At 43.1% G+C, this 220,216-nt stretch overlaps 2 protein-coding genes across 13 annotated transcripts; one reads left to right on the plus strand and one right to left on the minus strand.

Annotated features, from left to right (window-relative positions):
* The first annotated feature begins 67,527 nt into the window (after positions 1-67,527).
* npas2 (neuronal PAS domain protein 2) lies at positions 67,528-174,748 on the plus strand. Of its 10 annotated transcripts, none has more exons than XM_034178732.1 (23): positions 67,528-67,958; positions 107,339-107,537; positions 127,885-127,941; positions 137,904-137,960; positions 138,525-138,679; positions 138,886-138,977; positions 141,442-141,531; positions 142,065-142,185; positions 147,850-147,963; positions 148,080-148,198; positions 150,748-150,830; positions 150,921-151,027; positions 151,220-151,367; positions 151,484-151,568; positions 151,669-151,795; positions 156,060-156,139; positions 165,018-165,104; positions 166,238-166,402; positions 167,495-167,683; positions 168,038-168,222; positions 171,207-171,302; positions 172,664-172,874; positions 173,769-174,748. In XM_034178732.1, the coding sequence occupies exons 2-23, from the start codon at positions 107,482-107,484 to the stop codon at positions 173,955-173,957; spliced, it is 2,613 nt and encodes an 870-aa protein (XP_034034623.1). In that variant the 5' UTR covers positions 67,528-67,958; positions 107,339-107,481; the 3' UTR covers positions 173,958-174,748. The 10 variants fall into 10 exon arrangements, with proteins under 10 accessions (XP_034034623.1, XP_034034625.1, XP_034034624.1 ...); XM_034178730.1 differs by having other exon boundaries at positions 67,529-67,958; positions 156,057-156,139; XM_034178740.1 differs by having other exon boundaries at positions 67,529-67,958; positions 171,210-171,302.
* Positions 174,749-182,451: 7,703 nt separating this feature from the next.
* Positions 182,452-219,029, minus strand: radx (RPA1 related single stranded DNA binding protein). Of its 3 annotated transcripts, none has more exons than XM_034178742.1 (15): positions 218,234-219,029; positions 213,046-213,188; positions 212,704-212,896; positions 206,652-206,760; positions 206,348-206,448; positions 206,095-206,214; positions 205,882-205,977; positions 205,372-205,539; positions 193,984-194,132; positions 193,792-193,907; positions 193,646-193,678; positions 193,496-193,572; positions 193,173-193,412; positions 183,920-184,102; positions 182,452-182,622 (listed from the first exon to the last, which is right to left on the minus strand). In XM_034178742.1, the coding sequence occupies exons 1-15, from the start codon at positions 218,787-218,789 to the stop codon at positions 182,486-182,488; spliced, it is 2,421 nt and encodes an 806-aa protein (XP_034034633.1). In that variant the 5' UTR covers positions 218,790-219,029; the 3' UTR covers positions 182,452-182,485. The 3 variants fall into 3 exon arrangements, with proteins under 3 accessions (XP_034034633.1, XP_034034634.1, XP_034034632.1); XM_034178743.1 differs by having other exon boundaries at positions 193,173-193,409; positions 205,372-205,535; positions 205,878-205,977; positions 218,234-219,026; XM_034178741.1 differs by having other exon boundaries at positions 205,372-205,535; positions 205,878-205,977; positions 218,234-219,026.
* Positions 219,030-220,216: the final 1,187 nt, after the last annotated feature.

Genomic DNA, 220,216 nt, shown 5'->3' on the forward strand with positions numbered 1-220,216 from the left:
ACGACAACGGTGGTAAAAAATAAAATAAAAATCCACTGGACAGGCTGTGGAGCAGCACAGGTAACACACGACAACAGTGGTAAAAAATAAAATAAAAATCCACTGGACAGGCTATTGAGCAGCACAGGTAACACACGACAACAGTGCTAAAAAAATAAAATAAAAATCAAAATCCACTGGACAGGCTGTGGAGCAGCACAGGTAACACACGACAACAGTGCTAAAATAAAATAAAAATCCACTAGACAGGCTGTGGAACAGCACAGGTAACGCACGACAACAGTGCTAAAATAAAATAAAAATCCACTAGACAGGCTGTGGAACAGCACAGGTAACGCACGACAACAGTGCTAAAATAAAATAAAAATCCACTAGACAGGCTGTGGAGCAGCACAGGTAACGCACGACAACAGTGCTAAAATAAAATAAAAATCCACTAGACAGGCTGTGGAACAGCACAGGTAACGCACGACAACGGTGCTAAAATAAAATAAAAATCCACTAGACAGGCTGTGGAGCAGCACAGGTAACGCACGACAACAGTGCTAAAAAAATAAAATCAAAATCCACTGGACAGGCTGTGGAGCAGCACAGGTAACGCACGACAACGGTGCTAAAATAAAATAAAAAACCATTAGACAGGCTGTGGAGCAGCACAGGTAACGCACGGCAACAGTGCTAAAATAAAATAAAAATCCACTAGACAGGCTGTGGAGCAGCACAGGTAATGCACGACAACAGTGCTAAAAAAATAAAATAAAAATCAAAATCCACTGGACAGGCTGTGGAGCAGCACAGGTAACGCACGACAACGGTGCTAAAATAAAATAAAAAACCATTAGACAGGCTGTGGAGCAGCACAGGTAACGCACGGCAACGGTGCTAAAATAAAATAAAAAACCATTAGACAGGCTGTGGAGCAGCACAGGTAACGCACGACAACGGTGCTAAAATAAAATAAAAAACCATTAGACAGGCTGTGGAGCAGCACAGGTAACGCACGGCAACGGTGCTAAAATAAAATAAAAAACCACTGGACAGGCTGTGGAGCAGCACAGGTAACGCACGGCAACGGTGCTAAAATAAAATAAAAATCCACTAGACAGGCTGTGGAGCAGCACAGGTAACGCACGACAACGGTGCTAAAATAAAATAAAAATCCACTAGACAGGCTGTGGAGCAGCACGACAACAGTGCTAAAAAATAAAATAAAAACGAAAGCGTTAGCAAGCTAGTTAGCTTGCCAACGCTGATGAAAGTTAGCTGATAAAAGTGCTCCGTCGCGATGTTTCGACCGTTAGAGGTCTTCTTTAGGCGTTGGAGCACGGTGAAAAAGTAAAAAAAAGTAAAAAAGTAAAAAAGTCTTGAAAAAGACTGTTAATTCAAAGAACTCAAACAGCTCAGTTCAAACAGCTAACAGATACAGCAGAACACTGCTGTGCACTGTGATTGGTCTGGTTTGGGGTGTGGCTCTCAGAGGTGGATTTCCCAATGATCTAAAACACGCATGCGCACGAGGGTTCAAGCATGTCTGACGTAAAAACATATGAATGAAATCCATATAGTTTTTGAAAAAAATAAAAAGGACCTATACTTTATGGACAGACCTCGTATGATAACATAGACCATATTTATCAATCTCCAATAAGCATGATTTAAAAATATGCCCCCCCCTTAAATGAACCTCCACTCCCAGTATTACGATTGATTTTTACATAAAAAGGTCTCGGCACTAATAACTGATGGATCATGTGGTAACATGTCTGTACAGCTAAAAGTGAGTTGTTTAAACACCGTACTGAAGCCTTGATGTACGTGGCTTCATTTGTCCAGTGGAACTATTTTCACTGACACTTTAGGGCTGGTATTCATGTTCTTTAACCTTCTAGCTATGACAAATAAAATGTTCAGCTGCAGTTATATAACTACTTCTACAGACGTCATCGTCCTTGCTGCTGCCAGTGATTTCTTGCTTCAAAGCACACATTCATTTTCCACACCAGCTTCAGGGTCACATCAACTGAAGAATGATTAAGAAATCAGAAAAAGTTGGGAAGATATAGGGGCGAGGGAGACAGTGATCCTTGGAGCCCTAAGTATGCTTATTTGATTTTGCAATACCTTAAGAAATAACCTTTCTTTTAGTATAATGCCCATGTGAAGATGGAAGAAGATAGATGCATGATCATGTCCAAGTCAACGAATATGTCTTGGACTTCATTTACATCAACCATTAAGAAATAGAAACAGCATGATGCAGTATGAAAAAACTGTGTTAAGTAGGCAGTTCTCAAAAATCAAGTGACCATGCTGGAAGGAGACTAGTGAGGGAAGACACCCAGACAACTCTGAAGGAGTTATAGGCTTCTGTGGTTGCGGTTAGAGAAACTGTACAAAGGCATTTAAGACCAAACTTTCAAAGACTGGGTGTAGCTATGCTTTAGGTGTTAGAAAGGAAAAAAATCTTTTCGTAATATATGTTGTCCCAGCCGGTGTGTGTGTGTGTGAGACTTTTACATGACTCATATCATTTGTCAGGGTGTTTGGCTGCATACACGTTACAACACCATTAACAAGTATGTCAAGTCTGACAGGGAAATCGCATGCATTGATTTGGTGCACATCATGTCAAGAGGGAAATCCTTGATTTGTTGTTGTGATGATACGGTGGAGAGGGAGTCGACACATGCACTGAAAAAAGTGAAACACAGTGCACTTCATTCAAAGTACTTATTTACATTGGTCTAATGGCAAATTCTGGTTTCCAGTTTAAATCTGCTGGAATCACTTTAGAAAATGATAAATATACATTGTGAGAAACTAAAAAAATTAGCTGTAACAAATTACATAAATTTTTTTAAGTTGATCCAAAGTAGCATTTTTTTCAGTGTGTGATGGTCCAGCACTCTTTTCAATAAAATGGCTATTAAAGAGATTTTGACCATAAAGTGGTTGCTATTCTGTTGTGTGTCTAGAACAGTTTTCTGATTCTTTTAGGGTTACTGTTATTTATAACATCTACTTTCTAATGAAGTACTTTCAGTATTCTTATACAAGTATGTGTCTCATAAGAACGTAGAACGAAATTCAATGTGATCCTCTTTGAGAAAGTCAATGGAATAATTCTGTTCCACTATCTGCAGGAAGGTCAGAAGGCAGGGTTTGTTATACAGCCCTCACTGTGATTGAACGTTTAGCTCAAGGACACTTCAGCAGAACGCATGAATCATTGTCATAATAATTCTTTGATTACCCATGAATGTGGGCTGATTCCTTCATTATATCCATGCAGTTTTTTTAGCATCCGAATGAGGTTTTTTGGCATCCGAATTGGCTGATTGCTCTGTATATTAATCACTCATAAAATGAGTGTAAACACTGACTGTGTAAATTAGATTTTTGTTCTTCCATGGTCCTAATGATCCAGCCTTTTATGATTAAAAATTCAGATATTATTAACTCACATTTGCAGACAGGCATCTGTTGTCATTATGCATGAATGATTTTTTTCAATAAATGGGACCTTAGGTTTAAAACTAAATAAACTCAGCTCTAGTTTATTTAGTTCAGTTGTGTAAGCAAATAATTAATGAATGTCAAAAACATATTTTGCCCTATCTTACACCCAGCATGAAGCAGCGCACAGCGTATGTGCCATTGCTGCTTTCCAAAGGATGTAGTTGTAATTTTCATGCAGTGTTGCATCAATAGCAAGCATCCCTGTAGTCATCCATGCACACACGGGAGTGTTGGTCTTAACATGAGGTGTGGTGTGGCACAGTGTTGGTGCATTGCTATTATGAGCTCAGCTGTGCTGAAGACCACACAAAAAAATCTGCTATTTATGCACTCCATGTCTGTGTACACACAGGGATGTTGCTTGGTGCTCATCATCACTCATCAAACTACAGTGAAACTGAATTGAAAATGAAAACAAAGAAGTAATGGTAGAAACTGTTAAAATACAAATCTTTAATAACTATGTTTTGTACCATATTTTTAGAATGGTTCCAAGGGGCTGGCCACAGGATAATCCTGGTGGGACAAGCAGCAGATTGGATATTTGGAGGAAAGCAGAAATGATGTGATCAACTGCTTCATGTGCTCCTATAAATACTTATACACTTTGACACCGTGCGCAGGTCTGTTTCCTCACCAGAAAACCTTGTTTGAACAAACAAAATAGCAAAGCATGTTGGGAAAGTGTAGTGACACGGACCCACAACAGGGGGCGCAAATGAACGGTCAATAGATGAGCCAAAATATAACAATTTAATGTTGTGAATGTGCACAACGAACATACAGACAATCTCAGAATATCATAACAGTCAATACACAAAGGTGACGTGTGGGCAGGCTCGAGGATAGAAGACGTCTGTCCTAAGAAGAGCCGGAACCACACGATTTCCGCCGCCCCAGAACCTGGTGAATACTGGAGCCGCCAAGTCCCGAATTCCCAGGTGATCACCGTTCCCGACTGTCGGATCTGGTACTGCTGGCGAAGAACAAAGACAGTCAAGTGTGGGTGTGTGTACACCCAGTAACAACAACGGTGGGAATGCCACCTCCACCTCTCACTCAATAACTTGCAGAGTACTGTAGATTCCTCAGGGGAAAAGAGTGTCTTCAGCGCTCTCACAGCTTCCACCGACGGAGGAACTGGTACTCCTGCAAACACTCACAATATACAAATATTGCAATTACAAAACGGCTGAGGATATTACCTCCAATGAAGTATGATATCTCGGCAATGAGGTGGAGATGACGTCTGGTCTTTATGGAGTGAGATGATGTTGAGTAGATGGGTGACAGCTGTCAAGAGGTAATGAGCAACAGCTGTCACCCCCGGCTGTGTCCATGGCGGCAGCGCCCTCTCGTGCCTGAAGCCCGCACTTCAGGCAGGGCGCCCTCTGGTGGTGGGCCAGCAGTACCTCCTCTTCTGGCGGCCCACACAACAGGACCCCCCCCTCAACGGATGCCTCCTGGCGCCCGACCAGGTTTGTCGGGGTGTCGGCGGTAGAAGTCGGCCAGGAGGGCCGGATCCAGGATGAAGCTCCTCTTCACCCAGGAGCGTTCTTTGGGTCCATACCCCTCCCAGTCCACCAGATATTGGAACCCCCGACCCATCCGACGGACGTCCAGGAGCCGGCGCACCGTCCAAGCCGGCCCCCCGTCGATGATCCGAGCAGGAGGGGGCGCCGGTCCGGGAGCACAGAGGGGTGAGGTGTGAAGAGGCTTGACACGTGACACGTGGAAAACCGGATGGATCCGCAGTGAAGCCGGGAGTTGCAGCTTCACTGCGGCAGGACTGAGGACTTTGAGGATTCTGAAGGGGCCAATGTACCTGTCCTGGAGTTTCGGGGAGTCCACCTGGAGGGGGATGTCCTTCGTGGAAAGCCACACCTCCTGCCCGGGCTGGTAAGCAGGGGCCGGGGATCGCCGGCGGTCTGCATGGGTCTTCGCCCTCGTCCGGGCCTTCAACAAGGCAGAGCGGGCGGAGCGCCACACCCGACGGCACTTCCGCAGGTGGGCCTGGACCGAGGGCACACCGACCTCTCCCTCCACCACGGGAAACAACGGGGGCTGATACCCCAAACACACCTCAAATGGGGAGAGGCCGGTGGCCGAAGACACCTGGCTGTTATGCGCATACTCGATCCAGGCCAGATGGTTACTCCAGGCCGTCGGGTGCGCGGATGTGACGCAGCGGAGGGTCTGTTCCAGTTCCTGGTTGACCCGCTCTGCCTGTCCGTTCGTCTGTGGATGGTACCCGGACGAGAGACTCACAGTGGCCCCCAGTTCCCTGCAGAAGCTCCTCCAGACGTGTGAGGAGAACTGGGGACCACGATCTGAGATGATGTCGGAGGGTATCCCATGCAGACGGACAACGTGGTGGACCAGGAGGTCTGCTGTCTCCTGGGCTGTTGGGAGCTTCGGGAGGGCCACGAAGTGGGCCGCCTTGGAGAAACGGTCCACTATCGTGAAGATGGTGGTGTTGCCCTGGGACGGCGGGAGGCCCGTGACGAAATCCAGGCCGATGTGGGACCAGGGGCGATGAGGCACCGGCAGCGGCTGGAGGAGTCCTTGGGCCTTTGTGTGTACTGCCTTGCCCCTGGCACAGGTGGTGCAGGCCTGGATATATTCCCGGACGTCTGCCTCTTTCACCGCAAGGAGTTCTCGATTGCCGACATCATAGTTCCGTTCAGCCGGGGTCAACCTGCGTGAAAAGTAGGCACACGGGTGAAGAACCTTATCGGTCTCTCCGCTCTGGGACAGCACGGCTCCTATCCCTGAGTCAGAGGCGTCCACTTCAACCATGAACTGGAGGCTAGGGTCGGGCTGCACCAAAACTGGTGCAGTAGAGAACCGTCGTTTCAACTCCTTGAACGCGGCTTCGCACCGATCCGACCAGGTGAAGGGGACTTTTGGAGAGGTCAGGGCTGTCAGGGGGCTAACTACCTGATTGTAGCCCTTAATGAACCTCCTATAGAAATTAGCGAAGCCGAGGAACTGTTGCAGCTTCCTACGGCTTGTTGGTTGGGGCCAATCTCTCACCGCCGCAACCTTGGCCGGATCAGGGGCGACGGAGTTAGAGGAGATGATAAACCCCAGGAAGGACAAAGACGTGAGGTGAAACTCACACTTCTCGCCCTTCACAAACAGTCGGTTCTCTAACAACCGCTGCAGGACCTGACGTACATGCTGGACATGGGTCTCAGGATCCGGAGAAAAGATGAGAATATCGTCCAGATATACGAAGACGAATTGGTGCAGGAAGTCCCGCAAGACGTCGTTAACCAAGGCTTGGAACGTCGCGGGGGCGTTGGTGAGGCCGAACGGCATGACCAGGTACTCAAAGTGACCTAATGGGGTGTTAAATGCCTTCTTCCATTCGTCTCCCTTCCGGATCCGAACCAGGTGATACGCATTTCTAAGATCCAGCTTAGTAAAGATTTTGGCTCCATGCAGGGGGGTGAACACGGAATCTAACAATGGCAACGGGTATCGGTTGCGAACCGTAATCTCATTCAGCCCCCTGTAATCAATGCATGGACGGAGTCCGCCATCTTTCTTGCCCACAAAAAAGAAACCTGCCCCCATCGGGGAGATGGAGTTCCGGATCAGCCCGGCAGCTAATGAGTCCCGGATGTAGGTCTCCATTGATTCGCGCTCAGGTCGTGAGAGGTTGTACAGCCTGCTGGACGGGAACTCAGCGCCTGGAACCAAATCAATGGCACAATCGTACGGACGGTGCGGGGGAAGGGTGAGTGCCAGATCCTTACTGAAGACGTCAGCAAGATCGTGGTACTCAACCGGCACTGCCGTCAGATTGGGAGGGACTTTGACCTCCTCCTTAGCCTGTGAACCGGGAGGAACCAAGGATCCTAAACACCCCGATGGCAGGTTTCGCTCCACTGAACCACCACCCCAGACGGCCAATCAATCCGGGGATTGTGCTTCAACATCCATGGGATGCCCAAAATCACGCGGGAGGTAGAAGGAGTTACAAAAAACTCAATCTCCTCCCGGTGGTTTCCAGACACCACCAGAGTTACTGGTGGTGTCTTGTGTGTGAGTAAAGGGAGGAGGGTGCCATCTAGTGCCCGCACCTGCAACGGCGAAGGAAGCGCCACCAGAGGGAGCCCTACCTCCCTTGCCCATCTGCTGTCTAGCAGATTCCCTTCTGACCCCGTGTCCACCAGTGCTCGGGCTTGAAGGGTTAAATCCCCGCTCAGGATTGTGACTGGGAGTCGTGTGGCAATTTGTGTGTGTCTCACTTGAATGTTTTGACCCCCCCTTAGCCCAGTCTCTAAGGGCGAGTGTTGTCGTTTTGGCCATTTGGGGCAGTTTCTCTGTGTGTGCTCAGTTGAGCTGCAGAGAAAACACTCTCCACGGATCAGCCTCCCCATTTTGGCCCTGTGCGTTTCCCTAACAACGTCAGCAGGGGGAGCTGTTGCCCCACAAAGCGCTGCGGCTGTGGAGCGTGGGGAGGGCGGCCCCTTTTCGAACCCGGAAGGGAGAGGGGCGGCGCGTATCCGGTCACGTCCTTCGCCTCGCTCCCGACGGCGTTCCTCCAACCGATTGTCTAACCGTATAACGAGATCGATAAGCCCATCTAAATCCTGCGGTTCCTCCTTAGCTACCAGCTGCTCCTTCAGAACCAACGACAGTCCGTTTATGAAAGCGGCGCGGAGCGCAACGTTATTCCAGCCAGACCTCGCAGCCGCGATGCGGAAGTTGACCGCATAAGCGGCTGCGCTCTCGCGTCCCTGTCTCATTGACAGCAGCACGGTTGAAGCGGTCTCTCCTCTGTTAGGGTGATCAAACACTGTTCTGAACTCCCCCACAAACCCAGTGTATGCTGATAACAACCGTGAGTTCTGTTCCCAGAGCGCCGTAGCCCAGGCGCGTGCTTTACCCCGAAGCAGAGCAATCACATAAGCTATTTTACTAGCATCTGACGCGTACATGACGGGACGTTGTGCGAAGATGAGCGAACACTGCATAAGAAAATCCGCGCACGTCTCCACACAACCTCCGTACGGCTCAGGAGGGCTTATGTATGCTTCAGGGGATGGTGGGAGGGGTTGTTGAACCACCACTGGAACGTTTGTATCCTGCACAGGGTCGGCAGGAGGACGAGCTGCAGCAGCGCTCCCTGAGCGCTCGCCGCCATCTGTGCGGAGAGAGCCTCCACCCTGCGGTTCAGGAGGATGTTTTGCTCGGTCATTTGATCCAACCGAGCCGTAAAGGCGGTGAGAATGTGCTGCAGCTCACCAATCACGTCTCCTGCAGACGCCTGCGCTCCCTGCTCTCCCATTGGTCGTTCAACAGCCGGGTGACGCCCCTCGGAGTCCATGACGCTGGCCGAGATATCCTGTTGGGAAAGTGTAGTGACACGGACCCACAACAGGGGGCGCAAAAACGGTCAAAAGATGAGCCAAAATATAACAATTTAATGTTGTGAATGTGCACAACGAACATACAGACAATCTCAGAATATCATAACAGTCAATACACAAAGGTGACGTGTGGGCAGGCTCGAGGATAGAAGACGTCTGTCCTAAGAAGAGCCGGAACCACACGATTTCCGCCGCCCCAGAACCTGGTGAATACTGGAGCCGCCAAGTCCCGAATTTCCAGGTGATCACCGTCCCCGACTGTCGGATCTGGTACTGCTGGCGAAGAACAAAGACAGTCAAGTGTGGGTGTGTGTACACCCAGTAACAACAACGGTGGGAATGCCACCTCCACCTCTCACTCAATAACTTGCAGAGTACTGTAGATTCCTCAGGGGAAAAGAGTGCCTTCAGCGCTCTCACAGCTTCCACCGACGGAGGAACTGGTACTCCTGCAAACACTCACAATATACAAATATTGCAATTACAAAACGGCTGAGGATATTACCTCCAATGAAGTATGATATCTCGGCAACGAGGTGGAGATGACGTCTGGTCTTTATGGAGTGAGATGATGTTGAGTAGATGGGTGACAGCTGTCAAGAGGTAATGAGCGACAGCTGTCACCCCCGGCTGTGTCCATGGCGGCAGCGCTCTCTCGTGCCTGAAGCCCACACTTCAGGCAGGGCGCCCTCTGGTGGTGGGCCAGCAGTACCTCCTCTTCTGGCAGCCCACACAACAAAGCACCAAGGTCAGGCACACATAATAGTGGCACAGGCACACTATTAAAGGAAATCACAGATGACAAGTCTGATTGGCTAATCCATGTTATGCCCAAAACACATCTGTGGTTCATGAAGAGACTTTGCACCCTGTGCCTTATGTTGAGCTCAGAGTACGCTGCTGTGTAAATTGCAGTGTGTAAATGCTAAATGTGTCATGCTCTCTAAACTGTGCATTATCGATCATTAAGTTCAGACCCATTAAGTTAGTTATACCCCTTGCAAACAAAAGGTTTTTTTTTTTGGGGGGGGGGGGGGGGGGGGGGTATGTAAGTGTCACCTGGACCCGGCTCCATAAAGCAGTCTAATTTTTTGGTCGACTAAACTCATTTCACATCAATGGCTAAATTTGTAGATTAGCCGATTTACCTTAGCCTGTAATTTTCACAGGCATAACAGCCTCATGAGTGCTGTTAAGAAATGCCACTAATGCGTGAGAGTTTTGTTTACTTCTCGGTTTGTCCTTATCGTAAACTATCCAGCCTTTGTTTTGTTAACTGACTTTATTGACATTTATCAATCAATCAATCAATCAATTTTTTTATATAGCGCCAAATCACAACAAACAGTTGCCCCAAGGCGCTTTATATTGTAAGGCAAGGCCATACAATAATTATGTAAAACCCCAACGGTCAAAACGACCCCCTGTGAGCAAGCACTTGGCTATAGTGGGAAGGAAAAACTCCCTTTTAACAGGAAGAAACCTCCAGCAGAACCAGGCTCAGGGAGGGGCAGTCTTCTGCTGGGACTGGTTGGGGCTGAGGGAGAGAACCAGGAAAAAGACATGCTGTGGAGGGGAGCAGAGATCGATCACTAATGATTAAATGCAGAGTGGTGCATACAGAGCAAAAAGAGAAAGAAACAGTGCATCATGGGAACCCCCCAGCAGTCTACGTCTATAGCAGCATAACTAAGGGATGGTTCAGGGTCACCTGATCCAGCCCTAACTATAAGCTTTAGCAAAAAGGAAAGTTTTAAGCCTAATCTTAAAAGTAGAGAGGGTGTCTGTCTCCCTGATCTGAATTGGGAGCTGGTTCCACAGGAGAGGAGCCTGAAAGCTGAAGGCTCTGCCTCCCATTCTACTCTTACAAACACTAGGAACTACAAGTAAGCCTGCAGTCTGAGAGCGAAGCGCTCTATTGGGGTGATATGGTACTACGAGGTCCCTAAGATAAGATGGGACCTGATTATTCAAAACCTTATAAGTAAGAAGAAGAATTTTAAATTCTATTCTAGAATTAACAGGAAGCCAATGAAGAGAGGCCAATATGGGTGAGATATGCTCTCTCCTTCTAGTCCCCGTCAGTACTCTAGCTGCAGCATTTTGAATTAACTGAAGGCTTTTTAGGGAACTTTTAGGACAACCTGATAATAATGAATTACAATAGTCCAGCCTAGAGGAAATAAATGCATGAATTAGTTTTTCAGCATCACTCTGAGACAAGACCTTTCTGATTTTAGAGATATTGCGTAAATGCAAAAAAGCAGTCCTACATATTTGTTTAATATGCGCTTTGAATGACATATCCTGATCAAAAATGACTCCAAGATTTCTCACAGTATTACTAGAGGTCAGGGTAATGCCATCCAGAGTAAGGATCTGGTTAGACACCATGTTTCTAAGATTTGTGGGGCCAAGTACAATAACTTCAGTTTTATCTGAGTTTAAAAGCAGGAAATTAGAGGTAATCCATGTCTTGTCTGTAAGACAATCCTGCAGTTTAGCTAATTGGTGTGTGTCCTCTGGCTTCATGGATAGATAAAGCTGGGTATCATCTGCGTAACAATGAAAATTTAAGCAATACCGTCTAATAATACTGCCTAAGGGAAGCATGTATAAAGTGAATAAAATTGGTCCTAGCACAGAACCTTGTGGAACTCCATAATTAACTTTAGTCTGTGAAGAAGATTCCCCATTTACATGAACAAATTGTAATCTATTAGACAAATATGATTCAAACCACCGCAGCGCAGTGCCTTTAATACCTATGGCATACGAACTGCAGAATGATGTGCTTAGCTCTTAGCCTAACAGTTCTTGTTCTACTTACAGCTCTTCTGTCAAGCCTTTTTGTGTACACAACGCTGCTCAGCGATGCCTGGTGGCTAATGTGACAACTGTCACATACACATCACATGACAGTTGTCTGCTACAACCATGGCCAAAAGGAGAGGAAGCTGTTATATGACTGTTCAGTCATATAAGCACAACTCATCATAAACCAGTTGGTGCAATGAAGCAAGATTAGTACACCATAATGGCGTCTCACTAATTTAGAAGATCTTCATTTAGCCTGGAAAAAGAGTCTGTTGCTCTGTAAAAAAGCCGTCCGTAAAGTTAGGACATCTTACTATTCATCACTAATTGAAGAAAATAAGAACAACCCCAGGTTTCTTTTCAGCACTGTAGCCAGGCTGACAAAGAGTCAGAGCTCTGTTGAGCCGAGTATTCCTTTAACTTTAACTAGTAATGACTTCATGACTTTCTTTGCAAATAAAATTTTAACTATTAGAGAAAAAATTATTCATAACCATCCCAAAGACATATCTTTATGTTCAGCTGCTTTCAGTAATGCTGGTATTTGGTTAGACTCTTTCTCTCCAGTTGCTCTGTCTGAGTTATTTTCATTAGTCACTTCCTCCAAACCATCAACATGTCTATTAGACCCCATTCCTACCAGGCTGCTCAAGGAAGCCCTACCATTAATTAATGCTTCGATCTTAAATATGATCAATCTATCTTTATTAGTTGGCTATGTACCACAGGCTTTTAAGGTGGCAGTAATTAAACCATTACTTAAAAAGCCATCACTTGACCCAGCTATCTTAGCTAATTATAGGCCAATCTCCAACCTTCCTTTTCTCTCAAAAATTCTTGAAAGGGTAGTTGTAAAACAGCTAACTGATCATCTGCAGAGGAATGGTCTATTTGAAGAGTTTCAGTCAGGTTTCAGAATTCATCATAGTACAGAAACAGCATTAGTAAAGGTTACAAATGAGCTTATGGCCTCAGACAGTGGACTCATCTCTGTGCTCGTCCTGTTAGACCTCAGTGCAGCTTTTGATACTGTTGACCATAAAATTTTATTACAGCAATTAGAGCATGCCATAGGTATTAAAGGCACTGCGCTGCAGTGGTCTGAATCATATTTATCTAATAGATTACAATTTGTTCATGTAAATGGGGAGTCTTCTTCACGGACTAAGGTTAATTATGGAGTTCCACAAGGTTCTGTGCTAGGACCGATGCTTCCCTTAGGCAGTATTATTAGACGGCATTGCTTAAATTTTCATTGTTATGCAGATGATACCCAGCTTTATCTATCCATGAAGCCAGAGGACACACACCAATTAGTTAAACTGCAGGAATGTCTTTCAGACATAAAGACATGGATGACCTCTAATTTCCTGCTTTTAAATTCAGATAAAACTGAAGTTATTGTACTTGGCCCCACAAATCTTAGAAACATGGTGTCTAACCAGATCCTTACTCTGGATGGCATTACCCTGACCTCTAGTAATACTGTGAGAAATCTTGGAGTCATTTTTTATCAGGATATGTCCTTCAGTGCGTATATTAAGCAAATATGTAGGACTGCTTTTTTGCATTTGTGCAATATCTCTAAAATTAGAAAGGTCTTGTCTCAGAGTGATGCTGAAAAGCTAATTCATGCATTTATTTCTTCTAGGCTGGACTATTGTAATTCATTATTATCAGGTTGTCCTAAAAGTTCCCTGAAAAGCCTTCAGCTAATTCAAAATGCTGCAGCTAGAGTAGTGACAGGGACTAGAAGGAGAGAGCATATTTCACCCATATTGGCTTCTCTTCATTGGCTCCCTGTTAATTCCAGAATAGAATTTAAAAATTTTCTTCTTACTTATAAGGTTTTGAATAATCAGGTCCCATCTTATCTTAGGGACCTCATAGTACCATATCACCCCAATAGAGCGCTTCACTCTCACACTGCAGGCTTACTTGTAGTTCCTAGGTTTTTTAAGAGTAGAATGGGAGGCAGAGCCTTCAGCTTTCAGGCTCCTCTCCTGTGGAACCAGCTCCCAATTCGGATCAGGGAGACAGACACCCTCTCTAATTTTAAGATTAAGCTTAAAACTTTCCTTTTTGCTAAAGCTTATAGTTAGGGCTGGATCAGGTGACCCTGAACCATCCCTTAGTTATGCTGCTATAGACTTAGACTGCTGGGGGGTTCCCATGATGCACTGAGTGTTTCTTTTTATTCACCTCTTTTTGCTCTGTATGCACCACTCTGCATTTAATCATTAGTGATTGATCTCTGCTCTCTTCCATAGCATGTCTTTTTCCTGATTCTATCCCCTCAGCCCCAACCAGTCCCAGCAGAAGACTGCCCCTCCCTGAGCCTGGTTCTGCTGGAGGTTTCTTCCTGTTAAAAGGGAGTTTTTCCTTCCCACTGTCGCCAAGTGCTTGCTCACAGGGGGTCGTTTTAACCGTTGGGGTTTTTCTGTAATTATTGTATGGCTTTTGCCTTACAATATAAAGCGCCTTGGGGCAACTGTTTGTTGTGATTTGGTGCTATATAAATAAAACTGATTTGAATTGATTTGATATTAAGATGTGTACAAGGTTGATTGGCCATTGAGAGTTCTGGGATTTTTCCCGAAGGGCCGATGGCTGCCCGGTTTTTTATCTTTTCATGGTAATGTAACGGATTTTCTGATGCTTTATTTTTATTTATCATTATGTTGTATGGGGTTTAATTTTGGCATGTTGGTGCTACCGTAGGAGGTGCAAGGCAGGGTGCCCTCGCATGCACGTGTGTTAGCGCTGGGTCGTGGAATAAAGCAGCCATAAATGTTTAGATTTTCATATAAATGGACCCCCCTTTTTCCAGTTGCACATATGGGTTTAGAGATTTACATCTCCATAAAGGTTCAAATCAAACATGTAATGTACTCACCTCATAGGAAAGTGCATAGTGTGGTGTGTTACAACTAAATCTTATCTAAGGTATTGGAAAACAATACCATATTCATATCCTGATTAATTGATTAGTTGCTTTTATTAATAACCACTTAACCCCTGTTTTATACTTTCATCAAAGGATGCCACACGTAATTGCATATCTACAAACTTACAACTCACATGTTGACATCCCCCAAATCAGGTCACCAGAATTAAAGTGTTTAAGGTGTCAACATGCACCTTTCTTTGTTCCCAGATTCCAATTTGTTCATGAAGGATATTGATCTAACAACATAACAAATATGTGTGCTTTGCTGTAACAAATATTTGCTAGACCTCACACAGAGGCACCATAAAGATGTAGCGAATATCGGGTCTCACACAGGAGCACCAAAATAAAATGTTGTGAATAAGTAGTTAAACTCCCAAATTGAATTAGATTGGCTTAGGACTCATTTAATGGGTTGCCAAAATAATTAACAATTTTAGGGTTTAATAATTATTATTTAATTTTTAATTTACTCGGGGCACCACCTATTTGAAGCACAGGTACTTCAATTTAAACATTCATTAATTTATCAGTCTCAATTGAATTAATCAGTCTCTGGTCTGAAAGTCTGAATTCCATGATAGGATTGACCAAAGGTTTCCTTCTGAACACAAAATGAACCAAAGCAGAAATATTTACAGTTTATTTACAATTATACAAGGAATAAACAGTTTACTGTCATTTTTATGGACAGTGATTACATAAGTTCATTTATGGACACAATTCTAAGACGCTGAAAGAGAGAGAGAGATAAAGCTTAAAGACTTTAAGTAAATAAATCTGATTAGAATTTAGTGATGAAATTTGAAGCCAATTATTTTTAAGAAAATTATTAAACAAACATATGAATATGTTCAAAAAGAAGCCACCTTGTATCCATTGACAACCAAACCCTTTTACTGGAACCTTTAACTGGGTCACTTAGCTGATCCATTGAAAGGGTGGTTTGGACGATCCGTCCGTCTGTCGTTGATGTAGGTTCTGCAGCATCCTCACTTGGGTCAGGGGTTAACTCAGTGGTCTCCTCGGGTGATCCCAAAGGCTTGTGTCAGCTGGCTTTACCGACAGGATGGCTGGTTGCAGTCAGGTTTGAAATCAGCTCCGTTGTCAGCTGCTGGACCCCAGAGGTGGAAGGCGTTTGTTGAAAATGGTTTCTGGTAGCTTTTAAAAAGTTTGTTGGAGCCAGATTAAAAGTCTTCGTAAATTTAGAAAAAAGTAAAACTTTAAGAGTGTTGGAAAATTACACACACACAAAAAAGGAAAATTCACTTTTCTGTAAATTCGCTATTATTTTGAAAAGTTCAGCTCAGAAGTTCTCTTAAAACTTCGAAAGACTTGATGCACCTTTAAGCGTCAGGTTAAAATTCTCAAAAATTGAGACAAGAATAAAACAAAGAATGAATGCCACATGGTAGCTTCAGCTAGGTTAGCTTAGCATGGGGCCTTGTTGACCCGAAAATAATTAAGCATTTCAAAGAAAGGAGGAGAGTTACAAAAGGCGGAAGAGAGGGGAGAGAAGGGCAGAGCAGCACTCTGTTCTAACTTTTTAAGGGGGACTGACATCACCAAACTCCGCCCATTTAGGGTGTGTAACCTCACAGAAAACTTCACGTTTCACAGGGCAGACCCAAATGATTCAACTATTTAAACACATGAACTATTTTGGTATACGAGGTCTATTAGAAAAGTATCGGACCTTATTATTTTTTTCAAAAACCATATGGATTTGAATCACGTGTGATTGCGTCAGACAAGCTTGAACCCTCGTGTGCATGCGTGAGTTTTCCACGCCTGTCAGTTACATCATTTGCCTGTGAGCAGGCTTTGAGTGAGTGAAAAATTTATCTGGCTTTCGGTGAAAATTTTACGGGCTTCACAGAGAATAAGGACTGTTACTACAGCTTTAAGGATGGCTTTAAGGACGCTCGGTGCACCGCGCTCCGTGCCGCCATCGAGAGCCACAAACCACCGGATCATTTCTAAACGGATGGCTCTGTGGAGCTGGACCGTCGTGTGCAAGTTTTCTGGTTATCACAAGAGCTGGACATCAACCATTTTCCAGCAGATTTCACTTTTAACAAGAGATTTTGTCATGGAAAGCCGAGCGGAGGCTTCGCGCATCATGACCAATTTGCTGATGGAGCGAGACAAAGGAACACCTCCGTTTTGGTCTCACAGGACGGCTTTGAGATGGCGTTCAGACAGCTGTCGGTTTTTCCATCGAGTGATTATCCGAGAAATTGTGGATGCGCCTGGACATGCCAGAACATGTCCCGTGAGGCTTCATCACGGCGTTGCTTTGCGCCATGCGGCACCGCCGCGACGCGCGGAATTCCCCTGCACATCTGTCTCAATGTGCCGAAAAAGTGCTGATGTCCACGTCTTTTCACAATTCCTGTGCTAGTCAGACGACGTCCTGGATAAAACACAGCATCCAGTTTGGAAATGAACGCCACATTCCACTGTTACAGGAGTTTTTGTCATGGAAAGAGGAGGGGAGGCTTCGCGCGTCGCGGCGGTGCCGCATGGCGCACAGCAACGCCGTGATGAAGCCTCACGGGACATGTTCTGGCATGTCCAGGCACATCCACAATTTCTCGGATAATCACTCGATGGAAAAACCACCGACAGCTGTCTGAACGCCATCTCAAAGCCGTCCTGTGAGACCAAAACGGAGGTGTTCCTTTGAAATGAAATGACGCAATCGACAAGCGTGAAAAAGTTCATGCATGCGCACGAAGGTTCAAGGTTTGCTCATGCAAGCATACGTGATTCAAATCCATCAGGTTTTTGAAAAAAATAAAAAGGTCCGATACTTTTCTAACAGACCTCGTATAATCCTAAATTTGGATAACTGGTCACAGTGCAATTCATTTTTCTGTGTTATGAGAAACTGAACATGAGAAAGATGTGAGTGTGATTTAAGGCGGAAGCTTTTAGCAAATGGAAAGCAGCATTTCACAACAAGGAAAATGAAATGGCAACAGAGAAATGAGACATCAGGTCATTTTTTCCATGGACTGCTTCTAGAAGGGCTACTTGTGCTCACTTCAGATTCCCTGCCTGAGACTGTATGTGGTTTTCAAAAACTGACTGATGACTTGTTAATGACTGTATTTTCAGTCCAGGTAATGAGCAACATTGTACCACAATCAGTACGTTTCTATTACCCAGGGCTTAATGAAAGCTGTAACCTCTGCTCTGGGCTGCAAAGATTGTGGAAAAGAAGGTCACATTGCCCTTTCCACCCATGTCCTCGAATCCTGATCCACAAATTTGCTCACATTGCCTTCAGTAATTACATCTTTTTCTTCAGCAGCACACAATAACAAGCCCACAGTAACTTGCTGACTTAGAATTGTTGAAATAACGTAATAGCATATGGTGAACACATTATAGCGGCCGTATGTCAAGTCCTGGGTCATTTATCTGTGTCTCTGCAGAGGTGCTTTTAATTTGGTATTTGTGGGTCTGTAGTCAAGTCGGGTGGATATTGGTACCGGAAATGAATGAATGGATATAATACGCACCTAGCTGAGGGGGTGAGGAGGGACGTTGTTTGTTGATCACTTGGATACACAAACTTATTGAAATTTAAATCTGCTTTTGCTGTGTTCTATTGACATTGCCACTTTGCACAGACACACTTTCACTTTCTACTGAATGCTGCTCATGACTGTCTGATGATGAAAATATGTTTAACCTGCTTGTGACAAAGGGAAGAAAATTACACCTTTTGAAGTGGACGGTGGAATTGTTTGTTGCGCATCACCTTAGTGAATCTCACTAGCTTAGCCTCTTGGCGTCTTTCTTACCTGTTACTACACATATCTATTTTTTCTTTGAACTTATGTGGCCACTCGCATGCTCTTACATTTAAAAATTAATCTGAAAATAAACAAATCAACACTTTAAAGCTGTCTGTATAGGTACAGATTTGCTGATCTGATTACAAAAATGCATAATCTTCACTATTTGGATGTTATCAAATGTAAATAATTTAAAGGGCTATTTTTTTCAGCAAGGTAATGTCAGCCACATATTTTAATAACTGACAAACATTGTCACCAAAACAACTGCATAGACACTGAGGTAATACATTGTAACCAGTAATGATACGTGCATCATGCGTCAGGGTTTTTTTTAACGTCTGTACCCACCCGATTGTGATTATTCCCTGCTATTGAGGTATATTTTTATTTAACCCACAGTTTAAAAAGTGTACACAGTGGTGCAACAACAAGGATTTGCACTGTGAGTTTGATACACTACTTATGATGTGTCCATGTTTGGTGAAGGGGCAGACTGTAAACCCATAGTTACTTTGTCAAAGATGGACAGCAAGAGATGGATTACTTAAGTGCAGAGAGTCACCTGGTTTTAGTCAGGTGACTCTCTGGTGGTAAAGGTAATCAGGTAAAGGTAAATGACTGATTAGACTGTTTTATACCATTAAGAAAGCTTGTAATACATCTGGAAACGACAGCACTGCGATCATAGAGCACAAAACTCCACCAACACTAGTTTTCAATTCCACAAATTTTTACCTTGGTCAGTGTCCTGTTAGAAGTGGCTTTTCATAAGCTAAAATATAATACAAAATATAGATGAAAGGGGCTTTTCAATGTTAAAATCAAATATCCACATTACGGATCAGATGCGACTCAAACTTGGTCAATTCATTGAGTGTTTGAGGCTCTTTTGATTGAGAAATAATGCAAAATATACACCATACGGGCTTTTCAACATTAAATTCAAATGTCCACAAAATCCACAATCTAGCTCAGATCCAGATCAAAATTTGTCAGGCGATAGTGAGTGCCAGTCTGCATCTCACTTTCAAATATGAGAGTGATTGGGGCATGTGTGATTAAGATATAATGTAAAAATATACATTAAATGGATCCTGAATCTGGTTGCACCAGATTTGTTTGTGCTATACAGAAGGGTGGTGAACTCTTCTCTTTTTTGTTATACATTAAATGGGGTTTTCAATGTTAACTTTAAATGGTCATAAAATCTGGATCAGATCTGGATCAAAATTAAAAAATACCCTCCTACATAAAGCTGTCAAATATGAAAGACATTCAGTCTTTTTTGACAGAGATATGAATTTTTAAAAAATGTGTTCAATGTTAAAGATAGGGTTTTTCCCCCAATTTTCCAAGATTTTTTCTGTCTTTGCCCTTGAAAATTTAATCCATTTTTGCCTATCAGGATACAAATCTTCAGTAAAAATTTCATAGCGATATATGAAAACTGACAAAAAGACAAATAAACAAACAAACAGGAACGATAACATAACTTTGTTGGTGGGGGTAATTACTTATTCCTTAATGGGAACTCTGCCTGGTCAATTTTTGACCCACTCCTCCTGCAGTATTTTTTGGCCAACCTTAACTGCACCCATCCAACCTGTGGGTCAACCCATGGGTGCATCCAGGTGCTGTAATTAATGACCATCACAGGCAGTGATGCACGGCTCAACCCATGCATCACTAGTTAGGGCCCCTTCACACATAACAGGAAAGACGCAGAAGCCAGAAGAAAAAAACGAAATGGGGAACCATGAAACATTCCACCTGATCACCAAGCACGTGGAAAGTCAAGCACACAGCAGCAGAGCAAAAAATTAACAAAACACCACAATTTTGATACTTAATTCTTGTTATAAAGAGTGTATTTAGCCTCTGCGCAGAAGTACACCAGGAAGTAAGGAAATGACGCGGATTACTGTTCTCACTTTCATGTTTTACATTAATTACCTGATGCGCTCGTCTCATGAAGAGCCAGCTGGCTCCCGTCTCATGAAGAGACAGGCTCTTGTGTTGTGAACACATCAGCCGGTGTGACATGTCCATTGCGCAGTGATCTGCTGCAAATCTGATATGTGTTTTAATTATTACAATGTGGGGAAATCCTGCAGTGACATGCACTTTTTTGGGGGCGTCCCAATGGGTGATTTCCTGAATGGCACGATATTCACCAGCGTTGCGATGCACTGATGCAACGGTCAACTGAAGCAATATGTTTTAATTTATTCCCATGTCAGGACAGCATGCCGATGTCCATGCTTCACAGTACAGTCATGTGAGGTCATATCCTACAAGCCAGTTCAGGTGTTCCTCAACTATGACTTGTGAGCACAGATATCTGAACAGCTGCACGTCGCAGAGGGACAGGCCCACCTCACAAGGCTCACTCTCTGTTGCTTTATTCTGTGATTTTAATTTTATGTATGTCTTATGTGTTTGTCCTGCATCTGTCTGATGTCTGTGTGGTAATGTAACACCTTGCATGCACGGTCACATCCAGCTGAGTCAGCGGTCAGCTAACATCCGCTGTATGTCCACAGCAAAGCACATGAGCAAAGTGACCGCACAAGAATGAGTTCACGCCTTCACCCTTATTTGTTTTATTTAATCTCAACTCTTTCTGTCTGTCATCTAAACTACAATTAACATGGTGGAAGGAACATGAGCCTGCCCAGGCAACAGTGGCGCGTGCTCAAACGGTGGCCGGTCCTCATGAGGGCGTGAGCGCCCGCTCCCACATGTGCACTACATGTTGCGCTGCATGACACAGTGGTCAGTTGCTTCAGCAGTGCACTGCACTGGACAGCGACCGGACTCTGGGACCTTCAGCCACAGCTGACAATATTGGATTTATGGTGTGTGTGTGTGTGTGTGTGTGTGTGTGTGTGTGTGTGTGTGTGTGTGTGTGTGTGTGTGTGTGTGTGTGTGTGTGTTGGGGAAGGGGGGGGAAATGACACACTCCACAAGCCATTTGTGTTGGGGGGCGGACAACGACAACACACTCCACATGCCATTTGTGTGTGTGTGTGTGTGTGTGTGGGGAGGGTTCAGCACAGTTACATCCATGTATGTTGCTAGGTGATGCCAAAGTCGTGTGGCAGTTAGACACTTTTCACAGACAGGTCGAATGAAGGTCGCCTGCTGTCCACTATCATACCAGGAGCATGAATAGCCCCGCCTTTTCTAAGTGTCCAGCGAGCGGTGTTAGATGTTTGTGTGTGACACCTGGAATTTGGCCGACACCATACGCGTAGCCAAGGGTGGGCCTGGATGGGCCTGGGCCAGCCCACTTGTCAGCCAGGCCCGCCCCATCCAATGAGAATGTTATGTGTCGACGCGGGTTGAGGAGCGGACCTGCGTCTGACTGAACCCAGCGCTAAAATAACCAGAAAGCGGTTCCAATAACAAAACAATTTATTTTCCCCCTTTTGTGCAATACTCGGTGTACAAACATAAAGCGCGTCTGTCTGGTGGAGTGAAGGACGGCGCGCTCTCCAGCGCCCAAAGGGATCGAAGCCCGGCGCCTCTGGACCCACGTTCACCGATAAAAACACCCCCCAGGTGGACACGACAAACCGACTCTGTGAAGGATAGAAAAGGTGAGGTAAGTCAGCAGCTACAACTAATATCCTAATACGCCACGGTCGTGAGAAGCGAGCTGCACAACTCTCATCAATATTCACATATACTGCGTAACAAAATACCAAATTACTGTTAACAATTATTCAGACAATCAAATCACCTCTGATGTGTGCTGACAGCATGTGTCCCTCACCCGTCCTCCTTCACAGGCACGATGTGTCAAACCCAGGCGCGGTCCTCAGCGTCTCACAAATGAACATCACAAGGTTGAGTTCCCGGCAATTCTGCTTGAATCACACATGGCTTAAATGCAGAACGCCATCTCATTATCTGCTTCAGCTGAAAGTCTTTAAGGTTGCACATGAGCATCATCCACAGGTGCTGCATATCACGTTGATGAGGGTGAAGGACTCTTCTGCCAGCACCTTCTCCACAGACAATAAATCAGTTTGCATACCACCTGGAGAGCAAAGAAAGAAAAGAACACCAAAATGTCCAGCCAAACCCCCCCAACCACAACAGTACCCCCCCTTTAACGGGAAGCCTCCCGGCGACCGAACAGACCAGGTCCGAGAACAGCACCTCCCTCCGGGGTCCTCGTCAGGAAGCAGACAGTGTAACGCTCCCAAGGTCCACCGCAGACAGCAGGACAGGGCACCGCAGCTGAAGGCCGGCTGGCATCAACAAAAACCCCCAAAAGAGTCCCAAGTACAACCTAAATACAAGAAAAACACAAAACCCACCCAAAACCTCCCCAGGGGACCGTCCCACCAACCCGGGAAGAAAAGAAAAAACTCCCAAATGCAAAAAACCCAACACAGCCCCAACAACACAATACAAACATAAATTCACAAAGAAAAATAACAAACAACCCCCCCCAGAACGACCTGCAGAGCCCAACACACCCCAGAAGACCTTTACCGCCAGTTCCAGGAGAAATAGCCAAAGCCGGAATCCCATAGAGGTCCCCAGGTACACATGGAGCAACAGCGCCCCCCAGAGGACCGTACCATCAAACCCCAGGAGGCACCCTCCCCACAACCCAGGAACCCCAGACGCGGCCCCACAAGCCAATTCCCCCCCAGAGGACCGTCCCATCAAACCCTGGAGGTGGAACCCGGAAGGAAACATAAGAAACACAAAAATCCAACCCCCGGTGGACTCCATTAAACTACCCCGGGGGCAAATAAAACAACCAACAGACCCTGTTACCTCGCCCAGCACCCCGAAAGACCCCAGATCACTCCCAGAGCCCTTCGGCGGCTCAATTTTGGCGAACGGCACAAAATTACAAAGCCGGGGAAGGGAACAGGAAAAACTAACCCGGCCCCAACCCCAAGGCGCAGCAGAAAACCGGAAATACGTCCGGTGCCCCAACCCGACCATACCCCCAGCCTATCGGGAGGGGTGGAACTACCGAAATGGCTAACGGCAACATATCGCCCCCCCCCCCGACGGAGGTATGTTCCCGCTGCACCACACCCCAGAAACACCAATGACGAACGGTACAAAGGCCCACCGAGGCTGGAGTGGAACCGGGCCCTAACCAAACCAAAAATAACGCCCCTGACAACCCCCCCCCCCCCCCCCAGGTGCAGAGGTCTTCTGAGAACGCTCAGCGTGACCAACCTGCACCACCCCAAAACCCACAAGACGAACGGTCTTAGGGCGAGTGAGGTTGGGGTTAGGGAAGCAGGGAAATAAAAAACAACAAAACAAAACGACCCATACCCAAACAGAAAATACCTAAATACAAACAATAAAACTAACGATTAACTGAGTCCCCGCCGAGCTCCGAACCGCCTGTCGTTCACTCCACCAGAACCGCCTCTGAATCCCCAAACAATTTATAACCCCTTTCAAAAACAACAAAACAGCCCAATAATTTATTTATTTTTTTATTTATTTTTTTATTTCGTTTTTTTTTTATGTGCATTATTTTGCCTGTCCCAGAACACCTGGAGATACGTCACCACTATTTTTCTTGACGCTTATGTGACGGGGCAATATAGCGCTTCAGCTCGTCCGAGCTGCATGGGCTCATCCGCAAGAGGAGCCAGAGGTCCCGTCGGAGGAGTCTCAGTGGGGCGAAGAAGAGGCAGCCCAGATCTGTGTCGGGGAAAGCCCCGAGATGAAAAACCCGCTCTGATGTCCGCCCTCTCTCGCGTCCACGCTCCTTTATCCGATCATCTAGACGAATCACCAAAGATATTAGTTCATCTAAATCCTTTGGTTCATCACGGACTGCTAGCTCGTCTTTTAATGAATCATTTAAAACCATCCACAAGCACTCCTCTTAAAGCTGCGGCATTCCAACCGGACCTGAGCAGAAAAAATTCGGAAATCCACAGAATAATCCACCGCACTCCGCCTCCCCTGCCTGAGATTCAGCAACCGTTGGGCAATGGTATGAGCAAAAACCAGAGAACATTGCATCAAAAACGGAGCACAGGCTCAACGTTTTCCCGCATAAGGCTCCGGATGACCAATAATCAGTTCGGAAGCCAAATCTCTGGGTGACGGCGTTATCTGCAACCGGTATCGATGGTGCCGCAGCTGGAGCAGCAGGAAGCAGAACGGCTTGCGCTGCAAGCTCCGTAACGCGGGCGTCTGTTGTTTAATTTGGTTTGCGAGATGCTGTAATTGCTCCCATATTTTCTCCAAGTGTTCTTGAACTCTTTCGGCAAATGGAACCGCTTCTGCCGCTGGGTCCATTGTAGAATGGCCGGGAACTACTGTTATGTGTCGACGTGGGTTGAGGAGCGGACCTGCGTCTGACTGAACCCAGCGCTAAAATAACCAGAAAGCGGTTCCAATAACAAAACAATTTATTTTCCCCCTTTTGTGCAATACTCGGTGTACATAAAGCGCGTCTGTCTGGTGGAGTGAAGGACGGCGTGCTCTCCAGCGCCCAAAGGGATCGAAGCCCGGAGCCTCTGGACCCACGTTCACCACCAAACACCCCGCAGGTGGACACGACAAACCGACTCTGTGAAGGATAGAAAAGGTGAGGTAAGTCAGCAGCTACAACTAATATCCTTCAAAGGCACACACTATCAGCAACACATTCAGGTCTGAATTTAAGCTTATGTAATGAGCAGCTTCTCACACAGGTGGAGGATCATCTGTTCGCACGCCACGGCCTGTGAAGAGCGAGCTGCACAACTCTCATCAATATTCACATATACTGCGTAACAAAATACCAAATTACTGTTAACAATTATTCAGACAATCAAATCACCTCTGATGTGTGCTGACAGCATGTGTCCCTCACCCGTCCTCCTTCACAGGCACGATGTGTCAAACCCAGGCGCGGTCCTCAGTGTCTCACAAACGAACATCACAAGGTCGAGTTCCCGGCAATTCTGCTTGAATCACACATGGCTTAAATGCAGACGCCATCTCATTATCTGCTTCAGCTGAAAGTCTTTAAGGTTGCACGTGAGCATCATCCACAGGTGCTGCATATCACGTTGATGAGGGTGAAGGACTCTTCTGCCAGCACCTTCTCCACAGACAATAATCAGTTTGCATACCACCTGGAGAGCAAAGAAAAGAAAAGAACACCAAAATGTCCAGCCAAACCCCCCCAACAAACACAGAGAAGGCTGAGTCGACACTCGACAGTCACCTGTTGTTGCCTCATTGTATTCCTATGATATGGTATTGCATTAGCACTAAGCGACAGTTAATAAATTTTGTCCAAAAATCTGGTTCATCTTCTGTGATTTTTATTAATTCATTTTCAGAGTATCAATTTTGGGTGGCATAATGTTTACGCTACACCTTGAAATTCCAATCAGATTGTAATTGTGTGACAACGTGCCCCTCCCCTTCTTCAACGTCTCTCAAAGCGTCGGACCATTTGTGGTACACCATGTAGGCTCGTCGTGTTAGCAGAAAGTCAAGAAATGTCTAAGCAGTGTAAGCAAACAAGTCTGTTGAATTTTGTTGTTCGTGGGCGTCAGCATGGATTGGAGAGCGACCCATCTTGTTCTTCTCAATCGGAGGTGGCCAAACATGTGGATACCGACGTTTCGGAATCATCCTCACCCTCAGCAGCGCTCCAGTCTACAGCAATAGCACATTCTCTTCCATGCCAAGGTATGCCAAAAGCTAATGGGCCTTTCACACTGAATCGTCAGATGCGTCAAAATCGGTCTAAAACGCATTATTTTCAATGAGACGCATTGCCTTTTTAGATGCGTCAAAAGCCGAGCTAAACCGACGCTTCTAATGGGAGCGCGCATTGCCGCTTGTCAGCAGGCTGACGCAGTCAAAGTTCATTCCGAGCCGTGACGTAGTGGCAGAAACCACCGATCTATACAAATGGATCGGTGTAGATTAGAAACCACTGACCTCTACAAAATGGATTGGTAGGTACAGAAACCACTGATCTGTGCAAAACATACGTGTCACAGGACTGCTCATTTATGAAGCAGTTTTCTGAAGAAAAATCCTTCGAAATGTTTTTTGTTGTTGTTTGTTACCTCAGAATTTCTGATTACTGTTAAAAAAATAAAAATAAATCAATAAATGGTTCTTTAGAAACCTTTCATCTGTAAATTAAAACCACCTGTTATTTCAGATTAGATAATTTCTTATTTAACATAAGGAACCTCTGACATTTATTTTTAGACAAAATAACATGGAAATTTGTACCTTTTTTTTTTTTAAGTCTGGTAGATTATTTATATCTCATTTCAACTAGAAAAACAGACACTGTAAATAAATACAAATGTTTATTATAAATGCAACAGGAAATAATTTAACAATGATGGCAGTGTGATTGTAAAGTAGGATTTCTGTGACATAAATCTCATGATGATTTTTTAATAGTCATTTCAACTTGTAACTTCGCCTAACTATTTAATTGCCTTTAATGCTGTTATCAGGACAGAGTCATTTCTAAAATATGAATTTGAGCACAATAAGTGGAGAGCTTCTACCTGTGCAAATGTCTTTTGCCTTTGATTTCGTGGACATTTTAATGATCTGTTCATTTATTGTTAAAATATAAAATGAAACAGTTGCTGTTGAAAGAGCCTTTTATTTAGAAGCAGGTGATGTTATGCTGGATTCTCGGGACCAGATGAAGGTCTCTTCTGCAGCTTTGAACTCTGATGGGCATAATCGAATCGTTATTTATCAGAGCCTTATTTTTGTTCATAATTTCAGAGTCGGCTGTGGCCGGGAGCAGCAGTGAGGCTATCGATGTCCCCTCAGACCTGTCTGGTAATAAATGGCCCGCCACTCGACCAAGACTCCTTCATTCCCGCCACCACCATAGCAGGCAAAGCAAGAAGCTTCAATGTTCTGTGGTATGAAAAATTCCCGTGGCTAGAATACAGTATTTCGAGGGGTTGCCTGTGTTCTGCAACCATGTTGCCATTTCCCAGAGGCTGCCATCAACACAGATTCAATAAAATTGCTTTAAGGACTGAAAACACATTTCCCATTCATGCACCAAACATGAGGCTAGCAGGGCTCATGCTGCAGCGCTAGCTCAGGCTGAGGGCTACAAGCAAAGCCACCAAGGACTAGGAAACATCGTCAACCAGCTTAACCAGGATGCAGGGAACAGGTCGATAGTGCAGAGGAACAGGGAGCATATGGACTCTGTAATCAGGCTTGTTTTATTTTGTGCAAAACAAGACATTCCCTTGCGTGGGCATTGTGAAAACAAAGAAGCTTTAAACAAGGGCAACTTTTTGGAATTGTTTCGACTAATTATGGAATTTCGTCCAGATATGGCAAAACGTCTGGATGAATTGCCTGGGAATGCAACATCAATGAGCCCTGACATCCAGAATGAAATACTGGAAATTGCCGCATCACTTGTTATCAGGAAAATAAAGGCAGAACTGCAAGAAGAGGCAGGCACATACTACACAATTTTGGCCGACGAATGTAAAGACTTGTCCAAAAGAGAGCTTGTGGCAGTGTGCCTTAGATACCTTCACAAAGGCCAGCTAAAGGAAAGGGCCGTGGGCTTTGTCGAGACTAGCGACATGAGCGCAAATGCCATATCAGCAAAGATTCTGGATGTTTTGGAGCCACTTCAGCTTGATCATGCACTGTGTGTTGGGTTTGGGTTTGACGGGGCATCGGTTATGTCAGGCCATAAAGGGGGGGTACAGGTGCTTTTGAAAAAACATTTTCCAAATGCAACATACGTGCACTGTGCTTCTCACCATTTAAACCTGGTGCTCTCCACAGTGTCACAGGTTTCCCCCGGTTTATCTACATTTTATGACGTGATTAATAATATACATTCGTTCATGATGGGGTCAAACAGGCATGCAAAATTCATGGAGGTGCAAAAACAACTCCATCCGGGGAAACCAACTTTGGAACTCGTCAGGGCTTGTGATTTTCGGTGGAGTTCTTGGTCAGGCGCAGTAACTAAGTTCCTGACACTTTTGGATTACATTTTGGAGACGCTTGCCGAGTACTTGGAGTCCGGCTCCGGTAACACCAAAGTTGAAGCTGACTCATTACTGCAGCAGATGCAAACGAAGAAATTCATCTTTCTGTTAGTCATGTTTAACCAGTTCTTTGACACAAGCGACTATGCCACTAACGGCTTGCAGTCTTCCACAATATCAGTTACAGACTGCATTAATCTGCTCGAATCCCTTAAGGAATCTTACACCCAATTCCAGAATGATGACAGTTGCTTTAACAAAGTAATGGACCTGACCGACGACATCTGTAAGAAAAATGACATCGTCAGCTGGGATGTAAGTGGCACCAGAAAGCGAAAGTTACCAGCAAAGCTTGCCGATACGCAGGTCAAATGTAGCATGGGCAAAGCCGCACCTGTGAGGGACAAGGCAGACCTTAAGCGAATATGGATCGATGTACTGGATCGGCAGCTTATGGAACTGAACACCCTCTTCAAGGATGACACATACGGCTTTATGAAGGCAGTTGCTGCTTGCATGCCTCATTTGAGCACCTTTGGTGAAAAAACATCACTGCAACCTGTCGCAGGACACTTAAAATTTGCAATCAAAGGCCCTGAACATGCAGTGTTTGTTCAGCTTTTGAACAGGAAGCTGGCGCAAGGCAGCGCATTTCCATCACTTTTAGAAGTCCTTGATTCTTGCCCGAATGACATTTTTCCTCAAATAAATAGTCTTCTATTTATTTATCTATCTAAATAGGGAAGAGTTGCTGGCGTTGTGTGTTCGCTGCTCATCTGATTTTCTCCAGTTTTCTCGTGTATAATTCGGTTTTTAGTGGCTTGAGTGTAATTTTTATTTTGGATATGTACTTAACGTGGTTTTTGGTCCTTCAGTGTGCATTTTTAGTTATCTTTGATTGTTTATTGCCTGCTTGCGCTGTACGACGCCGCATTTCACTCCCTCGGCTGGTGTGATGCTAAGCTACTCTGCAGCTGAGCTACGAAGCTTGAACAACAATAATGTCCCTCGGGACATTCTCGCTATCAGAGAGCTTGGCTTGTTCCGCCGACGTCGCTGTGTCCACAGAGGCTCCCGGAGAAAGTTTGTGTTCCATCAAACTGGGTCGTCTGTGCCGGTCATCTGGTCAGCTGAGCGCATCGGTGCTCGGCGCCCACGTCATCAGAGCGCTGCAGCTTCTGGGAATTGTAGTCCTGATGTGACGACAGCGGTTCCTGACACTCTCCGGGCGTTGGATGGAAAACGTGGAGTGGATTTTAAGATACTCAGGCCTATTCAAAGATGTCAGTCTGTCAAACCGACAGAAGTCTTCAGTTTGGGTCTTATTAACATCAGATCTTTGTCCTCAAAATCCCTGTTGATTAACGATCTAATTATGGATCATCATTTGGACATGATTGGGTTATGTGAAACCTGGCTCAAACCCACAGCTGTTCTTCCTCTGAATGAGGCCTGCCCACCAGGGTACACATTCAGTCACATGTCTCGTTGTGCGAAGCAAGGCGGGGGTGTTGCTTTTATCTATAAATCCAAGTTTACCTTCTTGACTGTCGGGGGGCATAAATATAATTCGTTTGAGCATCTGACTCTCCGCTCTGCCCATGATGCTACATATTGTCAGGGTCAGAAGTATGGAAATCAGTCATGCCATGTTGTCACTGTTTATAGGCCTCCTGGCCCATATTCTGAATTTTTAGATGAATTTGGTGCATTCATCTCTAGCCTGTCAGCTAGTGTGGACAACATTTTGATTATTGGTGATTTTCATATTCACATAAATAAGCCCTCTGATCCCCTTTGCAAGTCATTTATGGAACTGGGATTCCAGCAATGTATTCAGGATTCAACACATACTAGTGGAAATACCCTTGATCTGGTACTCACACGTGGCCTTGCTGTCACAAACATTGACATTTGCCTCTTGCCTCGGTGATCTCTGACCACTCATTTGTTAGGTGTGCATTTATGTTGCCGCGCCTAGTGGATCGAAAGCCTTGTCTTTCTTTGCGGCGACGCATTACTCCTTCAATTATGATAGAACTCGAAGCCAGACTGCCTGAAATTTTGGCCTCGGGGTTAGAGAATATTCAATCAGTACATAGTCTTGCGGATGGCTTGAACTCAGCGCTCAAGGCCACACTGGACAAGGTTGCGCCTCCTCTCTTGAGGACACGCCTTCCCAAGGCATACTCACCTTGGTTTAATGGTTACCTGCGTGACCTTAGGCAGAAGGCTCGAGGTTTTGAACGGAAATGGGCGTAGTTCTAAGTTAGAGGTGTTCCATCTTGCATGGCGAGATGCTGTCTTGGATTATAAGCAGGCACTACCGGCTACAAAGTGTGCCTATTATTCTGATTTGATTAATAAAAATAAGCATAATTCCAAGTTTTGTTTGAAACTGTAGCACTTCTTATTCATGGACAGCCACCTGTTATTCACTCTCCTTTCTCAGCACAGGACTTCTTGGATTACTTCGAGAAGAAAATTGAGGATATTAGGTTGAGTATATCTCAGCAGGCTTTGGCCCAACCACTGCATACTGCTGTGGAGGTGGATGCGCCCACTGAGGTGGTATCCAGATTTGCAGATTTTGATGGTATCTCGCTAGGCGCACTGACGAAGCTCGTGACGTCTACTAAAAGCACAACCTGTTTAATTGATCCTATACCAACAAAACTGTTTAAGGACCTGTGGCCCATTCTTGGACCAACTGTGCTGGAAATTATAAATCTCTCATTAACTTCTGGATCTGTTCCTAAGTGTTTTAAGTCTGCAGTGATCAAACCATTACTTAAAAAATCTAATCTCGACCCTAGTGTATTGAAGAATTATAGACCGATATCAAATCGTCATTTTGTTCTAAAATCCTGGAAAAAGTGGTCTCGCGACAGCTCGTGGACTACCTCACTGAGAATAATCTTTTTGAGCCACTGCAGTCTGCTTTTAGAAAATTTCACTCCACAGAGACAGCACTTACTAAAGTAGTGAATGACCTTTTGCGAGTAATGGACTCGGATATCACTACAGTCCTGGTGCTGCTGGATCTTAGTGCTGCATTTGACACTGTGGATTACCATATTCTACTCAATAGGCTGGAGAATCACTTTGGGATTACTGGAACTGCTCTTGCATGGTTGACGGCGTACCTGTCCAGTCGTTCCTACTGTGTATTGTGTAATGGAACCTCCTCCGATTGTAGAGACATGAAGTTTGGGGTTCCTCAGGGATCCGTTTTGGGCCCCTTGCTTTTTTCTCTTTATGTAGCACCCCTCGGGAATATATTGCGGCGTTTTGGGATTCCCTTTCATTGCTATGCTGATGACACTCAATTGTATATGCCAATAACTGCTGGTAATCTTACTCACATAAAATCCTTGGAAGATTGTCTTGCATCAGTAAGAAGTTGGATGTCTAGTAACTTCCTACTTTAAATTCTGATAAGACTGAAGTTATGGTTTTTGGTCCAGCGAGATATCGGCATCAATTGATCAGCTAGCATTTAGCTTAGGTCTGTGTGTTATACATCATACGGATAAAGTGAGGAACCTTGGAGTAATTTTTAATCCTGCGTTGTCCTTTGATCTCCACATTAGAGACATTACAAGGACTGCCTTCTTCCATTTGCGAAATATAGCGAGGATTCGTCCTATTCTGTCTATGGCTGGAAGATGAGACTTTGATTCATGCGTTTGTCTCTTCTAGATTGGACTATTGTAATGCTCTATTCTCTGGCTTACCGCAGTCCAGGATCAGGGATCTTCAATTGGTTCAGAATGCTGCTGCCAGACTTTTGACACGGAGCAGAAAGTTTGACCACATTAACGCCAATCTTGGCGTCCCTGCACTGGCTTCCTGTTTCTGCAAGATCGGATTTTAAAGTACTGATTTTAGTTTATAAAATTGTTCATGACTTGCACCTCCCTATCTAGCTGACTTGATAAGCCCCTATGTACCAGCTCGGGCCCTGCGTTCTCAGGTGCAGGACTTCTGTGTGTTCCCAGGGTGAATAAAAAGTCTGCCGGTCACAGAGCTTTTTCCTATCGTGCCCCAGCTCTGTGGAAGGATCTACCGGCACACATTCGGCAGTCGGACACTGTGGAGACCTTTAAATCACGTTTAAAGACTCATTTATTTTCCCTGTTTATTATCATTAGTGTTATGATGTGTTTTTAATCTTGTATTCTTTTACTGCTGTCTTTCTTTATGGTTGTTTTTATTGTGTTTTAAATTTTTAATTGTTTTTATGTTGTGAAGCGCCTTGAGAAAATTTTGTCGTGAATTGGCGCTATATAATTAATAAATTTGATTTGATTTTTGATTTCTTCTGCGGGCCCTCATCACAATCCCAATAACAACATGCACTGTCGAATGGCTGTTTTCTGCTGTTAATCGAATAAAAACGTCTACCAGAACATCCATGTTGACTCACAGACTGAATGCACTCTCTGTGCTTTCCCTTGAAAGCGAACTGACCGAATCATTGGACTATGATGACGTGATAAGAGAGTTCAACAAAAAACCCCGTCGTCTCCTGCTGTAGCATGCATTAAAAGGATTCATCGAATGTAAGGTGACCATTAATTACTTTTTTCTTCTAAATAGGCCTAATTATTAATATTATATTGCAACTGCCACAAATCATGTTGGTGTCCGCTCTGATGGTTTTTAATTTGGCCGCAGAGCCATGGTTTCCATTGTTTATCAATTTCATAATGTGACCGCCGAGCCAACCTGTTTTCATGTTGCGGATATATTTTGAATTTTTATTTTAAAGGACTTTACATGACTAAGCATTGCATTGCTGCTTGCATTGTCCATGGGGTGCTTGTGTATGACACTTTGCATCTGTGTAACTGTGCACACAGCGTCTGTGCAGCTGGCTGAGATGTGTTCATCATTAAACTTGGAATTCATTTTTGAAAAAATGTCTTATTTAAATACCATTGATGTTTTGGGTTTAGGCCGAGCCAAGTAGGCTACCAGACTTGCACTGAATGTGTGTGTGTGTGTGTGGCGCTGCACTGCAGCTTGCATTATCCATGAAGAGTACTTGTGTCTGACGTGTCGCGTTGTGTGCTCACTTTGCCAGTGCTGTAGGCTAAGTGATAACGTTGCTTGCGAGTCCAAATGAGGCATACTTTTTCAAACGGTGTATTATAATACCTACACCTTACCTACAACCCCAAAGGTTGGGCCCGTCTGATTTTTTCTGGGCCCACCCATTTTATGATTTCTGCCTACGCCCCTGGCCGACACCTGCCAAGAGGGGGATCAAATGAGCAGGCGCAGGGTATTCACTGTCTTTCGGCCGCTTGTGTGCGCGAATGGTTGTAGCAACAGCTGTACGAGGCGTTTGAGCCGGCTCCGATATTTCAAGAATGGCATGCAATTCTCTTTTGTGCGCTAGTCAGCTTCAATCGTGTTATGTGTGAAGGGGCCCTTACCACAGCCCACACTGTCAAGTCCATTAGAATTGATTTGTTTGTGTGTTTGGTGCTTTAAACAGAAAGGAGCTGCTGCTAGCCACACTCCCTCTCCGAAGGGAGGAGAGGACAGGGGCAAGGTAGTGGCTCACAGAGCATGCAAGATTTACAGAAGATGAAAAAGTCATTTGGGGCTAAAGTCTTGCTTATAGAGATCATTTGCACTGATGACAAGGGTCACGCTGTTTGATGATCAGTTGTCTTGTGGCTCAATAAACATTTTTTTTTTTTTTCATGTGAAGCTCCAAGGTCCTGGTGGTCAATAATGCCACTGTTGCTTGCATGTCACAGTATCATGGGCAAGGTTGGGTAGGATTACTTTGAAAGAATACATGTGGATTACATGCATGTATGTACATACATTTGGATTACTTGTAATCTGATTACTTTGGATTACATTTCAAAGTAATCCTACCCAACCTTGATCATGGGCCACACTGGCACCTTATACTGTGCACAATGAGGTTCACTGGTTCTCATTTGTATCGGTCAAGAACCCAAAATTTCAGAGCTGAAAATCTTTTTTTTTTTTTTTTTTTTTTTACTGATTCACTAATTTCATTACAAGGGAAGTTTATCATTTTCAATCTAGCCTCTATTTTTAAATGTTTTGGGCTACTTTTTTCCTTCACGTGAGACAAAAACAATTTAAACAGTGCAGTATTTGTTTTCAGTTCTCTACAAAAGTCCAGCAGGTTGTCTGATGAAGTGTGGTTTATCCTTAATGAGTGCTCTCACAATTTAAAAGGTGCAACAGCAATAGTGTCTGAGTTTAGTGGCGTAACGGCTGCATCACTGAACACTAGAAGTATGCCATGAGAGAGAGGTTAGTTTCCACTTCATTAATATTTATCAGACTAACAGATGGGTTTTTGAAGGCTGTATGGGGGAGAAAAAAAAATCTGCTAGAACTAAAACAAAAAGAAATCAGCGGTTTGAATGTACTGTAGCACCTTGAAGGAGGAAGTAGATGCCACATACTGTTACCATGGGAACACAGAGCAAATAGCAGCGCCACAGTCTAATTAATGACCATCAGTGCTTCAACAGAGGGTCATGATGACACCATGAGTTTCATCATTACAGCTATATGGTAATATACAGATATGCACAGTGTTTGCACGGACAGGGACGCAGTCTGTACGTGCATGGCTGAACATTTATGATGCACTGACGCTTGCTTCGACTCCAAATATCATCTCGCCGTGTCATGACCTACATAAAGGAGTGCTCTGTTCTCTGTGTAGAAGATTGGTGATTAATGCAATAAAATGTGATAGACTACTGAATCTTACATGCACCACATTCGGTGGTCTCTGGCCCACTTGTTGTGAAAGTGTAGAACACGGACCCACAACAGGGGTTAAAGTGTATTGTGCACAATTGGTATAAACGGCATACAGACAACAATCATTTGGACTACAGTCAATTACACGTTGGGTGACGTGTGGCAGGCTTGAGGATAGGAGACGCCCGTCCAGAACCGAGCCGGATCCCACACGGCCCTCACCGCCAACGGACCTGAAGAACACCGGAGCCGCCAGGTCCTGGTCCCCAGGTGGTCACCGTCTTCAGCTGTCAGACCTGGTACTGCTGGCAGAGAACAGAAACCACAGGTGAGTGTGAGTACGCACACTCAGTAATCCCACAGTCCGTGTTCAGTAAGGAGGGAGCACCTCCACCTCCAATCACACACTCGTGCAGCTCCTGTCTAATCACTTATCTGGTTGGGGTGTGAAGCGAAGCCGTCGCTGATCACACCAAACGCCAATCCCACAGATAAGGAAAAACACCACAGGAAAACGGCTGCAAAGAAGTTCAGACTATTAGTCAGCGTTAAATACAGCAGAGAAATTACCTCCAAGGTAGCTGATTTCTCGGCGAGGAGGTGGAGTTGCAGTCCGGCCTTTATGGTGATGGTGATGAGTTTGAGTGACAGCTGGTGCTGATGAAGAGTGACAGCTGTCACTCCCAGTGGCTCCGGCACCCTCTCGTGCTTGAAGCCCGCACTCCAAGCAGGGCGCCATCTGGTGGTGGTGGGCCAGCAGTACCTCCTCTTCAGCGGCCCACACAACACCGCTGACATTTTTGACATTATTTTAAAAATCAGAATTACTGTACATCAAAATGGATTACTCATTTTGTTTTAATTGTTTAGTGCTGAAACAGTCAATAGTAAAACAAGTAATTATACTGAGAATCACAACTGCCTCTTCAATATGGAGATTTGTTCTTTTTCACAATAAATATGTCGTGGATCATGTTTTTGGCTCCAGTCCTGTGTTCCTCTTTTGTCAAAGTGTATTTTGTTATCATTCTGAATTATTCATGATTATTTGGCCTCTGTGTTGTTAACCTCCACGTTTGTGTCCAACGCCCTTCCAGGCCTAATTGCTCCGTGTCCTTTAAATGCTCAGTGAGAATATCCCCTAGTCACCACATTGTAAATGGATTCCTTCAGGATGTCTGCCACTCACGGTCTTGACTCTGTGTTACTGACTTGTTATTGTCTTGGACTTCTGTTTTTCCTGCTGTTTTGCTCTTGCTACAGTATTACTCATCTCCTGTTATCGAGTCCTGGTGCCATTCCGGGCTCCTGGTTTTTGTCTACTCCCTTGGCTCTGCGGTATGAACATTCTTGGTTTGTGGACTCCTTTCTGTATGCTGGAGAAGCCCTTTGCTAAATACCTTGAAGGACTGTTGCTGTCAATGAACTCTGGTTACTGAATTATTCTCTCGTATATCCCTATCAGACAGCTGGGTTAAACTTTGGACTGAGTACTGTGTACCGGACCCAAGCCTGTGTGTAAACCTTCAGTCTTGTCGACCACATACTGCTGCTGTACTCAATTATTGGACATTTCTAAATGAATAAATCCTGTTTTACTGTTCTACGTTGTGGTTTGTTGCACTGGGGTCCCTGCCTCATTCATTCATTACAATATATTTGTATTGTGTACAGAGCTTGTCTACACAAGTGTGTAGAGTGTGGACTCACATAATGGTTCCTTCTTTCACAGACTCGGTTGTTGCAGCCACCTGGGGGGTGTCGGCGGGGTCCTTGGGTCCGAAACAGCTTCTGGCTCCGGACCGTTAGCGCTGCTGGGAGCGCACCACGCCAGACCGCACCTTTTTGTTATTATCACTGTTATGTATTAAATTCAGTTAGCCTTTGTACCGTGCTCTGCTTATTTCATACTGGGTCCTTCAAACGCTGGTCGGTTCTCCGGGCTGCGTCCGACACATAACAGTAGTCTCTGGCCAAACATCACGGACCCAGCGGTAGCAGAGACGGTAACGCGCCGGGAAGGCGGCAGCAGACGTTCAGTGGTTATCCGGATCAGTTGCGGGGCTCTCCGCCCGGAAGGTGCATGTTTGAGACCCATTACTGGATACTGATTTGTGCTCTCTTGCAGCCGTGTTCCTGTGTTGTGCCTTATCCGTGGGTCGTGGTGGAGTGTGACTGGCGACGGCTTCGCGTCACACTCCGACCGGATAAGAGGTGTAAACGGGAGCTGCAAGAGTGCGTTTGTAATGGGTTCACGCGCACGGCGGAGCTCTGTTAGCACGGGTCGCTGGGCTTCCTGTGTTACAGTCGTAGCCCCGTTTCCCCGGACAAAGGTAACTACTGCATCTGTTGTATCAGCTCCGGCGTTATTTAGTTGAGCACATTTTGGTTGTGTGTTGCATTCAGCTGCGCACATAAGAGCAGCTCGTGTTGTTTTTCTGTCGCCAAGGGTTTTTCATTTTTGCACTCTGGCTCCCCCTTGTGGTGACTGAATCACGTTACCGTCAAGCTCTTGAGTAGGAACAGGTGTGTTCCATTTGGTTGAGCTTGACGGTATAACTCACTGATTTGTTTTGTGTTAGTTCATTTTGTTGGGTGTTTTTTTAGTTGGGTTTTTGTGTGGGATTTATTTTTTGTTGTCCACTATTGTCTGGGGTTGTGACCCTGCAGCCTGTCTGAAAAAGAACAAAAAAAAACAAAAAAGGGACCCAAACAACTGTGTGTTGGTCTGTTTGTTTTTTTCTTTTATTTCTTTTTGTTCACATCCCCAGGGGTTAGATGGAACGGTCCCCTGGGTGGTGATGGGGTGGTACTTGGGTTGTTTTTTCCTCTTTGTTTTTGTTATGCCCTCTCTTCTCCTCTGACTCCAGCCGGGTGTGCCGTGGTGTCGCATTGCTGGAGGGGTGCAGTTGGGTTTGTGCTGGGCGTTTCCCAGGTAGCCTCTGCACCCGGGAGGGGAGGGGGGGGGTTTGGGGTATCTTTTTGTTTCCCCCCCCCTGTTTCCGCCCCTCAGGGCTTGACTGTGGTGTCCTCTGGGGGGGAAGGGCTGTAGGCCCATCTAGCCATGGACGGCCGGGGCTGGGTCCATTGGTCATGAGGGGAGGCGTCTCCTGGGGTTGACGAGTGGGTCCTCTGGGAGGCGCTGGTAGTCCCCGTGGGTGACGTTGGATCCCAGAGGGACCGTCGTCCGTGGTTATTACTCCTGGAGCTGGCGGGAGGCCCCTCTGGGGGGTGTTGGTCCCTACATGTCGTTTGGGGGGGGGGGGGGGGGGGTATTTTAGTATTTTTGTTTGTAAACTCAAGTTTGGGTTTTTCTTTTCTCCCCTTCCCTGGGTGTGATGGAACGGTCCTCTGGGGAGGGTGGGGTGTTTTAGTATTTTTATTTGTAAGCTCAAGTTTGGGTTGTTTTTCTTTCTCCCTCCTTCCTGGGGTTTGATGGACGGTCCCCTGGGGAGGGGGGGGTGGTTTTGGTTGTTTGTGTTTTGTTTTATGACTAATTACACATGTTTGGATAAAGGCTGACCGCACAGGTGTAAGAACTCCTGGCCACACCTGTGCTAAGAGACTGTCAGAAACAAGGGCAAAGATGCAGCCAGTTCAACCAGTCTGTTGGAGGATGAACGCAGACGCGGTTTCCAGCCATGGTCCCTGAAGGGGGGTGTTTCTCCTGGGCCAGGTGTGTGTGGTCGCCGGGAGGCTTCCCGTGAGGGTGGGGTACTGTTATATGGCTGGGGGGGCCTGGCTGCCGGTTTGTTTGTTTTTTGGTTTTCCTCCCAGGTGGCGTGCGTTTGGGACTGAGTGGCTGTGTTGCTGAGGCTGTCAGGACCTCACCCTGATCACCTGCAACTCGTCAGGACTCACAGCTGTGGTGCATCTGGATGGATTGGAACATGTTGGCATTTAAGACTGGAGTGCACAGTGTGTATTTGCCAGAGACTCGACCTTGTGACCAGACGGTGAGATCGTCGTCTTGGGAGCCATCTCATCAGCAGCGGATGCTGAGAACGTCCAGGTTTGATGCACAGTCTGTGAAAGAGGAGGGGGTGAGGTCTCACCCTCGTCAGCACACTTCCTGAGGTACGTTAGATTTTGTGACTAACAGTTATACAGTCAGTAAATGTGGTGTCCCTCACACCTTATTGTATTGAGCTGTTTGTTAGTCATGTATCAGCTTTCACTGCAGTGGAGTTTTGTGAACTGGATGTTCCATGCCTGCAGGTTGGGAAGCTGATCAGTAATCAGCCAGGAAGTGTTTGCTGTTTGTACACCTTTAAGTGTTAAGGTGTGTAGAGTGTGGACTCACATAATGGTTCCTTCTTTCACAGACTCGGTTGTTGCGGCCACCTGGGGGGTGTCGGCGGGGTCCTTGGGTCCGAAACAGCTTCTGGCTCCGGACCGTTAGCGCTGCTGGGAGCGCACCACGCCAGGCCGCACCTTTTTGTTATTATATTATCACTGGTTATGTATTAAATTCAGTTAGCCTTTGTACCATGCGCTGCTTATTTCATACTGGGTCCTTCAAACGCTGGTCGGTTCTCCGGGCTGCGTCCGACACATAACAATAAGCATACAGCTGGTAAAATAAGTATTGAACATGTCACCATTTTTCTCAGTAAATATATTCTAAGGGTGCTACTGAAATTTTCACCATATGTTGGTAACACCCAAGTAATCCACACATGCTAAAGAAACCATAATGTCCATAAATTATGTGTATAATATGAAATAACAGAGGGAAAAAGTATTGAACAGTTGAAGAATGGGAAAATGCAAAAAGGCATTGAAAGCCAAGACACCAGCTGAAATCTATCAGTAATTAGAATGCAATACTGCTCCTTGTCAGTGCAAATTAATATCAGCTATTCTGACCCAACTGATGGGCCCATAAAAAAGTGTCTTATTACCAAGGTTTCACACAAGAAACATCTCATGGGGGGGAAAAGAAAAGAGCACTCTCAAGATCTTCACAACCTAATTTCTGTAAAACATATTGATGGCCTTGGTTACAGAAGGATTTCTAAACTCTGAATGTTCCAGAGAGCACTGTTGGACCAGAATCCGGAAGTGGAAAGAACATCATTTCACCATAAACTGGCCACGACTAAGTGGTCTTCATATGATTAATGACAAAGGATTGAAAATACAGTAAAACTCACCTAAACCACCATTGTATAAACTGGATAAGCGCACTCACTGGGCAAAAGCCAAACATCCCAATGTCTTTGTATGGTTATCTTATGTAATAAACACCATATATACCAATGTTATATACGGACTTTTTCACTCACATCGGACAAAATGTCCAGCCATCATTGCAATGTATTTCATTTAAAAAACCTATGTGCTGGACAGAGCAGTCTGGGCGTGCCCAGTCACAACAGAGGTACGAACATTGTACAGTACATTGTGACCTGCTGTTTCTTGCTTCTGCCTGGGGACAACAGATGAAAATTAGCTTGTAGCTAAATCTGGTCTGTGCAAACACATTTGGTTGTGGCAATGTCCCTGTCCTTACAGGAGGAAGAGATACAAGAACTCATTTGTCCACACTCCATCGCACTTTTAAATCAGAGGGAGACCAAATGACCACATTGTTGCAGACCACACACTAGTTTTAAAATTATTTATGCTGAGTGTTTTATGAGTGAATGTTTGTTGTGTTTTCACAGTCTTGGGGCTTCGGCAGTTTATGTAAGTCGATTTTCCCGTTTGCGGACAATAAAGTTTTAATCTTATCTTAGCTTACATAAAAAAAAATGAAGTTCAGCACTGGACACTAGCCTATTCGAGGAAAGTGGTACCGTATCTCCTTGATTAAAAGCCCAGGTGTTCATTTTTTAAAAACCGTGCCTCAGACCCGGTGCCTAAAACGAGGCAGACTTTATTCAAGACCGGCGATTATTAACAAAATGCTGCTTGATGCCTGCACTGTAATATGGTGTTAAGTTTCACACATATTCCTGGGTGTGGCGAGAGCAAAGACAACTGCTTTAAATCAGAGGCCTCTGCGTTGTGAACCCTCTCCATAGCCTGACGAGCACCTGCTAACGACGCAGACCACAAGGGCTGTGATTTGTCACTTTACATTTTCACATCCTTCCTCTCCTGTCATATTTTAATAGTTTTTTGCAGTTACATTTCGATCATGGATCAAATACATTTGGGCAGAAAAGCCTACAATATTGAAAAGAAAGCCTACTTTACAACACGGAGTCAGAAAACGACTGTCAAAATGACCCACAATTTATGGAGGGAAATTGCACATACCGTAACATTGGTTTCTTGGTTGATGATTGTATAAAGAAGTAGAGCTCATTTAGGAACAAATTAATCCAGAAAAAGCCACTGCTCTTGTGACAAATTGCATTAAGACACCCACCAACGCGACGGAGAACTTCAAAAAGGTCATGCGTACATCAACATCATTGCATGGTCACAGAGTTACAGAGTTGTAGAAGCATAAATCAGTCTTTAGGATTTTAAGGTACCACTCTGCAGTGGACATAGACAAAAGAGTGACTCCACCAAATGTAATCTTTTTAATGCACATAATGCCCAGCACTTATTTAACGCAGGTGTTTTTTTTTCAGACGTTTTGACCTGGCCATTAAATAAGGCAGGCCCCTGTTCACGGTCAGGCATTTAATCGAGGAAATACGTAAGCCTAATTGAAGCTGGGGATTTCCTGTAGATCATTTGGCGCCTCATGACTAACTAATCGATTACATATATAACGGATTTTGTCCATTTTGTACATATAATGGATTTTGTCCATTTTATACATATAGCAGATTCTGTCCGTTTTATACATATAGCGGACTTTGATTATAACGTACAAAATTCGCTGGTCCACCTGAATCCATTATATGCAAGTTTTACTGTTATCAGGAGAGTTGTCCAAGAGCCAAAGACCACTTGTGGAGAGCTTCAGAAAGACCTGGAATTAGCAGGTACAACTGTTTCAAAGAAAACCATAAAAAATGCAATCAACTGCCATGGCCTGTATGCATGCTCACCAGGCAAGACTCCATTGATGAAGAAAAAGCATGTTGAAGCTTGTTTAAAGTTTGCTGCGCAACATTTAGACAAGCCTGTGAAATACTGGGAGAATATAGTCTGGTCAGATGAGACCAAAACTGAACTCTTTGGATGCCATAATACACACCATAAATGGCACTGCAACATCACCCTAAAAACCCCACACCAACACATGAAGTTTGGAGGTGAGAACATCATGGTGAGGGGCTGTTTTTCTGCACACAATACATTCTTGATGAAAATCTGTTGCCATCTACCAGTTTGATGAAGATAAAACGAGGGGTGGACATTTCACCAAGACAGTGATCCCAACACACAGAAAAAGGAACGCTCAGTTGGTTTCAGAGAATGAAACTAAAGCAACCAGAATGGTCAGGCCAATCACCTAACTTGAATCCAAAAGAAAATCTATGGAAAGAACTAAAGATCAGAGTTCATAGAAGAGGTCCACAGAACCTTCAAGAATTGAAGACTGTGGAAGAATGGACCAAAATCACACCTGAGCAATGCATTGACTAGTTTCTTCATACAGGAGGCACTTTAAGACGTCATTACCAACCAAGTCTTTTGTATGAAGTGTGAAATAAACTTCAGTAAGCATAATACGTTTCCTTGCACAGCCCCATTCCACTATGTAATATTTATTTGACAGTGAACATAGTTTTACCTATTTGTTTGTCTATTTGACTCCTTTATTTCTTACAGAAGTAGTTTTCCTTTTCTTCTTATTGTTGTTTATGCACCAATTGTTGTGGGCTGGGGGTGTTTGGCTGGCTTTGTTTTTGTTTTCTGTTTCTTCCACAGGTGGTATGCGTTCAGGACTGAGTGGCTGACATGGGGCTGAGTTTGAGGACCGTCAACCCTGATCACCTGTGGCTTGTTATCACGTGCAGTTCATCAGGACTCACAGCTGTGGTGCATCTGTCTTGATCAGGGCATGTTGCATTTAAACCTGGAATACACAGTGTGTATTTGCCAGAGACCTCGACTTTGTGACCAGACGTGTGAGATCGACGTTGGGAGAACAATCTCACTACTACGGACGCAGAGACCGCGCCAGGTTTGACGCCACGGTCTGTGAAAGAGGATTGGGTGAGGTCTCACGCTCTTCAGCACACTTCCTGAGGTATTTTGGTTTTTGTGACTTTCATGAAGTAAAGTCAGTAAATTTGGTGTCCCTCACACCCTGTTATATTGAGCTGTTATGCTATGCTAATCGTCTAAATCAGCTTCTACTGCAGTGGAGTTTTGAACTGAGTTGTTCCGTGCCTGCGGGGAGAGAAGCTGATTTACATTTAGGCCAGGAAGTGTTTTGCTGATTGTGGTGCACCTTTGAGCTGTCTCTCTGTGTGGAGAGTGTGGACTCACCTTACGGTTTCTTCTTTCACAGACTCGGTTTGTCGCGGCCACCTGGGGGTGTCGGCGGGGGTCCTTGGGTCCAGAATTGTTGTGGCTCCGGTCCTTTTGTGCTGCTGGGAGCGCGCCGTTTTTCCACCTCGCCAGACCGTTGACTTTTGGGTTATTATCACTTAATACACTATGTTAATTAAAACTTGTTTTCCTTTGAACCATGCTCTGCTTCTTTTATGCTGGGTCCTGTCAAACGCCTCGGTCGGTTTCTCCGCCCGCGTCTGACACATAACCCCAATTATTTCTTACAGAAGTATTTTTACTTTCCTTTTTATTGTTGTTTATGCACCAATGACACCAAATCAAATTCCTTGTATGTGAGAACTTACTTGGTAATAATTCAATTCTGATTCTGCGTCATTCCATTTTATTACACATAACCTAATTCTGTAGTTATTTGTTTGATTTTTTGTATGTGTGGATAACTTTGGTTGTCACCGACATCTGGTGAAAATTTCATATCAATAGCACCTTTCGAATATATTTACTTACTTTACCTGGTGTAAATATTGAACATATAACATTATTTTCTTTTTTTTCAATCAGTATTTGCCACGTGGCAATAATAATCTGAACAATAATTGCTATTTTTAAATTTGATAATGTAAGTATTATGTTGGGAAAGTGTCGGTACACGGACCCACAACAGGGGGCGCAAAGGAACGGACAATGGAGTAGGTCAAATAACAACACTTTACTGTTGTGAATGTGCACAACAAATACAACAGATTACAACAATAGATCAGAATCAATTCACAAAGGTGTCGTGTGGGCAGGCTCGAAGATAGGAGACACCTGTCCAAAGCAGAACCGGAACCACACGATTTCCTCCGCCACCAGACCCCGGGAATACTGGAGCCACCAAGTCCCGAACTCCCAGGTGGCCACTGCCTCCGCGTGTCGGACCTGGTACTGCTGGCGAGGAACAAAAACACAATTAAAGGTGGGCGCGTTTGCACCCAGTAATCCGCACGGCAGGAAAGCTACCTCCACCTCTCGTTGGAAAAAAGGTCTGTTATCACTCACAAAAATCACAAAAGGTTACTGTCAAGCAGTCAGCTGAGAATATTACCTTCCAGGTAGAACGATATCTCGGCAAAGAGGTGGAGACGTCGTCCTGCTGATGTACCCCTGCTGATTGGTAACAGCTGTTGCAGGTGATGCGTGACAGCTGTCACCCTAGCTGCTCCTGTGAGGCGGCTGCGCCCTCTGGTGCCTGGAGCCCGCACTCCAGGCAGGGCGCCCTCTGGTGGTGGGCCAGCAGTACCTCCTCTTCTGGCGGCCCACACAACAGGACCCCCCCCCCCCCTCAACGGGCGCCTCCTGGCGCCCGACCAGGCTTGTCCGGGTGGCGGCGGTAGAAATCGGCCAGGAGGGCCGGGTCCAGGATGAAGCTCCTCTTCACCCAGGAGCGTTCTTCGGGGCTGTAACCCTCCCAGTCCACCAAATACTGGAAGCCCCGGCCCATCCTACGGACATCCAAAAGCCGGCGTACAGTCCAAGCCGGCTCGCCATCGATGATCCGGGCAGGAGGCGGCGCCGGACCCGGAGTACAGAGGGGTGAGGAGTGATGAGGTTTAATCCGGGACACATGAAACACAGGATGGATCCGCAGTGAGGCCGGCAGCCGAAGCCTCACTGCGGCTGGACTGATGACCTTCAGGATCTTGAATGGCCGATGTAACGGTCCTGTAACTTGGGGGAGTCCACTTGGAGGGGGATGTCCTTTGTGGATAACCACACCTCCTGCCCAGGCCGATACGCAGGGGCCGGGGGTCCGCCGACGGTCCTGCATGGGCTTTTGCCCTCGTCCGGGCCTTTAGCAAAGCAGAACGGGCGGCACGCCACACCCGACGGCACTTCCGCTGGTGGGCCTGGACCGAGGGCACACCGACCTCTCCCTCAACCACAGGAAACAACGGGGGCTGATACCCCAGACATACCTCAAAAGGGGAGAGGCCGGTGGCTGAAGACACCTGGCTGTTATGGGCATACTCGATCCAGGCCAAATGGGTACTCCAGGCCGCCGGGTGTGCGGCAGTCACGCAGCGCAAGGCCTGCTCCACCTCCTGGTTTACCCGTTCTGCTTGCCCGTTGGTCTGAGGGTGGTACCCGGATGAGAGACTCACCGTGGCCCCCAGTTCCCGGCAGAAGCTCCTCCAGACTTGCGAGGAGAACTGGGGACCGCGATCGGAGACGATGTCTGTTGGAATCCATGCAGCCGGACGACGTGGTGGACCAGGAGGTCCGCTGTCTCCTGGGCTGTTGGGAGCTTCGGGAGGGCCACGAAGTGGGCCGCCTTGGAGAATCGGTCCACTATCGTGAGGATGGTGGTGTTACCCTGGGACGGCGGGAGGCCCGTGACAAAATCCAGGCCGATGTGGGACCAGGGGCGATGAGGCATGGGCAGCGGCTGGAGTAAACCTGATGCCCGGCGATGGTCAGCCTTGCCCCTGGCACAGGTGGTGCAGGCCTGGATATAATCCCGGACGTCGGCCTCTAGGGACGCCCACCAGAAGCGCTGCCGGACAACTGCCATGGTTCTTCGCACCCCTGGATGACAGGAGAGCTTGGAGCCGTGACAGAAGTCCAGGACTGCAGCCCTAGCTTCTGGTGGGACGTATAGTTTGTTCTTCGGCCCAGTTCCGGGGTCCGGGCTTCGTGCCAGGGCCTCCCGGACGGTTCTCTCTACGTCCCAGGTGAGGGTGGCCACGATAGTGGACTCCGGGATGATGGGTTCCGGTGGATCCGACAACTCCGCTTTGACTTCATCTTCATGTACCCGGGACAAGGCATCCGATCTCTGGTTCTTGGTCCCGGGACGGTAGGTGATACGGAAGTCAAAACGGCCGAAGAACAGTGACCAGCGGGCTTGCCTGGGGTTCAGCCGCTTGGCGGTCCTGATGTACTCTAGGTTCCGGTGGTCAGTGAAAACCGTGAATGGCACGGACGTTCCCTCCAACAGATGTCTCCACTCTTCAAGAGCCTCTTTCACCGCAAGGAGTTCTCGATTGCCGACATCATAGTTCCGTTCGGCCGGGGTCAACCTGTGGGAAAAATAGGCACACGGGTGAAGGACCTTATCGGTCTTCCCGCTCTGGGAAAGCACGGCTCCTATCCCTGAGTCCGAGGCGTCCACTTCAACCACTAACTGGCGACTAGGATCGGGCTGCACCAGAACGGGTGCAGACGAGAAGCGCCGTTTCAACTCCTTGAACGCGGCATCGCAACGATCCGACCAGGTGAAGGGGACTTTTGGTGAGGTCAGGGCTGTCAGGGGGGCTAACTACCTGACTGTAGCCTTAATGAACCTCCTGTAGAAATTTGCAAAGCCGAGGAACTGTTGCAGCTTCCTACGGCTAGTGGGTTGGGGCCAGTCTCTCACCGCCGCAACCTTGGCCGGATCAGGAGCGACGGAGTTGGGGGAGATGATAAACCCCAGGAAGGACAAAGATGTGCGGTGAAACTCACACTTCTCGCCCTTCACAAACAGCCGGTTCTCCAACAACCGCTGCAGGACCTGACGTACATGCTGGACATGAGTCTCAGGATCCGGAGAAAAGATGAGTATATCATCTAGATATACGAAGACGAATCGGTGCAGGAAATCCCGCAAGACATCATTAACCAATGCTTGGAACGTCGCGGGGGGCGTTTGTGAGGCCGAACGGCATGACCAGGTACTCAAAGTGACCTAATGGGGTGTTGAATGCCGTCTTCCATTCGTCTCCCTTCCGGATCCGAACCAGGTGATACGCATTTCTAAGATCCAGCTTAGTAAAGATTTTGGCTCCATGCAGGGGGGTGAACACGGAATCTAATAATGGCAACGGGTATCGGTTGCGAACCGTAATCTCATTCAGCCCCCTGTAATCAATACATGGACGAAGTCCGCCATCTTTCTTGCCCACAAAAAAGAAACCTGCCCCCATCGGGGAGGTGGAGTTCCGGATCAGCCCGGCAGCTAATGAGTCCCGGATGTAGGTCTCCATTGATTCGCGCTCAGGTCGTGAGAGGTTGTACAGCCTGCTGGACAGGAACTCAGCGCCTGGAACCAAATCAATGGCACAATCGGACGGACGGTGCGGGGGAAGGGTGAGTGCCAGATCCTTGCTGAAGACATCAGCAAGATCGTGGTACTCAACCGGCACTGCCGTCAGATTGGGAGGGACTTTGACCTCCTCCTTAGCCTGTGAACCCGATGGCAGGTTTCGCTCCACTGAACCACCACCCCAGACGGCCAATCGATCCGGGGATTGTGCTTTAACATCCATGGGATGCCCAAAATCACGCAGGAGGTAGAAGAAGTTACAAAAAACTCAATCTCCTCCCGGTGGTTTCCAGACACCACCAGAGTTACTGGTTGTGTCTTGTGTGTGAGTAAAGGGAGGAGGGTGCCATCTAGTGCCCGCACCTGCAATGGCGAAGGAAGCGCCACCAGAGGGAGCCCTACCTCCTTTGCCCATCTGCTGTCTAGCAGATTCCCTTCTGACCCCGTGTCCACCAGTGCTCGGGCTTGAAGGGTTAAATCCCCGCTCAGGATTGTGACTGGGAGTCGTGTGGCAATTTGTGTGTGTCTCACTTGAATGTCTTGACCCCCCCTTAGCCCAGTCTCTAAGGGTGAGTGTTGACGTTTTGGCCGTTTGGGGCAGTCTCTCTGTGTGTGCTCTGTTGAGCTGCAGAGAAACACTCTCCACGGATCAGCCTCCCCATTTTGGCCCTGTGCGTTTCCCTAACAATGTCACCAGGGGGAGCTGTTGCCCCACAAAGCGCTGCGGCTGTGGAGCGTGGGGAGGGCGGCCCCTTTTCGAACCCGGAAGGGAGAGGGGCGGCGCGTATCCGGTCACGTCCTTCGCCTCGCTCCCGACGGCGTTCCTCTAACCGATTGTCTAATCGTATAACGAGATCAATAAGCCCGTCTAAATCCCGCGGTTCGTCCTTGGCCACCATGAGCTCCTTCAGGACCAACGACAGTCCGTTTACGAAGGCGGCACGGAGGGCAGTGTTATTCCAGCCGGACCTCGCAGCCGCGATGCGGAAGTCGACTGCATAAACAGCTGCGCTCCGGCGCCCCTGTCTCATTGACAGCAGCACGGCTGAAGCGGTCTCTCCTCTATTTGGGTGATCGAATACTGTTCTGAACTCCCTCACAAACCCATCATATATCAGAAGGAGTCGTGAATTTTGCTCCAAAGCGCTGTAGCCCAAGCGCGTGCCTTGCCGCGAAGCAGATTAATGACATAAGCTATCTTACTAGCATCAGTCGCGTACATGACGGGACGTTGTGCGAAGACGAGCGAACACTGCATAAGAAAGTCCGCGCACGTCTCCACACAACCTCCGTACGGCTCTGGAGGGCTTATGTATGCTTCCGGGGAAGGTGGGAGGGGTGTTGAACGACCTGTGGAACGTCACTGTTACGCACAGGGTCGACAGGAGGGAGAGCCGCAGCAGCGCCCTGAGGGCGCGCTTCCACCTGCGCGGCGAGAGCCTCCACCCTGCGGTTAAGGAGGACGTTCTGCTCGGTCATTAAATCCAACCGAGCCGTGAAAGCGGTGAGGATCCGCTGCAACTCACCGATCATTCCTCCTGCGGACGCCTGTGCGCCCTGTTCTTCCATTGGCCGTTCAACAGCCGGTTGACGCCCCTCGGGATCCATGACGCTGGCCGAGATATCCTGTTGGGAAAGTGTCGGTACACGGACCCACAACAGGGGGCGCAAAGGAACGGACAATGGAGTAGGTTAAATAACAACACTTTACTGTTGTGAATGTGCACAACAAATACAACAGATTACAACAATAGATCAGAATCAATTCACAAAGGTGTCGTGTGGGCAGGCTCGAAGATAGGAGACACCTGTCCAAAGCAGAACCGGAACCACACGATTTCCTCCGCCACCAGACCCCGGGAATACTGGAGCCGCCAAGTCCCGAACTCCCAGGTGGCCACTGCCTCCGCGTGTCGGACCTGGTACTGCTGGCGAGGAACAAAAACACAATTAAAGGTGGGCGCATTTGCACCCAGTAATCCGCACGGCAGGAAAGCTACCTCCACCTCTCGTTGGAAAAAAGGTCTGTTATCACTCACAAAAATCACAAAAGGTTACTGTCAAGCAGTCAGCTGAAAATATTACCTTCCAGGTAGAACGATATCTCGGCAAAGAGATGGAGACGTCGTCCTGCTGATGTACCCCTGTTGATTGGTAACAGCTGTTGCAGGTGATGCGTGACAGCTGTCACCCTAGCTGCTCCTGTGAGGCGGCTGCGCCCTCTGGTGCCTGGAGCCCGCACTCCAGGCAGGGCGCCCTCTGGTGGTGGGCCAGCAGTACCTCCTCTTCTGGCGGCCCACACAACATATTATATATATCTACTATGTACCCCCAAAATGGTATCTTAGAACTTGATAATTTTTCAGAAATAACATATAACACCTGATCATGTCAATTTCACACCTGATTGTAGACAAGCCGACTGTCATAAAAAAAACTAATATTTGAAGATTATATAGTCAGCTTTGCGAGTTTGTGTTGCATTGTAGCATTGATGTTTTATCAAATTCTCCCTTACTAAATTTTGAATTCTTCTAAAAACATATTGTTATACTTTGCAGATGTACAGCAGTGCTGGGAAGTGCAATTACATTCTCATCTTGTAATTAGTAATGTATCATCTTGCTAGCAACCCCATTACTTATACAACCTAGCCCAGTCCCTATGTGACTCTGTGCTATGATAGGTTTGCTGGATAGCCTGTAGCGACGTATCTGTTTTCCATAATCCCTCAAGTGAATGCAGCATTATTCAGAAGCAATGGTTTTAGCTTTTTTTTTTTTTTTCGTGACAAGTGCAGATTTGTTGCCTAAATTATTTAAATATGTTAGAATTATGTCATGATTCATGGTGTGGAACGAACAGTACGCTGGACACAATATGCAGACTCAGAAGGTTGAATATTTAAAGGCTTTATATCGAAAAACAGGCACAGGTTCGGTAAACAGGAGATCAGTCAGCGTGGCAAAGGTAATCAGCAGACGTGAGGCAGAGGCAAATATCAAAAACAAGCTGGGTTCAGAGGCAAGGAGAAACAAGGTTGTCAGAGCTGAGGCAAAATCTAAGTCCAAAAAAACTAGCAAGGTTCAAAAACACAGTGAGTCCAAAATCAAGAGGCAGAGGCAAAAAACAAGGTGAAACACAGAGCAGTCATACACAGAAAAGCAGATGGTCAAGGACTAACAAAGCAACACTAACCTGTAACGCAGACAAAGTCAAACAAACTGGCAGAGAACAGAGAAAAATGCAAGGCTAAAATAACAGGGTGTGATTAAGGAAAGTGAAAACAGGTGTGAGAGAAAGTTCAGGAAGGAGACAAAGCTGAGACAAAGAAGAGCAAGAGAGTGCAATAAAACAAACACTAAGCAGACAGAGAGGTGTGGAAGAAAGAGACAAAGATGAAGCAAACAGGTGCAAGAAAGTGCAGAAAAGTAAACACTAAGCAGGCAGAAAGGAAGTGGAAGGTGAGTCCCAAAAATAATGCAAGAAAAACCTATACCTGGAAGGAGCAAAGGAACAAAATCAGGAAAACAAAAGTAAGAACTGAAAAGTGATCAACAAGAGAATTAAAGGCTGGGGCTGAAACTAAAACAATTAACATGTGGCAAAAACATAACAAACAGAAATTACAAGCAATAGTGGTAAGTGGTAATATGCAAAATAAAACCAGTGACTAAAGTAATCCTAAACTGAAAATCAAAGACAGGGGACATGAATACAGACAGAACCAAGAGAAGAACTCAGGCCCAAGGCAGACCATGACAAATTACAGTATGGTTGTGAGATGTGGCTGCTAACTAGTGACTTGAGGTTATAGAATGATGTGTTTGGTGCTGGGTCTCTTCACAGAATCCTTGGGTAGCTCTGGAATAACTTGTTTCAAATGAGCAGTTACTTCGGGAGATGCGAATGAGGAACATCACTTGCATTTTGTGGAAATGTCAGCTATGACATTTTGGCCATGTGGTTCATTTCTTTGGGCATGATCCAGGGTACAAGTGCCTTAATGTTGAGGACCCCAGCACCTAAAAAGGCCAAGGAAATGCCACGGATCATCTAACTGTGATGGACAGATGCCTGCTTTTAAGAAGTCAGGGCGAACCAGTTGTCTCCATGGGTTGTTGCTATCCAGTACCCCTGACCTGACAATTGCGGTAATATTGCTGTATGTGCTTTGACATGTTTTACAGTATGTAGACAATTCCTTCCAGACAGAACTCCAGGTGCACCAACTACTTTCACCACTCTGCTCTGTTCGACCACTATCTTCAAGAGTGCCAAACATAGTTAGCATTTTATTTCATTAATTCATTCATTTTCTACCGCTGATCCGGGTCATGGTGAAACCAAGCAGCTCAGACCACACCTCCCCATGCTTGACTAAGTCCTCTTACTCTTCCTGGGGGATTCAAGGTCTTCCCAAGCGATCTGAGAAATATTATCCCTCCAGCATGTCCTGGGTCTTCCCTGGGGTTTCCTCCCAGTTGAACATGCCTGGAAGACCTCCCCAGAGAAACGACCTAGGGGCATCCTCACCAGATGCCCAAACCACCTCAACTGGCTCCTTTCGATGCAAAGAAGCAGTAGCTCAACTCTGAATCCTTCCTGGATATTCATGCTTCTCACACTGTCCCAGTGTGTAAGCCTAGATACCCAACAGAGGAGTCTCATTTCTGCAATTTATATTTGCAACCTTATTCTTTCAGTCATCATCCAAAACCCATGACCATAGTGAGCATAGGAGCAGAAATCAACAAGTAAATTGAGAGTCTTGTCTTCTGGTTCAGCTCTTTCTTCACCTCGATGGCCCAACCAACATCCATAAAACCTCAGATGCAACCCTGGTCCATATATTGATCTGATGCTCCATCTTACCCCCACTTGTGAACAAGACCCTGAGATACTTAAACTCCTCCACTTAGGGTAACAACTCTCCCCGACCCAGAAGAGACAATAATAAATTAATGCAACTGTCTCAAGGAAATGCAGTTTTTGTGAGAGCAAGTGTATTCAAAATTGTCCCCTAAAATATAGCAGTTGAGCTTTTTTTTTAAAGAGAAACTAGGGCTTATTTTTGAAATCAAATATTTACTTGTTTAGCTTTTCCTGAAACACCCTGTGGTGTATATCAATCATAGCACACACAGTATGCTAACAAGATAAGTTCAGTGTAGTTTGCTTACATTATGCTGTTTGATTTATTGGGGTTGAAAGTCATAATAGAGGTTTCAAACAGTTACCTATCAGTGATGGCACCATGTCAAGTTTCTGTGCAAATCTATTGTATCTTAGTTCATATTGTTTCCTATCCTGCACTCCCATTCAACTGAATAGGAAACTCTGTCCAAACTTTTGACTGGTTCTTTATTTCAAGGTGTATTTAAAGGTCTGTCAACTTTGCAAAATCGTTAACATACATGATTTCTGCAGCAATAAATCATGAACATAACTTATATTACTGCACTACAAATTGTATAAAAAATTATCACCTCAGTTCATGTGTGTGTGTGTGTGTGGTCGGGCTTTTAATACACTGAGGTAAAATTAGACCATCTATCACAGAGGTCTTAAACAACCTGTGTCAGTCATAAAGTCTGCTTAAATCACAAGAATAAGAGAAAAAGAAAAGTAAGAGGTGTTCCACTTACATGTGGATGTGAACAGCAGGAAACATTAACAAGGCTGTTTAGATTGCTCATGTCAGAGAACAAAGTGAAGTTTATACCTTGTGCTTAGATTGCTCACGTCAGAGAACAAAGTGAAGTTTATACCTTGCGCTGTGGATGTTCAAAAGTGTTCAAAGGCATGCACATCCCCACCACATAAATGTGGGGACTGACAAAATGCACAAAAGCACAATGTGTCTGTCTGCACACCAGTAGCACTCTTTGTTAATTGACCAACTAGGCTAAGTGATGCCAAAACAAAACCGATCAAAGTACATTGTACAATTAATTTAGATTTTTTTAATTGTTACCTAATCATTGAGGAGGACGTGTTCAGCCATTTACTAAGACAAGACATTTTTGAAGAACTCAGCCGAACACCAACTCTCAAAGACACTCTTGTTACCCTTAAAGGCATGAAAAGCAACAACGCACCAGTGGAAAACAATGTTCCGGTTGAGGTCTTTAAAGAAGGTCCCTTTCTCCAATGCCAACTGCACCAACTCATCATAAAAATCTGTCATCATCTACAAACAGAAAGGAGAGAAGTCTGACTGTAGAAACCATTGCAGAATCTCCTTACTGTCTACTGCAGAAAAGGTTCTTCCACAGGTTGCTAACAACCGTTTGAGAAGGCAAGTGGAACATCCTTCGTGGTGCAGTTGTCCTGCCGCCTTTACAGAAAAGGACCCCCAAAAATGATGTTTCCACCCCCATGTTTCACAGTTGGGATGGTGTTCTTGGGATTGTTCTCATCCTCCAAACATGGCGAGTGGAGTTGATACTAAGGATGGGGCAGATCCCATCCAGTATCAGTATTGGCTTCCGATACCAATGTAATTCAAGTATCGGAAATTTCCAATACAACCTGCGCCGTTTTCCGATACCAGAGAGGAGCCACATCTGTGAAACCTGTCAAGTGCTGCTTGCTCTCTGATCTGTTTGCTGCTGAGCATGAGGAGGGGAGCGGGTAGGGGCCGAGCTGTTTGAGAGAGGTCTCTTCCGCATTTGAAGAGCAGTGTTCTAGCCTCGGAATAGAATCTGTATCAGCAGATATCCAAATTCAGGTATCGGGATTGGGTCAGAAGTGAAAAAATGTGGATTGGTGCATCTCTAGTTGATACCAAAAAGCTCTATTTTGGTCTCATCTGACCACATGACCTTCTCCTATGCCTCCTCTGGATCATTCAGATGGTCACTGGCAAACTTCAAATGGGCCTGGGCTCTGGCAACCCCGAATGTAAACAAGGGAGCAGCCGAAGGGATTTACTTACATATATATGTGTGTATATGTATGTATGTGTGTGTGTATATATATATATATATATATATATATATATATATATATACACATACACACACGCACGCACACACACACACACACACACACACACATATACGCACACACACACACACACACATATATATATATATATAAGACTGATTCATACATCTTGCGATGCAGTTTCTTGAACACATCATCAGTGATAGTACCTGGGGTCATAGCGGGTTTCGGGTCAACTTCAGACCCCCTCACCCAGGCGACCCAACTGGGAGTGATCACTTCCCAGCCTGTGTCCAAGAAGCACTCGTCCACTGCTTGTCCCTCTGGATCCACAGCCTCGGAAGCTGTACAGATGGTTCTCCTCTTACATGCCCCTGTGATGCCCAGGAGGCTGTAGGCCTTGCAGAGTGACTTTCCTGCAAAGCCCCTGCAAAGCCCCTTCCACCAACCTCAATGGGCAGTCATCGCAACCGCCACCCCGTCTGCGACACTTTCGCGCCTTGGTGGTTGTAAGCACTTGCTCTGGTCAAATATATATAATATATATAAAATATAAACCTGGGCTCTGACGTTGCCCGGGTTAACAAGGTCCATGTCAGTTGTTGAGAAACCATGACATATTGATGGGAAATGGGCTACTGGAACAACACTGCATGGAAAATGACTGGCAACAAGGAACTAATGGAATGCTACTATGGCAGCAGACCCAATGAGAGAGGTTACATGCAACGCATGTGGGAACTATGGATGAGCAGAACACCAACCTCTACACTGACCAAGAAGCACCTGGTGGCTCAGTGTGCTAACATCAAAAGAAGGAAGCTACTATTGAAACTGGAGATCCAGAGGTTACACCAGCACAGTACTGAGCAGTGGGAATGTAAGGAGCAGAGCCTGGTAGGAGAGAGTAGTGTTAAAGAAGTGGATGATACCCAAAGACCTCCTATACCAAATGCACTGAGCTGCAGATGAGTACAACTCCCACAGCTCACTGACAGGAGGTCCTGTCAGGAGAGATGCTTGCAGACATTAACACAACTCACCATCCTCACTGTCAGCATTACAGAAACCAATGAGCTCATATATGCCACTGCCACAGCAATCCTTGACACACTTGGGTATAAGATCAAGAATACACCCCAGCGTTGGAGCCCTCCATGGAGAAGAAGATTGAAGGATGTTAGCCAACTAAGGGCATCATGAAACACATGGATGAATAAGAAGTACAACAACATGTCCATAACTGAGGCCCTACAAATTGCCAAACAAACACTTACAGCTCTGGCTACTTGGCTGAAGAGCTACACCAGAGAAGCAGAGGCCAAGAAAATAAATGGCCTGTTCTCCAATGACCCATCCAGGGAGTACTCCTAGCTGAAGGGGAAAAACAGTAATATAAGAACAGACCTGGCCAGAACTGAGACTAAACAATACTGGAAGAACATGTGGGGGAAGGAGACATCACACAACACCAATGCCAAGTAGCTTGTGGACCTAAAAGCACATCACAGCCGCCTCCCACAACAAAAACCAATCAACATCACAAAGTCAGAAATCCAGCAACAAGTCTCTGGTATGAAGAGCTGGACAGCATCAGGGTCTGATATGAGCCACACCTCCTGGCTGAAGAAGCTAATAGAGCTCCATGTGCACCTAGCAGTACAAATGGGTGGGCTACTAACAGTAGGTACTCACCAAGACTGGCTAACACAGGGCAGGACAATCCTGATCATGAAGGACCCCCACAAGGGTATGACACCCTCAAACTACCAGCCAATTACCTGCCTCTCCACAACATGTAAGCTCCTATCAGGCATCATAGAGTGTGTGTGTGTGGAGAAGACTGTTAGAAAAACAAAGGAAAATCAAAAAGATTTACACCTGGCTGGTGAACAGGTTTGGGGGCCAAAGCTAATACAAATCTGTCCAAAGTGGCGAGCTCCATTTGAGTCATAAAACTCAAACAATAATTTTTATTTATTTTTAAATGTTAATGTCATCTATAACATGTTTGCACCCATCTTTCACAGAAATGCCAACATGCTCATAAGCACATCTGTTGACTCACATTTCCAGGTAGAAGGTGTAGTTCTGGAAAACCGAAGGCCCGCGGCGGGGCCCAGCTTTGTCCTGTTTACAAGACTTTGTTCTTTAACTCAGCTTGGTATAATGACCTCTCCCATGTAAGTAATGTTTTTAGTGCTGTTTATTGGTTTGTCTACTTTGTTAGTGAGATATCTGAAAAATACATGATTGGATTTCAGTGATATTTCAATGGAGCACTCATTACATCAGTAGTCAGTGACGGCTGGTGCTACAAATTTTAAGGGGGATGCATCTTTGGATGAAACAAAATTAAAAAAGCACTTCATACAGGAGTGAGAAAAGAACAAACTAAAGACAAATCGAAATCACAATACAACCTACTTTACTGCTGCCCGTCAGGTCCGTAACCATTTTCTTTTCCATTGACAGCATGGCCAGTGCATTCAGCCTGTCCTGGTTCATGGTGTTTCTGAGAAAATTTAGATTCTTTTCAAGGTGGAGAAGCACCTCTCAGCTTTTGCAGTGGTCATGGGTGTGGTGACGAGAGTCTTTAGTAGAGTAACAGTCTCTGAAAAGACCTCTCCAAGATTATTTTCCATGAACAAGTGGAAAAGGTCCACAGCATCACCTTTACTTGCACTTTTAAACACACTGCTATTATTTTTAACACAACTGTATGTAGAATTGAATAGATATGAGCTGGATGAGGTTTAATTCTAATTTTTATAATTTCTCATATTGATTTCCATCCCATCTATACTTGATGGATCAATAAACAAAGAGCTCCTAGGCCTTGGTGGTAAATGAACTTCATTTATATAGCACTTTTCCATCTGCATAAGACGCTCAAAGTACTTCACAATAATGCCTCACATTCACCCTGATGTGAGGGTGCTGCCATACAAGGTACTCACTACACAACAGGAGCAACTAGGGGATTAAGGACCTTGCCCAAGGGCTGTTAGTGATTTTCCGGTCAGGCTGGGATTTGAACCGAGGATCCTCTGGTCTCAAGTCCAGCACTTAACCACTAGACCATCACCTCCCCGGTGGAGTTTGTATTGACTCTCTGCGCCTTGTAGTTTTGACCAGTGTGCAGCACAGGCAGGGGGAAGAGAGAGATTCTGGTTGTAAAACTTGTACACAATATAGGATAACAGCCGTGAACTGCTCACGTTTTCATACGCAACTGTCTATTTAACATCATTTTGTAAATCATTTGTCATGGCTAACTCAGCCTTACAATCAGACCTTAAAATGCTAATCTGAGCAGAATATGTGCCGCCTTTTATCACGTTGTTGCACAGCCTTGTGTGAACATTTGGCTTGTTGTACGATAGTATTATACTGGCAGTTATTTTCATTTGATAATATTTTAATCAAGTACTAATTGGGTTTGTTGGGAAAGTGTCGGTACACGGACCCACAACAGGGGGCGCAAAGGAACGGACAATGGAGTAGGTCAAATAACAACACTTTACTGTTGTGAATGTGCACAACAAATACAACAGATTACAACAATAGATCAGAATCAATTCACAAAGGTGTCGTGTGGGCAGGCTCGAAGATAGGAGACACCTGTCCAAAGCAGAACCGGAACCACACGATTTCCTCCGCCACCAGACCCCGGGAATACTGGAGCCGCCAAGTCCCGAATTCCCAGGTGGCCACTGCCTCCGCGTGTCGGACCTGGTACTGCTGGCGAGGAACAAAAACACAATTAAAGGTGGGCGCGTTTGCACCCAGTAATCCGCACGGCAGGAAAGCTACCTCCACCTCTCGTTGGAAAAAAGGTCTGTTATCACTCACAAAAATCACAAAAGGTTACTGTCAAGCAGTCAGCTGAGAATATTACCTTCCAGGTAGAACGATATCTCGGCAAAGAGGTGGAGACGTCTTCCTCCTGATGTATCCCTGCTGATTGGTAACAGCTGTTGCAGGTGATGCGTGACAGCTGTCACCCTGGCTGCTCCTGTGAGGCGGCTGCGCCCTCTGGTGCCTGGAGCCCGCACTCCAGGCAGGGTGCCCTCTGGTGGTGGGCCAGCAGTACCTCCTCTTCTGGCGGCCCACACAACAGGGTTGTTGTTTCAAAGTCTAAACTTGAACTTCTTTCTCTTGATGTAAAGGGGTTATTTTGTGTTTATATTCATTGATTAGATTCATGAAAAGCCCTGAAGGTGGGATTATGTGCCTTTGTTGTGATCAACATAATGCTGTGATAGTGGTGAAACATTTGGATCCAGTCTACCCCAAGTGCTTGAATTTAATCAAGCAGACTGTTGACCTATATTTCAGATGGGGGATTTTCAAAGCTGTAAAACAGAGTAGGAAGCACATGAACAAGTACTGCTTCTGCTTGAGTTTGTAAGAACTTACTGTTGTTACACCAGGGCTGGACTGGGACCAAAAAATGGTCCTGGCATTTTTGGCCATGGCATCCCACCATGATTATTTATACAATATGTGGAGGCGCATGACATACAAAAGGATATATATGCACATTGTGTTGTTTCAAAAATTTAAATAAAGCGCAGCAGCCTACATGGAAGAGAGTAACCATGTTAAAAAACTGACACGTTCTTTCTCTCCTCACTGACACTTTCATCTTGGGAGAGATGGCCACAATGTCACAGTTCCCATCTTGAAGTGAAGAAACACTGCTAGAGATGTCTTTTCAGTGTCAGCTGTCTTCCCTTAAGGAGGTAACCAACGATTGCTCTGGAGCAGTTCAAAAATATGCCACAGCACACTGTCTATGTGCCATGCCTCTCTCTTGTTCTTCTATTCTTTGGTGCACATGCATCCAGTCTGTCATGCCTCTAATGAAAGTACTTGGATCATTGGGCTTGCTAAAAGCATGGCGTTGACCACAATAAGTCAGCCATTTCCAGGCCATGTTGTCCGTTCTAGTGAAGAGCCTCTGGACAACAGAGTTTGTGGCATCCTGTTGTGGGTGAAACTTAAAGAATTCCTGCCTCTTTGTGGAACTTTGCCTCTCTCTCTCTCTCTCTCTCTCTCACTAAGTCACTTTCTCACACACTAGGGTGACCACCTCCAAACCAGCAAGGACAAAGATTGTGCACAAATCTGTATAGGCTAATATTATTATGCATGTTTTAAGTCTGACTGAATAAACGAGTGTTGTAATAATTTACTATGTTGAGCATTTGCACAGTTTTTAGCCTACAATTTCTCCAGATACTATTTAGTGAAAATGTGTCTCTCTAATCAGTTTTAATAAATTTTAAATTGTATTAATTCTGTTTTGTAATAGTTCTAACATTATTATTATTATACATTATTATTATCATTATTATTACACACATTCTAAAACATTTTCATTGTTAATTCCATGGGCAATCATCAGTTCTGTGTCTTTCTGCTAGCTTACGTGTGTAATAATAATAATAATAATAATAACAATAATGATAAATGTATTTGTAAAGGGCTTTCCCTCAAAGTGCTGCACAAAAAACAATTCAAAATAAATAAGTTAAGAGTAAGGTTAAAAACACAATCAAATTATGATATAATTCCAATTTCAGTAGTTAATGTAATTACAATCATAGCTGTAACACCAAAACTCATGACTCATTGATTTGGCATAGCGACCGGGACTGGAACACGTTGTGATGCTCTGTGTGTGGTGAATGGTGATGAATCTACAGCTTGGCAACTCCTTCGGCAAGATTGTAGCTGCTGCAGTGCAGTCGGCGGTGTCGGCGAGCGCACAGGGGCTGAAGGTTACCTCACCAAAAGTGGCGAGATCAACGAGGACCAACAACAGTAAAACGGCATGCCTCAATGGGGCGATAATCGGGGAGATTGTCATACAAGTCATCTTAGTGATACAGCCCGTGGTGGTCTAGGCTGTGACTGCTGCAGTCAACGCGTCTACCAAACAACTGATGGATGTTCTCACAGCCAGGATCGTCAACCGTGATGAGGAAATGAAGACAATGTGAGAAGCTAATAGTACGTTAAAGAGAGAAGCTCAACTCCATAGATTCGAGATCAACAGACTAGAACACTACAGTAGAAAGGACTCTGTGAGGCTCTACAGAGTGCCAGAAACTGCAGGCAAGGATACAAACCAAGTCATTATGGATCTGGCAACTGAAGTGGGAGTAAACAGAACATATCAGTGTGACCCTCGACCCTCGAGCAGCAAACCAAGCAAACAGACTTAGGCCAATCATTGCAAAATCTGTGAGGAGGGACACCAAGACCCACGTGATGAGGAACAAGCGAAGGCTAAGAGGTAACCAGAACAGGCAGAATGTTTTCATTGATAATGACCTCACAGCCCTTAGAGGTAGAATGGACTGTGAACTGAAACGGGACAACTGACTGAAAGGAAATGTGTGGACCATTGAAGGCAGGATTTTCTGCAAAGCAGAGGGGAATGGAAGGTCCATGAAACACACCACTGAGTCTCCTGACGATCTCTTCAAAGTACGTTGGTCCAAAGAGAAAATCAAGGAGATTGGGCACTATCTTGACGCTTAGGACAGGCTCGACCCCCTAGATGAACTGCATGTATATGGACTGGAAACCAAGCCAATGCAAGTGCAAACAAAAAAGACAAACCAGAGAAGTCTCTGAAAATAGTCAGATTAAACGTTAGTGGACTTGAAAGTAATTTGAACTTAGCTGTACTGGATAATTACTTGTCAGATTCTGATGTTATATGTCTGTCTGATGAGCCTGTTCTTAGGAATAGCCCTCTACATGATTTTAATAGTTACGTTTTTCAGAAGAAAAATGCTGCGCATAAGCATGGTGGTATTCACGGGTTGTGTGTCTTATTAAAGGCTGACTTATATGACCACTCAGAAATGGTTCAGAATACCACATCAGACTGCATTTTATGAATCCATATATTTAAGGAGGTGCTAGGCATTGAATTTATTATTGGCACCGTTTATTTGCCCTGTGAGGGATCTGTTTATTATGATTCAGAAGCATTTGACCAGATAGAAAATTACACTGCATCCCTAAATAGTATGTTCAATGTTCCCATCTGTTTAATTGGTGACTGTAATACCAGAACTGGATTGTTAGATAATTTTATGGATGGAAATCTGACAGGTTTTCACTTGTGTGCAGATTATTCTAACATCAAGGATAAACTAGTAGATTTAGGGTATATAACAAAGAGATCAAACATGGACACAATGACAAATAACAATGGTCGAAAATTAACTGAACTGTGTAACATGACAGATTTGAAAATAGTCAGTGGTAGGTTTGGTGTTGATAAGGATATAGGTGATATTACATGCTACAACAAAAATGGAAGAAAGAGTGTTGTTGACTATGTTATTGCATCCCACCTCCTGTTTCCATATATCAGGGATTTTAGAGTGGACACCTTGGATATGTGTCTGTCTGATGTGCACTGTCCAGTGATGTTTACTCTGGAAGCTAAAAATGCTGCTCTCCAAAATGAGTGTTACTCAGAATAATACCTACATAATGCAGATCAACCGAATGACGAAGGTTCTGAACATAAGGGCTTATGGTTCAACTGGGATGTAACTAAAGCTATAGTTTACAAAAATAAGTTGAACCAGATAGATATCTCTAGTCTGAAAGAGGAGATTGCATGCCTCAAGTCACAACTTAGTCACGTGGGTTTAGATTTTTTATGTAGTAATGTTAGTGGCACTTTACTAGGAGTAGCAAAGGAGACAGGTGTTTGCATAATTCCATTTGCAAAAGGTATTAAGAAAAAGAGAAACAACATTAACAAGCCTTGGTTTGATTCTGAATGTAATACTCACACTCATCGTCAACTGCTTAGTCCAATTAAGGATCGTGGGGGGCTGGAGTCAATCCCAGCGGTCACAGAGTGTGAGGCAGGGTACACCCAGGACGCCAGTCTGTCACAGGGCCACAAACAGATAAATGAACACATTCGCACCCACCCGCGCACCTATGGACAATTTAAAGATTCCAATCCACCTAACCCGCATGTCTTTGGATGTGGGAGGAAACCAGAGCACCCGGAGGAAACCCACGCAAACACGGGGAGAACATGCAAATTCCACACAGAAAGGCAACAGGCGGGAATTGAACCCATGACCTTCTCGCTGTGAGGCAGCAGTGCTAACCACTAAGCCACTGTGCTGCCCCTGAATGTAATATGGAAAGAGCTAAATACTTGATAAATAATCTTAAAAGAGAAATAATTTTCACTCACATGAAAAATCACAGGGCATTTTGAAGGAAGCTGCATCCTCTTACAAGAAACTCATTAAATACAAGTCAAAGGCCTATCATAAGGATTTTAGGAATAGGTTAAGAGTACTGAAGTCAAATAATACAAAGGAGTATTGGGACATAATCAACAAAAGCTCAGTTTCGCACCAAACCATGGAAAAAGTATCATTGCAGGTGTTCACAGATCACTTCTGTAACCTTAGTAACAAGCAGAATTATGATCCTATCATAGATAATGATTTTGATCCAAGATCTATTGATCATTCCCTTAATGAGCAGCTAAATCTCGACTTCACCACAGAAGAAGTGAGACACCTAATAAAAATTCTTAAAAAATAGCAAAGCTTGTGGAACAGATTTATTAAGAAATGATTTTTTTTTAAATGTGTGCTGTGTGTTGGACTTTCTACCTGACTTGTTTAATTTTGTCTTGAATAGTGGTATCATTCCTTGTGATTGGTGCAAGGGTCTTATTGTACCCCTGTACAAGAACAAGGGCAGCAAAACAGACCCAGATAATTACAGTGGTATCACTCTTTTAAGCTGCCTTGGCAAACTATTCACAGTCATTCTCAACCACAGAACCACAGATTATCTTGAAAATTCAGGTATACTTGGAGATGAACAGGCAGGATTTAGGGATGGGTACAGAACTATGGACCATATTTTTGTATTAAACTCCATCATTAACATCTACCTAAGTCAGAATAAAGGTTGTATTTTAGGGGTCACTTTTGTGTGGATTAAAGTCACTAACTGGGACTCTTGTCTTGTTGCAGTCAAGAAACGAGAATCATCCTCCATTCCGCTGGCACAGCTCCAAACGCTGTGTCGCTCTCTGCCGAGACAGAGCCGGTCGGAATTAATAACTTCAAAACAAATTGTTGCTTTAAATAAATAATGACACTTCTTTCCAAACACTGTAATACAGACAATAAACTACAATCGAATAAATGTTTTTTTCCTCCCAAATTGAGACGTCCGGCATTCTTTAGGAATTACATCCTGATGTGCAGCACAGCCAGCTACAAGAGCTCAGCTCAGATGTATGGAAAGACATTGATCCCAATAATGTCTGAAAGGAAATGCTTTTGACAAAAACTACAGATTTTGTTTAATTCTATTTATGTCCAGAGATCAAGGATCCACCATGTAGAGTTTATTATGTCCAGAGTTTAAGGATCCAGTGACCAATTTCATATTTATTTACTTTAAGACTCAATAAAATGTTGTTGACATAGAAAACCTATAAAGCTAAACTTTTAGTACACAGAAAATTCACAAGATGTATCGATAAGGGAATCGATAAGGAATCGGATCGATAAGCGGAATCGATAATGGTGTCGATATTGATAAAATCTTATCAATACCCATCCTAGTTCTCACTATTCAATTGTAAGAGAATCTCTAAATTAACAAATCTAGAAAAGTTTGTGAATGCTGTGATGTACCACTTCCACAATTTATATAATTTTGTGCATCCTGAGCTACCTCAGACAAGTACTTCTAGTGCTACAAATTGTGGCAGACTAGTTATTTGTCCAGTTAGGTTAAATTTATAATAGTTGTTTTTAGTGTTTTTTTTTTTTTTTTTTGGAACCTATCATAGTTGTACAGAAGTGCATTACATTCACTTGATAAATTTATTTGTTGGTTTGTTTTTCAGAGTAATTATTTGTCTTTTTCTGAGTATTTTATTTTTTGTCTGTTTTTCGGAATAATTATTTCTTTTTCTGAGTAATTTCTTTGTCTGTTTTTTTTTTTGGGGGGGGGGGGGGAATATTTATTTTTGTTTTTCTGAGTTTTTCTGTTTTTCAGAGTTATTTATTTTTATGGTTGGTTTTTCAGAGTAATTTTCCCTGATTTTCTGAATTTTGTTTTTCTTCTGTTTTTCTGACCAATTCTGACCAAACTGAGTTTAGAGAGCATTTGAAGACGCTTTCATTCATTGAGAGCTCGATTTGGTAACAAACATGACATTGTTCAGTTTAATCACATTTTACTTTGATCTGGGTTTAAGACACTGGGAGATTGTCCTGTCTTTAAGTCACATAGATGGTATTATCATTAGTTTATTGACTCTATGCAGGCACCTGAGGACTTTGTGGCTGTTCAGTAGGAAAGCCCATTCAGATCTGCTAGACATAGCAGTTTTTCTCTAATATCAATTGGACAGATACGGTATGCTCCATGGATACAGAATGATGCAGTTGAAATGCATTCAGGCTGGCTACGTGGTGACTCAAGAAATAAAAAAAAAAAACATGGAAAAATAGTAAAAATAAATAAATAAATAAATAAATAAATAATAAATTATTCAGAAAAACAAACCAAAAAAAAAATTACTCAGAAAAAACAAACCAAAAAAAAAAAAAAAAAATTACTCAGAAAACAAACCAAAAAATAAATTACTCAGAAAAATAGAAATAATTATTCCGAAAAACACACAAAAAATAAATTACTCCGAAAAACACAAATAATTACTCCGAAAAACAAACCAAAAATAAATTTATCAAGTCAGTGCACTTGCGTATAGTTGTGCTTAAAAGTAGATAACAGCTGTTTTTATTTAAGGATGCTTTGCTGGAACTCAGCATGACGTGTTGTTATGGTTGCTCTGTGTGTGTGTGTGTGTGTGTGTGTGTGTACTGCTTGTGAGCTATACATGTTGATTGTACAGTTATTGTTTTATATATTTATTGTATTCTGGACTCTCATACCCCATGTGGGGGTCATCAGAGTGATAAATAAACTTCAAACTTCAACTTCAAGCTTTGTAGTGGGTCTTCAACTTGGCTTTAAAAATTTCAACAGAGCATGCCTACCTGATGTCAAGAAACAGGCTATTCCACAAAGCTGGTGCACTGAAGGAAAAAGCTCACTCACCAACAGTCTTTTTCCAGACCCCTGGGATGCACAGAAGACCAGAATCCTGGGAGCGCAGTGTACGTGCAGACACATATGACTTCACTAAGTCAGGTAAGTACAATGGTGCTAAACCATTAACAATTTTATAAGTGAGAAGGAGCACTTTAAAATCTGCTCTAACCCGTGTAGGCTACCCCCCCCCCCACACACACACAGCCCTCTGCCATCCCCAAATGAAGCATCCCTCTTCATAAACATTTCGGCTACTTCTTACTGGGCTGACAGTAGCCGTTGTCGTTGAACTTGTGGTGGCAACGGCAAACATATCACTAAGTTTGGCACATTTTGCGGTGTCCACTTGTAGCCTTTTTATCCATTTCCAGCCCCACATGGGAGGGACAGGCCAAGGAGGGTTGAGAGATTTCATTGGATTAGCCCAATGTCCTTCAAGAAAATCAACCAATAGGGCATTGCGATTGATAAAAATGATTTATAATATACTTTTTTGTTTGTTGTGTGACATGTTTGTGGTGGATAGTGGTGAGTTAGGTGGTGAATACTACATGGGCCTCTAAATGACACAAACACACTGTATGAGTGGGGCTTTGGTCAGTCAGTCATGCAACAATTCATTTGTGAGGAAGATTACTTCAGTTGTACTGGCCCCATTAACAGCAAACCTGGTATATGCATTATGCACTGTGACACCAAAAACTCAACTAATTTTGGGGTCAAATGGCAAGGCCACTGGAGCATCCTTTTCAAAATTCTTATAAGTGCATTCACTTATTTTTAAATGCCTGTTTGTCACTAACCTTGGTATGTGTTAGCTATATTGAACTTGAGAAGCCTATTGTCTTGCGGGTCTAAAGGTCAAGGTCACTAGAGTAAGGGAAGTGGTGGTGTAATGGTTTGCATATTGGACTGTGATGCCAGTGATCTGGGATTGTTTCCTGATTGGAGCCAAATTCCCAGTTGACATTTTTCGTCTGGGGTTCTGAGGAGGTGGAGAGAATGTGCTGTGGGTCCTTCTGAATATAAGCTTTGAGCTATAAACAGACCTCACCTCAGACTGTATTTTGTAAAAATCTTGTGAGCACAATAACTTCCTTACTACTTGCCTGATTGTCACCAAACATGGTATGTGTGTTAGGCATGTTGACCCCAGTAATTCTATTGATTTTGGGGTCAAAAGGGCAAAAACACTGAACTGTACTTTGTAAATGCCTTCTGCAGAAAAGCATCACTTGTCAGTGGTAAGCCTATCAGACTCTGCACTTGTTTCTTCCAAACATGCAGCAAAATGGTAAATTTGGAGCAAGTACTGTATATCCCTTTTGGGCTACTGTGTCAACATGGTGGCCTCCAAGAGGAGGTCCGCTCCCATGTAAATATGAAGGGCCCATTCCAGGCTTATGAAAACACATCAGCTACTTGCAGCTACACACTGATGACCAGATGGTTGTGAATGCTGTATTGCATTTATGCTCATGAAGGTTGCCTAAATAATACACACTGTAGCTTTAAAAGGTAAAAGGTAGATAACCATTAAGTGGCAGTGTTATTATGCATTTAGCACGTTTTAAAGATAACAATCTTCCCTTCCTGATCATCCAGGGTTCTTTCTCTCTCTCTCTCTCTCTCTCTCTCTCTCTCTCTCTCGGTTGTGCTGTCGTTAGCCGAGTATTGAGCTTCCAGCTGACCTACTTTCTGCGCTCTCGGTCCTGTTTACGAGCCGCGGTAGGTTGTAGAGTCCAGCAGCCGGAGAAGACACGGACACAGCCTGCCGCCACTCGGGACTGCTTACGGGGACGTTTTCAGCGCGTCTTGTCTGCAAATAAAGGAGCGTCAGAGCCGCAGTTATCGAACGGCGCCTTATCAACTTCTGCCTTGTTATGCAACGTGAGCGCTGCACGCGCTCGCGCTCGTGCCGCCGGCTGTTGTCAGTGGTTACGTTGTAGATTAAAAAAAAAAAAATGACCGGACTGATTAAAGTTAGGTGCGGATATTTGTTTCTCCCGAAGACCCGCTTTCAAGGTACCTGAGACGCCTGTTTGTCACGTCAGAGTTCAAGCAGCGGCCTCGGAGGTGTTCGACCGCCCGGTGAGCTCATTTTCTGCACCTATTTTATTTTTTTGTTTTGTTTTGTTTTGTTTCTGAAATGTCTGTTTCATACAACGGTGCTTCAGACGTAGCACACTTGAATGCTGCTTCAGCTCAACCCTGGTTACAAGGTTGAAATAATAACCTTTTTGTTTTTTTCTTCTTCTTCTTTTCGTCACTCTTGATATTTATGGTAGAACACTGAAGGGATTTTCGTCACAGCTTCCCTTGAACTCCAGGTAGTGAAATATTGTCATGGGAAGAGAAGTGTTTTAACCAGGTTCTCGGCATGTTTTAAATCAGGCTGATGTTATCCAACCTGGCAGCATAAAGTGCACCAGATTTCACGTTTGCCTTCAGTAAACTCCGTTTTCAGTTTATAAACATGCCTGGATGTTGATTTGTGGTTTACACTTGTAAATGGCACAACCCAAACTCACACAATTCGTGATGGCATTACGAAAGTTAAATTGATCTGTGGTTCGTGATACTGTCACTTTTCGTGATGGTGGCACAAAATGTGGGGTCATATGGAGGGACGTCTGGGGGGTTATGGTTAGGAGAAGGGAGACACTTAAGATTATGGTTAGAGGGGAGGGTTATAAATAGTTTTAAAAAAGCATGTCACAAAAATGGGGCACTTTTCGTGAGGGGGCACAGAAAAAAGTGTGAATTCGGGCAGAAATGACTCAACTCTGAAAAGTGTTGCCATATTATTGATCTGCAACTCCAAAGTGTCATTCAGTGTATTATCTGGCCTTCACCATTTGTAACATATGTCATTGTAATTTCAGAGTATTTTGTGTAATTTGATGTCATTTACACACTCGCATTTATTTACCCGCTGTTTTGGTCTAGAGTTATTCCCAGTGCTGGTAACATGTAGCTGAGTTGGTGAGTTTGTCTGTCCCAGTCAGCTTTTGCATACAATACGAGGTCTGTCAATAAAGTATAGGTCCTTTTTATTTTTTTCAAAAACTATATGGATTTCATTCATATGTTTTTACGTCAGACATGCTTGAACCCTCGTGCGCATGCGTGAGTTTTTCCACGCCTGTCGGTGACGTCATTCGCCTGTGAGCACTCCTTGTGGCAGGAGTCGTCCAGCCCCTCGTCGGAATTCCTTTGTCTGAGAAGTTGCTGAGAGACTGGTGCTTTGTTTGATCAAAATTTTTTCTAAAGCTGTGAGGCACATCGAAGTGGACACGGTTCGAAAAATTAAGCTGGTTTTCGGTGAAAATTTTAACGGCTGATGAGAGATTTTGAGCTGATACTGTCGCTTTAAGGACTTCCCACGGTGTGAGACGTCGCGCAGCGCTCTCAGGCGCCGTCGTCAGCCTGTTTCAAGCTGAAAACCTCCACATTTCAGGCTCTATTGATCCAGGACGTCGTGAGAGAACAGAGAAGTTTCAGAAGAAGTCGGTTTCAGCATTTTATCCGGATATTCCACTGTTAAAGGAGATTTTTTTAATGAAAGACGTGCGGACGGATTGCAGCGTCGGCTCGCAGCCGCTGCGATGCTCCGCCACAGGAAAAACACCTCTGTTGGAAGCCTTAAGGACAAGTTGGAACATGTCCACCTGTTAAACAATTTCTCATATACTCACTCCACTGAAAGCCATCAAAAGCCGCCTGGATTTTACAAATGGTTATCAACACGGAGGTGTTTTTCCTGTGCCACCGCACCGCGCCGGCTGCGTCCCGATGTGCGCACCCGTCCGCACGCACCCGTCCGCACGTCTTTCATTAAAAAAATCTCCTTTAACAGTGGAATATCCGGATAAAATGCTGAAACCGACTTCTTCTGAAACTTCTCTGTTCTCTCACGACGTCCTGGATCAATAGAGCCTGAAATGTGGAGGTTTTCAGTTTGAAACAGGCTGACGACGGCGCCTGGGACCGCTGCGCAACGTCTCACACCGTGGGAAGTCCTTAAAGCGACAGTATCACCTCAAAATCTCTTATCAGCCGTTACAATTTTCACCGAAAACCAGCTTAATTTTTCGAACTGTGTCCACTTCGATGTGCCTTACAGGTTTAGAAAAAATTTTGATCAAACAAAGCGCCAGTCTCTCAGCAACTTCTCAGACAAAGGAATTCCGACGAGGGGCTGGACGACTCCTCCCACAAGGAGTGCTCACAGGTGAATGACGTCACCAACAGGCGTGGAAAAACTCACGCATGTGCATGAGGGTTCAAGCATGTCTGACGTAAAAACATATGAATGAAATCCATATAGTTTTTGAAAAAAATAAAAAGGACCTATACTTTATTGACAGCCCTCGTAACTCAAAAACAATAAATGCAATCCTGACTACATTAAAATACCACATAATGACAGTGACCTCATTAGACCATGGTTAATGTTGATGCACCTGTTGGCTCAAAAAAGCAACTTTATTTTGCCTATGTAATATCCCGTAGACATGTCTGCCACCTGCTGGATGCGACAACCCGTCTTGGCGTCAGTGACCATGTTAAGCTATCAACTGTGGGTAGAAAAGTGATACTCACTACGTGGGCAGATACAGAACAAAACATACAACAGAACGGGAAAGTAAAACCAGAATTAAAGAATAGAATTTGTGGCTGGGGATGATGGCAGTACTTTACATCACTATTATAAGTTAGTGATAGGAAACTCAAAACACTTACCTGGAACTTTTAAAAGCCTTTCCAACACCCATAATTTGGCACAATGTTTGAGTCTGTTTCGAAAGGTAGACATCATAGTCCTACATGTGGCCTCGTTGCTTCAAGTCCTTCCACGTCATTCGCCCCCCCGTTGCTGAAATGTAACAAATGAATGGCTGCAGTCAGCACAGGGTGTGTACGTGCATGTGTAGCATGTACATTGCCTGTTTTAGAGAAGTACATTATGATGAGGCCAAAACAGGTCACAGGTGGAAATTACTACGAATGGTCAAATTGTCCAAATACAACAAAACTAAACAAATATGACTATTGCATCATCATCATTTGTTTATTTATTTATTAGCGTCTGTCTTGTAGCCAATTTAACTTGGTTGCAAAAATCATGGCAATATCATTGTTAAAATGTAACACTTATTTCTTACCTTGAATGAAAAATAATGTCAACTGGGATCTGTTTTTAGAAACATGTGCCACTTCATTTTATGTTATTTCAAGTTATTTGAAATGTTATTACAATGGTGTGATATATTTTTGATATAATCTACAATTCTGCACATTTATATGTCCCTCAAACAAAAAATTAGGGCTGTTTATACAAGGGGCTGGGTCCATTTGTGTGTCTGCCTGTCAATGAATTTGTAAGCACAACTCCTCCAAAATGTTTCTTGGATTTCAGTGAAATTTCAGACAATGACACAACCATATGAAGATATGTATGAAAGGAAATAATTGTGGTCCAAAAGCTTGAAAGGGAAATAATTGGAATTTTGTGTTATTTGATTCCTAATATGACATAAACTTTGTAAGCACAACTCATCGATCATTTGATGGATTTTAGTGAAACTTCACACAATGATAGGACCCCAAATGAAGATATGCACGAAGGGCAATGGTTCAGATTTGATGTCTTTAACAGTAGATAGTTGGCATTTTCTGTTCAATCAGTGCATTATACTGCATGATGTTGAATTTTGCTTTACAGATTTCACTGAAAATTCACACAGTGGTAGCACACCATGTGAATAGTTGCATAAAGGAAAGTAATTCTAGTCCGACATCTTCGATGGGAGATAATTGAACCTTTGTTGTTACTGTTTTTTTTTAATACATCTTATTTGTCAATTACACTCAACAAAAATATAAACGCAACACTTTTGGTTTTGCTCCCATTTTGTATGAGATGAACTCAAAGATCTAAAACTTTTTCCACATACACAATATCACCATTTCCCTCAAATATTGTTCACAAACTAGTCTAAATCTGTGATAGTGAACACTTCTCCTTTGCTGAGATAATCCATCCCACCTCACAGGTGTGCCGTATCAAGATGCTGATTAGACACCATGATTAGTGCACAGGTGTGCCTTAGACTGCCCACAATAAAAGGCCACTCTGAAAGGTGCAGTTTTATCACACAGCTCAATGCCACAGATGTCGCAAGATTTGAGGGAGCGTGCAATTGGCATGCTGACAGCAGGAATGTCAACCAGAGCTGTTGCTCGTGTATTGAATGTTCATTTCTCTACCATAAGCCGTCTCCAAAGGCGTTTCAGAGAATTTGGCAGTACATCCAACCAGTCTCACAACTGCAGACCACGTGTAACCACATCAGCCCAGGACCTCCACATCCAGCATGTTCACCTCCAAGATCGTCTGAGACCAGCCACTCGGACAGCTGCTGAAACAATTGGTTTGCATAACCAAAGAATTTCTGCACAAACTGTCAGAAACCGTCTCAGGGAAGCTCATCTGCATGCTCGTCGTCCTCATCGGGGTCTCGACCTGACTCCAGTTTGTCGTTGTAACTGACTTGAGTGGGCAAATGCTCACATTCGCTGGCGTTTGGCACGTTGGAGAGGTGTTCTCTTCACGGATGAATCCCGGTTCACACTGTTCAGGGCAGATGGCAGACAGCGTGTGTGACGTCGTGTGGGTGAGCGGTTTTCTGATGTCAGTGTTGTGGATCAAGTGGCCCATGGTGGCGGTGGGGTTATGGTATGGGCAGGCGTCTGTTATGGACGAAGAACACAGGTGCATTTTATTGATGGCATTTTGAATGCACAGAGATACCATGACGAGATCCTGAGGCCCATTGTTGTGCCATACATCCAAGAACATCACCTTATGTTGCAGCAGGATAATGCACGGCCCCATGTTGCAAGGATCTGTACACAATTCTTGGAAGCTGAAAATGTCCCAGTTCTTGCATGGCCGGCATACTCACAGGATATGTCACCCATTGAGCATGTTTGGGATGCTCTGGACCGGCGTATACGACAGCGTGTACCAGTTCCTGCCAATATCCAGCAACTTCGCACAGCCATTGAAGAGGAGTGGACCAACATTCCACAGGCCACAATTGACAACCTGATCAACTCTATGCGAAGGAGATGTGTTGCACTGCATGAGGCAAATGGTGGTCACTCCAAATACTGACTGGTATCCCCAATAAAACAAAACTGCACCTTTCAGAGTGGCCTTTTATTGTGGACAGTATAAGGCACACCTGTGCACTAATCATGGTGTCTAATCAGCATCTTGATACGGCACACCTGTGAGGTGGGATGGATTATCTCAGCAAAGGAGAAGTGCTCACTATCAGATTTAGACTGGTTTGTGAACAATATTTGAGGGAAATGGTGATATTGTGTATGTGGAAAAAGTTTTAGATCTTTGAGTTTATCTCATACAAAATGGGAGCAAAACCAAAAATGTTGCGTTTATATTTTTCTTGAGTGTACATTTAGAGATGTTGGTCAGTTTGTTAATTCTGGTATTAGATTGCACAAAATTTACTACCGCAGTATGTAATGCATGCAAACAACTAGTATACGGGACCAGTCATTTTGTCAGCTTGGTCACAGATTTCTACTTATATAAAATTTTCTTTCAGATGTGTATAATTTCTTGTGACATATCTTCACTGTTGCTCGATGTCCAAACATAATACACTCCAGTTATTGTAGCACTTGCAGTTGCAAATTTGAAGTAGGTCAAATACCACACACCAGCTATTTTTCTGCACTAATTACAACTGATAACCGTTCCCTAATCATAAACTATAAGTACATTTTGCAGACATTTTTTTTCAATGTGAGGAAAATAAAATCCAAAAGCAAGTGCTGCAGACTTGACTTTTAGATCAACGCATAAACAAAAGTAACCTGGATTTGAACTCCTGATCCTCATGTTGGAAGATAGCCATGTTACCAACTGATGCTTTTCATAGCAGTCACTGTATCAACTAGGGGACACTCAGGGAGCCCAAACTTTCTGTTGTGCCCAACAATCCTGTGTTTAACTGTGCTGATAGGCAGTGCTGTTTCAACAAACTGCAAATAATGTGAAACTCAATGGGAGACGTGGAAATATTAACAAGAGCCTATCTTTGCTGCATGCTCATAATTGATCAAAATCCTTTCATTTGTTCATTTACTACACAGCTCTTCAACTCATTCCAGACAAGGTCAAGAGGGTGCAGGTTTTCTTTGCAACCACCCACTCCACCAGGTGATTTTACTGATTAACATCACTTTGAGCAGATGGAATCAGTTAACCAGTTCATGTTCATGAAATTGCATGTTCTCCCCATGTCTGCGTGAGTTTCCTCCGGGCACTTCAGTTTCCTCCTATGATCAAAACATGCTTATTTAGAGTCTCTCAGAAAGATCTAATGCTAAATCATAACTCTGCCTTTACTATAACATGTCAGGTGGTAGGCTGACACTCAAGAGCACCTCCTTCCCTTTTCCACACTCTTCTCATCATTATGGGACAAGTTAATCTTTGTCTTTTGTTTAAATCATATTCTCCATTCACTTGCCTTCCTACAGCTCTGCACATCTATATTATAATATCCAAGTGGCCTTTGTGTGCGCATGGCTTCGATCATGGAGAAACCGGGGAGAGGTGACATTTGTCTTTTGGTATGCTTATGTATTTTGGGTCAAGGATGAACACTGCACAAATGGAAAGTTGATAGGACAAATGTTTTTTGAGAAATTAGCAATTTTAGCTAAACAGTGGATGTTGTGCTGCAGTGCACTATGGGAGTTCAGGCTTTTGAGGTTTTAAATGTTATTGTGGTTCATGTTAGTTTAACAGTGTTGTTAGTGTTATTGTGTAATTGTGATTCTGTAGTTCATAGGGCTGCATCTATCAATTATTTTTGGAATCGAGTATTCTGTCGATTATTTTATTGATTAATGGAGTAATCAGATAAAAAGTACTTTTGTTTTTTAAACAATATCAGTAGTGGCAGGGCTCTCCCTAAACAATGGCACAATGTTGGTGTGCCATCATGCAGATTTTTAAGTTTAGGGTGTTCCCTCTCTCTCTGTTCTCCTGGGAAATTATTTATTTTCTCACATTATTAAGAGTTTTGGAGTTTTGCCAAACCATAAGGCCAGGCGGTGTGTGAAATCTTCAGTCTGCAGACAGGACATTCGTTTTTTGTTTTTCTTATTGCACATTTCATTTGCGCTTTTTATTACTGTGATTTATTCAGTGTTTAGTGTATATTTATACATGCTGTGCAGCTCAAACCGAAGTCAAATTCATTGTTTCTGTGGATACTTGGCGAATAACACACCTTTTGAAAAACTGCTACAAAAGCTGCACTGATAAATCAACTGTACAGCCTGTTGATAAAAACTCATATCAAATCTGAATAAAGGCATTTTTTTGGAATAGTTAAACATAATTCACTTAAAGTGTGTGTCCTTTTGCTTCATCTGCGGAGGTGGAGAGCAGCCAGTGGACCAAACCGTGTCTTAAAAAATATACAAACACACTCACTTTAAATGCACAACAAGTCCATTTCAGATGATCAGCACGAACCCTTTCTCTTAAAAGGCTTTAATTTACTCAGTGTGTGGCTTTGTAAACTTGTAGTGTCGCCTGCTACATTAATTAGCTCTTACATTAGTTATGCGCATGCTCTATGGACTTCTTCCCTATTTTTTTTGTGGGAGCATTACAGCGCCACATACAGGCCTGGCATATCAATCAATTCAATCAATTTTTTTATATAGTGCCAAATCACAACAAACAGTTGCCCCAAGGTGCTTTATATTGTAAGGCAAGGCCATACAATAATTATGTAAAACCCCAACGGTCAAAACGACCCCCTGTGAGCAAGCACTTGGCTACAGTGGGAAGGAAAAACTCCCTTTTAACAGGAAGAAACCTCCAGCAGAACCAGGCTCAGGGAGGGGCAGTCTTCTGCTGGGACTGGTTGGGGCTGAGGGAGAGAACCAGGAAAAAGACATGCTGTGGAGGGGAGCAGAGATCGATCACTAATGATTAAATGCAGAGTGGTGCATATAGAGCAAAAAGAGAAAGAAACAGTGCATCATGGGAACCCCCCCAGCAGTCTACGTCTATAGCAGCATAACTAAGGGATGGTTCAGGGTCACCTGATCCAGCCCTAACTATAAGCTTTAGCAAAAAGGAAAGTTTTAAGCCTAATCTTAAAAGTAGAGAGGGTGTCTGTCTCCCTGATCTGAATTGGGAGCTGGTTCCACAGGAGAGGAGCCTGAAAGCTGAAGGCTCTGCCTCCCATTCTACTCTTACAAACCCTAGGAACTACAAGTAAGCCTGCAGTCTGAGAGCGAAGCGCTCTATTGGGGTGATATGGTACTACGAGGTCCCTAAGATAAGATGGGACCTGATTATTCAAAACCTTATAAGTAAGAAGAAGAATTTTAAATTCTATTCTAGAATTAACAGGAAGCCAATGAAGAGAGGCCAATATGGGTGAGATATGCTCTCTCCTTCTAGTCCCCGTCAGTACTCTAGCTGCAGCATTTTGAATTAACTGAAGGCTTTTTAGGGAACTTTTAGGACAACCTGATAATAATGAATTACAATAGTCCAGCCTAGAGGAAATAAATGCATGAATTAGTTTTTCAGCATCACTCTGAGACAAGACCTTTCTGATTTTAGAGATATTGCGTAAATGCAAAAAAGCAGTCCTACATATTTGTTTAATATGCGCTTTGAATGACATATCCTGATCAAAAATGACTCCAAGATTTCTCACAGTATTACTAGAGGTCAGGGTAATGCCATCCAGAGTAAGGATCTGGTTAGACACCATGTTTCTAAGATTTGTGGGGCCAAGTACAATAACTTCAGTTTTATCTGAGTTTAAAAGCAGGAAATTAGAGGTCATCCATGTCTTTATGTCTGTAAGACAATCCTGCAGTTTAGCTAATTGGTGTGTGTCCTCTGGCTTCATGGATAGATAAAGCTGGGTATCATCTGCGTAACAATGAAAATGTAAGCAATACCGTCTAATAATACTGCCTAAGGGAAGCATATATAAAGTGAATAAAATTGGTCCTAGCAGAGAACCTTGTGGAACTCCATAATTAACTTTAGTCTGTGAAGAAGATTCCCCATTTACATGAACAAATTGTAGTCTATTAGACAAATATGATTCAAACCACCGCAGCGCAGTGCCTTTAATACCTATGGCATGCTCTAATCTCTGTAATAAAATTTTATGGTCAACAGTATCAAAAGCAGCACTGAGGTCTAAAAGAACAAGCACAGAGATGAGTCCACTGTCCGAGGCCATAAGAAGATCATTTGTAACCTTCACTAATGCTGTTTCTGTACTATGATGAATTCTAAAACCTGACTGAAACTCTTCAAATAGACCATTCCTCTGCAGATGATCAGTTAGCTGTTTTACAACTACCCTTTCAAGAATTTTTGAGAGAAAAGGAAGGTTGGAGATTGGCCTATAATTAGCTAAGATAGCTGGGTCAAGTGATGGCTTTTTAAGTAATGGTTTAATTACTGCCACCTTAAAAGCCTGTGGTACATAGCCAACTAACAAAGATAGATTTATCATATTTAAGATCGAAGCATTAAATAATGGTAGGGCTTCCTTGAGCAGCCTGGTAGGAATGGGGTCTAATAAACATGTTGATGGTTTGGATGAAGTAACTAATGAAAATAACTCAGACAGAACAATCGGAGAGAAAGAGTCTAACCAAATACCGGCATCACTGAAAGCAGCCAAAGATAACGATACGTCTTTGGGATGGTTATGAGTAATTTTTTCTCTAATAGTTAAAATTTTGTTAGCAAAGAAAGTCATGAAGTCATTACTAGTTAAAGTTAATGGAATACTCAGCTCAATAGAGCTCTGACTCTTTGTCAGCCTGGCTACAGTGCTGAAAAGAAACCTGGGGTTGTTCTTATTTTCTTCAATTAGTGATGAGTAGAAAGATGTCCTAGCTTTACGGAGGGCTTTTTTATAGAGCAACAGACTCTTTTTCCAGGCTAAGTGAAGATCTTCTAAATTAGTGAGATGCCATTTCCTCTCCAACTTACGGGTTATCTGCTTTAAGCTACGAGTTTGTGAGTTATACCACGGAGTCAGACACTTCTGATTTAAAGCTCTCTTTTTCAGAGGAGCTACAGCATCCAAAGTTGTCTTCAATGAGGATGTAAAACTATTGACGAGATACTCTATCTCCCTTACAGAGTTTAGGTAGCTACTCTGCACTGTGTTGTTATATGGCATTAGAGAACATAAAGAAGGAATCATATCCTTAAACCTAGTTACAGCGCTTTCTGAAAGACTTCTAGTGTAATGAAACTTATTCCCTACTGCTGGGTAGTCCATCAGAGTAAATGTAAATGTTATTAAGAAATGATCAGACAGAAGGGAGTTTTCAGGGAATACTGTTAAGTCTTCTATTTCCATACCATAAGTCAGAACAAGATCTAAGATATGATTAAAGTGGTGGGTGGAGTCATTTACTTTTTGAGCAAAGCCAATAGAGTCTAATAATAGATTAAATGCAGTGTTGAGGCTGTCATTCTCAGCATCTGTGTGGATGTTAAAATCGGCCACTGTAATTATCTTATCTGAGCTAAGCACTAAGTCAGACAAAAGGTCTGAAAATTCACAGAGAAACTCACAGTAACGACCAGGTGGACGATAGATAATAACAAATAAAACTGTTTTTTTTGACTTCCAATTTGGATGGACAAGACTAAGAGACAAGCTTTCAAATGAATTAAAGCTCTGTCTGGGTTTTTGATTAATTAATAAGCTGGAATGGAAGATTGCTGCTAATCCTCCGCCCCGGCCCGTGCTACGAGCATTCTGACAGTTAGTGTGACTCGGGGGTGTTGACTCATTTAAACTAACATATTCATCCTGCTGTAACCAGGTTTCTGTTAGGCAGAATAAATCAATATGTTGATCAATTATTATATCATTTACCAACAGGGACTTAGAAGAGAGAGACCTAATGTTTAATAGACCACATTTAACTGTTTTAGTCTGTGGTGCAGTTGAAGGTGCTATATTATTTTTTCTTTTTGAATTTTTATGCTTAAATAGATTTTTGCTGGTTATTGGTAGTCTGGGAGCAGGCACCGTCTCTACGGGGATGGGGTAATGAGGGGATGGCAGGGGGAGAGAAGCTGCAGAGAGGTGTGTAAGACTACAACTCTGCTTCCTGGTCCCAACCCTGGATAGTCACGGTTTGGAGGATTTAAGAAAATTGGCCAGATTTCTAGAAATGAGAGCTGCTCCATCCAAAGTGGGATGGATGCCGTCTCTCCTAACAAGACCAGGTTTTCCCCAGAAGCTTTGCCAATTATCTATGAAGCCCACCTCATTTTTTGGACACCACTCAGACAGCCAGCAATTCAAGGAGAACATGCGGCTAAACATGTCACTCCCGGTCCGATTGGGGAGGGGCCCAGAGAAAACTACAGAGTCCGACATTGTTTTTGCAAAGTTACACACCGATTTAATGTTAATTTTAGTGACCTCCGATTGGCATAACCGGGTGTCATTACTGCCGACGTGAATTACAATCTTACCAAATTTACGCTTAGCCTTAGCCAGCAGTTTCAAATTTCCTTCAATGTCGCCTGCTCTGGCCCCCGGAAGACAATTGACTATGGTTGCTGGTGTCGCTAACTTCACATTTCTCAAAACAGAGTCGCCAATAACCAGAGTTTGATCCTCGGCGGGTGTGTCGTCGAGTGGGGAAAAACGGTTAGAGATGTGAACGGGTTGGCGGTGTACACGGGGCTTCTGTTTAGGGCTACGCTTCCTCCTCACAGTCACCCAGTCAGCCTGCTTTCCCGGCTGCTCGGGATCTGCCAGGGGGGAACTAACGGCGGCTAAGCTACCTTGGTCCGCACCGACTACAGGGGCCTGGCTAACTGTAGAATTTTCCACGGTGCGGAGCCGAGTCTCCAATTCGCCCAGCCTGGCCTCCAAAGCTACGAATAAGCTACACTTATTACAAGTACCGTTACTGCTAAAGGAGGCCGAGGAATAACTAAACATTTCACACCCAGAGCAGAAAAGTGCGGGAGAGACAGGAGAAGCCGCCATGCTAAATCGGCTAAGAGCTAGTAGCTACGCTAAGCTAGCGGATTCCTAAAAACACGCAAAGTGAATAATGTGTAAATAATTTAGAGGTGATTCAGCAGAAGGAGTGCTTTAGTTAAGGCACGTAAAGATTACACTGGGAAACAAATCGTAATCTAGATAACTAGATCAATCTAACTGCGCAGATTAAACAGCTAACAGATACAGAAAAACACTGCTGTGCTCCGGAACAGGAAGTGATACAATACCGCAGTGAGAGCCAACCACCAGTAGAGGCAAGCATATGTACTACAGCATTAAACAAAGCCTCGAGGCAAAGAATTTGCCTCAAACATTTTCTGTAATCGAATTATTCGAGTTACTCGATTAATCATTTCAGCCCGAGTAGGTCAGTTGGTTTAGTCAGTTTAGTGAAGTCTCATGCTTGCCGTTACCATGAGTGAGTTAAGTTTCATGTTGCCGGTACCATCAGTGAAATGTGTGCTGTGTTTGATGTCTTCCAACACTGTCTCAGTTTATTCATGTCTAAAATTAGAAGCACCTGCTTGTGGCAGAATGCGGAAAAGACAAAAAGCTCTCCATGCATGCGTGTGTGTAACTTTGATCACAGAGAAACTGTGGGCAGCTGACATATGCCGTTTGGTATGCTTATGTATTTTGGGTCAAGGATGAACACCGCTAAAATGGAAAGTTGATAGGACTAATATTTTTGGAGAAGCTATGGATATTACCTAGCAACACTGAACAATGGATGCTGCAAACTACATTCTGGACTAGGGATGGATATTGAGAAGATTTTATCAATATCGATACCATTATCGATTCCACTTATCGATCTGATTCCTTATCGATTCCATTATCCTTACCTCCTGTGAATTTTCTGTGTACTAAAAGTACGCTTTACAGGTTTTCTATGTCAACAACATTTTATTGAGTCTTAAAGTAAATAAATATGAAATTGGTCACTGGATCCTTGATCTCTGGACATAAATAGTAATAAACAAAATCTGTAGTTTTTGTCAAACGCATTTCTTTTCAGACATTAATGGCATGAAAGTCTCTCCAGACGTCTGAGCTGAACTCAGATGGCTGCTGGAGTCTGCACATCTGCAGCCATGCAGTCTTGGGCTGCTGCACATCAGTGCAGGATGTCTCATTTTGGGAGGAAAAAAACCCATTTTGATCAATTGCAGTTTATTGTTTATATTACAACCTTTGGAAAGAGGTGTAATTTGATTTAAATGGCGATTTGCTTTGAAGTTATAAATTCTGTACAGACTCGACTCAGCAGAGAGCGGCGCAGCGTTTGGAGCAACGGAATGGAGGACAATTCTCGTTTCTTTCTCGCAACAAAACAGGAGTCCGTTAGTCACTTTAATCTGCACAAAAGTGACTCACAATTGACATATTTTAATGGCTTGAGAGGGGTTAAGAAGCGGAGTTGCCATTTCTGAAGAGGAGTGAAACACTGAACCAGCGAAGCAGCAGATCAAAGCACTGCTTCATTGGTTCAAGGTTCAAAGCAAAGCTACGCTGCAGAAACGGATTGATAGACCCACTGCAGGGTCTGTAATCAATGTAGAGAAAAGATCATTTTCCTGGTAAACACACTCAAATCAACGGCCGCTCTGAAGGAGCTATAAGGGAAGCAAAAAGGCTATTGATGTCGGTGGATCGAATCATTTCTTAACGATACCTGAAAAGAACCAGTTCCCGATACCCAACCCTATTCTGGACTCACTATATTCTAGACTTCAAAGCGTGAGTGTGTGATTTTATTAGTTTAGTTAGTTTAACAGCATTGTTAGTGTTATTGATTTAGGTGTTTTTGTAGTTCAATTGGTTTAGTCAGTTTAGTTAAGTGTCATGTTGTTGTTACCATGACTGAGTTAAGTGTCATGTTGCTGGTACCATGAGTGAAATGTGTATTGCGTTTGATGTCTCCTGCCATCGTTTCTGTTTGTGTCTAAAAATAGAAGCACCTGCTTGCGGCAGAATGTGGAAAAGACAAGAACGTCTCAGTGTGTGTGTGCATGTATAACTTCGTTCACACACAAATGGAGCGCTCAGCCATTTCCTGACAATGAAAATCCGACGAGGGGGGTGGACCAGTGCTCACTCAAAGCCTGCCCACAGGCGAATGACGCAACCAACAGGCGTGAAAAAACTTACGCATGCGCACGAAGGTTCAAGCTTGGCTGATGCAAGCGCACATGATTCAAATCCATATAGTTTAAAAAAAATAAATAAAAAGGTTGGATAGTTTTCTAACAGACCTTGTATATATATATATATATATATATATATATATAAACATTTTTGTTTCCGTATTTGTATGCATGTGAGCGCAGCTTAATGAAAAGAACTTATGGTGAGTTATAGTCTCAGTATATCGATATTAAATTGCAACATAACGACTTTAAAATAGACATTTATTTTACATAATTACATTAAGGCTCTTGTACAGTTCATTTTAGTATTCGAGAATTTGTTTTTGTAGTTGGTGCAGTTGAAAGATGCAGGTGAAACACTGGCTGCCTTTTTTCCCTCATTTCACTTCTGTTTAACAGGCTCAAGGCGCTCTCTCCACCCAGTAATGGCCGCTGTGCGGTACACCGCTAGTCACATGACGTCCATTCCAGGTCTCTATTTCCATGGTTTCTGCCACTAGTCTTCCGTGTTTTGGCCCAACGTGTCGTTCCTATTGGACTGCGCGAAGCTACTTCACTGCTCAGAGCGTCGAAAGTTCAAAAGTCAACTCGAAAAGTAAAAAAAAAAAAACCTTACATTTGTGTCCTGACAGTCCTCAGTGTCCCCCTCTGATGCTTTATCAGTGTTCAACAAGTTCAGAGCAGCACAGTGAACGTGAATGAAGACGGAAGCTCTTTAAGATGCGCACCTAAATGTGATGAGTGTGCACGTCGCTCGTGCGTACACCATCTCTCGCTCTGTTTTGCAGACAAACGATCACAGGACAATTTGTTTTTTTCTTTTTGTTAATCAGATGACAGATCGTCGTCCCGAGGACTTGGTCAGCACCGGGTCCTGCTGCGCACAGAAGGATGACTGAGCAAGCGTTTCAGTGGGAAAGTGTCCATCATCCTCTTGTCATTCCATCGAGGCGTCAGGCTGAGCGTGTAAACACACCAACAGCAGTTCTGCAAAAGAAACTTTGCGCGTGTAACTCCCCCCACCTCTGTCCGGGTTACAATTCCATCTCTTCTTCCCAAATTCACTGCGCAACTCTTGTTCCCGGTTTCAGCCGCACACGTGTGCGAGAATGTCCAGTTGAACTCATGTTTTTTCTTTTGTTCAATTAAAAAAAAAAGATTGGGTTGAACTTTGACCGTGTCAGCCTGCCAACAAGCGGCAATGCGTGCTCCCGCTTCTGACGCCTCTAAAAAGCAACGCGTCTCATTGAAAATAATGCTTTTTAGACCTATTCTTGATGCTTCGGACGCGTGAAAGGCTCATTAATCTGCAATAATGAGCTTGAAATTGTTGTGGCTGGCGTGCCTGGCTGGCTTTTGTGTGTCTTCTGTTTCTGTCTTTTGGTTTTCCTCCCAGGTGGTGCGCATTTGGGACTGAGTGGCTGTGTAGCTGAGTTTATCAGGACCTCACCCTGATCACCTGAGGCTGATCACGTGCAGCTCGTCAGGACTCACAGCTGTGGTGCATCTACACGGATTGGAACATGGTGGCATTTAAGTCTGGAGTGCACAGTGTGTGTTTGCCAGAGACTCGACCTTGTGACCAGACGGGTGAGATCGTCGTCTCTAGAGCCATCTCCCATCAGTGGATGCGGAGAACGTCCAGGTTTGATGCATGGTCTGTGAAAGAGGAGGGGGTGAGGTCTCACGCTCGTCAGCACACTTCCTGAGGTACGTTTGGTTTTGTGACTAAAATTTATACAGTCAGTAAATGTGGTGTCCCTCACACCTTATTATATTGAGCTGTATGTTAGTCGTTTAAATCAGCTTCCACTGCAGTGGAGTTTTGTGAACAGGGTGTTCTATGCCTGCAGGGTGGGAAGCTGATTTGCAATTAAGCCAGGAGGTGTTTGCTGTTTGTACACCTTTGAGTGGTCTCTCTGTGTGTTGAGTGTGGACTCACATAATGATTTCTTCTTTCACAGACTCGGTTTGTCGCGGCCACCTGGGGGGTGTCGGCGGGGTCCTTGGGTCCGAACAGTTTTCTGGCTCCGGACCGTTAGCGCTGCTGGGAGCGCACCGCAATCCACCACGCCAGACCGCGCACTCTTTTGTTGTTTTCGTATCACTTCACTGTTATGTTTATTAAACTCTGTTATCCTTTGTACCGTGCTCTGCTTATTTCATACTGGGTCCTTCAAACGCTGGTCGGTTCTCCGGGCTGCGTCCGACACATAACAGAAATAGCACTGATCAAAATAATGAGGATAAAATCTATATCGGATTCCTGATCGGGATGCAACATCCGATTTCAAGCAAGTCTGAAACCACGTGATCGGGCCCGATTTCCGATCACGTGATCGGATCGGGACATCCCTACTTTATAGACATCATACTAGAGCAACAAATTGGAAATGCATTATTACAGATAGACCTCTTATTTGGTTACTTGTAATTTGGAAAAGGTCATTTCTTTTTACTTTTTTGTTTGCTACAGAGGATCCGGTATGGATCTGTATTTTGACTTGGCACAAGTTTTCAGTCAGATGCCCTTCCTGTTTCAAGAATCGGCAGGGTGAGCTTTTAAACCTGGACCTTCGTGCCGAGAAGCAAGAGTACATTCCTAAAAATGCGGAACAAATACAAAAAAATTGCAGTTCTGACACCATTTAAACGATATGCCTATGAATTCCTTCAGATTAAAGCTGATAATCTGTCCTTCAGATTCATATTGTATGTTTACTTTCAGCTCCAATATCAGCTCATTCCTGTGAGTGAATGAGTGAATGAAGTTTAATGTGCTGGTGACTGATGCAGTGTTCATGGGGGGAACCTTTAAAAATGTGTTTGGCATTATGCACTGCTGAGAATGAATCAGCACAGTTTGCAGTGGTTGCCTGAGTGTCACAGTAGACCCTTTTACACATCTTGTTCAGTGCCTGAATGTTACATCATTATTTTGCTTTTCTGTTTTGTATCAGTGTATGAACACAGAATGTGGTGCATTTTAATCCACTGTTAAACTGGCAGAGGAGGGATTCACATCTGTGTATATGGGAGAAGCAAATTATTTTTCCTTTCCAAATGACGTGAATGGAGTGTATTTTCACAGTGTCTGATTGGATCACCATCTTGATGTCGCACGTTCACCAAAACCACAAAACCACAATAACTTTGAAATAAAATTGTGGTAAAGTTAAACTCACAAGTCCCCCATATAAATTATTCAATAAATAAAAATGTTCATTGCCCAAATTTACAAAATGTCCAAGGGTGTCCTGTCAAAGGGTGTACCCCACCTTATGGCCTATGACTGGGATAATATCCAACCTCCCCGTGACTCCTAATTGGAGTAAGTGGTTGAAGATGAGTGAGTAAAAAACATTACATGTAGTCACAAGTATTCATAGTTCTCTTTCCCTTCATTTATTATTTTTTTACTTCTTATAATATTGAGAAATATGGTGAAATACCAACAAAGTGTATTTAGTCTTTTATTGTTCTTTTTGATGTGCTGTTTGACAATATATGGGATACAGCTGACTGACTGAAAGCTATGGATGTTTGAGAAAAGGCAGTTTAAAAAAAATGAATGAATTGTGCACACAATGATGGATCATTGAAGACCCAATTAGGTGCTGTAAAGTATGTGTTGGAGAGTGTGATGTTTTAGGGCTCCTTCACACCGGAAGAAAATCCGCGAACCAAAAACGAAATGGGGAACCATGAAAAATTCCACCTGCTGTCGGGAGGGACACATGGTCAGGCAGGTGTGCACGATACCACGGTGATGGTTTCTTACACGCTCAGACACGTGCACGAACACAGTGTGAGCAGCTGGAATGTGTTGCACCATATCGCGCCACTGTTGTAGAGATAAAAAAACACACCATAAAAACCACTGCAATTTATTTAATTCCTCTTAGCGAGCAGACAATACAAGTATGAACCTTCTGCTTCTCTGTATATGACCCATGGTCATAGACGTACTGTTGGGAAAGTGTAGTGACACAGACCCACAACAGGGGGCGTAAATGAACGGACAATGAAAATGCCAAAATATAACAATTTAATGTTGTGAAAATGTGCACAACGGAATACAGATGTTGCTTTTAGGTAACAGTCAATTACATAACAGGTGACGTGTGGGCAGGCTCGAGGATAGGAGACGCCTGTCCAGAGAAGAGCCGGGCCCCACACGATTTCCACTGCCAACGGAGACCTGCAACACACCGGAGCCGCCAAGTCCTGAGTCCTCAGGTGGCCACTGCCTCCAGCTGTCAGATCGGGTACTGCTGGCAGGAAGCACAAACAGGTTATGTGGGTGTGTGAACACCCAGCAACAGTCAGCAAACTCACAGTTCTTTCCTGAGTGAAAAGTCCTCACTGCAAAGAGTTTAGAATCCAATACGTGCGTACGGCACAGAAACGGCTGAGAAGGTTACCTGTCGGGTAAGCTGATTTCTCGGCAGGGATGTGATGTCACTGCCAGGCTTTTATACAAGGTGGTGATGATGGATGATTGGTGACAGCTGTCAGCTCCGGGCCCCTGGTGCTCCTGGTGGGCAACTGCGCCCTCTGGTGCCTGAAGCCCGCCTTCAGGCAGGGTGCCCTCTGGTGTTGGGCCAGCAGTACCTCCTCTTCTGGTGGCCCACACAACACGTACAGTCATGAAATGACATGAATGATGCAGTGTGCGCTTATTATGTCCACATCTGCTGGCCCTGTGTGTCCAGCCAGACCCACGCGCGTGTCCAGTGAGTGGCGCACCAGAGGAGAGACACCATGTCATGTGGACCAGAGCTCATGTGGGTGATGTGACATTCAGATCAACAGCTGAGTGTTCACATGATCAAATGGTCCTTTTCACATGGAGCAGCCTGCCGATGTGCGCGCTGAGCAGCTGCTCCAGTCCGTGGCAAAGGCGATTTATAGTGGGGCAAATAAGTATTTGATTTTTCACGTTTTCCCACCTACAAAGAATGGAGAGGTCTGTAATTGTTATCGTAGGTACACTTCAACTGTGAGATAAAGAATCTAATGCTGCATTCACACCGGGCGCGATGCGAGCATCAGCAGCGACAGGTTGCCATGTAATACCTATGGAAGGACGCGTTTTGGTGGCAAGCCGCACAGCGAGACGCGATGGACGTGAATGAAGCGACGCGAGTGAAGTGATTTTGAGCGATTGGTGAGTTTGCGGCACGATATTGCGTTGCATCACGTCGCTTTGCCCTCCTCTCCAAGTTCAAAAATCTGAACTTTTTCATCTTGTCGCGCCGCGATGACCAATCAGGAACTGAATATGTAGTGACGTGGAGATGTCTGGAATTTGACTGAGGATGTGAACATGTCCTGACCTGTCTCTGATAGCCAGCCTGTGACTTATGTCTGTTTTGTCCTTTATTTCACAATTATGACAGAGGTTTTGGAGCGAGCAGCAGCCCCACAGCAGCGGGAGCGGAGTTTCTTCCTTTTTTTATTTATGTGTACGCGCGAGTGAATCGTCCCTGAAGATTATTTTATTAATTAACTACACAGATGTCTAATAAAGCATATGGTGACTGGTTTATAAACACAATTATGACAGAGTTTTTTGGGGAAGAGCGAGCAGCAGCCTCACAGCAAGCAGCGGAGTTACTTTTTTTACGTGCGTGTGCGAGCGAATCGTCCTTGAAGATTATTTTATTATTTAACTACACAGATGTATAATAAAGCAAATGGTGACTGGTTTATAAACACAATTATGACAAGAGTTTTTTGGGGAAGAGCGAGCAGCAGCCCCAGAGCAAGCACCAGAGTTTTTTTTTTAATTGTTTACATGGAACAGGAGATCCTCAAACTGGGTCTGCAGAGGTGGAAGGACCACTGAAAGTGGCCGTCATCCAGGCGCAGCTCCTGCAGCAAATAATGATACTCCCCGAATTGGAAGCTTTCCACAACAACTCGCTCCGTGTGATCAAGGTCATGTTAACTTGATTGACAACCGGAGCCGGCAAGCGGAATGGAAGCTCCTCCTATTTGTTGACGCACTGGGGCGAATTTTCACAGCGAAAGCAGAGCAACACACCGGCGATGGTGGCGCATCCATTGCCATGTGACCAAAGCGAATTTGTGGCATCTGGTCGCGCCTTGTGTGAACGCTGCATAAAACTAAAATTCAGAAAATCACATTGTCTGATTTTTAAATAATTGATTTTCCTTTAATTGCATGAAATAAGTATTTGATCACCTACCAACCAGCAAGAATTCTGTCTCTCACAGACCTGTTAGTTTTTCTTCAAGAAGCCCTTCTATTCCACACTCTTTACCTGTATTAATGGCACCTGTTTGAACTCATTACCTGTATAAAAGACACCTGTCCATACGCTCAATTAATCACACTGCAACCTGTCCACCATAGCCAAGACCAAAGAGCTGTCTAAGGACACCAGGGACAAAACTGTAGACCTGCACAAGGCTGGGATGGACTACAGGACAACAGGCAAGCAGCTTGGTGAGACGGCAACAACTGTTGGTGTAATTATTAGAAAATGGAAGAAACACAAGATGACTGTCAGTCTTCCTTGGTTTTGGGCTCCATGCAAGATCTAGCCTCATGGGATAAGAATGATTCTGAGAAAGCCCAGAACTACACGGGAGGACCTGGTCAGTGACCTGAAGAGAGCTGGGACCACAGTCACAAAGATTACATTAGTAAAACAAAACGCCATCATGGTTTAAAATCCTACAGGGCATGTAAGGTCCCCCTGCTCAAGTCAGCACATGTCCAGGCCTGTTTGAAGTTCAACAGTGACCATCTGGATGATCCAGAGGAGGCTAAACCGATAAACCACCAAAAAATTTAACAGTAGCTACAGCTAACCAATAACTTTCTGTATTGTCTGCAGTACACTTGCAACAACTACTAATAAGCTGATTTTGAGTTTTAACACCATGATCGATTCTGGTAGCATTGAAGGCGATCACAGACCCAAACCATGAATCAGCACTTCTGTCTTTGTGCCTCCTGCCCACTGGGAGAAGCTCCTGTTTACTACATATTGTGCAACAGTGAAGCATTTCAGAGGAGCTAAGCTCAACTCTATACCCACACAAAAGGATACAGCAGTGCCATCGTGAGGCAGAGGTCTTGGAAAATAAAGCAGTTTTGACTTACGGTTTTGATTAAAAAAATTAGTCCGGATAGAATAACTCCATTAATGTAAATTCTGTTATTTGTACAAAGTTAAAATATAACACATATCTTTTAATTTTAAATAATGCACTAATTCTGAAGTTTTGTGACAAACACAGACAGATGCCAAAGGGATTATGGGTAAATGAGCCTCCCTTAATATTGATTGGTTGACTCATTCATTCTATGTAAAAACCAACACGTTAATGTAACATGATGTGTGTGTTGGTGTTTACATATAAATGTGCTTTTGTAAAATATGCCATTTTATTCATATGTAAAAAAAAAGACATTTGCAAAAGTCAAGTTGTGATTAGACAACCGTCTGATATAACCGGGGTCAAAATGCATAGAACACTGCCATCTACTGGCGCCCAGACGCTCATACCTTTACCCATAATCCTTTGCTTACCAGTTTTTGTTTTTATTTTTGCGTGCCAGAGGGTTGCTGCAGTTTAAACAACAGAATTGGCGACAATTGTAAATGAACATTATACAACCGAAATGTACATTTTTATTTCTTTAGCTGCTACAAGAGGCTGCAACAACTCTCAGCTGCGCAAAGGATTATGGGATATCTCAATACTTAGGGTGAATACTGCCATGAACACTATTGGCCAGTAGATGGCAGTAGAGACCGTGAAAATGTGCCAAAACAAATATTCCAAATAATCTGTGTGCTACGTTTAATCAGCATGGAATGTAATAAATGCAAACCGAATTTCATACATCTTATATATATTACTCTGGAACAAAGATGACAAACAGTGTTGTAGGACAATAAGCAGGATGTTAAAGAGCAAACAGGAAGCGATTGCAACTCACAGTGATTCCAATTGGAAAATAATGGAGAAGCAACCTGTGCTAAACCTTCAAAATTAGTGCATTACTTTAAAACTAAAACATATAGCTGATGTTTTCACTTTATAAAACTTCAGAAGTGACGTTAATTTAAATAACATGTCCAAAATTATCCATCCATCCATCCATTTTCTTCCGCTTTATCCGGAGTTGGGTCACGGGGGCAGCAGCTCAAGCAAAGCCGCCCAGACCTCCAAATCCACACACACCTCCCCCAGCTCCTCCGGGGGAACCCCAAGGGGTTCCCAAGCCAGCCCAGAGATGTAGTCCCTCCAGCGTGTCCTGGGTCTTCCCCGGGGCCTCCTCCCAATGGGATGTGCCCGGAACACCTCTCCAGCGAGGCGTCCAGGGGGCATCCGGAAAAGATGTGAATTTTTACTCCTCTTCACTCTGTTTACTGCTTGCCATGAGCAGCAAACCTTCTCCTCCCTGTCTTCGTGGGAACATTGGCAGATCTTCCCCAAGTAGAGCAGGTGACTCTTTTTACTGTTTTGGCGACGGTGAATCTGATTAAAACTAATCCACTAAATCGGTGTGATGTCATTGTTTTAAAATTGCCATGGCATGGATATTCAGAACCAAGCCGAAAGAGCAGCAGGAGCGAGTCCAGCGGAGAGTGAGAGAGAGAGGTTTTTATCAGTCGGACCGACGCCCAGCTGATAACAGACGGTGGCAGCAGCAGAGAACAAGTCACTTGGAAGAAAAGCCCTTAATCCATGAGTTGAAGTTCTCCGTCACCACAATGGATTTCCGTCATTTGGAAAATTTAACCACACATAGGCACATGCACGTGGTGTCATGCGTGTTTTGGGGCCGTAATATGATACTCACTGTCAAAGCAACATTCTGTTCTGTGCTAATCAAAGTAGCAGTGTTGTCAGCATGGATGGTGCCGCACCGCGGAGGAAGGGACTGTGTGAATCCCCACTCCTCTCGACTTTGTTTACTGCTTGCCATGAGCCACAGTCCTTCTCCTCCCTGTCTTCGTGGGAACATTGGCAGACCTTCCCCAATTGGCAATGGTGAATCTGATTAAAACTAATGCACTAAATCAGCTTTGAATGGCTTTGACGAAGTTAAACTTGCAGTACACTATGTTTTACGATTACCAATTAAATGTGAATAAGCCAGTTTTGAGTTTCTCAGTGCGTGTGCATTTTCAAAACGGGGGACAGTGTTACTTTGTGCACAGCAGAACAATGTTGTCAATTGCGTTAGGCCCTAATTTTGTATTTTAGTGACTGTACAGCCAGCGACACAGCACCCTTTTGGCGCACTTACCGGATGAGAACCAATCAAAATACTACAGAAGACAAAGAATTGCCCTTCCTTTTTACTGACTTTAAAATGGGGACGCGGCGCACTGCAGATCACGTGACCGATGTCCGACTTACAGAATAGCTATCTAGCATCCATCCATCCATCCATCCATTTTCTTCTGGTTTATCCGGAGTCGGGTCGCGGGGGCAGCAGCTCAAGCAAAGCCGCCCAGACCTCCCGATCCACACACACCTCCCCCAGCTCCTCCGGGGGAACCCCAAGGTGTTCCCAAGCCAGCCGAGAGATGTAATCCTTCCAGCATGTCCTGGGTCTTCCCCGGGGCCTCCTCCCAATGGGACATGCCCGGAACACCTCTCCAGCGAGGCGTCCAGGGGCCATCCGGAAAAGATGCCCAAGCCACCTCAACTGACTCCTTTCGAAGTGGAGGAGCAGCGGCTCGACTCCGAGCTCCTCCCGAGTGACTGAGCTCCTCACCCTATCAGTAAGGGAGCGCCCAGCCACCCTGCAGAGGAAACTCATCTCAGCCGCTTGTACCCGCGATCTTGTTCTTTCGGTCTTGAGCCAAATCTCATGACCATAGATGAGGATCGGAACATAGATCGATCAGTAAATCGAGAGCTTTGCCCCCCTACTCAGCTCTCTCTTCACCACGACGGTCCGATACAGCGACCGCATCACAGCAGATGCTGCACCGATCCGTCTATCGATCTCACGCTCCATCCGTCCCTCACTCGTGAACAAGACCCCGAGATACTTAAACTCCTCCACTTGAGGCAAGGACACTCCACCGACCTGAAGAGGGCAAAGCACCTTTTTCCGGTCGAGAACCATGGCCTCGGATTTGGAGGTGCTGATCTTCATCCCGGACGCCTCACACTCGGCTGCAAACCGCCCCAGTGCACGCTGAAGGTCCTGATTTGACGAAGCCAACAGAACCACATCGTCCGCAAACAGCAGAGACGAGATTCTGTGGTTCCCAAACCAGACCCCCTCTACACCCTGGCTGCGCCTAGAAGTTCTGTCCATAAAAATAATGAACAGAACCGGTGACAAAGGGCAGCCCTGGCAGAGGCCAACGTGCACTGGAAACAGGTTTGACTTACTACCGGCAATGCGAACCAAGCTCCTGCTGTGGTTGTACAGGGACCGGATAGCCCTTAGCAAAGGACCCCAGACCCCGTACTCCCGGAGCACTCCCCACAGGGTGCCCCGAGGGACACGGTCGAACGCCTTCTCCAGATCCACAAAACACATGTGGACTGGTTGGGCGAACTCCCATGAACCCTCGAGCACCCGATGGAGCTTGTAGAGCTGGTCCAGTGTGCTGCGACCAGGACGAAAACCAGCTAGATAGCTCCTCAGGAGGCGCTATCTAGCATATAACAAGATATCAACATGGATGCATTGTTTGTAGAACAAGGTGCCAATGTTGGAAACATCGACAGAAGCATTAAAAATAGATGGAGATGGGCATGATTTGATGAGAAGGGAGATGATGACGTGTCCTATCTATCATGGTGCAAAAAAAATTAAACAACCAGGTGCATGCATGTGCATAGTTTGCCATAAGAAAACTATGCAACGGTAAAAAAAAAGTCCTGGTGCGTCACCAGTCAGAAGCAACACACAAGGCACCCCCAGACCCCCCATAATCAAGACTGTGTTTTTACTTGACAGTTTGAGTGACTTTTATTTGTTTCAGAGGGCTTCATACCCATTAAAATTCACCAGAATATACAAAATTTGACTTGTTGGATGGCATCTCAGTGCACACAACCACAGAATTGACCACCAGGACAGTTATGTAAAACCAGTTCCAACCAACGCCAATTCCAATGAAGTTGGGACATTGTGTAAAATGTAAATAAACACAGAATACAGTGATTTGCAAATCCTCTTCAACCTATATTCAATTGAATATACCTCAAAGACAAGATATTTGATGTTCAAACTGATAAACTTTGTTGGTTTTGTGCAAATATTTGCTCATTTTGAAATGGATGCCTGCAACACATTTCAAAAATGTTGGGACAGGGCAACAATAGACTGGGAAAGTTAATGAATGCTGAAAGAACACCTAATTGGAAACAGGTGAGTGTCATGATTGGGTATAAAAGGAGCATCCCCAACAGACTCAGCCATTCACAAGTAAAGATGGGGCGAGGATCACCACTTTGTGAACAGCTGTGTGAAAAAATAGTCCAACAGTTTAAGAACAATGTTTCTCAACGTTCAATTGCAAGGAATTTAGGGATTCCATCATCTACAGTCCATAATATAATCAGAATACAGTAGTCCCTCATTTATCGCGGGAGTTACGTTGTAAAAATAGCCCGCGATAGGTGAATTCCGCGAAGTAGCAGCGTTATTTTTTTACAATTATTATAGATGTTTTAAGGCTGTAAAACCCCTCACTACACACATTTTCTCACTTTTCTCTCCTGTGTAAACACTCTCAAAGTTCAACCTTAGTAGAAAAATAAGTCCAGTATTATGAATGAATGAATGAAAACTGTTTATTTCGAACATTTGATACAACAATAATTACAAGATAGATCAGTAAAGACAAAACAAAAAAGTTCCTACTGTGTACCCAACATGTCCGAAAAGGGGTAGGGTGAAGCATCAGCTTATTTATCCCTACCCCTTCTTCCCCACAACCAGTAATACCCTTTGCCACATATACACATAGATTCCTACACACCTAAACCGATATCAATATATATATATACATATATATACACAAACATAAATATACACCTACACATACCTACTTACATACAAAATACTATATATTTACAAGCCGAAGCAAAAAACAAAAACACCCTAACCCTCATTACCCTTCCTCCTCCCTATACCTAGAAAAAAACATATTTTGTACCGCTGTTTGAACTGGTTCATGCTTGGACATTGCTTGAGCCCCACTCCCAATCTGTTCCACATCCTCACCCCACAGACAGAAATACAGAAACCTTTTAATGTTGTTTGTGCCCATTGATGCTTTAAATTAAATTTCCCCCTCAGACTGTAATCCCTGATCTGTTAAAAAACTAATTTTAATATTTGCTGGAAGTAAATTGTTTATTGCTTTATACACAATTTGTACTGTTTGAAATGAACCAAGTCTGTGAATTTTAAGAATTTGGATTGTAAAAATAGTGGATTTGTATGATCTCTATAGCCAGTATTATGAATATTCTTATAGCTCTTTTCTGCATTACTGATAGTGATTGTGTTGTACCTTTATAAGTATTACCCCATACCTCTGCACAGTACTGTAAATATGGTAAAACCAGTGAGCAGTAAAGAATGCGGAGTGAGTTGTGGTCCAGAATATGTTTCGCTTTGTTTAGAACTGAAATGCTTCTTGACAGTTTACTTTGTATATGTTTTATATGAGTCTTCCAGTTTATCTTATCATCTATTATCACCCCCAGAAACTTATTTTCATGTACCCTTTCAATATCTACCCCCTCGACTTGTAACTGAACCTGTATGTCTGTATTACAATAGCCAAATAACATGTATTTTGTTTTACTTAAGTTTAATGATAATTTGTTTCTGTCAAACCATATTTTCAATTTTCCCATTTCTATACTGATCCTCCTCAGTAACTCCTGCAAATCCCCCCCTGAACAAAAAATGCTTGTGTCATCTGCAAATAATACTAATTTTAATATTTTGGAAACATTGACAATATCATTTATATAAATTAGAAACAGTTTTGGACCCAATACTGACCCCTGTGGGACGCCACAAGCTTGTCCAAGCATGATGATGTATATTCCCCCAACTTCACAAACTGTTTTCTGTTACTTAAGTAGCTTCTCACCAGTGCAACACCAACCCCTAATCCCATACTGTTCAAGTTTATTGATTAATATGTCATGATTGATTAGCCTTTTTAAGGTCTATAAATATTCCAACTGAATGTAATTTGTGGTCTATGGCGTTTGTAATCTCCTCAACTGATTCTATTAATGCAAGTGATGTTGAACTATGTGCTCTGAATCCATATTGACTATCAGTAAGTAATTTATGTTTATTTATGAATTTGTCTAATCTATTATTGAATAACTTTTCTAATAATTTGGAAAATTGTGGAAGCAAAGAAACAGGTCTATAATTTGTGAAGTGGTGTCTATCCCCAGTCTTATACAGCGGCACAACCTTAGCTATTTTCATTTGATTGGGAAATTTACCGGTTTGAAATGATAAGTTACAGATGTATGTTAATGGTTCTACAATCCATTCAATGACCTGTTTTACCACCACCATATCAATTTCATTTAAATCGGTAGATGTTTTATATTTACAATTATTCACAATGTCTATAATTTCTTTTCCATCCACTGCTGTGAGGAACATTGAACAGGGATTTCTTTCTATGAGATTATTATCCCAATCCTCAGGTTGGGAATCGGGAATTTTTTCTGCCAAGCTTGGTCCAATATTTACAAAAAAATTATTAAAACCATTGACTACCTCATCCTTATTTCCTTCTTGACATTATTATCAATGAAATACTGAGGGTAACTCTGTTTTTTATTACCATTTTTGATAATGCTATTTAATATATCCCATATTCCTTTAATATTGTTTTTGTTATTATATAATATGTTACTATAATATTCCTTCCTACATACCCGTATAATATTAGTTAATCTATTTTTGTATTTCTTATATCTATTTTCTGCCTCTTTAGTCTTTAGTTTTATGAATTCTCTATACAGTGTATTTTTCTTATTACATGCATTTCGTAACCCTTTCGTCATCCATGGTCGAGCTTGGATTTTTTGTTTTCTGTAGTCTTGTTTAATTGGACAATTTTTATCATATAATGATGTAAATATTTGTAAAAAAGTTTCATATGCACTATCAACATCACTTTCACTGTATACCTTTTCCCAGTTTTGCTCCTGTAAATCCTCTTTAGTGTGTTCATGTTTTCCTCTGTCCGCACTCGCCTGTATTTTATTTTCTCCTCTGGCTGATTCCGCCGATGGTTTCTATTATAAACGATGAAAACTGGTAGATGATCACTAATGTCATTGATTAATAATCCACTCACAGTGTTATTCTCAATATCATTGCTGAATATATTATCAATTAAGGTAGCACTATGGGATGTAATTCTGCTTGGCCTGGTGATTTCTGGATATAAACTCATACTGTACATTATACTGATAAATTCATCTGTTATTTTATGCTTATTTGGATTGAGCAGATCAATATTTAAGTCACCACAAATGAACACAATTTTTTGATTAGTTTTTGAGAACATTTTTCCCATACAGTCAGTGAATGTTTCAGTACAAGATCCTGGTGCTCTATATATACAGCTGACTAATACATTTTTGCTTTTTTCTTCACATATTTCAATAGTTATACATTCTAATAAGTTATCAATTACAGTTGTCATATTGTCTACTATTTTAGAATCCATGTTCTTATCCACATACACAGCCACTCCTCCTCCACTCTTATTCTTTCTGTTTACACAATTAAATTCATATCCATCCAGTTCAAAATCCATTCCTTTATCTTCATTGATCCATGTTTCTGATATAGCAATTATGTTAAATATTTTTTTAAACTGACTTAAATATTCTTTAATGTTGTTAAGTTTGCATATAGACTTCTGCTGTTGAAATGGATTATTGATAATTTGTTATCCGTTCTAATGATCCGATTAAACTGTTCATCTGTATAATAGCAACAACTGTCATTGATATTTGAGAAGAAATTATTGTCCGGGTCTATATCATGCTCCAAGTCCAGTACATTGTGGTCTGTGTATTTAAATGTTCTCAGTTCTACTTTTCCATGATCAGCAATCCTTTGAGTTATATCCTTCTTGTCTCCAGATGTAGATGAATAGGTAGTAGATGAATAGGTTCCTCTGGTCTGTGTCATGGTGTTGTGATGTGTTTGTGTCCTCATACCTTATTGGTCATATTTGTCCAGATCCTCGATGTTCCTGATTACCATAACCTTCGCTTGTTCTGGTGTTCCATTCAATTTGATAAATGTTTTGCAGTTGGATGTCCATGTCTGTTGAATTTTTCCCTGCTTTTTTAAGAAACGAGCTTTCCTGGCGATGTCTGCGTTTCTTTTGGTCAGATGTTCATTGATGAATACGTTTGTTCCTTTAAGTTTCCGTCCCTGTTTTAACAATGCCATTTTATGTTTTCTGTTGACAAACCTCATTATAACTGCTCGCTAGAGCGATAGAATGAAACCAAAGATCAAAACCTGTTTTCAGGCCCAAACATTTGTTTGAGAAATAAAAATAGAACGTTTTCCTATAAATAATTATGATGGCTTTTAGAACTAACAAATTGAATTTTAACGATCAACCTACGAGGTTGGACACATAAGAAATTATTAATAGTAACTGACCTGTTGTGAAAGTGTAGTGACACGGACCCCACAACAGGGGGTGCAAATGAACGGTCAATAGATGAGCCAAAAGGTAACAATTTAATGTTGTGAAGGTGCACAACGAACATACAGACAATCTCAGAATATGATTACAGTCAATCCACAAAGGTGACGTGTGGGTAGGCTCGGGGATAGAAGACGTCTGTCCTGAGAAGAGCCGGAACCACACGATTTCCGCCGCCACCGAACCTGGTGAATACTGGAGCCGCCAAGTCCCGAATTCCCAGGTGATCACCGTCCCCGACTGTCGGATTCTGGTACTGCTGGCGAGAACAAAGACAGTCAAGTGTGGTGTGGTGTACACCCGTAACAACAACGGTGGGAATGCCACCTCCACCTCCTCACTCAATATGTTGCAGAGTACCCGCAGTGATTCCTCAGGGGAAATGGTGCCGTCCTGCACTCACTCAGCCTCCACAGAAAAAGGGGACCGGTACTCCTGCAAACACTCACAATATACGATATGTTGCAACACAAATGGCTGAGGATATTACCTCCAACGAAGTACGATATCTAGCAACGAGGTGGAGATGACGTCTGGTCTTTATGGAGTGAGATGATGTTGAGTAGATGGGTGACAGCTGTCAAGAGATAATGAGTGACAGCTGTCACCCCCGGCTGTGTCCGTGGCGGCAGCGCCCTCTCGTGCCTGAAGCCCGCACTTCAGGCAGGGCGCCCACTGGTGGTGGGCCAGCAGTACCTCCTCTTCTGGCGGCCCACACAACATGACCAGTATTCCTCTGATCGCGCCTTCATCGTGGCGCCACTCCCGCAGCGTGTTTTTTCACCTCGGAGCAGGTGTCTTTTTCCGAGTGATATGGGTAGTTGTTGGCGCTCTTTTTTTCTTCTGAGCGAGAAGATTCTTATAAACAGACACACGCAGAACACAATGTGCGTGCTTTTTCTTCGCTGCTGGAGCGCTCTGCATCAAAACAGCGAGTGTAGTCTCTGGACCTGTTGCCAGATTTTGGCTGCAACTAAGCACAGTAGACAGTTAAAAAAAAAGAAGAAGCATGCAAAATTGCACTAAAAAAAATCCGCGAAACAGCGAGACCGCGAAAGGTGAACCGCGATATAGTGAGGGACCACTATATTCAGAGAATCTGGAGAACATTCTACATGTAAGCGGCAAGGCCGAAAACCAACATTGAATACCCGTGACCTTCGATCCCTCAGGCGGCACTGCATTAAAAACAGACATCATTGTGTAAAGGATCTTACCGCATGGGCTCAGGAACACTTCAGAAAACCATTGTCAGTTAACACAGTTCGTTGCTACATCTGTGCAAGTGCAAGTTAAAACTCTACCATGCAAAGCAAAAGCCATCCAGAAAAGCAAAGTGGCTTTATGAAGTAAGCCAAGTGGTTAGTGCACTTGGTTTTGGTGTGGAAGGCTCCCGGTTCAAATCCCATCCCTGCCACATTTCTCCATGTAATGTGGAGTTACGTCAGGCAGGGCATCTTGCATAAAACATGCAGATCCACCTTGGATTTGCTGTGGCCACCCCGACTGCAAACAAGGGAGCAGCCCAAGGACTTACAGTTGTATGCAAAAGTTTGGGCACCCCTGATAATTTTCATAAATTTCCTTTATAAATCATTGGTTGTCTGGATCAGAAATTTCAGTTAAATATATCCTATAGCAGACAAACACACTGATATTTGAGAAGTCAAATGAAGTTTCTAGAATTTACAGAAAGTGTGCATAATTATATAAACAAAATTAGGCAGGTGCATCAATTTGGGCACCCTCATAATTTGATTGATTTGAATACATTTAGCACTAATTATTAGAACACAAAATTGGTTTGGTAAGCTTTGACCCTTGACCTCCTTACACAGGTGAATCCAGTCATGAGAAAGGGTGTTTAAGGTGGCCATTTGCAAATGTTTCTCCTCTTTGCATCTCTTCAAATGAGTGGCAACATGGGAGCCTCTAAACAACTCTCAAATTACCTAAAAACAAAGATTGTTCAACATCATGGTTAAGGGAAGGATACAAAAAGCTATCTCAGAAATTTCAGCTGTCAGTTTCCACTGTGCGGAACATAGTGAGGAAATGGAAGACCGCAGGCACAATACTAGTTAAGGCCTGAAGTGGGCCTTAACAGGCCAAGAAAAATCTCTAATAAGCTGAAGTGAAGGATAGTGAGAACAGTCATAGTCAACCCACAGGCCTGCTTCAGAGACCTACAACTTGCTGCAGAGAGTGTCTCTGTGCATCGTTCAACTATACAGCATACTTTGCACAAGGAGATGCTGTATGATGCTGTAAAGCAGAGGAAGCCTTTTCTGCATACACACCACAAACTGTCGCTTGAGGTATGCTAAAGCACATTTGGACAAGCCAGCTTCATTTTGGAATAAGGTGCTGTGGACTGATGAAACTAAAATTGAGTTATTTGGACATTACAAACGGGCGGTATGCATGGCTGAAAAAAAACCCCACAGCATTCCAAGAAAAACACTTGCTACCTACAGTAAAATTTGGAGGTGGTTCCATCATGCTGTGGGGCTGTGTGGCCAGTGCAGGTACTGGGAATCTTGTTAAAGTTGAGGGTCACATGGATTCCAGTCAATATCAGCAGCTTCTTGAGAACAGTGTTCATGGATCAGTGACAAAGTTGAAGTTGCACCGGGGCTGGATCTTTCAACAAGACAATGACCCTAAACACTGCTCAAAATCTGCTAAGCCATTCATGCAGAGGAACAAGTACAACATTCTGGAATGTTTCTGTGTAGGCTCTCAGTTGTCCAGGTGGTTTCCATAGTAGAGAAGCTTGAATCTTCGACTGAACTGGGTTGCTTGATGCGAGGACGTTTCACTTCAGATCGCAGAAGCTTCCTCAGCTAAAATTCTTGCTCTAGTAGTCTGACTTCTGTCTTAACTCTTGTAGAGAAGAAATGAAATGAAGTTTTGGAATGGCCATCTCAGTCCCCAGACCTGAATATTATTGAAAATCTGTGGTGTGATTTTAAGCGAGCTGTCCATGCTGGGAAACCAACAAACCTGAGATGTTTTGTAAAGAATAATGGTCCAAAATGCCTTCAACCAGAATCCAGACTCTCATTGGAAGCTATAGGAAGCATTTAGAGGCTGTTATTTCTGCAAAAGGAGGATCTACTAAATATTGATGTATTTTTTCTGTTGGGGTTCCTAAATTTATGCACCTGCCTAATTTTCTTAAAAGAATTATTGCATACTTTCTGTAAATACTACAAACTTCATTTCACTTCTCAAATATCAGTGTGTTTGTCTGCTATGTGATATATTTAACTGAAATTTCTGATCCAGACAACCAATGATTTATAAAGGAAAATCATGAAAATGATCAGGATGCCCAAACATTTGCATACAACTGTACATTATAGAGTTTATGAAGCATTTGTTTTGGTTTGCCTCTCCGGGAACCATCACCTAATTGTGGTGGAGAGGTTTGTGTGTCCCTGAGAGTTGTGTTGTCTGAAGCCTTCATGGTCCTGGTAGGGTTGACCATGGAAAATTGGTCTCACACAAGGGGCCAGACTAAGAATGGTTCACAAAGACTCCATGGTCAAACAAGGCAGTGGGAATGTGTCCCGGCCCAGATGAAGTAAGGGGCCTCCGTCTGGAGCCAGGCCTGGACGGAAGGCACAGACAGAGAGCCCGGATGGAGGGCCTTGATGCAGGGCTCAGATGGAGGGCCCTTCAGCGAGCACCTGGTTGCTGGGCTTGCCACGAAGCCGAGTTGGGCTCAGCCTGAAAAGGCAACGTGGACTTTCCACTCCACCTTGTGGGCTCACCACCCACAGGGGGAACTGCCGGGGTCAGGTGCGCTGTTTCATGAGTGGCAGTGAAAGTCAATGGCCTTGATGGACCAGACTCAGACGGCAGAAGCTAGCTAGTTAGTGGAATGTCACCTCACTGTGGGGGAGGGAGCCAGAGCTTGTGCGGGAGGTGGAGTGCTACAAGATAGATTTGGTAGGCCTTGCCTTCACACACAGTTTTTGGTCCAGAACCACTCTCCGTCATAGGGGTTGGATCTTATTCTCCTCTGGAGTTGCCCAAGGTGTGAGGTGTCAGGCAGTTGCAGGATACTCATGAGCCCTTGGCTGAGTGCCACTGTATTTGTGTTTACCCTGGTAGATGTCAGGGTCACTTCCCTACACCTTTGGGTTGTGGGGTGGAAACTCTGACTGTTGTTTGTGTGTATGCACCGAACAGTAGTTTGGAGTATTCGGCCTTCTTGGAGACCCTGGCTGGAGTCCTGCATGGGCTCCGGTGGGGGAATCCATTGTTCTGTTGGTGGACTTCAGTGCACATGTGGGCATGACAGAGACCCCTGGAGAGGCGTGGGAGGAGTGGCCTCTCTGATCTAAACCAAGCGGTCATTTGTTATTGGACTTCTTTCTGTCAGGCGTGGCACAAATGCAAAACTCTCACAAACAGACTGGTTGTTAAGAAAAAGGTTTAATTACAAGCAGGGATTCGGTACAAACGGGAGGTCCAGCAGCGACGGCAAAGGTACAGAATGACATGAGGCTGAGGCTTGGTCCAAAAAACAGGCTGTGGTCAAAAAACACGGCGTGGAGGTAATCAGAGGGCAAAGTCAAGTACCAGGTTGAGGGCAAAACAAGGTCAGATACCAGCAGGCTGAATACTAGGCAAAACAAGGCAAGGATGTGAGTGCTGGAAATTGAAATCAGTCAACAATCGAGCGAGTTACTGTGAGGGCTTATATAACTGGTGATGTAATTAGTGAACAAGACACAGGTGTCCGGTGAAGGTTCTGGAAGGGGGCGTGACCAGGGAAGACAGAGGTTAAGCATGGGCAAGATAATGGGGAAAGGAGTGCACAAAGTGGATTGAGGTCAGATACAAAGATGCGTGAGCAGGTGCAGAGCTGGAGTGAATGAAAATGCAAAACAGACAAAGTGTGGGAGACAAAGACACGAGGCGGTGCAGGAAGTGGATGAACACAAACAAATGAGGATGACTGAGAACAGAGCAAAAACAGAATACGATACTAGGGGACCAGGACAGAGCAAGAATCATGGTAACTAAAAGCAAACCAATATATAATAAGTACAAAAGAAAACACTACAATGAGAACTGATCAAAAAATCAATAATGAAGCAAAGCTCAAGAGGAACTGACTAATTAACAGAAAGCAAAACCCGATATAAAAGTACAACAGAAATGAGACAGCAGATAAACAAAACTGGTGACTACAGAATAGTGCAATAAATAAAAAGAATAACACTGAGGAGCAGATATAGTGACAAACAGAACATAATCAGGAGAAACACTTGAGATAAATAATAACCAAAACCTGTGACTAAAGCATAATACAAAATGCGATAAAACAGAACTAAGCTAGAATACAAGATGCTCAAAAGAAAACTGAACCGGTAACCAAAGCATAATACAGAAATTAAGTAAACAGAATCAATCTAAGACTGGAGGAACTAAGTGACCAAGCATGAACAAATACAAGGTTAATTGACAAAAACAAAACCAATGATAACATGAACATGAAAACCTGACACGTACAAGAACAAGACCAGCTGAAGCGTGACTGTGATACATGGCATGATTAAAAAATACAAAAGGCTCAGAGCACAAACGTGGAAAAAAGACTTCAAAATAATAACCGCCGAGCCAACAGGGCTGGATCATGAACACTTTCTGTGCTAGTCATTGACTGTCCCATAACAAACACCTTGTTTGAACATAAGGATGCTCATAAGTTACATGGTATCAGAGCACCTTAGGCTGAAGGTCGATGATGGATTTTGTGATTGTATCATCTGATCTGACGCCGGATGTTCTGGGGACTCGGATGAAGAGAGGGGCAGAGATGTCAACTGATCCCTATCTGATGGTGAGTTTGATCAGGTGGGGAGGACTTTGTACAGAACTGGTAAACCTAAACAGATAGTGCAGGGACTGGACCGTCTAGAGGAGCCCACTGTCTGAGAAATGTTCAACTCACAATCTGGTGGAGCTTTTCTGTCATCCCTGTGGAGGTTGGGAGCACTGAACCAGAATGGGAACTGTGGCCTGGAGGTTTTTGGTGCCTCAAAGGGTGGCAACCCTCAAACATTGTGTTGGACACTGGTGGTCAGGGAAGCTGTCCAACTGAAGAAGGAGTCCATTGTTTGGGAAAGTGTAGGAACACGGACCCACAACAGGGGGCGCAAATGAACGGACAATGGAGTAAGTCAAATAACAAGCTTTACTGTTGTGAATGTGCACAACGAATACAACCAATCACAGCAATGGACAACAGTCAATTCACAAAAGTGTCGTGTGGGCAGGCTCGAAGATAGGAGACGCCTCTCCAAGGTAGACCGGAACCACACGGCTTCCTCCTCCGCCACAGGACCCGCCCCGGGAATACTGGAGCCGCCAAGTCCCGAACTCCCAGGTGGCCACTGCCTCCGCGTGTCGGACCTGTACTGCTGGCGAGGAACAAAGGACAGTTAGATGGGGCGCGTTTGCACCCAGGACTCCGAACAGCAGGGAAGTTACCTCCACCTCTCGTTGGAACAGTAATCCACAAACTAAGCACAAATCCAAAAAGATACACTCCGTAGCTTTCATACTTACCTCTCTGGTAGAAACGATATCTCGTCGATGAGGTGGAGATGCCGTCCTGCTGAGATCCCCAGTGATAATTGCCGTCAGCTGTCTCAGGTGATGGGTGACAGCTGTTACCGAGGCTGCTCCTGTGGGGCGGCGGCGCCCTCTGGTGCCTGGAGCCCGCACTCCAGGCAGGGCGCCCTCTGGTGGTGGTGGGCCAGCAGTACCCTCCTCTTCAGCGGCCCACACAACAGTCCTTCTGGGATGTGTTATATCGGAGGACTCTGGGAGGTAGTTGCAAGGTACCGACAGGTCTGAAGGATGGCAGTCTCTGTATGTGTGGGAGGAGTGGAGAACGAACTTCGGTCGACACCAAGGTGCTTCTGGAGGACCGTGCGGCACCTCAGGAGAGGAAAACAGGGAACCATCCAAGCTGTATACAATAAGGATGGATTTTGTTTTGATGTCAGCTGAGGTGGTAATTGGTTGCTGGAAGGAGCACTTAAGGAACTCCTGCATCAGATTGGAGCGCCCTCTGTAGTAGAGGCAGAGCTGGAAGCTGATGGGGTATCATCATCAATTTCACTGGTGGAAGTCACTGAGGCAGTCAAACAACTGCAGTGGCAAAGCCCCAGGGGTTGATGAGAGGTCTGGGACAGTGTCAAAGGAAGTGGCAAACTGAGGCCATGGTCCCCATATTAATAACGGGGATCAGAGAATGTGTGCCAACTACGGGGCTTCACACTACTTATCTCCCTGAGAAAGTCTACTCCAGGGTGCTGGAAAGGAGGCTTCGGTGAATAGTTGAACCTCAGATTGAAGAGGAACAATGTGTGTTCCTTCCTGTCCGCGAAATGACTGACCAGCTCTTCACTCTCACAAGGATCATCCAGTCTATGTGGTTTTGTGGACTTGGAGAAGTCGTATGATCGGGTACCTCGGGATGTGCTTTCGGAGTATGGAGTGAGGGGCTCCCTTCTCAGGTCCATCCACTTTCTGTTCTCACAAAGCGAGAGCTGTGCTTGGGTCCTCTGCATTAAGTAGGACTCATTTCCAGTGGAGGTTGGCCTCCACCAGGGCTGTGCCTTGTCACCAATTCTGTCTGTGATTTTATGACAGGATATTGAAGTCATAGTCAGAGTAGGAGCAGCTTCAGGTTGGTGGGCTGAGGGTCTCATCACTGCTTTGGTAGAGGATGTGGTCTTGTTAGCGTCATCGCCTGTGACCTCCAGCACTCACTGGGTCAGTTCGCAGCCGAGTGTGCAGTGGCTGGGATGAAGATCGCACCTTTAAATCTGGAGGCCATGGTTCTTACAATGGAAGCCAGTGGGCTGCCTCTTCGGGTAGGAAATGAGGTCTTGCCCAAGTGAAGGAGTTCAGGACCTCGAGGTTTGTTCACGAGTGAGGGGATAATGGAGCATGAGATTGGCCAGAGAATTAACGTCGCAGGGACAGTGTTGCATTCGCTCTACCCTACTGTTGTGCCGAAGAGGGAGCTGAGCCAAAGGTGAAGCTCTCAATTTACTAGTTTGTTCGACTCTCACCTAGAGTCATGAGGTTGGGTCATGACTGGAAAGAACTAGGATTGCGGGTACACAGGAAATTTTGCTGAGTAAAATATACTCTGCCGGGATAACATTTGGTCCCAGTCTAAATAGAGTAAATACACTCCATTATAGAGTGAAATCAGCTCTACCGTCTTGTCAAATCAAGTGTTTTCTACTCCAATAAGAGTTGATTTTACACTGTGATGGAGTTGATTTAGCACTGTGATAGAGTATATTTAACTCTATTTGGACTGGGCCCAAATGTTATCCTAGCAGAGTAAATTTTACTCAGCAAAGTTTACAAGTGGCCAAATGGGCTTCCTCAGGAGGGTGGCTGGGGTCTCCCTTAGAATTGGGTGAGAAGTTCAGTCATTCATGGAGAGCTCGGAGTAGAGCCGCTGCTCCTTCACATGGGTGCCTTCCTAGGGAGGTGTTCCAGGCATGTCCAGCTAGTAGGAGACCCCGGGGAAGACCCAGGACTAGGTGGTGAGATTATGTCTCCACACTGGCTTGGGAACGCCTCGGTATCCCCCAGTCAGAGGTGATTATTATGGCCCAGGAAAGGGACGTTTGGGGTCCCCTACTGGAGCTGTTGCCCCCACAACCCGATCCCAGATATGTGGTTGAAGATGAGTGATAAGTTGTTTTGGTTTGTTCAGAAGAGGAAATATCTTGTTAATTTCGACATAATGCAATTATTAAGAGGTGATACAATTTTGAATTTTTTGAAATTTAAGTGATCTTGCACAGGTGCCATACTTACTTCTTTTGAACACTGTCATTCTTCTTCTTTTTTTTTTTTTTGAGTGTAGACCAGTCTTCAAACAGTTTGTTATTCTGTAACCATACGATTAACTGTTTCTTTTCATTCTCAGGCTACAGACACAGAGTTCTTGGTTTGGATACAATAGACTTCTAAAAATCCCACAGGCGCTTGGTTCATGCTATTCAGAGGATGTGAAGGAGGTGGCTTTTTTGCTCTCTTCTTTATCAAAAGAGGTGGTTGCTTTTGACATTTTTCTAGGTCAGGGAGCTCCTCCTGTGCAAAAGGTGCTCTTACTATTGAAGATCTGTACCCATGTACAAACTGAAGGCAGCAATGCATTTTGCAATGTATTATTAATGTGTAGCAAGCCAAACTTATTGTGTCTTCATAGAAAAAGCATGCAGGTGATACTGGTTTTCACAAATGGTTGGAAGGTCTTGTGTATTATTTCCCTTAATCTAAGTCCCAAAAGAAGAATACCAACTTGTTTGGACCTGTTATAACATTAAATTCTTGCATAAATTTGTACAATCAAATAGATGTCATTGTGTTCACAGGATTTGTCTTTTCCTTGGTGGACTCCAAGAAGAGGCAGGACTTGGGTTGGTGATAGCCTGTTCTAAAAGAGTGTCTGGACACTGTTAGTGCGGATGGGAAATTCAAGACTTCAGAAAGGGCCCGGTTGGGAAAGGGAGTAAGTATGGACAACCTTCCTGACTTCAGTGGCCCCTGCCTGTCCAACCGCAGGGAATGGGAGTGAGTACAAGTTAATCTCACTTTGTATACCTCAACAGTTTTTCTGCTCTTAATGTTGTAGCAGGGTATAGATTACAGGATTAATCCCATTGGCCAAGAGAGCAGTAAGTTTTAAATTTACTTATCCAATTAAAGACTTGAGGTCAGATAACTGAAAGTCAGGGCAGGATCCACAAAGCATCCTAAGGCTAAAAGTAGCTCTTACTGATGTCATTTTAAGAAAATTCCTCGATTTCCTAGACATTTCTTAGAATTGTCCTTTGGTAAGATAAAAGCTATTCACAAAGCATCTTAGGCCTTAAGAGAGCTCCTAAGGTGCCAAACTGTTAAAGTAGGGAGGAGGACTTTTAAGAAGCCTAACCCCCAATCTCAATTCTCTTTTGTACCCCTTCCCCTTCCCCTTGGCCCTACCCCTACCCCTACGCCTACCCTTTAAAACAAGGGGTAAGGCGAAGGGGCATGCCTCTAGCCCTATGAATTGAGACACCCCTCCGCCTTAGGAGAAAAAAAAAAACTGCCCATCTCAAACTGCCGTCTTCACTGTTTGTTAACATGGCAACCGAAATGCAACTTGTTGCAGTAGCCTGTTTGCTCTTTTTATTTTCTTGCCTTTCTGTGTAAATGCAAAGAAATAGAAGAAGTCGCAGAATTCTTTGATGCATCGCAATCATGTCCTGTTAATTTAATTAATTTTTAATTTATAATAATTATAATAATTAATAGTATTAATAATAAATTAATTAGAAATTGATTAATGTTAATAATACCAATAATAATTAATCAATAATAGTAATAATTAATATTGTTTGAGTAATCATTAATTGATTGATTAGTAATTAATTAATTAATTAGTAATTATAATAATTTATAATAATAAGAATTTATTAATTTCTATAGCGCCAAATCACGACTAATCGCCTCAAGGCGCTTCACAAACATCATTTAACAGCAGAATAAAAGTAAATAAGATTAAAACACAATAAAAAAATTTTAAACAGAAGTAAAATAAGTAACATAATAAAGAATAAAAAGACACAATCATATAAAATACTAATGATAAAACAGGAAAACAGTTTATTTAAAATAAAAAAAATGAAATATATCAGTCTGTGTGGCATGAATGTATACATTATACAAGTTTCACTTTTTGATGGAACTACTGAAATAAATGACGATTTCATGATATTCTAATTATATGATCAGCACCTGTATGTATGTTTATGGGCTGCATCTAGTTCTGTAACCTTATATTTCTTTTTCAAATTCTTACATTTTTTGCATCCAGCCCTATTTCCTTTAGAAATTTCCTTGACAAATAATAGCAGTCTATTAGGACGTCAGGTTATGTGTTACACATATACATGTGTGTGTATATATTTTCAAACTTATTCCCATTGATGAAACTTCTCATTTTCTGCTGAAAGCTTATTAGGAGACGAGTGTGTTCAGGGCTCCTGTTTGTTTACAAAATACACACGTGTACAGACCTTGAAATCCAACAGCAGGGATTGATATTATCCAAAGATTAATGAACATACAAGTTAACGTGCTTATCCTTATCATGATTTTCTCCGTTGTGAGATATAAAAGTGTCTTATCATAGCGTTCGTGTGTATGTGCATTATAACGCCTCAGCGCACGAGCGACGTTACGATATTCTTCAGAACGACAATATACGCAACATGCATCCAGCAGCATACATGTTGCTGTCATAGCCAACTGCCTGTAAAATTTTTGGCAAGTTCTAACTTTCTAACAGCGTAATTTGTAATGAAAGCCACTTCATTTGTGCGGCTCTTTCGGCGCCATGTTTATTTTTTCGGAGACAGCAGTAAGCTCCTCCTACCCCTCCAAACAGAGTGTGCATCCAGATTCACTCCAAACAGAGGGGTTTGAAGCTCTCCGCCTTCCCCTCCGCCTCGCTCCAAAAAGAGAATTGAGACACCCCTCTGTCTCTCGTGCCCGCACAAAACACAGGGGAAGGGGTAAGGGGAAGGGCCAAGGGGTAGAATTGAGACTCAGCCTAAGAGTGTCTTAAGGAGAGCAGATGTCAGAACAACAGAAAGGAAGATGACATATTCTCTGTATACTGAATGACAGTGATTTAATAATATGCTACTGGCTTGATTGTGCAGGGATAATGTTTGGGGTTGACCTCATCAGGAATGAGCTTACTTTTCCCGCCCAGCGTAGTAACGTAATAACGCCTGAGATGAAGGTCACAACATTGCAATACCTGCTATGAGAAAAATGTAAATTACATGTAATTCTATAACATTCATACAGTTATTCTAACATCAAAGTAAGTGATGTCAGCAGCCAGAGCTCAGACTCACCTGTTGAGAAGAACTTGCTTGTGCGCTGCAATCTCCGCTCTCACTTTGGATTACAGCATGTACCAGCGCTTTTCACACCCTGTCACTTGTGCACATAAGGAGAGGGAACGACGCATTGATTGTTGAGCAGGGCCCTCCAAGTCTGCTCTTCCCTTATACCGTGATCCTGGGACCCAATTTAGAATCATAATAACCTTTATTTGCCAAGTATCTTAAAGAATACAAGGACTTGACTCCAGTTTTAACTGCGCTCTCTCTGTATACACATGTATAAATTAACACTAAACACTAAATAATTCACAATAAAAACGTGAAAATAAAATAAAAATTTCCCTCTTAACCCTCTGGAGTCGACTGACGTGCTCCACGTCAAAGTCACATGACAAAATTAAGCAGATGTAACATCCAATCTGCTCCACTTTGAGTCTCCATTTGAAGGTGTTGTGAACATGCAGACTTCAGCCTATATACCAGTTATTAAATTTTGGCCTAGGCCTAGTAACATAACTTATGAATATTTTTTACGCCATGCTTTTTCCTAAATATTATGGTGGTTTTTGGTGCATGTTTTTGTAGAAAACCCACAGCAAACAGGAGGGTCATTTCCTTGTCTAGCTGCAGGAAAGACAGGGGTGGAAGAAATGCGACACCTTTATCACTGGTGGAAAATGCATGAGCTAAACCAATCAAAATCATCAACACTCTAAAGCATTGGAGCTGCATTTATTTATGTCCACTTGCTACCTCTCTTTAACATGAAGAGCTCTTACAAGTTTTGGATGTTGAACTCAACTTTACAACTCAACTCACTTGTAAAGTTGAGTTCAACATCCAAAACTTCTAAGAGCGCTTCTTGTTAAAGAGAGGTAGCAAGTGGACATAAATAACGCAGCTCCAATGTTTTAAAGTGAACCCTACATGCACTTGATCACAGACCCCAGCTCCAGGTGGTTTTGCTTGTTGGTGTGCGCTTCATGCAGGATGCTCACGAACGGGAGTTTCTTTTCTTCCTTCTCCTCTCTCTGCCCGTAGCAACTAGAAGTAAAAAAAAATCCACAAATTTCTCTTGATCATTGTGGAAAATGTACAACCTAAGCCAATAAAAATGATCCCTAATCCACATAATTTGATTGCTGAGGGAAGGAAAACTGTGGGTGATTACGGCACAAGGAGAAACGAGACAGCAATCAGATTTTTTTGATATTTGAAAGATTGTGATATTAGGCATGTTTGGAGTGTGTAGTTATTCTGTCGTGGAGTGGATTTAGTGTGTAGTGTCGTATGGGTAGTATGTAGTGTTGTCATTTTTTGTTTTGTGCATCAAAATAATGAGACATCTCATGATATAGAGCAGGCTCTTCAATTTTTTTATTAAGCTGGAAGGAGACATGCATCATCAGAGTCTGACCAGAGAGTTAGGATTCTGGCAATGAAGCCTCTATTGTTCTGGATGAGCAGTGGAACCAGAACAGGTGGATCCACCGACGTACGCACGGAGATCTGCACAGAGCATTGGACAGCACATCTCTGTTTCCAGAACCAGGTCCCCACTCACACACACGGCAAAGCCCCGCACCAGCTCTGACTCCTGTAACACAGAGCAGGATGCCGACACTGCCCCAGCAGTAAGCAGGTTCCAGCCATGGAGTACACCAGGAGTCCAGGCAGAGACACCCCCTCCCCCCCAAAGTCCAAAAGACCTTTGTCTATTGCTTTTTGCCACTGACACAATCAGTGGCACCAACAAAAATGCTGCAGAAAACAAGGAATTAGGGGAAAAGTACAAATGGACAGACATTGAGATGGAACATCTGTACACATTTTTTGGGGTTCTGATGTACATGTCATTGGTGTCGCTGCCAAGTCTCCAGGACTACTTGAAACAGAATCATATTTTGTCTGTGCCCCTTTCAGCTAAATAATGACTAGAGACAAGTTTAGATCCATATCTTGGAACATCCACCTCAGTAATCCAGATGAGGATGTAAAAAAATGACAGGCTATGATAAACTGCTTAGAGTCAGGCCTCTTTATGATGATATTCTTAGTGCCTGCCAGGTTTATTACCACCTGAGGAGGGAGCTGGCAGTGGATGAAAGGATGGAGGCGATGAAAGGCAAAAACTGGAATGACACAATATATGAAGGACAAGCCAACTAAATGGGGCATTAAACTTTTGTGTTGGGCTGAGTCAAGCAGTGGTTACACAATCAGGTTAACCATCTACAGTGGCAAGACTGTGACCACAAGAGAGCATGGGCTGTCCTTATAACTGTGGTCCTGAATCTGATCAGCCATCCTCCCTTGGTACTGGGTACCACATTTACATGGACAATTTTTATTCAAGTCCCAAACTGTTCATAGACCTGGCCAAAATTAAGTTTGGAGCATGTGGCACCTACAGGGAAAACAGAAGAGGATGCCACAGAGGGAGGGCAAATGCTCTCAACAAAAAGTGTGGAAGAGAATCTGTGCGATGGATCAGACAGGTGCTTCTGGTGTTTGTAAAGTGGATGGACACATGGGAGGTATCTGTGTGTTCCACCATCCATCCTGGATTTTCAGGTGAGACGGTGCGGAGAAGGGTGAATGATGGAAAGGATGGATGCTGGACTGTGAAAGACATTCCCTGTCCTACCCCAGTTGTGGCCTATAATAAAAAACATGGGTAGAGCTGACCTGTCTGACTAGCTCATCCAGTACTACTCCACCCATAGAAAAACTGCTCACTGGTACAGGGACTGTGTTGCTGCACTTTCTTGGCATTGCAACCACAAATGCATTAATCTTGCATCATGAGATCAGCAGTGTCAGCAAGTGTAGCCCATGACACACAAAGACTTTATGGTGGAGCTGGTGTGTCAGCTTTGTGGCACCGACAAAACAGGTGTGCCCCAGAGCAGGAGCTAGAATCACGTTCCTGTGCCAATTGCAACAGGCAGGGATCCTGGCCAAAAAGCCACCAAGTCAGATTAAGGTGCCAACACCTGCTTCAATTTTCAGTTCAATTTCAATTCAATTTATGTTCCTTATATAGCGCCAAATCACAACAGAGTTGCCTCAAGGTGCTTCACACAGGTAAGGTCTAACCTTACCAACCCCCAGAGCACAGTGGTAAGGAAAAACTCCCTCTGAGGAAGAAACCACAAGCAGGCCAGACTCAAAGGGGGTGACCCTCTGCTTGGGCCATGCTACAAACATAAATTACAGAAATAATCACAGAACAATTCACGGACGAATATACAAGAATTGCTGTTGGTGCACAGGATAGGAGGGTCGCCAACACAACACAACTCCCATCTCTGGATGGAGCTGCACCTTAAACAGAGAAAAAACCAGATCAGGCATCAGAGAGACAAAAAATACAGTATAATTTGCCAGCATTAATCAACATGAAAACAGAAGAAATACTAAGGTGATCGCCGGCCGCTTCCAGGTGGACAACCAGGAGGAGGTGACACACTCTGGAAGCGTCAGGCCTGTGATGTGTCTGTGTCTTGGGTTGGACAGGAACTTATTTATTTATTATGTTTTTATTTTTTTGAGAGGGGCACAAATTTGTGCTAAATCTTATTTTGACATCTGATTGTTTTGTAAATAGTTTTAGCATTAGCATTTCCTGCAATAATTGTACGTATGTTTTTGAAATTTACTTATATTAACTTATATTTAGATTCTAAATCTTTTGTGACATCTGAATGTTTTGTAAATAATTGTAAAAAAAAAAAAACACCTGAAGCATTTTCTGCATTTAATGCTACATTTGTATATATGTTTTTGAAATGTACAATTCATATTACATTTTAAGATATAAAAATGGTTCATTAAACATGGTGTGGGTTTCACAGTCAAAAACAACACTTTTTTCTGTTCTACTTTTTATGTTTTTGTGTGAATTTAGGTCCATTCTGCCAAATCAAACCGCTTTTTATAAGGGCACCAGCAATCACAGGAATTGCTGACCAGCTGAGCCTGCGTCCATCATTAATATCAAATACATTAAGTAGTGAAATTACCAGCAAGGAGAGTAACCATAACAATAAGATAATCCATATAATAATCTGCATGTACGAGATGAGGTACGTTTAAACATTTTGAAGCTGTGTAACATTCATGTAATTTTGCTGTTTCATCATCATGACATAAAATTATTTTCACGATTACACTGTTCTTAATACAGTTCAGGTTTATATGATCGGTTGATTTACTGTCTATTCATAAGTAGCATGGAGTACATTTCTTTTGTTTTTTTCCTCTTTCCCTTTTTGTGACAACAATCACAGCTCTTAGAAGACTGTGACATACCTAGCAACAGGATCAACACCAACCTCCTTACAAGATTTCAGTTTATTTCAATTTATTTCATATTTCATATAGCACCAAATCACAACAAAGTTGCCTCAAAGCCCTTCACACAAGTAAGGTCTAACCTTACAACCCCTAGAGCAAGCACACAGGTGACAGTGGTAAGGAAAAACTCCCTCTGATTATTTGAGGAAGAAACCTCAAGCAGACCAGACTCAAAGGGGTGACCCTCTACTTGGGCCATGCTACCAACACAATTGACAATACAGGTAATTATACAGGAAATTTTGGGAGTCCCATGCACCACCTGCAAAAGAAAACACCCACTCCGATCTCTGGATGAAGCTGCCACCTTAAACAGAGAGATAAAAACAGAATCAGGCAGGAGAAAGACAACAAATGCAGTATAATTTATCAGCATTTAGCAACAAGAAAAACAGAAGAAATAATAAGGTTATCACCAGCCACTAGTCCTAAGCTTCACTAAAGACCCAGACTTTAGATAAAGTTGAGGCCGTGGCCCGCTCTCTTACTAATTAAATTAATTTAAAAGAGTAGAAAGCATAATACCATACTATGCCATCATGCTAGCCATACAAAAGGGAAAATAAATGCTTCTTTATTCTGGATTTGAAAGTCTCTACAGAATCTGATTGTTTTATTGATGCAGGGAGATTATTCCCCAGAGCAGGTGCACGATAAGGGAAAGCTCTGTGATCTGCAGACTTTTTATTCACCCTAGGGATACAAAGTAGTCCTGCACCCTGAGACGCACAGCCCGGGCAGGTACATAGGGTTTAAGTAGGTCAGCCTAAGTAGGGAGGGGCTAGTCCATAAATAATTTTTTAGGTTAGTAACAAAACCATAAAATCTGATCTCACAGGGACTGGAAGCCAGTGAGAGATGCCATATGGGTGTATGTGGTCAAACTTTCTACTTCCTGTCAAAAGTCTGGCAGCAGCATTTTGAACCAATTGGAGACCCCTAATGCTGGACTGCGGTAAACCAGAAAAATAGAACATTGCAGTAGTCCAATCTAGAAGAGACAAACGCATGAATCAGGGTCTCAGCACAGCCATAGACAGGATGGGACGAATCTTTGCTATATTTTACAGGTGGAAGAAAGCACTCCTCGTAATAATCTCTAATTGATGAGGTCAAAGGACAATGTACGATCAAAAATTACACCAAGGTTTCTTACTTTGTCAGTGTGATGTATGATACACGAGCCTAGGCTAAGTGTTAGCTGGTCAAATTGATGCCGATATCTCACTGGACAAAGAACCATCATTTCAGTCTTGTCAGGGTTTAAAAGTAGGAAATTGCTAGACATCCAGCTTTTCACTGATACAAGGCAATCTTCTAAGGATTTTATGTGGATGAGATTACCAGCAGTTATCTGCATGTATAACTGAGTATCATCAGCATAGCAATGAAAGGTAATCCCAAGACACCATAATATGTGCACAAGGGGTCCTATATAAAGGGAGAAAAGCAGGGGTCCTAGATGGAGATAAAAGTTTCTGTTCACATCCTTGCTCAGAGTTGCTCTCAGACACTTCCTGATCACTCCTAGGCTAAATATACTTGCCAGGAATTTGGGGCTAAGTTAGGAGCTCTCTGAGAGGACTCTGAAGTGTGTACAGGATGCCTATTAGTCCTGCATTTGTGTGGTCCAGGCATGCTCCTGGAACCCGCTAGTTGCGGCTCCCCACTCTTGTGCTTGCGGCCATGTGTGGATGTCCCACACTGGTAAATTCATATGTTGGCAGGTATGGGAGTGCAGGAGAAAAAGTTGAATGTGGAAGAAATGAGAACACTGTATAGATGTGAGAAGTTACAAATGTAGACAAATCAGAAATCAGTTTAACAGAATTTTGCGTGAAAGTAGCTTGAGGTGCCCATAGAGGTTGAGTCAGATCAGCTGGACTTATTCCTAGAACATGTTTCACTCTTCTTTCAGAAAAGCTTCATCAGTTCTAGTTGGGGTAGTGACAAATATTAATCCTCTGTTGGGCTACTGAAATCATAGTGACGCAAAGAAAGGTTTAAGAGTCATTAATCGCCGGGGCCTGTATCCAAGAAGCATCTCAGAGTCCTCTCAGAGAGCTCCCAACTTAGCCTAAAGATCCTAGCAAGGAATCAGCCTGAGAGTGATCCAGGCAGTGTCTGAGAAGCAACTCTGAGCAAGGCATGGACTGAAACTTTTATCTTTGTGAGGAGGCGGGGTTGGCCCTGTTGCTAGGTATGACGCAGTCTTCTAACACCAAGGCAAAGAGAAAAGGAATGCGCTCCACACTCCTAGTTAATTGTGTAGTTGTGAAAATAGTTTTTTGTCATGATGATGAAACTTGTCTTCAAAGCAAACTCTAATCAGGGCGTAGCTTCCCTGACATTGTCTTGAAACTGTTGCCTGTCCTTTGCCATGCTGCTTGCTTGCTCCATAGAGCCAAATACATCAATTATAGTCTTCTCCCCACTTGCATTTTGGTCTTCCTCTTCTTCTCTTTCCAGAAATGTAAGCCTCTGACACTTTTCTCCGGCCATCCTGCTATGTTATGTGGCCGAAATAAGACAGTTTTCTGCTTCCTCACATACGGCAGCAGCCAATCACTTGATACACCAAGCTACTCTTTTATACTGACATTTGTGTGGTGTTGAGTCCATGGGACCCACAAGATCCTTCGGTAGCACTTGGTTTTGAAGGCTGTGATGTGTTGTTCATCCAACTTGCACAGTACCCAGGTCTCACAGCCATAGGTGGCCACTGGAAAGACCCATGCGCTAATGATCCGTAGCTTGGTTGCTTGTATCCTACCCACACCAAAGTTTCTTCATCCCAGTGAGAGCTTGCAAACCCATGGCCAATCTACTTCTGATTTCTTTGCTTTTATCACCATCACCCTGGATCTTTGCAACCGAGGTACATAAAATGGGTCCACTTCTTCCAGTACAGATCCATTAATTGATATTTGCCTATGTGTTTTCATCATTCTGTTCACTTGACACTGCCATAACCTTGGTCTTTTTGTATTCATCTTCAGGCCATGTGATGCACTTTCTCTGGTTCACTGATTCAACGAGTCTGCTCAAACCAGATCTTGAGTTCGACATAAGCGCAGCATCATCTGCATATCTTAGATCACCTAAGGCTTGCCCTCCTACGTGTAAAGATCATAACCTTCTGAGCGTTCATCTTTCATGGTTTCTTGCATGATGTCTTCTGTATAGATGTTAAACAACGCTGGAGAAAATATGGAGTCCTGCCGGACACCCTTCTCTATGTTAAACCCTTCAGTTGTTTCACACTCCAGCTTGACTGCTGATTGTTGATCACGGTAGAGGTTTCTGATTAATAATATCACATGTGGTGGGAATCCCATCTCTGTCATTATGGACCAAAGTTGGTTGTATCTGGCATTGTCAAAAGCCTTTGAGTAGTCTACGAAGCAGATATACAAATCCTGCTGCATTTCTTGGCACTTGCGAATTAACATCTGAAGGTTGTAGATATGATCACGTGTTCCTCAATGTTTCATATACCCTGCTTGTGATGCAGATATCTCTTCACTCAACTTCCTCGTCATCCTGCAGAGAAGGATCTTAAGCATAATCTTACTGGTGTGGCATATAAATGAGATTATTCTATAGTTCTCACACAGTGAAGGTCTCCTGTCTTTGGTAAGGGAACAAATAGTGCTCTGCACCAGTCACTGGCCAATCTGCTGTCTGCCAGATCTTCACACCTAATTTATGCATTAGCTAGGACTGCAGCTTCTCCTCCTGCAAGTAGTAACTCTGCTGGGATTTCATCACATCCTGGTGACTTCCCATGTTTGAGGAATTTCATTGCCTGTTCAACTTCTGATCTCAGTGGAGTTAGATCACTAATCACTATCATTGCCAGTATCATTTTCCTGGTTCACAGGAACATGATGAAACTCAGCAAAATTAAATGAATTGTTACACACTTGAAAATGTTTGAAGGTACCTCATTCACATGCGGATTATTATATTGATTAGCTTAATGTATGTTCATTCTCCATGCTGGTAGTTGCGCACAAGAGACAAGTGTGAGAAGCGCTGATACGTGCTGCAATCCAAAGCAAGAGCAGAGATTGCAGCACAGAAACGAAGTTCTCTTCAAACAGGTGAGTATGAGGCTATGGCTGCTGGTATCACTTACTTTGATATTAATAATTGTATGAATGTTATAGAATTTACATGCAATTGACATTTTTTCCCATAGCCAGGTATCGCAATATTGTGATGACCTTGATCTCAGGTGTGATTACGTTACTACGCTGGGTGGGAAAAGTATCCTCATTACTGATGAGGTCAACCATAAACTATCCCTACACGATCCTGTATGATCAAGCCGGTAGCATGTTACTGAATCACTGTCATTCAACTTACGGCGAATGTCTCGCCTTCCTCTTTGTCTTTCTGCCGTCTTATCTGTTTAAGACACTCTAAGGTTTCATAAAAGTCCTCTTCCCTCATCTTAACAGTTTTGCACCTTAGGAGCACTCTTAAGACCTAAGATGCTTTGTGAATAAATTCTAAGAAATGTGTAAGAATTTGAGGAATTCTAAGATTTTTTTTAAAGTGATGTCATTAAGAGCTACTTTTAGCCTTAGGATGTTTTGTGAATACAGCTCAGGAGTCACTTGAGTTCATGTGTGAGTTGCCATTTTCATAGAGATGAGGTGAGAATAATCTTTGAGTCTGTGATAAAGATGAAAGGATATGATTATAGGTGGGATAGAGGTTTATCTCAGCTCCCCAACCTTTGTTTCGACAAGGTTTCATCAGACCAGTGGTTTTTGACTGATGTTGTTGCTGGGTTCTCAGAAACTAAGATGGATTTTCAACAAACTCAACATTCCTGTGTTGTTCAGAACTCAGCAACACCAGCAGACAAATCTGGTCCACCCCAAAGACTGCACACTGCACACCCACAAAAGCAGCCTGGTGTTCAGTGCAGTACGGAGGGCAATGACCTCTACGTAGGAAAAACAAACAGCCATTGAACAACAAATGGCTCAACACAGTTCCTCAGATAAGGACTCAGCCATCTACCAGCATCCGAAGGAAAAAAGACACACCTTTTGAAGATCATCTTTATATTTTAGACAGGTTCGATGGTTTGAAAGAGCCACAAAGAAAGCCATCTTGTTCTCCTGAGTCAGCCTGCTTGGATACCATGACCTGATGACTGAGAGTCTCCACAAACATCTAGCTTGAGGTGTTTTTTTTTGTTTTTTTTTACATATAATAAGAAGAGAATATATTGGTAAAAGAATGATGACAATTTAAGCACAGGGATAACGAAAGAGCAGAAGACAAAAGTGGACGTGGATGCGTAGACTAAAAAAAGCCATGAAAGAACAGGAGCTGAGTAGATAGGAGGTGCAGGGTCAGGCATGGAGAAGATTGATCACACATATCAGCCGCACACACGTGCAAAAAGCTGAAGTGAACAAAGATTTTTCTTGAAAGACTCATTGCTAACAATGCCAGGATTTCTTCGAATTGATTGCCTTTTGATAAAAAGCATAAATTTGAATGAAGACGTAATGGTGACTTGAAGCCCCCTTTTATCCTTCTACTTATTACATTTGATTTCTTTAAAATAGTGGAACCACATGAAAAAAGTGCTGTTTACATGATTTGGGAGGTTCCACCATATTACATAGAAGGATATGTAATACATAGATATTATAACAAGGTTATAATATCTATGATTTTAGGGTCAGTCAATAGGAAATATTAAAATCAGTCTCTAATCTTACAGTCGTAAGTTCCACAGATCAAGTCCGACCCCCTCTGTAAAACATACAAAATCACAAACACTTCACACGTTTAAGATATTTATTTAACTCAGGCAAGAGTTAAATAACAGGACATATCACAGTAAGCACTCTGAGGATGATGAATTTCACTGAGCAATTATTGTATGACGTTCAGATAATTTGGTGTAGTTGCAGGAGTTTAAGAATGAATTCCGTCTTAATCGTCAGGGAATTTACTTTGATATTTATTAACGAGAGATGGTTAGTGACAGTGAATAGAATTAAAGCCACTCTGTTTTATCTGACACCATAGCTCGGTCTTACTTGGATGCTGTGCTGGGAATCGTCTCGTTTCAGTCGATGATCCGTCCGTCACACAGCTGTTTCAGGGACCTTGACAAGAGACTCTGCCGGTCACCCCACCTGGTTTCGTTGGGTTACCGGGGATGCTTTCCATTGTTAGGCTGTGACTTGCGGCAGCGGTTCAAATCGCTGTTGATGTCTCAGCTGACCATTTTTATCTCTGCAGCACTTGTAGTCTGGGATTGTCAGAATAATGGCTTGGGGGTCTTTATTTTCTATTCGCCAAAACAAAAATTCGTCTTTCATCATCGTCTTTTGAAGCCGGATCAAATCACAGAACTCGATACAAAATTGTTTGGAGTTCAAGAAGAGAGTGATTCCCCTGGCGCACCTGCTTTTAAAGGGTTAAAAGCTCCACTCCCAAGAATTCTGGGTACTGTAGTTTTCTTCTTCATTCCTTTGTCTAGTTTTATAATAAATCAGCGTCTGCTATTCTTAAAATTCCTGCGTACAAACCAAGCAAGTCCTGTATTGCAAAACTCTACTAAACAATGTACTTAGAACTACCACCCAACACAATTATATATATGAAAAAGCACATTGGATAAACTTTCTACAATCTATGATCAGAGCAAAGGGGCAGGGTATACATAAACTTCATGGGTGATATTAAATGATCACAGGTTATCTTCTTTCTCTGTTTTTTTTTTTTTTTTGTTACAACAACCAAAATACAACTTTTTAAACATGGTCACACTCTATAATACTGTACAGGTTAGTTGCATGCCCTTCCCCAGTTTGTCACTCAACAGGGGTCACTCTTGGTTCACGGACTGGGTTTTGGATTTCATTGTAAAATATTATATCTGTCAATCCTGCATCGATTTGAACCAGACAAACTACAGTGTGATTCCCAAGTTGAGCGTAATCCTTCTGTTGTATGGTCTCATATGGAATTTGCAGTTAAAAGCACAGTTTTTGGACTTTGGGGAAAATAGGCCTTCCTGTGGGTGTTTTGTTTAAATGAAAAAGGAGTTGGCAACATCTGGTTTCGGGCTGATAAGGGGATTCACAGCTCCATGAGGAATGCACTTTAGAGAATCTTAAATCCTGTTTGTTGGGAAGGTGTCGTAGCACGGACCCACAACAGGGGGCGCAAATGAACGGACAATGAGTAAGCCAAAAGGTAACAATTTAATGTTGTGACAACACACAACTAAACACACAAAATTTGTAAAGTCAATTAACACCAGGTGACGTGTGGGCAGGCTCGAAGATAGGAGACCCCAACGAGAGAGAGGCCGCGTCCCACACGGCTTCCACCACCAACGGTCTGAAGAACACCGGAGCCGCCAAGTCCCGTATCCCCAGGTGACCTCTGTCTTCGGCTGTCGACCCTGGTACTGCTGGCAAAAAGCAGAGACAAGATGAATGAGTGTAAGTCCGTACACTCAGTGGTCCACGGTCTGTACACAGTCAGGAGGGGGAACCTCCACCTCCGAATCACACACTCGTGCAGCTCTTGATTAACCACTTATCTGTTCAGAGAGTGAGGCGCAGTCGTCGTTGTCACGCCAAACGCCGAAGTCCCAGATAAGGCAACGTCCACAAGAATATGGCTGCAAATGAGATCTGGATTAGTACACAACGTGTCAGTTAGCAGAGAAAGTACCTCTCGGTAGTCGATTTCTCGGCGGGGAGGTGGAGTTGCAGTCCGGCTTAAGTAGTGGTGTAGATGAGTGACAGCTGGTGTGATGACTGACAGCTGTCACTTCCTCTGGGTCTGGCGCCCTCTCGTGCTTGGAGCCCGCACTCCAAGCAGGGCGCCCTCTGGTGGTAGTGGGCCAGCAGTACCTCCTCTTCAGCGGCCCACACAACAGGACCTCCCCCTCAACGGGCGCCCCCTGGCGCCCGACCTGGCTTGTCCGGGTGTCTTCTGTAGAAATCGGCCAGGAGGGCCGGGTCCAGGATGAAGCTCCTCTTCACCCAGGAGCGTTCTTCAGGTCCATACCCCTCCCAGTCCACCAGATATTGGAACCCCCGGCCCTTACGACGGACGTCCAGGAGCCTGCGTACCGTCCAAGCAGGCTCCCCGTCGATGAGCCGGGCAGGAGGCGGCGTGGGTCCAGGTGTACAGAGGGGCGAGGTGTGGTGTGGCTTGATACGGGACACGTGGAAGACAGGGTGGATCCGCAGTGAAGCCGGGAGTCGGAGCTTCACTGCGGCCGGGTTGATGATCTTGAGGATAGTGAATGGTCCGATGTATCTGTCCTTTAACTTGGGTGAGTCCACACAGAGGGGGATGTCCTTTGTTGACAGCCACACCTCCTGCCCGGGCTGGTATGTGGGGGCCGGGGAACGTCGGCGGTCCGCATGGGACTTGGCCCTCGTCCGGGCCTTTAACAGGGCAGAGCGGGCGGTCCGCCACACCCGGCGGCATCTCCTGAGTTGGGCCTGGACCGAGGGCACACCGACCTCTCCCTCCACCAGCGGGAACAATGGGGGCTGGTACCCCAAACACACCTCAAAAGGGGAGAGGCCGGTAGCAGACGAAACTTGGCTGTTGTGGGCATACTCGATCCAGGCCAGATGGTGGCTCCAGGCCGCCGGATGTGCGGAGGTGACACACCGAAGGGCCTGCTCCAACTCCTGGTTGGCCCGCTCTGCCTGGCCGTTGGTCTGGGGGTGGTACCCGGACGAGAGACTCACGGTGGCCCCCAGCTCCTTGCAGAAACTCTTCCACACCTGAGAAGAGAACTGGGGACCACGATCTGATACAATGTCCGATGGTATCCCATGCAGCCGCATGACGTGATGGACCAGGAGGTCTGCCGTCTCCTGGGCCGTCGGGAGCTTCGGGAGGGCCACGAAGTGGGCCGCCTTGGAGAACCGGTCCACTATCGTGAGAACGATGGTGTTGCCCTGGGACGGCGGGAGGCCCGTGATGAAATCCAGGCCGATGTGAGACCAGGGGCGATGAGGCACTGGCAGGGGTTGGAGGAGGCCCGTCGTCCTCCGATGGTCTGCCTTGCCCCTGGCGCAGATGGTACAGGCCTGGATGTAGTCCCGGACGTCGGTTTCCAGGGACGCTCACCAGAAGCGCTGCTGGACTACTGCCACGGTCCTACGCACTCCGGGATGGCAGGAGAGCTTGGATCCGTGACAGAAGTCCAATACGGCAGCTCTGGCCTCTGGTGGGACGTACAGTCTGTTCTTGGGGCCAGTCCCCGGGTCCGGGCTCCTGGTCAGGGCCTCCCGGACGGTCTTCTCCACGTCCCAGGTAAGGGTGGCCACGACAGTGGACTCGGGGATGATGGTCTCGGTGGGGTTCGACAGCCCCGCTTCGGCTTCTTCTTCGTGCACCCGGGACAATGCATCTGATTTTTGGTTCTTGGTCCCGGGGCGATACGTGATCCGGAAGTCAAAGCGCCCGAAGAACAGAGACCAGCGGGCTTGCCTGGGGTTCAGCCGCTTGGCGGTCCGGATGTACTCCAGGTTCCGATGGTCCGTGAAAACCGTGAAGGGCAACGACGCCCCCTCCAGTAGGTGTCTCCACTCTTCAAGAGCCTCCTTCACCGCGAGCAGTTCCCGATTGCCGACGTCATAGTTCCGTTCAGCTGGGGTCAACCTGCGGGAATAAAAGGCACAAGGATGGAGAACCTTATCAGCCTCCACGCTCTGGGACAGCACGGCTCCTATCCCTGAGTCAGAGGCGTCCACTTCCACTATGTACTGGCGATCAGGGTCAGGCTGCACCAGAACTGGTGCAGACGAGAACCGGCGTTTCAACTCCTTGAACGCGGCTTTGCACTGATCCGACCAGGCGAAGGGGACTTTTGTGGAGGTCAGGGCTGTCAGGGGGCTAGCTACCTGACTGTAGCCCTTAATGAACCTCCTGTAGAAATTTGCAAAACCGAGGAACTGCTGTAGTTTCCTGCGGCTTGTTGGTTGGGGCCACTCTCTCACCGCCGCAACCTTAGCCGGATCAGGGGCGACGGAGTTGGAGGAGATGATGAACCCCAGGAAGGACAAAGAAGTGAGGTGGAACTCGCACTTCTCGCCCTTCACAAACAGCCGGTTCTCCAACAACCGCTGTAGGACCTGACGTACATGCTGGACATGGGTCTCAGGGTCCGGGGAAAAGATGAGTATATCGTCCAGATATACGAAGACGAACCGATGCAGGAAGTCCCGCAAGACGTCATTTACCAAAGCTTGGAACGTCGCGGGGGCGTTAGTGAGGCCGAACGGCATGACCAGGTACTCAAAGTGACCTAACGGGGTGTTGAACGCCGTCTTCCATTCGTCTCCCTTCCGGATCCGAACCAGGTGGTACGCGTTTCTAAGATCCAATTTCGTAAAGATTTGGGCTCCATGCAGGGGCGTGAACACTGAATCCAACAGGGGTAACGGGTATCGGTTGCGAACCGTGATCTCGTTCAGCCCTCTGTAATCAATGCATGGACGGAGTCCGCCGTCTTTTTTACCCACAAAAAAGAAACCAGCACCCATCGGGGAGGTGGAGTTCCGGATCAGCCCGGCAGCTAAGGAGTCCCGGAGGTAGGTCTCCATTGATTCGCGTTCCGGACGTGAGAGGTTGTACAACCTACTGGACGGGTACTCAGCGCCCGGGACCAAATCGATGGCACAATCATACGGTCGGTGCGGGGGAAGAGTGAGCGCCAGATCTTTGCTGAAAACGTCAGCAAGATCATGGTACTCCTTGGGCACCGCCGATAGATTGGGGGGAACTTGGACCTCCTCCTTAGCTGTAGTGCCGGGGGGAACCGAGGATCCTAAACACTCCCGGTGGCAGGTTTCGCTCCACTGCGTGACAACCCCGGACGGCCAGTCAATCCGGGGATTGTGTTTCACCATCCATGGAAAGCCCAGAATCATTCGGGAGGTAGACGGTGTTACATGGAACACTATCTCCTCCCTGTGATTCCCAGACACAACCAAAGTCACTGGTTGTGTCTGATGTGTGATTAATGGAAGCAGGGTGCCATCTAGTGCTCGCACCTGCAATGGTGCCGGCAGAGCCACCAGGGGGAGCCCTACTTCCTTTGCCCATCTGCTGTCCAGCAGATTCCCTTCTGACCCCGTGTCTACCAGTGCTGGGGCGTGAAGGGTTAAATCCCCACAAAGGATTGTTACTGGGATTCGTGCCGATCTGCGGGGTCTTTCCGCATGTGTGTTATGGCCCACCCTTAGCCCAGTTTCTAAGGACGGGCGTTGTAGTTTGACCGTTCAGGGCAGTCCCTCTGCATGTGCTCACAAGAGCCGCAGACAAAACACTCCCCGCGGGCCAGTCTCCTTTGTCTGACATTTGATTTTACGTTGGCCCTGCTCGTGTCCATAGCCTCCTCAGCAGGGGGAGCTGTAGCCACACGGGGCTCTCTGGCAGTGAAGCGTGGGGACGACGTCACCTTGTCAGAACCGGAAGGGGGAGGGACGGCTCGTGCCCGGTCACGCCCCCCGGCCTGCTCCCGACGATGCTCATTCAAACGGTTGTCTAAGCGTATAACCAAATCGACAAGCCTGTCAAAATCCCGCGGTTCCTCCTTAGCCAGTAGGTGCTCCTTAAGGACCGGGGACAGCCCATTTACAAAGGCGGCGCGGAGCGCAACGTTATTCCAGCCGGACCTCGCTGCCGCGATGCGGAAGTCAACTGCATACTCGGCTGCGCTACGGCGCCCCTGTCTCATCGACAGCAGCACGTTCGAAGCGGTCTCGCCTCTGTTGGGATGATCAAACACTTGTTTGAACTCCCGTACAAACCCAGTATAAGACGTTAGGAGCCGTGAGTTCTGCTCCCAAAGCGCCGTAGCCCATGCGCGTGCCTCTCCTCGAAGCAGATTAATAACATAAGCTACCCGGCTGGCGTCTGATGCGTACATGACAGGGCGCTGTGCAAAGACGAGCGAACACTGCATGAGGAAGTCCGCGCACGTCTCGACACAGCCCCCGTACGGTTCCGGAGGGCTTATGTATGCTTCAGGGGACGGTGGGGGGGTTCGTTGAACGACCAGTGGAACGTCTGATACAGGCCCAGGATCAGCCAGAGGAGGAGCTGCAGCAGCGCCCTGATCGCGCGCTTCCACCCTGGCGGCGAGAGCCTCCACTCTCCGATTAAGGAGGACATTCTGCTCGGTCACTAAATCCAACCGAGCCGTGAAGGCGGTTAAGATCTGCTGCAGCTCACTCAACACGCCTCCTGCTGACGCCTGCGCTCCTGGCTCTTCCATTGGCCGTTCACGCTCGAGCTGACGCCCCTCGGAATCCATGACGATGGCCGAGAAATCCTGTTGGGAAGGTGTCGTAGCACGGACCCACAACAGGGGGCGCAAATGAATGGACAATGAGTAAGCCAAAAGGTAACAATTTAATGTTGTGACAACACACAACTAAACACACAAAATTTGTAAAGTCAATTAACACCAGGTGACGTGTGGGCAGGCTCGAAGATAGGAGACCCCAACGAGAGAGAGGCCGCGTCCCACACGGCTTCCACCACCAACGGTCTGAAGAACACCGGAGCCGCCAAGTCCCGTATCCCCAGGTGACCTCTGTCTTCGGCTGTCGACCCTGGTACTGCTGGCAAAAAGCAGAGACAAGATGAATGAGTGTAAGTCCGTACACTCAGTGGTCCACGGTCTGTACACAGTCAGGAGGGGGAACCTCCACCTCCGAATCACACACTCGTGCAGCTCTTGGTTAACCACTTATCTGTTCAGAGAGTGAGGCGCAGTCGTCGTCGTCACGCCAAACGCCGAAGTCCCAGATAAGGCAACGTCCACAAGAATATGGCTGCAAATGAGATCTGGATTAGTACACAACGTGTCAGTTAGCAGAGAAAGTACCTCTCGGTAGTCGATTTCTCGGCGGGGAGGTGGAGTTGCAGTCCGGCTTAAGTAGTGGTGTAGATGAGTGACAGCTGGTGTGATGAGTGACAGCTGTCACTTCCTCTGGGTCTGGCGCCCTCTCGTGCTTGGAGCCCGCACTCCAAGCAGGGCGCCCTCTGGTGGTAGTGGGCCAGCAGTACCTCCTCTTCAGCGGCCCACACAACACTGTTAGTGGTGGGGGTTGGTGTCAGTTGGCCATCCTGTGCTATGGTCAGGAAAGCCTCCTTTTGGCATCTTGATATTTCCCAGATCTTGAGCTGTCTTTGAAGAAATTTTACGACTTTTGCTTAATGCAAACTTAGGAGGTTGTTGAATGCAGGCTCCTCACTACACCCATGAATCTGTAACTTTTATTTGTAAGTTGGACTGTCTATGAATATGACTGGAGCATTTTTAAGTTTTTAATTGTATGTAATCTTTTGCTCTGGAATTGCTGTCATACATATTTGTGTAGGCCATGTTATGCTGTGGCTGGATTGTAACAAATAGACTATAATTGGCTGCAGGCTCATATAATACTAGCATGTGATGGACTGCTACTGATGCACCAGGTTAGCTCCTTTCAGTTTTTTTCTTTCCTTGTTTAATATATTGTAAAACCTGATGTACAAGTTAAGGCCCATTTTAAAGTCTACACAGACATATCACTCTTCTTCGCAACTTTACAGTCTATATTCATTAACTTTAAATTTTCTGTTTCCAGCACCAGTAGCTGTGCTGAAGATTTAATTGATGAAGATGAGAAGGACAGAGCAAAAAGGTATAAAATCCCGCATTCTGTGGTGATGGGGCATTTAAGACAATATAACCGATTAAAATTACAGGATAAGAGATGAAGAAAGATGTACAGATGAGGACAAATTTATTCCCCCCCCCCCCCCCCCCCAGGAAATTTAATATTTTCTTCAAAATTTTCCCAAGTGCATTTTTACCAGAGCAGAAGGTTTTCAACCCAGCATTTCTAAACATCCTTGTTTTAATTTGGATGCTTACATTATTTTACTTTGCAGAAGAAACAAGGTTGTTTCACAAAAATCAAAAACTGCAAGGGGCAGAATATTAGCCCTCTTAAGAACTGACATTTTTTTTTAAAATCATAGCACAAACCAATGTTATGCAATGATGTGCTTCAACCTTGAAATGCTCAGAGCTTGCAAAATCAACTAACATTGACGATTATTTTTCCAGTGTACACAAAGTATAAATCTTCCTTAAGGGTTTGAGCTATCAAGCATTACATGCCACGAGGCCATGCCAAACAGTAATAATTTAACATTAACGATTTATGTACAGATCAAACATAAATAGACACTTCTCATTTCTTATGTTTTATGTGTTTGTCAAGTGGTGTTCCCTTATCACATCCACTGCATATTGTACATCAGGCAGTAACAGACATCACAGTGTGTCCTGTTACCTACATAAGGACATTTACATTCCAAAACAAGCAAGATGGGGAAAAATGTGCGTTGAACAAATATTGGATGTGTTGGGGAAAGTGTAGTGACACGGACCACAACAGGGGGCGAAAATGATACGGTCAATAGATGAGCCAAAAGGTAACAATTAATGTTGTGAATGTGCACAACGATATACAGACAATCACAGAATCTGATAGCAGTCAATACACAACGGTGACGTGTGGGCAGGCTCGAGGATAGAAAACGTCTGTCCTGAGAAGAGCCGGAACCACACGATTTCCACCGCCACCGAACCTGGTGAATACTGGAGCCGCCAAGTCCCGAATTCCCAGGTGGTCACTGTCCCCGACTGTCGGATCTGGTACTGCTGGCGAGGAGCACAAACAGTGAGATGTGTGTGTGTGCACACCCAGTAACAAAAACAGTCAGAAGGCGGAAAGTCACCTCCACCTCTAATCACACACTCATGCAGCTCCTGTTAAATCACTTATCTGGCTGGAGTGTGAAGCGAAGCCGTCGCTGATCACACTTTACGCCAATCCCACAGATAAGGAAACGCCACAGGAATACGGCTGCAAAGAAATTCAGATTATTACTCAATGTTTAAGTCAGCAGAGACAATTACCTCACAGGTAGATGATATCTCGGCAGCGATGGTGGAGATGACATCCGGCTTTTATGGAGTGGATGATGAAGTGGAGATGGGTGACAGCTGTCATGAGTGATGAGTGGACAGCTGTCAACCCCGGCTGTGTCCGTGGCGGGCAGCGCCCTCTCGTGCCTGAAGCCCGCACTTCAGGCAGGACGCCCTCTGGTGGTGGGCCAGCAGTACCTGCTCTTCTGGCGGCCCACACAACAGGATGTTACTTAACACAGTGTAGACAAAATGCGTTATCAAAAGGACATGGATAGAAAACTGAACTGTGGATTTTTGCAGGAAGCCCTCAATGTGTGGTGTGTATTTAAAGGACTTAAATTCCAAAAAACAATCATGATGGACAAATAAACATGCATTGGACACCAGCATGGACTCCCAAATATTTGTATTGTCAATTGTGTCAGTAGCATGGCCCAAGTAGAGGGTCACCCCTTTGAGTCTGGTCTGCTTGAGGTTTCTTCCTCAAATCATCAGAGGGAGTTTTTCCTTACCACTGTCACCTGTGTGCTTGCTCTAGGGGTTGGTAAGGTTAGACCTTACTTGTGTGAACCACCTTGAGGCAACTTTGTTGTGATTTGGAGCTATATAAATTAAATTAATTGAATTGAAAACTGGACAACATATTGGATGATATTTGATGCAGGTGAACAAGGATTGCTGGCTGACAACACTGGAAACACGACAATAAAAATGTTGTGAAAGCCTTATATAAGTAGTTGTTAATAATAATTGTTATGGATTCAGCTAACTTGAGTCAAAATAGGACCCTAAGATGTAGGACAGCAGGACTCGGAGGTGAAGGCAAAACCCAAGGAGTTTAATATTCCAATGTGACAGTGAATGACTGAGGTGACAAGGCAGTCCCATGTGGAAACATATTGAACATACCACAAATGACTGGGTGAAGAAACAAATGATGAGGTAACAGAAAATGGCTGTCAAAACCCACAGTGGGGAGTAACACTTATGAAACAGAATAATCAGGTGACAACGGACAGACCGTGTGACGGGAGACGAAGGCAAATGTAATCAACTGGCAAAGGAAAGATGACTGGAGTGGCTTGAATAAACAGACTAATAATAGGTGCAATAATTAGGCAGGCAGAAACACGTGTTAACTACACAAGGGGTCAGCAAATTGAGACATCTGACAGAACATGGAAATAACCAAACAGTGAACATCAATCAATCAATCAATCAACTTTTTTTTTATATAGCGCCAAATCACAACAAACAGTTGCCCCAAGGCGCTTTATATTGTAAGGCAAGGCCATACAATAATTATGAAAAACCCCAACGGTCAAAACGACCCCCTGTGAGCAAGCACTTGGCAACAGTGGGAAGGAAAAACTCCCTCTTAACAGGAAGAAACCTCCAGCAGAACCAGGCTCAGGGAGGGGCAGTCTTCTGCTGAGACTGGTTGGGGCTGAGGGAAAGAACCAGGAAAAAGACATGCTGTGGAGGGGGGCAGAGATCGACCACCAATGATTAAATGCGGAGTGATGCATACAGAGCAAAAAGAGAAAGAAACAGTGCATCATGGGAACCCCCCCACAGTCTACGTCTAAAGCAGCATAACCAAGGGATAGTCCAGGGTCACCCGATCCAGCCCTAACTATAAGCCTTAGCGAAAAGGAAAGTTTTAAGCCTAATCTTAAAAGTAGAGAGGGTATCTGTCTCCCTGATCTGAATTGGGAGCTGGTTCCACAGGAGAGGAGCCTGAAAGCTGAAGGCTCTGCCTCCCATTCTACTCTTACAACCCTAGGAACTACAAGTAAGCCTGCAGTCTGAGAGCGAAGCGCTCTATTAGGGTGATATGGTACTACGAGGTCCCTAAGATAAGATGGGACCTGATTATTCAAAACCTTATAAGTAAGAAGAAGAATTTTAAATTCTATTCTAGAATTAACAGGAAGCCAATGAAGAGAGGCCAACACGGGTGAGATATGCTCTCTCCTGCTAGTCCCCGTCAGTACTCTAGCTGCAGCATTTTGAATTAACTGAAGGCTTTTTAGGGAACTTTTAGGACAACCTGATAATAAAGAATTACAATAGTCCAGCCTAGAGGAAATAAATGCATGAATTAGTTTTTCAGCATCACTCTGAGACAAGACCTTTCTGATTTTAGAGATATTGCGTAAATGCAAAAAGGCAGTCCTACATATTTGTTTAATATGCGCTTTGAATGACATATCCTGATCAAAAATGACTCCAAGATTTCTCACAGTATTACTAGAGGTCAGGGAAATGCCATCCAGAGTAAAGATCTGGTTAGACACCATGCTTCTAAGATTTGTGGGGCCAAGTACAATAACTTCAGTTTTATCTGAGTTTAAAAGCAGGAAATTAGAGGTCATCCATGTCTTTATGTCTGTAAGACAATCCTGCAGTTTAGCTAATTGGTGTGTGTCCTCTGGCTTCATGGATAGATAAAGCTGGGTATCATCTGCGTAACAATGAAATTTAAGCAATACCGTCTAATAATACTGCCTAAGGGAAGCATGTATAAAGTGAATAAAATTGGTCCTAGCACAGAACCTTGTGGAACTCCATAATTAACTTTAGTCTGTGAAGAAGATTCCCCATTTACATGAACAAACTGTAATCTATTAGACAAATATGATTCAAACCACCGCAGCGCAGTGCCTTTAATACCTATGACATGCTCTAATCTCTGTAATAAAATTTTATGGTCAACAGTATCAAAAGCAGCACTGAGGTCCAACAGAACAAGCACAGAGATAAGTCCACTGTCCGAAGTCATAAGAAGATCATTTGTAACCTTCACTAATGCTGTTTCTGTACTATGATGAATTCTAAAACCTGACTGAACCTCTTCAAATAGACCATTCCTCTGCAGGTGATCAGTTAGCTGTTTTACAACTACCCTCTCAAGAATCTTTGAGAGAAAAGGAAGGTTGGAGATTGGCCTATATTTAGCTAAAATAGCTGGGTCAAGTGATGGCTTTTTAAGTAATGGTTTAATTACTGCCACCTTAAAAGCCTGTGGTACATAGCCAACTAACAAAGATAAGTTGATCATATTTAAGATTGAAGCATTAAATAATGGTAGGACTTCCTTAAGCAGCCTGGCAGGAATGGGGTCTAATAAACATGTTGATGGTTTGGATGAAGTAACTAATGAAAATAACTCAGACAGAACAATCGGAGAGAAAGAGTCTAACCAAATACCGGCATCACTGAAAGCAGCCAAAGATAACGATACATCTTTGGGATGGTTATGAGTAATTTTTTCTCTAATAGTCAAAATTTTGTTAGCAAAGAAAGTCATGAAGTCATTACTAGTTAAAGTTAATGGAATACTCAGCTCAATAGAGCTCTGACTCTTTGTCAGCCTGGCTACAGTGCTGAAAAGAAACCTGAGGTTGTTCTTATTTTCTTCAATTAGTGATGAGTAGAAAGATGTCCTAGCTTTACGGAGGGCTTTTTTATAGAGCAACAAACTCTTTTTCCAGGCTAAGTGAAGATCTTCTAAATTAGTGAGACGCCATTTCCTCTCCAACTTACGGGTTATCTGCTTTAAGCTACGAGTTTGTGAGTTATACCACGGAGTCAGACACTTCTGATTTAAAGCTCTCTTTTTCAGAGGAGCTACAGCATCCAAAGTTGTCTTCAATGAGGATGTAAAACTATTGACGAGATACTCTAACTCTCTTACAGAGTTTAGGTAGCTACTCTGCTCTGTGTTGGTATATGACAATAGAGAACATAAAGAAGGAATCATATCCTTAAACCTAGTTACAGCGCTTTCTGAAAGACTTCTAGTGTAATGAAACTTATTCCCCACTGCAGGGTAGTCCATCAGGGTAAATGTAAATGTTATTAAAAAATGATCAGACAGAAGGGAGTTTTCAGGGAATACTGTTAAGTCTTCTATTTCCATACCATAAGTCAAAACAAGATCTAAGATATGATTAAAGTGGTGGGTGGACTCATTTACTTTTTGAGCAAAGCCAATAGAGTCTAATAATAGATTAAATGCAGTGTTGAGGCTGTCATTCTCAGCATCTGTGTGGATGTTAAAATCGCCCACTATAAGTATCTTATCTGAGCTAAGCACTAAGTCAGACAGAAGGTCTGAAAATTCACAGAGAAACTCACAGTAACGACCAGGTGGACGATAGATAATAACAAATAAAACTGGTTTTTGGGACTTCCAATTTGGATGGAAAAGACTAAGAGACAAGCTTTCAAATGAATTAAAGCTCTGTCTAGGTTTTTGATTAATTAATAAGCTGGAATGGAAGATTGCTGCTAATCCTCCGCCCCGGCCCGTACTACGAGCATTCTGACAGTTAGTGTGACTCGGGGGTGTTGACTCATTTAAACTAACATATTCATCCTGCTGTAACCAGGTTTCTGTTAGGCAGAATAAATCAATACGCTGATCAATTATTATATCATTTACCAACAGGGACTTAGAAGAGAGAGACCTAATGTTAATAGACCACATTTAACTGTTTTAGTCTGTGGTGCAGTTGAAGGTGCTATATTATTTTTTCTTTTTGAATTTTTTTGCTTAAATAGATTTTTGCTGGTTATTGGTGGTCTGGAAGCAGGCACCGTCTCTACGGGGATGGGGTAATGAGGGGATGGCAGGGGGAGAGAAGCTGCAGAAAGGTGTATAAGACCACAGCTCTGCCTCCTGGTCCCAACGCTAGACAGTCACAGTTTGGAGGATCCAAGAAAATTGGCCAGATTTCTAGAAATGAGAGCTGCTCCATCTAAAGTGGGATGGATGCCGTCTCTCCTAACAAGACCAGGTTTTCCCCAGAAGCTTTGCCAATTATCAATGAAGCCCACCTCATTTTTTGGACACCACTCAGACAGCCAGCAATTCAAGGAGAACATGCGGCTAAACATGTCACTCCCGGTCTGATTGGGGAGGGGCCCAGAGAAAACAACAGAGTCCGACATTGTTTTTGCAAAGTTACACACCGATTTAATGTTAATTTTAGTGACCTCCGATTGGCGTAACCGAGTGTCATTACTGCCGACGTGAATTACAATCTTACCAAATTTACGCTTAGCCTTAGCCAGCAATTTCAAATTTCCTTCAATGTCGCCTGCTCTGGCCCCCGGAAGACAATTGACAATGGTTGCTGGTGTCGCTAACTTCACATTTCTCAAAACAGAGTCGCCAATAACCAGAGTTTGATCCTCGGCGAGTGTGTCGTCGAGTGGGGAAAAACGGTTAGAGATGTGCACGGGTTGACGGTGTACACGGGGCTTCTGTTTAGGGCTACGCTTCCTCCTCACAGTCACCCAGTCGGCCTGCTTTCCCGACTGCACGGGATCCGCCAGGGGGGAACTAACGGTGGCTAAGCCTCCTTGGTCCGCACCGACTACAGGGGCCTGGTTAGCTGTAGAATTTTCCACGGTGCGGAGCCGAGTCTCCAATTCGCCCAGCCTGGCCTCCAAAGCTACGAATAAGCTGCACTTATTACAAGTACCGTTACTGCTAAAGGAGGCCGAGGAACAACTAAACATTTCACAACCAGAGCAGAAAAGTGCGGGAGAGACAGGAGAAGCCGCCATGCTAAATCGGCTAAAGCTAGTAGCTACGCAACCTAGTGGATTCCTAAAAACACGCAAAGTGAATAATGTGTAAATAATTTAGAGGTGATTCAGCAGAAGGAGTGCTTTAGTTAAGGCACCAGACAGGCCATGAAGCAGCACAAGTAACGCACGGCAACAGCGAACGCACGACAACGGTGCAAAAATAAAATAAAAATCCACTAGACAGGCTGTGGAGCAGCACAGGTAACGCACGACAACAGTGGTAAAAAATAAAATAAAAATCCACTAGACAGGCTGTGGAGCAGCACAGGTAACGCACGACAACGGCGGCAAAAAATAAAATAAAAATCCACTAGACAGGCTGTGGAGCAGCACAGGCAACGCACGACAACGGTGGCAAAAAACAAAATAAAAATCCACTGGACAGGCTGCGGAGCAGCACAGGTAACGCACGACAACAGTGGTAAAAATAAAACTAAAAATCCACTGGACAGGCTGTGGAGCAGCACAGGTAACGCACGACAACGGTGGTAAAAAAAAAATAAATAAATAAAAATCCACTAGACAGGCCGTGGAACAGCACAGGTAACGCACGACAACAGTGGTAAAAAATAAAATAAAAATCCACTAGACAGGCTGTGGAGCAGCACAGGTAACGCACGACAACGGCGGCAAAAAATAAAATAAAAATCCACTGGACAGGCTGTGGAGCAGCACAGGTAACGCACGACAACGGTGCTAAAATAAAATAAAAATCCACTGGACAGGCTGTGGAGCAGCACAGGTAACGCACGACAACAGTGCTAAAAAATAAAATAAAAATCCACTGGACAGGCTGTGGAGCAGCACAGGTAACGCACGACAACGGTGCTAAAATAAAATAAAAATCCACTGGACAGGCTGTGGAGCAGCACAGGTAACGCACGACAACAGTGCTAAAAAATAAAATAAAAATCCACTGGACAGGCTGTGGAGCAGCACAGGTAACGCACGACAACGGTGCTAAAATAAAATAAAAATCCACTGGACAGGCTGTGGAGCAGCACAGGTAACACACGACAACAGTGGTAAAAAATAAAATAAAAATCCACTGGACAGGCTGTGGAGCAGCACAGGTAACACACGACAACGGTGCTAAAATAAAATAAAAATCCACTGGACAGGCTGTGGAGCAGCACAGGTACGACAACAGTGCTAAAAAATAAAATAAAAATCCACTGGACAGGCTGTGGAGCAGCACAGGTAACACACGACAACAGTGCTAAAATAAAATAAAAATCCACTAGGCAGGCTGTGGAGCAGCACAGGTAACACACGACAACAGTGCTAAAAAATAAAATAAAAATCCACTGGACAGGCTGAGGAGCAGCACAGGTAACGCACGACAACAGTGCTAAAAAACAAAAATCCACTGAACAGGCTGTGGAGCAGCACAGGTAACGCACGACAACAGTGCTAAAAAATAAAATAAAAATCCACTGGGCAGGCTGTGGAGCAGCACAGGTAACACACGACAACAGTGCTAAAAAATAAAATAAAAATCCACTGGACAGGCTGTGGAGCAGCACAGGTAACGCACGACAACAGTGCTAAAATAAAATAAAAATCCACTAGGCAGGCTGTGGAGCAGCACAGGTAACGCACGACAACAGCGCTAAAATAAAATAAAAATCCACTAGACAGGCTGTGGAGCAGCACGACAACAGTGCTAAAAAATAAAATAAAAATAAAAACGAAAGCGTTAGCAAGCTAGCTAGCTTGCCAACGCTGATGAAAGTTAGCTGATAAAAGTGCTCCGTCGCGATGTTTCGACCGTTAGAGGTCTTCTTTAGGCGTTGGAGCACGGTGAAAAAGTAAAAAAAAAAAAAAAGTAAAAAGTAAAAAAGTCTTGAAAAAGACTGTTAATTCAAAGAACTCAAACAGCTCAGTTCAAACAGCTAACAGATACAGCAGAACACCGCTGTGCTCCGGAACAGGAAGTCACAGGAAGTCAGGAATGTTGATGTTGGCAATCTGAACATGACCAAAGACATTAACCAAAAACACACAAAATGCAAAACAACCATGGAAAAACAAGACAACATGATAAGTAATAAACAACTCAGACATCGGTTCAATAAAAACCGGGTAAAACCCAAACCCTAACAACATAGAATACACACAGAGAAAATAAAGTCAGGACTAAAAATTCATTATTTGTTTTATATGACACCTAAATAGATCCATCCATCCATCATCCATTTTCTTCCGCTTCATCTGAGGTCTGGTCGCGGGGGCAGCAGCTCAAGCAAAGCCGCCCAGACTTCCCGATCCACACACACCTCCCCCCAGCTCCTCCGGGGGTTTACCTAAATAGATCGTCATTTGATAATTTACTTAATATTAGACAGGTTTCTTCTTTTAGCAGGAGTGCGAGCACAGCAGTTCGCTTTGCTTTTCACGCAACCGTCGACACTGTCAGGTTCAGCGAAAGCCACTGATGAGCTCAGCAGGTTGTGTGGAGCACACATCTGCTTTCTTAATTCCAGTAAAACAACTTGTCCAATTCTTCAACCGACAGCGTTGCTGCCAAAGATGTTCCTGCAAACACTGCGGGTGCAGGATGTAGCAACCTCGTATCATGGAAGCATTTTTACAAAAAGTGATTGGAAGCTTGCAGTAGAGCAGAATGTACACTGAAAAAAATGATACTTTGGATCAACTTAAAAAAATTGATGTAATTTGTTACAGCTAATTTTTTTTAGATTCTCACAATGTATATTTTAAGATTTTGTAAAGTGATTCCAGCAGATTTAAACTGGAAACCACAATTTTCCATTAGACCGATGTAAATAAGTACTTTGAATGAAGTGCACTGTGTTTCAGTTTTTTCAGTGTATGGGAACAAAGTGTGATAATGCTGTGTGTTGGACTTCTACTGAAACACCAGATTAGCTGCTTTCACTTTCTCTCTTTCCTTGTTTAATAATTTATTCTGAAACCTGAGGTAAACTAAAGCCCCATTTGAAAACATTCACAGACATAAATTGCTTTTCTACTGCCTTTTCTTGACAATTTTTGAAACTACATTTATTGACTATAAAATTTCTGTTCTGGTTCCAGCACCAGCAGCTGTGTGGAAGATTTAATTGACGAAGATGAGAAGGACCGGGCAAAAAGGTAAAAAGAAAAAAAAGCAAATAAATCGGCATACTGTGCATGTGGCAGTGATGTGGCATTTGATCTTATTCACCTATATAATAACATGAATAGTATAAAACGTAAAGGAAGATGCATAAAAGTTGATTTAATCTGTAGGAAGTGGGACTTTGGATGTACTGTATCAACATTATTATCATACTATATTTGTTTGATTGTCTGTCTGTCTATCTGAGAATGTTCCAAAACTCTAAATAATGAGGAAAAAACTTAATGTGAGTTAATGCTTGATATTTGTATTGTAGAATAAATTAAGTTTTTAAAGTAATAGTAAGTTGTTTTTTTTTTGTAAGTGACTAACTAATTATTGCATTAGTGTACTTTCTTGTTTCTGTGAATATGATGTGCTCCAATGCTCGTCGTGATGCATGTTAAATGTACTTTGTGTAGCTGTATGTGGGGACATGTATTTGGAAACTCGTTGCCTGTTCTACAAGTGCAAAGATTCAGTGCATTGTGCCTTGGCTGAGATTTCATGTGTGATTCACCTTATTTATAATTGTCCTTCTCTGTTCACTGCTTAAGGGCATCCCGTAACAAATCAGAAAAGAAAAGAAGAGACCAGTTCAATGTGCTCGTCAAGGAACTATGTACTATGCTGCAGGGTCAAGGCCATCCACGCAAGATGGACAAATCCACCATACTGCAAAGAACCATCGACTTCTTGCAAAAACAAAAAGGTAGCGAAACTGTGGCATATTCTGCATGCTTCATCAGTTAATTCTGTTTTCAAAAATTAATGATAGATTTGGTTTGAAACTATCATGTTTTTGCCTGCAGGCACACCTTTATACATTGCAGCCTCCAGTGTCTTTGCCAAAAGTGGTGTTGTTTTGTAACCTTTTATGAGATTGAATCTTTCCATTTCATCTTTCATCTGTTCCAGACATAACTGCGCAAAGTAAAACTTGCGATGTCAAACAAGACTGGAAGCCTTCGTTCCTCAGTAATGAAGAGTTCACTCAGCTGATGCTGGAGGTAAAACCCAGGGTGATGTACTTGCAGAACAATCCAAGCTGAGTCATGATATTCACAAATTGACGAGTTCATATTTTATGATAAACACACTCACTGCAAAATGTTTTATTCTGGTATCCTCATATATTTGTAGATGTGTCACTAAATGGGCAAATGTAAATGTCATCACATGATATCAAGATGATTAAGATAACTTCAGTTACTTTTAAGATCCCATGGTCTTGGGATTGGCACTACAGCCGCCGTGAAATTTATTGCAAAGCTCAACACCTGAAAAGAAAATCTCTTGTTTCTGCACTCTGTGGGGGTGTTGCTGCCTTCCTTTGCAGAATGTGCCAAATTAGGATTTTAAATGTAAGCGCTAACTGAGGTAGATACGTATTTACGACAACAAATACTTTGAGGGAAAATGTGTCTAAAAAAATGGAAAAAATAGAACTTCATCCTAACAGCAATATCCATTAGAGGTTCTATGAATTATTTTCTACCAGTAGTTGTCAGACTAGTTCTACACTTGTGCAAGTAAATAAAGCCTCCCTCCTCAGCCACTCCTCTTCAACCCTCCCTTCTCGGTCCTTTGCACTGAGTACAACTATTGGGAGTTGAAGCCTTTCAACAGTTCAAATAACTCTCAGAATGGAACATGCCAGACTCATGTGGCTTTTAGTCTGAACATGGTATTGCCAAGAGGGAGTTTTATCCTCTAAATGCAATATTTGGACATATTTCACGAAGTCACTGCCATACAGCATCTTGAAAAATATTCAGTAGCTGTGCAATGAGTAGTGACAACTGCTGCCTTTTTAGATACATGGGGAGAGGGAACAGTTTTACAGGACGAGACTCAAACTAAGACCGGGAATGTGAATGGGGGACAGAAAAGGTCAGAGCACAGAGGGAGTGTTGCTTGTTTCTCTACACAGGACACCTTTAATCCACTAAATCAGGGGTGCCCAAATTCTTCCTATGAAGGGCCAAAAATAAGTCTGCATGGACGGCCATGGGCCAAAAATAATATTAATGTTCAGTGTATATTTTGTACAAAATTAACATTTGAAATCTAAAACTGAATTTCAATATAATAAAAAGGCTTCTCCTCCCGAGTGACCGAGCTCCTCACCCTGTCTCTAAGGGAGTCGAGCCGCTGCTCCTCCACATCGAAAGCAGCCAGCTGAGGTGGCTCTGGCATCTTTTTCGGATGCTCCCTGGACGCCTCGCTGGAGAAGTGTTCCGAGCACATTTTATCTGGGAAAGGCCCCGGGGAAGACCGGGTTATTCTCCCGAGTTAGACGAGGGTGAATATCTTTCATTGTGGGTGACGGCATGGACGGAGGGACTCAGAAAATGCATACCGCACGACAAATGCATGTTATTTACATTATTATCACTTACTGAGATACACAACACATAATGCGTACATAAAATGTTGGCTCACTTTAACTTTTGTGGTGTCAGCTGGCCCACGCTGCTCTCCAAATTTGGCAGTGCGTCCTCATCAAGCTGGCTGCTTTAGCTGCTGTTCATTGTCGTACTATCCATGAGAAAATCATCCGGAATATCCATATTGGGACCAACACATACTTCTCGCCTTTTTATCTTTTCCTCTGCGGACAGTTCTTGGACTGGGCGCTATGATGTCATTTGTTTACGCACAGTGGGCGGGTATAGTCAGGTAGCATCGATGTAAATCTACGCTACTGGCCTAGCAACGCCTCGGTAAAGTGATAATAATAATACAATAACATGCTTTTTGAGGGCGGTATGCATTTTCTGAGTCCCTCCGTCCATGCCGTCGCCTGCAATGACAGATATTTGCCCGAGTTAGACGAGGGCGAATAGCTGTCATTTTGGGCGACTGGGCATGAACATCGGGCCCAGTCAGGCATGTTATTTGCATTATTATCACTTTTTACTGAGATACACAACACATAACGCGTACATAAAAAGTTGTCTCACTTTAACTTTTGTCATGTCGGCTGCCGCGCACTGCTCTCCAAATTCGGCAGTGTGTCCTCATCAAGCTGGCTGCTTTAGCTGCCGTTCATTGTTGTACTATCCATGACAAAATCATCCGGAATATCCATATTGGGACCAACACACACTTCTCGCCTTTTTATCTTTTCCTCTGTGGACAGCTTTTTTCTTTTCCCCTCTGCGGACAGTTCTTGGGCTGCGCGCTATGACGTCATTTGTTTACGCACAGCGGGCGGGTATGCCGATACTTGTTCGCTACTGCAGGTGGGTATAGCCAGGTAGCGTCGACGTAAATCTACGCTACTGGCCTAGCAATGCCTCGGTAAAGTGAGAATAATGTTCATTATATGACAGTGTAAGAGTGCAGAACCAAAGGCAGGTCCTCAGTGTGACGCCAATGCATACTTTCAGAGTTAAGCTGTTGTTTAGAACACAGTTAACTTCTCATGACCTTTGATTATTCATAATGGACATTTTGTTGTTCTGACAGGCTCTGGATGGTTTCCTGGTCGCATTAACTACAGATGGAAACATCATATATGTATCGGATAGTGTATCATCACTTATTGGCCATTTACCGGTAAGTAAGAAATGTTATTAAAACCTATTTCCAAAAGATATGTATTTTAAAAAACTAGTTCTTCTTAGTATAAACATTTATGTGTTTATCTGACCTATATTTGCCCAAGTAAAATCAATTGAGAATTGGTTCTCATTTTCAGTGATGACCTGGCTGAGATAATAATTATTTGGACATTATTTAAAGTATTCTTCATGTTGTGTTGCCGCATAAGAGGTCAAATCATATTAAGTGCTGAATTCTTACCTTTGATGTTGTTGCTAATTGTCTCATGCCCTATTTCCATTTTAAAATATTATACTTACTTCTGTCATGAAAATTAATGATATTGTTTATAATATAGTTGAACCCACTTAAAAATTTTAAAAATGTAAAATCAGTCTGTGTACACAGACTGCTGTGCTCACTATATCTCACTCACTCACTTACTCACTCACTCATTTTCAACTGCTTACTCCAGTTAAGGGTCATGGGGGGGACTGCATTTTGGCACATGTTGTACTGACCATCACTCACCTGGCCTTCTGCACCAGTCAGATATGGTGGACCAAAATATCATGAATTTTCTCCCGGAGCGTGAGCACGGGGAAGTGTTTAAACTACTATCATCCCACATGCTGATGACCGATCCCATTGCTGCTGACTTCCTGAAGCGTAAGTACCCTCCTGAGCCGAAGCACTGTCTGTTTGGTTGATCATGGCAGTGTGGAATATGGTGTATCCATCTGCAAACATCTGCACGGCCTCCTGTAACAAGAGGTCAGATTATGTGCAAGAAATACTGAGTGTAGTAGTTTTTCATATGCAGTCCAAAAGATTTTTTTGTGATCTATCATTTGGCTCTTCATGTCAGGTTTTGTTTTGTTTCATATTATCAGAATCAAATTTATTCACCAAGTTTATTAGTACAGACACAAGGAATTTGTTTCCGGCACTTGGTGTCTCTGTACTATACATGCACAGACACTATGCATTATACAGTGCACAATCTACAATAGACAGTGTACACTTGTTTGCAGACAGGACTCAATGTCAAAATAACTTCCACGCTGTGTGTAGATGACAGTAATGTACATATGGTGCAAGGTGAAGTAGTGCAAACAACAGTAAGGTGTGTCATGTATGGAGGGAGCCGCAATGTGTCTGTGGGCAACTGTTGATTAAGGTGATGACATGAGGAAAGAAACTGTCTGTGTCTACTGGTTGTGGTGAACATGGTTGTGTAGCATCTGCCACAGGGGAGGAGTTGAAAAAGGTTATGTTCAGGATGTTTGGAGTCCTCATAATTTTCTCTTGGCCCTACCTCCTTGTTATTGATGGGTTCCAGTCCTGGAGGGTAGGCAGGGGAGCTCCTATGATCTTTTCTGCTGATCCTGCAGTTCACTGCAGTCTATTTCTGTTCTGTTTCATGGCAGCTTTGAACCAGACTGATGGATGTGTACAGGACTGACTCGATGAATGCTGTATAGAATTGGACCAGCAGCTCCTGTGCCAGACCGTATTTCCTGAGTTGCTGCAGAAAGTAAGGTCTCTGTTGGGCCTTTTTGAGGATGGAGCAGGTCCTGAGAGATGTTAGTATCTAGGAACCTTAAGGTTTCTACAGGTGACACTGGGATTTTGGATATAATGAGGGGGTGCAATATAGAGGAGTGTCTCCTGGAATCCAGTATCATCTCTACAGTTTTGAGCATGTTCAGCTTCAAGTTGTTTGGACTGCACTGGAGTACCAGCTATTCAAGCTCCCAAAGATAAGCAGACCCGTCACCCTCTTGGATGACGACTGTCGTGTCATCTGCAAATTTCAGACATTTGACAGCTGAATCCTTTGAGGTGCAGTCATTATTTGTTAGGTTTCAACAGGTGCAAAGCTTTTAGGGAACATGTTTCTAAATAGGGATCTGTCATTTATTGGATTGCTGATTAGTGTGTATCTATAATTAGTAAAAGTAAGTTCCTTTGACTGCTCCCTTGTTTGCACTCGGGACTCCACAGCAAATCCAAGGTGGATCTGCATGTTGAATTGGCACAAGTTAATTAGTGTTTTAGCTAATAATAGGAGCTAACTTGGTATCATGGTTAAGACTGTAACTCAGTGTTATGTTAGCACAGTAATCCAAAGCAGTGTAGTATCACAGGCTCAAGGCACTGACCTTAATCCTCTGTTACTATCAGGATGTTCAGAGGTGGCAACACAGTGATGGCCTCTATCTATGCTTAGAAGCATAAACGGCAAACTGTCTCACAGTGATGTCTGCAGTAGATATCATCTCCTGCTGTGCACATTTCATAAAAGGTTGCTCATTTCAGAAAGACACAAGATGTTGTATAAGCGAAGTGCGCAACGCATGCGTGGGTCAAACGCAGGCAAAAGTTCCAGCTCCCAAACTCACATCGCTCCCATTGAATTTCGTATACAGTAGCATTAGCGGACTGTAAAGGTTAAGGGTTTACAGGGATTGTTTCAAAGGCTTTAAGGCTTAAGTCACTCATACAATAATGACAGGGCAGCATTGTGCTGTTTTCAAATGCTCGAACGGAATTTATAGGCTTGAAAGTTGGTTGAAAACACACGATTGCAAAGCTCTGCCGAGTCCACACAAAGACGGAAAGAAGAAGAAATGTGGCCGTAAACCTCCGTTCATTCTACACGATTTCCCCACAGAAAAGAAGGATCCAGACGGACGTAAAAGACGGACTAAAATTGTAAGTTTCTTGCACACATTTATTTTGTCAGTATCCTGAAACCATGCCGCAGTTTTCGTGCATCGGCTTATGACTGTAATGTCGCACCATGAATGACGTGGCGCGTAATATTGTAAAATTGACATGTTCTACAAAAGAAATGCATGCATGCACATATCATTGTATGTCTGTCAACTTATCAAAACAAACGTGACACCAAAGAGGTTATATGTGAGACTCACCGTCATTGTCGTCATTATGAAGCCGGCGGAGTAGCGATTTCTCATCCCTGCTTAGCAAATATTCTGCAGTATCCACAGTTTCAGTTTCTGGACTTCGTCTAACCATCCGTCACTTGCCTTCAAGGGGTCAGAAATTTGTTTGTCTCCAATTATCAACAAGGACCAGTCATTTTCAACAGCAGCGCGCTCTTCCTCCTTTGTCAGCACTAATGGTACTTTCTGTACAGATGCAGCACACGCAAGCACAACCAGCTCTTCTTTCCATTTCTGTCCACTGCCGTACGTAGTCCTGGTTGTAACAGGCAATCCACGGAGCTTACAAAAACGCTTTAAATCGTCAACTTTCCAGCGGTTGAAATTATCCAAATCACAGCACTCCTCACTGCTTTCTGCCGCCATAGCTTGTGGTTGGTAGTCGAAAAATTTAGCCTACCCATAATGCACCGCGCGGCATGAGATGCGCACTTCGCTTATTATATGACATTATATTTTTGCCCTCAAATCCCAGTGCATCATTTGATCTGAATCATTTCCTGCACTTTGGTAGAGCTTAGTTAGTTGATGTTATCTGTCTTTATTTTAGGGGTAGCCATTTCAAAGGTGCTAAAAGATAAAATGATCAATTTAACATGGCATTTAGTGCATTCAAGCTGGTTGATTTATCTGGTTCATCTTGTAAGATGACTGCCACAGTGACATGAAACTAGTTTCCACCCACCAGAACTCAGTCCACTTCCCAAATGTTGTGAACGTTTACAAGAATGATCCTATAGTTGGCCTTCTCAGCTGTGGTCTCCATTGTGGCGAAGACCCACTGGCCTTTTGCATGCAGTGATGTAATAATTCTGCATCAGTTTTTGCCACAATAAATGATATATTATAATTAGAATATTATAATATTATTTCTCATTCCTTCATGAGGACTCAAATCCTCTGTGGACCTCATCTGTCCATCTGTCACCTCTGCTATCCATGTTCTTTTTCAGTTCTTCTGCTGTTAAGCTCCTTTCACACTGGAGTATTCGTAGAGATGCGTATTGTGGCGCATCGTCTACGCCGAGTTGAGCAGCTCTCCGCCCACTTTTAGCAGCTGTACATCAAGTTTTTGCTCCCTACACAGCAGTATGTTGAGTGCGTATGACGGAAGAAATTAAACATGTTTAATTTTCTTTGGCATAGAGTGCTGGAAACAGTTTTAAGCAGGTCTGCGCAGCACAGCGTTACTGCATGCAAGTCTGTGCAACACAGCAATCCTGTACACATCAATTCACATTGATTCCCTGTACAGAACAGGGAATCGAACCTCAACTCGAACCTCAACCTCAACTGTTCCTCAAATCCAGGAACAGCAGTTTGGTTGCTCGCTCTGTGTCTCTCTCTCTCTCTCTCTCTCTCTCTCTCTCTCTCTCTCTCTCTCTCTCTCTCTCTGTCTGTCTCTCTCTCTCTCTCTCTCTCTCTCTCTCTGTGTCTGATCAAACAATAAGCGCTGTGACTTTAAAATAAAAGCCTCATCACTGCATGTCGGTGCGATCATCAGATGTCCTGATCGATCAGGTCTGATCAAATCAGCGAACCTGATCAGAGCAACCAGAGCTTTAAAAGTTTAGAGTCACAACGCTTCATTCACAGCAGCCTTTACCACAGCCAGACTCAGCAGCATCTGTACACAATGAAAATGATCCACCAAGACAAATAATAATAATAATAAAAATAATAATAATGTTAAATTACTCTGTTTCTGACGTGCACCACACCGTGCAGAAGAGAACAGAGCGCACTTCCACAGAGGCAGAAAATAGGAGCTTTGGCTACATATGTGGCAGTAATGAAACTGTAAAACCCTCATGATACAGTCCACTGTTTTCCAAGTGCAGTGATGTGTTCTGCACAGCCGGCAGGAGTGAACTGGTTTTAAATAGCGGCTACACACGACTCTGTGCACACATTGAAAAGTGAACACACACAGCTGCAAGCAGATCTACGAACACGGAAAAAGGCCGAGTACGCGCGCATTTCAGGCGTATTTAAATGAAACACAACGCTGCAATACGCAGCTCTAAGAATACGCCAGTGAAAGGGGCTTTAGTCTCATTTCACTAGTTTTTTGTTATCTTCTCCTGCGAGAGCTAACGACCAATCAGCATTGAGACCTACCCAACAGTTGTTCAGGGCTGTTCAAAAGTACCCTCCTCTTAAGGCGCACTGACACGAGCATGCCTTTCATTCACGCAATAGCATGACCTGTGTCGTGTTGGAGAGTAAACTCATCTTTAACGGGTGCAGACAGGATGCCAGAGGGGCACTGGTGCATGCTATTGTGCACAGAGATTTTTGAAATGTTCAAAAAAAATTTTCATGTACAAATGTCGTGCTATGTGGTGCGATCTAATCTCCAACACAATGTGCAGCTCGTCAAGTGCAGTAAAGAAAAAGTGAACAGAGTGAGTGGTGACGTCAGCGGATCGTGTCAGAGTGCAGCTCGTCTGAAGGATTATAACGGCTCTGGCTGCAGCCTCTCTGTGATTCAGGATGCAGTTAGAGCCGTTTTCAGCAGCCAGTTTGCAGAAAAAAATGATTAATCAAAATACTTATTTTATATACGCAGTGTCCAGCACAGAGCACGTGGCAGCTGGTAGAACAAAGAACAGTGTCCAGCTGTGAACACAGCGGGTAGGATTGTCACGATGATGTTCGTGCTATTGCGTGAGTCACAGGCATGCTTGTGTCAGTGCACCTTCAGTATTTTTCAAGCGTTTAGAAACAGTAAAACATGCACTTGAAAGCAGATGAACTTCTGGCCGAGGGCGCAATTTACCTTTGTTTTGAGACGGGTTGCCAGATCTGCACTTTATAAACCAGCCTGTTAGGAGGCAAGTCGGATTAAACCATTTCATCCTGTTTTAGCACTTTTTTGGACTGTAGGGTTAGGGTTAGGGTTAGGCGATTAGTACAACATCGCCCTGTGGAATAAGCTGCCAGAGGCGCTCTTCGTACGTGTTTTGGACGAATAGGCAATTCACGACCCCCCCATGCCGACAGAGGTGGGAGCTCACGCTTAGTCATGTGAGATTTATACACTACTGAGCATGTGCATTGAGAATGTAACAAGGGTCTGTTTGAGCACCTATCTTAGTTACCAAATTGTGTATGAATTTATCCGAACATAAAACGTAGAAGCAAATTTATCACTAAATAATTCCGTTTGTAGCTTTCATAAAATGTGATCAAATAAAAAAATAATAATAATAATACTTCAATGATGCCCTCAAGGTTCACCTGCACAAAACACTAATGAATTCAATACAGTACTTTTTTCCTTCAAAAGATGGTTTTTGTGTATTTGCTACACATGAATTGTTTGCTTATCTTATAAATAAAATCTGTTGTTTTTCAGATGAGGCACATATTGAATTTTGCTGTCATCTAGCAAGAGGTAATATTGACCCAAAAGAGTCACCTATTTATGAGTACGTCAAGTTTGTAGGAGGTTTCAAATTTCAAAACAGTGGTAAGATTTGCCTCCTGTTGTGCTTATCACATTTAAAAATAAAATAAGAATTTTATTGTTTTGTACTCTATGTAGATTTATGGGTATTTATGAGTGTTTTGTGTTCTTTCAAACAGTGCCTACGTCTTCTTGTAACGGACTTGAATTGACGTTACCAAGAACCCTGGAGTCATCAATAGAAGAGAAGGTCTGCCTCATAGCTACTGTACGATTAGTCACACCACAGTTTTTAAAGGTAAGCTGAGTTCGCCTTCATCAGTCATTTGGCTGGTTACCTTCCACTTTTATGGCCCTTAAACCTAGTGCCTCTCTTTGTAAAACAATATATTCTAAATGGAAATAAGCAGGATTTATCTTTATTCCAGCATGTCATATGCAGATAGACTTTGCTAATTAAACAGTACTTGCAAAATGCAACTTCAAGATGATCCATCATTGATCTATATTACAGGATTGCACGATTCTTATTCAGTAGCGCAGAGAGTGATGTTTGCAGACCGCTGCCATTACTTAGTGTTGGACAGTGCAAGTAAACACAACACACGTGTCTGGTGATGTGGCCCCACCGGGCCCTTGTGCTTTTTGTTGCTGAGGACAAATTACATTTTAGCACAACTGCAGATCATTATTATCAGTGACGGACTTTAAAGTCACTTTGACATGAAGGTGTATTGACATGTACACACACAAGACAAACTCTCTGTGACATCACCTGTAGGTTTTCTGGAGAGTTCCCTTGAAATTCAAATAATGCGGCTCTGGGTGTTGCTGTATTAGAAGTGCTTGCTCCTCCAGAGTCCCAGGGTAAAGACGCGGAACCCGGTCAAGACCCTGCAGGACCTGGGTGGGATAAATTAAACCCAGACACACCCAGTGGTGGGCACAGCTAACCAAAAAGTTTGCTTTGATAACCGCTAATCCGCTAATCGAAAAGTTAACTTTTGTAACGCTAAAATGATAAACCACAATAAATAAATAAATAAATAAATTAGCGAAGGTTACAGCTAACCGCTAACTTTTAGCATTGTCAGCTACTGATAAGGCAGTTTCGAGTTTAAGCATTGGTGAGGCTTCTGAGTAAAATCAAAAGTGACCACAAACCTAAAAACAAACAACGAGCGAGACCTTCTGTCTGACGTAGTTAGACGGCTGTGAGCTCAGGCCTCCCTCAGCAGAAGAGAGCAGAGCAGGCTGGCTGGCTGGCTGGCTGGCTGGCTGGCTGGCTGGCTGGCTGCTGTTGCCCACAAAAACAAACAACAAAAAATAACAGTCATTTACATTCCACATACAAAAAGACAGACGGCAGGCAGGGGACATGTAACGCAACACACTTTTCATTCATTGTTTTACTCATAAACAACTAATTCCGTACAGTTTGTCGAGATTAACGGTGCCTCTGTCATTTTTACAGAGACAAAATATCACACATATGACATATCTTTTAAAGGAATGCGCTAAATTCTGAAGGGTTGAGCTTTAACAGACGTGCCAAACGGTATTATGGGAAAAATGAGTCTCCTTCACTGGTTGGTTGGTTTGTTTATTTGTAAAAATCAACACACAAGTTACTGTAACTTGTGTGTTAGTTTTTACAAATAAATGTGTATTTGAAAATATGTTTTTTTTTTTCATTTGTAAAAAAAGGCATTTGCAAAACTGAAAATTCTGTTTGTCAAGTGTAATTCATGACCAACATGGGTTGCTATTCACACACCCATCCAGTAGATGGCAGTGTTTTTGGCATTTTGACGAGGGGGAGAAGTGATTGAAAGAGACATTTGAATTTCCCATAATGCCTTTAGGCACATATCTGTTAACAGGTCAAACCTTCAGAATTTAGAGCATTCCTTTAAAACATATGTCATATGTGTCATATTTTCTCTCTGTAAAAATTACAGAGGTACTGTTATTATTGATAAACTGTACAGTTAGTTGTTAGTTGTTAATGAGTAAAACCATGAGTGAAAAGTGTGTTGCGTTTCATGTCTCCTGCCTGCTGTCCATCTTTTTACATGTGGAATGTAAATATCTGTTTTTTTGTTTGTTTGGTTTTTCTTTGTTTTGTTTTGTTTTTGAGAGGCAACGTCCTCCTGTCCCCTTCCCTCTCCTCTGCTGGGGAAGGATTGAGCTCAGAGCTGTCTGACTATTGCAAAACATGCAACAGGTAGGTACTAATATGTATGGTTTTGACCATTACATTGTATTCACTATGCCAGCAAAAAAAGGTTAGCGGAACTAAATTTAGTGGAAGTTAAGTGGTCCACCGATGGATTTCAAAATTAGCTAAAAAGCCCACCACTGAACACATCCCTATCGCAGAGCTACCATACAAGCTAAAGCGAACAGGTTAATCTTGTATTACTTTTGGGCCGAGTGTTTAAATCTATGCACATCCAGGTTTATATAGCAGTATAGAGCTCTGTTTCACATCAGGATGTTATAAAATCATCAGTGTTTTTTATTTGTCTGTCCCTTTGCAGGATTACATCAAAACTACTGCACAGATTTTGATTAAACTTTCACCACAGATAGATATTTGGCCATGGAAGAATCCATTAAATTTTGAAGGTGATCTGGATCTGGATTCTGGATCAATATTTCACTTTACTTAGGCTTTGAAGGATTACGTCAAAACTACTTCACGAATTTTCACTAAATTTGCACCGCAGATAGATATTAGGGCATGGAAGACTCCAATGAATTTTAAAGGTGATCCGGATTCGGATTGGCGGACATCAGAAATCTGGAATTGCTCTTGTTCATTGTGATTTTGGTTTTGTCTAGGATTTGTGTAATGTGGAAGATCCTTCTGATGAATTCACATCCAGACACAGCCTTGAATGGAAGTTCCTGTCTTTAGATCACAGGTAAATGTCTTTAAAAACTCCATTGTCCTACTAACCAGTCACGCAGATCTAAAGCAGGTATTTGTTTTTTTTCTTTTGTTGTTGTTATAGAGCTTCACCAATCATTGGTTATTTGCCGTTTGAGGTGCTTGGAACTTCTGGCTATGATTACTATCACGTGGATGACTTGGAGCTTATAGCTCAGTGTCACAAACAGTGTAAGTAACATCTTAACAATCCTTTCTGCAGTATCACCAGATTCATTAATCCATTGTCTGGACATCATTGGAATACTGTCTTGATGTCCTGTGTTCTATTCTTTTTTTAAGATATCACACCATTCCATGAATGCCTGACATTATGAGCATCAGAACAATTATTAATGTGCCTTTTCTTTGTTTTTTCCTTAGTAATGCAGTGTGGGAAAGGTAAATCCTGCTATTATCGCTTTTTAACCAAAGGTCAGCAGTGGATTTGGCTGCAGACTCACTACTACATCACGTACCACCAGTGGAACTCCAAACCTGAGTTTATTGTCTGTACTCACACTGTTGTCAGGTACAATGCTGTAAAGTCTGCAGAAGGATAAAGGTGTTACTTCTGATGTGTCATGGTAAAAATATTGGAGTTATTTTTTGTAGATATTGTAGATATTGTCTATTCTTCCTGTGCAGTTATGCTGATGTGCGAGATGAGAGGCGGAGAGCATTTGGAATTGAGGAGCTGTCGCTACCGGAGATAGCTCCTTCCTCAGTGAAAGTATGAGTCAGCTGTTCAAGGGCTAACATGAACAAGGACTGTAGTTTTTCATAATATTTCAGAATTGACCTTCTTTACTGAAAATTCATCTGAATCTCAGGCTCAGGAGCTGTACTTGGACATCTGTTCCACACTGGACCCTCTACGGGACCGAAACAGCGGCGCACGTTCGGTGTCCTCCCACAGCTCCAGGAAGTCATCCCACACAGCTCTGTCAGACTCGGCATGTGAGTCATCATGCACTCCCTAAAGTACTAATTCAAGCAGCACCGGGTCAAAATGTACAGCAGTGTAGCTGCCAGGTGGTTGCATGAGCCCCTTTTTGGTAGTTAAATAAAAAAAACAAACAAACATATATTTCTTCTGTCTATAAATTACATACAGTGGCACTTTTGAAAATAGGGATGGACCAATTGTTTGCCTGCATGGTTGCCATACAGGACCCAAGGCAGTTTGAGATGTGGTGGACATGGCGCTGCACGGCATTGGCGTATGTTCCCACACCTGCCACATTTAGCGTCCAGAATGGGGTTAAAGCGGAACTGTGCAACATTTTTACCTTAATTTTACAGTTTTGGATTAATTATAATCGCTAAATGACTTGTTTCTGGAGAATGGGGCCTCTCTTCCCCCCCAAACATCTCATCGTGGAAAATCAGCCTTTCAGCTTATCTTATTATCTTATTTTCAGTTTATCTTCCCCCCGGGGGGGATAAAGGCACTTTGACACTTGCACGAATTTTGGCTCCGCACTGCCGCGCAATTTGTAGTGTTAGTGCATGTCATTAGATGGCACACACATTGACACTTGCATGAATTTGATCCCCGCAAGGCAATGAATCTCACATGCCAATGAGTAAACTCATTGTATACTGTGCTTAAACTGTGCACGCAATGACACACAGTGACATGCAGTGTTTGCGAATAGGTTGCACAATGTTCATGGGTAGTTCATGCAAGTGGCGCAAAATTTATGTGTGCCAGAAATTTTGAACATTTCAAAATCTTCTTTGCACACTGGCACGCAGCCGCCCACAGTTCACAGACAGTTTACAAAGATATCCATGTCACAGTATCTTACTCCCCACTCCATTCTGGACATATGTTCTATAATGTTTCAGGGTGTCAATCAGGTCCATATATTTGTAGAATATATTTTGGAAGGGGGATAAGACACTTCAGAATAAGAAATATCATTATTGTAGGTAGCTATAGATGGACGCAGAAAAAATACCAATATTGTTCACTGTCAATCAAACTGTGCTTCATCTGGGACCATAAGACGTCCATGAGAAATAGTGTTTAAAGGTTGCTTTATCCTGATTGTGCCTTGTCAGGCTTTGGGTCAGCTTTAATCAGTGCTGCCCTGTAGGAATGTTGCCTTTCCAGCAGTGGTGGTTGGGGGATATATATTGTTAAGTTTTTTTACAACAGTTCTGTGAAATATGTACTCCCAAGCTGTAGGGGAAGAATGTGACAAAAAAAAAAAAAAAAGATAAAACAGTGAAAAAATGACCAGTTTCATACAAACTTGTACAGGGAGTCCCAAACAGGGAGTGCCAAATTTTTAGTCCTGGGATACTTTTGAGTCAAACACTTCCTGGATCAACAAACGAGATCCCATGGAATCTCATAGGAACTCAGTGGCAAGTTCACACTGAAACCTGAAGTGCCAAATTTTGAGTCAGCAGTGAAACAGGAAATGTCAAATGTTGAACACTTCCTGGCATGGCTGGAGTTGGGGTGGAGGCCAGGGTTGCACTGGACTACCCTGAAATCTGATTGGACACTACAGCTACAACTTACAAGCTACAAAGCTTGTAAGTGTGCTTACTTGTTCCATCAGCAACAGTCTGTAAAGCCCTCAACTTATTTTGCAGAGGTAAAGACTTGTTTTACTAAACATTTTCTAGGCTGATCTTTGCGTGTCCTGTTTGTCTGAGCCTCTGCTGACTTTTTCTGATCTTCATCCAACTTTGTACTATGTCCAAAGTAAATCACTCACTGGTGTCTTATTAATTTTTTTTTTTTTTTTTTGTAGCATACACTGTCAGCAGATACTTTCAGTGAGTGCTTTTTTACAGTTTCTGTTAGCGAGATCCAAAATGCATATTCATAAAACTGTCAGAACAACAGATTGTAGAGCTTTGTTTTTCTTTGCTTATTGTGCGTTGGACGGCGTGAAAAATTAGCAGTTGCTGAATGCTTACCGTTAGTGGGTAGAAGAATGAGGTGGCAAAAAGGGCTCATGAATAATTATTGTTATACAACAACGACAACAGCAAAATATCTTTTTTTGTGTGTGTTTTTTAAAAAAGTCAGTTTTTTGTGTTTTCGCAAAGCCTGGAACAGTGTTGTCAATAGTGATTTTAAATAGAAGAGAAAATACTTTTATCACACATTTATCAGTGTAGCAACAAGAGCAGAAAAACAACTCAATAACAAATCTACAATTTTTATTTCCTGGGGATTCTGTGCATCTCATTGTATCTATTGTATTTTACTTTTTTTAAAAGTTGAAGATTAAATGTGAAATACAAGCCCCCTCACCACCACATCTCACACACACACACACACACACACACACATACACATGCTTCTTCCACACAAGCACCAGGAACTGGCTGCTCAGGGTGTGTACCCAAGAAATAAAGAAAAATAACAGAAATAGCAGCAGCTACAGTGGGGCCAACAAGTATTTAGTCAGTCTAATTGTGCAAGTTCTCCTACTTAGAAAGATGAGAGGTCTGTAATTTTTATCATAGGTACACTTCAACTGTGAGAGACAAAATGAGAAAAAAAATCCAGGAAATCACATTGTAGGATTTTTAAATAATTTATTTGTAAATTGTGGTGAAAAATAAGTATTTGGTCAATAACAAAAGTTCAGTTCAATACTTTGTAACATAATCTTTGTTGGCAATGACAGAGGTCAACCGTTTCCTGTAAGTCCTCACCAGGTTTGCACACACTGTAGCTGGTATTTTGGCCCATTCCTCCATGCAGATCTCCTCTAGAGCAGTGATGTTTTGGGGCTGTCGCTGGCAACACAGACTTTCAACCCCCCTCAATAGATTTTCTATGCGGTTGAGGTCTAGAGACTGGCTAGGTCTAGAGACTGCTTTTTATGGAGCCACTCCTTCGTTGCCCGAGCAGTGTTTTTGGGATCATTGTCATGCTGGAAGACCCAGCCACGTTGCATCTTCAATGCTGTCACTGATGGAAGGAGGTTTTGGCTTAAAATCTTACGATACATGACCACGTTCATTCTTCCCTTAACACGGATCAGTCATCCTGTCCCCTTTGCAGAAAAACAGCCCCAAAGCATGATGTTTCCACCGCCATGCTTCACAGTCGATATGGTGTTCTTGGAATGCAACTCAGCATTATTCTTTCTCCAAACACAACTAGTTGAGTTTTTACTAAAAAATTCTATTTTGGTTTCATCTGACCACATGATATTCTCCCAATCCTCTTCTGGATCATCCATATGCTCTCTGGCAAACTTTAGACCGGCCTGGACATGTACTGGCTTAAGCAGGGGGACACGCCTGGCACTGCAGGATTTGAGTCCCTCTCTGCATAGTGTGTAGGCTTTGTTACTTTGGTCCCAGCTCTCTGCAGGTCATTCATCAGGTCCCTCCGTGTAGTTCTGGGATTTTTGCTCACCGTTTTCATGATCATTTTCACCCCACGGGATGACATCTTACGTGGAGCCCCAGATCGAGGGAGATTATCAGTGGTCTTATATGTCTTCCGTTTTCTTACAATTGCTTCCACAGTTGATTTATTCACACCAACCTGCTTGCCGATTGTAGATTCACTCTTCCCAGCCTGGTGCAGGTCCACAATGTTCTTTCTGGTGTCCTTTGACAGCTCTTTGGTCTTGGGCATGGTTGAGTTTGGATTCTGACTATTTGAGGCTGTGAATAGGTGTCTTTTATACAGGTAAGGAGTTCCAACAGATGCCAGTAATATAGGTAACAGCTGGAGGACAAAATAGCTTCTTAAAGTAGTTACAGGTCTGTGATAGCCAGAAATCTTGCTTGTTTGCGGGTGACCAAATACTTATTTTCCACCACAGTTTACAAATGAATTCTTTAAAAATTCTACAATTTGATTTCCTGGATTTTCTCTCATTTTGTCTCTCATAGTTAGAAAATTACAGACCTCTCTCATCTTTCTAAGTAGGAGAACTTGCACAATCAGGGACTGACTAAATACTTGTTGGCCCCACTGTAATTGGAATGTGGTGTACTGTGATGGAGCAACAACTTTTGCCAAGAAACCTGATGTAAGTATCTGCTGGATGTTCAACACAATGCAACTGATAGTGGTAGTTTATTCAGCTTCTAGTAGTCTGTGAAGTTGTCACTGTTGTTGTTATTATCTGCCACCAGTGATCACCCTGTATGTAAGTGAACATCTCGTCAGTTGGGGCAATTCTAATTAGAGATGATGTTTGGTTTTTTTTCTTATCCCCCCCAGCAGCGAACTCTTACACAGAAGCCTGCACACCGTCATGGCAGTTGGCATCCATTGGGACAGAGCTCCAGCCGAGCAGTTCAAAGGTCAGTTTGTAGGTTTGAGTACTTTTCTTGTCACGGCGTGCATTCAGAGTCTCTGAGTCATCTGCCCTCGTAACAGATCCACATCAGAGATGTAGAGAAATAATTAAGGAAACACTGGACGAACTGCCTCTTATTATTTTTTTAGATGACACACCCCTTTTCCTGAAAACCTGTCAGTGATTGGATAGTGTAATTCATCAGACTGCTTTAAATCTATTGCACCACAATGCCTCAGGCAGAGCCAATAAATATGAAATCAAACTGAGGTGTTCTGTTAATGCCATTGTTTGGATATTATGTTTTCTCATACACACACTTAAAAATGAATTTAGTCTATATTATAATAGCTAAGTGGCCTCTGCGTGTGTGCGTGTGTCTTTGATCACACAAAATCCGGAAAGAGCTGACATTTGCCGCTTGGTATGCTTATGTATCTTGGGTTAAGGATGAACGTTGCGAAAATGGAACCTTGATAGGAGTAATATTTTTGGAGAAATTAGCAATTTTAGCTAACCAGTAAGCAATGGACATTGTGCTGCAATGTACCATGGGAGTTTGTGTTTTGAGATTTTAAATGTTGTTATTGTGGTTCATGTTAGTTTAACAGTGTTGTTAGTGTTACTGATTTATTGTGTTTTTGTAGTTCAGTTGCTTTGGTCAGTTTAGTTGTCCTGTTGTTGTTACCATGAGTGAAAAAAAGTATTTTTTTAATGTCTTCTGCCACGTGTCTGTTTGTGCGTGTGTAAAAATTGAAAGCACCTGCTTGCACCAGCCACTGTCTCTGTACCTGTGTTAAAATTAAAAGCACCTGCTTGCAGCAGAATGCAGAAAAAACAAAATGCTCTGTGTGCATGCGAGTGGGGAGAGCTGACATTTGCCGTTTGGTATGCTTATGTATTCTGGGTCAAGGATGAATGGCGGCAAAATGAAACATTGATAGGAATAATATTTTTGGAGAAACTACTGATATTAGTTAACATTGCTAATTACATTCTGGACTAACACGCCATTCCAGCAGAGGGTGGTAAATCATCTGTTGTGTGGGCCGCCAGAAGAGGAGGTACTGCTGGCCCACCACCAGAGGACGCCCTGCCTAAAGTGCGGGCTTCAGGCACGAGAGGGCGCTGCCGCCACGGACACAGCTGGGGGTGACAGCTGTCACTCATTGTCTCTTGACAGCTGTCACCCATCTACACTACATCATCTCACTCCATAAAGACCGGAGGTCATCTCCACCTCGTTGCCGAGATATCATCTACCTACGGAGGTAATACTCTCAGCCGTTGTTGTTCTAAAGAATACGTAATTCTCTGAGTTGTTGCAGGAGTTCCTGAGGAGCCTACTGAGAACGGGACGCTAAGTGTGGGGAGACGTGATGAGTGACGCACGCGGACTTTCATATGCAGTGTTCGCTCGTCTTTGCACAACATCCCGTGATGTACGCGTCTGATGCTAGTAAAGTAGCTTATGTGATTAACCTGCTTCGAGGAGAGGCACGCGCTTGGGCTACGGCGCTTTGGGAGCAAAATTCACGGCTTCTTCTCACGTACGCTTGGTTTGTGAGGGAGTTCAAAACAGTGTTTGATCACCCTAATAGAGGAGAGACCGCTTCGACAGTGCTGCTGTCAATGAGACAGGGGCGTCGGAGCGCAGCCGCTTATGCAGTCGACTTCCGCATCGCGGCTGCGAGATCTGGCTGGAATAACGCTGCGCTCCGTGCCGCCTTCATAAACAGACTGTCGTCGGTCCTGAAGGAGCACCTGGTGGCTAAGGATGAACCGCAGGATTTAGACGGGCTTATCGATCTCGTTATACGGCTAGACAATCGGTTGGAGGAACGCCGTCGGGAACGGGACGAAGGGCGTGGCCTGGCACGCGCCGTCCCTCTCCCTTCCGGCTCCGAAAGGGTTCCGTACCCTCCCCATGCTCCACGGCCTCTACACTCCATGTGGCTACAGCTCCCCCTGCTGATGAGGCTATGGACACGAGCAGGGCCACATTTAGACCACCTAATAGACAAAGTCTCTCAATTGAGCATCAATTGAGAGACTGCCCTGAGCGGTTAAACACAAACGCCCGCCCCTAGAAACTGGGCTTAGGGTGGGCCAAGACATTCACGTGGGACACACACATATTTCCACACGACTCCCAGTTACAATCCTTAGCGGGGATTTAACCCTTCAGGCCCCAGCACTGGTGGACACGGGGTCAGAAGGGAATCTGCTAGACAGTAGATGGGCCAGGGAGGTAGGGCTCCCTCTGGTGGCGCTCCCTTCGCCATTGCAGGTGCGGGCACTAGATGGCACCCTTCTCCCTTTGATCACACACAAGACACTACCAGTAACTCTGGTGGTGTCTGGCAGTCATCGGGAGGAGATTGAGTTTTTTGTGACTCCTTCTACCTCCCGCGTGATTTTGGGGTTCCCGTGGATGTTAAAGCACAATCCCCGGATTGATTGGCCGTCCGAGGTAGTGGTGCAGTGGAGCGAGACCTGCCATCGGGTGTGTTTAGGATCCTCGGTTCCTCCCGGTTCACAGGCTAAGGAGGAGGTCAAAATCCCTCCCAATATGTCAACGGTGCCGGTTGAGTACCACGATCTTGTTGACGTTTTCAGCAAGGATCTGGCACTCACCCTTCCCCCGCACCGTCCGTATGATTGCGCCATTGATTTGACTCCTTAGCTGCCGGGCTGATCCGGAATTCCACCTCCCCGATGGGAGCAGGTTTCTTTTTTGTGGGCAAGAAAGATGGCGGACTTCGTCCATGCATTGATTACAGGGGGCTGAACGAGATCACGGTTCGCAACCGATACCCGTAGCCCATATTAGATTCGGTGTTCACCCCCCTGCATGGAGCCAAGATCTTTACCAAATTGGATCTTAGAACTGCATACCACCTGGTTTGGGTCCGGAAGGGAGACGAGTGGAAGACGGCATTTAACACCCCGTTAGGTCACTTTGAGTACCTGGTCATGCCGTTTGGCCTCACTAACTCCCCTGCGACGTTCCAAGCTTTGGTTAATGACGTCTTGCGGGACTTCCTGCACCGATTCGTCTTCGTATATCTGGACGATATTCTTATCTTTTCTCCGGACCCTGAGACTCATGTCCGACATGTACGTCAGGTCCTGCAGCAGTTGTTGGAGAACCGGCTGTTTGTGAAGGGCGAGAAGTGCGAGTTCCACCGCACTTCTTTGTCCTTCCTGGGGTTTATCATCTCCTCCAACTCCGTCGCCCCTGATCCGGCCAAGGTTGCGGTGGTGAGAGATTGGCCCCAACCAACAAGCCGTAGGAAGCTGCAACAGTTCCTCGGCTTCGCAAATTTCTACAGGAGGTTCATTAAGGACTATAGTCAGGTAGTTAGCCCCCTGACAGCCCTGACCTCTCCGAAAGTCCTCTTCACCTGGTCGGATCGGTGCGGTGCCGCGTTCAAGGAGTTGAAACGGCGGTTTTCGACTGCACCCGTTCTGGTGCAGCCCGATCCTAGCCGCCAGTTTGTGGTTGAAGTAGACGCCTCTGACTCAGGGATAGGAGCCGTGCTATCCCAGAGCTGAGAGACCGATAAGGTTCTTCACCCGTGTGCCTATTTTTCCCGCAGGTTGACCCCAGCAGAACGGAACTATGATGTTGGCAACCGAGAACTCCTTGCGGTGAAAGAGGCTCTTGAGGAGTGGAGACACCTGTTGGAGGGAGCGTCTGTGCCTTTCACGGTTTTCACTGACCATCGGAAACCTGGAGTATATCAGGACCGCCAAGCGGCTGAACCCCAGGCAAGCCCGCTGGTCACTGTTCTTCGGGAGTTTTGACTTCCGAATCACCTATCGCCCCGGGACCAAGAACCAGAGATCGGATGCATTGACCCGGGTGCATGAAGATGAAGTCAAGACTGAGCTGTCAGATCCACCGGAGCCCATCATTCCGGAGTCCACGATCGTGGCCACCCTCACCTGGGACGTGGAGAAGACCGTCCAGGAGGCCCTGGCACGGAGCCCGGACCCCGGAACAGGGCCGAAGAACAGACTCTACATCCCACCAGAGGCAAAAGCTGCTGTCTTGGATTTCTGTCACGGTTCTAAGCTCTCCTGTCATCCGGGGGTGCGAAGGACCATGGCAGTGGTCCGGCAGCGCTTCTGGTGGGCGTCCCTTGAGGCCGACATCCGGGAATATATCCAGGCCTGCACCACCTGTGCCAGGGGCAAGGCAGACCACCAGAAGGCACAGGGACTTCTTCAGCCACTTCCTGTGCCTCATTGCCCCATGTCCCACATCGGTCTGGATTTTGTCACGGGCCTCCCGCCGTCCCAGGGCATGACGACCATCTTCACGATAGTGGACCGGTTCTCCAAGGCAGCCCACTTTGTGGCCCTCCCGAAGCTCCCCACGGCCCAGGAGACTGCAGACCTCCTGGTCCACCACGTCATCCGTCTGCATAGGATACCTACCGACATCGTCTCTGATCGTGGTCCCCAGTTCTCCTCACACGTCTGGAGGAGCTTCTGCCGGGAACTGGGGGCCACTGTGAGCCTCTCGTCCGGGTATCACCCGCAGACCAATGGACAGGCAGAATGGGCCAATCAGGAATTGGAGCAAGCCCTGCACTGTGTGACGTCCGCACACCCTACGGCCTGGAGTGAACATCTGGCCTGGATCGAGTATGCGCATAACAGCCAGGTGTCCTCTGCCACCGGCCTCTCCCCATTTGAGGTGTGTTTGGGGTATCAGCCCCCATTGTTTCCTGTGGTGGAGGGAGAGGTCGGTGTGCCCTCGGTCCAGGCCCACCTGCGGAAGTGCCGTCGGGTGTGGCGCTCCACCCGTTCTGCCTTGTTGAAGGCCCGGACGAGGGCGAAGACCCATGCAGACCGCCGGCGATCCCCGGCCCCTGCTTACCAGCCCGGGCAGGAGGTGTGGCTATCCACGAAGGACATCCCCCTCCAGGTGGACTCCCCGAAACTCAAGGACAGGTATATTGGACCTTACAAAATCCTCAAAATCCTCAGTCCTGCCGCAGTGAAGCTCCAACTCCCGGCTTCACTGCAGATCCACCCGGTCTTTCATGTGTCAAGGATCAAACCTCACCACACCTCACCCCTCTGTGCTCCCGGACCGGCGCCGCCTCCTGCCCGGATCATTGACGGGGAGCCGGCTTGGACAGTGCGCCAGCTCCTGGACGTCCGTCGGATGGGCCGGGGGTTCCAGTATTTGGTGGACTGGGAGGGGTATGGACCCGAAGAACGCTCCTGTGTGAAGAGTAGCTTCATCCTGGATCCGGCCCTCCTGGCCGATTTTCTACCGCCGCCATCCGGACAAGCCTGGTCGGGCGCCAGGAGGCGCCCGTTGAGGGGGGGGGGGTCCTGTTGTGTGGGCCGCTGAAGAGGAGGTACTGCTGGCCCACCACCAGAGGGCACCCTGCCTGAAGTGCGGGCTTCAGGCACGAGAGGGCGCTGCCGCCACGGACACAGCCGGGGGTGACAGCTGTCACTCATTGTCTCTTGACAGCTGTCACCCATCTACACTACATCATCTCACTCCATAAAGACCGGACGTCATCTCCACCTCGTTGCCGAAATATCATCTACCTACAGAGGTAATACTCTCAGCCGTTGTTGTTCTAAAGAATACGTAATTCTCTGAGTTGTTGCAGGAGTTCCTGAGGAGCCTACTGAGAACGGGACGCTAAGTGTGGGGAGACGTGATGAGTGACGCACGTCCAACTAAGTAGCCCTCAGTCTCTTGCTGTGTTAGAGGTGGAGGTGGAATATCCACCATAAGTGTTACTGGGTGTTCACACATCTGATTGTTTCTGTTCCTCGCCAGCAGTACCAGATCCGACACGCGGAGACGGTGGCCACCTGGGGACTTGGAACTTGGCGGCTCCAGTATTTTCCAGGTTCGGTGGCGGAGGAAATCGTGTGGTTCCAGTTCTTCTCAGGACAGATGTCTTCTATCTTCGAGCCTGCCCACACGACACCTTTGTTAATTGATTTTTGCACCTATTTTGTAATCTGCTGTGTTGAGTTGTGCTATTCACAACAGTAAAGTGTTCACATTTGACTTCCTCCATTGTCCGTTCATTTACGCCCCCTGTTGTGGGTCCGTGTCACTACACTTTCCCAACATCATCTTTATATTAAAAGTGGATCCTCATGGGCAACACAGTGGTTTAATTGACAGCTGAACTCTGAAAGTATAACTTTCGTCCTCATTATCTCTCATTAACAATACTCAGACACTGAAAGAAAATCCTCAAACCAAACACAATGGGGAACCATGAACCATCATGCGCATGTACGAACACAGTGTGAGCAGCTGGAGCTTGTTGCACCACATCGCGCCGCTGATGTGGAGAAAAATAAAATAATAACCAGCTGTATAATTAGTGACTATCACTGGGTTGATATAAATAGCAGTCTGCTCTGTGTAAGCCTGATCCCATCAGATTTCAGAAGCAGTGCAGGATCTGGTTAGTACTTGGATGGGAGACCTCTTCGGAAAACCTGCGATTGTGTCTGTTTGTCCAGGTGAAACTGGAGTTGCGTCAGGAAGGGCATCCGGTGTAAAACCTGTGCCAAATACCAATGTGGATCTGGCTGTATCTTTTGTGGCGACTCCGAACAAAAACAGGAGCAGTCGAATGGACAACAACTGGGTTGATATAAATAATAAATAAAAGTGGATGCAATACAGAACCCTATGGTTAAATAACCCTGGTTAAATAAAAAATAAATGCCACTCATGGGAATTTAACCTGTAATTTACAAAAGCTCAGATAACCAGATAGAAACTTTACCACTGCACTACAATCACTGTCTTATAACAGGAACGTAAAATGGCTAAAATCAACAAGAAGATTTTTTTTTAAGAGGAAAAAGCACCGTAATAACTGATAAAAGTAGCATTTGTTATGGTGTATTTTTGGTGATACGTAACTGAAAGTGGTGTATTTGTGGCACTGTTGGCTTGTCATATTGTCATAGTCCTGCAACGCATATGCGTCATCATCCTGCGATGATATGAATGTCACGCGTGTCCGGCCCGACGCGTGACATTCAGATCGCCTGCTGCGTGATCTGATGATCCGTTTCACATGGAGCAGCCTGCTGGCGTGCGCTGTGTGCGGCCGCTGCTGCCTGGCTGTGTACGCTCATACGTGGCTGTCCGGCCCCCATGTAGTCATGTCTGTAAATATATATCATCAGCATGTCATACAAGTGTGCTCTCCCTCTGCACATCACACGTGTGTGTGTGGGGGGGGGGGGGACGTGCATGTCACAAGTGTGTGTGTGGGGGGGGGGGGGGGACGTGCATGCCACAAGTGTGTGTGTGTGTGTGTGTGTGTGTGTGTTGGGGGGGGGGGACACGCGCATACCACATGTGTTGCTTTGCAATGCCACACTCGTGGGGGCACTATAGACAAATTCCATCTCGAAAGTGATCGTCTGCTCACTATTTTCGTGCTGACAGCACAAACGGCCACACATTTTCTAAGTGGCCAGCGAGCCGTGTTGGATGTTCGTGTGTGTCACCTGGAATTTGGCCGACACCTGCCGCAAGAGGGATCAAATGGGCTTTCACAAGGCACTCTCTGTCTTTTGGCTGCTAGTGTGTGTGAATAATTGTAGCAGCAGGTGTACGAGGCGTTGGAGGCGGCTCTGATTTTTCACGACTGGCGTGCAATTCATCCTTTGTGCGCTAGTCGGCTTCAGTCGTGTGTGAAGGGGCCATTAACATTGTTTAACCTGCACTTTTCCTCACAGTGAGTCTTCAGTCTTAAGGAACAGCATTTCAATTTGTCATTGAGATATATGTTTTTCAACAGGTCAGTCTTTTTATTGCCAGTCATCACTTTAAATAAAATCACATGAAACTAGAAACGAATCCCTGTGCACAGTAAAAAAGGATTTTTTTTTTGTTTGTTTGTTTCCTGGAATTGTTAGACTTAATGAACACTAAAAGTAAATGATCATCTGATCAATGGTAATGCTTGCAACAAAAACCAAACAAACATAACATGCAGTATCTTGCAATAAATTAATTTTGCTAATGAAATCATGGCTCATGTTTTAGAATATGATCATTGAAATACAAACCAATTTTAATCTTCATGTGACTGCTTGAAAATCTGATTGTGAGAACTTGCAGAGAATTTCATATTTCATGACTTCTGGCTTCATGTGGAAAGATGTGAACAAATCTGAAATTAAACAAGTGCGGACTTATTATAGGCTCTGGCAAACAGGGTTTTCTGGGGGGGGGCAGGAATCACCCCAAGCATCTGTCCACCTCTCTGTCCATTTGTCTGTCTATCTATGATCCTTATAACTACAAGTCCTTCTTAACATCACAATGGTAGCGCATCATATGAATATGTGCATGTTAAATCGATAATATTTACGTGGTTTGGCCAGGTGTTTCATCTCAAAAAATGTACTACACCAGTCTGTATTATGGCAGAGCGGGGGTTAAGGTTGATCATAGATCTCTAGTTATATTTGGACAGTATGACTTTGGTCTGTTTATAAATATACATTGCAAGACAACGATGAGCAGCTGATACCACTTTTCCTGCTGAGCAGTGGTATCAGCTTCGTCTTTATTGAAAGCTTCTGTATCCTCAGAAAAGATGACTGTGAAGAAAGATTGCCTCATTTGCCTAATTACATTTCCTTCTACTTGTTTCCTTCCTGCCATCTTTTCCTTGACTCGCCTCACATCTTAAGTGTGAGGGAGTAAGAGGAGGAGATGTACGTGAGAGCAATGCAGATACGATAAAGAGCTTCAGAATGCACCCATGTGGCCTTTGTGGAAAACACTACGCAGGATTTATACAATACCATGTCGTTGAATTTGCTGAATTGCAAAACTGTCATTGTCCCCTCAGAAATCGGCACAAAAGCAAAATTCATTTGACCTGGTTCCCCAGCTGAGTCTCCCTCTTTCTCCTACCTGCAGCAAACACTCCGTAATGGTTGGTGTTTTGGCTTCCTCTCCTTCCCGTTGCCTTCCTCTGTTCTCTTTGCTCATCGTTGCTATCACATCTTTTTGTTGCAACTTGTGGTGGTGTATTTATGCATTCAGTTGCTTGTGTGCAAAACCATTGTTTTTGTAAAAACAACAAAAAATATAAATTCAAGGAAAAAGACCATATTGGCCCGAATATGAGATAAGGTTTATTTATTTATTTTTATGGAAATGCATTTGAAAAATATCCCGTCTTGTAGTTGCAGACTAGATTTTTCAGTGTCCTACAGATACACACCAGCAGAGGGTGACAAAACTCTTTGAAAAGTGTGTGTGTTCTTGCACTTTCTTTCTTTCACAGTCATCCACAGCAGCCATGAACCACCACAGTTTACACTCATGGTACCAAAAATTGTTTCTTTGCATTTTAACACTACAAACAAATATCTACTCAACTTTAATAAGATCATCACAGTAACCAGCATAAAACATTCACAGTAACAGAATAAATCACAATTATTTACAGTCCACCCATGAGCCTTTTGTGTCAGAGTGAACTTCTCCCCACGTCTGCACCTGACAAACCAGTAATTTTGTTTTGACATTATTTTCACTGCTCAAACTGTGCATCAGATTTTAACTTTTGCATGAGCATATAGTTCTGCTTGTGGGGAACTGGCAGACTGACATAATCTGAGGAGCCAAGGTAGGCCAGTTTTTACTGTTATTGCAATACCGTTTATGGTTTTATGGCTCTATATATTCTAGCCTTTTTTTCCTGCTGTGCTTTTAGTGGCATTGTTTTCAAACAAAAGTATTTTTCAAAAAGCTTCAGTCTTCAGAAAGTACTGTGAGTTGACTTATAATCAGGGCCATCTTATATTTGGACCAATGTGGTACTGTACTAATACTGTAATTGAGATTATATGTGAACTGGGTTTTTTTTTGTGTGTGTGTGTTTGTTTTTTTAAAGACATTACTTATCATTCATGTCACTTTTGTAGACAGAAGAGCTGAATGTTCTTCATGTGTTCTGATTATCTGCTCATTTAACGTGTTTTCATTGTCGTGCTTAACAGTAAAGCCCAGTGCTGTTGATATTTGTCTTTACATTAATGACTGTACATGTTGTGTTTTCAGCAGCAGCACTCGAGCGTGTATCAGCTGCAGCAGCCTCAGCTGGGCGTAATGACCCAGCTCAAGGAGCAGCTGGAGGAGAGGACGCGCATTTTGCAAGCTGACATTAAAACGCAGCAGCAGGAGCTGCACGACATCAAGGAGAAGCTTCAGCTCGCTAATCTCCAGGTAACTCTCACAAAAAACAATTTATTGCAACAAATCAGCTGTTCATCACCATTACTAGTTACATAAGATTAACTAGAAAATATATATGAAAAGTTACAGGAACAGGGGTGATGGCCAAGTGATTAGTGCACTTGGTTTCATTGCAGAAGGTTCCAGGTTCATACCCCACTCCTGCCACATTTCTCCATGTAATGTGGAGTTGCGTCAGGAAGGGCACCCGGCCTAAAACCTGTGCCAAATCAATATGCAGATCCACCTTGGATCTGCTGTGGCGACCTGGAGTGCAAACAAGGGAGCAGCTGAAGGAACTTGCAGTTGTTAATTGAAAATGAAAATTTATGCAAACCGTGAATATCTGCAAACTGCTAATAATTTTGCTACAAACCGTAAATAAAATATCCCACAAAACGTGAAAGCAGGTCTCGCAAAACATAAGGTGCAAAATGTCTATGATTCATGATGTATATTTTCTTTCAGTTTAAGTAGTTTACAGATTTCAGTTTATGGATAAATTGCTTCATTAAATCTTGATTGCAAACCCTATCTCTGCAAAAATATATGTATTTGGTTGGGGAGGGAACACTACACCTGGGGAGGCGAGCCCCAAGTGGGCTCTCACTTCTGTTGTCAAGTGCCCGGCCCCTGTGGGCGTGGCCCACTCCGGGGACAGTGGCAGGTGGGGAGTTTGAGTGGGACGGGGTACAACTATCAAACGCAGGTGTCCTAAGGCAAACTCAGGGAGGACAGAAACCTCCCATGGAGCAGAAGGGCCAAAGCTCGCTTGATCATGATTTTTTCAGTATGAATACAGACCATGAAAGTGGGGCCTTACAATCCTTCTGACTTTTTGAGTTTTAAGCAGGAGGTGTCAGAAAAGTTACCACAGGCTAACTCTGGCTTGTGGCGGCCAAGCGTTCACAGCGACATCACATTTTCATCGTTCGATGTCGACTCTTCCTATCATCATGAATCAGAATCATCAGAATTCACCAAACATTGGACTGTTCACCCACTCACCACACACTGAAACTGAACATGTGCAGATGTTTTGAATATTAAATCGGTGTACATAAATGCATAATCTCTTGTTAGATGTTGTTACAGCAGCCCGTCCACAATGACTTTGGCTCAGCCCAGCAGCAGGGCCCAGGCAGGCTGAACCAGCAGAGCCAGTCAGGGGTGATCAGGCAGCTCTCTGGTCACCTGAAACCATCTCCCTGTGGCCCCCACAGTCCCTCTGCTCGCTCACTCCTGAGTGAGAACAGCTCACCCCCAGCACAGGTGCGACAAGTAAAGCAAAGTGTAATATTTACAGTTAACACAGTGATATCAGAAGTAAAGCTGGACACAGTTACAGTATGTAGAAATATGTAAAACGGATTGAAATATTAATAAGTATTGTAAGAGAAATCTACTGTCAGATATTATGATTGAATTTTTCTCGTTTTCACTTGGGGTTTCTACCGCCACATACCATGATTAAATAATTGATTCAAGTTAAAGATAGCCGTTACCAACTGGCTACCAATGCCTCACTTCAGTCTCCACAAATGCTTTGTGTTGCATTTCACCCTCCTTTTGGACTGATCACAGCTCAGTTTCTCTCTGATGACTTTGGGTCGTGTGTCCGTGTAGGTCCAGCAGAGACTCGTACGCAGTGGGCAGCCTCAGTCAGTGAGTCTGCCAGTGCAGACCAACACGAGTCTGACGCTGCCCTTCTACAGCAACCCCATGATGTTCTCCCAGACCAACATGAGGCCCATGCAGGAATCAAACCAAAGACGTGCAGACAATGAGTTCAGTCAAGATGGACAACTACGGTGAGAGCCCCGAGATTATCACTTGGTGAAATTTAAATGGGATGCAGAAATCCACAAGATACAGTATCTGTATGACACAGTAAAATGTTCTGATGTAGGAAATGTGCTGTTTTCATTTGGTCTGATCAGTTTAATCTTTAATGTTACAACCTGGAAACCTCAGTACATGCAAACCAGTTCTGACCTTTTATGTTGAATCTTGGGTCTGACATATTCAAAATGAAAAATAACGGTCCTTTAAATGACAGCATTAAGGGTGAGTCAGAAAGGGACATGGCTGGCTTTGAACCAGGGATATTCTGTTTTGGTGTGTGTGTGTGTGTGTGTATATATACTCAACAAAAATATAAATGCAACACTTTTGGTTTTGCTCCCATTTTGTATGAGATGAACTCAAAGATCTAAAACTTTTTCCACATACACAATATCACCATTTCCCTCAAATATTGTTCACAAATCAATCGAAATCTGTGATAGTGAGCACTTCTCCTTTGCTGAGATAATCCATCCCACCTCATAGGTGTGCCATATTAAGATGCTGATTAGACACCATGATTAGTGCACAGGTGTGCCTTAGACTGCCCACAATAAAAGGCCACTCTGAAAGGTGCAGTTTTGTTTTATTGAGGGGGGATACCAGTCAGTATCTGGTGTGACCACCATTTGCCTCATGCAGTACAACACATCTCCTTCGCATCATCCGTGAAGAGAACACCTCTCCAATGTACCAAACGCCAGCGAATGTGAGCATTTGCCCACTCAAGTCAGTTACGACGACGAACTGAAGTCAGGTCGAGACCCCGATGAGGATGACGAGCATGCAGGTGAGCTTCCCTGAGACGGTTTCTGACAGTTTGTGCAGAAATTCTTTGGTTATGCAAACCAATTGTTTCAGCAGCTGTCCGAGTGGCTGGTCTCAGATGATCTTGGAGGTGAACATGCTGGATGTGGAGGTCCTGGGCTGGTGTGGTTACACGTGGTCTGCGGTTGTGAGGCTGGTTGGATGTACTGCCAAATTCTCTGAAACGCCTTTGGAGACGGCTTATGGTAGAGAAATGAACATTCAATACACGAGCAACAGCTCTGGTTGACATTCCTGCTGTCAGCATGCCAATTGCACGCTCCCTCAAATCTTGCGACATCTGTGGCATTGTGCTGTGTGATAAAACTGCACCTTTCAGAGTGGCCTTTTATTGTGGACAGTCTAAGGCACACCTGTGCACTAATCATGGTGTCTAATCAGCATCTTGATATGGCACACCTGTGAGGTGGGATGGATTATCTCAGCAAAGGAGAAGTGCTCACTATCACAGATTTAGACTGGTTTGTGAACAATATTTGAGGGAAATGGTGATATTGTGTATGTGGAAAAAGTTTTAGATCTTTGAGTTCATCTCATACAAAATGGGAGCAAAACCAAAAGTGTTGCGTTTATATTTTTGTTGAGTGTATATATATATATATATTATAATAGCCAAGTGTCCTGTGCGTGTGTAGCGTGTGTATGGCTTTGATCACGCAAAAATCGTGAGAGTTGACATTTGCCATTTGTCATGCTTATGTGTTTTGGGTCAAGGATGAATGCTGCGAAAATGTAAAGATGATACGACAAATATTTTTGGAGAAATTAGCAATTTTAGCTAACCGATAAACAATGGATGCTATGCTGCAATGCACCACGGGAGTTTGAGGTTTTAAATCTTAATTGTGGTTTATGTTAGTTTAACAGTATTGTTAGTGTTACTGATTTATTGTGTTTTTGTAGCTCAATTGGTTTAGTTAGTTTAGATAAGTATCATGTTTGTATAAGTATCATGAGTGACTTAATTTTCATGTTGGTACCACGAGTGAAATATTTAGTAGTTTTAGTGTCTTCAGCCACTGTCTTTGTTTGTAAAATTAAAACTACATGCCTGAAGTCAAAATCTCATGCCAATGAGGATATGATCTCCCACACCCAAGGCTGAGCCCCCCCCTAAACACACACACTACCTCCCATGTGGGAGTGAGTGATAATTATAAATAATTAATTTGATGTGTGATATATTTTGTTATTCCAGAAATAAATGTATATCCAGAAAGTATTCACAGCGCTTCACTTTTTCCACATTTTTTTGTGTTATAGCCTTATTCCAAAATAGGTTAAATTCATTTTTTGAACTCAAAATCTTACACACAATACCCCATGATGACCATGTGAAAAACACTTTTGAGACTTTTGCAAATTTATATAAAAAAAAACTAAGAAATCATGCGTACATAAGTATTCATAGCCTTTGCCGTGAACTCAAAATTGAGCTCAGGTGCATCCTGTTGTTTCATCTTTCAGCAGGACAATGACCCTAAGCACACAGCCAAGATATCAAAGGAGTGGTTTCAGGACAACTCTGTGAATGTCCTTGAGTGGTCCAGCCAGAGCTCAGACCTGAATCTGATTGAACACTGCTGGAGAGATTTTAAAATGTTTGTGCACCGACGCTCCCCATCCAACCTGATGGAGCTTGAGAGGTGCTGCAAAGAGGAATGGACAAAACTTCCCAGAGATAGGTGCACCAAGCTTGTGGCATCAAATTCAAGAAGACTTGAGGTTGTAATTGCTGCCAAAGATACATCAACAAAGTATTGAGCAAAGGCTGTGAATACGTATGTTTTATTTTTAATAAATTGGCAAACATTCCCAAAAAAAAAAAAAAAAAATCATGTTGTCACTATGGGGTGTTGTGAGTAGAATTTTGAGGGGAATAATGAATTTACTCCATTTTGGAATAAGGCTGTAACGTAACAAAATGTGGAAAAAGTGAAGTGCTGTGAATACTTTCTGGATGCACAGTACAACTATGAAATCTCATCGCTGGGTATTCAGCTCCGTACATGCTAAATAAAAACATTTTTCTTTCTTTTTTAACAAATGAAAACCAAGTATGTTCTCTTGCACTGTCTTGTTGTTTGAGGGTGTTTGTTGACATAGCTTATCTTGTTTTCAGCAGCATGCTGCTCAACCAGCCAATACAGACACTGGTTCCTACCAGCAGTGTGACCACACAGCCTTCCCAGTGCAACGTGGGAATCTCCCAAACCATGTAAGACAGGTTTAATTTGACTTTAGATGCACATAGTGAAATCTCAGGTCAAGATAACCAGTAATAGTAGTCTATTTTTCAAATTGAAGCCTCAGTATGCAACAATAACAGTCTAGCTTTGCAACAGCTGATGTTGCATAGAAAAACAGAACAGTTTACTCAACATTATGTTGAGTAAAAAACATATCAAACCATTAGCCATTTAATTGATTACTTGATGTCCAGAGAAATAAATAACTTCATGCCCTTTCAGTACTTTTATTTTTCCAAGCAAAAACAAAAGATTAATTTTGACTCATCGTAGCTTTTTAAGTATGAGGATTAGTTCCTTTTCGCTTCTAAGATGAATCAACTTTGATTGGTTCTGCTGTATACCTCAGGTAATAAAATGTTTTCATTTCTCTTAAACTGTTTCAGATGTGCAATAAGGTGATTTATTTGGATATTAGCTTCTTTTTCTTTCTTTCAAATGATTGTGAAACGAAGTAACTTGTGAAATTACAGAGTTCGGTTTTAAGTAATTGCAAATTATTGTACTTTCAAGATCGGCAGATTTAAAGATTTTTGAGCTATTTTAAATGGCTTTAATCCTTTAAACACCATCTGCTGGTGGGTTTCATAGGATCTGCACCCCACCCCACCTGCAAAAAAATACACTATTTATCCCAGCCAGAAACTCAGATGAGACCAACAATCACATGAAAACGATTCAGAGAATCTTCAGCTGAATTGCACACTGAGGCTGACAGAAGAGGTTCATTGGTTTTGTTAAAGCCCTTGAATGAAATTAATATGATTGTTTCATTTCAATGCCATTGTGGTGGTGTGGTGAAGCACAAGTACAACAGTTGTTACTGTCCAAATATTTATAGACCTTGTAACTGGGTTATACTGCACAAAAGACATGATTGTGCTGTTTCCATAGAGATGCAGGACACAGTGAGTAAAAATGTTAAAGGAGCCAAAAACAAACAAACCAACAACAACAAAACAAACACCCAGAAACTGCTTGGGGTTGAAAAGGTTAAACCATTTTAAAACAAATATTTCTTGTTTTTGGAATGTTTTAAACATTAGACATGTTTATGCTGAACCAATGCTAAAGTGGTAAAAACTAGAAATAGTTTTGAATTTTTGACCATCATTTAGTCAAAACAGGTAATTCGAGGACATCTGCTTGGCTTCTGGGAACTTGTATTATTGTTCCTGTTAACAACAAAAGATTTATAATAATAATAATAAAAAACCCAACCCCAACAAATTACTACATGACAAAGCTAATAATTATTTTGCAGCCTTGGTAAAAATCTGTTTGTTTTTTGACAGTGACCTCTGACCTCTTCATTGTCCCATCCATGCAGATACACGTTGGAGCAGCAGATCATCGCCCCTTCATTCTCCATGCAGCAGGTTAACTGCAATGCCGTCCTTGTGCCGCCTCCCGTCTTCACTTCTACCATTATGATCCCCCACAACACTTTCATCACACATCAGTCACAGTCAGCGTTCCACGCTCAGCCTCAGGCCTCCCAGCACTCCCTGCAGCTGCAGCAGCCTCAGCAGTTCTTTCAGGTACTGTGCCAAAGTCCATATGTGATGTCTAGAGGTTATTGTGATGAGGTGGGTACCAGAGGATCCAGGAAGATCAATAATGGTCCTTAATCCACAAGTTATTCAGCGTGAATGCGAGGCATCATTTTGAAGCACTTTGAGCCTCTGCTTCTGATGGAAAAGTGCTGTAGGAATGCGGCCCATTTGCTATTTATCACATGATGTGCTAAATGGGGCCTTGTTACATCACCAACTGTTTCAAAACATTCCACTTGATTTGCGCCTTCTGGTGTTTAACCATATAACAAAAAAAATTTATTGGTGGCCACCAGACCCAGGCTTTGGGAATGAAAAAAGTGAACAACGAGCTAATTTCAAACTACAAGTAGCTTCAACCACACCTTCTCTTCAATTCCATCATGCATATGATGATAAGATTATTCCTTGCAACAAGCTTAGACATGTGCAGCAGGTGGCAAACATGAATACATTAAAGTCAAAGCTTTTTGCATCAAAATTAACCACAAAGTTCAATGAGTTCATGCTCATTTTTTGCCCTTTTCATTTGGAGAATTGCACATAGTAAGTCCCCTCGGCTGCTCCCTTGTTTTCACTCTTGGTCGCCACAGCAAATCCAAGGTGGGTCTGTATGTTGATTTGTCACAAGTTTTATGCCAGATGCCATTTCTGACACACCTCCGCATTACATGGAGAGATGTGGCAGGGGTTTGAACTGGGAACCTTCTGCACTGAAACAAAGTGCACTCACTTGTCCACCACCCCCATTACAAATAATAATGTTTACTGTTTCTGACTTATCTTGTTAGCAATATACTTCATAGGCTTTTCTAAAGCTTAGGAAAAGCACTCTCAAAAATCTTTATAGTACTTCTGTATACTGTTCTGTGTCCACAGATGACTCAAGGACTTGTCCACAGTGGATCTGCTCCAGCATTTTTACACACCACTAACGTGCCACAGCAAAGCACTGTGGGATACATCCAGCAACAGCAGACTCAGACGCAACAGCAGCAAAGGCCTTATCAAGTTTCACAAAACCAGACGGGCAGCATTTCAGACTTCAGGAACATGTTGACTCGATAGCGCTGTGGATGCCGTTGCTGGACATCGTGTTTAACCTGAATTTCGAAGAGTACTGGTGGTAACATTTGATGAGAAACTGCTCATCCTGATGAAGCTGCTCCACCCAATTCACCCCACTCATTGGAGAACTGCAGGAATCATAGAATTGTGAGGTGTTGTGCAGCATCACAGGCCTCCACATGACACGAGCTTTACATGTAGAAGAAGACACACAAAGCCTGACAACGATGGCTTTGTGTGTCTGTTTGAACTTTGGTAACTCCACCCACCCAGAAGTAGAATATCTTTATATTTTTCTATAAATTTTCATGTTTCCATACAAACACCAGAGAGTTGTTCAACAACAAGTCAGACTTGAATTCAGGCTAACGTCAGTTGTTTTCCAGTTTCACAAAGCAGATTATATATGGAACACATCTCTTCGCTCTGATTATCTGACCAGTTTCAGACCTTTTAATTTATTCATTACTATTAAAATATTAGAAATAATCATGAAATTTATTGTTGGCTACACTCTTCAATGACAAAATAAATGATCACCAGATCTAGGCTTCAGAAATAAAATTGACAAGGAAGGCATTTCAAGCTACAATAACTTCCAAACCACATATATGTTGAGAGAGAGAGGGAGGTGTCTTCTTCACTACATTACGTACAAGATGATCATGCAGATGCTTGCAGTGTCTCGTTGCCCCCTGCTAATTTTTCAGCTTCCCCTGATGTTATTGACATCAGCGGTCTGGATACATTGTTAGCTATACAAGAACAGAAATCTATACAGAAACTTTGTTTCTGTGTAGGCTCTCAGTTGTCCAGGTGGTTTCCATAGTAGAGAAGCTTGAATCTTCGACTGGACTGGGTTGCGTGACACGAGGACGTTTTGCTTCAAATTGCAGAAGCTTCCTCAGCTAAAATTCTTGCTCTGGTAGTCTGACTTCTGTCTTGACTCTTGTAGAGAAGAATAAACAGAAGCCACAAAAGCTGGAGTTTTTAAACCTAACCAGACCCCTCCTACCGAGAGGCAGACTGCTATAGGTTAGTGACTAAACAATAGCTCTCTAGTTAGCACCCTCCTAATGACAGGGCAGCTGTCCCTCCTAATGATGGGATGGACGCCTCTCCTGATGGCACCCTTGACGACTCTCCTGATGACGTGAATGACTCATTACCAGGAACAAAAGACTGAAACTGCTTTGACCTGAGTACCCCATTGTAAACAGGGGACAAAGCGTGTCTCAGACCCCCTCCCCAGTTAAGGCTGGGTTTCAACTGTTTCACATAGAATGCCTCCTTGACCCCTCTCTCAAACCGTTTCTTCTCTCTGCTAAGATTTTAACTTCCTTGTCCTCAAACATGTGGTTAGTGTCTTTAAGGTGGAGATGAACTGCAGACTGAGGTCAAGGAAGTTAAAATCTTCCCTCATCCTCCCACTCTGAGGGCTCCTTGATGAGGATGTCTCAAAATGCGACCTGAGGCAGATATAACAAAATCTGCCACTAATGAACTAATGTATCCAGTCCGTAACTCAAAATGTCACTCACATGTCAAAAAAACGGGGGGTGGATGGCAGTGGTTAATGTTTTTGAACCAAGAATGAACCAAGAAATGAAGAAGCACCTTGAAAAAGTTGAAGATTTTGGATTTACAGAACAGAAAAGGCCAGGTAAAAAAAAAAATTAAGCTAATGGAAGCCTAGCTTTTTAAATCAAGCTCTGTGTGTGGAACAGCACTCTGGTTCTTAGTGAGGTACTTTCTCCAGCCAACAGCTCAGCAACAAAACATAGTCACCCTGTCTAGATTTTGGCTCTACTGAAAATGGTTCATCTTTTGCAGTCCTTTTCCCAATTTGCAGGTTGCACTAAAATTCTACCATCACGTCAGACTGTTGAAACGTGTCTGTGGAATGTGCTGTATGAGCAAACTGGGGGCGTTCTGCACCGAACACTTCTATCTAGATTTTTAAAGCCTCAATCTGGGACCGTAGAATGGGTGCTACATATTATGCTGCCACTTCTCACAGAGACTTGCCACATGAACCTAAAGCTCGTCAAAGCTTGTCATGAGCTCTGCAGCAGATTTCCTGAGGTGATTGACAACTTACCAGAAGGGTAAAATTGTGCCTTTAGCCGTGGAGTGTAAAGACGATGTGGTTTGATGGGTTTGTGGCTTTAAAAATCCAGCTCAGGTTCATTTGGAATATAAAGTTCTATTTTCGTAGGTTGTAAGTGATTATTTACAGGTTTGAGCAAAAAGCACTTAAATTTGTTTTGGTTATGTAGTGAAATTAAATATACATGATGTTTTTTGCAGCCTTCACACATCAGATCAGTCGAGCCTTTTTAAAATCAAAAACACGTCCACAGAAGGAAGATTTAATGAAACCCTAATGAAATATTTATTGTACAGATACTTTAATACTTATATGAGCTGTATGCATTTAATACTGGCATAATGATACACAGTAAAAACACAACACTAATCTTATAAGGTAACAAGATTTACAAAATACTACAAAAATGTGTAAGTTTTGGTACATATTTTGCGCAACACGGTTATTTCTGCAGAGTATTACTTTTTAATATTTTAGATATACAGATAAGGTATACTAAACACAAATGATATGTCAGTTTGCATTGCCATTCAGTCACACAAATCAAGACTCCACCTCTGTCAGTTCACAATTATGTACGGTACAACGACACAACCAGCATATTTATTTGGATTGTGAGATTGTGTTACCAGTTTTACCTCCAAAACTATACTAGCCCTCCTCTGCATTATTGTGCAAAATATTCATTTGCTGTTTTTAAGATTCAACATCAGTACAAAGTATCGATTGTTTGTACATCTGAAAGCTAGAAGGTCATTTCAGAATTTCCAAGTGTGACAGCAGCAGGTTAAAATCTTTATATCTTCTTTTCTTCCTGAAACTTTGCTGTAAAAAAAAAAAACTTCACCAAATCCATACTGTAGAACTTGCCCATCACCTCTCATACGTGCACTTTTACTCCATTCATTCCAAAGTTAAGATGTGTTGAAGGATTGCAGAAGGTGGTAATGTGATAGCGGTGAAGTGTGCGCTGTTTCAGTGCAACTGGATTAGCATTTAAACTCTGCATCAATGATCTGGATGTTGGTCAGCTAGCTCCAGAGCAAGTAGCCCCATCACCGGCTAACCTCATTGTCAGCTGGAGTGTCTACATAACTCAGCGGCGACGTTCAGGGTTTCGACTGACAGGTGCCATATTGTTTCCAAAGCGAGTGATGACGCATTGATCACATTGCAAAATCATACACATCTCAATGCAGTGGCTTGTTGGATTCATGGTTTTACTCTCCAAAAAGCTTCAAAATGACAGGATGTGGTGTATATAGATGCAAAAATCAATCAAAAATGAATATAAGGGTGATTCTTTAACTACGGGCACTATTGGCCTTGTAAATGTAATTTCCACCACACCATTGCCTTACAATATAAAGCGCCTTGGGGCAACTGTTTGTTGTGATTTGGCGCTATATACATGTGCTCTGATGTCACTGTTTATCTCCATAGAAACTACCCAAACAGTCTTTCATACAAACTGTTTAAAGGGACATTACAGTGTTGTGGTGGAAATTACGGTAATAGTGTGGGACTACATTTTGTTTAAAAAAAAATCACAACAGTTGTATGACATTGAATACCCCAATTATGTTTTGATTATTTTACTGATATTTTATTCAGAGATATTTTAAAACAGAAAAAACGTTTCTTTACCATTCATTTTTATCATTGAAGATCAAAAGTCTGGGTGTGGGACAAGCACAAAACGGCAATATTTGCATATAATGATGCCGAAAAAAGGTGAAAAAGTCATCATAGACTACTAGAACAAATTTCTTAACACACTTTCATTGTAAAGATAACTATAAAAGTGTGAAATTTCCCCTTTTTTTCTGTTTTTCATACAATATGATCAAAGGACATAAGTGCCCTTAGTCTAAGAATCACCCATAAAATGTATAGATTTCATGTAGATACAGAAAGGAGAAAAATATGGGGAAATAAAGAAACGTCCAGTGCACGACTCCGTCAGGCTTATACATAGTGTGTAGGTTCTGTCGCTGCCCTTTAAGCTTTTATAATTGTGGCTGTAAACACAACACGTTAAATCTGATCAATTAATTATAGAGCTTATAACGTCATAAAAATTAAACTCTTAACCTCATCAGGAAAATATATTTTTAAAAGCGCAAATGAAAATTACACCAAATGTCATTCTGGAAATTAATAATGATTTCAGAGGCAGAAACTGAGAAATAAAAAGCTCCATTTATCTTTTTTTTTTTTTTCTGTTACTCTGCTTCACACAAATGTCAGACACCAGTTAATTACTTTTTGAAGTAACTTGCTTTAATAACTGTCATGGAGTTATCTAAAATGCATTTTGTGTGCTTTTAAGTCGTGGAGTTTTGCACTGAAATCCTCCTCATTAACCTCAGTCTTTAATTAAACAGCCACGGATCTCTGAAACACGTTAAATGTCTTAAGATGTTTGATTCCTGTTTTTAATCCGTATTTTAACGTTCAAGGATCAGATAAGAGTAAATATCTACGTATACATGCTTATTCACATGCTTAAATAAACTAGCAAATGCAGTTTGCTTATATAATTAGACTTAAAAGTCTAATTATATAAATAAGATATCAAAGATGTTTTCTAGATCTAAATGAATCCTGTTGGTAGACAATAAGAGTGGCGGCACTGTGGCGTTGTCCTGCATAAACACAGTAAATGCAGTCAGTGTGCAGTGGATCGAGCTGGGAAACAATATGGTTTCAAATTGCTTGTCCCCACCCTCAGTATTTAGGCAGTTTATTGTCCAATGCCCCCCCCCCACCACCAAAAAGCACTTTGAATATGCAAGGTACTAATTATTCCCAAAGGTCTATCAGTATTAATAGAAATGGCAGATTATTGTGCACTCCAGTGGACTTCATTGTAAAGATTTTGGGGGTACGTGGTTATGGAGGCACTTGGTAATGGGACAAGATGACTGCAATCAATGCTCCCCCTTCAGACGGATCACTTACAGCACTTTGTTTTATTTTGACAACCCAGTCCACTGTCATAAATCTAAAACGCTTTGTGGCATAATCTATTAATGCTTGCATGTTTTTATGGGTTATCTTAGAATTCTCAACCATCCTCACTGAAATACAAAGCCGTGCTAAAAAAGCCGCTCTAATTGTCGGTTGATGACTGTTTGGGCTACGTACTCACGTTAGTGAAGTCATAGTTCATGTTTGGTACTGTTCATATTGGACTGTAGTCTTCAGCATGTACATTCAGTGCCCTTTTACACTTTACTATGTGCAGTGTCAGTTTGAAATGAATGTTAATTTGTACTGTTTAAATGTACATAGAGATGTATAATAAGCCATGGTTCCCTGTAAATTCTATGAAAGTTATTTTTGTTTTTTTGGAAACTATCCAACCATTCCTTCAGCCATTGATATCAGCAGTGTTTGTTCTAAGGTACAAGTCCTGACCACAGAGGCTGGTTTCAGCTTTGTTTACAAGGGAAAGTGAACAAGATAAAAGTTAAATTTGTTACAACTTTAAAAATAATAATAATAATAACAGCACCCACACACAGTAAAGGAAACATTAGCAGCATTGTGGCTCACTGGTTAGCACTGTTGCATCACAGCAAGAAGATATGAGTTTTGATTCCACCCATGCCCAGTTACATTCTGTGTGGGTTTCTTCTCACTGTCAGACACATGCTTATTTAGGGTCTTCTGTTCTCTCTGCACCTGACCAAGACAGCGCCTCTACATCTGGAGTTGGACTGTGGCTGCCCACTCCTCGGGGTGTCATCGTGTCTGAATGTAACTAGGACGGTTAAATACAGAGGACAAATTTCATTGCATGTACAATGACTGTAAAGGCCCTTCTTCTGCATCAGTATACGTTGTTATAAGTTGGGGTACACTCTATTTGTGTTTGCCACATCTTTAAGAAGAAAAGTAAAAAAAAAAAAAAAGTTCTCAGTACTGGAAATCAGTTTTCTTGTTTTTCTTTAGCTCTTGATGAGTGCAGTCCAATATCAATGCCAAAATGACTTTAAAAATAAAGAATGTGTCACTTAAACTCATTTTCATGAAATCAAGACCAATTCTGCCCATGAGAATTTATGTCATCCAGAATCTTGTTTGTGCCATAGATGACTGTGATTTTGTTATAAATACTGCTTTTTTTTCCTGCTTTCAGCTCCCCTTACAAATCAAATTTTGTAGACCATTTTTTGTGTGTGTGTGTGTGTGTGTGTGTGTGTGTCAAACACTTTGTTTTCTTGATCACGTCTGTCATACATACTTTGCTAAGGTGGTAAAGGAAATTTCAATTCTGCTGTTAATTTTTAATTATGCTCTACTTGGATTAAAAGAAGAATAAAAATGGTCCGCCACATATGAATTAAAGAGCCACTGATTTAGTACAGACAGTATTCACGTTAATGTTCACTGTAAATATTTTTGTTGCAAGGTGAGATTAAATATTTGCCTGGCGGTTGTTGGGTGTGCAGTAACCCCCAGTATGTATTTCTTCACAGGTTTTTCACAAAGTGTCAATTTTGTTGAAGGTATGCGATTTTTCTCACATTTTATCTGCTACATTGCTGCTTTGTAAAAATGAACAAAAACATGGTACACAGACCTTTATCACATTTCACTGCAGAAACAAACATTGAAATTATTGTATAAAGTAAGTTTATATAGTCGGTTATTTTCTGTCTAATAGATAACATGTATGTTACATGATTTAAGAATTAATTTTGTAACTGATAATTTTTGCATTCAAGTTGGTGTTGCACAGTTACTTGTATGGTTTATTTTCTTTATGCATTTGCCATCAAAATAAGCTTTAAAACAGAATATTCAAGAAAGAAAAAAATAGTTTACACAAAATGTTTATTAATTATTGTTGGATTATTTATAAATCAACCTGGATATTGTGAAATATTTGAAAATAAATATTTTCAAGCATACCATTGTTTTGATCAAATGTTTTTTGTTCTATCACCCTGACAAGTTTATGTAATCATTAGATACAGAAACAGGATTACACACAAAGTATTTTTCTATGAACACCTGGAAGTAGGTTTTTTTGTGCAATTGCAGAATTTTTTTATTTTTACAATTTAGCGAGCATGCGTTGTGTTCATACCACGTCCTGTCAGCAGGTGGCACTACTGTATAGCAAATAAACAGACCATGACGCACTGGGTTAAAAGGTCATGCATAAATGGTCAGGATCATGCTTGAGTTCAGAATTTTGGCAAAATATAATTTTCCTCAAGTAAACCTACAGAAGATGATTTTAGATTGATGTAGAAAAGTATGTGCATTCCAGTGTGCAGGTCTGCACATTTTTGAATCCAGCATCAAAAGGTCAAGCCTGGAAGCACATACACTCTTCTTCAACCGCTTAGTCCAATTAAGGGTCACGGGGAGCTGAAGCCTTTCCCAGCAGTCATAGAGTGCGATGTAGGACACAAATCATCTTGGGTCCTGGATGGCAGATAATTCCCAGGTTGTCTTTCTGGGGGATTGTCCTCACCTCTTGAAAGTAACCATCTCCCTGTCACAGTTAGGCTGAACATGGGCGTCCCGTTGGCCTTCTCCAGCTGCTGGGGTCCTTCACACTGCTGCATCCTGCACAGAAGATGTGCCACAAGGCCATGTAGCAGCTGATGTCCCCAGACAATACTCCTCATCTGAGTCTCCCTAAGTGACTGTTCATTTGACAGTCATTCCAGCGTTACCCACGGATCCTCCGAACAGACCTGGTACCTGTTGTCACCTTCAGCCCATGTGCATGTAAATACAAGTACTCAAATTGTTTAGTGCAGGTTTTTTTTTTTTGTTATCGGGTCTTGATCTGAAGAACGACATGTGCCATCATCACAACATAAAACAACAACTCTGTCAAGACTGAGTCACCACACAAATGTTTGTTTTCAAGGGAAGCGCTTCTGTTTGATTAACATCATCAACACTTAGTCAAACTTGCAACATCACCCCAGCGTGTACAAGGTCTGTTTGATTGTTCTCTAAAATGGATTCCTTGAAGTTATTTTCCAACAGACAATACAACAAAATTCTATTAATTTTAAGAGGCACCGGTGAATCTGTGGTTAGAGCTCCAGCCTTCTATGCAGAAGCCTGCAGATTTGATTCCCAGCTGGGACTACTGATGCACTTATGTAACCAGTTGCACATCCTCAAGGGTGTGGAATAAGTGAGCTTCATTTTAAAAAGATCTACAGTTAAGACTGTGATCAGAGATGAATTTATAGTTGTCAATAAATGAGTTACACATGCAGTTTAATGAAAACATTTATTTACAGATGCACACAATAATTAAACATTTTAAAAATAACAGCTGTGGAGAGATCTTGTTATAATAAAAATATTTCAAATTTATATCAAACATATAAGAAAGATACAAGAAATTCACAACTGCTTTATCCAAACTAAAGAGCTAGTTTACAGAAATCTCTGTCATTTTGTACACCTTGCTGATCAGGACTTCTGTGTTTTCTCCACCCAGGTGACAAAGGTCCAGGACACACACGAGGTGAACGTGTTCCAGCTCCCCGGCAGTCGCCAAGATGTCTTCTGTGAGATGATAACGTGACATGAGAGTAAATCATGTTGACCTGACTGCTTCTTAAAGGACATGTCTCACGTTTTTTTAACATTCCAGTTAGTAAGACAACATAAAATTAGTCATGACTGTAAGTGTCTCCACACATATGTACTAATAATTAGTGATCTCTGATGTATTTTATTCCTTTCACTCAGTGTTAGCAGGTGCATTTCCGGAAAACGTTTCACTCGGCAATCCTTGGCATTTTTCAGTGTGTGACGTCCATATTAGCAAAACAGAAACCTCCCAATGACTGACAGAGGGGAAACAAACCTGCTCCGTCCCAAAACAAAGTTTCTGAGCTGCTGTTCGAAAGTGATGGCTCGGATTTACAGAGAGCAGACAACACACTTCACGGTGAAACTTAACTTTTTAGACTGTCGGATTTTGGAGCCTAAAGTGTGGAGACGTGCTGTTTATTGAAGCTGTGTACATGGATGTTGGGACATCTGACACTATTTCTAACAGACTGCCTGGACACAGAGATGAATTTGTACATTGGAAAAAGTCAGAATACATTATTTCCAGGAATTAATAGACATTATTTAACGTGCCATGAGCATGAGAGGCTGCGCGCGCGTGCACTTCTTTGTTTGTGTGGAGTTTACATTTGGAGAACAATACAACACAGTGAGTCTGGCATATCCAGCATTTTACCCCTTCTGTTGTTTTGTGGCAATTTTTTTTTTCTTCCAGCTTTGAGGCGCTGGAGTGTGCGTGTGAGTGTGATGTATTTTTTTTTTAGATTTTATTGATAATTGATCATAATTAGTCATGTACTTAATCATCAATCATGCAATTAATCAAGCTGAACCTGGAACAGAGATGATTATTGACAGGCTGCGTTTATGGCTCATAGCCGTGCAGGTGCACAGAAACCTTCACAAAGCTGCAGCTTTTACCGTGACTGCATCAAAATGAAGTTATCACTTAAAAACGAGTCTCATAACACGAAACTTTGGAATTAATTTGTACCTCCGTTCTTAACGTTATCAGCTACATTCCACTGAAGCGCACGCTGGGACACTTCTACATAGCTGCGATGTCATTTGTCGGAAACACCCGAGTACTCACGAGTATTTTGTTTTCGGACGCCTCTGTAGCTGTTGCAAATGCTGTATACTTTGAAACCGGTCACAGAAGTGCACAAAGTAATCCCCGTGGATCATCGGATGGTCACTAACAGCCTAAATCTTAATTGTTATGATTTTGGTGCAACATGTCCTTTAAAGAAGCACAGTGATCCTGAAATGGTTGTGCAGATACCTGGCTCAGGAATAGCTGTTTCACTCTGACTTTCAGCATCATGCAGAGGGCACAGGAAACCCGATGAAAGGCAGGACAGCATCGTGTTGCCGTGGGGATTCTGACAAAGTCCTACAGCCCCGGGTTCACTGCTGTACACAACTGGGAGATACGCAGCATCAACAGCGATCTGTTTGTTGATCCCTGTAAAGATAAATACATACATACTCGTACATAAAGGATTGTGACAGGTGAGGAACAATATAACAAAGCTGACCTCTGTGTCACTTCATTTAAAAATGAATGATTCTGCCAGCGGATGGAGTGTAGCAAAATTCCACCAAATCATAATTATTTCTATTTCAGGTTAGACTCCACTTTTTGCTATTCTGTTAAAATCACTATACTTTTCTCACAGAGGCCAACATGACAACTAGAGTCCGCAGTCGCACAGAGACGTGTCCCAGCAAGGGGGCGTGTTCACCATTTTGGATCAGGGCAACTCAGTGGGCAGTGCGCACAGAATATGCTGGAAAGCTGCTCATGCTGGCAATGCAACAAACAGAGAAAGAAGGGAGACAACCAACTTCCATAAGTAAGCAGTTTTGTTATTCTTGTTACTTTGTCTGTGACGTTTGGTTGATAAACTGGTGTATGTTGCCTGCCGTGCCTGTGTAATGGAGAAATGCACTGGCCCGAGGTCACTGACCCTTAACTTTTCACTTATGTCTACACAGTAAATTTTACTGAGTAAAATTTTTCTCTGCTGGGATAACATTTGATCCCAGTCTAAACAGAGTAAAAAAACTCTATTGTGGAGTGAAATCAGCTCTACTGGTATCGCCGACCGAACGGTCCCCCAGCCCCGCCCTGCCTCCACTGCACATGCGTCATTTGGGAGCACAGTCACTCTGTGGATGGACTGTCACCATCTAGTCAATGCAAGTGGTTTTACTCCAATAAGAGTTGATTTTACACTATGAGTTGATTTAGCCTCGTGGTAGAGTATATTTTACTCTATTTAGACTGGGACCAAATGTTATCCCAGCAGAGTAAATTTTACTCAGTAAAATTTCCTGTGTAGTTGATATTTTCCCCTGCTAGACCGATGTCTAGTCGGTGATCACTACTTGTTGTAAAATTGGTCAACAAGACAGATGGTATTTTTCAATTTTGCACCTTAAATAACTGAGCTGCTGCGTGTAAAAGTATGCAGTGTCCATACATAATAACAAATTGATTATTGGATTTTTACTGTAACAATGTCAGCATTTATAATCCACCTGGAATAGAATTTTACTCAAACCTGAATTAATTCAGGAGGATACAAAAATGTATTTACCATGTGAAATAAATTAATGCGGCCTGTGTGCACAGTCTGGATTGTGTGTATGAGTAACGAAATGATTATTGGATTTTACTGTAATTAAATGATTGGAGCTGGAACAGATTGGATCCATGTACACTTTCAACAGTTATATTTCAGAATGTGTGGGTGTCTGGTTAAGTTTTATAATTTACTTACATAATACAGTACAATGTGAATTAATTTTACTGGCTTGATATTCAGGTAAGAACAGTATTTTAATACATATTTTGCAAGCTTTTCTCCGTGTGTGTTCATTCCCGTATTATGTCCGTATTGAAAATGCATGTGAAAACATGTCACATCCAGGCACTTCATTAATATTTTGCTCAGTTTAAGAGATGTCATGTCACTGTCCATGAAGGGATATTCGCTTTAAGTTGGCAGCATGAGGACTGCGGACTCTAGTTCTTATACTGGCCTCTGTGAATTTTCCTCAGTGTTATTCTTTTCCTGGCTATGCCACAAAATGTATTTGTTTGCATTTTACTTTGTCAAAACAAACTGTTTGTGAAGAGAGCGCAGTGACATGTCTTGCTGTTATTCATATATAAATATACACCCATACACACCAAGGGCGCAATTTAGAACTAGAAACTGGGGGGGGGGGGGGGGGGGGGGAGAAAGTGAGAGGCCTGCAGGGCCAAAGCTCATAGGCCGGGGGTGTGGGGGCCGCTTTAGGCCCCCAGAAGCCAACGGTTTCTAGATAAGTTCAGATGCATTCTGAGCATCCAGAACAGCAATTTTAATGTTCTGAGAAGACCATAAAGTGGACACCATTTGACCTATGCAATTTGAAACTGTGGATATAAGTACTTTATTCTGAGAATAGCCAGCATTGATTTTATTAACATCCTGGTGTAAATAAGGTATCACCACATGTGTAGAACTCAAAAAGAATGATAGGTTGAGTTTTCATTAAAAAAACAACTGCAATGTGGTAAAATGTATTCATAAATATGAAAGAACAGGCTCTTAATAATTATTAACTATCGCATACTGTATTTTTTTTCTCAAGATTTGTTTTTGCATAAGTTTGAAAAAACAACAGATCATACGTTTAGGATAAATTACTTATCATGAATTTAATTTTCGAAGAGGCACTAATGACAACACTCATACTGAACATAATTTTGCTTGCATAGACTGATTTTGGAGATCAAGCAATAATTGCAGATGGGCTTTCTGAGGTCTCAGATAGCTTTTCTGATTTCCTTTTCTAACTTTCAGAATTCAGTAAATTAGCATATGGTCCATTGATACTTATGTGTAGACACTAGTCCCTAGAGGCAACTATTTTTGGTTTCAAATCTGGGCAAATGCAGTCCCAGAAAATTCTGAATGTGACAAACAAGAAACAGGTGTTGTAAACAAGTCAATGCTGCTAAAAATACAAACTTGCAGAAACAAAGATACTATTCTGACATGGTTTTGCACATAAGACTGGCATAGCATGTTTCAAGTACACACATATACGTCAGAAGGTGGGGGGACATATCATATTCTGTCCCCCCTGGTTGAAAAGGTGGGGGGGACATGTCCCCCCTATCCCCCACCAAATTGCGCCCATGATACACACACACACACACACACACACACACACACACACACACACACACACATATATATATATATATATATATATATATATATATATATCATTTCAGAACACTTAGTTATGAATTTTTACCCGAGGCCATCAAATATGGCCATCTGATATTGCAAAGGCTTTTCGTCCGTACAAAACCTGGCCAGAAATAAACACTTCTAAAACGGAAAATACTGTTTTTGTAACTTGATAACACCTCTGGAAGGATTTACAAAACCTTTAGCAGACATTAGTGTGGTGACATCACTTCCTGGTTTCGCAAGCTGCTAGCTTTGCTTTGTTTTTGGCTAGAAATAACGCCTTTCTCATATATTATGTAAAAGCTCGTGAGAAACACCTCAAAAACTGAAAACACTATTTTTGGAACCTAAAAACACCTCTGAACTGATTTGCAAGACAATTCACGGATGTCAGCGTGCACGCTAACTTCCACTAACTCAAAGCTAACCTATGGAGTTAAATTTGTCATACCTGCGAATGCACAGAGGGTGATCTACAAATATTCCTTGATTTGCACAACCTCCGCTCTTGTCAAAAGCTCATGTACACGCAAGGCCTCATGCAGATGCTGTTAAAACATAAATAATGTTTTTGATTGATTGATTGAGGGGCTTCATTGAACATGTACAAACTGTACGTAAGACAATAGGATCTTAATAATTAATTAAACTGCAAATTATAAAGAAGACAATACGGCAGAGGGTATTTTAGCATTGCGTTATATTTTCATATGGTAATGTTTCAGTTTATGTTGCCTGTCTAAATTATTTTCAGGTTTGTAGTACTGTAGCCCTCAAATTGGAAATATAACGCAATACTGAAATACCCTCGGCCATATTGTCTTCTTTATACACTCAACAAAAAATGTCGCAAGATTTGAGGGAGCGTGCAATTGGCATGCTGACAGCAGGAAAGTCAACCAGAGCTGTTGCTCGTGTATTGAAAGTTCATTTCTCTACCATAAGCCGTCTCCAAAGGCATTTCAGAGAATTTGGCAGTACATCCAACCAGCCTCACAACCGCAGACCACGTGTAACCACACCAGCCCAGGACCTCCACATCCAGCATGTTCACCTCCAAGATCGTCTGAGACCAGCCACTCGGACAGCTGCTGAAACAATCGGTTTGCATAACCAAAGAATTTCTGCACAAACTGTCAGAAACCGTCTCAGGGAAGCTAATCTGCATGCTCGTCGTCCTCATCGGTGTCTCAACCTGACTCCAGTTCGTCGTCGTAACCGACTTGAGTGGGCAAATGCTCACATTCGCTGGCGTTTGGCAGGTTGGAGAGGTGTTCTATTCACGGATGAATCCCGGTTCACACTGTCCAGGGCAGATGGCAGACAGCGTGTGGCGTCGTGTGGGTGAGCGGTTTTCTGATGTCAATGTTGTGGATCGAGTGGCCCATGGTGGCGGTGGGGTTATGGTATGGGCAGGCATCTGTTATGGACGAAGAACACAAGTGCATTTTATTGATGGGATTTTGAATGCACAGAGATACCGTAAGGAGATCCTGAGGCCCATTGTTGTGCCATACATCCAAGAACATCACCTCATGTTGCAGCAGGATAATGCACGGCCCCATGTTGCAAGGATCTGTACACAATTCTTGGAAGCTGAAAATGTCCCAGCTCACTCACCGGACATGTCACCCATTGAGCATGTTTGGGATGCTCTGGACTGGCGTATATGACAGCGTGTACCAGTTCCTGCCAATATCCAGCAACTTCGCACAGCCATTGAAGAGGAGTGGACCAACATTCCACAGGCCACAATTGACAATCAATCAATCAATCAATCAATTTTTTTTTATATAGCGCCAAATCACAACAAACAGTTGCCCCAAGGCGCCTTATATTGTAAGGCAAGGCCATACAATAATTATGTAAAACCCCAACGGTCAAAACGACCCCCTGTGAGCAAGCACTTGGCTACAGTGGGAAGGAAAAACTCCCTTTTAACAGGAAGAAACCTCCAGCAGAACCAGGATCAGGGAGGGGCAGTCTTCTGCTGGGACTGGTTGGGGCTTAATTCTATTCTAGAATTAACAGGAAGCCAATGAAGAGAGGCCAATATGGGTGAGATATGCTCTCTCCTTCTAGTCCCCGTTAGTACTCTAGCTGCAGCATTTTGAATTAACTGAAGGCTTTTTAGGGAACTTTTAGGACAACCTGATAATAATGAATTACAATAGTCCAGCCTAGAGGAAATAAATGCATGAATTAGTTTTTCACCATCACTCTGAGACAAGACCTTTCTGATTTTAGAGATATTGCGTAAATGCAAAAAATCAGTCCTACATATTTGTTTAATATGCGCTTTGAATGACATATCATGATCAAAAATGACTCCAAGATTTCTCACAGTATTACTAGAGGTCAGGGTAATGCCATCCAGAGTAAGGATCTGGTTAGACACCATGTTTCTAAGATTTGTGGGGCCAAGTACAATAACTTCAGTTTTATCTGAGTTTAAAAGCAGGAAATTAGAGGTCATCCATGTCTTTATGTCTGTAAGACAATCCTGCAGTTTAGCTAATTGGTGTGTGTCCTCTGGCTTCATGGATAGATAAAGCTGGGTATCATCTGCGTAACAATGAAAATTTAAGCAATACCGTCTAATAATACTGCCTAAGGGAAGCATGTATAAAGTGAATAAAATTGGTCCTAGCACAGAACCTTGTGGAACTCCATAATTAACTTTAGTCTGTGAAGAAGATTCCCCATTTACATGAACAAATTGTAATCTATTAGACAAATATGATTCAAACCACCGCAGCGCAGTGCCTTTAATACCTATGGCATGCTCTAATCTCTGTAATAAAATTTTATGGTCAACAGTATCAAAAGCAGCACTGAGGTCTAACAGAACAAGCACAGAGATGAGTCCACTGTCCGAGGCCATAAGAAGATCATTTGTAACCTTCACTAATGCTGTTTCTGTACTATGATGAATTCTAAAACCTGACTGAAACTCTTCAAATAGACCATTCCTCTGTAGATGATCAGTTAGCTGTTTTACAACTACCCTTTCAAGAATTTGTGAGAGAAAAGGAAGGTTGGAGATTGGCCTATAATTAGCTAAGATAGCTGGGTCAAGTGATGGCTTTTTAAGTAATGGTTTAATTACTGCCACCTTAAAAGCCTGTGGTACATAGCCAACTAACAAAGATAGATTGATCATATTTAAGATCGAAGCATTAAATAATGGTAGGGCTTCCTTGAGCAGCCTGGTAGGAATGGGGTCTAATAAACATCAATCAATCAATTTCAATCAATCAATTTTTTTTATATAGCGCCAAATCACAACAAACAGTTGCCCCAAGGCGCTTTATATTGTAAGGCAAGGCCATACAATAATTATGTAAAACCCCAACGGTCAAAACGACCCCCTGTGAGCAAGCACTTGGCTACAGTGGGAAGGAAAAACTCCCTTTTAACAGGAAGAAACCTCCAGCAGAACCAGGCTCAGGGAGGGGCAGTCTTCTGCTGGGACTGGTTGGGGCTGAGGGAGAGAATCAGGAAAAAGACATGCTGTGGAGGGGAGCAGAGATCGATCACTAATGATTAAATGCAGAGTGGTGCATACAGAGCAAACAGAGAAAGAAACAGTGCATCATGGGAACCCCCCAGCAGTCTACGTCTATAGCAGCATAACTAAGGGATGGTTCAGGGTCACCTGATCCAGCCCTAACTATAAGCTTTAGCAAAAAGAAAAGTTTTAAGCCTAATCTTAAAAGTAGAGAGGGTGTCTGTCTCCCTGATCTGAATTGGGAGCTGGTTCCACAGGAGAGGAGCCTGAAAGCTGAAGGCTCTGCCTCCCATTCTACTCTTACAAACCCTAGGAACTACAAGTAAGCCTGCAGTCTGAGAGCGAAGCGCTCTATTGGGGTGATATGGTACTACGAGGTCCCTAAGATAAGATGGGACCTGATTATTCAAAACCTTATAAGTAAGAAGAAGAATTTTAAATTCTATTCTAGAATTAACAGGAAGCCAATGAAGAGAGGCCAATATGGGTGAGATATGCTCTCTCCTTCTAGTCCCCGTCAGTACTCTAGCTGCAGCATTTTGAATTAACTGAAGGCTTTTTAGGGAACTTTTAGGACAACCTGATAATAATGAATTACAATAGTCCAGCCTAGAGGAAATAAATGCATGAATTAGTTTTTCAGCATCACTCTGAGACAAGACCTTTCTGATTTTAGAGATATTGCGTAAATGCAAAAAAGCAGTCCTACATATTTGTTTAATATGCGCTTTGAATGACATATCCTGATCAAAAATGACTTCAAGATTTCTCACAGTATTACTAGAGGTCAGGGTAATGCCATCCAGAGTAAGGATCTGGTTAGACACCATGTTTCTGAGATTTGTGGGGCCAAGTACAATAACTTCAGTTTTATCTGAGTTTAAAAGCAGGAAATTAGAGGTCATCCATGTCTTTATGTCTGTAAGACAATCCTGCAGTTTAGCTAATTGGTGTATGTCCTCTGGCTTCATGGATAGATAAAGCTGGGTATCATCTGCATAACAATGAAAATTTAAGCAATACCGTCTAATAATACTGCCTAAGGGAAGCATGTATAAAGTGAATAAAATTGGTCCTAGCACAGAACCTTGTGGAACTCCATAATTAACTTTAGTCTGTGAAGAAGATTCCCCATTTACATGAACAAATTGTAATCTATTAGACAAATATGATTCAAACCACCGCAGCGCAGTGCCTGTTAAGTCTTCTATTTCCATACCATAAGTCAGAACAAGATCTAAGATATGATTAAAGTGGTGGGTGGACTCATTTACATTTTGAGCAAAGCCAATAGAGTCTAATAATACATTAAATGCAGTGTTGAGGCTGTCATTCTCAGCATCTGTGTGGATGTTAAAATCGCCCACTATAATTATCTGATCAACTCTATGCGGAGATGTGTTGCACTGCATGAGGCAAATGGTGGTCACACCAGATACTGACTAGTATCCCCCCACAATAAAACAAAACTGCACCTTTCAGAGTGGCCTTTTATTGTGGACAGTCTAAGGCACAGCTGTGCACTAATCATGGTGTCTAATCAGCATCTTGATATGGCACACCTGTGAGGTGGGATGGATTATCTCAGCAAAGGAGAAGTGCTCACTATCACAAATTTAGACTGGTTTGTGAACAATATTTGAGGGAAATGGTGATATTGTGTATGTGGAAAAAGTTTTAGATCTTTGAGTTCATCTCATACAAAATGGGAGCAAAACCAAAAGTGTTGCGTTTATATTTTTGTTGAGTGTAATTTCCAGTTGTTTAATTGGTATCCCATCGCAAACTCTCTCTCTCTCTCTCTCTCTCTCTCTCTCTCTCTCTCTCTCTCTCTCTCTCTCTCTCTCTCTCTCTCTCTCTCTCTCTCTCTCTCTCTCTCTCTCTCTCTCTCTCTCTCTCTCTCTCTCTCTCTCTCTCTCTCTCTCTCTCTCTCTCTCTCTCTCTATATATATATATAGATCCTATTGTCTTATTAACAACTTGTACATGTTCAATCAAGCCCATCTATTTTGTCACGTGATAATTTCACAAGGACCACAATGGAAATATCCGTTTATGCTTTGTGTTATGTGTGTCATTGATACAGTCACCTCTGTAAGTTTATATTAATGTTGCAGAATAAACTTAATCAGTCAATCAAACAATCATCAACAATATTTTATTTGCCTTTGAAGGGCGTCTGCAGGACGGTTTGCATGTGCGCATACATGAGCTTTTGAAAAGCACGGAAGTTACCTTTGACAGTGTGTGATGCGCATGCAAGCTGAAATGTTTCTTTCTCACTAGCTTTTACATAATATATGAGAAACATGTTAGATGTACACAGAAACGCAGCGGTTTTGGAGAGGAATCCGCAACCAGAGAGACCAGGCAGTGATGTCATCTTGTCTCTCTACTCTGACTGGCTGTCACCCCCCGCCACACACACACACACACAGACACACACACACACACACACACAAAAAACAGATTTGCATGATTCACAGCATAAAAATAGGAAACAGAATGTGACCTTTTGACCTCTTAAAATAGGTCAAGGTTGCCCATCTTTGAACTTGTCCAAGGTCTGTGTCCCAAGAATGTTCCCTGTGAACTTGAAGACCCTGGCAGTAATAGGACTGTGCTGTGCACAGACAAACGGACACAAAGCCTTCGCAGTACTCGATGGCCATATTTTGAAGACATCGAGTAATGATGACCTAACAGGGCCAATGCTCATATTTTGGATCATAACATCTGGTGTTTCTTGGCGTGAAACCATTCTTTACCTAAAATGGTTATTTGGAAGTATCCTGGGATATTAGCAGGCGGGATGTTGTCAGTGGGTTGCTGTGGGGACCAGTGTGCTGGGTGAAGGTTACCCCACTGCAGGAGGACGCTCTTTTCATCAAGCGTGAACATCTGACAAACGCTGTCTTGGTGCAGAACGCCATGAGACAAATGTTCAGACACTTGTGTTTGCTGCTGCGGCCAGCCATGGCTTTCCCAGCATAATCCATCAGACTCTGCTGGAAACAAACATCAGGGAGAATAACTCTTACAAAGTGTGTAAAGGTGACATAAAGTACTGGACAGGAATGCTGCAGCAGACCTTGGTGTTCCTCTGAGACAGAGTTGTTCTCTTCTGCCTCCTCTTGACCCTCCGATGCCTTTTTACATTTTGGAAACCTGTAAAAGAGAAATGACCTGAGGAAAGCTGAAGTGGTTTCCTGATGAACTGTGTGTACTGAATGTTCAGTACCTTTTAGCTGGCTTGCAGGATGTCTGGACATCACTGAAAAATGTGGTATTTACAGTATAGCACATTTATTCAGATCATTAAAAGTACATGCTGACAGAACTGTCCTAATGTGCTTGTATCATCCACCACAGCAGAAATAAACATACCTCATTTCCGTTCTCCATTTCCTTTTGCTTTCTGACATTTTCTCATTGGGTGTTTGGCTGCTCGTCATGGGATCAGCATGTGTGTCTGATACAGTCACTTCACAAACATCTGACCCCTGCCACAAAAAAAAGCACACTTTATGTTGAAATGATAAGAAGCACTGCTAATTCTTTGAAAATAATGACTGCTACCTGTTTGCCTTGTGCTTCTTGTGACTCTGGGTATTTCACATATCGCACCGCTGTTATCTGCCCTTGAATTGCAAGCCGCTTATGCTCTCTGTATTGTAGGGATTCTAACTCCTGCTTTAAGTCAGTGGCAGCAACCAGAGGAATTTGTGCTGGAAGACAATGCACACAGCATATTTAATCCAAGCATTTCACCAAAAGAAAAAGAAATCACAATATAAAACTAATATAAAACTATCTTCAAAATATGTCCGTGTAGGTTCTCAGTCGTACAGGTCACAGTCGTCGTTAAATTTTGGAGGTGATCTGGATCTGGATTCTGGATCAAGGTTTAGGGAATAACCCTGTTGTGTCTGATGATTTGCGGACGTTCATGCTGGATTACATTCACAAATATCCGTTTTACCAGCTCCACTAACGCGCCGCCGGTTAAACTCAATTTGCGACCGTAATCCAGCATGAACGTCCGCAAATCATCAGACACAACAGTGGTATTCCCATTCTAATCCAATTCCATTGTTTACACGGTTTATTGTTCTGTAAGGAATTCAGTTGGCGAATCGTTGTGAAAGGGTGTGGTGGGCTCGCCAAAGCTTACTGTAGCAACAGCGGCTTCATGCCAAACTGGAAATTCTGTGAGCAGACTCACAGATTTCTCCATCTCATCAGCTGCATTGAGTTAAATCCATCAATCAATCAATCCAGTTAAATCCATTAAATCCACGCATTTTGGCATAGTCGTCGCTGCACTAGTTTCTGTCGCTCTCAACTGATGCAATTATTGACACCTCCGCAGCAACGCAGTCAGTGCATGGAGTAATACATCAAATGTGAAACGGTCTAATATTTTGCCACAGTCTACTCAATATTTAATGGTCTGAAATCTCACACGATTAACCAATCAGATTTGTGGAATAAATGTAACTGGATTAGAATTCCCTTTATATAGGCTTTGAAGGATTACGGAAAAACTACTACTTCACGGATTCTCACCAAATCTGGACCACAGATAGATATTAGGGCATGGAAGACTCCACTGAAATTTGGAGGTGATCCAGATCGGGATTGGCGGACGTCAGAAATGTCAGATTGCTCTTTTTTTTTTTTGTTTGTTTGTTTTTTAATCCTTGTGTGCAGCGGAGATAGGTTAAACAAATAATGCGAGCTTAGTTTACATATTTAATGCATCAGTGATCAGTTTGGCAATACAATTTCAACTTATTTTGCTAGTATAAACCATTCCTTGAAATACTGAAAATAAAACCTGGCAAACTTTCATATATATGATTCAGACGATTCAGACAACTTTATTGTTCCCTAAAAGGGCAAGTCATTTCACACCCAATTACTTCAGACAAATATACAGCAATTAATCCACAATTATTACTAGTTGAACATAATAATGGCACACATCAGAATTAAAACAACCCCACATATGCATTTGATTGTTTATGTACGCTAAGCTTTGAAATGGTCCGTCATCCGAATTGAGGAAATGTGAGTGTGGGGGGGCCGCAGAAACACGTGGTCGCACAGCCAGCTTGGGGGGAAATGGGGTGCTGCTGCAGCTAAAGCCGCACTGCACCCCGGAGGGGGAAGGGGGTGGCATGAGCAGGAGCCAGGATGGGGTGGGGGATGGGGACAGGAACACAAAGGAGGGGTAGGGGTGGGAGCATGCATATTAGTCACTGTCCATGTGTGAGTGGCAGATTAGTTAAGTTTATGTCAGTTTATGTCCATGTGTGCGTAAAGTCTGACGTTGCTCAGCAACAGCAGGCTGGGGGGGGGGGGGGGGGGGGTAGATAGATAAAAACGGGGGAGCCGAATTCCTTCACCAAGGCCGTAGATCCTTCTGGGGGAAGAGCAGGGCATTTGACCTTCAGGAGCCAGTAAGGCTGCCATGTTGATGTTAGGCGGAGAGATACAGAATTCCTTTTACTGCATCAATGGAGTCCAATTTTATGAAGGATATTCCCCGGTCCTCAGCAACACATTCTTTTGCAATGCACTGATATGCTCCAAGATGGTATCCATTTTGCGTTTGAGTTCAAGAGTTAACGCAGTCTGAGATTGCATCGCCTTGCCCAACTCATTAATCATTATGGACAGATGAGGGGACAAGATTTTGGTAGCAGCAGTCTCGCTAATATGCCTGTAGGTCAGGGCAGTGCACAAACCAATCAGCGCCAAACCTCCCACCATAAAAGCGAATAGAAATCATCAACGTCTTCCACAGAGAGTGGAGCAAAGCATGCCACGCTCCATTTCTCTCAAGTGTCAGTCACAATCAAGGTGTCTTAAGGTGTGTCACCTTAAGACAAAAATCAAAGTAAGTATTTTTCTTTGAATTGAGACCCATTATGAAGACCAATGTCTAGTGCAATATAATCCAAAATTTTATTCATGTATCTCTAGCCAATTTTTTTGGTGACAATATTAAGACGAAGAGGCAAAGTCACATTTTGACCGTCACAGACTCTACAATAGAAAGGATATCCTTAATACAAGAGTCATTTATTTTACTATTTACATAAAAAAAAAAAAAATCGGTATATGTTTTGGTTATAAGGCTTAAACTGTATTCTTCAATATAGATAGAGCACTTCATCATGGCTACTCATAGAATCATCCATGTACTATTTTAAAACTATATGTCACGGACTCTACATGCTACCTATAGCCTTCATCATAACAGGTATAGGACCTAATTATTTATTCCATTCAACTTATATCCTCTAATTATCCTAACATAGGACAATAAAACTACCTAAGTTACATTCACCCTGATATTATTTTTAAATATAGGTATGTCACGGACTCTACAGGATTTTCTGAACATCTGAGACCATGCAGTGCGATCATCACCAAAAACAAAATATTGCTCTGGCCGCATTAAATCTTTTTGTTAATTTTTTTAGACACCCTTGAGACTTCAAATAACATTATTTAAAGACCAAAGGATGACTTTTTATTGTTTTCATTCAGCATTTCCATTCAATATTGTCTTAAAAATGAAATTTTACAACGGTGTAACTCATTTCTGTAAAACTATGTAGCTGTCTCTTGGATCACCCGAAACTGATGAAATTTTCTGAAAACAGAAAACAGGTATTTGTTTATATCATAGAAGATAAGATAAGAAAAGCCTTTATTCATCCCTCAATGGGGAAATTTCAGTGTCACATCGCAGCATAGAACAGTAGGAATAGAAGGGCATGCAATAAAACAACAAGCATCTCTTAAAAACAAGAACAAGAACAACATTTACATAAAAGACTACCACACCTTTATTGTTATACAATAAAACATGCTGCATCAATTTTAAAGTGACACCAAATAACGCCTAATTTCATTTAAAAATGCACCACGTTTCTGGTCATAACTTGTTAAATATTAGGATTAATCAAACCATTTTTTTGGCAACATGAAGTTTTTTTTCATATGCAGATGCTGAAAGCAAAAGTACATCTTCATGACATATGATTTAGTGTTTCTGATATGATAACATCTGTATTTTGTATCTATAGTCTTGATTGTGACCGACCCGTCAGGCACTGAGAGCATAGCCTGCTGAGTAGGTTCCATCAGGGCATGTGGGGACCCCCAGCCCTGATTTCCTTGTAGAAAAAAGCTGATCAATTCCATGGTTAATCCAAATCTTAATTTGAAGAATTCACAGTCTGGTGAACCTGGCAGTTTGAAGGTCGGAGCAGAATAGAGAACATGATGCAAGACTGTTCTTAACTAGCTGCTGTATTTGGAGGCCATACACCTCCACCAGAGTAGCTATCAGCTACACTGGCGGGTAAAAGAGAGCAATCACAATTTGCCTCTCCTGAGATTCTATTTCTCTAATGAAGGAATTAAAGCCCTTTTCACACCAGCGCAAATGTAGAGTTGCATTGTGTTGCGTTTAGAGTACGCCCGAAATGCGCACATACTCTGCATTTTTCCTGCGGAATTGCGCGTCGTTGCATTCGTAGATTTGCTTGCAGCTGCGTACGTTTGCTTTTAATGTATGCCTACTGTTGTGTGTAGTCCTTGGCGCTATTTAAAACCAATTCAACTCTTTTTCAGTTCACTCCTGCCGGCTGTACAGAACACATTACTGCACTTGGAAAACAGTGGACTGTATTATGATGTTTTTAGAGTTCCATTACTGCCACGTATGTAGCCATACCTGCTATTTTCTGCCTCTGTGGAAGTGTGCTCCATTCTCAAAATGGTTCATGAAAAGCAAACGGCACTCACATTTTCTGACGTACGGTGGGACAAACTATTGTCTCATCACAGCTCGTAACATCAGATCACAAAGTTCAGAGTCTGTTCCCTGTGCAGGCTGGTGTGTGATGGCGCACGGTTGCGTTCCTAGACTTGCTTATATTAGATTAGTATGGTTGCTCTGTCAAACCATTTATTAAAAACGCTGGCATAAATTAATGCGGCCGTCACCCCTTGACCAGTGTATGCCAACAGCCCCGTTTCCACCAAGTGGCTCAGGACGGTACTGCATGGTGTGGTGCAGGTCAGAAACAGAGTAATTTAACTTTTTTTTTTGTCTTGGTGTATCATTTTCATTGTGTACAGAATGCTGATGAGTCTGGCTGTGGTAAACGCTGCCGTGAATGAAGCGCTGTGAGTCAAACTTTTAAAGCGTTGGTTGCTCCAATCAGGTCCGCTGATCGGATTAGACCTGATCGTGGTTGACTGGCGCTTTAAAAATTTAAATCATCACAGTGCTTCTGTCTGACCAGATAGGATCAGAGCACGACACTGGTACCCTCTGAGAAACTTGTTTTAAAATGCTACATTTCCTGCCACAGCAGGAATTAAAAGTATTTTCAGATGTCGTTTTCCAAAATCAAACGCTTTATGTGGATATGTGTCCATCAGACTGTGATGATGGATTGGACTGAAGAGAACAGGTAATATTTAATCCGTGTGTGAACAAAACAGTCTGTCCGCATGAAACAGATCACAAAGATCAGATTCCGCTGTGTGCCCCCCCCCCAAAATAAGTAGAAAATATTGCCATAACATCCAGTTTCTTGTCAGCATTCAAGAGAGGGAGACAGAGGAGTGAGTGCTGTGTCTCCGCTCCCCTCTTCACTCTGGATGCACTCATTTTTGGATGTGTACATTAGCGCCATGTTACACAGACTTGCATGCAGTAGCGCCGTATTGTGCAGACCTGCTTAAAAACTTTGTGCTTTCTGCGTCCAGTGCTCTACGCAGAAAAAATTAAACAGGTAAATTTTTTGCGTTCTCCGCGTGTAGCCCTCAGCATACTCCTGTGTAGGGAGCAAAAACTCGCCGTAGAGCTGCTTAACTCTGTGTAGACGGTATGCCACAATACGCAACTCGACGTTTGTGCCGATGTGAAAGGGGCTTAAAAATGACCTGACTTCTTACTGGTGGTTGAGGCTAGGGATGGGTAACGAGAACCAGTTCCTTTCGGGTATCATTAAGAAATGATTCGATCCACCGACATCAATCAATCAATCAATTTTTTTATATAGCGCCAAATCACAACAAACAGTTGCCCCAAGGCGCTTTATATTGTAAGGCAAGGCCATACAATAATTATGTAAAACCCCAACGGTCAAAATGACCCCCTGTGAGCAAGCACTTGGCTACAGTGGGAAGGAAAAACTCCCTTTTAACAGGAAGAAACCTCCAGCAGAACCAGGCTCAGGGAGGGGCAGTCCTCTGCTGGGACTGGTTGGGGCTGAGGGAGAGAACCAGGAAAAAGACATGCTGTGGAGGGGAGCAGAGATCGATCACTAATGATTAAATGCAGAGTGGTGCATACAGAGCAAACAGAGAAAGAAACAGTGCATCATGGGAACCCCCCAGCAGTCTACGTCTATAGCAGCATAACTAAGGGATGGTTCAGGGTCACCTGATCCAGCCCTAACTATAAGCTTTAGCAAAAAGGAAAGTTTTAAGCCTAATCTTAAAAGTAGAGAGGGTGTCTGTCTCCCTGATCTGAATTGGGAGCTGGTTCCACAGGAGAGGAGCCTGAAAGCTGAAGGCTCTGCCTCCCATTCTACTCTTACAAACCCTAGGAACTACAAGTAAGCCTGCAGTCTGAGAGCGAAGCGCTCTATTGGGGTGATATGGTACTACAAGGTCCCTAAGATAAGATGGGACCTGATTATTCAAAACCTTATAAGTAAGAAGAAGAATTTTAAATTCTATTCTAGAATTAACAGGAAGCCAATGAAGAGAGGCCAATATGGGTGAGATATGCTCTCTCCTTCTAGTCCCCGTCAGTACTCTAGCTGCAGCATTTTGAATTAACTGAAGGCTTTTTAGGGAACTTTTAGGACAACCTGATAATAATGAATTACAATAGTCCAGCCTAGAGGAAATAAATGCATGAATTAGTTTTTCAGCATCACTCTGAGACAAGACCTTTCTGATTTTAGAGATATTGCGTAAATGCAAAAAAGCAGTCCTACATATTTGTTTAATATGCGCTTTGAATGACATATCCTGATCAAAAATGACTCCAAGATTTCTCACAGTATTACTAGAGGTCAGGGTAATGCCATCCAGAGTAAGGATCTGGTTAGACACCATGTTTCTGAGATTTGTGGGGCCAAGTACAATAACTTCAGTTTTATCTGAGTTTAAAAGCAGGAAATTAGAGGTCATCCATGTCTTTATGTCTGTAAGACAATCCTGCAGTTTAGCTAATTGGTGTATGTCCTCTGGCTTCATGGATAGATAAAGCTGGGTATCATCTGCATAACAATGAAAATTTAAGCAATACCGTCTAATAATACTGCCTAAGGGAAGCATGTATAAAGTGAATAAAATTGGTCCTAGCACAGAACCTTGTGGAACTCCATAATTAACTTTAGTCTGTGAAGAAGATTCCCCATTTACATGAACAAATTGTAATCTATTAGACAAATATGATTCAAACCACCGCAGCGCAGTGCCTTTAATACCTACAGCATGCTCTAATCTCTGTAATAAAATTTTATGGTCAACAGTATCAAAAGCAGCACTGAGGTCTAACAGAACAAGCACAGAGATGAGTCCACTGTCCGAGGCCATAAGAAGATCATTTGTAACCTTCACTAATGCTGTTTCTGTACTATGATGAATTCTAAAACCTGACTGAAACTCTTGATGGTTTGGATGAAGTAACTAATGAAAATAACTCAGACAGAACAATCGGAGAGAAAGAGTCTAACCAAATACCGGCATCACTGAAAGCAGCCAAAGATAACGATACGTCTTTGGGATGGTTATGAGTAATTTTTTCTCTAATAGTTAAAATTTTGTTAGCAAAGAAAGTCATGAAGTCATTACTAGTTAAAGTTAATGGAATACTCAGCTCAATAGAGCTCTGACTCTTTGTCAGCCTGGCTACAGTGCTGAAAAGAAACCTGGGGTTGTTCTTATTTTCTTCAATTAGTGATGAGTAGAAAGATGTCCTAGCTTTACGGAGGGCTTTTTTATAGAGCAACAGACTCTTTTTCCAGGCTAAGTGAAGATCTTCTAAATTAGTGAGACGCCATTTCCTCTCCAACTTACGGGTTATCTGCTTTAAGCTGCGAGTTTGTGAGTTATACCACGGAGTCAGGCACTTCTGATTTAAAGCTCTCTTTTTCAGAGGAGCTACAGCATCCAAAGTTGTCTTCAATGAGGATGTAAAACTATTGACGAGATACTCTATCTCACTTACAGAGTTTAGGTAGCTACTGTGCACTGTGTTGTTATATGGCATTAGAGAACATAAAGAAGGAATCATATCCTTAAACCTAGTTACAGTGCTTTCTGAAAGACTTCTAGTGTAATGAAACTTATTCCCCACTGCTGGGTAGTCCATCAGAGTAAATGTAAATGTTATTAAGAAATGATCAGACAGAAGGGAGTTTTCAGGGAATACTGTTAAGTCTTCTATTTCCATACCATAAGTCAGAACAAGATCTAAGATATGATTAAAGTGGTGGGTGGACTCATTTACATTTTGAGCAAAGCCAATAGAGTCTAATAATAGATTAAATGCAGTGTTGAGGCTGTCATTCTCAGCATCTGTGTGGATGTTAAAATCGCCCACTATAATTATCTGATCAACTCTATGCGGAGGAGATGTGTTGCACTGCATGAGGCAAATGGTGGTCACACCAGATACTGACTAGTATCCCCCCCCAATAAAACAAAACTGCACCTTTCAGAGTGGCCTTTTATTGTGGACAGTCTAAGGCACACCTGTGCACTAATCATGGTGTCTAATCAGCATCTTGATATGGCACACCTGTGAGGTGGGATGGATTATCTCAGCAAAGGAGAAGTGCTCACTATCACAGATTTAGACTGGTTTGTGAACAATATTTGAGGGAAATGGTGATATTGTGTATGTGGAAAAAGTTTTAGATCTTTGAGTTCATCTCATACAAAATGGGAGCAAAACCAAAAGTGTTGCGTTTATATTTTTGTTGAGTGTAATTTCCAGTTGTTTAATTGGTATCCCATCGCAAACTCTCTCTCTCTCTCTCTATATATATATATAAAGATCCTATTGTCTTATTAACAACTTGTACATGTCTGAGTCCACTGTCCGAGGCCATAAGAAGATCATTTGTAACCTTCACTAATGCCGTTTCTGTACTATGATGAATTCTAAAACCTGACTGAAACTCTTCAAATAGACCATTCCTCTGCAGATGATCAGTTAGCTGTTTTACAACTACCCTTTCAAGAATTTTTGAAACGCTAACGTTTTTGCTTATTGGTCCTTCAGAGTGGCCGTTGTTTTTGGGGGTGGTTGTGAGGAAAATGATCATTTCTCTACATTGATTACAGACCCTGCAGCGGGTCTGTGATCAACGTTTCTGCAGCGCAGAGCTTGTTTATATATTAATAATAATAGCAACCACAACAATAATAGTAATAATAACTAATTTAATGATTAGTTATTAATAACTAATATATAACTAATATAATAACTTATCTAATGATTAGTTAATGTATACAATTTTAGAGAAAGAGACAAAAAGAACCTGAATAAAAACACAACAGAAAATATAAAACCAACTAACAATGAACATACATAAATAAATACATACATACATACAGAAATAAATAAGTGTTTCCTGTGAACACCTAGTGACTCTTACACCTCCACTTCATCCCTGTCTCATTTACGTTTAATGACAATTTGTTTCGGTCAAACCATATTTTCAATTTGTTAATTTCTTCAGTGATTTCCTCCAGAACTATCTGCCAAGCTGGAAAACTGATGCATCCTAGTAAGAGCAGAATACTACAGGAATGAATTTGAATAAGGAATGTTTTTTTTCCTCACCAAAATGGATGCTGCACTCACTGCAGTTTATTGTCTGGAATAGTCCCAGAACGCATTTCAGAGCTTCTACAATTCAAACATTTTCATGCGGGTGGTGGGGGGTAATTTTGGTTTCAGCTTTTTTTGTTTTTCACCACTTTCATCCCTGAATATGTCAATTGTGAGTCACTTTTGTGCAGATTAACATCACTAACTGGGACTCCTGTCTTGTTGGGAGAAAGAAACAAGAATTGTCCTCTGTTCTGTTCACACAGCTCCAAATGCTGTGCGGCTCTCTGCTGAGTCAAGTTAGAATGATAGAGTCCAGTCGGAATTAATAACTTCAAAGCGAAACGCAATTTTGTTTATTTTTATTTATGTCCAGTTTATATATAAACTGGACATAAATAAAATATTATATATATATATATATATAAAATACTATTATATAGTATTATATATTTCATATTTATTTACTTTAAGAGTCAATGAAATACATAGAAAACCTGTAAAGCCTACTTTTAGTACAAAATTCACAAGAGGTATCGATAAGGGAATCGATAAGGAATCGGATCGATAAGCAGAATCAATAATGGCATCGATATCGATAAAATCTTATCAATACCCATCCCTAGTTGAGGCTAATATTCCTCATTATATAACTCATAAATAGATCTTGTCATTTGATTGGTGGTTTGTATGTTACGCGATATTGTTCATTTGTCCCATTTGCAATTTTGTTATAATTACCGTGCAATTTTGGTTCCATACATTTTGTATCATTGCACACCACGACCACCTTAATGTAAAAACACAATGTATTGCTTTTGCGTGCATACAGCAATCAAGCACTGACGGACTACACATTCACACTAGCAGTCTTGCAACCTTTGACACGGCGATGGCGCTTAAAAACCAACATGGCAGGGTTTGTTTTGGTGACATACGATGATTTGAAAAAGCTTACTGACATTGACTGACTGTTTTTGTAAGTTGACTGAGAACAATTTTGGATTGGATTGCTATTTAACCTCTTGACCTCAAAGGACCAGTGATGTACACAAAAATATTAGTCCCTTTTCTCTTTTTTATAAATTAATAGAATATCAAATGACAAGGATCTATTTTAGGTGTTATATAAAACAAATAATGAATGTTTTTTCATCCACGCTACGCTTCATTGAATGGATCATTTAATCTTTCACCGAATGAAATATTCTTACCATTGCACTCATAAACATTCATTATTTGTATACTATAGCAACAAGCAAGTTCTCCATCAATGCGTACAGGAATGAAGCTAATCCTGCACAAAATGGGATTTTGCAATCTGGCATGCAGCAGTTGTACTGGCATAGTCTTTAATCCAGTTTGTACATATCACTGGACCAAGTAGAAAATGTTTCACTTTTGTACAATCACAGTGTGCAAGTGCTGCTCTCACAGACAGCAATGGCAGAATTTTCCATCATCTTCTCATTGAGAACAACAGAATTCTTGTTTTACCATCATCTGCATATCACCAACATATGAATGCAATTTCACAAGCACTTTTCTGGGATCTTCTGTGTCAGATTTGCAAACAATAGGCTATCCTGGCTATTCAATGAGCTGTAACAATGGTGCTCAGCACTGATCGGGGTGAAGGTGGAGCCAGAATACTGGCTGCTGCAAATGGAATGCATGCGGCACCTGTTGGTAAGTTTTTTAAACCTCCAATTGAACCCAGTGGAAGGATCTCAGAAGAGCCCAATTCTCATTTTTATTTGTGTCAGATCTCTATAGCATCACAAGGTGACAATGTTCCATAACAGGATCAATGCTGGCAGTGGCATCAAAATTAAAGAAAAGATAAAAGCAAAAAAATTCAGGTTGATCACCATAAAGCTTTACTGGGTTACCCAGCTACAATGTTCATCATTGTCCAAAATTCCATTCATTTCCAGAATCCAATGTCTGAGTTTTAGCACTGGAGAAAAAAGAAATGCAAAAACTACAAGTACATATCCAGAGAATATACTGTATATTCTGAAAACAGAAACATTAAAATACAACAGTTCTCAAATCATGTTCTTTTAAATGCTGACCTGAGGGATCTGCCATTGATTGAGTATATATCTGTGGAGCATGAGGGTAGCAGTAGCCACCACCAACCGCAGTCTTCTGGAGGACAACGTTGTCCTTCAACGTCTTGGTCCACTGAATAAAGGTCTTCACTCTGGGCTCTCTGACATATGGCTGACCTTTGTGAAAGCCTGTTGTGGAAACAGAGAACATCTTAGGTTTGACTAATGCGAGCAAACCCAGATGACAAAAGGTGCTAAATCACCTATTTATTCACAGTTAAAGGCCAATATGTGTTTGGATGCTATGAACCCAAGCCACCAAAACTACGACTTTACTTCAGTAACAATATCTTTAAAATGACTTTTTGGGACATAATCATGGACTGACAAACATAAAAGCAAACAGAATGAATAAAACACCAACTTCAGTGGGCTTTGTCCAGCAGCGTAGCGGTGATACAGTTTCAGCAAACGCTGACCACTCATTTAGGTAATTAACTGATAATCACACATTGTTTCAGCTGTGCTAACCTGTAACGAACATCTGTGTCTCACAGCTGCTCGTCAGGTACGGCAATGAGCCTTCAACTTGGCAAACTCTCATCTGAGTGCAAACCAGGTACGACACTGTGGAGGAGACACTGACACAGTGAACAAACTGCAGATACCCTTTATTAGAAAGAGCTAGCAATAACCCCATCACGTGTACTCTACATACATGTACAAAACAGCTGATGTACTTACTGGGGCAAATATGACTGAACATTTCAGATTGAGAAGAAGAAAAAAGTTCAAGGATGAAAGGGTGATCAGATGTTCCGTCCACCGCGTGGACCCACCGATACGTCCAGTATTTTTCTGGACCTTAAAGACAAAACCTGGTCAGTCACCAACTAACTGAATTTAACTCAAGTAAAACTCAACAACACTACTACAACAACTCTACTTCAACTTTAACAAAAAATGTTCAGGTTCAATCCAAAACATGATTTCTTACCTTTGTTCCCTCGACTCTTGACTCTTTCAACCCGACCTACAAATGTTACCAAACCGATGACATCACACACTGAATTGTTGGCTAATTCTTCCACCTCAGATCTATGAGAAACATATTTAATAAATAATGTACAAAGATGGAAATCATATTAATAACTGGATGAGCATCTATCCAGATATGCAGGAACATTCATGCAATGTGTATTTTGCATCTGCATAAACCAAAATGGTAAAATGGCAGCATGCACACCTGAAAGAACAGTTGAAGGAGAAAGACAGAAAAGTAATAAAAGCCAACTAATAACCTGGTGGTAAACTGGTAGGCAACATCAGGGAGGCCCCACTGAGGCTGTACACTCTTTGGTGAGACCACAGTGATGACTGAAGTCGGGTTGCGAGGGTTCAAACAGATTTCTGGGGAAAACATACACGAAGACAATATGAACAGAAATGTAAGCAAATGGAATAATTCAACAGGATGTTGAAACAATTTGTAAATTATTTTAAGAGCATGAACATTTTAACTGCATTGTTATGGTTTGGTGGCCCAGTAACTGTTAACTATTACATCAACAGGGATACGTACTCTCTGAGTACACCTGCCAAGGAGGTTGTTTTCAATGCTGTTTGACTGTTAACAGGATTACGCAAAAACTACTGACCTGACTTTCTTAAAACTTGGGAGAAGGGTGGAGTCTAGACCAAGAAGGAAACCATTAACATTTACAGCAAATCCATTTTTTAAGCGATAATGCAGACAAACAACATCTGTGTATTATCTCCTGAGAAATACATGAAATTGTGCAAAATTCTTCTCTCACAATTTAAAAGAAAGCAAATAAATAACTAAATAAATCTTGGATCTGTCCATTAATTGGATCCTCTAACACATACACAGCACTGAATACATAACATTCTAGGGAAAGGGTTAAAAAAGTATACGGAGAGTGCCAGTGTTTAAGAAGAGGTGAGATTTACTTTGTGGGTGGAGGTATGTGCTCTCCAATTGCCATTCTAGTTTATTCAGTCATATTTTCAAGACAAATAAATGCTAAGCAGAGGAGTGGAAACAAGAGCTAATCAATTTGTCTGATACGAAATAACTATAAAGTAAATTCTTTCTGTATGCTTGAGGTCATCACAGCAAATCAGAGGATGGCTCTGCATGTTGATCTGACAATGTTTATGCTAGATCTCCTTCCTGACTCAACTCTGTATTACACGGAGAATGGGCACAGATGGTCTTGAAACAGGAACCTTGTTTTGGAAGTAAGTGCACTAATCACTTGGAGACCACACTGTCCTGATATAAAATAACAACATGAATATTTTGTCAGGTAACAACTAAACAAAACAGAGTGTCATCAGTTGTTAAAAATTTAGGCGGCCAAGCAGTTAACTGCACTTGTTTTCTGTGCGGAAGGTTCCCAGTGCAAACCCATCCCTGTCCCATTCTCCATGTAATACAGAAGTGTGTCACAAAGAGTAAAATTGTGCCAAATCAACATGCAGATCCATCTCGGATGTGCTGTCATGAGCCTGAGTGAAAACAAGGGCACAGCCAAAGGAATTTACTGACAGCTACACTTTATCCCTCCTTTCAATTCATCTATATTATAATAGCCAATAGGCCTCTGTGTGTGTGTGTGTGTGCGCGCGCGCGTATGGCTTTGATCATGCAAAAACCAGGGAGAGCTGACATTTGCTATTTGGCATGTTTATGTATTTTGAATCAAGGATGAACGCTGTGAAAACAAAGTTGATGGGACAAATATTTTTGGAGAAATTAGCAATTTTAGCTTACCAATAAACAATGGACATTGTGTTGCAATGCACCATAGGAGTTCAGGGTTTTGAGGTTTTAAATGTTGTTATTGTGGTTTATGTTAGTTTAACAGTATTGTTAGTGTGATTGATTTACTACAATTCTGGTGAATTGTGATCTGTAGTCATGTTCACAGTCTGAGATGTTCACAGTGGACTGTGAACATCACAGTCTATGGAGACTCCTGTATGATCTCATCTGTCAACCTTTCCATCACCATTGAAAAAAAGAATGGACTCTAGATGATCCTTGATGTAATCCCACCTCCACCTTGAATGAGTCAATCATTCCTACTGGACATCTCACTACTGTTACACTATCCTTGTACATGTCCTTCACTACCCTAACATACTTCTCTGCTATTCCAGACTTCCTCATACAATACCACAAATCTTCTCTTGGCACCCTGTCATAAGCTTTCTCTAAATACACAAACACACAATGTAACTCATTCTGGCCTTCTCTGTACTTCTCCATCAGTATTCTCAGAGCAAACATTGCATTTGTAGTGCTCTTGATCGGAATGAAACCATATTGCTGCTCACAGATCTTCACCTGTTTTCTAAGCCTAGCTTCTACTACTCTTTCCCATATGTTTATGCTGTGGCTGATCAACTTTAAGCCTCTGTAGTTATGGCAGTTCTGCACATCACCCTTGTTCTTAAAAATAGGAACCAGCACACTTCATCTCCACTCCTCAGAAATTCTCTCACTTTCCAAGAATTTATTACACAATCTGGTTCGAACCTCCACTATCATCTCTCCTAGACATTTCCATGCTTCCACTAGAATGTCATCTGGACCAACTACCTTTCCACTCTTCATCCTCTTTATAGCTGCCTTCACTTCATCCTTATTAATCTCTTGCACTTCTTGATTTACTCTCCACATCATCCAGCCTTCTCTTTCTTTTTCTTCATTCAAAGTATTTCCTTCACCTTCCCAACACAATTGCCTCTCTTGTCAGCACATGACCATCTGCATCTTTTACCACCCTAACCTGCTGCACATCCTTTCCAGCTCTGTCACTTTGTCTGGCCAATCAGTACACGTCCTTTTCTCCTTCCTTCCTATGCAACTTCTTGTACAGCTTGCTAAATGCCTTTTCCTTAGCTTTTGCAACTTCTCTTTTCACCTTGCGCCACATCTCCTTGTCCTCTGTCTACTTTCTTCATCTCTGACTATCACAATTCTTTTTTGCCAACCTCTTTCTCCTTATGCATGCTTGGACATCTTTGTTCCACTACCAAGTCTCCTTATCTTCCTTCCACTGTCCAGATGCCACACCTGGTGTTCCTAGCTCTCTCATTCACCACATTTGCAGTACTTTTCCAGTTGTTCAAAACTGCTTCTCCTCCACCCAGTGTCTCTCTCACCTGCTCACTGAATTTCACACAACAGTCTTCTTTCTTCAGCTTCACATTTCATCCTTTGTTGAGTTCTCACTCTTTCTTCACCTCTAAAGTCATCCTACAAACCACCATCTGATGCTGTCTAGCTACACTCTTTCTTGCCACCACCTGAGTCTTCAATTTCATTTAGCTTGCATTTCCTACAAAGAATGTAGTCCACCTTCCTCCACTCTTATATATCTCCCTGTGCTCCTCCCTTTTCTTAAAGTAGGTATTCACCACAGCCATTTCTATTCTTTTGGCAAAATCAGCTAACATCTGCCTTTCCAAATTCCTGTCCTTGATACCATGTCTACCCATTACTTTGGTTAACCCTAACCTCATCACCTCATCACCTCTGTTCCCTTCACCAACATGCCCATTGAAGTCTGCTCCCATCACTACTCTTTCATGCTTGGGCACACTCTCCACCACCTCATCTAACTCATTCCAGAAATCTTCTTTCTCATTTGTCTCGTGGCCTACCTGTGGGGCATGTGCACTGATGATGTTCATCATCACCACATCAGTTTCCAACTGCACACTCATCACTTCAACACACTCTTAACCAGTGGTGGGCACAGCTAACCAAAAAAATCAGCTTCGATAACCATTAATCAGATAACTGAAAAGTTATCTTTTATGACGATAAACCAATAAACTGCTAAAACATTTATCTTTATGACTATTAGTATTGATTTGGACGCGGTCACATCAGATTACACTGTCGGCTTCCAACAAACCAGTTTCACTTTAAGCGCCGCAGGGGTTGCTGGGCGAATTCAAGGATCACAAACACAAAGAACACACAAAAAATGAATAAACAAAAAAATAAAACCCCAAACACTGTCATCATCTTTCAAAAGCAGTAAAACACAGTACCAGAAGTCAAAGTTTATCTCGGTATTAGATACACCGTCATTTACGAACTAAAAGCTGCTGCTTTTTTCACATGCTTTCAACCTTGCGGTTTAAACAACCGAAATACATCCATTAATGCATTGATTGGCAGAGTAAAATACACGTAGTAAATATAAATGCTTACCTGTTAGTTGCAGTGGGATTCATCTGAATAAATAATCCACATAAAGTGTCCTTTTAAAAATCCAAAACAGTGTTGAAACGTGAAGAGAAGTCCCTCCCTCTGTACACACAGCTGCGCCATGAGAGCTCCTCTCCCCCACCGAGTCTTGGTGATTAAATTACAGCCACAAAGAAATAAAATTAAATAATGTTAAAATTAGACTGTTTTGTTTTTGCCTAGAGTGGACAAGTCACTGTAACGTCCAAAGTGAACCTGAACTACACTACCCACAATGCTCCCTGCATCGACCGGCCAATCACATTTTGCGCTTAATGACATCATCAGCAAGCAACAGGCAGCCAGTCTGCTCAGTGGCTATAAACACACCATAAACGGACTAAAATGTTTGATTTTAGGGTTTACAAACATTAAACTTTACCAGCAAAGAAAATGTTATCGGACTGAAAGTTATCGGAACTAAATTTATCGGAAGATAATTGGTCCAATGATGGTTTTAAAACTTATCTTAAAAGCTAATCTGATAGCAAAAACATTAGCTTTGATAATTATCTGCTATCGGATGAGCTGAACTCTGCCCACCACTGCTCTTAATATACTCTTCCTTGAAAATGACCCCAACACCATTTCTCTTCCTATCCACAACATGATACAACTTAAACCCACCACCTTTGCTCCTGCTCTTACTTCCCTTCCACTTGGTTTCTTGCACACACAATATGTCCACCTTTTTCCTCTCCATCATATCAGCCAGCTTTCTCCCTTTACCAGTCACTCTGCCAGCATTCAATGTCCTGAAATTCACTTCCACACTTCTAGTTTTCCTCTTCTCCTGCTGTCTGTGGACATATTCTCCTCCTTGTCTTCTTCTTCGCCCAGCAATACCCCAATTTCTACTGGCACCCTGTTGGGCAACAGCACCGGTGGCGGTCGTTGTTAACCCGGGCCTCAACCGATCTGGTATGGAAACTCAATTTGTACTCTGCATGGTTATTTTGGCTTGTTTTACACCGGATGCCCTTCCTGAAACAACCCTATTCATTTATCCAGGCTGGGGACTAGCACTCGGAATGTACTGGCTACACACCCCACGTGGCTGACATTTGACAAACTTTAAGGTTAACATCCTGTCTCCTTCTACCCTCCTCATTTATCTGGGCTTGGGACCGGCACTCAGAATGTACTGGCTGCACACCCCATGTAGTCCCTTTGGCTGCTCCCTTGTTTGCACTTGGGGTCGCCACAGCAAATCCAATGTGGATCTGCATGTTGAATTGGCACAAGTTTTACACTAGATGCCCTTCGTGATGCAACTCCACATTACATGGAGAAATGTGGCAGGGTGGGGTTTAAACTGAGACCCTTCCACACTGAAACCAAGTGCACTAACTACTTGGCCACCACCCCTGCCACATAGTTGTTCATTTATACCCTAAGCTAATTCCCAAACTCTTGTATTCACAAAACTTTTGCTGAATAATATTGTGGCTGAACAGCTGTGCTACACCCCACAATGTAGGACGGTGGTTAAGGGCTCCATCACACTTAGTACAAATGACCACGAGCCAAGCCAAATCAGGTGGAATGTAAAAAACCATAATTTGTGCCACATCTGGGCGTGAATAAGAATTGCGGAGGACAACCGTCCGAATACCCAGACTGCGCTCTGACCCGTCCTGACTGATTCGTCCACACATATGGCGGGCACGTGAGTGGTGGTTTCATATGTAGCGGGCACGTGTATAAACCCTGGACCGATCTGAACCGGCAGTAACCGTCTGACTAGGCTGTTACAGCCATGAAAACATAGTATTACAGATAGAACTTCTAAATCATGAGATGGAATGACAATATATCTGTCACATGATGCTTATTATTGTTGGGACAGGATGTTCAGCTGTGCACACTGATCCACGGCTGTGACGCATAGGGACTCACAGTGACACACTGTATTTTCCGTATGATTGTGCAATGTCCACGTCTACTTCATAAAATAACTGCGTGCCGCAGACTTTGCAAATTACAATGTTTCCTTTTAATTCGGTTGGCATTCGGGCTCCTTCGGCCTCTAGTGTGACAGGGGTATAACAGTGACATACCGATGGAGGTAAAGGTCTTTATTCTGCATTGGTCCATTTGGGGGCGTGACCTGTTTGAATAACTCTTCTTTAGTGTGTAATTCTGAATGTACAACACTGTGCCCACGTTCAGTCTCTGGTAAAACTCCAGACAAAGTTCATTCCAAAGCACAAGGGACATTGCTCCACTCTGGTCAGCAACTTCAAAGTACGCCTGGAAGATAAAAGGAGACAGGAAAAAAAAAAAAACGAACATCACTTTATTATGTAACAGTGAAACACAGAGTAAAATAATGGAATTTACTTCACAGGTTTTGTTCAGTTATTACTAAAGCTCTAACATCTGAGTACACTAAAACTCACCTGGTAGGGGTAATCAATCTTCAGTCCAAATTTCCCATAATATCGTAATCTGGACTTGTGCATTATCTTCACCAAGAGAGGAAGCGGCTTCCAGGAGTTCCTAAAGGATGACTCCAGGTCGCACAGAAGTGTAATCTTAGACACTAGAGAAAAGCAGTGGTAAAAAGAAAATCAGAATTTTAGATAGAATTTGGGGAGCTTTTCTGTTTTGTTTTTTAATCAAGGAATCAACTTAAATGTGGTCATACAAAATAAATGGATGTTTTTATAATTAATGAGCAAGAAAGGTGCAAACTATGTAAATCCCTTTGGCTTCTAACTTGTTGTCAGCACAGCAGATCTGAGATGGACCTGCATGTTGACTTGACACAGTATCTTTTCTGATGCACTGCCACATTACATGCAGAACGAACAGGTGTGGCCTTGAACCGGGAACCTTCTAGTCTGGAAACAAGTGAATAACCACTTGGCCACCACCCCTGCTGCCCTATACTTGTCATTATGGATGGATGGATGGATGAGATTTATTGTCATTGTCATTACAAGTGCAACAACAACGGGATTACATCCACACTCACATTTCCACAGACAAACAGCAATTAATCCACAATTATTACTTGTTTACCGTAATAATGGCACACATCAGAATTAAGACAACACATATACATATGACATTGTTTATGTGCACTAAACTTGAAACAGTCCGTTTTCCAAATTGAGGTGATGTGAGGGTGTGGTAGCCGCTGCAACTGGAGTCGCGCCGCTGCTAGCTTGGGGGAACGGGGACCTGCTGCAGCTAAAACCGTGCAGCCCCCGAAGGGGAAAGGGGTGGCGTGAGCAGTGGCCGGGAGATGCGACTGCCCTCGCCGGAGTCCCAAGCTTTTTTTTTACACTGATGTTGAAATATTTGTATGTTAATGCACTAGACAGATTGGCAGTATCAGTGTCACATGTCTCATTTCTACCTACTGTGTTCCCACAGTGTCATTTAGGATATCAGTACGGACAATGCAAATGGTGCATCAGGAGGAGATATCAGCACCTTGATGTAACAATAGAAACTCATAGAGATTCTGATATTATTAAATGTGATTTTCCAAAATTACTGGGCTGTTGTAACTGATTTTCATGACCCTTAATTGGACTAAAAGGTTGAAGATGAGTGTCTTGTAACTGATCATCCTGATATCGATCAGGTAGTTTAGTGGATAAGGAGCAGGCCTAACAATTTGCAGACCTGGGTCTGAATCCTACTCATGCTGTCTATGTCCTTAAAGAAGACACTTTTCTCCAATGTCACAGTCCACTCAGTTGTAAATGTGTACCGGACTTGGTAGCGTTAGTAACCTCTGGCTGACTGGCATCCTGTCCAGGAGTCATAGACGCTTACGTGCTTCATGCAACAGAATACGGAGATAAGCACCAGCCTGATGGGCCTCATGGCCTACATAACTTACTTTATGTAGGCAGCCGGGAAAGCAGGCCGACTGGGTGACTGTGAGGAGGAAGCGTAGTCCTAAACAGAAGCCCCGTGTACACCGCCAACCCGTTCACATCTCTAACCGTTTTTCCCCACTCGGCGACACACCCGCTGATGATCAAACTCTGGTTATTGGCGACTCTGTTTTGAGAAATGTGAAGTTAGCGACACCAGCAACCATAGTCAATTGTCTTCCGGGGGCCAGAGCAGGCGACACTGAAGGAAATTTGAAACTGCTGGCTAAGGCTAAGCGTAAATTTGGTAAGATTGTAATTCACGTCGGCAGTAATGACACCCGGTTACGCCAATCAGAGGTCACTAAAATTAACAATGAATCAGTGTGTAACTTTGCAAAAACAATGTCGGACTCTGTAGTTTTCTCTGGGCCCCTCCCCAATCGGACCGGGAGTGACATGTTTAGCCGCATGTTCTCCTTGAATTGCTGGCTGTCTGAGTGGTGTCCAAAAATGAGGTGGGCTTCACAGATAATTGGCAAAGCTTCTGGGGAAAACCTGGTCTTGTTAGGAGAGACGGCATCCATCCCACTTTGGATGGAGCAGCTCTCATTTCTAGAAATCTGGCCAATTTTCTTAAATCCTCCAAACCGTGACTGTCCAGGGTTGGGACCAGGAAGCAGAGTTGTAGTCTTACACACCTCTCTGCAGCTTCTCTCCCCCTGCCATCCCCTCATTACCCCATCCCCATAGAGACGGTGCCTGCTCCCAGACCACCAACAACCAGTAAAAATCTATTTAAGCATAAAAATTCAAAAAGAAAAAAAAATAATATAGCACCTTCAACTGCACCACAGACTAAAACAGTTAAATGTTTTCTATTAAACATTAGATCTCTCTCTTCTAAGTCCCTGTTAGTAAATGATATAATAATGGATCAACATATTGATTTATTCTGCCTTACAGAAACCTGGTTACAGCAGGATGAATATGTTAGTTTAAATGAGTCAACACCCCCGAGTCACACTAACTGCCAGAATGCTCGTAGCACGGGCCGAGGCGGAAGATTAGCAGCAATCTTCCACTCCAGCTTATTAATTAATCAAAAACCCAGACAGAGCTTTAATTCATTTGAAAGCTTGTCTCTTAGTCTTGTCCATCCAAAATGGAAGTCCCAAAAACCAGTTTTATTTGTTGTTATCTATCGTCCTCCTGGTCGTTAATGTGAGTTTCTCTGTGAATTTTCGGACCTTTTGTCTGACTTAGTGCTTAGCTCAGATAAGATAATTATAGTGGGCGATTTTAACATCCACACAGATGCTGAGAATGACAGCCTCAACACTGCATTTAATCTACTGTTAGACTCGATTGGCTTTGCTCAAAATGTAAATGAGTCCACCCACCACTTTAATCATACCTTAGATCTTGTTCTGACTTATGGTATGGAAACTGAAGACTTAACAGTATTCCCTGAAAACCCCCTTCTGTCTGATCATTTCTTAATAACATTTACATTTACTCTGATGGACTACCCAGTAGTGGGGAATAAGTATTCCTTTAACTTTAACTAGTAATGACTTCATGACTTTCTTTGCGAATAAAATTTTAACTATTAGAGAAAAAATTACTCATAACCATCCCAAAGACATATCGTTCTCTTTGGCTGCTTTCACTGATGCCGGTATTTGGTTAGACTCTTTCTCTCCGATTGTTCTGTCTGAGTTATTTTCATTAGTTACTTCCTCCAAACCATCAACATGTCTATTAGACCCGATTCCTACCAGGCTGCTCAAGGAAGCCCTACCATTAATTAATGCTTCGATCTTAAATATGATCAATCTGTCTTTATTAGTTGGCTATGTACCACAGGTTTTTAAGGTGGCAGTAATTAAACCATTACTTAAAAAGCCATCACTTGACCCAGCTATCTTAGCTAATTATAGGCCAATCTCCAACCTTCCTTTTCTCTCAAAAATTCTTGAAAGGGTAGTTGTAAAACAGCTAACTAATCATCTGCAGAGGAATGGTCTATTTGAAGAGTTTCAGTCAGGGTTTAGAATTCATCATAGTACAGAAACAGCATTAGTGAAGGTTACAAATGATCTTCTTATGGCCTCAGACAGTGGACTCATCTCTGTGCTTGTTCTGTTAGACCTCAGTGCTGCTTTTGATACTGTTGACCATAAAATTTTATTACAGAGATTAGAGCATGCCATAGGTATTAAAGGCACTGCGCTGCGGTGGTTTGAATCATATTTATCTAATAGATTACAATTTGTTCATGTAAATGGGGAATCTTCTTCGCAGACTAAGGTTAATTATGGAGTTCCACAAGGTTCTGTGCTAGGACCAATTTTATTCACTTTATACATGCTTCCCTTAGGCAGTATTATTAGACGGTATTGCTTAAATTTTCATTGTTACGCAGATGATACCCAGCTTTATCTATCCATGAAGCCAGAGGACACACACCAATTAGCTAAACTGCAGGATTGTCTTACAGACATAAAGACATGGATGACCTCTAATTTCCTGCTTTTAAACTCAGATAAAACTGAAGTTATTGTACTTGGCCCCACAAATCTTAGAAACATGGTGTCTAACCAGATCCTTACTCTGGATGGCATTACCCTGACCTCTAGTAATACTGTGAGAAATCTTGGAGTCATTTTGATCAGGATATGTCATTCAATGCGCATATTAAACAAATATGTAGGACTGCTTTTTTGCATTTGCGCAATATCTCTAAAATTAGAAAGGTCTTGTCTCAGAGTGATGCTGAAAAACTAATTCATGCATTTATTTCCTCTAGGCTGGACTATTGTAATTCATTATTATCAGGTTGTCCTAAAAGTTCCCTGAAAAGCCTTCAGTTAATTCAAAATGCTGCAGCTAGAGTACTGACAGGGACTAGAAGGAGAGAGCATATCTCACCCATATTGGCCTCTCTTCATTGGCTTCCTGTTAATTCTAGAATAGAATTTAAAATTCTTCTTCTTACTTATAAGGTTTTGAATAATCAGGTCCCATCTTATCTTAGGGACCTCATAGTACCGTATCACCCCAATAGAGCGCTTCGCTCTCAGACTGCAGGCTTACTTGTAGTTCCTAGGGTTTGTAAGAGTAGAATGGGAGGCAGAGCCTTCAGCTTTCAGGCTCCTCTCCTCTGGAACCAGCTCCCAATTCGGATCAGGGAGACAGACACCCTCTCTACTTTTAAGATTAGGCTTAAAACTTTCCTTTTTGCTAAAGCTTATAGTTAGGGCTGGATCAGGTGACCCTGAACCATCCCTTAGTTATGCTGCTATAGACTTAGACTGCTGGGGGGGTTCCCATGATGCACTGAGTGTTTCTTTCTCTTTTTGCTCTGTATGCACCACTCTGCATTTAATCATTAGTGAGTGATCTCTGCTCCCCTCCACAGCATGTCTTTTTCCTGGTTCTCTCCCTCAGCCCCAACCAGTCCCAGCAGAAGACTGCCCCTCCCTGAGCCTGGTTCTGCTGGAGGTTTCTTCCTGTTAAAAGGAAGTTTTTCCTTCCCACTGTCGCCAAGTGCTTGCTCACAGGGGGTCGTTTTGACAGTTGGGGTTTTTCTGTAATTATTGTATGGCTTTGCCTTGCAATATGAAGCGCCTTGGGGCAACTGTTTGTTGTGATTTGGCTCTATATAAATGAAATTGATTTGATTTATTCTATTTGAATAAACTGCATTATGTAGTCTGTCATTACGTGACAGTACTGTGTAGTATCTCACCATCCAGCACAGTATCAGATGAGGGCCTTCCTGACATCCAGATGTCTCCTTCAGGATCATCGTTGTTCCAAAGAGCAAGATAATGTTTGCGGGCCACCTGAAGAGGAGCATCACGTTGCAGCAATGTACTCATTTCCATGCCTTGTTTAATCAGCATGGGCAGAGAAGTGACGTCTTTGAGAGGAGAAAAAAGGAGAGCGGACCTCTGCGCACCACACACGAGTTTTTCAATGCAAATGTACCCGTGGCCCAGTATCCTCTCGTTGTAAACGAAGGAGCATTGCGTGATGTTGATGTCACTGCCAATCTTTAGGATGCTTCTGTGCACCAGATGGTTTAACGCACAGCCCAGAACACATTTGGCTCTCCACACCCCGTCAGTGACGGTCACGTCGAAGCTGTCGTTCTGATTTGCCTGGTTTTGCTCTGACAAGTACCTCTGCAGGCCGATGACAGCCACAGGAACCTCGTCTTTAGACGACAGTTTGACAGTTTGCGTGGAGGAAAGTTGCTCCATTAACCTCTGCAGAAAAGACGCCTCATTAACATCTGTCATCGTTGGGCAGCAGTGTTTACTAACTCCGATATGCTAACGCTACCTGCGACCGCAAGCTTGTCGGTTGACTATTTATGTGTCACAGTTAACTAAGTGTCCATGTTTAAACTGTATCAACTTAAACAAATACTGTAACTACTAATCAAACATAAACGCAAGTCAAAGTTCAGCACGCTGTTTTGCAATCAAACGTTTTTTTTTTCGATGTTTGTAGAGTATTTGCTAGCGCCAACATTAGCTAATGCTACATAACAACACGCTCTTTGATTACGTCACTCTTTACACCGAGTGTCCTTTTTAAATTTACATTTTTTTTTTATATATTTCTAAAATGCTGAATATTTTTAGTCGAAACAAAATATTATTCGCCACAATAACAAAAACAATATTTCTCGTTTTTTTTTTTCTTTTTTCAAATTCCCCGCTTTTGAAGACACCTGACCGTTTTATGTGACATCATCGACGCGACGACTGCAGTACTAACGGAAACAAAAATTGGAATTAGTTCGTTGACATTTGCGGTACAAATCTTTGCTATAAAGCTGTTTTCCTGCTATAAGAGCATTATCTCTATCTCTCTCTCTCTCTCTATCTATATATATATATATATATATACACATACACACACACACACACACACATATATATATATACACACACACACACACATATATATATACATATATATATATATAGTATGGAGTTTATGGTTAGTTTTTTATTCTATTTCTCTCTCTGTATACACACACACACACACAGTTCTAGGAGACATAAACACCAATATGATCTGTTAACTTTATCACTGGATATTAATAAAGCTAAAAATGCCAAGGTGATCTTTGATTCCACATTGTCCTTTGATTTACACATTAGAGGTTAAAGGGCAGCCAGCCCTGTGAGGTCCCTCCAAACTAGCACTTTGTTTTTGTCTCTGATGTGGATCACTGATGTCAGTCAAACTGTTAAACACAAATATTGAAGTTGTAATAGGCTATTATAAACTGTATAAACACTGGACTGGAGTTGCACATGATGAAGTATATCTGTTTCCAGTGTGTTGTCATGCCACCAACCTCAAGGTGTCTCAAGAGAAGTTAATTTGTTCTTGCATAATTGTGGATATTTCAACAGCAGATTATAGTTTCTTATCTATTTTAAGAATCACTGCTGTACAGTCGTTAGTCAGTGTATTACAGAATTCTGTGAAAGACTGTGGCAATGTATTGCATTCTGAATAATAGCACACAAATTATGTTTTCCCCTGATGCGCATTTATGGTTGTACTCTTAGGTCACTACAAAGGCAACAATGAAATATATTTTTAAAAATGCAGCAAGCCATTTGAAATAAATATTTTAAAATATTCTCATGAGTAAAAGTTAAAAATTAAATGATTAATTGAATATTTCATAGTTATTCAACAGTTA

This window comes from Thalassophryne amazonica, chromosome 9 (assembly GCF_902500255.1).
Source record: "Thalassophryne amazonica chromosome 9, fThaAma1.1, whole genome shotgun sequence".
Taxonomy (NCBI): domain Eukaryota; kingdom Metazoa; phylum Chordata; class Actinopteri; order Batrachoidiformes; family Batrachoididae; genus Thalassophryne; species Thalassophryne amazonica.

Coding starts and splice junctions, on each gene's coding strand:
- npas2 (XM_034178730.1), top strand. CDS start 107,482: ATGGACAACCTTCCTGACTTCAGTGGCCCCTGCCTGTCCAACCGCAGG. Junction 127,942..137,903: donor GAGAAGGACAGAGCAAAAAG/GTATAAAATCCC, acceptor TTCTGGTTCCAG/CACCAGCAGCTGTGTGGAAG. Junction 147,964..148,079: donor TTTCAAATTTCAAAACAGTG/GTAAGATTTGCC, acceptor TCTTTCAAACAG/TGCCTACGTCTTCTTGTAAC.
- radx (XM_034178742.1), bottom strand. CDS start 218,789: ATGACAGATGTTAATGAGGCGTCTTTTCTGCAGAGGTTAATGGAGCAA. Junction 205,540..205,881: donor GACACAGATGTTCGTTACAG/GTTAGCACAGCT, acceptor TTTCCACAACAG/GCTTTCACAAAGGTCAGCCA. Junction 184,103..193,172: donor CTTCCAAATAACCATTTTAG/GTAAAGAATGGT, acceptor TTATCTTTACAG/GGATCAACAAACAGATCGCT.